This window comes from Dasypus novemcinctus, chromosome 3 (genome assembly GCF_030445035.2).
Source record: "Dasypus novemcinctus isolate mDasNov1 chromosome 3, mDasNov1.1.hap2, whole genome shotgun sequence".
Classification (NCBI taxonomy): Eukaryota; Metazoa; Chordata; class Mammalia; order Cingulata; family Dasypodidae; genus Dasypus; species Dasypus novemcinctus.
This window is the reverse complement of record NC_080675.1, coordinates 61834807-62123164: the sequence shown is the minus strand read 5'-3', so window position 1 is coordinate 62123164 and position 288358 is coordinate 61834807. Positions and strand designations below refer to the sequence as shown.

Sequence of the window (288358 nt, the reverse complement as noted above, 5' to 3'; positions counted from 1 at the left end):
CTGGAAATCTTAGGGAAACAGGGTAGCTGCTAGTAAACTAGAGCTTCCCATTCCCATTTCCTCCCTTAGCAAATGGCAGGACTTGGGCATCTGAGTGGATTCTGGAACTAGAACACCCTGGGGCCTGAGGCCTGGGACCCGGAGGCGGGGCAGCTCAGGGCTCAGGCTTAGGCTACTTCATGAGGTCCAAGCTGCTTTCTCTCTCCACTCCCCGCCCAGTCTCCCTTCTTCTCTCTTCTCCTCACCTACCTCTAATTACCAGAATCACGGACCTTAGAGGACTTAAAGATCATGCTAGTCCAAACACCAGACTTTACACAAACTGAGGCTCAGAGGTGCTGACTTTTGAAGGACACTCAACTCAATGATTAAAAAGCCGTTCATGGGAAGCAGATGTGGCTCAAGCAGCTGGTCTCCTGCCTACCGCATGGGAAGTCCTGAGTTCGGTTCCCAGAACCTCCTGGAGAGGACCAGCAGGACAGTGAGTTGGCGTGGCAGGCTGGCATGACAGGCTGGCGCAGCGAGCTGAGGCAACAAGATGATGCAACGAAGAGACACAGTGAGGAAGCACAATGAAAGATACAACAAATGGAGTGGCGGTAACTCAAGCGATTAAGTGCCTCCTCCCACATGGGAGATTCCAGGTTTGGTTCTCGGTGCCTGCTTAAAACAAAAAACAAAAACCGAGCAGACAGCAAGCACAAAAAAACAATGTGGGGGGAGGGAGAGGGATAAATAAATAAATGAAAACATATATTTTTAAAGCCATTCAATAGCTAATTCATACCATTAACTCTTGCAGCGCATGAACTTCTTTTCTTCTTCCTCCCAACCAGGGTGGGAGGCAGTGCCAAGGCGGCCTCAGGGGTCTCTGCCTCCTGGTGTTGGCATGCATGGTCCCCTCTCTTACTGTGTCAGGGTCGGTTTGTGCAACCAATAGAGGACAGCAGAAGAGATGGTGTATCACTCTGAGTTTGGGTTATAAAAGAATGTGACTTCTTTCTTGGCTCTCCCTCTCAGACCATGCGCTCTGGGGGAAGCCAGGTATCAAGTTGCGAGGACTCTTGGCAGCCCCTGCAAAGGCTCACGCTGTGAGGAACTCGAGTCTGGTCAACAGCCAGCGAAAGGCTAAGGCCTGAGAACAAGCACATGACTGAGCTTGCGAGCAGATCTTTGCCCAGTTGAGCCTTTAGATGACGTCATCCCGGGCAACGCTAAACTGTAACTTCCTGAGAGACCCCAAGTCAGAACCACCAGCTCAGTTCTTCCTAGTTTCCAGAAACGATGAAATAATACATATTTGTTGCTTTAAGCAACTAAAGTTTTAAACTAGCTGCATAACAACAGATAAAAACACTGGGGTTTTTGTTTTGTGTTTTTTTATTTTCTAGGGGGAAAAAAGGAAGGCAAATCCTTGCCTGCACTGTGGCCAGTTGACAAGGCCTTGTCGGGTACCACTTTGAAGGATGTAACTCTGTAAAATCAGAATAAATCAGCCTTCATTCAGGCTAGGGTGAGAGCCTCATTGGTGAAAGTCATTCCTTAGGAAAAGAATTCAAGTGGTGAGCTGCTAAAATACACTAGCTTCTTTGAGGCTGTGAGCATGTTCTTAGTGCAAATGTTAACCAAATAAGATCGAGAGGAATGTTTTGATGTATGAGTCAGATAACATTTTAGAAATGGGGTTCATTTCGTGCCTGTTCTGTAACTTGAAGGCACTAGGTGATCTCCCGTGAGTCCAGCTTCCCAGCTGGCTTGGAGTTTGCATGTGATGTTCTCAGAGGAAAAGGCGGCACCTGCACTGGATATGCGCTCCCACCCCCACCTCCAACGACCCTCACGCTGGCCCAGCCCAGCACTGCCTGCCGTAAACAGACCTCGAGAGGAAGCTCTTTGAAAGGCACCTGAGGAAAAAAGCACTCTCCAAATTGCAAACATTTAACAGACACAATTGTTCTTTCTGGCACACTGACTCATTGGAGGGTACAGAACTAGAGGTCACGTATGCGTCTACTCACGTAGGCTGCCCCAAGTTGAGCTCTGTCTTGTTTTCTCTCTGGAAAATCTATAGCTAAAAACATAACTTAGCCTTCAGGTGCCCAGCATTGGTTTCCTAAAATACAGTTAAACTAGGTTAATGCTTTTTTTTTTTTTTTCCTCCATTTTTGCCCTTGAAGTGTAGATTCAGAGCCTCTGGGAAATTTCCTACCTTCCTCTTTTAGAGAACCAACTAGAATACAGTTGTTACCTCCCTTTCGGGCTGAACACCCTGACAGTGATATACCAGACAGGTGGGACTGTGTGGCTTTCTCAGGTCAGTTAGAGATGATGAGAGCTGGTTGGTCTACACCATGGGCCAATTATCCCCAGGGCCCAGAGCCACTCAGCAATGCCCCAGTAGCTTACGGTACCAAATAATGCCAAGTTAATTTGGTGCAGCTGGAGGACGGCTGGGGATACTTTCAGCACCTATTGTATGTGAGCCAATAACCTCATCTCTCCAGCTGTTCTTTGGTCTCCTAAAGGAGACCAGGAAGTAGAAAAAAATGAAGTTGGAGCCAGAAGTCAGTTTCCGCTAACAGGAACAAAGGGTTCAATTGTGCTTCTCACAAGAGACACAGTGAGGAAACACTCGAGCCTCTCTCAAGTAGCATTAAATAAAAGTATGCCCACGTCATAACCACCGTGACAACCTCATCATGGGAACTTCCGGCTGGGCTCCTTTGGAATCTGAGGGATCTGGGAAGACTATCTCAGTAAAAGTGAGATTTCAAAGAAAAGTCAGGGAACGGCCGGCCAGTTCTTGGGTGACCTCTCCAGCAAGAGAACATGGAAATATGTGCTTTAGGAGTTTCTGAAAATCTTTCTTAATGCAAAGTCATGTTTTTCCTTAATTTTTTTTTAGGAGATACCGGGGATTGAATCCAGGACCTTGTACATGCAAAGCACCGTGCTTAACCACTGAGCTTCACCTGCTCCTCTCCCCTTAATTTAAAAAAAAAAAAAAATTGAATTTGAATTGTGAATTTACAGAATAATCATGCATAAAATACAGGATTCCCATACACCCAGTCTCGTTTCTAGAAAGCTCCTAAGGATGGAGGCTAAGCTGTTAGCAAACTTCAGAAAAGAAAGAGATTCTCAGAGCTGGGAAATGATCACTTTATGTGGTTTCTTGGCTCTTGCTTTGAACTGTGTTCAAGCCAAACCCTGCAGAGTCTCCAAATGGAGGGTCCTGTATGTGCTGTGATTCTGGAACTTTTCAGAAGGAAGAGCTGGTGGAGGATGAGCCTTCAGTGGAATCACAGAAGCAATGTGGTGTGGTAAAAGGAGCATATACCCTGAGTCCTGTTTTAGTTATTTAGTTATTTAGTTAGCTGTGTAATCTCAAGAAAACTCCTTTGCTTCTCCAAGTCTGTTTCCCCTGCTATGCAATGGAGATAATACCTACTTCATGGGTTTTTGGGGTAAAATTTTAATGAGAGCATATTTATGAATGAAATTTGAAAACTGAAAAATAAACAACCTCTGGGTTTCTTTTTATTTTTAAAGATTTATTTTATTTATTTCTCCCCCTGCACCCCTCCCGCTCCCTCCACTCCCCCCTCCCGTCCCTGCTCCCTCTGTTTTCTGCTCTCTGTGTCCATTTGCTGTGTGTTCTTCTGTGTCTGCTTGTATTCTCCTTAGGGGGGGCTCCAGGAACCAATTCTGGGACTTCCACAGTGGGAGAAAGGTGATTACTCTCTTGTGCCACCTCAGCATCTTGTTCTGCTACTTCTTATTTTTTCTCCTCTGTGTCTCCCATTGCGTCATCCTGCTGCACTAGCTCTCCACATCGACTGGCACTCCTGGGCGGGGTGGCTTTCCCACACGGGATGGCATTCCCACACAGGGCGGCACTCCTGCACGGGCACACATTCCTGCATGGGCTGGCACTCCACATGGGCCAGCTCGCCACGTAGGCCAGCTTGCCCTCATCAAGAGGCCCTGGGCATCAAATCATGGACCTCCTATATGGTAGACGGGGAGCCCAATTGGTTGAGGTACACCCGTTTCCCTGGGTTTCATTTAATTGTGCCTGATCTATCAAATTAATAGCGCAATGATTCAAGGTCAGCTACATAATAGGTAAGACCTTATCCTGGGCTTACTTGAGAGTACTGCTCTCCCAGATGAGAAGAAATCTCAAGTGGACAGATTTATTTGTCCTGGGACCTCCCCGACACAGTGAAGTGATGCTGCTGGAAGATCTTGCATTTTATTCCCTTCTCTTCCTTCTGTCAGTCTGTGTGGTTTGTCTCCTCTCTTGCCTTCTCACCTCAAATATGGAGCCTCCATTTCTCACAGCCTGTCCCCTTTACAAACCAAAAGAACAGTTTCCAAAGACTCACCCACCAAACTCTCATCCTTCTGTAAGGACTCTCAGATCTGTAGCTCTATCTCTGACCCCAATCCCAAATGACTATAGTAGATCACCAACTACAGATCCACCCTACCTTAAACTCCATTGGCTATTTTTCTCGAAATGGGCCCGACTCCCAACTCTGAAAAACTAGCAAAAAAAAAGTTTTTTTCACCCTTTACTCTCCTCTATCCCCAATTCCAACCTGTTACCAAGACCTGGCACATCATCCTTCAAAAAGGCTCTTGAAGTCACCTCATTCTTTGCAGGCCTCCACTTTCCATCCTGCTTCAAGTCTTCCTTCCCTAACTCCTACATTCTTTTCCCTACCTCTCATCACCTCTTCACTTCTACCTCTCTTGCTCCCATGTATCTGATATCCTAAAGTACAACTTGTTCTTCCTCTCAGTCAGGAGAGTCTAGGTTATGCTGCAGTAACAAATGGCTCCCAAATCTCAGTGATTTAGCACAACAGAGATATACTTCTTATTTACATTGTATATTCATCATAGATTGGCTCTAGCTCTGAACCAAATTATTTTCACTCTGGGACCCAAACCTATTGTTGTTCTCATGGCAGAGGGAAAAGAGAGAATGGTGAACTATGCAATGGTTAATAAAGCTTTTGCCCGGAAATGACGCATCTCCCTTTTATTCGCATTTCATTGGCAAAAGCAGTATATGTTCAAGCCTGATGTCATCTGGACAGGGATTTATAATCTTCCCATAGGGAGGGGAAAGAAATAATTACAAACACTACTATAATCTACCAAAGTAGCCAGTCCTGCACTGATAATCTGAGGGGTCTCTGTTCTTTTAATCAATGACTTCTGAATAAAGCCACTTTGAGTTCAGAGAAACATCACTCTACTTGCTTCACATGAATTTAGTTTGACCTTCCCATTTAGGCTTTAAATTCCTAAAAAAGTAAGACTCATGTTTTGTACATGATTGTGTTCTCCAGACACCTAATACAGAGTAGGCCTCAATAAATATTCTGCAATTGGCTTACCACCAACTTCCACATACCTTTGCCTCATTAGCATCATCATTCTCTCTGTACTACTTCTGGAAGATCAACCCTAAACATTATTTTTGAAGAAATAAGAAAAGGAATACAAAGTTCTTTACTTAGCAGTCTCTATGCCCACTTAGCATGAACTTCTAGGACCAGCATAAGTAATTGATGTGATATGGATCATGGGCACAGAGTGAACTTTTCAGAATTGCTATAGCCTAGTGGCCAAGTCTCTCTTTCAGGTCCCCCAGGGTAAAGTGCTAGACCTCAGATCCAGCTTCTTCTTCTTTTTTAAGGATTTAAAAATTCTTCCCCCCACCCCACCCCCTGCCACTTGCTTTCACTGTCGGCTCTCTGTGTCCATTTGCTGTGTGTTCTGTGTCTGCTTGTCTTCTCCTCTTCTCTTTAGGAGGCACCAGGAACCGATCCCAGGACCTTCTGACATGGGAAAGAGGCACCCAATTGCCCGGGCCACCTCATCTCCCTGGTTTGTTGTGGCTCTCACTGACTCTCCTCTGTGTCTCTTTTTGTTGGGTCATCGTGTTGTGCCAACCTCTCCACACCATGCAGGCCAGCTTGCCTTTTTTTACCAGGAGGCCCCACAAAATTGAACCCAGGACCCACCGTATGGTAGACAGGAGCCCAATTGCTTGAGCTACATCTGCTTCCCTCAGCTCCAGCTTCTTAAAAATGGAATGAATACTGGTCATGGTGAGGGGTAAATAGAGAAATGACAAATTATTGCAGAACAAGAAGCAGCGTGGGTGCTTAATTGCAGGAAGTTCCCACCTCTGTTTAACAAAATGCCCCATGTGCTCAAAGCAGCCTGACCTTGGTCTGTGACAAAGCAGACAGGTGAAATGAGAGGACTGGGAGCCAGGAGGGGCCAGCTTTGGGGGTTCTTTGTCCCTCTGCCCACCAGCTCTCCTGCCTTTCAATACCCTGGCTGGAAAAGCCAACTTCCCAGCCGCTCATCAAGCTGGGGCACCTGAGCTCAGGGCCAGGTGTTTCCATCCCTCTCTGTCCCTCACTTTCACCTGTGGGGGCTGTGGCTCTTCTTAGCTCTGGGGATTTTGCCTCCTGCCCTTTGCACTGTCTCAGCTCCAAGGAATATCTCAGGGAATCCACCACCAGGAAGTCCCTTGAATCTCCTCTCTGCCCTCCCTTCCCCAACCTCTACCCTGAAACCCAATTCTCTCATCTTTCTCAAAGGGCAGGTCATAGCATTCCAAAGCTCGGGCTTTGGCATCCATGTCCTTGCTTCTCCTGTGTCCAGCAGCCTGAGGAGCCCTCTCCAGCCTGACTTAAGGGGTTGTCTGCTTTTGGATGGCCTGCAGCCCACACAGCCAGCACTGGGTTCAAGAAAATGACCGAGGTGGCTGTGGGAAGAAGCAACACTCCCATGATGCCCTCTCAGAACAGCAGCCCCTGGCTGGGCAGGCTCAGGAAGTGTGAGCGCTGTGCAGGTAGAGGCAGCAGAGCAGGGAAGGAGGAAGAGGACTTGGGGCTGGGGAGAAAGGGCTCACCTAGCACTTGGGCCTTTGGAGTCTGCAGAAGAGGATGGTATTCATTTAAGAAGACTAAGAGCCTCCACTCTGGTCATTTGAGGTGGGGATGGGGTTGCTGCAAGCCCATAAGCCTGTGCTTGGAGAAGAGGTCCCGGAGCTGGCAACTGGCCTGGCCCTCAGAGCTGCTGGCAATTAAACACGTTCCTGGGTCCAAGGCCATCCTGAAATCATGGGGAAGGAGGGAAAACCCTACAAGCTGCTCTGCCAGATGGTCAGCGCTGTCTTCTCAGACCAGAGACCCCTGACACCCCAGCCCCGGACTTCCTTCTCTTACTCCTTCTCCCCATGAGTCAGAGCAGCTGAGGACCACTGGAAGCTGTGGAATCTGCCTTTCCAACCTGGTCTGCAGTTTGCTGGTGAGATCTAGAGTGAAAGAGGCTCCTCCCATGGAGTGTTCTCTGGTGACTTGGTGGACAGTGGGCTAGATGTGCTCCACCCCACCCTCCTGCACCCTGCTCGATACCCCAGGAGCTGACCCTCTTGGCTCCCTGACCCTCTGGCTTCAGCTACAATCTCCTGACAGGAGACACTCGCAGGGTGGGGGGAGAGAGAGAGAAATGAAGTAGGTGGTCATTCCAGCTCCCTCCCTCCAGAGCTGCAGTTTGACTGGCAGAGCTCCTATGTGGTGGCCCTCTCCTAAAGCCACAGCTCTTGCTGGCTTAGCCCTGGGTATTTGACCGTTCTTCCTTGGTTTCTTTTAACCCTGCCTGCCTTTTTAATGGTCCCTTCATTTAACTCTTTTTAGTCACTTCATCTGAGGCTGCCTTCTGTCCCCTGTTGAAAGTCTGACGGACACAGAAGGGCAGTGAGGTCTATAACTAGACACACTGATCTTATTTCCTTAATTATCGACCTCTTGGGGCTCTGGTAACCAGAAGATGGGGAAACAGACAGATGAAAGCCTGCACAACTTGAAACGCCCAATGCAGGGAGATTCCATCAAGCATCTCCAATGTTTCATGGGGTTTCTCCAAATTAGCGTGCTTTCTCAACTTTGCCTGATCAGTCTAATGCTTCACACCTTCTTGGGAAGGGCTGCAAGGGGCAGGAAAGACTGGCTGCCTCTCTGGACTTTGTGTGAGTCTCTGCACCAGGACTCTTGCCAGGGCAGCCATGAAGGAAAGGTAGCAGGAGATCGGAGAACCTTTGGGCTCCGAGTTTAACTCGGTCCTGGAAGCAGAAATCCTGAGGTCAGACCTCACTCTGGTGTGGGAGTCGGAAAAGAGAGGAGGTGCAGGGAGTGGGGATGAGGTAAAGGGACTGGGGAGGGGAAGAGGGGGCTGGGAAAATAGACATTATTATTACAGACTCTTCTATAGGTACTTTGTACTGCAGATAAATCACCTTTTAATTAGGTTGGACAAAAGCTGTGTGTATTAGGATTACATTTGGCTGTATATAACAAGAAAATTGCAAAATGATAGCAGTTTTAAAAAGACAGAAGGGGGGAAACGGACTTGGCCCAGTGGTTAGGGCGTCTGTCTACCACGTGGGAGGTCCGTGGTTCAAACCCTGGGCCTCCTTGATCCGTGTGGAGCTGGCCATGCCCAGTGCCGATGTGCGCAATGAGTGCCTTGCCACGCAGGGGTCTCCCCCGCGTAGGGGAGCCCCACGCACAAGGAGTGCGCCCTGTAAGGAGAGCTGCCCTGCATGAAAAAAAAAAAAGGTGCAGCCTACCCAGGAGTGGTGACACACACATGGTAAGCTGACGCAGCAAGATGATGCAACAAAAAGAGACATAGGTTCCTGGTGCCACTGACAAGAATGCGAGCAAACACAGGAGAACACACAGCGAATGGACACAGAGAGCAGACAACGGGGGGAAAGGGGAAAGAAACAAATAAAATAATAAATCTTTAAAAATAAATAAATAAATAAAAAGATAGAGTGGATGTGGCTCAAGCAGTTGACCCCTGCTTCCTACATGGGAGATCCTGGGTTCGGTCCCTGGTGCCTCCTAAAAACAAAAAAATAAGCAACAAGCAAACAAATGAAAATTCTAACTCGTGGGAGCTGATGTGGCTCAGTGGTTGAGCACTGGCTTCCATGTACCAGGTCCCAGGATCATTCCCTGGCCCCAGTACCATTAAACAAATAAACAAACAAACAAAAAGATAGAACTTGATTTCTCTCTCACATGAAAGAAGTCTGGCAATCCAGGGCTGGTTTGGCAGCCATGTAGTAATCAGGGAACCAGCTGCCACCTAATATACAACTCCCCCAAGCTTAGCATGTCTCCTCATGGTCCCAGATGGCTGCTTAGCTCCCAGCCATCGCACCCAGTACCAGGTAACAGGAAAGAGATTTCTTAGAAAGCTCACACATTGCTTCTGCATGGCTATATAATATTTTCTCCAGGTAACTATGTACCTAACGAAAACTGGGAATCTGTTATTAAGAAACAAAGAAAGAATATGTAGATTCTCAAACTTATCCTATGTAGATTCTCAAACTTATCCTCAAGAAGGGAATGTTTCTGAAACATAAATCCTCTGTCCTGGAAGAGCTTCCCGTCTGGCCTCATTTTCTACTGCATGTGAATCATCCCTCATGTCTGAGCTCCAACCTCACTTCCCCAGGAAACCCTCCCCAGATCTCTTAGTCTGCATTTGGCCTCCCTGTTTTATGTGCCCATAGCCCTTTGGGCTTCTCCAAAGCACATTGCCTCCTGGTAATGACTGAATTGCCTGTAATTATTTGTGTAAGGAATGTCTTCCCTGTAAACCAGACCATCAGCTCCATGAGGGCAGGGACTCTGCTTTGCTCACCATTCTCTCCCCAGGGTGTGACGCCCTCCAGGCTTTCAATAAATATTTGTTAAGGGACTGCTTTGCGTGACTAGACTACTACAGAGGCACCAGGTTCAAGGACATTTCCAAAAGGAGCTTTCTTTTCTCTCACCGACTTTCCTGAGTGAGAGCAGGCAAACGGGGTTCTCCTGTGCTTTGCGGTGCCCCAGCCCAAGGCCCTCAGCCACGGCGCACGCCCACGGCAAACTCCAGCGACCAAACAACTCCAGCCAGGAGCCCACCTGGGAGGGGGAAGAAAAGTAACGACGGCAGTGTGGGTGAAGTTCAGATCTGAAAAGGCAAGTGGCTGCCCAGGATTTGGGGAGGAAAAGTAGGTCAGCTCTTCCCTCAGCCAGCGTCACCCCCAGGCCTGAAGGCGCAGAAGGAGTGTGTGACTCGCCGCCACAGGCTGTGAACACATTTGGTCAGGCTCAGCTTTATGAACACTACACCCGCCTGTTCTCAAAAGACAGAAAAAGACCAACCTGGACTGTTCAGCCTTTAGCTCTCAAAGAGAGAACCTTCAGGAGGCCAGCCTTTTCAGAAAGAGTCCTGCGAGCACCACCCACACCCAAAGACCGGGCCTGGAATCCAGAAGGTTCTTGAGCTCTCCACTTTAAGCTTGTCCAGGCAGGGACGGGGCATGCTGTTCTCTGGACGGGATCATAGGATTTAAAAGGGAGAGTGGAAAAGAGAAGCTGCCTGTGAGGCCCTGAGAGAGAGCCCTGTGAGAGCGTCAGACTTCCCCAGCCCTGAGAGAGATGAGACACCAAGACAGAAATGAAGACTCATCTCCAATTTTGCAAAACATCAGCCCTGCCTCCTGTCCCTTCACATTTACCACTGTGGTATTTAGTCATAACAATCGAGGCATACTTCAGCCACTTCTCTTTCTGACTGAAAGTGATGTTCACCCTTGATGTGATTTGGGGATTTTCTGAGTCATGGCTGGCAAGATTAGGTACTGGAGCTGGTTCCTCCCGGTTGGCAAGAGCCAATTATTAAATATTCAAGAATATTGCAAGCCAGGTGTTAAACCATTGGTAACTTGAAATCTGCTATCATGGGAGTGTTTACACCATGGAAATGGGCAAATGCTACAAACCAGCCCCGCCCCCATTGCCACCCCCCTTTTTCTGAAGAGCCAGTTTACCTGCACATTGCTGCATCACTTTCTCAGGAGGGGCTGTGAGAGGGCTGGAGGAGAGGGTGGGAGAGGTCCACCCAAGCAGTGTGAAGGGCATTTGGTACTTTCCTTGACAACCTTGTCACGTTATCCTTCTCAGCTCGTCACAGCATTTTCTCAGGGAAAACATGGATGGATTCTACTCTTGTTCCACTAGGGAAAGTGAAAAAGTTCACTTTCACTTGCCCCTGTACTAAAGGAATCCAATAGCACAACCTCCAAGAGCAGCAGGCCATTTTCCTGCAGAAACGAGGAAAGAAGGAGAACTGAGGAGGTGCCTTTAATGAAAAGTAGGCAATTAAAGGGTGGCTTCCTTCAAATCCCCTGATAAAAACAGCAATCCAAGCTTGCCAATCAGGTGACCTTTCTTATTTAAGCAGATTCCTCTACTTCAGATTTCATTTTCAGAGGTCACAAAAGGTTGGAAAGGAGACAAATCATTTTCACACAAAAAAAGATAAAAAACGAGATCTAGGACTGGTATGGAGAAGGGTTCTTAAATTTTAGTGTGCTGACCAATTTAAGGGTTCTTAAATTTTAGTGTGCTTCAGGAAGAAGGTGCTTCTAGAAACCCAGATTTCCAGAGAGCCCCAAGAACCAGCCCTTTTTAATGGCCCCCACGCCCACCCCACGATCTGCTGCAGGAGGTCTGAGGAGTACATTTTGAGAAACTGGTTGCAAGAGGATCTTCAGGGGAGAGGCATTTCGTAGTTGGGGCCCTGAGGGGCTCCTCCTCCAGTGCAGAGGCCTGGCCCTTCCCCAGCAGGGCCCTGCGTTGCACTGGGAGCAATCACTGTTAGTGAGGCACAGGGCAGCGCCTGGGAAAGGCTCTGAGAGGAGTAGGTGGGACGCTGTGGCAGGACCAGCCCCTCAGAGAAGAAGGAACCAAGTCTCAGCCTCCACCCAGCTTCCTTCCGCCCTGGGAAAGCCAGAAAGGGGAGCAGGGGGGGCGCTCTGGGTGGTGGCCTCCATCAACCAGAAGGGACCCTCTGAGCTCCTCCTCAACCAGCACAGCCACCCCACCTGCCACCAGAATGCCCAGGGCCACGCCCGAGTCAGGGGCAGCCTCCCCACCTGAGGTCCCCCCTGGGAGTTTAGGGATAACAGTGAACCTTTGTTTCTGTTCAGAAAGGCCCTTCCCCCAGCTCAGGGTACCCTCCAGGAGCTCCTAAAAGCTGCCACAAGTCAGTCCCTCTTGTTGAAAGCATCCTTTGACAGTTTAGATTTATAAGGCCTGGCAACACTCATCCCAAGAACCCAAGCCCACTTGCCAAGATGGGGTGACGTGGGAGCATGACATCCCACTAGATGCACCCACTCTGGAAAGGGGCTGCTGATCCAGCAGTGCTCTACCCTCTACCCCACCCCCAGAAAAACATCCCACTCATCATGCAGAAGGTCCAGCCCTGTCATCGGGCATCGTGATAATGGAGGGAAAGAAAAGTGCAACACTCCACCTCTGCCCCTCCCCACCTGTCCACCTTACACTGTCTCATCTGAATAGAACTCTACTGCAGCCCTTCTTTGGGCTGTGTTCTTTATATTTCTAAGCCACTTCCTGTTTCCTTTTCTAGGTCATAAGTCAGCTTACAGTTGGTGTGATTCACTCAGCTGGGAGGCTCTGCTAGTATCTCCCCTCAGAGACCTGGTTTGTTGTGATGAAAACACACAAACTATGCTAGGCACTTAGGAACGCTGCATGTCCAGGTCCAGAAACCATACGTACCTGGAAAATCTGTGACTTGCTAGGATTCTATTTCTCTGCTATGCTGACACCCAGGGCCCTCAGTTCCCTGGAGGGTCTGGACCAGTATAATTTTTGGAGACTTTTTGCAAAAATCTCACTGGAAACCTGCTTTTGCTAAGAAGCCAGGCCTACCAGGCAGTCATCAGAGAATAACCAGTAAGTCCTAAGGAAGGCAGGGACAGGAAACTGTATGAATGCATTACCTTCTAGTAACTAGATTTCCAAACAAGGAGGAAACCACAAGTCAGATGAGAGCCGGTGCTCAGCAATGTGGGTTCACATGAAGACAGACAAGAACAGACTTTGTACAATTATATCACCTTCCTTTTAAGACTTCAGAGCAGTTTACTCATCCTGACTTCCATACTCTCCTGGTGGAATATTGAGTATTAAGGACAAGGTGCTGGGTGATTTGGTTAAGGTCAATGTGCCAAGTCAGCATCGAGTTGCTATTTTTGCTTTTCAACTACATTCTCCAAAATGTTCTTAGCTGTGATAATGTATTCTAAGTTGGAACACACCTGAGGTGGCACAGAAAATGCAAAGCTAGGATCCTTTCCCTGTGCCTCTGTGAATGGGTGGAGCATTCAGTGGTGACGATGGAGGCTGGGCTGGGGCACCCGTGTTGCAGACCCCTGCTCACCACACCTTCTTCTGCAGCATGGAAGGGAAAGGGTGCCGGAAGAACAAGTAGAGAAAGGACCAGACACCAGGCCAGCCCAGAGAGAGGGACGCAGGCTGCTGTCGTCTAAGCCAGAAACGCAGAGTCCTGGCTCGCCAGGGCATGTGGCACTCAGCCCAGGGAGATTATCTCCAAAGAAAGAAACAGGGACTCTGACCCTAGTCAACAGTGGCACATGCAGGCACACTGCAAACCAACAGGAAAATTGTCATCCTCTTAATTGGCGAGGGTATAGGGACATCGGAATTCTTAAACCCTGCTGGTAAGTATAAACTGGAAAAAAAATTTTTTCCTGGTTCACAGTTTATTTATGTATGCTTGAGACAGAGACAATGCTGTGCGCTCACCAAATTCTGTGCTTTCCTCACAGACACCAGGAAGGCTACATTTCCTTGCCTCCCTGGCAGTTAGGTGTGGCCATATGACTGTATAGAGGAAGTGATACCCGTCACTTGGCCTGGTCCTATACCACCTGTGCCATTCTCCATGCGCACTCTCTCCCTTTGACTATCAGCTGAAATCAGGGGTTCCGATGAAGAACTCCAAGGCCTTGGCAAATGTTGAGCCATTACACGCACAAACCCTGGTTCCAGGGAACTGCTCAAAGCTCCCCCTACTCCAGACAAATGACCTACATTGGACTGTGATGTGAAAGAGAAATACATCTTTATAGTGATACGCTATAGAGATTTGGGGGTGTTATATCAGTTAGCCTATCCTGACTGACACGATATCAAAAGCCTTAAAAACACCCATAAACTTTGACCCATGAATTATACTCTCTGGGATATACCCTAAAGAAATTATTTAAAATATTCAGCACAATTTTTATTTTAATAGCAAAAAAAGTAAACATCAATCTCCAATAACAGAGGCTTATTGAAAGACATAATGTATCTTGGTTTGTCAGAGCTGCTATAACAAAATACCACAAACTGTTTGGCTTTAACAATAGAGGGAAATGGATGTGGCTCAAGCGACTGAGCTCCCATCTGCCATATAGGAGGTTTAGGGTTCGATTCCTGGAGTCTCCTGGTGAAGGCAAGCTGGCCCGTGCAGTGAGCAGGCCCATGCAGGAGAGCTGGCCCACATGAAGAGCTGGTGCAGCAAAATGATGCAACAAAAAGAGACACAGAAGGGAAGCGGATTTGGCTCAACTGATAGAGCTGATAGAGCATCTGCCTACCATATAGGAGGTCTACGGTTCAAACCTAGGGCCTCCTGGACCATGTGGTGAGCTGGCCCATGCGCAGTGCTGATGCATGCAAGGAGTGCTGTGACACACAGGGGCGTCCCCCACATAGGGGGAGCCCCACACGCAAGGAGTGCTTCCACATGTGGAAAAAAAAGCGCAGTCTGCCCAGGAATGGCACCACACACACGGAGAGCAGACAAAGCAAGATGACACAACAGAAAGAGACACAGATTCCCGGTGCCGCTGACAAGAATGCAAGCGGACACAGAACACAAAGCGAATGAACACAGAGAGCAGACAATGGGGAGAAGGGGAGAGAAAGAAATAAAAAATAAATCTAAAAGAAGAGAGGCAATAAGAGACACAGCAGACCAGGGAGCTGAGGTGGTGCAAGAGATCGAGTGCCTCTCTCCCACTCTGGATGGTCCCAGAATCAGCTCCTGGTGCCACCTAAAAGGGAAGACAAGCAGACATAGAAGAACACACAGCGAGTAGACACAGAAAGCAGAAGGTGAGTGTAAAATAATTGTGGGGGGAGGGATAAGTAAATAACTCTTTAAAAAAAACACAATAGGAACTTATTGCTTCACAGCTTGCAGGCCAGAAGTCCAAAATCAAGGTATTGACAAGCCATGGCTTCTCTGAGGTATGTGGCCTTCTGGTGGTGGCTTGCTGACCATCATCTTTGCCTCCAGCACGTGGTGATCTGCCTCTTTCCATCTCCTCCTGTGGTTTGCACTTCCATGTCCAAATTTCCTCTGCTTATAAGGACTCCAGTCATATTGGCTTCAGGCCCACCCTGACTGTATTTGACCTCTTCTTAATAGGATCTTCGAAGATCCTACTTACAAATGAGTTCACACCCACAGGACTGTAGGTTAGGATTTGAACAGGTCTTGTGGAGAACACGACTCAATCCCCAACATAACACAACACTGCTAAGGACTTTTATTTGGACACTTAATGTCACTGAAATGTATTTATTGAGGTGCGAAAAGGTTCATGATATAATATTAAGTGAAAAAGAGTGTGGTGGACTGAATAATGCTCCTCCCACCCCAAAAATGTCCATGTCCTGATCCCTGGAAACTGTGGTTATTTTTCCTTACATGGAAAATGAGCTTTGCAGGTGTGATTAAATTAAGGATCTTGCAATGAGGAGACCACCCTGGATTATCCAAGGTGGGCCCATGTAATCACTAGGGTCCTCCTGAGAGGGAGGTAGGAGGGTCAGAGAAAAAGTTGCTGTGACAACAGAAGCAGAGGTTGGAGTGACGGATTGGAGGATGACAGAAAGGGGGCAGAAGCCATGGAATGCGGAGGGCCTCTAAAGCTGGAAAATGCAAGGAAATGAATGTGCCCTAAGAGTCTCCAGAAGGAACCAATTCTGCTGACACCTTGCTTTTAGACGTGAGAGTGATTTTGAACTTCTGACCTTCAGAACTGTAAGGTAATGAATTTGTATTGTTTTAAGTCACTTATTTTGGTAATTTGTCAAAGCAGGAAACTAATACAAACATGAACAGAAGAGCATGGAAGCTATAAACCCATAACCACCCATGTCTGCATGTATATGTATGCACAGAGGACAGTCTGGAAATTATGCACATACACATGCACATATAAAATAGTGATTATTTCTAGTAATAAGAGTAGAGTGGCTTATTTTGGTCTCTTGTCTGCATTTTTTTGCTTCTTTTACAATAAGCATATTTTAAAAAATTTATTTCTCCCCACCCCCTCATTGTTTGCCTTCGCTATATCTGTTTGTTGTGTGCTGGTCTTCTTTTTTGGGAGGCACTGGGAACTGAACCTGGGACCTCCCATGTGAGAGGAAGGTGCCAATTGCTTGAGTTACCTCCACTCCCTGCTTTGCTGTATCTCTCATTATGTTTTCCTCTTTGTGTCTCTTGTTGCATCATCTTGTTGCATGACCTCACTGCGCCAGCCCATCACACCAGCTCACTGTCTTGCTGTCTTTAGGATGCACTGGGAACTGAACCTGGAACCTCCCATGTGGTAGGCAGGAGCTCAATTGCTTGAGCCACATCTGCTTCCCGAACTTATGTTTCTTAACTTAAAATTTTTTTTTTAAGTAGCCAGCTGGAAATGGATAGTCTCCACCATCTTTGCTGTCTCTGGGTATAAGCTTACTGTGTGCACAGGAAACAAAGTTTCCCTGGACTTTGGTCACAGGCTGCACTTCCACCACTGACAGGGTTAAACATCTATTTATCTTCACCACTGGAAGCAACTCTCAACTGGTTCACAGTACTTCAGGGCTCAGCTCCAGAGACAAACTGCCTTCACTTTACAAAAGGACGCTCCTTTTCATCACAACATTTTCCAGGATTTCATCCTTGAGTTGCTGGACTTGGGAACTCTCTTCCTTCTGGGTCCTAATCTGGATGATTGGGGCAGACTGCAGCTCAGGTCCCCTCCCTCAGCCTGGCTGGGTGATGCAGACCAAGCCCACGCTGCAGAGAGCAGGGCAGGAAATGGCATTGTGACTACAGGTCTTTATTCAGAAACCCGAGAGCCTCACCACACCATAAACGAGAGCCCGAAGACTGAGCGTCCGGACCTTCAAGACCAAAGCACCTCATGCAATCTTTCCAAGCAGACCTTCGACAAAAAGTCATGCTGCAGCTTTTTGTTTCAAACCTCCAACCACAGGACCAGGCCAGAACTCAGTTGTAAATTAAATTTTTTTTCTGCCAGTTCTACTCCCTGCCCTTTCAATACACCCCACATGGAGGGAACTGAGGTTTCCTGTTGAGGAAGGTTCTTCTGTTCTGAGAGGGAACCGTATAGTAGTGCATACCACACCTAAGTCTTGGGTATGGTAGAATAGAGCTATTATATATAGATTAACTTGATGTCTTTTCGGCAAACCACTAGTCCTCCAAATGAAGAAATACAAGGTAAGAATAACTTACTTTCTGTGTAAGATCCTGCTACATCAGGAAAAGTATCTTCTCCTGGAACAAAAGAAGACCCAAAGCCGGGTCCTGCCTGAGGTCTGCGGAGACAGCCTACAAGCAAACCTTAGTTCTTTTCCCATTCCTCTTACAACTTCAATCCTACCTTCCCTCTAAGGCCTGAACCTTCCACTGGACTCACAAAGGCTTCCACAGGCAGGCCAGCTCACACCAACGCCTTTCCTATCTCCAAATCGTTTTTTTAAAAGTAAAGAACCTATATCCTGCAATTTAGCATTTGAATATATGACCTGAGCACTGGGGCTCTCTGAGTGAAGACCTCCGGGACAAAAGCAGTCAGATTCCTATCAGTGTCCAGCTCAGGACTGCTGGGCTCAGGATCTCAGCCCCTGAAGATTTCTTTTTTTCACCAGGTATTTGGAACACAATAGAGGGTGGTAGTTAAGCACACAAGCTTTGAGCTTTGGAGCTCGAGTGCTCTGTGATCTCTTTTTTTTTTTTTTGCTATGTGATCTTGAGCTAGTCACTTGGTTTCTCAGAGTCTCGGTTTCCTCTGAAACCTCATTTGTAAATTGGTTCTATAGTTGGCGTGAGAATTTAACAGGAATTCATGTAATGCACTTCACACTCAAGTGTTTCACTTTTAAAATGTGGCCCCCAAGTTCTTGGACACCACCCCCCATCCGGAGGTGGCGCCCTATCTCCCCTCTGGCATCTGGGCTCTGAAACTGCTGGACCCTGGAAGATGGGTAAGAGACGCCATGTCAGGTCCCAGCCCCAAGCCTTGGGAATCTGGCAGCTTCCATATCCTGCCCTTCTCTTGGAACCCAGCCAGCGTACTGTGAGGAAGCCGGTCACAGTGAGAGGCCATGTGTCAGGGCTCTGATGGACAACCACAGCTGAAGAACTAGCCAACAACCAGCATAAATGCAAAGAAGCTTTTGCGATGAGTGCAGCTGTGGCTACCATCTGACCGCAACCACGGAAACTGAGGATCAGAAATTCCGAGCAAGAATCACCTTGCTGATTCCAGTCAAGTCTAGAACTATGAGCAATGAGAATAAAATGATTACCATTGTTTTGAGTCACTACGTTTTCTGGTGTTTTGCTACTCAGCAGTAGATATCTGAGGCCCTTGCCTATTGTTTTAAGGAGGTCCCATGCCGGTGCCATCTTCACTGGCTGTTCCTCCTTTGGCAGCTGGAGATTCATCCAGGCTGCTTTTTCCTCCCCAGCTTTGGAGGGACTTGGATGTACCCTTCCCAACTGCAGACTAGATTCACGTTTTCTCCCTTGAGGAAATTTCTTAGCTCCCATATAAATTAGTGCATTCAAAGAATTGTTTGGGAGGAAGGGCGTTGTCCGACTTCTCAGGCTAATCCGAGGCCAAAGAGCCCATAATAATCACATGCTGCTTTGTTCTGTTCATTATATTTTTCATGAATGTTAGATCTTGTTTTCCCAAAAAGAAGGTAAATCTTCTGAGGGCAGGGACCATTTTAATTTTATTTTTTACACATCAAAAAGAAAATTTATTATCGTTAATTGGAACCAGTTGAATCTGTGAAAAGCCTAAATCCAAGATACTGCTCAAAAAGGACAAATAGAAAAAAGAGTGCTAAAGAGAAATCACACTTCTGACTATGAGTCCCAAACTCTCATTAGGGAAAAAAAAATGTATGGAGACAAATCATTCCATTGTTAAAGGAAGGTGAAAATAATTCGTGTAAGTGAAAAGTCCAAGGACTGGACTTTCTTTGATTCTGGGTTATCTCCTCATTGGGTAATTCAGGTAGTAAGCATTATCTGTCCAAGAAATATTTTACCTGCTTAGTTGATATTGCAAAAGTCTTGATGCCTAGGCCAGGTGCTAGATTACAGAGATGTTCAGGCCTGCTGAATACTCAGTGGCGGGTGGTGTTGGGATAATGAGCCTTAGGAGTGTCATGTGCTCCACACAGATGTCTCATCCACAAGTGTCTATCTGGAGCTTATTGCATGACTTCTACTTGATGGAAGCATATCCATAATTTCCCTCATCTTGGTTGCCAACCAAGAAGCCTAACGAGCTCTGTGACTGTTGGCTTCTATTGGTCCATCACGGGGCTCCCCCACTGGGACAAATGTGCCTTGTACATAGCCCCAGGCTGGGATAGTGGTGTCTTTTCTGTGCTGCCACAGTTCTCTGTGTGTGTTTTCATTCCAGCCCTTACTCTGCTGTGCTGTAATTGTCTGTGTATTTTTCTCTTTCTCCAACAAACTGTGAGCTTGTTTGACAGTCATTTATTTTTCTCTACCTGTTCCTTGACAATAGCAGGATCCCCTTTAATAAAGTTTCAAATAAATTAATAATTCAAATAAACTCTTAACTCTTTCCTAACAGGTTTCAACTAGCACAGACTACTTGTTTTTCCCAAATGTGCCCTGTGTTTCCTTGTCTCTAAGGGGACTGTGTTTTATGTGTTTCTTGAAATCTTCCCAGATTTCAATCATATAGTGGTGTAGCAGCAGGACAAGCTACATAATTTGCAGGATCCAGTGAAAATTGAAAAACTGGGCTAGTTGAAACATTATAAAGAATTTCAAGGCGGTGACAGTAGAGCATTAAGCCAAGTGTGAGGCCCTTCTAAGGGTGTGTGTGTGTGTGAGACTGCATAGGTTGCACACCCACAAAGCTGGCCCTGTGTAACAGCTGTCAGGTCCACCAGTTCTGTATGTCATGCCATGCCCCTCCTGTTGGTAATTGCACAATTTTTAAAATTAAATCAATTGTGATACATATTAATAAAGCATAAAGCCATTCAAAGTGTTCAGTCAGTAGTATTAAGTATAATCACACAGTTGTGCACTCATCACTTCAATCATTATTAGAGCATTTTCATTATTCCAATAATAATAATAAAACACAAACAACCAAAAAAACCCTCATCACCTCTGTCTTTCTATGCTTCCCATGCCGTACATACCTGCTCTTCTGTTTCTGTCTCTCTAGTTTATTTGCATTTATATTTTATAAAGAACAGGCTTACATATGCAATATTACCCATATTTGTATTTCATATGAGGTTTCACTATCTTATACAGTCCCATGTTACATTTTTTAGCTTTCCTTCTAGTAACATACAGGACCTTAGACTTTCCTTTTCAACCACTGTCATACCCATATAATAGCTCTGCTCTCACCATTTCCATTTATTTCCAAAGATTTACAAACAACCTTTTTACCAGTTCTGCACAGATTAACACTCAACTCTCTATTCTCTACCCTCATTCTATTTTCTGGTGATCTATATTCTAATTATTAACTCCATGAGTTTACACAATATATTTAGTTCATAATATCACAATCATACAGTATTTGTCTTTTTGTGTCTGACTTGCTTCACTCAACATAATGTCCTCCAGGCTCATCCAGGTTGTCATATGCTTCATGACTTTGTTTCTTCTTACAGCTGCATAATATTCCATCGTGTCTATACACCACAGTTTGTTTATCCATTCATCAGTTGATGGACACCTGGGTTGTTTCCATCTTTTGGCAATTGTGAATAACACCACTATGAACATCCATGTACAGATGTCTGTTCGTGTCCTTGCTCTCAGTTCTTCTGGGTATATATCCAGTAGTGGCATTGCAGGGTCACATGGCAAGTCTATGTTCAACTTCCTTAGGAACTGCCAAACAGTCCTCCACAGTGGCTGTACCGTTCTACATTCCCACCAACAGTGATTAAGTGTTCCTATCTCTCCATATCCTCTCTAACATTGTAGTTCTGTCTTTTTAATAGTGGCCATTCTAATAGGTGTGAAATGATATCTCATTGTGGTTTTGATTTGCATTTCCCTAATCACAAGTTATGTCGAACATTTTTTCATGTGTTTTTTTGTTATTTGTATTTCTTTTTTGGACAAATGTCTATTCAAGTCTTTTGCCCATTTTTTAAATGTATTTTTTTAAAAAGATACTTAGATTACATAAATGTTACATAAAAATATAGGGATTCCCATATGCCCCACTCCCCATACCTCCCACATAAACAACATCCTTCATTAGTGTGGTACATTCATTACAATTGATAAACGTATCTTGGGGCATTGCCACTGAGCATGAACTGTAGCTTACGTTGTACTTTACACTCTCTCCCATGCAATTCTGTAGGCTATGGGAAGATATACAATGGCCTATATCTGTTGTTGCAATGTCAGTCAGGATGATTCCCAAGTCCCCAAAATGCCCCCATATTACACCCATTTTCCCCTCTCCTTGCCCTCAGAGCCTTCATTGGCCACTGCCTCCACATCAATGTTGTAATTTCTTCCATTGCTAGAATCACAATAAGTCTGTAGTAGAATACCAGTGAGTCCACTCTAGTCCATAGTTCATTCCCTAATCCTGAGGATTCCGGTATGGTAATGCCCACTCCACTTCTAATTGAGAGGGGGCTTCGATCCCATACAGCCAATGGATGGGACTATCTTTTTTAATCGGGTAATTTGTCTTTTAATTGTTGAATTGTAGTATTTCTTTACATATCATGCATAGTAAACCCTTATTGGATATGTGATTACTAAATTATTTTCTCCCATTGAGTTGGTTGCCTTTTCACCCTTTTGACAAAGTCTTTTGAGGTGCAAAAGTGTTTACTTTTGAGGAGGTCCCATTTATCTATTTTTTCTTTTGTTGCTCAAATGGCACAATTTTTATTTGGGGAACCACCCTTCCCTGTCTATGTGGCTTGGATGGGACTGACATCCCTATCCTTAATCCAGAGGTGGGCATGTGGTCCCGGCCTGGTCAACAAGAACAATGCACTTTCCTGGTCATGAGTGGTCCAGGGATGGGTGTGTGACCCAATCACAACCATACCCCACGGTTGTGTGCAGGAAAAAAGGTGTCTTTTTTTGCTGGCATTACTAAATTGATAGGAAATAAGCCTAGAGCCCTGGGAATCATTAATTGAGGAAATCTTGCCTGAGATAAAGCTAATACTGAAAAAATAGAGCTGAGATGGTGGGTCCATGCAGGAAGAGAGTTCTGCCAACATCTTTAAATATCTAGATTAATTTGATATCTGGATTTTTGTCTTTTCTTTATTTGTATGAACTAACAAAATCCCTTCTTGGCCTAAGCTGGGTCATGTTGAGCTTCTGTCACTTGCAGTCAAAGGAGACTTTACTAATAGAATTGGGCCTTAATTCATTTCTGTTGAATTAGGACCACCAGAGGTTGAAGGAATCTATTGTTCTATCCCCCGTTCTTCACTTGGTTTAATTTAACTTGAAAATCAGGACAGGAAATAGAATGACCCAGAGAGACTTCAACTGAGCTATTAATATGTTGGTATAATGGAGAATTTAATAGCATGTTAAGGACTTAATCTCTTACTCATGCTCATTGTTTTGTATGTACAGGGGGAAGCAGGGAAGAGAAGCATGAGATGGAAAGCCTTTTCACTTTGAAGATTTGAACATAAAATTCATATGTTCAGGGCAAATGGATGTGGCTCAACCAATTGGGCTCCTGTCTACCATATAGGAGGTCCAGGGTTCGACGCCCCGGGCCTCCTGGTGAGGGCAAGCTGGCCCACCCGGCGAGTTGGACCACGCGGAGTGCCAGCCCATGCTGGAATGCCACCCCATGCAGGAATGCCCCCCTGCATGGGAATGCCACCCAGCATGGGATAGCCACCTCATGCAGGAGTGCCGGCCAAAGCTGAGAGGTGGCACAGCAAGATGATGCAACAAGAGACACAGAGGAGAGAAAACAAGAAGACACAGCAGAACAGGGAGTTGAGGTGATGCAAGAGAGTGATCGCCTCTCTCCCACTTCGGAAGGTCCTAGGATCGGTTCCCAGAGCCACCTAATGAGAATACAAGCAGACACAGAAGAACACAGCAAATGGACACAGAGAGTGGACAACAGCGGGACTGGGGCAGGGGGAGAAATTTTTTTTTTTAATCTAAAAAAAAAATTTTTTTTAAAGTACGTATGTTTAACATGTTTTATTTTTATAATATGGAAAATAGTAAGAAAGTGTAGTATCTTAGAAAATTTGAAAAGATGTGACTCAGGCCAGTTTACCTTTCCAGAAGATTACTAGGGTGTCAGTCCCTATAGTTTAACTGTGACCAGCCTTGCCAGCCTATTATCTAAAGCCAAGCTTCAGTGAGGACAAAGTCTAAGCGAGCCCTGTTCTCTGCCACCCCTGGTCTCAGCCTGCCTGCCCCACCCCCAATCCCACTCTGCTCTGAGCTGCTTTGCAGACCCACGGGCTGTTTACTGACGTGGGCCTAACCATGCCCCTGCTTGCATCCTTTGAATCCTGAGCAAAAATCTCAGATTGCTGACTCTCCTGCCAACAGCAAACATTATATTCTGGATGTGTTGGGAGGAAAACCAAATTTTTATGCCTCCAGACAGGGTCAAAATCTTAAGACCAGTTAACTTCCTTCAAGATCTTATCACAGTCATCCTTCACTTTGCCTCCTCTGTGCTCTGCTTGATTCTCAGCCTACCACAGCTCTGTGATGACTCCACCCAGCCTTACCATCCACTGCAGCCTTCCCTAAGAACCTCATTCCATTGTGAACCCACCTCTGTGTCCTATGCCCTCAGACTCATCACTGAATCCTTTTTAGCTTCTCAAACTAGACCTTTCCAAGGAAAGCACCTGCTCCTGTAGGCTTCTCACAATTCTCATGTGGAACTTTCCATGTACCATTCCCCTCCTCCAGTCCTGCCACATGGTGGAAAGTGTCATTTTCCTATGGGTAGCTCAGGCAGTACCCTAGCTTCAACTGCTTTCACCTCTTCCGTTGCAGTGACCTTTGTCTACTTTATGCTTCAGCCAAGTTGATATCTTAGATGTTCTCAAAACTTAGAATTGAAATATTAAATTCTAATATTCCTAAAGGTGTTAAAAACGTTTACAAATTTTTAAAATGAAAACTCCTACATCCCATTTTTAAACTTCAACTCCTTGATTTTTAGCATTCATATTGTCTAACATCTGCATTTTTGCTTTATTGAGAATTCTTGTCAATGGACATTCCATTTTCTCTAAATAAACACATTCAACAAATATTGACTGACTCCACATATGTGCCAGGTACTCCCAGGCAAAGTGCACAAAGGTACATTCTAGGAGGAGGATGTTCCCGTTACCTATTGCTACATGACATCTCTCCCAAACTTAGTGACTTCAAACAACAAGCTTTCAGTATGTCTGACAACTCACTGTCAGGAACGTGGTCGAGGTGAGGTTGGGCAGCTCATATGCTCCACTGGGTGCCAGGTGGGATCACTCATCTGCATTAAGTTGATCGCTGGCTGGGCTGAAAGACTAAAGAAGGTGTTGAGGCACATTAGCCAGGGAAATGAGGAGAAGACAAGCCACAACACGACCTACAGACAACATGGCCGACAGACAACATGGTTACAAGACCTTGCTGAGAAGTTGAGTTTAACCTTGAGGCCCCAGTTTCTCTTTCTGGGACCTCCATTTAGTCCCTGATATTCTAAACAGGCCTCACCATTGGTCCCCACCATTGGTGGGATAACTAATAACAGCTGCCCCCCCCCCCCCCCCCCCGCCTTAGCATTAATGAGGGGAGGAATAATTAGCAGTTTAAAAGGTAACTGCACAAGGTAGAGCTCACTCTCTCTGCCTAAAGGAGACTGCCCCAAATCTTGGTGTGTATTTCTGTGCTTCTTTCCCCTTTCTCAATAAGCTCTGTTCTTTCCCCCATTTCCCAAATAAATTCTTTTTACTGGCCTAACTAAACTGGCGTGTCCTTAAATTCTTTTGTGCAACATAGCCAAGAACCTAGGACATTTCGCTGTCTTCAGTGTCATTCACGTACCTGTCACTTAAGTGCTCTTCCAGGTGGCCTTTCCGGTCTCCATGCAGCTAACTTGGGTTTTCTCACAGCATGGTCATCTCAGGAAATTCAGATTTCTTACATGGCAACTGGCTTCCAAAAGTGAAAGCAGAAGCTGACAAGCCCCTTAAAAGTTAGGCCCTGAGCTGGCACAACATCCTTTCTGCTGCAGTCTCTCAGTCTAAGCAAGTAATACAGAGTCAGAAGCCCAGCTTGGATTCAAGGGAAGGAGAAATAGACCCCCTCTCTTGACCGTCAGAGCAGCATGTGCCCTTCAATGAGAGAAGGAATCGATGGCAGCCATCTCTGGAGATTACTACAGAGGAGGTAGCCAATGAATACATAAATACATAGGAAAATGCCAAATAGTAATAAGAGCTACTCAGAGAATTGAAACGGGGTTATTTGACGGAGAATGCCTGAGTAGCTCCTGTAGATTGAGGGGGTGGTCAGGGAAAGTCTGACATTAATAGTTAAACTTGAAAAGCAAGACATTGCCAGCTGTATGACAATCAGGCAGAAGGAAGAGCACAAAGGCTCTAAAATGGCAATTAGCAGGGCATGCTTAAGGAATAGAAAGAAGACCCACATGTCAGGAGTTAGACAACACCAGGGTGGGTAGAAAATGAGCTCAGACAAGTAAGGAGGGCCAGATCAAGTGCATCAGGGTGAAAATGTTGAATTTTATTCCAAGAGCAATCAATGAAGGGTTTTAAGCAGAGAAGGGACATGGTATGATTCATAATTTTAAAAGGTTATTCTAGCTGCCTTGTGGAGAAGAGATGGGAAATTTCAAGCATGGAAGCAGCGGGACTGGCCAGGGGTCTACCTTGGGAGACCAGGAGAGGAGAAGTGCTGGTTGTGGAGAGGAGGGGAGGAGATAGGTTGGAAATAAGTTTGAGGGTTGGGCCAGAAGGAAATGCTGAGGGTTGAGCCTGTTCTGTCTTGGTTCAAGTCTCTTTCATGCCTGAATGGTCATTGCAAACACCTCCTGCGTGTTCCTCGCCAAAGCACCCCACACACAGCTGTCAGAGTTTGTGTTCTTCCTTAAACGGCCATTTAGAGTTTTCAAGATTATTTTAAATTCTGTATCTTTGCATACAATGTGTTCCTTCCAACAGGATCTGCCCACCCCCAAGGTTCATTTCCTGTCCCCTTCCCATACATGCCCTTTGCTCCAGCCATCTCTAACTATTTACTGTTCCCTTACCTCATCCTAGTCCATGACCCCATCCCTGGCCTGTGCTGTTTCTCCTGCCTAGAATGTTTCCTCTCCCCCACCTTCTTTCTTCATCTGCCCAACTTCTACTTGTCCTTTAAATTAAATTCAATAGCTGCAGAAAGGGAGAGATTTAAGAGAGCTGATGCTATCATGTTTGGCATTGTTTGCTCTTGGAGACTAAAAATGTGCATCATGAGGTCAAATCACAACAGAAAGATGGATTTGATAGATCCCTTTAATGAGTTCTTCCATTGTCCCAGGCCATTTCTGAGATGCTAGACTCATCACTTAAAAGGCCTTCAAGGGGGGAGAATGTATGTTCCTTTGTGCTCAAGATTCTCCAGGAAGGGTCTGGCCTCTGCACACACAATAATCAACATCATTGCTGATAAAAGTATAAATTCCTGGAAGAATGAGTATTCAGGTTGCCTTTCCCTCCCCCAGACAGTCTCTGGGAAGATCTGAAAGTCTGCCACGTGATGTTTAAAGGTCAGTACACTAGATGCTGCTGACTTCACACTACAGACGTGGTCCTGCCTTGCCCCTGAACGTCAGACTGTCATATCCAATGGCCCAGTGGACTTCTCTACGTGGAGGTACTCAAAGTTAATAGTCTAAAATCAACCTCATCATCTGTCTTGTTCCCAAATACCCATGGCTGGGGGTCCACCAGTGATCTGAGTCACCAATGAATATTTCTTTACTTCACTCCTTTTTATTTATATTGCCAGGATTCTTGTCCTCAGCTTCTCTGGACTGCACAACCACTGTCTCCCAGCTCCTGTCCTTGTCCTCTGGTTCCCAGGGGATCTCACTGAAATTTAAATCTGATTTTGTCCCTCCCCAATCTGAAATCCTTTAGTAATAGGTCAGAAGATGCTGTAAAACTTTAACTTGCTCCTTAAAAACTGCAGATTCCTGAACCCCTCTCCAGACCCAATCCATTCAAGGCTCTGCTGGTGAGGCCAAGAGATGTACATTCTTAGTGAGTGCCCAAGGGATTCTGATAGCAGTGGGACTATGTCCACTCTTTGAGATACACTGTGATCCACATGATGAGTCCAGCCTTCATCATTTACATTAGCAGGCCTTCCTTATGTGATTCTTGCCCTCTTGGGAGAGGTCCTGCCCATCTCTCCTACCTCATCCAACCCCTCCCTACACACCCTGCTGTACCATAAGCCAGGGCCATGGCTTCCCAAGCTTTCCATACTACTTTTCACCTTAGGCTTTTGCTCTATTTTTCTCATTGCCCGGAATGTCCTTTCTTTTTCAGTGGAGTATCTCTTATTCAAACTTTATAACTCTGCTACTCAAATCATCAGCATCACTTAGGAACTTATTAGAAATAAGGAATCACAGACCTTACCCCAGACCCACTGAATCAACCCCAAGGTGATTCCTATGAACATCAAAGAATGAGAAGCACTGCTTTATAACTCAACTCAAGAACCACCACTTTCAGAAAGTCTACCCAGACATGCACATATCCATCAGATATCCCTCCAGGATAACATTGGGTATCATTACCTCTATAAGAGTAACGCTGAAAAAGTTAGGTTTCCTTAATCTAGTCACAAAGAACTGTAAGATTTAAAGTACGGTCCAAAGAGGAATTTTAATTCCTAGGCACACCCAAAGGCAAAGGATCTTTCCTTTCTCGCTCTTGCAGATCCATCCTCTATCTTGGTACCTCTTCCCCCTTTCCTCTCTGCCCATGCTCAGACCCACAGGAGGGGTACCCAGCATACCAGATCTTCCTGCCTTACGTGGTCTATTGAGTGATGTAGTTTTTCAGTCTTGTCTGTTCTTCCCCTGAGAACCTGGCTATGTGGCTTTGTCTCTTCTACCCTCACAGAGTAGGGCAGGGGGAAGGAGTGAAGTGGGAAGTACCTGATGCTTTTGGTGGGTTCTAAGCCCCAGGTTATAGTAGAAATGTTTCTTTATGTAATCATCTTTCCCTCCTTGAATAGAGATTGCCTGGTTCATTGCTATATACCCAACATCTTGGGATAAATATAAATAGATTAGATACAGATAGATCGATCGATCGATCGATCGATAGATAGATAGATACTTCAGAGGATGGGGAAAGTGGTGGATTAGGAGCCAAAGGTCTCTTCTCATACCCGGCTCTACCACTGACTAGTGACGTCACCTGGGCACCTCTAGTTCTTTATCTGTCAAAGGGAGATAATAATTCTTCCTAGTCCATGTCACACTTTCCCTAAGGTGTTTCTACCCAGCCATGACTAGACTTGAATGTGATGCCACACACACACAAACACACACACACACACACACACTCCTACTCTGTGCCATTCATCAGCCAAAACAAAAGAGAGCAAAGTCCTGGGTCAGCTGTCTGCCAGCTGCTGCCCTGAGTGTCAGCCAGAGCTCCAGACTGGCCAGCGAGGTGGAATCTCTTGGCATTTCCACTAATGTCTAGACCGGAGATTGCCCTTCTGGGGCAAACTGGGCATCTGGTACATGTGGAAGTTCTTCCTGAGCAGTGCCCAGAGCCATCAGCATGAACAGAGGGACACTGACCATCCAGGGAGCTCAGCCAGAGGAACCCTGTGCTTGCTTTAGCAGAAGGGTGAGGGGCTGAGGGCTCTAGAGCAAGGACATCAGGGCTATCTTCATTTTTTTCTGTTTGAGTGGATTAGAGGGCAAGAGGGTTCACAAATGGGTACGAGGTCAGGGTTCACAGATTTTATTTTTTTGAATGGTTAGAACTCTTAGGCATAAATGAGATCTTGAAACTGGATTATTCTTTCCTCCCCCATTATTTTATTAACAGCATCCACCCAGAGTATTATGTACTTGGCTTATGTTATCTTATTTAACTCTCTTTTCACAGGGTTGAAAATGAGGCCGAGGAGCTCATGTGATTTTCAGAGCCCAAAGTAGAACCCAGGGCTCCTGACTCCCGACTCGGCTTCCCTCACTCTGTCAGCCTTTCCCAAAGCATCCTCAGTAGGGTGCTAAGTCAGAGGGACCTCAGGGACAAATGACTTCTGTGGCCAAAAGATTTTGGTAACATCGTCACGTCATGTTCCCCTCGGTATCATAATGCTATCAGCTGGATGTCGCAGAATACCCCCTGGCCTGAACAACGAAGAAACATTCCAGGAAAGCAGAGGCAGTGCCGTTCCAGGGGTGTAAACGCAACGGATAACGAGGGCAGGGCTGCGAATCAGCTTCCTTGAGACTTTCAAGGTGGTCCCCTCATAACTGCCATGTGACTACAGCAGCTCCAAGGCTCACATCTTCACACAACCGTGTCCAAAGACTGGAAGAAGGAAGTACTCAGCTTGTGTCTTGTTTTAAGAGCAAGGAAGACTTTTCTGATTTTCCTTACATCCTAAGGGCAGCCTGCGGCACATGCCCCTACCTGAAGCAATCGTCCTCAAGGGGGATGTCTCAGCCTTATCAACACTCCTCCTGGAACTGGGCAATATCCCCCAAAGCACACAGGTATCATAACTGAGCAAAATCCAAGTTATTTTAGCAAAGACATCGTTTAGGGGCTAAGACTGTCATTGCGTAGGGAAACAGTGGGGCCTTTCACACGCTTCTTGAAGATATGCATTGTACATTTGTATATTTAAGGCTCTCTAGTAAAGAAACCATTTACTTCTTTGAACCCCATGCTTCCCACACTTACTTTTTCTGGGAGTTCTTATTGCTCTCCTGCAGGCACTTTAAGAAAAAGCTGGAGCCCTCTAGGTTGTCTGTACTCAGCTAAACAACTGTCTTGAGAGCTCTTTCGCACAGGCTTGGCGGCAGTCAGAGCTCTGTGCGAGCACAGGAGAACAATAAAAATGTCCCAATAATTTGGAAGAGAGAATTTTCTTTGGCCCAATGAAAGAGAAATAAAGCAGGAGTTTTCTTTCCTCTACAAGCTCCTTTTCTTTCTGGTCATTCTAAATTAACAAGCTTAAGTCCTTTCTTTTAGTTTAATTTCTTCCCACTAACATTTCTAGCCCTCCAGTGGCACCAGCAGGGGAGAAAATGACTGCTTTTAACAGTGTTTAAAGAAAGACTGATGGTTAGGTCAAACCAGGACTGCATTTCGTCCCATTCTGCGTGTGTATCAGCATTAGCCAAGCCTGTAAAAATGCTCTCCTGTGCTCACTGCTTTCCATAGCCACGTCTCCACAGCCAACAGCCTGCCAGAAGACTGAACAGCAGGCAGTCCGTGCTCACCAAACTCTCCGCTGTGCAAACTTCCTCCCTCTCCCTCCTCCTCCTTCATCTTCCTGTTTTACCACCACCATCTCTGACCTTCTTTCTCTCCTTCCTCTCTACCCCCTCTCCTGCTTTTCCTCTGTGCCTCTTCCCTTGCTGGAAATTTCTTATTGGTTTACTGGTTTACAGAATGGAGACCTTGAGGTTTCTCTGTAATTGACAGTTGAGTGAAAATGGGAACCAAGCCATAGCCCACTTCTTAAGAGAACAGCCAGTGCACCATCATCCCCAAAAGTCCTCAGAACTAAGAAGAGGAAGGGGCTGGGACAAGCAGGAAGGACACACTTTGCATCCAAGATAACCAAGGTTCAGGCTGATTTCACAGCTATGACAATGATCCTTTCCCCTGTCCATGCTTGGGTCCTGGGGGCCCGCCTTTGTTCCCATCCTTTTATGTGGGTTTTGAGAGGAAAGGCCCTCCTGCCAGGCTGGCGAGGTGTGGGAGGGAAGGACGGGCACCCTTAGCTGGCTTCCTCAGACAAGTCATCCCGCAAGTTAGCAAGCTCAGTCGTCTGGGCTTTTGTCTGGTGGGAGAGACTGGGAGGGTGAGGTGCAACTAGCTAGAGTGACAGAGAAAAAGTCAACTCCCTCTCCCTGGTTCATGCAGACACAAAAGCAACACAACCAAGTACCATTTGCAGAACTGAAGTTCCTGCGACTCAGGGTCTAGCACCGGCTTTAACTCTCCATCTTGCCATCGTTCCTCCACTCCACGATGTGCCTCTCTTCTCCATGACTTCAACATTTACCTGGTTGAAACTTTCCCCTCCCTGAACTCTCAATTCCTTGATCTCTTCACCTCCCATTTCTTTCATTCCAAAAAAATGTCTCCCGTCCATCCACGTCTCTCCATATCCGTGGCTTCTGCGAGAGTTCAAGTCACCATTATCTCTTGCCTGGACAATTTACCTGGTCAGCTAGATTTCCATTTTGTGGTCCAATATGTTCTCCAAACTATAGCCAGTGAGACCTAAAAATGTCACTCCTCCTTGGACAAATAATAAAATCCAAAATCTTTACAGTGACCCATGAAGCGCTGCTTGTCTAACCCCTGCCCCTCATCTCATCCCCTGCTTCCTCTGTCAGCTTGTGATGGGTCATGCTGATCTCCCACCAGTTCTGAGCTGGAGCACGAGAGCAGTGCAGTCTCATGGGGCCCGGTGCTCAGAAGGACATCTGTGGGGCCCTAAGGCTCTGCTGTCACCATCTTGAAATTCTTAGTGATTTTATCTTTGAATTTGTGTGTGGTGAGTGAAGTCTGATGGGACAATGGAGCATTCACTGGAGGTGTGGAGACTTGGCTAAGCCATGGTCCCACCCCTTGCAGCCTCCCTGCCCCCTGGGACCACAAGTCTCACCCGGGCCCTCCCTTCCTTATCCTCCCGAGCCCTGCACCATGACCACTGCCGCCTCCTGTCTGGGGTGGTGACCAGGTACAGTGGCAGGGGGAGGCCCACATTCCGCCATTGCCCTTCACCTCTGGCAGGGGTCTGGGCACAGAGTCAGGCACAAGACCCACAGGGCCCCGGCCTGGGTCAAGGCATGCGCCATCTTGGCAGCACCACGGTGCCTTTGGCAGGCAATCATCACTCCCAAAGCTGGTAACAAGCATGTCCCAGGGTAGTGATTGTAATCCTTGGGGGTCTCCTGCCTGCTAGGGGTTGGGGCAGTGAGCCGTGCAAAGGAGAGATTGACTTTCTACCCCCAGCTGGGGTCTGGCATTTTCATCTTGCAATGGGCCCTGTACATTATATCCCTAGCTCTGGTTCTGAGAGTACCTGGGCCTCTGCCCAAACTGCTCTTTCCATGGGCTTCGGCTCACACATGGGTCACCTTCTCAGGTGGCCCTGCCTCGCTCCTCCTATCCAAAGGAGGTCAAATCTGTTATCCTCTCTTTGCTTTCTTCATATCATTTACTGCAATTTGTAATCATGCACTTGTTTTATTGCTTGTGTCCTGGTTGCCCAGGAAATTTTAAGCTGCATGACGGGAGGTTCCTTGTTTGTCTTATTCACAGTTATATTCACACCATGAAGCATAATCTTTAGTACATTGTCTGACTCATAGTATATAGTAAAAAAAGTTTGTTGATTAAATAAACAAATCTATTTCAGTTGGTTCCTAATTAAAGCAAATATGGCAAAAAGTTGAGATTTAACAAAACCAAGTGGTGGGCCTGCAAGTGTTGGTTATTTTATTCCTCAAACTTTTTTGTGTGCTTAAAGAGAAATTTTAAAAAGAAAACATACAGTATTTTTGAGTTTTTATATACAAGAATTATTTTAGTAAAAATTATTTTTAACTTTCTGTTTTCCACTCCACAACAAATCTGTAAGGGTCTTTCCACATCAGGCAACACAGATCAATTCATCACTTTAAAATGTTTAATCGTTTTCCATAGTGTGCTGTAGCAATGCCGCACTTTATTTAGCTGTTTTGCTATGCTAGACAGCTAGGTTATTTAAACTTTTGTTTTTGCTGTTATAAGCAATTGCCTCAATAAACTTGCCTCTATCTGCATCCCTGTGCATATATAAAGCATTTCTCTGAGGTAGATAACAAGAAGATGAATTGCTTAGCTCATGGGGTTTGCAAATTTTAAGTGTAATAGATACATGCTTTTAAACCACTCCACATCTTTGGTGCAGAATGGAACTCCTGAGAGAGGAAAGCAGGAGGAGGTGTGTGGGCCTGAGCACTGGCTGATGGATTTCTTGTGCCCTTCCAGCACTCACACTCGAGCTATGTTTCCTACCCGAGCTCACCCCTCACGGTCCATAAAGGGAAGACCCTGGCAACTATTTGTCTCAGGAAAGAAAAGAACGATTTCTCTTCTGTTTCTGCTCAGAGTCACTTCCTCTTCCCCAAGGGGTGGGGTTGGATGATGGCAGGGATGACTCGAGGAAAAGTATAAGCAGTCCTCTGTTTAAAAGTGGCCGAAAACTGCTGCTTCGTATTTTTCCTGATTTTTCTTTCTTGAACAAAAGGAGCTGACTTCAGCTCCTTTTGGGTTCTAGATGGACAATGGGCATGGAGCCATCCTAGAATCCACCAGACATTCTCTTTATTTATGTATTGAGCATGCCAGGGGTTTAGCATGGGTACTGACTAGCCAGGTCATCACTGGCCCAGGTGCCAAACCAGGGTCCTGGAGGCCCCCTAACATGCCGCCAATGACAGTTTAGTTGGGTATCTGAGAGGTGCCATGGAAAGCACATGGGAGCTTGGGCAGTGGCTAGCTGCCAATTCAATAATTTAACAACTGGTACAGATACACTGGCATGTACTAGCACTGTCCCCTCATTCTGCTGAGAGAAGGCAGATAACATGCAAAATAAACAAAAAAAATGATATGTTAAGTGGTGTCATATGCTGTGGAGAAAAACAAGCGAGAGGGATAGAAAGTGCCAAAGATAAGAAAGGTTGTTATTTTATGTTGTAGGAAGAAGGAAGGAGAAGGAAAAAGGGACGTCTGCAACCCTTCAAGGGCACTTTCCAGAAGTTGCACTTATAGTCTGTTGGTCAGGACTTATTCACACAGCCACACCTCAATTCTGAGAAGTCAAGTGCACAGCTATGGCAGGGGGCAGGGAGGGTGAATTGAGAGAATGGATATTTGGGGACAACCCATCACAGTAGGGGAAAAACGTAATTGGACTGTGTTGTAGAAAGATAATTTTCAGGGAAACAGTTGTCCGTGGGTCTCTGGCATTTCTACATATCTTACCAGCAGAAGCATCAAGTGCCTTTGTTCTGTACTATCTTTTCAAGGATGCTTCTATGGTGAATAGCCTTGAAAGACAGAGGTAGTGCTTCTCTCTGGAGCAAAGAGAATGCACAGTGTTCAGTATACCGAAGATAATATTTCCATCTGCAGAAAAGGGCAGGCAAACTTACAGCCCCTTATAAAGTATTCTGATAATCCAAGCTCAGGGTTCTTCTACTGTAATGCAATCCACTGCATGTGCAGGTGTTACCTGGTCCTCTTTGCATAGACCTGTGGGAACTGGGGCTCAGGGAACTGGCATAAGAAAATTCTGATATTCCATTTGCAGTTATTCCTGAGAGTCATAAAGTCCTTTGTCTCTGACCCAGGAGTCTTGTGCCTTCCTACCAGCACCATGAAACTGTGGTAGACTAACTTAACTTGTGAGTAATGTCAAATCTCAGACCTTTCGTTCCTTTTTTTTTTTTTTTTAAAAAGATTTATTTATTTATTTAATTTCCCCCCCTCCCCTGGTTGTCTGTTCTTGGTGTCTATTTGCTGCGTCTTGTTTCTTTGTCCGCTTCTGTTGTCGTCAGTGGCACGGGAAGTGTGGGCGGCGCCATTCCTTGGCAGGCTGCTCTTTCTTTTCACACTGGGCGGCTTTCCTCACGGGCGCACTCCTTGCGCGTGGGGCTCCCCCACGCGGGGGACACCTTTGCGTGGCACGGCACTCCTTGCACGCATCAGCACTGCGCACGGCCAGCTCCACAGGGTCAAGGAGGCCCGGGGTTTGAACCGCGGACCTCCCATGTGGTAGACGGACGCCCTAACCACTGGGCCAAAGTCCGTTTCCCCTTTCGTTCCTTTTTAAACAAAATTTATTATGGAGGTATATATATATATATATATATATATATGTATATACATACACACACATATAACATAAAATATTCCATTTCAACCATGTTTAAGTGTAAAATTCAGTGGCATCAATTATATTTACAATGTTGTGCAACCATCACCAAAATTTATTACCAAATCCTTTGCATCACCCCAAACTAACTCTGTGCCCATTAAACAACAATTCACTATTCCTCCTCCCTTCAGCCCCCATTAACCACTAATCTACTTTCTTTTTCTATGAATTTGCTTATTCTAGATTGTTCATTCTTGACAGAATCAGCAATGAATCAAAGGATGCTGTGGAACAAGATATTCAAAAAGGCTACCAGTAAGACTTCACAGATACATATTTAATTTCTCCCAGGTACCGAGGGAACTGGTACCTTTACGTTGGAGAAATCTGGTAGATACCACCTTGGAGTTATCAAACTTAGCACCACCAATAATGGGACAAACTGATATAATGTGCCTCTTAATGTAATGCACTGAAAAGAACCCAACATCATCTACATTGCAGTTCTGTTAAAAATATATAGCAGTACTCTGATCATGGGGGGGGGGAATTAAATCCATGTTGAGGGATATGCTACAAAAACATTAACCTCATGGAACACAAAAGAGGGTGGCAGAAATATTCTAGATTTCAGGAGACCAAACAGATGTGACACTTAAATGCAATGTGTTGGGAAGCAGACTTGGCTCAATGGATAGGGCGTCCGTCTACCACATGGGAGGTCCACAGTTCAAACCCCAGGCCTCCTTGACCCGTGTGGAGCTGGCCCATGCACAGTGCTGAAGTGCACAGGGAGTGCCCTGCCACGCAGGGGTGTCCCCTGCGTAGGGGAGCCCCAAGCTCAAGGAGGGCATCCTGTAAGGAGAGCTGCCCAGCACGAAAGAAAGTGCAGCCTGCCCAAGAATGGCGCCACACACATGGAGAGCTGACACAACAAGATGACACAACTAAAAGAAACACAGATTCCCTGTGCCACCCATAAGGATAGAAGCAGTCACAGAAGAACACACAGCGAATGGACACAGAGAGCAGACAACTGGGGAGGGGAAAGGGAGAGAAATAAATCTTCAAAAAAATAACAATAAATAAATAAATGCAACATGTCACTCAATTGGATGTTGGATTGAAAAGGGAAAAAAACAACTGTCGCAATATTATCTAATGTACATCATATTCAAATTTACCTTGGAAAATTGACTATGTATACAGATATTAGATAAGACTATTATATCATTGTTAAATTCCTTGCATGTGATCATAGTATTGTGGTTTTGTAGATTGTCCACTTTCTTAGGGGGTACATGCTGAAATATTTAGGGGAGAAATACCATAATGTCATCAACTTACTTTCAGATGGTTCAGGAAAAAATATGTACATTGTATACACAGAGAAAAAGAGAGAGTGCAAATATGGTTAAAGGCTAACAAGTGGTGAACTACGTGAGGAGCATGAGGGCTTTCATTAGATTATTCTGTAAACTTCTCCGTGGGTTTAACCTTTTCCAAAATAAAATTTTGGAAAAACTGGAAGAGAATCCTGGTGGTCCTATGGAGGAGGCAGCTAGGTTCAGTTGCCTCTCTCAGGCTTCCATCGTGGCCTCTCTCTGCAGCCTGGTTTCTTTCTCTCCTGGTGAAGACAGTTTTTGTTTTTTGTTTCCAGGCAGCGGAGTACCGATCACAGACTTCTCTGGACTCCTAGCCTTTCAGACTCATCACCAAAGAGGAAAGTGGCGTCAACCTCCCTCTGGTTTGAAATATCCTGGAAAAGGGCTCAGATTAGCTCAGTTTGGGTCATGTTCCCACTCCTGGGTCAGAAGAAGCCAGAACAGGGGAGGGGTGTGACCAGGACACAGCTTCTGCCTTGTACACCAGGCAGTGAGGGGAGACATGAGGACTGAGCAGAGGCAAAGGATGCTGGGAGGGAGAATCAATTAAGACATGGGACGGGCAGGAGACGAGAAGCAGAGGAATTAAGGATGACTCAGTGGTTTCGAACAAGAAGGACTAGTAGAAGGTAAGGTCATTACCTGAACGAGAGACTACAAGAAGACAAGCCTGTTGGGGGCATTCTGTTTGGAACTTTGGGGGGCATCGAGGAGGAGGAATCTCATAGACTGTTGGAAAAACAGTTCTGAGGCTCAGAAAAGCATTGACAGCTCCAGGTGCTTGATGCAAAGCCGGGATGTGCCAGCTTCATCCCAAGAAGGTGGAAGGGGCTTCTTTATGCAGCAGCCTAAGCAACAGTGCCTTCTCCTTATAACGAGGCCCTTGGTGAGAGAGACCTTGGCTAATTACGAGGGAGTAGAAGTTGGGAGCCATTAAAAAGCATTGCATCCACATTTCTAATTAATGCCTAAGCCTTCAACTACTCAGTGAGGGCTGCTCCTACTGCCTGTTCCAAAGCACCCTGAGAGTTGCTAGGCAAATATTTGAGCAGCATTTAGGTCCTAGCCCTGCAGTGACCTGAGTCCCACCCCCCACTCCCAGCCTCCTGCCCAGGCGTAGGCAGCTCTCAGCTTCTCCAGCATATCCAGGTACAAGGGGAAGTTGAAACACTGGAAACTCAAGCCCAGCTTTCCAGAAAAGGCCTCCTGCCAAGAAATGTGTCCCTGGGGGAATGAAGGAAATGGAGATATAACCAAAGGCCCAGGGTACTGGCACCCTCTCCTCTCTTTCTCTCCAGAAAACAGAGGGTTCCCTTTTTTTACTATGATCCTTTCGTCTTCTATTCTGTTCTCAGGGGAGGCTGAGTCTGTGGTTAATCTCTTGAGAGCCAGAGTGAGTCAGACCTGGGTCTGAATACTAGCTTCCCCATCGACAGAATGGAAATAATAAATGTACCTTCTTCTTGGCAGCAAGTGAGATTCAGCGAGTGAGCGCAGGTTGAGAACTCATCACACATGTGCGCCGTCCTTGCCCCCGGGAGTTTCTGAAGGAGGCCGGGCCCTGACACATCATTCCCCTTTCCTCTCAGGCTGCCCCCAGGGAGGTTTCCAGTCACTGAGCAGAAGAGGCGTCCTCAAACCAGACACCCAAGGATACTGCAGGGAGCGGAGGCTGGAGGAGGGTGGCTGGGGCTTCACTTGTGTAAGCTGCACACCTAAAATAAGCCCCGGCAGGAGACTCAGGGAATTTCCTCTGATTTTCACTGTAAATGTCCTATTTTTAAAGCTGAGTCACTGCAACCCGTTGTTCCACAGCCGCCGGGGTATGTGGAGACAGGCCCTAACAGGAAACGAGGAGCACACCCAGAAACGCAGGTTTCCCCCACTGGCTGGGGGAGGCCCTGGCTGGCCTGGCCCAGGCCGTTCAGCTCTTGGACGCTCTGTGACAGGCTCAGGGGATACAGTTTACCAGACTAAGCTTACCCCCTCTCATCCCACTGCCCCTTTGTATGGCTTCTTTGCTCCAAAATAGCTTCCTCTTTTTTTTTTTCTTTCACTTATTAATCTACAGGGAAAACCTGGCCCCTTCAAGGGTGTGTTGTTTTGTTTTACACATTTATTTTTAATTTATTTCTCTCTCCCCTCCCCCCCCCCAGTTGTCTGTTCTCTGTGTCCATTTGCTGTATGCTCTTCTGTGAATGCTTCTATTCTTCTTTGCAGCACCCAGCATCTGTGTCTCTTTCTGTTGCGTCATCTTGCTGCGTCACCTCTCCGTGTGTGCGGCGCCACCCTGGGTAGGTTGAACTTTTTTTGCATTGGGCAGCTCTCCTGGGGTGCACTCCCTACACGGGGACACCCCTGCGTGGCAGGGCATTCCTTGCGCGCATCAACACTGCGCATGGGCCAGCTCCACACGGGTCAAGGAGGCCCGGGGTTTGAAACCTGGACCTCCTATGTGGTAGGCAGCTGCCCTATCCGTTGGGCCAAATCCGTTTCCCTCAAGGGTGTTTTATGAGCAATGCTGGTGTGTCTTCTCATGAAGACCCAAGGGGTTTGGCACGCATAGGCTCTGCGGGCATCTGTCTACTTCAGCACACAAAAGAGCTGGGAGGCCGCCGCTCGTGCCCCCCTCCATGAAAGAGCAAACTCTCCAGGAGAGATTCCACAGATGCAGAACGCTTGGTACCTGGGGTGCAGAACTTATAAACGGCAGGTGAAGGGGCCGAAGGAGAACAGAGGTCAGCAGAGAACAGCCGCTGAAACTGTATAATTCCATCCAGGGCAAGCCCTGAAGGACAGGGCCGGGAGGGGAACAGAAAACCCTCTTCACTTCCGGGTTTTGTTTTTTTACTCTTTTCACTTCCTGATCTTACAGTCATTCAACCAGTGACGGAAATCAGAGTCAACAAATCACGACTGCTAAACGAGGGCCTCCATGCCTTGCCTCCAGCAGCTGGTAAAACACTGTGCAGGGCAGGGACAGCCCCTTTCCAGCTGTCTCTCAGGTGTGCCGAGAAGTTTCCAAACCAAAGCAGCCTTAATGCTAAGCTACAGCTTCTCGTCAAGCAGAGTAAACAAACTGCCTGGTCAAAACATTCTCAACTCCTGACCTTCCCTCAGAAACTCCCTTTGAGAACCAAGTGCTGGGAGCCCAACTCTGCCGGGTCTTGGGGGTTAGGCTCTAACTTCCACGAGCTCTGGGGATGCAGGAGGTTCGGACCCAGAGGAGACAAGTTCCTGGGCTGCGGCAGCTTTGGTTATTAGTGAGGGTCAGAGCCGTGCACGGTGACTCCTGATGGAGTCCAGCCTCTTCCTCCTGGTGCTGCCCTGTTCCCTGGACATGGCGCTGTTAACTGGTCAGAGACTGGTGGTGAGATGGCACTGTCAGGGGCCCAAGTCTGTCTCCTAAGTGCTTTAGTTCCTGCCTCCTGCCCCCACACAAGGTAAACAGATTCCCCCAGGGCCTCCTTGGGTGTTAATGCTGGACGCTGAGTCTTCAGGTCTAGCTACTTCTCTGGAACCCGAGTCCCTTTTACCACCCACTGTCCCTAACAGTCCTAGGCCCCTTGGCCCCTATTCCTTTCTCTTTTCCTTCTTCCTCCTTTCTGGCTCGTTTCCTCTCTCCCCCTCCCACACCCCCATGGCTTTTGTCTGTTTGAAGCAGGCTAGTAAGATAGGGAATTAATAGACTGATCTGGAACCTGGCAGAGAGTCCACGTGGACATCAGTAACCCCCAAGATGGCTGCTGGGAGACTCCCACCCCCAGGATTCTGCTATCCAGAACAAAGACTTCTTCTGGATGCAAGGAAAAGCCCCGGATGTTCCTTAGGGACTTTATCATTGGGTCCTCACTAAGGAATTGATGGGTGGGGTAATCAATCAAAACAGCAAACAGCTGGGACCCCTCCCCTGCCATTAGCAAAGGGGTGGAATAATTAACAGTTTAAAAGCCAGGCACAGGCCTGAGCACGCTCGCGCCCTGCTCTCTTGCCTCCGGACCCATTCCTGCCCTCTGTGTGCCACCCTCACCATTTTTCCTCTGCCGTGTGGCCACGCAAGTAAGCCTGGGGATTTATAGTCTATATGGGGAGTTGTAGCTTGTAAATCAGCCCTCTTTATCCGTTTTCACCCCCTTCCTCTCTACCTGGAACCCCTGCTCTGTTTTCTCCCATTTCTCTTCCCTCCCCACCTGAATAAAGTACTGACCAAACTCACCCGGCATGCTCTTGAAATTCATTTCTGCAGCATAGCCAAGAACCTAAATAAAATCTGGTAACATATGTGCACATTGATTTTGCTCATTTTCTGCTCAGTTTTTTTGTTTTTGTTTTTTTCTTGTTGTCTGCTCGTTGCCTATTTTTTTGTTTTGTTTTTTCTTTAGGAGGAACCTGGAACCAAACCCAGGACCTCCCACATGAGACGTGGGCACTCAACTACTTGAACCACATCTGCTCCCTGCTCATTTGTTTTTGCTTGTTGTCTGTTCATTGTTTTTGCTCACAGTTTGCTTGTTGTTTTTGCTTGATGTCTACTTGTTTTTTGTTTGTCTTCTTTAGGAGGCACTGGGAACCAAACCCAGGGCCTCCCATGTGGGAGGCAGGTGCTCAATTGCTTAAGCCACATCTGCTCTCCCCACCTTTTTGGTCCCCCATTACCAAAGGACTTTAGGCCAACTTTTCTCTCACCATTGTGGTCTGATTAGCAAGTCTCTGGAACTATAAGGCCCATGGTCTCCTTGTAGTACGGGGAGGAGGAATATACTTCCCACTCCTCCCTAATGAATCATCCTTCTGCTGCACCTCCCCCCAACTTTCACAAAAACTAAAGGGAGGGAGCTGTACATCTAACTGTAGCAATGGAAAAACAAAATGTCAACTTAAAAAAACAAGGAGTCAACAAACAAATGAGAACCAATAAGATTCCACAAATTTGGTAGATACAAACTCAACCTGCAGAAAACAACAGCATTTCTCTCCACCCACAATAGCTACTAGAAACTATTACTAAAAAGATACATTGCAGGGAGCCAATGTAGCTCAATTGTTGAGTGCTGACTTTCCACATACAAGGTCCCAGGTTCAATTTCTGGCCCTGGTACCTGAAAAAAAAAAAAAGAAAAGAAAAATACATTGTGCTTCACAAATGCAACAGGAATTATAAAATATCTAAGAGCTAGCCAAGAAAACCTCTATCAAAAGTTTTAAATTTATATACAGTAACAAAACAATCTGAATAAATAAAGCATATCCCATGCTTTCAGATCAGATGATTCAATATATAAAGACCTAATTATATTAAAGATTAACCTATAAATTCAATGCAATCCCAATAAAAATTCTAGTTGGATTTCTTCTTGAGGAAATTGATACATACATAACAACATTAACTTTAAAAAAGAAGAGTAGAGAGGGGAGACTTACCCATTCAAATACATGAAAAAACCATGGTACAATAAGAGCATGCTAATGACTCAATAACAGACAGACTAGTGGAACAGAATGAAAAACTCAGCTAAAGACCCATGTACTGTATACATAGACACAACATAAGACAACCAGCAAGATGGCGGCAGAATAAGTTGTTCCTAGAGTCAGCTCATGCTACAGGGCAGTTAGAAATCACCCAGAGCTGTCTAAATCACCTGTTAACAGGGCTCTGGGAGACCAGAAGGGCATCCTGCAACATCCTTAAAAGAATGAAAGAAGGAGCCAGCCCGTCTGCAGAGAAGATTCATAGGAGTGCTCCACGCATGGAGGCAAGTGCCCATCCTCCACTGTCCACACAAGCTGCCTAGGGAGCGGTTCCATAGCTGGAATTGGAAGCTCCACTTCCCCAAAATGGGAGGGGAAGAGTCAGTTGGGCACCACCTTCAGTTACTGATTAGTAAGTTCTGCTGGCTAAAGTATAATCCTAAAAACAGCTAAAGTTTGAACCGGTCCAAGTCAGAAAGAGGCCGATAGCCGCAATCTTAACTCCACCCCTGGCACAAGGGGAAGCGGGGCAGATTGAAAATCATAGTGCTAGTAGGTACAGGCTTCTTTCCATCCAGATCAGATTGCAGCTTTAGCCTAAGCCCCACCCCACCTCGGGCAGGGAGGAAGCTGTGGGGACATGCTCCAGCCTCTCTGGGAAAATACAGGCCACACTGTGGAGGCCAGTGACCATCCTTCTCTGGTGGTGCAAGTGGCTCCGGGGCCTGTTCTGTGTCTGGAATTGGAAGCTCTATTTCCTAAAAACAGGGGAGGGAGAGACAGTTGGCCACCTACTTCAGCTACTGATTAGTAAATTCAGCAAGCTAAAGTATAACCTTAAGAACAGCTAAAGGAAACAGATGTGGTTCAACCAATTGGGCTCCCGTCTACCATATAGGAGGTTCAGGGTTTGATGCCCAGGGCCTCCTGGTGAGGGCAAGCTGGCCCGTGCAGCGAGCTGGCCCATGCGGAGTGCTGGCCCACACTGGAATACCACCCCGTGCGGGAGTGCCCCGCTGCATGGGAATGCTACCCACCACAGGAAAGCCACCCAGCACAGGAAAGCCGCCCTACGCAGGAGTGCCGGCCAATGCTGAGAGCTGGCACAGCAAGATGATGCAACAAGAGACACAGAGGAGAGACAATAAGAAATGTAGCAGAACAGGGAGCTGCAGTGGCACAAGAGAATGATTGCCAGTCTCCCACTCCAGAAGGTCCCAGGATCAGTTCCTGGAGCCGCCTAGTGAGAATACAAGCAGGTGCAGAAGAACACACGGCGAACGGACACAGAGAGCAGACAAGGGAGAATGGGGGGAGGGGGGAAGAAATAAATAAAATCTTTAAAAAAAAAAGGGCTCATGTTTGAACCTGTCCAGGTTGGAAAAAGGCTGGTGGCTGCCATTTTGATTCCACTCTCAGCATGAAGGGAAGCCAGGCTGACTGAAAATCACAGTGACAGTAGAGACCCATTTCTTACACCCAGATTGGACTGTAACAGGGAGGAAGCTGGTGAGACCTGCACCAGACTCTCTGGGTAAACTGCAGGAACATTTGGCTGTCACAGATTAATAGTCAGAAATCTACCAGGGCAACTGTGGTCAATTTGGACCTGTACAGCATAGATTGCTGCCCACACCTGCAGCTCTATCCCCACCCCAGATAGGAGAGAAAGGGCTGTGAAGCTTCATCAGTCTCTATGGGCAACTACAGTCTAGGCCTGCATAATTTGGATTATTACACACAGCTGTGGCTCTGCCCCCACCCCTGTCAAAGGAGAAAGTTGGGAGAAGCTTCATTTGTTCCTGGGGCAATGAGGCAGCTTCAGCCTCCACAGCTTGTAACACCAACTACATCCTTGGCTCCTACTACACAACCAGCAAGAGAGAAAGGGCAAGAAAGTCCTAAATTAAAGAGAGAAACTGCATCCAGAATAAATACATTCAATAAACCAGATGCCAAGACACTAACAAAAAATTACAATCCACACCAAGAAACAGGAAGATATGGCCCAGTTAAAGAAACAAGATAAGCCCCCAGATGACATAAAGGAGGTGAGACAGCTCATCATAGATGTTCAAACAAATCTTAATAAATTCACTGAGATGGCTAAAAAGATTAAGGATATTAAGAAAACATTGGATAGCACAAAGAAGAATTTGAAAGCATACATAGAAAAGTAGCAGATCTTAGGGAATGAAAGGTGCTATCAATGAAATTTAAAAAACACTGGAATCATGTAATAGCAGATTTGAGGAGGCAGAAGAAAGGGTTGGTGACCTTGAAGAAATGGCCTCTGAAAGAGAACATCCGAAAAACAGATGAAGAAAAGAATGGAAAAAATTGAACAAGTTCTCAGGGAACTAAATGTCAGCAAAAGACGTGCAAACATATGTGTCATGGATGTCCCAGAAGAAGAGAAGGGAAAAAGGGCAGAAGGAATATTTGAAGAAATAATGATAGAAAATTTCCCAACCTTGTTGAAAGGCATAGATATCCATGTCCAAGAAGCACAAATAAATCCAAATAGACCAACTCCAAGACACATACTAATCAGAATGTCAAATGCCAAAGACAAAGAGAGAATTCTGAGAGCAGTAAGAGAAAAGCAACGCACAACATATAAGGGCTACCCAATAAGATTAAGTACTGATTTCTCAACAGAAACCATGGAGGCAAGAAGACAGTGGTGTGATATATTTAAGATACTACAAGAAAAAAACTTTTAGCCAAGAATCTTATATCCAGCAAGATTGTCTTTCAAAACTGAGGGCGAGTTCAGAATATTCACAGATAAACAGAAACTGAGAGCTTATAAAAAAAAGACTGGTTCTGCAGGAAATACTAAAAGGTATGCTACATTCTGAAAAGACAGGAAAGAGAGGCTTGGAAGAGAGTCTAGAAGATTATATCAGTAAAAGTGAAAGTGTCAAAAGAATGGTGAAAATAAAATACGACAGATAAAACTCAAATATTTTGGAATAAACAAATGATGTAAAGCACTTGTATTCATCAAATTGCCACTCATTGTTAAAAGAAATAAAAAAAAGACCTAAATAATTGGAAGAACATTCCATGCTCATAGGTTGGAAGACTAAATATCATGAAGATGTCAATTCTCCTCAAATTGATATATGGATTCAATGCAATCTTGATAAAAATTCCACCATTATTTTTTTTTAAAGATTTATTTATGGGAAACGGACTTTGGCCCAGTGGTTGGGGCGTCCGTCTACCACATGGGAGGTCCGCGGTTCAAGCCCCGGGCCTCCTTGACCCGTGTGGAGCTGGCCCATGCGCAGTGCTGATGCGCGCGGGGAGTGCTGTGCCACGCAGGGGTGTCCCCGGCGTGGGGGAGCCCCACGCGCAAGGAGTGCACCCATATGGAGAGCCGCCCAGCGCGAAGGAGGGAGCAGCCTGCCGAGGAATGGTGCCTCCCACACTTCCCATGCCGCTGATGACAACAGAAGCGGACAAAGAAACAAGACGCAGCAAAAAGATACAGAAAAAAAAACAACAGACAACCGGGGGAGGGGAGGGGAATTAAATAAATAAAAATAAAAAATCTAAAAAAAAAAAAAAAGATTTATTTATTTTATTTATTTCTCTTTGCTTCCCCCCCCCCCGAGTTGTCTGTTCTCTGTGTCTATTTGCTGTGTCTTCTTTGTCTGCTTCTGTTGTTGTCAGCGGCACAGGAATCTGTGTTTCTTTTTGTTGCTTCATCTTGTTGTGTCAGCTGTCTGTGTGGGCAGCGCCATTCTTAGGCAGGCTGCACTTTCTTTCGCACTGGGCTGCTCTCCTTATGGGGCGCACTCCTTGCACATGGGGCTCCCCTACGCAGGGAACACCCCTGTGTGGCATGGCACTCCTTGCGCACATCAGCACTGCACATGGGCCAGCTCCACATGGGTCAAGGAGGCCTGGGGTTTGAACCGCAGACCTCCCATGTGGTAGACGGATGCTCTAACCACTGGGCCAAGTCCGCTTCCCCATTATTTTTTAAATAAATGGAAAACATGATTATCAAATTTATTTGGAAGGGTAAGGGATCCTGAACAGCCAGAAACATCTTAAAAAGGAAAAGCAAAGTTGGAGGACTCTCAATTCCAGACTTTAAATCATATTACCTAACTACAGTGGTAAAAACAGCATGGTGGGAAGCAGACATGTCTCAACTGATTGAGTGTCCATCTACCATATGGAGGGTCCAGGATTCGATCCCCAGGGTCTCCTGAGCTGTGTGGTAAGCTGCCATGCACAAGGAGTGCTGTGCCATGCAGGGGCACGCCTGTGTAGGGGTGCCCCATGCACAAGGAGTGTGCCCCACAAGGAGAGCCACCCAGCGTGAAAAAAATGTGCAGCCCACCCAGGAGTAGCACCACACACATGGAGAGATGATGCAGCAAGATGACGCAACAAAAAAGAGACACAGTTTTCTAGTGCCACTGAATAATGCAAGTGGATGCAGAAGAACACACAGCAAAGGGACACAGAGAGCAGACAATGGGGGGGGGGGGGAAGGGGAGAGAAATAAATAAAATAAATCTTAAAAAAAAAAACAAAAAAACAGCATGGTAGTGGCATAAAGACAGACACATAGATCAATGGAACCAAATTGATGGGTCAGAAACAGACCCTTGCATCTATGGACAAGTAATTTTTGCCAAGTCTGTCAAACCACCCAGCTTGGGCAGAACAGTCCATTCCACAAATGGTGCTGAGAGAACTGAATATTCATAACCAAAAGAAGGAAAAAGGACCACTATCTCACACCTTATAAAAAAATTAACTCAAAATGGATCAAAAGCTTAACTATAAAAGCAAGAACCATAAAGCTTCTAGAAGAAAATGTGAGAAAAATAGCTTAAGACCTGACAGTAGGTGGTGGATTCTTAAAGGAGATAAAAGGAGGACTGAGATGGACTACTGATGTTTAATGTATGTAGAAGTTTTAATTAACTTTATTGTAAAAGTGTGGAAATACATAGAGTTGATGGTTAAACATTATAGTGAGTAACAGCTCTTTTATAAATGGGGATGTGCTGAAAAGGGTAGTGTAGGGATGTAAATGCCAATTGAAAGAAAGCTAGAGAATAATCAAGGAACTGACTAACACAGTAAACCCAGAGGTGGATGAGAATTGTGGTTGATGGTGCAGATGCAAGAGTGTCCTTTGTGAGCTAGAACAAAAGTACATCACTATTACAGCGTGGTGGGAATGTGGAGAAGCATGGGGAAAATACAACTGGAGTGACCTAAGGACTGTGAGTAACAATAATAATGTAATATTCATGCATCTATGCCAAAGATGTACTATGTTGATAATGGGGGAGTATAGAAAAAGTATGCCAAATGTACGCTATGGACCTGGTAACAGTCAAATGATATTATCTCATAATCTGTAACAAATGTTCCACCTTGGTATGGTGTGTTGATAGAGGAGTGTTGAATGGGAATTCTGAACATGTGCTTGATTATTTTGTACGTTTACAACTTCTGTCATAAAAATATATTTTAAAAATAAGAATAGGGTGGGTTGGGGGAAAAACACACCAAATGTAAGATAAGGACTACAGTTAGTAGTAAGATTTTGACAATATTCTTTCATAATTTGTAACAATATCTCAGGTATTGGCGGTGGGTAATGTATGGGACCCCTGTATGATGTTATGCATGTTTGTTTTGTAAGTTCACAACTTTTTAAAAAAGATTTATTTATTTATTTTTCCCCTTCCCCTCCTCCCACCCTGATGTTTTTTGCTGTCTGTGTTGTCTTCTCTTCTCATTTTCTCTCCTCTAGAATTCACTGGGATTCGATCCTGGAGACCCGTGATGTGGAAAGAGGTCCCTGTCAGTTTTGCCACCTCAGTTCCTGGTTTCTGCTGTGCTTTACCTTGACTCTCCCCTTGTCTCTCCTTTGATGCATCATCATCTTGCTTCATGACTCACTTGCACATGCACTGGTTCGCCACACAGGTACACTTTCTCTTCTTTTTTACCAGGAGTCCCCAGGGATCAAACCTGGGTCCTCCCATGTGGTAGGTGGAAGCTCTATCACTTAAGCCAAATCTGCATCCCTGTAAGTTCACAACTTTTACTATATACTTATTGTTTATATACATTCATGTATAAACGATATAGTAATAATAATAATAATAATAATAGGCTGGGTTGGGGGTAAATACACCAAATGTAAGATACTTTGTTTAGTAGTAATATTTTGAGGATGCTTTTTAATCAGTTAAAAATGTTTCACAACAATGCAAGGTATTGGTGGGAGGGTGAGGTGAGGTATGGGAGTCCTGTATGATGTTATATGTGTTTGTTTTATAAGTTCACAACTATTCCTATACACATATTGTTTATGTATGTTTGAGTCATATACTTCAATAAATTTTAAAAAAAGAAAAAAACAGCATAAAAATCACAAGTTCTCAGTGGATTAAACTACAATTAAGGATTTCCTGGAATATTTTGCTATGCTATTATTATAACAAGCATACCTAGGGGAATAACAAACATGTACTTTAAGGTTCCTGAGTGACTTAAAATGAACTATGTAGAACTGGCTCCGTGGAGAGAACAGTACTTAATGTTCTATGGGTCTGACTTTCTGGAGCTGCCTCCTAAAGTTAGCAGCAGCAACACATCCCTACGGCACAAGATGGAAAAGCCCAGGCATATAAAGCTGAGGCAGGCCCATGTGCCAAGCAGCAGATCATTCACTCCTCTCTCCCCATATGAAAATCACTGTGTAGCCAGTGAAAAGGTAAGAGTCAACTTCCAGAACTAGAGGGTAAGCTGAAGGAGATGGACTTAGTCTGAGACAAAAAGACAGGGATCCTACAAAGAGCCTGTTTTGAATGTCCAGTAGCTTTTTATCTCAATGAATCCATGCAGATATTCAGCTCTCCTGAAAAACGTAACATAAAAATCAAATCTCATAAAAAAAATCTGTTTCCAATCTCTTTACCTACTTGTCACTCATTTAGTAATTCTGCAAAATAGCATCCTTTCCCCTTATTTTAGTCAGGATTAGTCTAGATTGTGCTAAATCACAGGGGTTTATGTACTGATAATTGTTGAAGCAGAGTGAGGGATACAGCAGATTCAATATACTATCCTCTCTGCTTTCAGATATGTTTGAAAATGTCCATAATAAAGGTTTTAAAAATATCAGTGGCTGAAAAACAAACATTTGTATCTGTGCATACTGCATGTTCACCATGGATCAGCAAGTTGTTATTCCACTTTGTCCTCATTCAATGATGTCGGCTAGCAAGCTTCTCCCATCTAAAGCATTGCTGGTGACTGAGGCAGAGGAAAGCACTAGGGTGGAACCAGTGATGGTTCTTAAGGTTTTTGCCTGAAGGTGATACAGGTCAGTTCTGCTCACATTTCATTGGTAAAGGAAGTCACATGATCACATCAAACTTCAGTAGCTCAGGAAAATATCATCCTACCATGTGCTCAGTAGAAAGTGAACTGGAAATATTTGGTGAACAGCGCTAGTGATTACCACAATCCTGAAGAGACGTGAATCTAGAAGTTACTTAAAAACAAAAATGGCTTTCACTCCTTAATGAAACAGAACAAAACACTCAACATTTCACCTATGACAAAACACTCAAAATTATACCAAGATTGGGAGTTCTACAATATCAGAGAGGGTTTATTTATCTTTATCTTTCCTATACATACAACCCTGTCTTGTCTTTACCAGGTACTAAATTGAGAGTTGCTGAACTGAAGAGACACAGGATGTGAGCAGTATGAATTACCAGCATTCCACGAGAGAATGCATTTCCCGTCTTTGTTCTTACTTTTACCAAACTCTGTCTTACGACATTCCCACAGAGAGGACTCTCCCCACATGAGAAGGGGCCTGGCACTTTTCCGGGGGGACTCTGCGTTATTGAGGCTATCCTAGGGGGCCAGTCTTTCTCTGTGGAGAGTCTGGAGGGTAGACTCACCAAATGTCAGAGCTCTGGAGGGAGCCTTGGCATCATTGAGTGCAAAAACATGCAGTTTACTGGTGAGGAACCTGAACCCAGAGGAAGTGACAACTTCTACTTGCTTTAAGAGCCCATGCCTTCTAAGTCTCTTTGTCTTAGTGTTCTCTAGTGGTTGAACTGACTTTGGAACCTGCTATCCTGGACCCCAGTCCAGTGTTCTCTCTGCCTGCTATATTGTACCTAACCATGCTGTAAATTGCCGTGTGCTCAACAAACCTAAAATTAAAAGAGAGAGAGAAAATAAGTATTTAAATAGTAAGACAATTGTGCCTGCTATTGCACTACAGTATGAAAGTGTTATGCCCAAGAGCCATCAGTTTCTACATCTTTCTTCTTGTGAAAGCACTAATAAGGCTCTGCATGATTCTAACACAGCCTGAGGCTCAGGCCAACAGTTCACCTGGGACCCCAGAAAAGAGACAATGATCTGTTCCAATGCTGGAGGCAAAGCTAGACCTGCTGGACTTGGTGAGAAACAGTGTTATGGTCTCCAACATGGCAACTTTTACAGGGATTTTCAAGGGTAATTTTTACCATACTCACCGTCTTTAGGACCTAAGTTTGGTGTGTTGTGTCTCTGCTATCATCATTGCCAGTGCAGGGAACCGACTGCCAAGAAAGAGCCCATTCAGAATGGTGCCATGTGTTAAATTACTCTTTGGTGAGCTCTTGCCGAAGCGTCTTATGGGCAAGGGAGCAGGGAGGGAATGATAACTTGAACAAACCTACACATCACTGGGCTATAAAAATTATGATGGTATTGAAGAATTTAAGGACTTAATGACCCAGCAAAGATGGAAAATACATTTACATGCAGATCTTAGTCATTAAAAATGCATTTGGCATGCCACATTTGCTTCCTATAAAAATGGGGGGGGAGGGTGAATCTAAGACATTTAGAGCAAGACTGCTACAGCTCCCAAAGAAAGTGAACTAGAAATATGAGCAACAGTCTTCACTGGGCACTCAATGAGGCGATTACTCTGAAGTGCTCCGATTGCCAGTCTTTGGGGCCTTGTGATGTCACCATTTAAAGCTGCAGCCAATTCACTGCTCCAGAGACCTCCAAACTGCACCAGATGCAGGAAGCATTTTCTGAGATAGAATGCCTCATAGGGGAAGATGCCAGACAGAGTCTGGCTTGACAGAGCATGAAGTAATAAAGGAGCGAGAGAAACATATATGGCAGGGAACAGGAAGGTCAGAGACTTATAGAAGGAGACCAAATGAATCTCCCACCTGATGCTTGTTTCTCCTTTCTTACCAGACCTTAATTACCCAATAATTATAATAGATCCATGGGGTGGGAGGTGGGGGGGGATATATGGGGACCTCATATTTTTTTAATGTAACATCAAAAAAATAAAGACAAAAAAAAGTATGAGCAAATAGTACATAAACCTACCCTAAAGTTAACATTTCTAATGATCCCATAGCTATTATACTTGCATATATCACAATAATAAAAATGAATTTTGCAAACATTAAAAAAAAACATCTATAGGAGATTTTGGTAGGTTTTGTTTCATATAGAGAAAATAAAAGGTTCATGGTGTATGGAGTAGATTCTGCTTTTCTAAGATGTTTGACTTAATGATAGTCCAACCGTAACAAGTCCTACTGCCTACCTACCGAGACAGCGAGGGGACAAAAGCCGGGGCTGCTAGTCATGAATCAGATGCCATGAACCAAATGTGTGTTCCTGACCAAATAACATAACCCTCCCAAGCCTCAATTTTCTCATTTGAAAGACAAAGGAACTGGATCTGTGAGCTGGATGTGGTTGATTGGGCCTCAGTACATGCCCCAAACTCCTGTGCGCTTTCCTGTTGGCAGTGACAAGAAAGCTAAAAACTACGTTCTCCAGATTCCTTTGCTGCTAGGGGTCTAGTCATGAGTTAGGTCCCCCCAGTGAGATGCACTGGTAGGAGACTGGGAGGACAAAAGGGGAGCAGAGGGCATCTTCCTACTGCAGTCTCTGCTGACGAGCCAGGTAAAGAGTGTGCAAAAGCAATGGTGGAGTTAACAGCCTTGTGTTGGGTCTCAGAACCGGGCTGAGGGTCTTGAAGAGCAGCAGGGGAGGGTTCCTGTGCCCCAGATTGTGGCCACAGTGGTGTCTCCTTGAACTCAGTAGTTCCAGTGAGACTCCTTGATTGCCACTCCTCTAATAATTTCCACAAAATTTTAACCCCCTAGTATTCTTAAAAAATCTAGCATCCTCCTCTGGCTTCTTGGTTCTTTTGACTTTGCTCATAATAAAAGAGATGCAAATTAAAATTACTCGAAGATACTCTTTCTCACTGATTACATTAATAAAAATTCTAAAACTTTGACAACTCTGTTGTTGCTGGTAGGAATGCAAAATGGTCTCACCCTACATAGAGGGGGAATTTGTCAGTATCTGACAAAATTATATAAACATTTACCCCTTGTCCCAGCAATCCCATTTCTAGGAACGTTTCCCAGACAAAAATATAAAGCACACGCACAAAGATGTTGTAGTAGCAAAAGACCTGCCAAGAACCCAAATGTCTGTCCAGGGGGGACTGGTTGAATAAACAAGTCTATAGACATACACACAATGGAATGCTATGTAACTCTATAAAGGAATGAAAATATCTCCACATACTGTTATGGAGTAACCTTTAAGATATAAGTAAAAAAGGCAAAGGGCAGAAAAATATATAAAGCATACTACCATTTAGAAAGGAAGGTGGTAATGCATGTATATTTAAAAGAAATCTTGAAAAAAAAATAAATCTTGGAAAAGTGCAGCCTGCCCAGGAATGGCGCCGCCCACACTTCCCGTGCTGCTGACAACAACAGAAGCGGACAAAGAAACAAGACGCAGCAAATAGACACGGAGAACAGACAACGGGGGCGGGGAGGGGGGGGGAAGGGGGGAGAGGGGGGAAGGGGGGGATTAAAAAAAAATTAGTCCAACGGACCACTTTTTTTTTTTTTTTTTAATTTATTTAATTTTCCCCCCTCCCCTGGTTGTCTGTTCTTGGTGTCTATTTGCTGCGTCTTGTTTCTTTGTCCGCTTCTGTTGTCGTCAGCGGCAGGGGAAGTGTGGGCGGCGCCATTCCTGGGCAGGCTGCTCTTTCTTTTTCACGCTGGGCGGCTCTCCTCACGGGCGCACTCCTTGTGCGTGGGGCTTCCCCACGCGGGGGACACCCTTGCGTGGCACGGCACTCCTTGCGCGCATCAGCGCTGCGCATGGCCAGCTCCACACGGGTCAAGGAGGCCCGGGGTTTGAACCGCGGACCTCCCATATGGTAGACGGACGCCCTAACCACTGGGCCAAAGTCCGTTTCCCGAACGGACCACTTTTAATAATGAAAAAAGTTTGATTAAGATGTCAGGTCCCAAATTACAACAATGAAACAAGAAACAAAGGGCCACCCATGCCTAACTCTGTTTCTCCTAATCGGCCAGTTCAGAATGGAGGAGGAGGAGAAAACAGATAGTTGGGGAAGGGAAGTTAACCTTTACTCAGCAACTACCATTAATGTCTACCACCTGGGCCAAGTGCTTTAAATACATTTTCTCCTTTACTCTTTCATAACTTTGCTTTGAGGTAGGTATTTTTATTATCCAGTTTATAGATAAGTCAAGTAGAACACAGAGAAGTTAAGCAATGTGGTCAAATTCATAAAGCAAATAAATGACCAGATATAGGGCTTTGCGCCCAGGCCTTTAGACTACAGCATGGCATCACACTCTTGTTGGGCCCTCAAATTAGGCCTCTGGGTAGAGGCCCCAAGGGAGGTTCTGCCTCCTTATAATCCCACCTATCTTCTTCCTTTACCCTGTCTGGACTAGGGCTCCAGACCTAGCCAGCACATCTCCCAGCTTCTCCCTGGGGGAAAGAAGGGGACGTTCCAAGCCTCTGGTTTTCAATTTGCCTGCATATTGGAATCACCTGAGGAGCTTAAAAAGTTCTTAAACCCAGGCCCCACGCTCAGAGATTCTGATAATAGTTATGGGATGCAGGTTGGGTATGAGAGGTTTAGAAGCTCCCCCGGTGATCTGAATGTGCTCACATTCGAGTTGTTGCCAGGCTTTTGCTATTATAACAGCTCTTGTGGTTTCCAAGTATAATCTGAAGTCCAGCAGCACTGGCATCACCTGAGAGGTTGTTAGAAATATGAAATCTCTGGCATCTCTCCAGAATCAGAAACTTAGGGGACGGGGAAGGGAGGTGGTGGTGAAGAGGTGATCCGACCATCCGTGTTGTAAAACCCTCTAGGGGATTCTGATGCACCCTAAAGTTTGAGATATCCTGTCCAAACAACAAGCTAGAGGCAGACCATCACATGCTTTGCAATCATTTGCACAACTACTATATTTATCACAAAATAAGATAAATTTGGTGGTTCCAGGGAATGAGTTGGCCCAGACCTTTCCTCCAAGGACAAATCCTTGAGGCAAGTGCCAAAGTGTTTAAATATGATTTGGAAACAATTGGAATTCACCATGGCCTTCCAAAATGAGGAGCAGCATAATCAAAATATGAGTATGCCACTCAGCAACTGTGTTTCAAAAGCTGCCAAAGGAAGCGTGGACAGCTAGGAGGGACCGTGGTCCTAAAGAACAGATGGGCAAGTGTGAACACTGAGGGTGACCCAGCAGATCAGCAATCCTTGCCAAGGCTTCCCAACTTGGATGATGTGTTCATTATCTAGGGCTGCCATAACAAATTACCACACGCTGAGTGGTTTAAGAAAACAGAAATTTATTCTTTCTCAATTCTGGGGGCTAGAAGTCCAAATTCAAGGTGGCAGCAGTGTTGGTTCCCTCTGAGGCTCTGAGGGAGAATCCGAATCCGTCCCATGCTTCTCTCCCAGCTTCTGGGGGCTGCCAGCAATGCTGGCATTCCTTGGCTTGTAGATGCATCAGTACAATCCCTGCCTCACCTTCATTTGGCCTTTCCCTTTGGGACATAAATCATTCCTTTCTCTTATAAGGACAGCAGTGATTGGATTTAGAACCCACCCTAAGTCTAGGATGATCTCATCTTGAGATCCTTAACTTGACAACATTTGCAAAGACAGACCCTATTTCCAAATATGGTCACGCTCACAGGTTAGGGGAGTTAGGACTTAGACATATCTTTTAGGGGGACACAATTCAACCACTATGATGGGAAACAAATTTCATTTTCTTAACAGCTGCCTAATGATGAATCTGAGAAGAGGAATGACTTCACCCACTGCTTTGAGGTAACTCCATTTGACCTCAGAGCAAATAGGGATGGGCCTGGACTACTCCTAATTACTATGTTTACAGAGCTCTACATTTTACAAAGTTCTTTAATGGGTGCTCATTTAAGCTTAGCCACAAAGTTGTGATGATGATGGGTGGTTGCATAAAGGAGGAAACTGAGGCTCAGTGCCTTACTCAAGGTAGTTGAATCCAGTCCTCCCACTCTAAACTTCCTGCCCCTTTTGTCAGGGTCATTCACCATCAGGCATCATGACTTAAGCCTCCCATCTCGAAGGAAGGGGCAGAGGTCCTGTGGTCTAATCAAGACACAGGATCATGTCAGTCAGTTTATCACCAGTGACTTATTTCTTTCTCTCAGCTGCCCGTGACTTCCTTCAACTTTAGTTCTGCAGATACCAAGAGCCTTGTAAATGTCAAACTCATTGGCCTCTAGTGGGAACTCAGTAAATGCGAGTAGAATGATCTTTCGTTTCTGTCTCAAATGTAACAGGAAATCTCTTTGCTATATGTAGGCGATTGAATTAAGTCCTCCACAAAAGGCATGTTCAAGTTTGAACCCCTGAACAGCATGTGAACCCATTTGTAAATAGGGCCTTTGAAGTGTTATTAGCTATGAATCAGGTTGGGCTTTAATCTGGATCACTGGAGTCCTTTAAAAGCAGAGTGAAAGTCAGATGGAGAGAGAAGTCATGGGGAGCAGCAAGAACCTGGAAGTCAACAGAACCTGCAAGAGAAAGAAGATGCTGCCAGTGCACTGCTATGTGATGGAAAAGCTGAGGATCAAGGATTAATGGAAGCCAGCCCAAGAACACCACAATATTTGGGGAGAAAACACTGCCTTGTTGATACCTCGACTTTGGATGTCTCCTAGCCCCAAAACCATGAGCCCATAAATCCCCATTGTTTAAGCCAACCCATTACATGGTGTATTAGTCAGCCAAAGGGGTGCTGGTGCAAAATACCAGAAACTGGTAGGTTTTTATAAAGAGTATTTATTTGGGGTAGGAGTTTACAGATACCAGGCCATAAGCATAAGTTTCTTCCCTCTCTAAAGTCTCTTTTCACGTGTTGGAGCAAGATGGCTGCCGATGTCTGTGAGGGTTCAGACTTCTTGGGTTCCTCTCTTCCAGGGTCTTGCTTCTCTCTGAGTTCAGGGCTCCTGTCTTCCCAGGGCTTTCTTCTTCCTGGGCTCAGAGTTCCTTTCTTCCTGGGGCTGGCTTCTCTTTCCTCTGTGTGCTGACTTCCTGGGGCTCCAGTTTAAGGCTTAAGCATCAAACTCCAACATCAAAACTCCAACATCAAAAAACCCTCAACTCTGTCCTTTGCCATGCCTTTTATCTGTGAGTCCCCACCCCTTGGTGGGGGAAACTCAATACCCTAATGATGTTGCCCAATCAAAGCCCTAACCATAACTTAAGCACACTCAGGTACAGACCAGATTACAAACATAATCCAATATCTATTTTTGGAATTCATAACCATATCAAACTGCTACACATGGTATTTATTTTAGCACCAGAAAACTAAAACAATATACAAAGTTGAACAAAATGCATATCAAGTTCCAAGGACTTAACAATGCAGGGGACACACAGACACCCTTTGATATACAATAAAAGCAGAAGCAGTAAGTTCTGATACCAATCTCCATGCTCTCTTCCCTCAGAAATTGATGAAAACCTGTAATCAGAGTAACCAGGAGATTGATGTTGGCGCCGTCACCTTCCCTTGGGTGTCTACTTTTCCGCAGGTTCCTTATGCCCTGGTCAGTGACACAACATCAGCTTCACCTTCAGTGTCTTCATTACTGAGCCCAAAGGCCTTTGCCTGTCCACCTCAGCCATGGCTGCTGATGTCCTTTCTCCACATCTTTCCCACTGGAGCTCCCTAGCCTTGAGGTCTCGCTGGCTGCTGCCTCCTTTCTGCATGCAGAGAAGAGAGAGGGCTTAGAGCCCCTTTGGTAAGAAAACCTACTAGTATTTGAAACCCAACTGCAAAGATACTTGTGCGGCACTGCAGACAATACCATCATTTAGTGACCAGTGGATGTGGCATCATACTACAGCCTCTCCTCCCCCCAAGCAAGAGGAGTAGCTCAGGGCTCCTGTTTATTCTTCTCTTCGTGGCCACTAGAAATTCAGAGACACATGTGCTTCAACAACGCAGCCTCTCAGCTCATGACTCCTGCCTCCCTCAGCTCCAACCTGTCTAGTACTCCAGCCCTTGGGTTTCAGTCTCCAACACCATCTGCCTACCATTACTTTAAATTCCAAATATTAAAACACAACCCTATCTTTCCCTTCTGAATAGTTCCCTGTCCTAACTTTTCCCATCGGCCTAATGGCACCACCCAGAAAACAGCTATCGTTGTTCCCTCTCTCCTCTCTTCCTTCCTCTGCTCTCCATAGGCGATCTCTTCCCAAGAGAGAGGGGGTGGGCTACAGAGATGGGGAAAAGAACAAACAGGATTCGAGCACTCACCAAGATGTGCCAGACCATGATCTGTGTGCTAATTCACCAATCCTCTCCATAATCCAGCAAAGTGGGTACAGTACCACTGTCCTGTTTTCACAGGTGAGAAAATGGAGACTCAACACAATTAAGGGTCCTGAGCTATTATAAGGTAGAGGTCAGAAACCAGCCTGTGCTCTTTGCACTACACTATAATACTCAGTTGGATTTATTCTTCCTTTGGAGACTCTCAGATTTACTGCTTTTCTTCTGTTTTTGCCGCCACTATCCTAGACCAGGCCTTTACCACCTCATTCCTGAATGGCTGTAACAGCTCCCAGCTATTCTCTGCATTTAGTCTTTTCTGCTCCAATTTATCCTGCATCCAGCTGCTTTATTTTTCTTTTATGTCCCCTGTAGAGCCTTCCCAGGGTGGGGACTCAGCACATTTTGTTAATAGAATGATCATCTAGTTCCAGGCCTGGCTCAGCAGGAAATTTATTTTCTAGCATCTAAATATAATTTCAGATTAGGTTAGGTGTCACCTAACAGTCTGGGCCTTTTGAGAATGGAGAGTAAGAAAATCATACCAGATACAGACGAAGTTAATAAAAGGCTCATTCAGGTCCCATCCCCTGGTCCTGTGGGTGTGAACCCATTAGTTAAGCTGAACCCAAACTGATTGAGGTGGGCCTGAATCCACTATGGCGGAAGTCCTGGTAAGCAAAGGAAATTGGGCATGGAGAGAAAGCCTCGGAAAGCAACCAGAAGCTGGAAGTCAACCAAACGTAGGAGAGAATGGACAAGGCAACAGCAGATTGGCAGCCAGCTAGAAGATACCACTTGGGGAAGGAAGCCTTCTAGCCTCTGAATCAATAAATTCCTGTTGTTAAGCCAACCCATTGTTTGGTATTTGTTTTAGCAGCTAAAAATCTAAAACATTCAGTCTGAGGTTGTACCCCTGTCCTGGGGGGTTAATTCCTGTACACAAAACCTTCCAGTGTAGGTGGGTATTTGCAGAAGCCACAAGTCAAAGGAACTGCTGAATTCTTGGGCAACTTGGATGAAAGAAGTCAAGTAGATTTAACCTAGTCTGAACCAGGAATGCCCACCTGAGACGTACATTTTAGGGGGGAGGTGGGTTTCATAGAAATAACTTCTATATGTTTATCTGATGTAATCAGGGAAGTGTACAGGCTCATACCATAGATGTTACCTTTACCAACCTGGGTTTAGATCTGCACAGTATTGTCTTAAGAATCCTCAGAGAAATAAGACCTCTTGCCAGTTACCAGGTGAAAACACTACACCTGGTTCTTCTCATAACCCCCTGAGAGTGAGGGATCAGTGCCAGAGGCCCATCAGGCTCCCACCCTCTTACCCACTGAGCAATTCAAAATAGTTTGGCAAATGCACTCATTCCATTTAACGTATTCATCATCGCCAAAACTGTATTTTATATAAAAATCTAGTCAGGGATCAAGAGTACTAGACTTCGCATTTAAAATTCCTTCTCACCAAGGGCAAGGTGCCACAACCTCTTTAGAGGATAATTTGGCCATGTCAATTAAAATTTTAATGACCTAGACTAAAAATATAAATAAAATATTTATCTCAGCATTATTTGTAATAGCATAAGACTGGATGCAATTGAAATATTCTTTAATAGCTGATGGTTAAATAAATTCTGACACATTCAAACAATGGAATTCTAGAACGTCATGAGAAAGAATGAGGTAAATCTTTATCTGATACTATTGAATTTGGACCTTAAAGATATGTCGAGTGAAAAAACAAAGATGCAGAGGATATATGGCATATGTAGTCTGTAGTAATCTTCCTTTTATAGTAAAAGGTTATTGCAGCATTCATTCATTCATTTATTCAAACTAAGTTACAAGGTAAGTGCCTCTTCTCCATGTATTTACTTGCTATTGAGTTTACTGTTGATCTCTGAAGACTCATCATAGAATTTAATTTGTTCTGAGACTCTATGGTGCCATCATCTCTGAATCAAAAAGAGGAGAAAGGAGATTAAGAAACTAGGTGCCTTATTATAAACCAAGAAAAAAATGGAAATAGATTTGCTACCATTATAGCCTTCATTATCCTCTTCCCTGAAATATGCTGCTCCCTTTGAGCTGGTATGGGTGGATTCTTGAGGACTGAAGAAATAGTATCCTTAAAAAAAATAATATCCATCATACCAAGCCTGGTGCTGGTTCCTTATCCCATTTGTGGTCTAATGAGCAGAGCTGGGTCCTGATTTTTATCCAGCAGCATAAAGTAAGGGATGAACCCTGGAATGTATAAACTAAAAGCTCCCACCCATACTTCGGGGGAACTTCCAGAGGAAACACGTGGTGGGGGACAGACAGACGAGGGCATTAGGGTCCATGAGGACTCAGCTCCATAGGCTTAATCCTGGGATAGTTAGTTATGTGATGAGAAGCAGGAGCTCATGAGGAATGTCTAAAGGCTCCCGGTCACTTCCAGTTCAGTACCTGGACTGGCTTGACGGTAGCGATGGAAGTAGGATGACTGAATACCTGAAAGTAACTTGTTTCTGTCCCTGTTGCTAGGACACAAAGGAAAGAATTGTATGTAAATTAGAAGGTAATGAGATTCAACCCTCTCTTGGTGCCAAATTCCGCTTTCGGTGGTCAAGAACATCCTGTTGAAACAATGAAGTATGAAAACTGGCCTCGACAAGTTGGCTCGAGCTGAGCAGAAGCAGCCCCTTGCTGTCCTCACTTCAGCTTACTTAATTAACATAGTGAAATTCCCACCCAGGGGTGGAGTTATCCGCCCCTTTCTTGATCATCCAAAGTATGTGCAAGCATGATTTCCTGAACATACTAATCATACTATTATATAACCAGCTATGTGTGTTCATGCATAAAAACCAATGCATAATCAAAGCAAATGCCAATAGTAGCTTGGATATTTAAGCAAGAGTGAAACTGTAGCACAGGAAGTCGGGTCTGAGTTACTTTAGACTGACCTTGGCTCCTTACTTGGTAGATGTAATAAATGTGAGTTTGCCTAATTCTCGTGTTGAAGTTTTCTTCATGCCATCTCTGATTATCCTTAAAGGCCCTGCCTTGGGGTCTAACAGTAGGACAGTGGCTAAGAGCATGGGCTCTGGAGCCAGGCTCTGGGATTTGGTCCTGATGCTGCCATTTATTGGCTATTTGACCTTGGATATGTTAGTCTTTGGTCTTGGTTTTCTCACCTGTAAAATGAGGATAATTCTAGCACCCATCTCCCAAGGCTGCTATAAATATTAAATGAGTAAATACAGGTAAAAACCTAGAACAGAACTAATGCTAGTCATTACTACATACTGAAAAGCTCATCTATTTCAGCAAAAATAATCATATTTCCTTACAAAAGGCCTTAAAGTCTTCAAAACCTCCCTGCCTCTTCCTTTCCCAAGCTCCCTGAAGCCATAAATCAAAATAGCAGGCACTATCTTTGTGTCTTAAGTTCTACAGAGCAGTTTTTCCTGAGCAATATTGTTTACTGGAAGGCAGATTCATGTAAATTATTTGTTTTATCTCAAAATCATTTCTGAATCCCATAGTCCTTAAATCCAAATCTACATTTGCCCTTGTATGTAATTATTAGTTTTACTCTCAGGAGTTGAGACGTAGCCCTTTCCTTCATCTACGAATGTGTAGGTGCCCGCTGGAGGTGGCGTGTAAATACCCAAGGGAGTGCTTTGCTTTGGTGTTTAGGACTCCTCCCCCATATGCTGCTGCAGAAACAAGACAGACCGTTTCAGTAGAGTTTCTAGAGTAAAGGCATGGTGGGTCCTCTACTGCGTAAGTAAGATATGGGATTCCAGAAAAGCTGGGGGACCCTGAGCAAACCCTCACCTGTCTGGACCTCCATCTCATAATCTAGAAGGATGGAGCGATCTATTTGGTTCTTTCCAGCCCTAAAGACTCAGTGGCTATGAACCCTGTCTCAGGGAGCTGGACTCTCTTTTGCTACACTGATCCCAATCTTGCCACCACACACCCACACACACAGACACGTTCATGAAGTGATAACAGCTCCCATTTATTGAACGGCAAGTACCAAGTGCTTTATAGATAGTGTTGCACTTAATCCTCACAACAGACTTTTGAGGTAGCTATAAAATTTTCAGATGCCCAAAGAGACCATGGTGAAGGCCAAAGAGGCAGCCTACTGTCTTCTTTTTGAAAGAGAAACCTGGACTGGACTACCAAGGTGCCTTCTACCCTCTACAATTCTGTGAATCTAGATCCATGCCACCCTCAGACCTTCCCAGTTAGCCACATGCAGGGTGTATTGGGGGGGGGGGGCGTCCGGGAACTGTGGGATTCCTGTGGGATTCTTCCTGACGTACAGGTGCGAAATGGCAGGTCCTTGAGTTTCAGTTGCTTTAGCGTTGCTGGTTTTATGAAGCTACACCCAGGGAGTTCTGGAGCCCTTAGAGCTCTGGAGCAAGCAGAGATTCTCTGTACTTGATTCCAAAACTCCTCCCTTCCACTCAAAACATCAAACCCCTACAGTTTCTCTCAGGAGAGAAATTCAGTGAGGTCCCCCTTTGTGGGTTTCCAGGCCACAGGGAAGGCTGAACTGGAGTGCAGAGGGATGTGACCTTACTTTCCATGTCTGGTCTCAAAGCATGTATTTAAGTCTCTGATTCTCCCGCAGCCGCACATTTTCTGGTCCCTTCTCTTCCATCCTGCCTTAAGCATTTCAGTCTGCCAGGCCAGTCCCTCCCACCCCCTCTTACAGCTACCCACACAACATATTCTCATTCATTCTCTCTCTCTCAACGATATTTCATAGTTCAGGATAAAAACATCAAAATCAAGTAAGCTGTACAAAAGAAGTGAAAGCCCAATTTCTGAAAACCTCAGTCATTAAGGAATGTCTTTGGAACCATCTGGAACCATCCTCCTCTTTTACAGGGTTGAGGGCTGCAATAAACAGAACTCATCAGAGCCTCAGACACACTCAGAATAAGAAACGTACACATTTTATTACGAGCAGCTGCATTCGCTTGAGTTCCTGGAGGGATGTGGGAGAAGGCTGGCATTCATTCACTGCCCTGAAAGAGACTGGTGCCAACAGAACCAAAAGGAGCCAGTGAGTTCCCAGGGCGCTGGGCAGCTCAGCAGCAGCAACCACCAGAGCTGCATCGGCCTCTCTGAGGTGTCAGGGCCTCCTCTAGGGCCGGCACCCGCCTTCCTCTCACCTGAAGGAGCCTGTGTTGGGCAGGGCTGAGGGGGGCCTTTGGGAGCAGCTCTCCAACCACAGACCAGAAGGGACCTGTGGGGTCGACCCGGGCAGTCTGCAGCTGCCGTGTCCACTGGTGGAATAAGGACACCTCACTAGGAGGTGGCCTCCACAGGCAGAAGAGCTCACGCCTCCATGATCCTTTGGACAGCACCCCATCCAGTGGGGCCTTCATTCCCGTTGGCCCTCACCAGCGTATGCCCTTAGCTGTGGCTTAAGCCATGCCATCTGCAAAACAGGGACCACAGATCTGCTTTAGCGAAGCTTAAATATAATGACGCACATGGAAGTGTCCTGTAAACAGAGAGGTGCTGTGTAGACGCTCTTTTGGAGAGATGAGATACTCATAATTTGAAAGGTGGGATGGAAAAATTCACCCGGTTGCCCTTTTGCGACCAACTCTGACTCTTTCAAGCAGGCTGGTTATGCTGACGACCTGGGAAGGTGAATATACCCACAAAAGCCTTTCATTTTCATTTTCATTTTCAATTTAATCCCCAAATTGATTTACATTGTCCCCACCAGAAAATGCTAAGCCCTAAAAAAAGTCATCTCTATTGTATCCTCAATGACAAGTTTCACAGAAAATCTGGGCAAAGTCCTGATACAAAAGACATGATTCGTTTCTCACCGTCTGATGGTGACTCTCTCCTCTAAGGGAGAGAACCTTTCACCAGCAGAGCTCCTACCCCCACCCTCCTCCACTTCCTCAAGGTTTGGGAGACTTTTTGTTGGTGAGCAAGGTATTAATCTATAAATTGTGTTAAAGTGCTCATTGCCTCTTTTCTCTTCTCCATTTACCAGTTCTTGGCAGGCCTGTACACTGATATGAACAAAAGTCTCTAATTTGAAATAAGTAATGCCATTTTGAACTGATTGTATTTTTCTTTGAAGTGTACCAATTAGCACGAATGGCCATAATTTGCTTTTGGTCCATGGCCACATCCCTCTACACATACTCCTGCCCTGGCTGTGAGTCCCAGGTACTGAACCAAGACCCTGGAAGGATTACAGAGCAGGCAGACCTCTCAGCTGAAGCCAAAGGTCTGGTTCTTGTCTGTTCCTCACCACTTCCAGCCCTGTGACCTTGACCTCTCAGAGCCTCAATGGCAAGAATGCTACCTGGCCTATAGCATGGGGTGGTTTTAAGGATCAAATGAAATATGACAAACATAATGAAAGGTTTCTAAAAACCTTTGAGTGCTCTATAAATACAAGGTGTTTAGCTTATATGAGAGTCCTTCCTTTGACATGCCACAGATAGTGGGCCTGCTGAGTGTTGCATTGGTTACTACAGGAGACTTTCTATTTACTGAATTAGCAAGTTACCTAAAAATTAAAACAATCTTAAGACTGTCACCAAGCTGTTGGCTCATGATTTCCATTTTATATCTTTCACACTTGAGGGTGATTTTTCTCCATGTGGTGGGGTGCCACAGACCAATCTCCAAGTATGTCTTCTTTTTTTAAAGATTTATTTTTATTATTTATTTATGCCCCGCCCCTTGCTGCTTGCTTGCTGTCTGCTCCTGTGTCCCTTCACTGCACATTCTTCTGTGTCTGTTTGTCTCCCTTTGTTACGTCACCTTGCTGCACCAGTTCTCTGCAGGCTTGGGCCATGAGCTTTCCATGGGCATGGGCCAGCTTGCCTTCACAAGGAGGCCTTGGGACACAAACCCAGGGCCTCCCAAATGCTAGATGGGAGCCCAACCAATCGAGCTACATCTGCTTCCCTCTAAGGTATATCTTTTTAAAAACGTGACATGTAAGGTGGTGCTATTTCACTTTACACAGAATTTAACTTTTAGTTTCACAGCATTTCTGCATAGCTATAGAGGGCTTTAAAATCTATTTTTTAAACCAGCAGTTCTACTATATCAATAAAATTGATTTTTAAAAACTGAGCAATGTTTAACCAAACTTAGAACAAGAACCATAATTAAAGAGAAGACTAAAACCACATTTTCCCGGTCCATTAAGCTGCATTCAGGCTTGTAGCTTAATGTAAATTTTTGAAGTTTTTCAATGTATTATTAAAACATTACAACCATATTAAAAGAAAGGGCAAAAGGAAAAAAAAGTTCACCTACAACTCTACCTCCTGATACACTTAGTGAATACACTGAAAATGAAACACAGTGAATTGTTTTGCTACATCCTTTCCTTCTGAAGGAGAAAGGATGGGGGATTTGGGCTAAAAATCCAACCTTATCCCACAGCACTTTTTCATCTTTCCAGGCCATTGGACAGTAAGAACATATGATCTCTCGGCAAATTCTTGACCAAACTGGACAGAGGCTTAAAGCAAGATTTTGAGACCTGCACGTTATAAAGCGAGGACAAGTGTCCTCAGACCTTATCTCTATTGCTCAGTAGGCTCACACTGTCAGACCTTGACTTTGAAGCATAACCAGGGGTCTAGATTATCTTGATGATATTGGCTGATGGAGCAACTCTGCCCTGGTGGGAGCTAAAAGGCTGGGTTGAGTCACTTGCCCACTGCCTGATCCGACCCGCGGGTCAGTCAAACCAAGGCCTGAAGGAGGGAGCGGGAATGAAAGGGACAAGAGACACAAAGAATGGAGACAAGACAGGGTTCTGATCAAGTCTCGTTTATTGAGGGTCAATCAGGGGTATTTATAGGCAGGAATGAAGGAAGTGGTGCGTACTGACGTTAGCTCATGTGTCGGGTAAATGATTGGGTAACTAGATTGCCGGCTTTCCCGCCATGCGCATGCGCAGATGGTTGTTTGGCAACGTCCACGGAAAGACTTTCGCGCGCTTTAGGGAGTGCCCAATCGGAGCCCCGGGGAGTGGCGCTAGGATGGAGAAATAGAAACTTAACTGGGTTAGTACCTAAGATGGCGTTCGGTAACAAGATGGCCGATACAATACCAGTGCCAGAGGTAGCTTCCCACAACTGCCGATTGGCTGAAGGGCCCCAACTGAGTCATTCAGTTTCTCTCAGCCTTGCTTTCCTGATCTGATAAACTGAAAGCACTTTGCAAACATTGCCATAAAGTGTCTAGGGTTATTTTTACTTACCATATTCCCTAAATTTATAATAATAGCTAACATTTGAGGGCTTTATATACTCCAGATTCTGTGTCAAACAGGTCCATTCTTGCATTTAATCCATCTAACAGTCCTATGAGGTGAGTGGTAGTGTTGTCTCCATTTTACAAAGGAAGAAACTGGGGTTTAGAGAAGTTAAGCCACCTGCCCTAGGTGACCCAGCTAGAACGCAGCAGAACTGGGATCTCCCCTGGGTCTGTCAGAACTAGGGGATGTTCTCCCTAATGATGAGCCTGTGACCTTGGAGTGCTATTTAGCTGTTATAAGTTCTGACCATGTGATGACACCTGCCTATTTCCTAGGCTGTTGTGAGAATTTAGGAACGACATTTGGGGAGAATCAAGCCCAGTGCCTGGCATGAACTCAGAATGCCAGCCCCTTGGACAGAGGGCAGTCTAATTACACGATGTCAACAAGAGGAGCAACCAGATTTGCTGGAAATCAATAACCAATCTGCCAAATTTATCAATATGTATTTTAAGAAATATTTTCCCTGAAAATAGCCCCTGAATTTAACAAATTCTTTTTTGATGTTACATCTTTTAATATGAATGTTATATGAATATCTTCTTCTTGAATATATTTATAAGTCTAAACTACTCTATGATTCAGAGTTTTTACCAAATTGAGCATTCCTTAAAATGTTGATGAAATACATCTTACATTTTAAAATTAAATCCATAAGAATACATATGAAATTGTATCTATAAATATGTATTTGTCAATTATGTTCATAATAAAAATATATTCCTATTTATTGGACATATTAAGAAGCATTGATGATGCATGAAGAATATATTTATATTTACTGAGTATATCTGAAAAAATATTTGCATGAATATATCATACAGAGATACTCCTTGAAACAAGATTTTGGTAAACTTTTTTCTGATAGCATTTGACAAGTTGGTCATTTGGTGAATTGATTATTGAATTTTCTGTCTGAGAATTAACAATTTGGCAAATTGATACAGAGCTGTAGAAAACCCTGTGTGACTCAAAATCTAACCCCACCACTCTCCCAAGAATATCGCATCACACTGTTACCTGAGAAAGGACAGCACACAAACCAAGGAGCACCCATTGAAATGACAGCAGTAATTAGTTTATGGGACCCCAGCAAGCGGCATTCACTGCAGCTGGAGTGAGGGTGAGAGAAGTACTTCTGCTCTGGGGAAGGCCAGTTAGGTGGAGGCCCCCTGGGGGCCTCAGCTCTTGGTACAGGGGTGCAAGAGAGGGAAAGGTAACTTTCCTCCTAGGGTAACTCTTGTTTCCCTACTTTATATTTCTCTCCTTACCTCCACCATCTCCCTCTATCAGGCCATAAGGCCATTTAGTATCACAGATGCCACTTCCAGGAAGCCCCAGCAGCAGATCCTTGGTTGCATAAGCCCCTCAATGTTGAGGCCCAAGTCCTCTGGGTCATTCACTGAACAGTGGAAAGCCGAGCACATGCACATGAAGTCCTTGCCTCCACCTCCACGTCCACGTGTGGCTCCATAGTCTTCCTTGCCCCCTCTCTTGCTTCCTTCAGTCCATTAGTCCTGTTGAAGCAGCCACCCTCCTTTTCTCAGAATCAATTCATCCGCCTGTGCCTGGACCTCATCCCTTCCTCTGGCTTCCTCCATACCTCACTCCATCAGTTATCTACGCCCCAATTGCCACCCCCCTTATCTTGCATGATCTTCCTTCCACCAGAATTTGCCTCTACAAGCCTTCTTTCAATCTTGCCCCCCCCCCCTCATCCCACCAACTTTTAGGAAATAAGCTACTACACTCAATTTCTCCACTCTTTAAAAAAGTGTTATTGTGGTAACATAAACATAAATTTCCCATTTTAACCACTTTGGAGTATACAGTTCAGTCATGTTATTTCCATTCACAATGCTGTACTACCCTGACCGCTGGCCGTTACTGAAACTTTTCCATCACCCCAAACAGAAACGCTGTATCCATTAAGCACTCAGTCCCCATTCCCCTACCAGCCCTCACCCCCACTCCCACCTCCGCCCTGGTAACCTGAAATCTAATTTCTGTCTCTATGAATTTGCATATTTTGATTATTTCATATAAGTGAAATCATATTATACAATATCTGTCCCTTTGAGTCTGGCATATTTCATTCTACCTGATGTCTTCAAGGTTCATCCAAGTTGTCACGTGTCAGAACTTCATTCCGTTTTATGATTAAATAGTATTTCATTGTACGGATATACCACATTTTGTTTATTCATTCATCGGTTGATGGATACTTTCATTGCTTCTACCTTTTAACCATCGTGAATAGTGCTGCTATGAATATTGTTGTACAAATATCTGAGTCCCTGCTTTCAGTTCTTTTGTGTACATACCTAGAAGTGGGTTTGCTGGGTTGGATGGTAATTTATACTTAACTTTCTGAGGAACTGTCAACTGTTTTCCACAGAGGCTATATCATTTTACATTCCCACCAAGAATGTGTGTGAGGCCCTGTTTCTCTGTATCCTTGTCAGCACTAGCTATTTTCTGTTTTTTGAGTGACAGTTGTTCTAGAGGGTATGAGGTGACCTATCACTGGTTTTGATTTGCATTTTCCTATGGCTAATGATGTTGCACGTCTTTTATGTGCTTACTGGTTATTTGTATGTCTTCTGTGGAGAAATGTCTATTCAAGTCTTTTCTCTTTTTGTTATTAAGTGTTTCTGCTCTTTTTATTGCCTCACTTTTTATTCACCTCTACTTATTTTTTATACTCCCTGCAGGAACTACACACATATCTTAGGTGCTCAAGAAAAGATAGTTGAAATAATTATTCCTCAAGCTGTTAAGTGCAAAGGATCATGCAGGATGCAAATAAGATGCTGCTCTTGTATTCAAGGAGGGGTGTCGAATTAGAGACAAAACAAAAGGATTTTTTAAAAAGTCACTAGTGCCGCACTGTGAACAAACAGAACAGAATTTTTTAAATGGAAGCATCTGGAGACCCCCCTGGGCCTAGGTTAACACTTCGCTTTTCCCTTCAGTGCCTATGTGAGTGTAAATCAATAAAATCGTAGCCAGGTGCTAGGATCGAAGGGGAAACCTAACCACTGTGCTAGAACTGGTGACTGACAGAAAATGAATATATGTATTAAGTACCTGGGACCCTCTTTTACTGGAGAGGGATGGAGCCCGTGGAAGGGAAAGGGTACCCATGGGAGGGGAATGGTACCTGTGGCCGGGAGGTGGTGCCTCGCCAGGGGAATGGTGTCTGCAGAAGAGGGAATGTGTCCCTGGAAGGGGAAGGGTTTCTGGGGAAAGAGGAAGGTGTTGGTGGACAAATGGACAATTTAGAGCACAGGGTGAGTCAGTGCAGGGCACATGGGAATGTATCCCCTTCCTGAGTATCTCGAATGAGGAAAGCAGGAACCTGGTCCTGGCTTTCCTGGCTGTGTGCACCTTCAAGTTTCTTGAGCTATAAATTGAGAGGGTTTGGATTCTTTGAAGACATCAAGCACTGCTAGCAAGCTCAGGGTAGTTTTCCACACTATCCGCCCGGCTGCCTGGCTCATTATTGTCTGAAACCTTCAGGGCCCCGCCCCTTCCAGGCAGCTCCAGACCTTCCTCTCTGAGCTACACTGGCCGCTGAGAAGAAACCGCCGGTGGGCGCCTGCAGCTGAGCCTTGCCCTGAGTTTCAGCCCTGGTCTATCAGCCAGGCTCTGTGAGGCCTTGGCACCCCCTGGAAGCAGGTGTCCAAGGGCCACCTGGTCTCCACAACAGGGCTTCCCATGGTTGGGCATCTTTAAAACAGGTCCTGGCGCTCCTACCAACCAAAGCAGCACTTACAGACTGCTCTGGAATGACCTGTTCTTTCAGGAACAATGAAATAAGGCACGATCTTGAGCTGAAGACCACTTTCATTTGATAGGTTGGAGGTGTCAAAGGAAAGACACAAAACCAAGTCCCTCCCCTATGCTCTAGTGACGAGTACCAATAATAATGCGGATCTTGGAAAATCCCTGGCGTGTCCCAGGCTCTGTTCTATAGAACTTAATCCTTTTGGAACTGGCTTCTCTACATGACTTCGAAAGACTTTTATCCCCAGCACCTAACCAGAGATGGTTGCTTTCTGTCTCTCAACATCTGTGAAGAGAAAGAGCAAGGGGGGAAAAATCGATAAACTCTGTTCCAAGATCAATTAGGGTTGAAAGGACAAAAGCCTGAGAGACCAAGGGGAGCTGCTCTGTAATCTATCCCCACTCCCTTTCATGGACCTTCTGCTCCTTCTGGAGATGGGAGTGGATACACAGACAGCGGCTGTGAACCTAGAGAGCTAGCACTTGTGGAGAACTGAGGCAACAAGGAGCCGAACCTTGTGTCAGCCAAGAGCACCAAACACAGAAATTTCACATCCAGATTTACAGTTGACATTTGGCTCTCACTTCCATTTTCTTGCTTGAGCATCCTAAGAACTCTGTGGGTAGATAGAACAAATGTCACCTTTACCACCAACATCTCCATCTTACAGGTGAAGAAACCAACTCAGACCAAGGGACACGCCAAGGATTCACAGCTAGTCAGAGGCAGAGGTGGGGCTTCTGGCTCCACCGTCCAGCTCCTATTTTGTCCAGGAACTTTCTGCTGAGTGGTGCTGAGGCAAATCTTTGATCAGGAGAGGGACGGGGTGATCTGAGAGCTCTGCACGTCCACTCTCCCAATCCCGCACAATAGATGATATTGAGAGGAAAGATGATAGCAAAATGTCCCAGGAGCTCATGGATGAGTCAGAAAGTTGCAGGAAATCTTCCGAGGCTAGAGAGGTATTTCAGGGGAGGTTAACAGACTTGACCCGTTTCATCCTCCTGAGCAGGGGGACTGACTCAGGCTTGGGGCTCTGCCCTCCCTCTCTACAGAATCCCATTCTTCCTGACAGTGATCTCATGGAGGGATGGCAAATAATACCACTTTTTTCCTACAGATTTATTAAGTTATGTGAAAAATTATATCTGTTCTAGAGACAATGGTAATAAAAATAAAGCCACAGATTCTTCTAGCATTTTATCAGTTACTACAAATGCACTTAGAGCCTCCACCCTTCCTTTCACCGCCTGATCCTATTCTCTGCTCACATTTCATAGGTCTGGGCAGAGATCTTTATCTAAACGCAAAGCTCTGAATTGCTAAGTGGCAATATTAGCTTGGGTCTTATGTGAGCCCTGATCACATTAAGCAAGAGAAAAGGCAGCACTTCTATCAATTTTGATGGTCCTGAGTCCATCTATAATGCAATCCCAACATTTAATCTGGTTTCCTTTTGGTTGGTAATTTAATTCTCCTACAACTGCAGTCAATCACCTGTCAATCGTTAAAGGTGCCTTTAAAATCAACCTAAACCTCTATTGTGGAAACAATAAATGAATGGTTGTCATACATTTTTCATAAATTAGCCCCTGCAAGAATCAGGGATCATTCTGGAAATTTTAAAAATTCATGGTTTTGTTTTAAAATTTTTCTTCCAATTTGGTTTCAGGCTGCTGTAAAGCCATAGCATAAAGACCTCATGCTTCCCATACTAGAAATCACAATTTTTAAAACTACCTTTGATGTGGGCTATGGGTGGAAGGCTCTGTGTCTCTTCAGAGATAACTAAGTTGTTTGACTTGTGGGTGTGGAACGGTAAGAGGCTGCAGTCCTGCCCTTAGGGACAGTGACAGCGGCTCCAGTCCCAGGAAATGTTTAACAATGCAAGGGCTATAAACTTTAAGTATTTAGGGGAAATGCAAAAACCAAGGCTTATCTAGAATGTCTGGAGTCCATGCTAAAAGCTTACCTAAGAAGTGGAAGAGATATATGCTAATTGAAGCCTATTGAGAACTGAAACAAAGGGACCATTTGGCCTTTCCTCTCTGTATAAAAGACGTTTGAAAATCTTGTTCGGGGCTCGGGATTCAAACTGAAAGCTCCCGAGTCCGGCCGGCCGTCAATAAACCATTTTTCCTTCTCAAAATCATTGCTGAGTCCTGGCCTCTCTATACTCAAATAATTGAACTTCTCTTAAATTCCACAACACCTTAACCTCAACAACAAACAGACAAGAAAACCAACATAAAAATGGGTCAAAGAGGAATGGATGTGGCTCAAGTAGTTGAGCGGCTGCTTCCCACATGGGAGGTCCCGTTCCCAGTGACTCCTAAAAACAGTACAAAAATAGCAACCAACTCAGGGAGCCAATGTGACTCAGTGGTTGAACGTGGCTTCTCATATATGAGGTCCAGGGTTCAATCCCTGGTCCCAGTAGCTCCCACACAAAAAGAGGATCAAGGACTTGAATAAACACTTTTCCAAAGATATACAAAAGGCCAATAAGCACATGAGGATGTTCAACATCATTAGCCATTAGGGATATGCCAGTTAAAACCACAACAAAATGGGAAGCGGACTTGACCCAGTGGATAGGGCGTCTGCCTACCACATGGGAGGTCCACGGTTCAAACCCCGGGCCTCCTTGACCCGTGTGGAGCTGGCCCATGCACAGTGCTGGTGCGCGCAAGGAGTGCCCTGCCACGCAGGGGTGTCCCCTGCATAGGGGAGCCCCACGCGCAAGGAGTGCGCCCCATAAGGAATGCCACCTAGTGCGAAAGAAAGTGCAGCCTGCCCAAGAATGGAGCCGCACACACGGAGAGATGACACAACAAGATGACGCAACAAAAAGAAACACAGATTCCTGGTGCCGTTGATAAGGATAGAAGTGGTCGTAGAAGAACACACAGTGAATGGACACAGAGAGCAGACAACTGGGGGGGGGGCGGAGAGAAATAAATGAAAAATAAATCTTAAAAAAAAAAACACCACAGCAAGATACCTCACACCCACAGAATGGCTATTATTTAAAAAAACAGAAAATAACAAATTCTGGCAAGGATACAGAGAAATAAGGCCCCTCTTACATTCTTGAGAATGTAAAATCGTGTAGCTGCTGTGGAAAACAAGTTTGATGGGTCTTCAAAAAGTTAAAGATGGAACTTCCCAAAAGACCTGGCAATCCCACTTCTAAGTACATACCCAAAGGAATTGAAAGCAGGACTCAGACAAATATTTGTACACCAATGTGCATAGAAGCATTATTCACAATAACTAAAAGGTAGAAGCAACCCAACTGTCTATCAACTGATGAATGGATAAACAAAATGGTGCACAGCCATATAATGGGATATTAATTCAGCCATAAAAAGGAATGATGTTCTGACACAAGTGAAACATGGATGACCCCTGAAGACATCATGCTTAGCAAAATAAGCCAGACACAAAAGGACAGATATTGCGTGATTTCACTTACATGAAATAACTACAATACGTGAATTCATAGAGACAGAAAGTAGAGTACAGCTAATAGGGGCAGGGGAAGGATGAATGGAAAGCTAACGCATAATGGGCGTAGTATTTGTTTGGGGTGATGGGCAAGCTCTGGTCAGGGATGGTGGTGAGGGTAGAGCAACATTGTGAATGTGATTAAGGCCCCTGAATTTTATGCTTGGGAGTGGCTGAGGTAGGAAAGTTTATGTTATGTATGTGTTTCTGCAATAAAAATTAAAAAAAAAAAATGACTAAAGAAACAATGACAAATCCGATACATTATCCTGGGCTGGATCTAATAATGGAGGATAAAAGGCCCAAGAGGACATTATTGGGACCATGAAAAAATTAGAACATAGCCCAAGTTTTATACCAATGTTAAATTTCTTGAACTGGAAAACAATATGCAAGGCGGTTCCTTGTTCTTAGGAAATGCACATGGAAGTATTAAATGATCAAGGAGCATGACATATACAACCTACTCTCAAATGTTTAAAAATATATAGATGGATGGAGAGAAAGACAGGTAGAAGGATGGATGGATGAATGGCTAGCTAGCTAGACTTATACAGCAAATATGGCAAAATGTTAAAAGTTGGGGGATCTGGGTATCTAGGTGGGGGGGAAGCTGGAGTTCTCTATATGAGTTCTGTGTTGTTTTTGTAACTGTAATATAAGTTTGAAATTATTTCAAAATTAAAAGTTTAAAAAGAGGCTACCTTACCAATTTATTTGGAATTATATAATGTGAGTATAAATTGTATGTAAGGTTTCAAGTCAGGTGATAAGAAAAATTACGCTCACTTCAATCTTTACAAATATCTTGACTAGTCAATCTGCCCTGGGCTATTACATTTAAAGTCCAGTAAAATGTGTATCTATAATATCTGCAACTCAAGGGTCGCTCTGCCTCCTTTCTGGAGTTATCTCGCCTATCTCCCGGGTGGCCCACCTTGTGGGGTCCCTTCATGGGGCATCCGCAGAGGGTGAACACAGGGCAGGCCTGTTTCCTTTACTTACTGCCATCACCAGAATGTTGTACCGAGGTGTCAGAACATTCCTGAATGCTGGATAACTCAAGGGAATCACAAAAGAGGAGGGAAATATTATATCTCCATGCTAAATGTGACTGTCCCCACAATCCAAGAGAAGAGCAGCAAGAAAGTTGAACATTCTTTTGAGGATACGTCCAGTTGCTAATCTTGCCTCTGGGTTTCAGACCTGGCTGCCAAGGACCCCTGCTAATATGTTAACCCTCCCTCTGCTTTTCAGGCAATCACACCCCTCTAATCATAGGGGTTAGTGCAGCCCTGATTTCCCCCTCCACTAAGCAGTTTCTTTGGCCCCAATACCTAACAGTACCGATGTGTTTTCCTGACACCTAGCACAGTGTCTGTTTGTTGACTGAATTGAAGGAGTGAATAAATATAAGGATGGATTTGATAATAGGATAAGAGAATTAAAATGCTTTGAGGATCTTTAATGTTATTCTAGACATTTTACACACACGGGACCTGTGCATACTCAGCTGCGGGTCATGTGGAAAAATTTCAACAGGAACAAGACATATTTTACTTGCTGTACTGCCCCTGCTCCCCACCCACAGTATTTTGAGGCGCCTCCAGGAATTTCGAGGGTAGCTCTTGTCCCTGCCCTCTGCAGCTTCCACCAGTCTGCTGCCTAAGGAGACTATTTCTCTTCCTTTCTTTTTCCTTCTCTTTCCCCTTCCCTCTTCCTTCTTTCTGTTTGGTATTACATTCTGCTGGGAAGTACCAAACCAGTAATATCCTATGCCTTATTAATGTTTTAGAGGATTTTCTCAATAAGAGCAACCTTTTTTTCCTTCTCAAACAAAGTTTGGTGTAAAGAGCGAACTCTCAATCTTTCTCCTTGTGACTTCTCTTCCTGTGATGAAGGTATAAATCCAGGGAGGTGAAGAAGTCTGGGTGGGACTTAAAAGTAAATGACAGGCACACTGCTGAAACTTGGAATCCCTCTTTTTTGACAATAAGGCTTTTGCTTGTTTTTCTTGAGCCACATTATGTGATGTTTACTTAGGATGCCTTTTCCACCATTCTAGTTTGTAAAACTTTTATCAGTCTATTAACACATTTTCAAAAGGACAATCTGGGTTTAAGTTGGAATGCCTGCTCCTTCCCTACTCTTGTCCCCATACATTATCTAGTTTAATCTTCACTACAAAATTACCCAGTAGATACAATTTTCATTCTACAGGTGGGCAAACTAACATTCAGTTTAACTTGCCCAAGGACATATAGCTAGATTCAGTAGTAATCAGGTGAGCCATTCTCTCCTTAAAAGGAAACAAAATGTTCAACTTTGTGTGCATAAAGGAAAGGTGATCAAATTTGAATGAACAGGAGCTGACTTTCAAAGCTAATTGGGAATTCTGTTCCTACTGGCCACACTAAGCCTCTGCTGTTCTCTGCTGTTCCTTGAAACACAGAATAGTTTTGAACAACATAATTTTTATAAAAAATCCTTGTTAACAAGATTTGGAAAGACAATAGCTCTTTTAAAAGCACATTATTGTACCTTCATTCGTTAATGTCACTGAAATCCAAAGACATTCTCTGGTTAAATATTTATTATTTGTGGGGGTGTAGAACTTGTTTTTCCTGTTTCGAGGTTTCAAAACACCAGGCCTGTGATCTATGTGAATTGTAGCCACAAGGTTATTCTTTACACTCACTCTTGAAAATAAGTGTTAAGCTTCTCTTCTACACTTTGGATAAAACATGTTACTTATATTTGGAGCCCCCATTATGTGCCTGTACTATATGTTCATGCAGCACAAGTGGGTGCATCAGGACACATTTCTTAAAAGAACAATATCAAAGTATTGAATGTAGACACTGAATGTAAACACATGGGATCGTTTATACTGTATGCATTAGCATGGGCAATGACCTATCAAAGCAAAGAGCCAATATGTGGACACAAGTCTTTGGTGTTAAAGTTAACTTTTAAAAAATTATCCTAGTGTGTCTAAAAGTACTAACCTCGTCAAGGGTTTAATACGTCGCCAGCGGTACCTGAAAGAAATGTGCTAGTTACTTCAAACATTTAAGTCTACAGTTGCTGCATGGTGACCAGCTCCTTTTCGAAAGTCTTAAATTTGCTCTCCAAGTTGGAAATATTGTTCATGACCTTGTGACTATTAAAAAATGTGAACTGCTTCTTGATCAAAATAAGTTAATGTATTATACATATGTTATGAAGGTTTCCAAAAATTAACATCAGGACTTTGGTATTCACCATTATCATTTCTAACAACTGAAAACAAAAAGGCCTTGAAAGTTTAATATAATGCAATAAAGCATGTGTCCCATGTTACAAGGGCTTTAAGCAGAAACAATTCAAGGTTCTGGCTCTCACTCTCATCTATTTGGAAAGGCATGGTCAGGTTGCCTGAGGAATTAGTTAAGTTCTTAAATCCTACCTGCAATGTGCTTACTTTATACATAGTAAAAGATCATTTATCCGGGACTCTAAACAATAGATGGAACTGCTACGAAACTGCTCTAAAAAAAGTTGCCCTTCTCTTTCAGAGTTAATACATCTAGACCCTGAAAATATTGGTATGCAGATAGATCAAGTCCCAGACTTTAGAAAAATGACCTTCTGTTGTACTTTAATTACCTGCTACCTAAATGGTTTCAGGTTTAGCAGAGATAAGAACCATAGAAGGAAGAATTGGCTACAGGTCCCCAGTGGTGGAATGTTAATTTTGGAGCTCCAGCCAGCAAGCCCATGCTCCCATATTTAGAAATGGGATTTTCTCTGCCCTTATTGGTCTTTTTTTAAGATTTATTTTTTATTTATTCCTGCCCCCTCCCTCCCGCCAGTTGTCTGCTCCCTCTGTCCATTTGCTGTGTGTTCTTCTGTGACCACTTCTATCATCAGTGGCACCGGGAATATGTTTCTTTTTGTTGCATCATCTTGTTATGTCAGCTCTCCGTATGTGTGGCGCCATTCTTGGGCAGGCTGCACTTCCTTTTGCGCTGGGTGCCTCTCCTTACGGGGCGCACTCCTTGTGCGTGGGGCTCCCCTACGCGGGGGACACCCTTGCATGGCAGGGCACTCCTTGCCCGCATCAGCACTGTGCGTGGGCCAGCTGCACACGGGTTAAGGAGGCCTGGGGTTTGAACCGTGGACCTCCCATGTGGTAGGCAGACGCCCCATCCATTGGGCCAAGTTCGCTTCCCCCTTATTGGTCTTTAAATGTCCATGGGACTTGCTTTAGAGTTGTGAAAATGAACAGCAAAGATTTTTCTCCACTATAATGCTACTCAATAGACGCTATTTTCATTCTACAGATGCATAAATTAACACTCAGTTTTCCTCTTTTTTTCTAAAAGTGTTTCCTTGTTCATTTAACTGGGTACTGTGGAACAGTGTTCTCAACCTCACACAGCTAGTAAATGGCAGAACTAGAATTCAAACCCAGGTAATCCTGTGTCAGGGCCTGTCCTCTGATGCGGTTTTCAGAACAGAAGTGAGAAAAACATTATACAGAAAATACTCTCTAAATACTTTTTAAAATCTATTATTTGCAAACTATGGTATTTTATTATTAATAACGAATTACTTAGGACATATGTCACAGAACTCAATCAAAACATAAGCACTTAAGACTCCAAATATCTAGCAGTTTCTAGCTAACTGATGACAATGGTTTGAGAATTAACTGCTTTCTTAACAAAACATGTAAAATGAAACTTTGCATTTCTATTACTTGATTAATTTTAGATAAGATTTTTTGCCACTTTTTTTTGCATAATTTATATTATCCTGAAGGTCTCTAATGGTATGAAAATGGAATATTCTTTTACAATATTTATTTATCAAAGCATCAAAAATCCTTTCAAATTCTGATTTCCATGAGGAAAAAGAAAAATCATAAGTCAAATGGCCTAAGCTTTTAAGATTGTGGTATAGCTAATGACACTTTCAATCTTTTGAGGAGCACTGGTTTGAAAAACTAATGAAAATTAATTAGATGTTTTAAGTATCTTAAATATGAAATATGCAAAATCAAGCATTATGTAAAAAGTTTTTTAAAATGAACTTAATTTTCACAACTTGGGGCTTGAACTAATTTAGCTCCTTATTTGTCTGCCTATCTGCCTTTCACAGAAGATATCAATAGCCGAGAAAATATTTTATAAATTGCAATTTATGTAGCATTTTGAAAGACATCTGAAAATTCAAAAGGGATACCAGAATGCAATGGACAGAAAGATAAACCAAATAATTATTTTAAGAAAAAAAATTCATTTCATTTACAGTTATATTCTGAAAGGAACTCACAGTAGCTACATTTATTTTTTAAATTCTAATTTAGTTACCTTTGAAATGCAAGTGCGATTCTGTTTCAAAATCAATTATATTTTAACAAGTTCCTGTCTAGAAACCCTTTAAAGACATAGTCAAATGATGCCATCTACAGGAAACCTTGAGAACAACAGTCCTATTTCTATGAGCCATACCATTCCTGAAATGAATAAAAGATCTATAATCTAAGTTAATATCCTATTTGGCATCATATAACAAGGAAACTTTCAAGAAAAAGGGTAAGAAAAATTAAAGAGGTATGATATGTAAAAAAATTCCAGGAACAATCATTCTGCACTATTAATACCATTATTTCTTACAATAAATAAAAATCCAACTTCACACCCCAAATCACCAAACTGGATTTCATGGACTCTTGGGTATGAACTGTGACAGATTAAGATCCAAAGCTATGCAACCTCAAAGACCTTTTAAAGTCACAAATGGTATAGAGAAGAGACTCACTTGGAGATTAAACATGTTAATGATTTTTTTTTCAATAATTTGCCCTACCCCATCCCCACAACACTTTAATCCCTTCTTCTCCAGTAGCATCACCATTAACTTCTTGGTCAAATTCTCTAAGTTTTCAGTCACCTTCAGTTACTTAAACCATCAGTTTCTAAGGATCAGTCCTTTTTCATTTTAAAGCCTATTTCATAGAAGTTCCCATATCAAATTCAAAGCTTTTTCTATGTAGAAAAGGCCCACTTTAATCGTGTATAGTTTGTCTTTTACTTTTCCTCCCTTTCTTTGTGCTTTTCTCCTTAGATGGAGATGTTAGAAGAGGTTTTCTAAGAGTTTTCCATATCGGATAAATATTAAAATTACCTGAAATCTTTTATGCCTCTCATTTGTTTGGACTGGAATGTCTTTTTTTTTTTTTTGCTTTTACACGCACGCACACACACACACAGTTACTGCAAAGTGCTGCAGAATCCATCTTTAATATCTCTTTGGCTAGCATTCCCCTACATCATCTCTCCAGTTGCACCTTCATGATCTGGTAGTAAAACAGATGAACTAATCTGCAGGGTAAACATGGTCCAACCAGGAAGAAAATGGTGGGCTTCCCTTCTGATAAGCATCTTCTCCTGTAGTTTCTAAGGGGAGAGGCATTCTCCCCTCGCCCATGCGAAAAGCCCGGACTAGACACCACCCCCCACTACTGCACTGCTCCACAGTGAGACCTCTTGCAGGCCTCCCTGGCTGTTGTGTTGATTGGTGGTTGGTGTCTGGCACCCCTCAGTCAACTCTAAAGTGCTTGCTGTGTTCTCTACCTTAAAATCTGGATGACTTGGTACCTTTTGACCTCAGCTTTGGCCTTATTCCAGAACAGGAAAAAAAACTGCATGTGACATTCTGTTACAAGTTACCTAACTCTGTGGTCACTATCTTAGGTCAGATCCCCAAGAAGCAGGCAGAGATGAGTGTGTGTAAACTACTTACAAAGGAGGAGATAAAAGAACAGTAAGAAGTGGGACTAGCAGTACAGGGAAAGGGAGGAAGTCAAGCAAGGGTGTGATCTCTGGCTATTGCACAGAGGGTGATTTCAGTTGTTTCCTCTGGGGGATTTTGGGTGTAAACTGTACCAGTCTGAAGGAAAGGAGCACTTCAGGGCGAAGACCCAGTTACTAGATGTTAAGTACATCGAGGGAAGCAGATGTGGCTCAAGCAGTTGGATACCTGCCTACCACATGGGAGGCCCTGGGTTCAGTTCCCATGCCTCCTAAAGATGAGCAAGGCAGAGAGCTGATGCAATGAACAGACACAATGGGACACACAAGCAGGGAGTGGAAGTGGCTCGAGCGATTGGGCACCTCCCTCCCACATGGGGAGTCCCAGGTTCAGTTCTTGCTTCCTAAAAAAGAAAAACAGACACAATGCGCACAACAGAGAGAGCAAACAGTGAGTGCCAACATAGGAGTAGGGGGCGGGGAGAAATAAATTTTAAAAATAAATCTTAAAAAAAAAAAAAAGTACACGGAAGAGGGGAGGAAGGCACAAAAAATAAAAGGTATCCAAGGAATCTAGGTGGATTACTTTAGCTGGTCAATGTCAAACTTATTTTTATAGGTTCCACAATGACAAAAAGTGGTGGTCTGTCTTAAGACTTCACTGATAATAGCTAGTGCTATCTGTAACTAACAATAAGGTATCATACTTGCAGTTACAACTAAATTATAGTTATGACTAACTATCATACAGTCTGTTACACTGCTTGGTGAAGTGCTTAATGAATGCTGAGGACAGTATGAACAAAACTATTTTGAAGAAGAACAGAAATACAAGAACTTTAAAGATTGAAGTGAGCCTGAAGCAAAGAATTGTTCTCTTGGCTATGATCTTTAATTTCTCTAAAGAGAGCTGCTTTTGCTCTTTCTCAAAGCAGTCATCTGCTTTAGATTTTGATTTTCCTCAAAGCTATTTCTGAAACATTCACAAAGTCACAGTCTCAAAAAACAATGTTTATTTTAACACACAAAATGTGCTATTGAGCACCAATGCTTATAAGTACCAGAATTCTATCAGGTTACCATACCCTTTGGAATTGGAGTGACTTAAACCCTTGACAGGTTAAGTCTATGTGAGCAGATAATTGACTAATTGACTAAATGATAACATATAAGACTGCACAAAATCATTTGGTAAAGTTACATAGAATTATATACGTACTTATTTAATAACTTTTTACTGTTTCAGGTAGACAACTTAAATACCAGTGTTTTAGCCAGATTTTTCTGGAAGATATAAATGTAGGAAAAGTGTATGAGCTACACAAATGCATAAACTTGAAACTGGGCTTTCAATTCTCTCACCATTTTTGAATGAAAAATTTATTTATAGACACCTTTTATCCCCAAATCTCCTAATTTACCTTCTTACTTTCATTCTCATCACCTCACTATGGCATAACTCACTATCTAAATCACACAGACATGTATGGTGGAAGGAGAGAATTATTCTTTGGCCCATACAGCTATATAAGACAATATTGTGGCTTTTTAATTCAAAGTAAAAGAACATTTACATATTAAAGCTATTCTGTAAGCAATGAAGTAGAAGACACATAATAAAACTACTGCATAATTATATACAAAATCAAAACCACCTCTGTCTTAAACACAAACTAAAATTTAGTGGTTTTAACTTAAAACATTATACAGAAACAGATATCTGTCTTTAGAAATTTTATCAATTTACTTCTAGTTTCCTGAAAATATGCCAGGTCAGCCATGCTGCTTCACTGTTTTTTTTTTTTTTTTGGTAGCCTTTGGCTAACTTCGATACCTATTTTCATTTGAGGAATGACTGATTCATTACATTTCTTTTAAGCAAAACTTTATGCTAAACTAAGTGACCTAAGCTGGATTTCAGGTCTATTGGCAGGCAGGTAGGCAGGCAGGCAGTCACTTTTCTTATTGCAGGCAGCTCATGGTGGTTGTAGTCTTGTATTGGATCTCTAAGGACATGCTGGAAAACTCTGTGAACACAATCTTCCCATGCTGTATTCACACTCCATTCATATCTTTAGCTTATCCACGTTGTTACCAGGTTAGATAAGATGACTAAAGGTTTCACGATGGAAATTTCTATAAGAAAAAAATGGAAACTTTAAAGATTGACTTCTCATTACCAATTAAGTAATCAACTGAGTTTATTGGGTACTTAATACTGTTATACCTAGAAATGTGCTAAATGCAATTCAAAAGAACTGCATAAATGTTTAGAGATGGCTCTTTGCTGATACCTAAACTATGAGCAATCAAAGGAAAATTTTAAAATTTTATGTTTCATAGGGTACTATCAAGAATCTGAAGTCAACCCAGAGAAGGAAAGAAAGTATTTGTAAATCATGTATCTGATAAGTACTACTCAGAACACATAAAGAACTCTTACAATTCAACAATGAAAAAGCAAAACATAATTAAAAAACAGGCAAAGCATTTTCCCAAAGATAGGGGAATGGCCAAAAAGCACATGAAAAGGAGCTCATTTTCCATTACTAGCCATTACAGAATTGCAAATCAAAACCACAATGAGATACTTCACACCCTCTTAGACAGGTATAATAAAAAGACATTGACATGTGTTGGAGAAGATGTGGAGAAACTGGGAGTCTCAAGCACTGCTGGTAGGAATGTAAAATGGTACATCCACTGTGGTAAATAGTTTGGCAATTCCTCAAAAGGTTAAACAGAAAATTAACATATGACACAGGAATTCTCTTCCTAAGTATAGACCCAAGAGATCTGAAAACATATATTCACATAAAAACTTTTACATGGATGTTCACAGTATTACTCAGGATAGCCAAAACATAGAAACAACCCAAATGTTCTAATGAATAGATGGGTAAGGTGTTATATATCCATACAAAGGAATTATTATAGCCATAACAAGGTGGATATGCTGATGTGTGTTACAACCTAGATGAACCTCAAAAACATGCTGAATCAAAGAAGCTAGACACAGGAGACCATATATTATGTGACTCCATTTACGTGACATGTCCAGAAAAGGCAAATCCATAGAGACTCTAGAGAGTAAACTGAGGCGGTAAGTGAGGAGATGGGGATGGGATGGGGCAAGGGAAATGGGGAGTCAGGAAACGGACTTGGCCCAGTGGTCAGGGCATCCGTCTACCACATAGGAGGTCCGTGGTTCAAACCCCAGGCCTCCTTGACCCGTGGTTCAAACCCCGGGCCTCCTTGACCCATGTGGAGCTGGCCCATGCGCAGTGCTGATGCGCGCAAGGAGTGCCCTGCCATGCAGGGGTGTCCCCTGCGTAGGGGAGCCCCACGCGCAAGGAGTGCACGCCGTAAGGAGAGCCGCCCAGCGCGAAAGAAAGTGCAGCCTGCCCAGGAATGGCACCGCCCGCACTTCCCATGCCGCTGACGACAACAGAAGCAGACAAAGAAACAAGCCGCAGCAAATAGACACAGAAAACAGACAACCGTGGGTGTGTGTGTGTGTGTGTGTGTGTGTGTGTGTGTGTGGTGGTGTTAAATAAATTTTAAAAAAAAAAGAATTGCTATGTTTAAAAAAAAAGTGAAATGGGGAGTGACTGCTAATGAGTTTGGGGTTTCTTTTTGGGATAATAAAAATGTTCTAAAATTAACAGTAAAGACTGCATAACTGTGAATTTACTAAAAGCCACTGAATTATATACTTTAAAAGAGTGAAACTTCTGGTATGTAAATTATATATCAACAACAAAGAAATGGTTCTTTGCAAAAAACACTTCATATTAAGGAAAACACAAAATCTTTATGTTTCTACCTAAGTACTACCTGTAGAACTGCTCAAATGCTTCAGCTAAAACTGGATCCCTTATTTTTCATTTACCTTTGTTATCTTCAGTACCATGCCACTTAAATGTCAGGCATGAAACACTAATCCTATGCCCCACTGCTTAATATATGTCCTAACACTTATTTATCTCTTGTTCTCTAAAATAAAAGCTGATTTTTTTTTGGCCATAATTCACATAATTAAAACACTACATCCTGATAAATTCTATCCAAGCAAAGATAACAGAAACAAGTGGAGCTTTATTAAATTTAGCATCCTTAATTATAAAATATATGTTTCTGAAGGCTGGGATACAAAAATCAAATCAATTCTTCTTTTCTATAGGCTAAAACTCTAGGTAGTGACAGAGGCAACTTACGTGTGTTTTATTAATAACAGGTAAAGGAAGCACCAAAAACGGGAAACATAAATTCTGTGTAAGCATTTTCAATAAGCGCATTTTTTGTGTTATATTTTACTATGACCATTAAAATTAGTTCGAATGGTTGAAAAAAGTTTAAAAAAAGCAGAAATGGCATTTAAACATCTCAGACTTAACAGAAGTTTTTAAATAGCTAAGTCAATTATCAGAGTTGATGTCCAATTACAAAGCTATGTAAGGTAGATGTAAAGGACTTTTACAAAAAAGCCTTATTTTAGAGGAAGAAACAGAGCCCAGATAGGTTAAGGATCTTAACAGCAAGAGTCAGTCCCTAGTCCTGCAAACAATCAAAATTATTTATCTATACCCAAATCTACACCTACACCATGTATAAGCTGAAAGACAGCTGATGAATACTCTTCTGGGATGAAGGACCAGGAATATATTTACCGATTTTTTCTTTCTGATGTATAAAATATGAATATCTTCACTCCGATATTCTTCATCATGCTTTTCCAAAGGAATTTTTTCAAAGTCAAAATCCAGTTGAAGGAGCTAAAAAATATAAGAGATACACTTCAAATTCATTAATACTAACTGCTCTATGGTGAGAGAAGTTAGAATGGCAGTTACTGATGGGCCTGGGAAGGGGCATGTGGGAGCTTTCTGGGGTTGTGAAAATGTTACATATCTTGATGTTAGATGATAGTTAAGGTGTACACACATGAAAAAATTGAGCTGAGCACTTATAGATGTACCTTTTTCTAACTTTTTACCTCAGTAAAATTGTTTAAAAAATTTAAAAATTATAAGTACAAAAGTTCACTAACGGGAAGCGGACTTGGCTCAATGGATAGAGCGTCCGCCTACGACACGGGAGGTCCAGGGTTCAAACCGAGGGCTTCCTGATCCGTGTGGTGAGCTGGCTCACGTGCAGTGCTGATGTGCGCAAGGAGTGCCGTGCCATGCAGGGGTGTCGCCTGCATAGGGGAGCCCCACACGCAAGGAGTGTGCCCCATAAGGAGAGACGTCCCGCATGACAAAAGTGCAGCCTGCCCAGGAGTTTCGCTGCACACACAGTGAGCTGACGCTGCAAGATGACACAACAAAAAGAGACAGAGATTCCTGGTGCCGCTGACAAGAATACAAGCAGACACAGAACACACAGGGAATGGACAAAGAGATCAGACAACTGGGGGGGGGGTAGAAATAAAAATAAATCTTAAAAAAAAAAATTTCACTAACATTCCTTAAATTCAAGAAACCCATATTAAAAAAAATTTTAGCAGGTAATCTGAATCATATTATCTGTTTTCTCATTAAACCAAAGTAGCCCTTGCAGCTGATCAAATTGCAGGGCAGTATAGATGTGCCCTAAAGAGGAATCACTTTTTTCCCCAAATTTATTTATTTATTACTCTACCCTCTCCCCCCATGGCTCTCCCATCTGTCTGCTGGTTCCCTGCTTGTCTTTTTTTTTTTTTTTAAAGGAGGCATCAGGACCCACTTGAACCAGGGACCTCCCATGAGGGAGGCAGGCGCCCAATTGCTTGAGCCACATCCGCTCCCAGGAATCACTTTACTGTGATGGAATTTTGCCCATAAAAAAGGGTCTAGGTCATCAGTGGGAGAAGGCAGATGAAGGATACATGGAACTCTACATACTACTTCTGGCAACTTCTGGTGACTCTATCATTATTTCCAAATAAAAAGCAAAAATAAAAAAAACCAAAATCCTGACAATAGGATATCAAGGTCAGTGGTTTCATAAAAATGCAGAGGAAGACACAGAAGTAAAATATATCGTCTGCCTATTTCTATGATATGATCTCTAAAAGTAATATACACATCATTACTATGTTCCTAAAAGCCAGGATCATGTTTAAGAGAGAAACACTGAAAACCTTCTCAGATAAGTACAGACAAGAGTAGAGTGTCACATTATTTTATGTTGTTTCATAGATACTTGATCAAATAATTAGAAAAGAAAAAATAAAGTATCAGAAAAGATGGCGGGGGTACTATGTGGCAGAATAGTGTGTTCGCTTTGAGTTCATACAAGCAGAAATACTTCCCTACCCCAACCCACCATAAAATACTTTACACAGTCACACAGATTCTCTGAAGAGCAATTACTACGAAGATAGATCTGGTAGAATACTTACTTCAAAATATTTTTTCTCAATCTCTGGATTTTTCCCCATTGTTCGTTGTTCATAACAACATATAATACAAGTCTCAGATCCAGTGAGATCTTTTAGGGTTTTCAGCAACGGCTCCAAGGACTGCTCAAAAAGGAATATATTTTTGTTTATGATCTCAAGTTTTCTACCAGAAAAGGGAGCGGAAGGGTGAAAGTGGTAATTACAACTCCCTTACAATTTATCCAACTTTGAATCAAACCAACAAAATGCCAGTAATGATTGGTAAACTCTTACCTAATCAACCATTGTATTGATTTCAGTTTCCAAAGAATGATTCAAGTGACTGCATTTTGGAGTTCTCAGGGGAAAATCAATGCAATAGACTTCACTCTTAAAGTTAAACTTCATTTACTCTAATTTAACTTGGGATTTCAATAAACAACCAACAATTTACCCTTACAAAAAGCATATATGAACCTAACTTGAGCAGAGGTAGACTGAACATTCTTTAAAATAGTGATGCCCACAACATTATACAAATGATATTTTAAAGAAAAATCATTCCATGAGAGTCTAATAAACTTTGCCACAGAACAATGCACTCTTTATAATGCAACTGAATCCCCAGTATCAGATAAGGGGTAAAAAAGACAATCTGAGATTTTCTTAACAGATAGAAATGGCAAAATCCTTTAAAACTTTTATAGAAGCCTCTAGTAAAACACTTTTCTCAACATGGTTCACAGGCCTATATGATAATCATGACTGTTATGTATGTAATCCTTGGTGATCTTATCTTTTCTTTGCTGCTCCTGTCCTTACAGTTCCACCTATGTAAAGTCATCTTAACCAGAACTGAAAGCTGGGCAGGGATCTTGCCTTAGATTTTGCCATAAAACCAGCATTACCTACAGGTACGCACAATAGTCAAGAGTCATCACCTATAAGATAGATACTCTGAATTCGGAGATATTAAAAGTGTGAAGAAATATGTCTGAGAATCTATGAAATATGGAAGTTACCTCTTCGTAGTATATGCAGTCGGCCATCAGTATGTAGTCTGGTGGAGATGGAAAATCTTCTATTTCTTCCCCCCTTAAAAATGTTAGACAAATATTTTAATTGTTGCTTTAGTAATTTAAAATACTCTTGTTTTATAAACAAGAACCGGCAAGTCCCTTTTCCATTACCATGCTTTCAGTGAAATGCAATTTAAAGCAAATTACAAATCGTTATCTAAAATCAAGCCAAAAGGCCATACAAACCATTTCAGTACCTTGGCTTGAACAGAACCAGTTACAAGGTGCTTGTTCATATTAATATTCATCTTCAGTAAGTCTTGCAATTCCTCAAGATCGGTGACTACAACATTTGCCCTATAAAACAATGTCGATTAAGCACAGAGACAGAAATGCTGGAAGCCAGTAATCGGGATTTCCAGAATAAAGCGGTACACCCTACCCCCAGCAGTTCTTACCCGAGGGTAGCGGCCATGAGCCCCACGGCCCCAGTGCCCGAGCCCAGCTCCAGCACCGACCGCCGGTTCAGCGAATGGGTCCCATCGCCGGCAAAACCAGGCGTTTCCAGATATTTAGAAAGGACAATCGCAGCGTCCCAAACCACGCAGCCCACGCCGCCGGAGCCATACTGCTGTAGTCTCAAAACCGTGCCGTCTCGTTTCTCCAAGACCCGCACAAAGCTCCGCAGCTGGTCCTCCACCGAGGACTCCACAATAGCCGCCATCGCCGCCCGGCAACTGGATGCTGCGCGCGCAGTGACGTCACACCCACGCTCTCGGCCCTGCCGCCCCGCCCTACCATGGGTCTCGAACCGCCCAGTACCGGCGGTAGGCGCCGTAGCGCATGCGCCGACGTACAAAGCCCGGAAGGCACCATAATCTGGGCGTAGCCAAGCCCTGGGTCCCCGGCTCTACCTAACTAAACCTTTGGCTGCCCAAATTACTACAAGTTTGGTTTAACGATCAGCTTAGGTTAACCTTTCCGAATAAGACTAGTGCCACGAACTGCTCTTTAAAAAAAACCAACAAAACCCAAAGCAAAAGGTATCCTCAGAATGTTTTAACCGGTTGGAGACTGATTCCACTCAGTAGTTAATGAGCCTTATTCCTCCGACCTAAGGATAGCTATGAAATTTCCTAGTATGCTACTAATTTTCCACATTAACAGTTGAAGACAAAATTATCCTTTTAATATGTACATTTAAAATTTCTGGAATTACGTAATTTAAACTACATTTTGAAAAGAATGTGTGTATATCTTCACAGAACTCACCAACCTCCGCACCCCCCTTTGTTCCTTAAAACGAAAACAAATATTTTTAAGTCTTTTAAAAATTAAGACTGAGGTGATTTATTAATCTTGTTAAGAACTCTGATACAAAGCACAGTAAAAGGCCACAGACCAGTAAATAAAACAATGTGGCTTTTGGCTACTTTACAACTTCTGCTACGGCACTATCAGTAAAACACCCTTTTCATCACTTTGAAAGACGGTATTCAAATGGTAAATGAAAGTTTTACCCACTTCTCTGATTAAAAAGTTTAATAAAGCTTTTAGTATTTGCTGGTTTAAGTATTACCAATCTAAAAATATATATATTTTAAAATTTGAGTTAACACAAGATTTATAGAGAAAGTTACTAGGGTTTTGAAGACAAGGCAGATTTGGTTCCTATGTCATAAACTTTTCCTCTGAATTTCTGAATTAGTAAAGTAGCAGATTGTATTATAGGCCCCAAGTCACTTAAATTTATATAGATTATTAGCATTACCTTTAAATGTACAATATAAACAAAACTATACATACATGGCATATTAACTGTTTTTTCAAAACAACAGGCAACTCATGAGCTAAAGACACCTTAGTCTGCAAAAACAAAAGGCACATCTGAATGAGATACATGCTATATAATGGGCCCTTTTTTCCTTTCATAATTGGGATAGGTAGTCTTTGTTTACATTTTGACAAAATAATGAACAGTGCATTCTATTACTTTCATTGTACTTATTTTTGTCTTCAGTAGCAAATACTGGTATTTAAAACATGGCATTAGAGTTTAAGAATAGAAGGGGTTTTCACAACTCTCCTAGATGTATGAAAAACTAGAAGATGGTCAATGAGGTTTTAAAATCAGTAACACTATATACCCCTTATATTTGTGTAAATTCATTGCCTTAAAAAGGCTTCTTTTACTAAAATTTGAAAAATTTCACAAATGCACTATCCCCCTTTGGTGCAATGTCACTTTAAACCATATTTTAGCAGAGTCTACAGTGCAAATATAAATTCTTTATACTGGCCTTTTGGCAGCACTGAGGATACAAGACATGGCAATGCTACTGCTCCATCTGAGGATAATGGTGAAGGATTTTTGTCTTTTTATTTTTCCAATTTTTAAAAGCTTATTTGATCAGTAGCACTTCCGTAACAGCATTATTTGTAAAAAAAAAAAAAAAAAAAAGGAAAAAAGGTACTAAAATACAATGCCTTTTTTTGAATAAATTAAAAAAAAAAAGAACTTTACAAATACCATTCCAGTGTCAATGACTACATATGGCTAAAGTCATTGAGGAGTTTCTGCATTTTCTAGCAAAGGCAGTCTGTACAATGGGGGATGTGAAAGCTCCCGTTTATAAGTCTTTGGTGGCAGTTTTGGTAGGTGAGGGCTTGAATTCTGCCTTGGTGGAACAGGGGGAGCTGGAGGATGAGCAAGATTATTGTGACTAGAACTGAGCACAGAGCATCGACGTGGTACCCTTGGAGAGGGTGTGCTAGGAGGAGTGTTTGGCGAATTTGGACACGTACTAGCGTCTCTGAGCCAGTCTGGATCTCTGTGAAGATGTCCCATTGGAGGTGGTTGAAGATTGAATGGACAGTTTATAAAGTGTTCAGGAGGCCGAAGGGGAACCGGTGGAGGGGTATCAGGAAGAGGATCTCTTGGTGGCGGTGGAGGTGGACTATGGAGAGGTCCATCAAATGCACCAGTAGGAACAGGAACTCTGGGTTTTACCTTTGGAGGAGGAGGTTGTCTTGGTGGAATAGCAGGGGGGTCATCATCAGATTTCGTATTTCCCTCAAAAATTAAAAAAAAGGTAATTAAACTATACTTCTGTTCTCCTGAAAATTTTTTAAGAAAAAAAATTTAAAAGTCTGAAAAATTATTGTGTGCCAAGTTAAATTCAGAGGCTCGAACTATAGTAATCTGGTTTAATTACCAGATTTATGAGTAAATTACTTCCAGTTTAGGTCAGGACTAGTTTAATATTTTCATATATGAACCATTCTAATTGAAATCTTAGGACATATATCCTTGAGTATCTTGCTTTGTGTATTTTCACTGTAATAGGCAAGTAAGTAAAAGTAATACATTGCTTTCTAGACATGGTATCAAGGGGACTTAATGTCCAGCTCCTGCTTACTGGGCATTTACTTCTACTTTCCCCAGTGATGCTTAGAGCAATGGTTGTCAAAGTGTGATTCAGGGACTAGGAGCATCACCACGACTGGGGGACTTGCTAGAAATGCTAATTCTCAGGTCCTACCTCAGACTTACTGAATCAGAAACTCTGGGGATGGGTACCCAGCAATCTTTTAAAAAAATTTTTATCTTTTTTTTTTTTTAAAGATTTATTTTTTTATTTATCTCCCCTTCTCCACCCTCCCCCCACACAAATGTCTGCTCTCTGTGTCCATTCGCTTGTGGTCTTCTGTGTCCACTTATATTCTTGTCAGTGGCACCAATATTTTATTTTTTATTTTTAGGAGGTACCAGGGATTGAAACCCAGATGCTATACATTTGAAGCAGGCACTTAATCTCTGAGCTACATCTGCTCCCCAGCAATAGGGTTTTAATAAGCCTTCCAAGTGATTCTGATATACCCTGTAGTTTGAAAAGCACTGGTTGACAGTCTGATGAATACTTTGAATACTAAAGTTCTTTCCATCTCTGCCAGAAAGAAAATGTACTTTTAAGCATCTGTCAATCTCCCCACAAAGGGTATTATAAGGATGAAACAATTATTTAATGTATTTTTCAAATATAACAACCCACATGTTTAAAGCCATAAAGGACAGCCAAATTATAATAGACAGATTCTATATAAGAACCAGCACTATTTTGAAGATCCCAGTTCTGAATAAGTTGAGGCACACCTAGGTCCTGATGACTACCTTGGAATTTGAAGCATCATGATCAAACTTTTTTCGAGGAGGAAGAGGCGGAGGAATCAGTGGCTCTTCACTTAGTTTATGTAAACTACCACACGAACTGAAGAAAGACTCTGGGAGGGGGGAGAAAATATTAGTTTAAGTAGAATTCACAGTACAATAATATGACCAAAGTTTTTATCAAAATAAATTCACCTTGCAACCTGTGTTCACCCCTCCTATGGCTTTTGTCAGACTGTATTATAGCAGACTACTGGCTTATCTATGCCTTCCCATTAAACTCTAAGCTCTCTGAAGGCAGTTGTATGTACTTCTGTGTCTGTAGCACCTAGCACAGATCCTGGTAAATGAAGGCATACCATTTTTAAAAATTAAAATTAATAGCACTGTCATAATCAGAGACCATGTATTTTTTAAGCAGCTAATATCAGATACACTGCTACACAGGTAATAAGACCTCTGTAAAGGAGAGCTAAACATATCTTCAAATAGAACTGTATCAGATAACAGTTTCTCTTTCCAAGTCTCTCACTGTACTTGTTATACAACCATATTAAAGGAATTTATGAAATAAGAAACTATTTGGAGAAAAACTACCCCTAAACATATCAACCAGACATAGACCTACTTTTGTTTTCTTTTGTCTTTTTCATGATTAAATTATGTAATTATGTAATTATGGTCCAACTCCCTATTTGATATCTCTTCACACACGGAAAGGTTTTATAAAGGCAATAACCATGTTTTGTTTATCATATACTAAGACTGGGTTCATTTTTTGGACACATTGAATGTGAACTGCTCATGGGACATCCACGCATGTCAGAAATTGCTGTCCTGATTAGAGACTCTGCAGTCACCTCAGGGTGTCCTTTTGGTTGAGGGGACTGGCAACAAGATGAAAGAGAAGGTATCCCTATGGGGTGTTGGTAGATGGCGTGGGAAGTTAGGCAGAGCACTACCTCCTGATGCTGTTCTCCTCTTGCCTCCTGGTAACCTCTGCCTAGTTTTCTGGGAGCAGAACTCCTCTTGATGGTGATCAACCCATCCCATGGGGTTTAGTCAGCAGACTCTGCCCAGTGTACCCCAATTCCAGCCAAGAGGTGAGTACTTCTGTAACATGCTTAGATTTTTATCTACCTCTGTTTAATGAAGTACCATGTACTTCAGAAAAAGCTGACCTTATCCTCTAGCTCTTGGGATGGACCCTGATTAGTCCAGTTCAATCAAAGAAATCGCATTCTTTTGGCCACAGCAAGCAGTTTATCCATAAGCATATGTCTAGTAAAGAAATTTGCTAGGGCTATGGGAAAGGAAGTTTCTTGACTTTTTGGAAAAGTGGTCTGTCAGTCTGTCTCTGTACCTTTCTCTTTCTTACCTGACTGAACAAGGAAGCATATAACCTTTATCTCTCCTGTCAACAATCTTATGACCTTGAGGGAAAACAGTTTTAGATAAAGCCAATAACTGGACAAAACAATGGAGAGTCAAAAAGAACCTTGGTCTTTAATAACATTGAGTCATTAAATCAACCAATCTAAGTCCACCTTCATCTGGACTTCCAATTATGTGAGTCAGGATGCTTTCTTATTGTTAGAGTCAGTCTTAGTTGGGTCTTCTCTTCTTTACAGAGGCACAAGCATTCATGGAAGCAGACTTTATGCAAATCATAGTGGAATAGGTGTGAGAGTATTTGAATCTGGGTCTGACTCTAGCATCAGACCACAATGACTTCTATACTTCTCCATAGGAGGTACTAAATAACCCTTGCAGAAGTATGAATGTTTTATTTCCTATCAAGAACATTTCCCTGAAAGAAAAGTTTTCATAAACATTTAAATAGTGACATATTACCAGTGTTTCAAACCAGTGAATGTTGTATAATTTACTGAATCAGTTACTTCCATTTTTTTGCCTTTCATTCATTTAACAAATATTTATCAAGCACCTGAAATAATGTCAGGCACTGTTCTAGGCACCATGGATACGGTAGTGAACAAAAACTGGCAAAAAATTTATGTCTTCATGGAACTTAAATTTTAGAGAAAATAAACAAGTAAAAATATAATAGCAATAAATTGAAAGAAGAAATATTAGAGAAAGGGGATAGGAAGAGATGGGAGGGGGGCAATCTTAAATAGGGTGATTAGGGAAGGTCTCACTAAGGTACCACAGAGCAAAAGCCTGAAAGAGGTAAGGAAGCAGGCCATGAGGCTATCTGGGTGAAGAGTACACTAAGCAGAGCGCATGGCAAGAGCAGAGGTTCTTGCTTGGAAATGTGCCCATTGTGTTCAAGGATCAACTAAGAGGGAGAGCAGCTGGAGCAGAGTGAGTGTGGTGAGAGGCTAGTAGGTGATGAGGTCTGAGAGTTAGAGAGAGCCAAACTGCACAGGGCAGTGTGGGCCCTTTGAAAGAACTGTGGTTTTTACTCTGATGAAATTGGAAAGCCATGGAAAGGCTTTAAGCACAGGTGAAAAATATGGTCTGACTTACTTCTAAAAGGATCATTCTGGCTGATGTGTTGAAAACAATGAACTAGGGATGTTATTGTAATAAATCAGGTAAGAGATTATGGTGGTTTAGACCAACGTGGCAGCAGTAGTGATGGTGAGAAATAGTTGGAGTTTGGATGTATTTTGAGGGTAGAATAAATAAGGTTTGTTGATGGATCACATTTGGGGTATGAGGAAAAGATTGAAGTCAAAGATGACCTCTAATATTTTTGGCCTGAGCAACTGCCCTAATGCAGCTAGTACTGAGATGGGGAAATTGAGGGAGGAATAAATTTGGAGAATGAAAAGCAGCTCAATTCTGGAAAGGCTAAGTTTGAGATTCATACTAGATACTCCATGGAGATGTAGAATGCTCATGAATACACGAGTCTAAAGGTCAGGAAAGCTAGTTCTGACTAGAGATATAAATTTAGAAATTATCATCAGATAGATGATGAGACTGAATGAAACAACCAAACAAATGGGGTGAAAAAACAAAGGTGCAGGGACTGAGTCCTAGGACTTTCGAAGGTTGGGAAGATCAAGATAGACCAGAAATGAGCTTCAAGTGAAGTACATGAAAAAACAGTAGGGTAGGATGAAAAATACAATCATTGTGCATGTGACTTTTTCCAAAAAATTTTTTGGTATTTTGTATAAAAGAAGACAGAGATTGTCTTTCTTGTTTGACACAGGATCCCTGGTGCTTAGCAGAGTAGCTGGTACAAGAGAAGTACTCAATTTTTTGTTGAATATTTGAATAAGATTAAGAAGGGTATGAACACTTTTATGGCTTGATTTGTTATTTTCAGATTGCTTTCAAAAAAGGTGAAATTAATATATCAATTTAAATGGGATAAATAATATATGAGGGTAGTTTTTAACATATCTTAATTGCATTTAAAAATGATAACTAAGAAGACTTAAAATGGTAACTTATTATTGCTAAACTAAAATTTCTCAGATTTCTGGTGATGATGACCAGTTCCAATGTTTCTTTACAAGATGTATTTCCTTTCATGTGAACTGTCTATTCATGACCATAATTGATGGAGTCATGCAGTTTTTCTCACTTATCTATGAGCACTTTTCATATTTAAAATTCCTATAAATATTTTATTTCTTTCTTTGGGGGTTGTTTTAGGATACAGGCATACTTTGTTTTATTGTACTTCAGTTTACTTTGCTTTGCAGATAATGCATTTTTTACAAATTGATCAGCTAATAGCCGTCGACATCAAGGCAAGACCTTCTACCAGCAAAAAGATCATGACTCACTGAGGGCTCAGATGATGAGCATTTTTTAGCAATGAACTATTTTTTAATTAAGGTATGGTGGTTTTTTTTAGACATGATCCTACTGCATACCTAATAGACTTCTATATAGTATAAACATAATTTGTGTATGTGTTGGGAAACAAAAAATTGGTGTGACTCACTTTATTATTTCCTTTATTGTGGTTGTCTGGAACTAAACTGGCAATATCTCTAAGTTATGCCTGCATTCAGAATTTTATGACATTTTTATCAACAGTTTTCATTAAGTTTCTTATCATATAGAAAGTGTACTTTACTATCATTCAAAATAATGTCTAGAACTGCTGGTTCTAACATGGAATAGTAAAAAGCTGTACACCACAAACAAGGAATATGAGGAACAAACACAAACTTCAGTGAAGCAGAAACATTTGAATCTTGAGACTATAAAGCATGAAGGCAGGCTCTAATACATATGCAGGAAACAAATGGAAAAGATGAAACCTAAATGACTGCAGAAAGTGATACTGACAAGAAGCAACAAATATGCTCCACAGTACCAAAGGAGGGCTCAGGAGTTACAGGTACTCAGTACAGTGGAAGGCAAGGGCAGGACAAAAGAGGAATTGGTTAAGTCTACATAAGGAGCAATTAGAACCCCCAAGTCTCTATCCTCACTTAGCAAAGCCAGCAACAGCCAGGCAACAACTACCTCATTCCCACCCTTGCACAAGACTGCATGTTTTATTCTCTGTAGAATCTGAAGTCCAGAGTTGGGGACACCAGTAAGATGCTGAGCTGAAAACAGATATTCATACTAAATGTTGTGACCTGCAGGCAGGATATTCAAAGATTCTTCTTTGGAGAAACTAAATAATCCTAAAGAAAAGGCCTATAGATATCGACATTTGGGGATTCCCTCATTAAAAAAATCCCACCACTACATAATTCTACAGTGAAACCCATAAGTCAACTTGCTCTGCCCATGGATACAGGACTTTCCATCAGATTTATATTGTTTTACTCTAAAATAAGAACAGAAAACTAAGGACACCAGACAAGAAATAAAAGCTTCAATATGAAAGACAAGATCTACAACTCATAGAAAAAAATAACTTAAAGAGGCTACACCAGAAACAAAACAATAAAATTTCAAAAATCCTACAATTAATATCCTGAGAGAGATAAAATAGTGCATCCATTACTGGAATAGAAAACAATAAAAAAGAAATAATCAGAGTGCACTAGAAAGAATTCTTGGAAATTCAAAATCTGTCAATGATAGATAGGGAAAACAAGCGAACTGGAAGATAAAGTAAGGAAATCTCCAAGAAAACAGGACAAGAAAATAAAGAGACAATAATAAAAGACAAGAAAAATAGATCAATCTAAGAAGTACAAAATAAGGAAAAGGAGTTCCAAAAAGGGAGAGAAAATGGCGGGGAAGAAATTATTAACAAAACAATACGAGAGATTTTCCAGAAATCAAAGACATAACTTCAAGCTTAAAGGGCTCATTAATTAGACAGCAAAATGAAATTTAAAAAAGAGCCACATCAAAGATGATTATCGTGAATTCATAGATCATTAGGAATAAAGAGAAGAGCCTAAGTTTTCAGAACATAATGTGGCAGAGACTGCTAACTGTCCCCCAATACCACCTTTCCCTTTCTTTTTTTTTTTTAGATTTATTTATTCATTTTTCTCCCCTTCCCACCCCCACCTCAGTTGTCTGTTCCCTGTGTCTATTTGCTGCATGTTCTTCCCTGTCCACTTCTGTTGTTGTCAGTGGCACGGAAATCTGCGTTTCCTTTGTTGCATCATCCTGTTGCGTCAGCTCTCCGTGTATGCGGTGCCACTCCTGGGCAGGCTGAACTTTCCTTCACGCGGGGTGGCTCTCCCTACGGATGCTCTCCCTGCGCGTGGGGCTCCCCCACGTGGGGACACCCCTGCGTGGCAGGGCACTCCTTGCGTGCATCAGCACTGCGCACGGGCCAGCTGCACACGGGTCAAGGAGGCCTGGGGTTTGAACTGCGGACCTCCCATGTGGTAGACAGACGCCCCAACCACTGGGCCAAGGCTGCTTCCCCTTTCTTCTTTTTAATAACAAGGCCTATGAATTTTAGCAAGGCAAATGGCTACCTAATTAGCGACATTATTTCTTGGTCTCCTTTGCAGCTAGGTATGTCCACGTGATTAAGTATGCCCAAGAGAATGAGAGTAGGAGTAATGTGTACAACTCCCAGATCATGTATTCATAATAAAGCTCCTTGCCTTCCACTTTCCTACGAGCTGGAAAATGATGACAATTGCAGCAGTTGCTCAAGACCCAAAGATGGAAGCCACATGTTGAGAATTCTGAATTGCCCTGCTAGCTTTTTTTTTTTTTTTTAAGATTTATTATTTTTTGTTTCTCTCCCCTTCCCTCCCACCCCGCCCCAGTTGTCTGTTCTCTGTGTCCATTTGCTGCGTGTTCTTTTGTCCATTTCTGTTGTCAGCAGCATGGGAATGTGTCTCTTTTAGTTGAGTGTCATCTTGCTCCGTCAATTCTCCATGTGGGTGGCGCCATTCCTGGGCAGGCTGCACTTTCTTTTGCGCTGGGCGGCTCTCCTTACGGGGCATACTCCTTGAGTGTGGGGCTCCCCTACATGGGGGACATCCATGCATGGCATGGCATGGCACTCCTTGCGTGTATCAGCACTGCGCATGGGCCAACTCCACACGGGTCAAGGAGGCCTGGGGTTTGAACCGCGGACCTCCCATGTGGTAGACGGACACCCTATCCACTGGGCCAAGTCCGCTTCCCCCTGCTAGCTTGATAACCTTGTAGAGCATGTTGCCTACCCATTCTGGCTGTTGTGAGAAATACTTCTATTTCATTTAAGCCACTGCAATTTTGGGAACCTCTGTTACAGTGTATAAACTCTAGCTTAAAAAAAAGAATCAAGAATGTAAGGTCATTGAGAGAAGGACTTTTTCTACTTTGTTCACTGTCACAACTTTGGCACCTAGAATAGTGCCTGCACATTTCAGGGATTGAGAATCATTCACTGAATGAATTAATGGTATTGGACTTCTCAATGCCAACTACGAATGCTAGAAGATAGTAGAGAAATGTCTTCAAGCTTCTGAATAAGGGAGCCAATGTGGCTCAGTGGTTAAGTATCAGCTTCCCACACATGAGGTCCCAGGTTCAATCCCTGGTCCTGTACCTCAAAAAAAAGAAAAAAAAAAAACCAAGATTCTGAATAAAATGATTTTTAAATTCTATACCCAACCAAACTATTAACTATTAAAGGTATAAATACATTTTCAGGAATGCAAGAACTCATAAACTTTATGTCCTATAAATCCTTTCTCAGGTAGCTGCTGGAAGATGTGCCCTACCAGAAAGAGAGGAAGCAAATCAAGAAAAATCAAAAGAAAACAAGGATCCAATACAGGAGAAAGGTGAAGGGAATTCCTAGGATGGCAAACAAGAAAGTTCCAGAATGACAGTTGGGCCAGAAGCCTAGAAAGCAACCAGTTCAAACCGGAGCAGGAAGACAAAAAGGCAACAGGAAGTAAGTTTCCAGGTTAAAGGAAACAAAACATTTATTTGACTTTATGGAAAATTTTGCCATGGAAAAACTGAACAATGGGTGTCAAAAAAAACTGAACAAACAAAAAACCCTAAGCATTAACAAGGCAATCATTAACTACAGGAAACAGAGTTGTACAAGAAAGGAAGTATAATCATACTGCCTACTACTTGCCTTAGTAGTGAATAATATTTACTCCAAAAGTGATAAGTATATTAAGCAGGGTAGGGATGAAATCCTTGCCTACCAAAATAGGCAATCAGTAAACATTGTGTAAAATTAATGAATCAAGAAAGAACAGTATATTGGGAAACGGACTTTGGCCCAGTGGTTAGGGCGTCCGTCTACCATATGGGAGGTCCGCGGTTCAAACCCCGGACCTCCTTGACCCGTGTGGAGCTGGCCATGCGCAGTGCTGATGCGCGCAAGGAGTGCCGTGCCACGCAAGGGTGTCCCCCGCGTGGGGGAGCCCCACGCGCAAGGAGTGCGCCCGTGAGGAAAGCCGCCCAGCGTGAAAAGAAAGAGCAGCCTGCCCAGGAATGGCGCCGCCCACACTTCCCGTGCCACTGACGACAACAGAAGCGGACAAAGAAACAAGATGCAGCAAATAGACACCAAGAACAGACAACCAGGGGAGGGGGGGAATTAAATAAATAAATAAATCTTTAAAAAAAAAAAAAAAGAAAAAAAAAAGAAAGAACAGTATAAACATATAATTTAGAAATGTGGACTTATCATTTAAGAACAAGACATGGAGTAGAGAGAGATAGGTTAGGGACTGCTGTTAACTTCATTTTAAATGCTTCAGCACTACATTCCTTTTAAACTCTATGCATACAACACTCTGATTAAAAAACAAAGTCTAGAATTAAACATTTAAAGGACAAAATTTAACGTTTTTATTAGGCAGGGACTCCCTTGCTACTATTAAATACATTTTACTATGCTAGAAGCAGCGTCCCTCTAGATAGGGAGAAATATTCCTGAAGTTCCTATGTACCCTTTTGGGTTATTCTGGGTTGTTTGTTTCAAACAAAGACCACAGAGAGAAAGTTCAAAGCATTTATGTTATATGTTATGATTAAAGTTAAATGGTAGAATAGTGCTCTACTTAAATATTGCCTTAATTTAAATAAGATGATATGAAGAATTAAGTGATTGAGGGCTAGCCTGGGAAATGATAGGTATTTAGTATATTATTCCTCTGGCAAAATGAATTGGAAGGGGTGGGGAAGAGGAGAGGCAACATGAAATCCTGCTTACTCTCTGCCAAGCAATGTTATAAGTGACCTACAAAATTATCTTATTTGATTGTTAACAAATTTAGGATATTAAGTAATTTGTTCAAGGTTACACAGCCCCTACCTAGATAACAAGTTGTAAAATGATGAAAATCGGCAATAGAAAAGCTTAAATGGTATAAACTTGTAAGCGAATAGTTCAATTTATTTATACAAATTTCTTTCATATATTCTTTAAAGGTTCTTAAAACACAAAATAATAAAATAAAAATTTAAATCAAACTGATTATTATCTTTACAATTATTTCATTAGGATCAACTCAATTTCTTACTTACTTGACTGTGGCAAGAGGACTGGAGCAAAGATGCTATTGCTGCCTATTGGAATGAGAAAAATTAATTTGAAAAGGAAAGTAATATGTGTGGTTTTTTTTTTAATGTTTTCATAAAGTAACACATGTAATACACACGACACAGAATTTTATCATCCTATGCCATGTTAATAATAATAATTTTAAAAATGAACCCATTGCTCTTTGTACCTGGAATAGTCTTCCTTTCTTAGTATAAGGAGTTCCCTCTTTCTTACAGTCTCTTTTTAATTTCCCTCCTGGAATCTGCTTGTTTACTTATTCATTTGTCTACTGATCTCTTTAAAGAGGTTATACCCAAAAGGTACTAAATAAGTATTTGTTGAATGGGTAAATTAGAAAATAATACGCATAAACTACATACAAATGATGCTTTATTCCCTTGTATTAATCACTATTTTCATATTTAGATACCAGCTTTCACACTAATACAGTTTGCAAAGGATTCTTTATTTCCTTAATTAAAAAGGTGAAAAGTATCCTAACACAAGATTTCTGTTTTACTAGAGTTTACAAGTACTTACCGCAGGAACTGTTGAGATCTACATCTAAAAACACACTAACATCTGAAGAAGCAGATACTGGTGGAGTTGATGGTGTATTTGGAGAGGTTGGTGCTGACACTGTTGATTCAAGCTCAGTTTCAGCAATCCGACTAAAGCTTATTTTACATGGTTCTCTTTCTAATGGTGTTGGATGACCTCGTAAAGTGCCTGAGGTAGAGCCATGTCGGCTTGTATTTGGCCTTATTCCAGGAGATTTTAAGGAGAAAGTTGATTTCCTAGGCTAGGAAAAGCAAGTCAAATATTTGTATGTACTTTCTTTTTATGAGTTAGAGCTACCTTACTAATTCTTAAGGATATAATACAAGAGAATACAATAAAATCCTAATTCACAAGGATATTGTGTAACAGTCCACTTTTTATTTGATTGGTTTAAGTTTACGATGTACTTGAATATTAGTAAACTTCTTTTTCACAATGCAGAAATAAAATTCTTGGAAACTGTGTTAAAACAACTTTAAGATGCCCCTAAAACACTTAAACATAAACTTTCCTTCAAATTATCTATATGAATTTTACAAGTATTTATTAGGGACATAATATATACAACCTATTAACCTTGGTGCTTCAGGGAAAAAAGGAGCCTCTTGCCTTGTAATAAATGACCGACCTCTATAACAATGCTTTAAAATCTTTGGAGAAAATGGCAATCATTGCCTCCCTCCCCACTTTTTAAAATTAATTAATATTTATAAAACTAGAGCAGTGGTAACCTAATAGAAAAAAAAAGTAGATCTCAGATTCAAAACACCTGAGTTAAAATCTCAACCATGCTAAATTTATATCAAACCATTATTGTTAAGATAACTTGAAACTACCTAGCTCTCTGCTTGGCTCAAAATAGGTTTTTTAAATGCTTTTACTTCCTTCCATACATTGCTTCACTTTTAGCTACTTAGAGCTGGTCTTCCACTACTTCTTTTGCCACTGCAAACCCCAGGCATAAGAACTGAAGCAGCAAATTCTTGTGAAGAGGTGGGCCAGTATCAATCATGGATCACAGTGCCCTAATGGTAGTTCTGGTAGTCAGAAGAACCATGGTACATCTCCTTCTTCCTGCCCAGGCCTTTCTTTCTTTTATTCCATCCAGCCATCTGTCATCTGTAATTTTAAGTTCTCACCTTCTCTCTCATAGCTTTTATTGTAATACTAGAAAGGATAAACCAGCTTTTATCAAAAGGCTAACCATTTCCCCCAGAGTATATGTAATTTTAGAGAGAGTACATTATTGTAAAACAAAACACAGAAGACAGTTATTTGATTAAATTTTGTTTTAAGGGAACAGGTGGCTAAACACTGACTATAATATTATTTTTAAAAACAAAACAATTTAAAAAATTTAAAGGCATATTCTTATACCCTAAGACTGAATAACTAGCTATAGGACCCAAGTAATGAACTTACAAATCGAGGTGGCTGTTTGCAGTTTCGGGGTTCAATTTCTAGTGACTTGTTGAACAAATAATCTGTAAACTCTTTTTCAGATGTACTTCCCATGGGGTTAAGGTTTTCAAAGAACCTCTGGAATTAAACAAATACCCACAAGTATGTATTTTAGATCTTATGAAAACATTATTTCATTAGTTTAGTATGAAAAAAATCATCAAATTAAGAGATCAGAATGTCTGAAAGAATCACAAGGATTGCTGATTCCAATCTCCCTACATTCGAATGAGACTGTATAATTTCTATGAAAGTTATATATTCTAGACTATTAAATTGTGTATTCTAATTCTAGCTCTATTCTAAGATGCAGACTTTAATTTTATTACCATCTTAATGGTTAAGTAGTTAGTATCGTGTATCCCGTGGTTAACAATGTTATTTCTGCTCATTGTAGCAACAACAAATGAACACCACCAGATTAAGCTATCTAATGTAATTAAAACAGAATTATAAACCACAATGAAACTCTGATATGCAGAAAAATTAGAGATAAATTAAGTTCTATTTAAAAAGTAATTTCAAGAACAATTATGGGGAAATGGATGTGGCTCAACCAATTGGGCTCCCATCTACCATATAGGAGGTCCAGGGTTCAATGTCCAGGGCCTCCTGGTGAGGGCAAGCTGGCCCACATGGCGAGCTGGCCCACTCAGAGTGCCGGCCCATGCTGACAGCTGGCACAACAGGATGATGCAACAAGAGACACAGAGGAGAGAAAATAAGAAGACGTAGCAGAACAGGGAGTTGAAGTGGCGAGTGATTGCCTCTCCCCCACTCCGGAAGGTTCCAGGATCGGTTCCCGGAGACACCTAATGAGAATACAAGCAGACACAGAAGAACATACACCAAATGGGCACAGAGAATAGACAACAGGGGAAATGGGGGAGGGGGGAGAAATAAATTAAATAAATCTTAAAAAAAAAAAGAATTATGAACCAACTTACCTATGTTAACCCCTACTGTTTTTATCAAAAAAGTATTTTCGAAGCTTAAATTTAAGGTTTTAAGCAGAAAATGTAGATGTTTGAGCAAAGTGCATAGAAAGGAAAAGTAATCTCACTACCCAGGGATCTCACTGCTAGCCTTTTTTACTGCAGTGTATGTGTGCATGAATACATGGATTTATACATATATTGCTTTTTTCCCAAAACTAGGATTACAACATAGTTATCATTTTAACTATTTCCGATCTATATTCAATGAATTTTTCCATGTGATTTACATATATATTGATTTCCAGAATTTATTTAATCAATTCTCATATAGGTAAATGTCTATATATGTGGTTTCTAATTCTTTGCTATTATAAAAATAATTTTAAAATCTATGTTCATAAGTTTTTCTATACATTTCTGGTGATTTCCTTAGAAGCAAATTACTGGACTTAGCCTTATATAATTTTGAAGTGGTTTAGAAACATATATAAAAATAGGCACCAGGTTTTACCTTTACCACCAAGCAAAATGAAATTTAGAAATTCTGGTAGAAAAGTCATGCCATTTTTCAGGTACTGTGAATTTCAAGAAAACTGTATCATTCCTCTAACAATATTGAAATGATTTCTTCTTATATTCTGGTTAACCAAATTAAATCATATGAACCAACAGTAATTTAAAGGCTTTTAACAAACATACTGCCATAATATACTCTGATTTAGAAAGTATCTCACAATATTAGGGTATAACAGAATCAATATTATGAACTATTGCTCAAAATAGAACATTCTCATAGAATGTCAGAAAACTCATCTTTTGCTGTTCTTATTACTACCCTTTCTACCATTCCTCTATTAAATCAGTGTTTTTATGAAGAGATTATTTAATAATATATTGGCATATATAAAATATCTAAAATGGCTATTAATCAATGATAGTATTAGTGGTGGATTTTCATTTTACTGCACAGACATCAGAAGACTATTTCTATTCTATTTTTTCCTTTTTTTAGGAGCTGAGCCAAAGAACTCAAATATGGAAAGCTGGCACTCAACTGAGCCACAGTGGCTCCCCTGAACTGGTTTTTTTGTTTGTTTGTTTGTTTGTTAGGAGGCACCAGAAACTGAACCCAGGACCTTCCATGTGGGAAGCAGGAGCTCAACTGCTTGAGCCACATTGGCTTCGCATTCCATTCCATTTTATCATTCACTTTGTGGAAGTGGGAAGTGTGATTTGAACTAGCTGCACAAAGAAGCAACACTTTCAAGAGAAAACACCTGATAATATTAATCACTGCAGATTGTTAGTGCAGAATAACTAGTATTTAACACTACCTACTAAGTAATTATAAACTCATTATATCATTCTCATAGAAAATAAACAGCATATGTGCTATAATATTTCTTAGAGATCACAAAGGGTTTAACATGTTCTCTTTTAAAGATAAGCAAAGAAAAAAGTTACCCTTATATCTGGTTCTATCCGTAGACAGTAAGGCTGATTCTGATACTGCTGAATTTCTCCAGTAATTTCAGCTACTTTCCTCCTCTTGCTGAAGTTGATTAAATCTTTCCCTTTCTTTCTCAAAAAGTCATTATTTCCTTCTTCAGTCTTCAGAATATTTGTTAAATATATTCCTAGTAAGAAAAGTATTTACAGGAAAGTATTTAAAAACTGGTTATTTAATCAAACATTTGGGGAAACAATTTATTCTATAATCCATCAATTCTACACCTAAAATATTAAGTCTCTAGAAATTAAAAATTTTTAAATTAGGGGTTGGTTAGAAAAGCTTAATTTGAGGTTCTTCAACTAATATCCTGTAATAAAAAGAAGGAACCATTCACAAAGTCTAAATTCTAGGTGTTAAATCTATTCTAACCAAACATTTCAATATTTGATTATAAATATTGAATGCCAATAATCTTAAGTGATAACTGATCAATAAATTAATATTTAATCCAATTTTGGATAAGATTAGAAACAAAGCCTCTTTTCCCCAAACCTGTAATTTAAATAGAAAAATAATTATTCCCCACTCTTTCTTAAGACTGTTTTTAGTTCTTTTTTTCATGCATAAATACTAATTCATTTAAATCAGTAGTTCTCATTTGCCCCCCAAGAGATATGTGGTAATGTCTGAAAACATTTTAGTTGTCATAACTGGGGGACTAGCATCTAGCAGATAGATGCTGCTAAACATCCTACAATGCACAGGACAGCCCCTCACACAACAAAGAATTATTTGGCCCAAGATATCAATAGTGATAAGGTTGAGAAACCCTGATTTAAATCATTCGGTTTCAATAGTATTTAAGAAAAGTTCACTTTATAAACACTCTGCTGAATATACTACATAATGTTTTAATTCTGAATTTAAAAATCATTTAAAAGCCTTTAGTAAATTATAGAGAAAAGAAACTATTATAAATGCGACATAAATGTAACAAAAATAATAGTTAACACTTCCTGATAACTTTGTACTAGGTAGTATAGATAAAATATTTTTAATCCTTGTGACAACCTATGAGGTAATTATCAATCTTCATTTTATAGATAAGGAAATTGAGATTTTAAGTATCAGTTACTAAAAGTGGATGAGTTCAGATATGAAATCAGAATATTCTGCCTCTTAAGATGAAACTTTTGGCTACAAAACACTCTTCCTCAAAATATAATATCTATATTTAGTAACTTACCAAAAAAAGGCACACAAGGTGGATTGATTGACTTTAGTTTTAGTAGGTATTTTTTAAAGTGATCTTGACTTAATTCCACAGCTTCATCTAAAATTCTCCGTTTTCTTTCCTGCAATGACTTTAAAATATAAAAATTGAGTATAATTTTTTAAATAATCCAGTCATACTTTATGGATTTAGAGCTTTGAATATCATAAAAATTTGCAAATATTTGAGACACTATTATTTTTATTAAGAGATAGTGGTCTTTCATGCACTTGCACACGAAATGACTTCAATCTTTTCTATAAATATAAAAATAAAACTTAAACCTTTGTTTTTTCTAATTAGAGGATTAAACAACAAAGAATTTCCCCTGGACCTCATTAGTTATAATTCTGATTAGTCATGGTTTCAAGTTATTGGTAATAGCTGTAAGAGAGGTGAATATAATCCCTCAGCATTTAAATATTTTCCGAGTGAAAGGTCTTCTGGGATGGAGAGTATGGTTTTGGGGTAAGGAGCAAAGTCTATGAGAAGGAAAGAACACTCGAACAAAAATTTAGTAAACCATTAAAGCAGAGTAATTTCTTTTTATATTTCATTATATATACTGTTATTTGGTATTTACATAATATTTGTGAAAATTGATTATTTTTAACCTGTTAAAAGGTAAACACATGCAAAATCCAAAGCAAACATTATACTTAAGTGGAGAACCACTGAAAGAATTTCCTTCACATTAAGAATAGAACCAAGGTGACTATATCTTAACTTTAATTCAATATTGTGGTCCTAGTTTGCATAGACAAGAAAAAGAAATAAAGGATTAAGGGCTGAAAAGCAAAAACCATCACTATTCACAAAGGATATGATTATCTGTGAAGAAACTCCAGTGAATCTACATATAGGGTGCTAATGAGAGAATATAGCAACACTATATAAAACCAATAAGCAAAAATCAAAAGCATTTCTAGGCATGATCAATAAAGAAAACATAATTTTAAAATATTCTGGGAAGCGAACTTGGCCCAGTGGTTAGGGCGTCCGCCTACCACATGGGAGGTCTGGGGTTCAAACCCCAGGCTTCCTTGACCCGTGTGGAGCTGGCCCATGCACAGTGCTGATGCGTGCAAGGAGTGCCCTGCCACGCAGGAGTGTCCCCCGTGTAGGGGAGCCCCACACACAAGGAGTGGGTCCCATAAGGAGAGCCGCCCAGCACGAAAGAAAGTTCAGCCTGCCCAGGAATGGTACCGCCCACACGGAGAGCTGACACACAAGATGACGCAACAAAAGAAACACAGATTCCCATGCGGCTGACAACACCAGAAGCGGACAAAGAAGAATACGCAGCAAACAGACAGAGAGAACATACAACAGGGGCGGGTAGGGACAGAAGGGGAGAAAAATAAAATAAATAAATCTTTAAAAAAAAACATTCTAATTGTAAATCTAACAAAAGAGATGTAAGATCTCTATCAAGAAAACCATAAAACCTTATCAAACCACAAAGTAAATGGAGAGATAAATCATATTCATGGTAGGGAAGACATTACTGTAAAAATGTCAGTTTTTCACTAAATTTACAGATCTAATTAGATTTATAGGTCTAATGCAAGCCATATAAAAAAGATTCCAAGCTTTTATTTTTAATGAAGCTTAAACTGATTCTAAAATTTATATGGAAGAGCAAAGGGCCAAGAATAAGCAAGACACCCTTGAAAAAGAATAAGATTGGTGGGGACTTGCTATACTAAATTTTATCAAGAATAAGTATAAAGTTATGGTAATTTAGACATGTTGTACTGGCACAGGAATAATAAAATAGATGAACGTGGAAACGTTGACACAGCTGGCACTGCAGATCAATGAGGAAAAGTTGGACTTTTCAATAAATGCATCAGAGCAACTGAGAACTCATATGGAACAAAAAGTAAAATTTGACTACATCCTCATCCTACACTCAAAAGTCATTTCCAGCAGTATTCAGCATTTAATGTGAAAAGAAAAATATTAAGAAAATAGAGAATCTGTTAAACAGGATACCAAAAAGTACTAATCATAAAGGAAAAAACAAGTATTTTTGTTTATCAAAAGGCATCATAAAAAAAGTTGAAAAGGGAAATCGCAATCTGGCAAAAGATATTTACAACACACAAAACTGACAAGAATGAGAATCCAGAATATACAGAGAACTCCCACAAATCAGTAAAAAAAAAAACAGAAGTCCAAAAATTTCCACAAAAATAAATACAAAGAACCAATAAACATTGGAAAAGATGTTTAAACTACTAGAAACCAGGGAAATATAAACCAAAACCATAAGACTAAAAAAATTTAATTGACTGACAACAGCAAATGTCGGTGAGAATGTAGAATACCTGCAACAAAACTTTTATTGAGGAGTTTATTTATTTATTATTTATTTCTGTAAATAGTATGAGAGTTTATAAAATTGTCTCATGTAACCAAGGGGATGCACAACTCCCAATTCCATAAAGCAGGCTGCAAACCAGGGGCTCCAATGAAGGTCCTTGATGAGTTGCTAAGAGACACTTGCTGTCTGAAATAGAGTTGGGAATTCTGTTGAATACTGAAATCACTTGCCCTTTTAAGGCCTCCAACTGAAGGGGTGTCACTCATTGCTGATGGCAAGACAATCTCCTCAGATGATTGCAGATGTAACCAGCTATCTGTGCAATCAACTGATTTAAAGTTCATGAACCTCTTGACATAGAGGTGCAATGGACACAACCAATCCAATGTCCACATAGAAAAGGTGGCATTGGATTGGGAAAAGTGGACATGGTGGCTGATGGGTATGGGGAAAGGCAGGAAGAGATGAGAGGTGGAGGCGTCTTTGGGACATGGAGCTGCCCTGGATGGTGCTTCAGGGGCAATCACCGGACATTGTAAATCCTCACAGGGCCCACTGGATGGAATGGGGGAGAGTATGGGCCATGATGTGGACCATTGACCATGAGGTGCAGAGGTGCCCAAAGATGTACTTACCAAATGCAATGGATGTGTCATGATGATGGGAATGAGTGTTGCTGGGGGGGGGAGAGGTGGGGTGGGGGTGGTGGGGTTGAATGGGACCTCATATATATATATTTTTAATGTAATATTATTACAAAGTCAATAAAAAAAATAAAAATAAAGTTCATGAAAGGCTCTTGTATTACAATTATCCAGTGCTTCCTTGACCAATCAACTGAGCACCATTACCTGGTTGAGTTGACACATTAGCCTAACCATCACAGTCCACCCCTTCTCAACTTGGCAGCCATACACATCACCTTATACCATACTTAGTCTCTAAATAAAACAATACCAGACAGATATATAGATATATATATATTTCCACCTAACAATATTCAAACCATCCTGTGTACAACCAGAAATGCACTAAATCCTTCCAGAATAGGGTGCCAGTCACTTGGATAATAAGTCATTCTTAAACTTGACATCCTTAAATACGACAACATGAAACTATGTCATATGATAAGGGGAATGGTTAGGGAAGAAAACAAAGATACTCATTTTATGTATATATACAAATATACTCACAAGAAAAAAGGAAGAAATATCCATGACTTTTTAGGAGTTTAAACTGGTATAACTACTTGGGAAAACAATTTGTCATTATCTAGTAAAGTTGAAGACATCCATATCCGGTAATTCAGCAATTCTACTTTTAGGTATTTCTAAACATAGATAAATTTGTGCATTTGTCACCACAGTATATGTTAAAAAAAAAAAACCTTCACAGGCATATTGTCAAAAACAGCCCTCAATATTAACCAGCAAGATGGCACCAGAGTAAGGAGCTCCTAGAGTCAGCTCCTGCAACAAGGCGGTTAGTAAACACCCAGAGCTATCTGGAGCTAGCTGAAGCACCTGTTTGGGGCCTCCAGGAGACCAGAAGAGCATGCTGTCACATCTTTGAAGGAATGGAAGGAGGAGACTGCCTATCTGCAGGGAAGATTCATAAGGAGAGCACTCCATGCCACGATGGCTTGCGCCCATCCTCCACTGGAGGCAGAAGCTGCCTCGGGAGCTGTTCCATGGCTGGAATTGAAAGCTCCACTTCCAAAAAATGGGGGAGGAAGAGAAAGTTGGGTACCAACTTCAGCTACTGATGAATAAATTCAGTGGGCTAAAGTATAATCCTGGAAAGAGCTAAAGTTTGAGCCTCTCCAAGTCAGAAAGAGGCCAGTAGCCACAATCTTTAACTCTGTGCCTGGCATGAGGGGGAATGGGGCTGATTGAATCAGCTTCTTTCCATCCAGATCAGATTGCAGGTCTAGCTTAGGCACCACTCCCACCTCTGGGAGGGAGGAAGCTGGGAGGACCTCTGCCAGCCTCTCCAGGAAATTGCTGGCCAAGCTGCAGAGGCTGGTGATTGTCCTACTTTGGCAGCACAAGCTGCCCCAGGAGCTATTCTGTAGCTGGAATTGAAAGCTCAAGTTCCCAAAAATGGGAGGAGGATTCGGTTGGCCTGATTTCGGCTACAGATTAGTAGACTCGTCTGGCTAAGGTATAACCCTAGGAATAGCTAGGGTGTGAATCTGTCCAAGTTGGAAAGAGGCCAGTAGCTGCCATTTTGACTCTACCCCCAAAATCAGAGTGATGATAGGAACCGGTTTCTTTCACCCAGATTGGCCTGCAGCCCTAGCCTAGGCTTCAGCCCCACCTTTAGCAGGGAGGAGGCTGGTGGACCCTGCACCAGCCTATCCAGATAACTGCAGGTACTTTTGGCCGGTACAGACTGAATAATTGGAAATCTATCGGGGCAACTGCAGTCATCTTAGACCCACACACTACAGAGATTGCTGCCCACACCTGCAGCTCCATCCCTGCCTCACCCAGACAGGGGAGAAAGGGGTGTGAAGCCTTATCAGTCTCTCCGGGCAACTACAGTCTAGGCCTGCACAACTTGGATTATTCCATACAGTTATGACTCTGTCCCTACCCCTGGCAAAGGAGAAAATTTGGAGAAGCTTCACCGGTACCTGGGGCAATGAGGGCAGCGTGAGCCTCCACAGCTTATAGCACCCACTACATCCTTGGCTCCTACTGCACAACCAGCAAGGGAGAAAAGGCAGGAAGCCCTAAACTAAAGAGAAAAACTTCACCCAGAATAAATACTCTAGTAAACCAGATGCCAAGACACCAACAAAAAATTACAATCCACATCAAGAAACAGGAAGATATGGTCCAGTTAAAGGAACAAGGTAAGCCTCCAGATGACATAAAGGAGTTGAGACAACTAATCACAGATATTCAAACAAATCTCCTTAATAAATTCAATGAGATGGCTAAAGAGATTAAGGATATTAAGAAGACACTTGAGCACAAAGAAGAATTTGAAGAGATACATAGAAAAAAGCAGATCTTATGGGAATGAAAGGCACAATAAATGAAATTTTAAAAACACTGGAATCATAATAGCAGATTTGAGAAGGCAGAAGAAAGGATTGGTGAGCTTGAAGAAATGACCTCTGAAAGTGAACACACAAAAGAACAGATGAAGAAAAGAATGGAAAAAATTGAACAAGGTCTCAGGGAACTTAAAGACAGCAAAAGACATGCAAACATATGTGTCATAGGTATCCCAGAAGGAGAAGAGAAGGGAAAAGGGGCAGAAGGAATATTTGAAGAAATAATGGTAGAAAATTTCCCAACCCTATTGAAAGACATCGATATCCATGTCCAAGAAGCACAACATACTCCCATCCAAAAAAATCTGACTAGAACTCTGAGACACATATTAAGCAGAATATCAAATGCCAAAGACAAAGCGAGAATTCTGAGATCAGCAAGAGAAAAGCAATGCATAACATATAAGGGATATCCAATAAGATTAAGTGCTGATTTCTCACCAAAAACCATGGAGGAAAGAAGACAGTGGCATGATATATATTGTGACTAGTAATGGAAGAAATTGTAGCACTGATGTAGAGAAAGTGGCCACGGTAGTTACTAAGGGCAGAGACAGGGAAGAAGAGATGTGATGTGGGGGCATTTTCAGAACTTGGAGTTGTCCTAAATGATAATGCAGGGACAGATGCTGGACATTATATATCCAGCTATAATCCACTGAATGTAGTGGCAGAGAGTGTAAACTACAATGTAAACTATTATCGACGTGGTGCAGCAGTGCTCCAAAATGTATTCACCAAATGCAATTAATGTGCCACAATGATGAGAAAAAAAAAAACAAAGATGCTACAAGAGAAAAACTCCCAGTGAAGAATCTTATATCCGGCAAGACTGTCTTTCAAAAATGAAGGTGAGATTAGAATATTCACAGATAAACAGAAACTGAGAGAATTTCTAAGCAAGAGACCAGATTTTCAGGAAATGCTAAAGGGTGTGCTAGGGCCTGAAAAGAAAAGACAGGAGAGAAAGGCCTAGAAGAGAGTCTAGAAATGAAAATTATATCAATAAAGTAACCACAAGTGTCAAAAAAGTGTGAAAATAAAATATGACAGATAAAACTCAAATAGAAATAAACTTAACCAAAAATGTAAAGCATTTGTATTCAGAAAACTGCAACTCAATCTTTAAAGAAATAAAAAATGGCCTAAATAACTGGAAGACCATTCCATGGATTGGAAGACAAAATATCATAAAGACATCAATTCTCTAAGGTGAGTTCAGGGAGGACAGAAACTCCCTGTGGAGAAGGGCAGAAGCTCATTTGATCTTGATTTTCAGTACGAATACAGACCGTGAAAGCGGGGCCTCATGATCCTTCTAACCTTTTGGGCTTAAAGCAGGAGGTGTCAGGAGAGTTACCACAGGGCTAACTGGCTTGTGGCAGCCAAGCATTCATAGAGACGTCATTTTTTTTTTCTTTAAAAAAAAAAAAAGACATCAATTCTGCTCAAATTGATATACAGATTCAATGCAATCCCAATAAAAATTTCATCAGCATTTTTGTTAAAAATTGAAAACATGATTATCAAATTTATTTGGAAGGTAAGGGGTCCTTAATAGCCAGAAACATCTTAAAAACAAAAAGCGAAGCCTTACATCCAGACTTTAAATTATATTAACTAGCTGTAGTGGTAAAAACAGCATGGTACTGGCATAAAAACAGACTCGTAGAGCAATGGAACCAAATTTATGGTTCAGAAACAGACCCTCACATGTATGGTCAAGTGCGTTTTGACTAGCCTGTCAAATCCACACAGCTTGGGCAGAAGAGTCTGTATATCCATAGCCAAAAGAAGGAAAGAGGACCCCTATATCAACACCTTATCCAAAAATTAACTCAAAATTGATCAAAAACCTAAACAATAAAAGCAAGAACCATAAGCGTCTAGAAGAATTTGTAGGAAAATACCTTCAAGCCCTGGCGGTAGGTGGTGGATTCTTAAAGGAGAGAAGTCTACTGTTTAATGTATGTAGAAGTTTTACTTAGATTTTTTTTTTAAAGATTTATTTTATTTATTTCTCCCCCTTACCCCCCTGGTTGTCTGTTCTCTGTGTCTATTTGCTGCGTGTTCTTTGTCCGCTTCTATTGTTGTCAGCGGCACGGGAATCTGTGTCTCTTTTTTGTTACGTCATCTTGCTGCGTCAGCTCTCCGTGTATGCGGCGCCATTCCTGGGCAGGCTGAAATTTCTTTTGCACTGGGTGGCTCTCCTTACAGGGCTCCCCCATGTGGGGGACACTCCTGCATGGCACAGGACTCCTTGCGTGCATCAGCACTGCGCTTGGGCCAGCTCCATACGGGTCAAGGAGGCCCGGAGTTTGAACCACCGATCTCCCATGTGGTAGACGGACACGCTATCCACTGGGCCAAGTCTGCTTCCCTTAATTAGCTTTACTATAAGTGTGGGAATGTACAGAGTGGATGGTAACACATAGTGAATAACAACTAGTTTATAAATGGGGATGTGGCTGAAAATGGTAGTCTTGGGACGTAAATGTCACTTGACAGAATACTAGAGAATAATCTAGGACTGAAGAGCACAGTAAGCCGAGGTGGATGAGAACTGTGGATGATGGTACAGATGCAAGAGTGTCCTTTGTGAGTTAGAAAAGATGTACACCACTACTGCAGGGTGTTGGGAATATGGAGAAGCATGGGAAAGATACAGCTGGACTGTAGTTAGCAGTAATAATGTGATATGCTTGCATCTATGCCAAAAACGTACTGTGTTGATAATGGGGCAGTATGGAGAATGTGTGCCAAATGTACACTATGGGTGTGGTAACAATCAGATGATATTATTTTATCTGTAATAAATGTTCCACCCCTGTGCGGTGTGTTGATGGAGGGGTATTGTTTGGGAATTCTGCACATGTGCATGATTATTTTATAAGTTTACAACTTCTGTCATAAAAAATATATTTAAAAAATATTAATAGGGTGGGTTGGGGGAAAAATATACCAAATGTTAGATAAGGATTATAATTAGTAAGATTTTGACAATATTCTTTCATAATCTGTAACAAATGTGTCATGACAATGCAAGGTGTTGGTTGAGGGTTGCTATATGGGACCCCTGTATAATGTTATACATGTTTCCTTTGTAAGTCCACAACTTTTACTATACACTTATTATGTATGTTCACATGTAAATGATATAAAGATGATGGTAACAATAGGGTGGGTTGGGGGAAAATACTTCAGTTAGTAGTAATATTTTGACAATGCTCTTTAATCATTAGTTTAAAATGTTTAACAACAATGCAAGGTAGTGGTAGGGTGAGTTATGAGAGTCCTGTATGATGCTATGTATGTTTGTTTTGTAAGTTCACAAGTATTACTATACACTTATTGTTTATGTATGTTTATGTGTGAGTGATATACTTCAATAAATTTTTTTAAAAATTAGCCCTCAAATGGAAACAACCCAAATGATCATTAATTAAAGAATAAATAAATTTTGGTAAACTTATTCCTATAATATTATAAAGCTATGAAAATGAATGGACTATAGCTATAAGAAACAAGATGGATGAATCTTAGGAATAAAATGTTGAATGAAAAAGTCATTGAAGAATTACATTCATAAAAAATTAAAAACATGCAAATTGAAACAAACTGTTTAAAGATACAAATAGTAAAACTATAGAAAAAAATCAAGAGGATCATAAGCATAAAATTCAGAATGGTGGTTGGCTCTGACATGGCAACCTGGAACTGGGGAGGCACACCTAACCTGGATGACTAGGTATCTTGAATTTTTTTATCATACTTTATACATATTTTTAAAATATGTATATGTACATATGTATATGTACTATTCAATAAAGAATAATAAAATCTAAAGCTTAACCTCTTAAAATGAATGTACTACCTCAGAGTTTTTCAAAATTAAGATAATTAAAAGTATATGTATTAAGTAGAACATAGAGAGCAGTTTTCTCTCCACTCCCCCTCTACTTCCTACCTGCTGAAAGAACCAATATTAAGGAAGAAGTATGCATCCTTTCCCACTTCGCAATGCACATGGAACCCCAATACAAGTTTAGGGTTTGATCTTTTTTGTTATACATAACCATACATATATAACTGAATCATGTTATACTCATTACTGTCAAGTTTTCTTACCATTTTTTCCCCTAAATATTATAAATATTCTCCCAAGGCAATACATACAGATCCCATTCACTTATTTTCTAATAGCTAAACAATATTTCACTATAGATGTATGATAACTTATTCAATCAATCTACCGATGAACATTCAGGTTGTTTTTATTTTTCTGCCACTAAAATTAATGCTGTGTTGGGAAGCGGACTTGGCCCAGTGGTTAGGGCGTCTGTCTACCACATGGGAGGTCTGCGGTTCAAACCCCTGGCCTCCTCGACCTGTGTGGAGCTGGCCCATGTGCAGTGCTGATGTGCGCAAGGAAGTGCAGCCTGCCCAAGAATGGCGCCGCACACACGGAGAGCTGACACAATAAGATGATGCAACAAAGAGAAACACAGATTCCTGTGCCGTTGACAACAACAGAAGCGGACAAAGAAGATGATGCAGCAAAGAGACACAGAAAACAGGCAACTGGGGTGGGGGGGGAGGGGAGGGAAGAGAAACAAATAAATAAATAAATAAAATTAATGCTGTGGTAACATCATCTTATTACATGTAACTTTATAGTCTGGTGCTTTCATTGCTATAGGATTTCTGGGGACAAGTACATATGTATTTTAAATTTTAACATACATTGCTAGATTACTTTCCAGAACGACTGTAAAAATTCATATTCCCAAAGGCATATATTTGTATAGCTGGGTTTCTAACCTTTTAACCTTAAGTTAGGCACAAAAGCAAAGAAATTAACACATTTGACTAAAATATAATATTATAAAACTTTCATATATTGAAAACATTATAACTTTGTTTAATTTTAAAAAATCAGACAAAATAAAGACAAAAACTAAGGGAGGGAAGCAGATGTGGCACAAGTGATACAGCTTCCGCCTACCACACAGGAGGACCAGGATTCAATCCCTGGGGTCTCCTGGCGAAAAAGAATAAGAGAAAGCATGCCCGCATGGTGAGCCAGTGCCTGCAACAGTGCCTGCGGCAAATGCCTGTGTGGTGAGCCAGGGCCCCATGCAAAGTCAATCACCCAGCAAGATGATGATGCATCAAAAAGAGAAACAAGGGGAGAGTCAAGGTGAAGTGCAGAAATCAGGAACTGAGGTGGACTAATTGATAGGGAACCTCTCTCCACATCAGAGGTCTCCAGGATTGAATCCTGGTGAATCCTAGAGGAGAAAAAATGAGAAGAGAAGACACCACAGCCAGCAAAACAGCAGGACAGGAGGAGGGGAAGGAGGGAAAATAAATAAATAAATAAATCTTTAAACAAACAAACAAACTAAGGGAAATACGGGCAATAGCTGACTGTGTTAATGTCTTTAATGTATAAATTACTGAAATCATTAAAATGCAAATACCCAATTAGGAAAAAGAGAAGGCATGGACAGAAAATCATAAAGAATAAAAATGGCCAATAAACATGTTAAAATACTGGACATAACTACTTATGAAAAGTAAAAAATGAGAAGCTATTTTTTTTGGGGGGGATATGAAATTCTTAAAGGTTTTTAATATAGTAATACTTAGGGTACTTATTATATCTTGCTAAAAAGCACCTTGGCAAAAATACCCAAGTTTTAAAATGTGCAAATACTCTAACCCAGGAATTCGACCTCTAGAAACATATTCTAGGGAAATAATCAAATTCTTAAAAAGATTTTTATATATGAATGTACCAGGCTAAATAATTTATCAAAGCAAAAAACAGAAGCCAACTTAATTGTCCCATAATAGGATAATGAAATAAATTATGGAGAGAAAACAACACCATCATTAAAATGTTTGGTTTTGAAGACCAGCTAACAAAAAAAATACGTTTATGATAAAAAGCAGGCCAAAAAAATTTATGTACAATATGATCTCAATTTTGCTTAATAAAAAATATACACATACACAGTATACATATATATCTTATAAACTTTCCGTATTTCCTGAGTTTTCTATAATAAATACTAACATATTATTTTATCATTGAAAAGTAAAACAATTTTAAGTTTTAAAAAAGGGTCTCCCCAAGTTTATCTTTCTTTGACTATATACTAAAGACAAGTTATTTGTATATGTTTAAAATCCTTTATCATTTACTTGAGACTATCAATTTGCCATTAAAAATGCATTTGAAACTTGATGTGATGGTTAAGTTCATGTATGAACTTGGCTAGGTTATGGTGCCTAGTTGTTTGGCAAGCAAGCACTAGTCTGATAGTTATTGAGGATATTTCATGGATTTAAACCATTAGACAGTTGATTGTATCTCTCTGCAATCAACAAAGGAGACTATCTTCAGCAAAGAGAGAAGCCTCATCCAATTAGCTGAAGGCTTTAAAGAGAAAACTGGGGATTTCAGCAGCCAAAAGGAGAATTTCTATCTCTACTTCAGTCAGCCAGCTTCTCCTGGGGAATTCAGTGAAACCTTCATTGTAGTTCCCAACTTGCAGTGTTACCTGTGGAACTTAGACTTGCCAATACCCAGGTTACATAAGCCAAATCCTAAAATAAATCTCCTAATATTTACACACACACACACACACACACACACACATATATATAAACACATACATATATACATATACACATATATACACACACATACATATCATATCCTCTCAGTTCTGTTTCTCTGGAAAACCCTGACTAAAACACTACATTATATTTAGATAAGTATGTTAAACAGATTCACAAGTCCCACATTCTTTGATAACTGCTACGCTTACTAGTGTATATTGATGTGTTTTCTAATATATTAATTACTGTATTTAATGGAAGAAAATGGATTAACAAAGGATTTACTCAAGAAGATAGGTGGTAGAAGCAATCTTTTTTATATTATGTTTATCTCCCACCCAAATGGATGAAATATTTCTAGCCTAAACTTACCTCAAAAGTATGGTCTAGTCTGTATACTGACACAGAATTTACTGCACTGACTATCTCCAATACTCCGTTGAAATTATTCAAATCTTGAAAAACTTGCAAAATTTCTATAATTCTACTTAGTACCGCCACCCGTTCTTCAAAATTTTCTGCTTCCACAATGCACCTAATGAAAAAAAAAATTAATAGCTTAGAAACCTAAACCTTCACCTCACTTAGAAAATAACAGCCAGAATTTTAGCTTCAATATGACTTAATATTATTATTATTAATAATAATGAGACAGAGTAAGTAAAAGCTTACTTTTCAAACCAGAGGGTGAGATTTGTGGTATGGCGAATCATTTTTAATAAATTTGGGGAATTGATTTCTTTATCTTCTTTGGTCCATACACTCCCCACAAGTTCAGAAGGTTGGACTTTCCTGTGGAACCAAAAATCAATGCAACTTTACCTATAAAGAATTAGTATCGAACGTATTTAAGATCTTCTAAAACTTAGTAAGAAAAAATATATTAACCTAATAGATAAATGGACAAAGATATAAACAAGTAATCTATGGAATACCGAATAATCCACACAATAGCTGCAAACATTAAAAAAAAAAACTCTATATCTCACTCAAGGGGAAAAAAATTAAACCATAATAAGAATCCTTTTTACCCATCAGACTAGACTGATAATACTAAAGAGGAAAAGATGTGAAAAAAAACACTAACTCTCCAATACTAATGTGGTAGTAAAAATTGATACAACCATCTTTGTAAAACCATTTCACAATATCTACTAATACTGAAGCTAATCATATTAGATGACCCATAATTCTAGTCCTAGATATCCCAAGTAAACTCTCACGAGATGAAAAGAAAATATTTACAAAAATGTTCAACGAAAACCTGTTTGCAAGAGTTAAAAATCTCAAACAACTTAGTTCATATCCAAAGACTGCATAAATTGTAGAATATTCATAAAATAGAATACCATACAGCAATTAAAATAAGCAAACCAGAGCTATATGCATCAACTAGAACAAAAGTCAAGCTATTTAAGCAAAAAACAAGTTGCAGAACAATACATTAGTATACAGTTTAAAATTTGCAAAGCAATGTTATATAATTTACTACTATGTGGGTACACATGTCTTTATAATTGATATATGAATCTTTATATATGTAACAACTCTTTATATGTGTGTGTGAGTATATAAGTTATAAAGGTATATATAATTATAATAAGCATCAATTCAGGTTATTCCTTGGGGGAAGAAGGGGAATAGGACTCAAGAAATTACACAAAGGACTTCCATTTTATTTGTAATATTTTTATTGTTTATGAGCATTCATTATATCATTTTCCACTATTTTTGGAATGCCTGAAATATTTAATAAAAAAATCACTGAAACAGAAGAGCAGATTAAGTCACTGTACAGAATGAGTCAGGATCATATAATTTAAAAATTGAGCAGTGGCATTGCCATCAATATCCCATAGCTTTAGCTAATCATAAAAAAATAATAAAACCTTTAGTCAGTAGATTGAATACAAACGGGTACTTGCTAAAAGGTTTTTTTTGTTTTTTGCTTTTTTTTTTTTTTGAGGCACTGGGGTCAGAGACTGAACCCAGGACCTTGTATGTAGGAAGCTGGCACTCAACCACTGAGCCATATCGGCTCCCCAAGTTGGTTTTTTCATTTGTTTGCTTGTTGTTTGTTTTGTTTTTAGGAGGCATCAGGAACCAAACCTGGGACCTCCCATGTGGGAAGCAGGCACTTAGTTGTTTGAGCCACACCTGCTCCCTGAAAGTTTCTGAGTAAGATCTCATTCAATAAAGGCATTTCTATATCTTGATAGTTTGTCCCCAAAGAGCTAAGTGCTTTTTTTTTTCTGATGTCCATTCATGTACATGTAACATTCACTTTATGAGGAAAAATTTGACTAAGTATTATTTGCTTCATTACTCAAATAACAAGTCTCATCACAAATTTTACAACATAAACAAAAACAGCCTAAAGTACAAATTACTTAAAACATAACATGAAGCTCTGAATCAGATGTTGACAACCTCTGACATGTGTGCTAAAGGTCTGATTTTGCTTGGGACAGTCAGGGTCAACCAGAGGCCCAATTCTAAAGATGACAAAGTTTATCTATGATGCCTTCCTATGTTCTCCATTTACACTAAGATCAGTATATATTACTTTTCCCTGTAAAAAAAAAAATTGGCTGCTAATTAAGATAACTTCTTATGGGTATTTGTATTTTAAAATGAGCTCCTGAAGGCAGCAAAAGTTTGGATGGAATGATAGTGGTGGGGGTTTATTTTTTGACAGAGGACTGTTACCTGCAAGGCTTGTACTCTTCACAGGGCCTGGGTTGTAAATGGTAAGAAAAAGCATGTCTCACTCAATATTCTATTCACTTACTTGCCAGGAGTTTAGCATCCACACTAACTGCCTTGGCTGGACCACCTCAAACTAAAGTAATCTGAGAAAGTATAAGGAATAAGAATGGGGTGATTAACTTGAAAGTGGTTGTTAATTCTGTTGTATTAGTTTCTCTCTGCCACTCCTCTTGCAAATCCACCTAATCTAGGCCTGAAGAGTGATATGTCACAAAACTTTTACCTGCAGGACAAACTAATGAAAAACTGCTATGAGTTTTCTTCCAAGTCCATGAGAATAGATGAGGTATTTTTTTTTTAGATTTTTTTTTTTGCATGCAACAATGTCTTTTATTATAAGATTTTAAAAAATTATTTCAATCTTTCTATACACAGGCAAAATGAAGTATACCAAGTTTAACATATTGAAACTGGCAAACCTGATCACTGCCTCGAGAAAGGAAAACTATCTAAAGCATGCTTAACCAGAAGGCCAACTCATCTGCCGACCTTCAAGAACATGGAGATGAACGCGGTGGACAGACTGCCCTCCATCTGAACCTTCATTCACCACCATTCAAAAACCCCTCTTTAGGCCCAGGTCAGCAGCACATTTCTTGACAACAATCATTAAATGTCCAAGTAGCCTTTCATCACTCTCTTCTTCTATAGAAATCTGACAAACATGTTTCTTAGGAATCACCAGAAAATGTGTTGGTGTTTGAGGGGAAATGTCCTGGAAAGCAAGACACTAGTTATCTTCAAAAATGATTTTGGTGGGGATTTCCTTGCAGATAATCTTCCCGAAGAGCATGTCACCTCCAGGCCAAGAGGCTTGCCGTAGATGTGGTATTTCAATGCATGCATGAATTGCAAAATTTTTTTTAGTTTTTTAGTTTTTTTTTTTTCTTTTGAGGTACCAGGGGCCAGGAATTGAACTTGGGACCTCATATGTGGAGAGCCAGAGCTCAACCACTGAGCCACATCAGCTCCCCTGAGCTGGTTTTATGGTTTTATAGTTTGTTTTGCTTTTTTTTTTTTTTTTAGGAGGCACTGGGAACCAAACCTAGGATCTCACATATGGGAAGTAGGCATTCAACTACTTAAGCCATATCTACTCCCCATGCAAAATGTTTGAAACTATGTAGAGCATGTATGTTCAAGGTTCTTGAAAACAGAGCAGCAAATTAACTTTGTCTACCTGTAGAGATCAGACTCCAAAAGTGTTAGCTGACGTGCAATTTCTATTGGATGTAGGGTCATGAGATCAAATGTTTCAAACTGTCCTGGTCTGCTGATATGCCATTCAATTGGTGGAGGAGGACTTTCAAAGGTAATATTATGGCTTACTCCATTTGCCTGAGCTTGTTTCTTCCTCTTTATGATCTTAGCAATCGATTCTACCCATTTCTTCATAGCTTTCCCTGGGAAAAAAAACATACAGAAAAGCCTTTTACTTGACAGACATAATTGCAAATCTTTATATTGCAAATCTTATTATGGAAAAATACAGATACACACAGAAGTAAACTGAACATTACAATCCCCCCCTCCCCAATCCTACCAAGTACTATCACCCAGCTTCAACAGTTATCAGCTGGGTCAATTTTGGTTTCATGTCATCGAACCCAATTCATGTCCTATCCTTCTACTTTCTAGGTTATTTTTAAACAAATCCAAGATATTATATCAATTCGTCTATTTTTTAGTATGTATCTATGAAAGTTAAACTCTTTAAAATAACCACAATACTATTATCATATGTAAAAACTGACAATAATTCCTTAATATCATCAAACATCTAGTCAGTGTTCAAATTTCCCTGATTGTCTCACAAATGTTTTCTTATAGTCAATTTGTTTGAATTAGGATTTAAACAAGATTCACACATTGCATTTAGTCAATACGTCTCAATTCTGCTTTAAGCTATAGATTTCCCCTTTATCTCCCATTTTTCCTTGCAATTTATTTGTTGAAGAAACTGAACCATCTGTCCTACAGTGTTTCCCAAGTTTGCATTTTGTCAATTCCATCCCTGTGGTATCACTTGCTCTGTACCCTGTATTTTCTGTAAACCTGGAACAGAGACTTGATCTGATTCAGGATCAATTTTTTTTTGGCACAAAAACTCACTAAAAATACTTGTAATAGGAGGCACAGAAAATTCAGTTACCTCAGCAAACTAGTTTGGCCAACAATATTTTTGAAAATTTGGAATTTGGGGTTTTCTGCTGAATTCACTGTCCCTGAGTTTGCCACAGGCCTCACTGGTATCTTTTGCCTCACATCCTGGCCTATATTCTCATGTATATTACCTGCCTGGCCTCTGAAGGAAGAGACAACCCCTGCACATCCTGTCACCGTCCTGCAAAGATCAGTCTCAGAGAAGCTTGGTTCCAGGAAAGAGCTGGACTGTGTCTGTTGGTTTCTACCCCACCAGGTTTTGTGGGAGGGGACAACAGACATCAGTGAAATATGGTTTGGGTTCAGGCTCAGCTCCAAGACCATGATGCCATTCCAGAGCCCAAATTTTAGAGGATCGATAGGGCTTATGCCAGGACCCACTAATTCATAAGGTTGGTTGAATTGAGTTATTATTCTAAGTAATTTCTTTCTATTTGAGATTCATTCCAAAGTGATCATGTTTTAAATCAGGGTTTCTCAAATAAAGGCCATTTGTTTTTTAAAAAATATTCAGTTACCTCTCCTTTTATGATTTTTGAAGCCACTCATGATAATTGCCTAGGTCTATTATTTTACTTGGAGTTGAGAAATGGTGACATTCTAATTCTATCATTTCTTTTTTATTATTAATAGTTGAAATATATCTATAAAAGAAACTTTCCCTTATCAACTATTTGGTTATCTTGAGGTAAACTCATACAGGAAAGGAAGAATAAATTTTTCTTTCCCTTTATTTACACCATCAAAATAATGAGCTGGTTCCTTGGCATCCTTAAAAGATGACCAATGGCTTTTGTTTATTTCTCATTTTAAACTCATGATTTTTAAAAATTTATTTGATGTGTTTCAACCCAATGCAGTTATTATTCTTACTGATGCTCAAACTGCCTCATCTTTGGTCATAGAAACCTCTCCTGAATGAAAGCTTTCTTTTTTGGAGGTACCAGGGGCCAGGGATGAACCCAGGACCTTGTATGTGGGAAGCCGGCACTCTACCACTAAGCCACATCAGCTTCCCTGAGTTGGTTTTCTAGTTTGTTTTGCTTGTTGTTTGTTATTGTTTTCAGGAGGCACTAGGAACCAAACCCAGGACCTCCCTGTGGGAGGCAGGCACTAACTGCTTGAGCCACATCTGTTCCCCGTTAACAGCTTCTTTAAGTTCTAGTATGACAAATGTTCCAGGCTTATTTTGTGTATATCCTGCCTCAGACTTGTTATCAATCATTTACCCATTGAGCTCTGGTTCCTTTTAATGGGAAACAGCATTTAGAGACAATAACCTGGGCACTAAGAGTGTTCATTGCAATGGATTAATTCTATAACAAAACTGGGAAATACTGGGGTGCAGATACTGCTTAAGTGGTTGAATGCTGGCTTCCCACATACGAGAGAGCAGGTTCAATCCCCGGCCCCAGTACCTAAAACAAAACAAAACAAACAAAACAAAACTAGGAAATAGCAATTTTTATTTTTTTAAGAGAAAATATAACTTGATTCTAATATTTCCTATTCGAATTTAGGATTACAGGATTTTTACTTCTTTGATTTTTTATCTGAATCTCTTTTTTCTTATGCTGAGAATCTTGGTTCTATAAACATTATCATAACTATTTACTTGCTTTATTATAATATAATGTGTGTTTCTAAAACTTTTAGAATACATATTACCTAGTGTGCTCTTTAAGAATATAATTAGAAAGCTAATTTAGCATTATGAACAATTTTAAGGCACAAAAGATAAAAATATATCTTTACTCAAAGTTAAAACAAATGAACCATCTGTTTCTCTATATTAAAAGTCTCCTTAAGGATATAGTATTCTTACTTAATGCCTCACACTCTCGTGTAAAACATGAACGTTCTTGATTCAAAAATAATTCATCAATTTAACACATTTAACACAAATGACACATGTAGTTGTGTTAAATTTTCATGGCTTAGAGTTTTATTTCATGGCCTAAGTTCTGAAACTTGAAGTAGGAAACTACTGAGAATTTGTAACTCCTATCTTTGGGGTACCAAAAAAACACCAAAAACTTTTCTAGGGGAAATAAATATTATTTTTTAAAAACCTGTTAATCATCTAAAAATGAAGAACAAGATTAAAGAGAATAAGAAAGCAGATAAAAATCTCACATAGTTTTACTCAGTTGAAGGATGGGCAACCTGAGATAAGATAAAATTTAAAGGCTTATATTTATTAAAGAGGACTTTTGACTTCTTTAAAAAAAAAAGATTCTCCTGAAAAATCTGAAAAGACAAGGTTCTAAGACTTCAGATGGTTCTAAACATGTGAGATCCTTATAGTCTGTAAAATCAAGTTACTAAAAGCTTTTTAAAAAATGAAATATAGTTTAGCTTTATAAGTAAAAGTCACACAAATTTAAGTGTGACATAAGAGTCAAACCTTTAAATATACCTCTTACACTTGAAATGAAGGATTCTAATCTTTCAAGTAATTCCAAATCTCTTTCAAAGTCATAAAAATGGTGCTCAACCCAGTGCCGAAACACATTTAAGATCCTGATAAAATGGAAAGAAACATATTTTAGTAAAATCTAAGCATTTAATTATACTTCTTTCATTTCTCTGTGCCATGGTAATAGCTTTGTATACAAGGGTCAATATAACAGTCATTAATTTGTATTTAATTAAATCTTAAATGCTTAAATAATATGAAGACAATAGGTCTCCAGATTATTATTTAAAAATTATACTTCAAAAATATTTATAAGAATATACATGTTGCTTTTGTGCTTAATTACCCAGTTATCTTTAAGAAAAGTGTCCTTTCTTTACTCATAAGAAAAAAATTCATAATCTATAGAGTATAAAACTTATTAAGACCTTAAATTTAAAAAGGATAGTTTTCAAAATTCAAATTTTGAGATACTTTTCACATAAAATGTGAAGCCAACTAAGACTCAGTGTATTTGGTTCCAAATTCAATTGCTATCATCAAATTTCTATGAAATCTACATATATGCCTACATTCTCGTTTTATTTTAAAAAGACACACATATTGTTTTGGAATAAGAGCTATTTTGTTTTGTAGCACATAATTATTATTAATTATAACCTTGCAAGCAGATAGAAATACTGAATCAACCTATAGTAATAAAACAATCCACCCTCCACCACAGAGACATATAGGCAGTACAAATTGATTACATTAATGTTTTCCCCTTTGTTACTTCAAGTGTCAATTTACAGGATAGCCTCCCCACCCCCATCTACACCTGAAAGACAATAACTCTTCTTCCAGACTGAGAAAATACTCTGATGCATTCGTAATGAAACAATCTTAAGTCATTGTGTGCCTGGTAAGCTTAAAGAGTATTTCAAGAGATCGCAAAATTGTTAGCTTTCAGTTTACACTTTGATCAAAGCAAATAGCTCTGCTTTCATTTCTCTACTTCTTAGATTCCACAGCACACAATTTAAAAATTACTATCGGGAAGCGGATTTGGCCCAAAGGATAGGGAGTCCGCCTACCACATGGGAGGTCCAAGGTTCAAACCCAGGGCCTCCTAACCCATGTGATGAGCTGGCCCACGTGCAGTGCTGATGTGTGCAAGGAGTGCCATGCCATGCAGGGGTGTCCCCCGCACAGGGGAGCTCCACACGCAAGGAGTGCACCCCATAAGGAGAGCCACTCAGTGTGATAAAAGTGAAGCCTTCCCAGCAATGGCGCCACACACATGGAGAGCTGACGCAGCACGGTGACGCAACAAAAAGAGACACAGATTCTGGGTGCCACTGACAAGAATACAAGCGGACACAGAAGAACACACAGCAAATGGATAAAAAGAGCAGACAACTGGGGAGGCGGGAAGGGGAATAAATAAAAAATAAATCTTTAAAAAAAAATTACTATCCTATAAAAGAAAAAAAATGATAAATTAGACTTCATTGAAATTAAAAACTTTGCTTATCGAAAGATGTATTAGGGAGTGGAGGTAGCTCAAGCAGTTGAGTGCCTGCTTCCCACATAGGAGGTCCCAGGTTCATTCCCGGTGCCTCCTAAAAACAAAAAAAACAAACGAAAAACCAATTCAAGGGAGCCAATATGGCTCAGTGGCTGAGCGCTGGCTTTTCACATGAGGTCTGAGGTTCAATCCCTGCCTCTGGTACCTCAAAACAAAACAAAACAAAAAAAGACATTATTAAGAAAATAGGCAAATCACAAGGTAGAAGAAAATATTTGCAGACAGTTCAATAAAAAACCAAACAGCCAAATTAAAAATGGGTAAAAGATTTGAACAGATTTTTCACAAGATTAGTATAAATAAGCATGAATGGCTTACACTAAAAAGTTATCAATATCATTAGTCATCAGGGGAATACAAATTAACACCACAATAAAATACCACTATACACCCATCAGTATGGCTAAGTTATAAAGACTGGTAACACTAAGTGATGGTGAAGATATGAAGCAACCGAAAACTCTCATAATGGTGAAATGTAATATAGTACAATCACTTTGGAAAAAGGTTTGGTGGTTTCTTTTAAAACTAAATATACACCTATCCTATGACCTAGTCATTCATTCCACTCTGAGTTATTTACTCAAAATAAATGAAAACATATATTTACAAAAAGACATATAAAAGAATGTTCATAGCAACTTTATCCATAATAGTAAAAAACTAGAGTCAGACCAGATGCCCTACAATGCCGAAATGGATAATAAACTGTGGTATATTCCTAGAATGGAATACTATTCAGAACAAAATTCAAGAAACTATTAATATATACAACAAATGAAGAATATCGAAAGCATGTTGAGACAAAGAAATCAGACATAAAAGAATATATAATATGAAAGTCCATTCACATGAAATTCTAAATCAAGTAAAACTAATTGAAGGTGAAAAAACAGAATCTAATCTTTGGGTAGTGGGAGCAAAAATTTATTAGAAGGGGTATGAGGGAACTTTCTGGGGTGCTAGTAACATTCTATATCTTGAAAGGAGTTTGGATTATAGAGATACATGCATTTGTTAAAATGCAGCCATAATACACTTAAGATATGTGTATTTCATTGCATGCAAATTTTTACAACAAAAGAAAAAAACAAAGTAAATACTGAACTGTTAATGATATACAAGCTGAAGTATTTAAGGAGAAGCGTACTTTGAAATGCATCTAAAAATTAGAGGATTAATAGATCAAAAGAAGAATGATAAATGAACAGATATGTGATAAAGTAAGTATCATGAAAGGTAAACAGTAGTGTCCAGGTGGGGGGTTTATGGTTGTTCACTGTAAAATTCTTTCAACTTTGCTGTATATGTTAAAAAATTCAAAACAAAATATTGCAAAAAAATACTATCATGTATCTTTGCCAAAAATCCTTCACTTCTTACAAGACAGATTTCACAATCTGGCTTGGATTTCAAGGCCATCTTCAATTTGACCCCATTTCATATAGTTAATCTCATTTACTACTACTTGAAACATAATGTCATCATTCCTTTCAGTCAATTTCCTTACCTATTCCCTCTGCATACCACTCTTACTTCTACCTTCTGGCCTTTGTTCACACTATTTTCATGACCCGAAATACCTACATTCAGCTTTCTGCCTATCTGAATCCCATGCATCTCTTAGGGACAAACTCAGATTTTACCTCTTTCCTGATGTCTTCTTGATTACTGTGGCCTAATTTCAGCTATTCCTGAAATTTTATAAAGCTATATTTTCTAAGCCACTGATTTTGACACTTAAATATTTAAATCAGAGTAATACATAACTGTTTCATGTAGTCTTTTCCCCGAATACAGTCATAATGTCATGGTGTCAATGATGACACTCTTGGGAAGCAGATGTGGCTCAACTGACAGAGCTTCTGCCTACCATATAGGAGGTCCAGGGTTCAATACCCAGGGCCTCCTGGCCTGTGTGGTGAGCTGGCCCACGTGGAGTGCTGCCGTGCGCAAGGAGTGCCCCCCATGCAAGGAGTGCAGCCCCATGCAGGAGTGCAGCCTGCCCAGGAGTGGTGTCGCCCACACGGAGAGCTGACACAGCAAGATGGCACCACAAGAACAACAAAAAGAGACACAGACAATATGAGACTCAGTGAACTAGGGAGCTGAGGTGGAGCAAGAGAATGATCACCTCTCTCCCACTCCAGAAGGTCCCACAATGGGTTCCTGGAGCCACCTAATGAAAATACAACAGACACAGAAGAACACACAGAGAATGGACACAGAGAGCAGACAATGGAGGAGGGGAGGGGGGAGAAATAAGAAAAAAAAAAAAAGCATTCTGTGCTAATTTTGTACTCACCACAGTTATAAGAACAGGATTGAGATCACAGAAAATGCTTAGAAATAAACACTTAAAGAACATCTGTGACTGACAGGCTCACATTATAATTTTGCCTTTACATACTAGACTACTAAATGTATCTCATCTCAAAAAAATATATGAGCATGGATTACAGCTACTAGAAAAAAGTAATTACTTAGTCTTTATTACTGATGGGTAATCTCATGTTCTTATGCAAAGAATGACCTGTTGCAAAGTGGCTGTGGCTCAAGCAATTGAGCTCCCATTCACCATTTGGAGGACCGGGGTTCCACCCCCAGGACCTCCTGGTGTAAAAAAAAAAAAAGGAATGAAAAAAGGCATCTCAGACCTGCACAGTAAGGCGCAGGCCCCTGTGTGGCGAAGCAACACACCGAAAAAACAACAAGGGGAGTGGATGTGGCACAAGTGGTTGAGCACCTGCTTCCCACATGGGAGGTCCTGGGTTCAGTTTCTGGTCCCTCCTAAAAACAAAAAACAAACGAGCAAACAAACAAACCAACTCAGGGGAGCCAATATGGCCCAATGGTTGAGTGCTGGCTTTCCACTTATGAGCTCCTGGGTTCAATCCCTAGCCTTGGTATATCATTAAAAAAAAAAAGCTGTGGTTGAGAGAAATGTAGCTAGAAGCATTATCGTTCCTCTAAAATTGCATTTATTCGTGGCAATTATCTTTAAAAATAAGTAAGTTTACTCATCTCCAAAATAGAAAGTTATTGTCAATAGTATCAAGGAGTCATTTTAACATTTAGAAAGAAGAAAAAAGTTTAAGTAATATAAAATATTAAGATAACTCAGTTTTCTTACATAGAGAAAGGGGCAGATGATACTTTGTCTTTCACTTGAACTGTAAAGAAGGTTAATCAAAGATGCTTCCAATTTTCAATGCTTAATAGCAAAACAAACAAACAAACAAACAAAAAAAACCCACACTTCTTTGGAAGTCAGCCAGACAGGGGTTTGAATTCTTGTTCTGCCACTCACTTCATATTACCTAACTCAAGTTATTCAACCCTGCTAAATTTCAATTTCCTGAACTATATAAAGTAGGAATGGTAATTGTGTTGTGAGGAGGAGCTAAGAAAGATAAAGCATTTAGTGTAATGCCTGTCACCCAGTATCCACCTATCAAGTAGCAGCTGATATTATCAAGTACATTTTTAGAAATTATTTCTTAACTATAATAACAAACATCTATTTGGGGTAAAGGGTGGGGAAGGAACTAGGACTTCCATAAATATTATAAATTGTAAAAAAGTCTAGCATTACCAGAAGACCACAATGAGACAAGGAGAGAAAAAAAGGAGGAGTAAAGGCTAGCAGGAGTCAAAATCATATGGAATTTTACAATATTTACTTACAATGACAAATATCCTGGTTTTTAAGAGTAACATATTGCATGCCAGAGATATCTGATGCAAATGACACAGTATATTTTAATAACCAAATTTCTTTGGGGTATTCAAGAGTAGCTTCACAATAAAAGAGCAAACATTAACTGCTCTGAAGTTAATATCTATATTTGAAATAAGAGGTAAGAACTTTTGTGCTAATTATAAATAGAAAATTGAAAGGCACATAGAAATAGAATATTCAGGCCAAACCTAAGTTGTACTGGTTGGACATATTCCTTGCGAAACCTTTTAAGGTCTGCACTGATTGGCTGTTCGCCTTTCTCTATTGCCAATTTATCTGCTTCTGTAGGTTCTGGCTCCGGAATTTCAAACCTGAGAAGAAAATCAAAACGATTAAAAAATTTTTTTTGTTCATATATAAGTGAAAAGGATTTGAAATACAGCAGGAAAAATACTTTAAGCAATCTTCTTTCCTACCACTTACATGAAAAGTACAATTACTGTTAAGCTTTCCTTAAAGTATGACTTTACAAAAAATTGCCCTTTGCCTATATAGTACTAAGATTTTATATTCTTATTTTTATCAGAAAATGTTTTATGGCTAACAGTGATGAGTACAGAAAAGGGTCAGTAGAAAAGAAGCCATGAGGACTATGACCTCTTTAAAGAACATGACAGAGCTTATCTCCTAAACTGTCCTTAATATTTATAACATTGAAATTTTAACAATTTTTAAAAAAACGTCTAAGCAAGTAAAAATCAAAGTAAAAAACAAAACAAAACAAAAAAAACAACCCATAAAACTTGCCCAACCATAGAGAATACAGCTAAAATATAAATCTAACAAGAATGCTCATTTTAGACATGCAATTTTTGGGCAAGAAAACACAAGTAAATAGATTTTCACAGCACATTACGATAAACCTGATAAGTTTAGGTTCACAGAATCACATAGGGACAAAAATTATAATACAACTTGGGTAAAAAGTTTTCCCTTTTTCTTTTTTTAGGAGTTACCAGGGATTGAACCCAGGATCTCATACATGAGAAGCAGGAGCTCAAACCACTGATCTATACCCACTCCCTAGTATGAAGATTTTCATATGTGAAATAAAAATCAGTTTTGGAGTCAAGGCACTATATTTTAACCTATGAAACATTTTAAAATGCCACTAAAATACTAAGTAAAAAAGAAAAATTAAATCCAAAACTTCATTTTAAAAAATTGGTCATAATAAAGGAATTGTGAATTTTTCGGATCTAAAAATTATATTGGGATTACGTTTTTAATAAGTCCTTATCTTTATACAATATATAAGGACATATTTGCAGATTAAAAGAAATATGTTGCCTGAGATTTACTTCGAAATAAGTCCCGGGATAGGATGATTAAATGAGTGGGGAAATGATTGTTATTAAGTTGATAATTACTGAAGCTGGATGACAGATAAATGGGGTTTATTATTTTCTCTACACTTGTATATGTTTTGAAATTTTCCAGAATAAAAATTTTCTAAAAAAGTGAAAAATAGAAAAATCTCTTTTAAGGAAGTATCGTTTTTTGCACAGGTCAAATTCTATTAAAATACATAATTTTATAAACCTCTAAAATTGGGTTGGATTACCAATTGAAATATTGCTAAGATCTGAAAAGATCTTAATATAAATAAGGATTTCAGTGAAATCCTCTTTTTGACGATATCAGGAACTAACATTAAATTTGGCTAATTTAATGCCAAATAAATTATGTTCAAGTACTACCTGAGTACTAGTAGGAGTTAGGCACTTTGAAATGTACAAAACAGTTAAATTTCACAAAATATTAATATAAAGAAATATATTTGTTCTTACCGTTCAATCAGTAAGCTTAGCAATTCCTGTGGTTTACAAAATGAACGATATGTTGTAAGAAAAGTACGAACAAAATTGGGATCTGTAAAGGTAGAGCATAAAATAGGTTACACGTTCAGTTTATTAAGTTTAATTAACTCCAAGTACCATATTTTGGATGCCTTCCTTTTTCTTTTTACTCTGGCTCTTCCCACTGTGGTTCTTTCTGCCAATTGTCTTTCTTGGTAAATGAAGTTGGCTTTCAAATTCAAAATAAAAAATTTACAAATAGGTAGTTTTTATGAATATTAATAATGTAGTTGACAATTTTATACTTTAGAGACATTTATTTAGTATTTATTCCTTTTGATTTTGTAGTATTCTTTTTATATTTTGGAGGCAACCTACTTATCCCCCCCAGGCTTCAAACATTTTTGAACATCCTTAAAAAATTTTACATCCTAGGTCCTAGGTAAATAAATGCCCATAATCATTTTCACATACCTGCATACATATGATATGTTAACCTTTCAATTAATTTCACCACCGTTCCTCCTTTAATAATAGGTATTCCACTTCTACTTTGCAAATTATTTTCAAAAACAATGTTTTCCTCAGAGTCTTTTACAACAAAACGATATACTTCTGGACTTGGTAATCTTAGCGGTTGCTCATTTTCTTCTTTCAATAATACTGAATCTAGCATTCGATCTAGAGTACTACGATACTGAAGAGAAATAAGGGCTGCCATCCAATTATTTTTCTCTTCAGCAGATTTAGCGGCAAATATTATGCTGTTTTCATCTTTGGATACCAATTCAAAACCATGCTTGAACTCACAAGTATCTTCTTTATCACATATTTGTATTTTCCTCATGACAAATTTTTCCTTTAATCTGTATTCAGCACTACTATAACCTGGAAGCCGGGACTGGCCATGATTAGGCTTACAGCTGATCATTAAACCATCAAAGAGAAAAATATGACGTTCATGTTTAGCACCAATTCTCGTCAATGGACCTTCCATAATGAATTCATTACAACACTGTCCAATATCTTTGCCCTCCCATCCATCTATGTTTTTCTGAATTTCATTCATTTTTTTGATAGCCAGGTGCTTGCTTCTTAGTTGACGGCTATAAAATGGGCAAACAGGATCCCTAGAAAACATACCAAGATAAATTTAGCTTATTTGATGACTAGGCAACCCTAATTGCCATAAGTGTAAATTACCTCAAATCAAGTGACAAAATATTAAATAACCAAATGATATATCTTACACACATTATTTACTTTCTTCTAACTTTGTCACTAAATGACTTTGGATACATCCCTATACATACCTCAGTTTCGTTACTGTGAAAGAGAAGTACTACAAGTCCATATTTAATTCCTACTGCCAGAAAAATGGAAATTACCAAGAATCCTAAATTTCTTATATAGATTATACAAAAAATTAAACATATCTTTTTAAAATTTATTAAATATATCTTAACAATATGACAATGCTAATCTTAAAAGACTAAAAGAAAAATGTGAAATAAAAGTGTAACTTTCAAGAATGCAACTACGATAACTATAAATCACACTTCTTTAGAAAACCAGGCATAAGATATAGGTGAAGTATGCAGAACATTCATATTTTCAACAGTTTGGAATTACCCAGGTCGGCGTCTAGGTGAATACTGCTTGTAAATTCGGTCCATACTACCCTGAAGATTCATGAGAGCAGTAATAGCTTGGTTCAAACATTCTCTGTCTTCTTGCTCTTCACTAGATGCTTTCAATTGCTAAGATAAAACAGGAAAATTAAATTTGCATTGATTTCTCTTCCTCCAACTTTGTCATAATTAAATGAAACAGCAAAAAATAAACTCTGGTGGCGACTTGGTCCAGTGGTTAGGGTGTCCGTCTACAACATGGGAGGTCCACGATTCAAACCCGGGCCTCCTTGACCCGTGTGGAGCTGGCCCATGCGCAGTGCTGATGCGTGCAAGGAGTGCCCTGCCACACAGGGGTGTCCCCCGCATAGGGGAGCCCCACGCGCAAGGAATGCGCCCTGTAAGGAGAGCTGCCCAGCGGGAAAGAAAGTGCAGCCTGCCCAGGAATGGTGCTGCACACACGGAGAGTTGACACAACAAGATGACGCAACAAAAAGAAACACAGATTCCTGTGCCACTTACAATAACAGAAGCGGACAAAGAAGATGCAGCAAACAGACACAGAGAACAGACAACTGGGGTGGGAGGGCAAGGGGAGAGAAATAAATAAATCTTTAATAAATAAATAAATAAACTCTAAATTAATTTTAAATATACTCTATAAGAACAGCATAAAATTTTATATAATTAAGTATTTGTATACATTCTGATCCTACAAACCTACCCTCCTTCTATATATATATAAATACAGCATAGATATAAAGTACTGTTAACATAGCAATGAGAAAAACAAAATAATCTTGAAAACCATTGTGGAAAATTTCCAGGCATATAAAAATAGTTCAAAATATCTAAACCATGAAGCTTTTAATTTATTTTTATTACCTAGCAAATACGAATACAGAAAATATTAAGAAAATAAATTCACACAAATTATTTCATATTCCTAAAACTTAAGTTTGTAGAGATCAAAAAGCTTCGATATATTTGTTATGTAACATAACCAATTACACTAACTTTAGCCTTTTAACAGATCATAAACTTGTCTGAAAATAGCATCTCACAGTAAAAGAAATCAACCGATAAATATATGTATATATATATTTTAAGGTACCAGGGGATTGGGATTGAACCCAGACCTCATGTATGGGAAGCCAGAGCTCAACGACTGAGCACCATCAGCTCCCCTGAGTTGGTTTTTTTATTTGTTTGCTTGTTGTTCTTTGTTTTCATTTGTTTGTTTTTAGGAAGCACTGGGGACTGAATCCAGGACCTCCCAAGCAGCCACATCTGCTTCCCCCAACTGATATTTTTTATTACATTAAATTCAGAGAACAAGAGGCAAGTCGGCAGCCAAGTAAGAAGCTCCTACTAGAGTCAGCCCCTGCTAAAGGGCAGTTAGTAAACACCCAGAGCTATCTAGAGCTAGCTGAAGTACCTGTTTGGGGGCTCCAGGAGGCCAGAAGAGCATACTGAAATATACTTGAAGGAATGGAAGCAGGAGACTGCCCATCTGCAGAGAAGACTCGTAAGAAGAGCGCTTCATGCCCTGCAGGTCAGTGCCCATCCTCCACTGGAGGCACAAGCTGCCTCAGGAGCTGTTCAGCAACTGGAATTGAAAGCTCCACTTCCCAAAAACAGGGAAGAGATGTTTGGGCACCAACTTCAGCTACTGATGAGTAAATTCATCTGGCTAAAGTACATTCCTGAGAACAGCTAAAGTTTGAGCCTGCCCAAGTCAGAAAGAGGCCAGAAGCCGACATTTTACCTCCGCGCCTGGCACGAGAGGAAGCGGGGACTGAAGATCATATTGCTGGTTGGAACCAGCTTCTTGCCATCCATATCAGACTGCAGCTCTAGCCTAGGCCCCAGTGCCACCTCCGGCAAGGAAGAGGCTGCAGGGACTTGGGCCAGCCTCTCCAGGAAATTACTTGCCAAGCTGCAGAGGCCAGTGATTATCCTACTCTGGTAGCATGAGCCATTCCAGGGGCTGTTCTGTGGCTGGAATTATAAGTTCCATTTCCCAAAAACAGGGAAGGAGGAGACAGTCAGCTGCCGATTTTGGCAACTAATTGGTAGACTCGGCTGACCAAGATTTAACCCTGGGAACAGCTGGGGTGTGAATTTGCCCAAGTTGGAAAAAGGCCACTAGCCGTCATTTTGACTCCGCCCCCAGCATGAGGGGAAGCCAGGTTGACTGAAAATCCAGTGAAGGTAGGAACCAGTTTCTTTCACCCAGATGTGCCTGTGGCCTATGCTAGGCTTCATTCCTGCCTCTGGCAAGGGGCTGGGCAGCCCTGCACCAACCTATCCACGTAACTACAGGTACCTCTGGTTGGCACAGACTGAAAATCAGAAGTCTACCAGGGCAACTGCAGTCATCTTGGACCCACACTGCATAGACCGCTGCCCACACCTGCAGCCCCATTTCGGCCCCAGGCAGGGGAGAAATGGGCATGAAGCTTCATCAGTCTCTCTAGACAACTACAGACTATACAGTCTAGGCCTGCATAACTTGGATTATTCCACACAGCTATGACTCTGTCCCTAAGCCTGGCAAAGGAGAAAGCTGGGAGAAGCCTCATTGGTCCCTGCTGCAATGAGGGCAGTGTGAGCCTCCACAGCTTATATCACCAATTACAACCTTGCCTCCTACTGCACAACCAGCAAGGGAGAAAGGGCAGGAAGCCCTAAACTAAAAAGAAAAACTTCACCCAGGCTAAATACTCTAGTAACCCAGATGTCAAGACACCAGCAAAAAATTACAATCCACACCAAGAAACAGGAAGATATGGTCCAGTTAAACGAACAAGATAAGCATTCAGATGACATAATGGAGTTGAGACAACTAATCATAGATGTGCAAACAAATCTCCTTAATAAATTCAGTGAGATGGCAAAAGAGATTAAGGATATTAAGAAGACACTAGATGAGCACAAAGAAGAATTTGAAAGCATACATAGAAAAATAGCAGATCTTATGGGAATAAAAGGTACAATAAATGAATTTTAAAAAACATTGGAATCATATAACAGCAGATTTGAGGAGGCAGAAAAAAGGACTGGTGAGCTTGAAGAAATGGCCTCTGAAAGTGAAACTACAAAAGAACAGACGAAGAAAACAAAGGAAAAAAAATTGAACAAGGTCTCAGAGAAATAAATGACAGCAAAAGGCACGGAAACATATGTGTCCTGGGTGTCCCAGAGGAGAAGAGAAGGGAAAAGCGGCAGAAGGAATTTTTGAAGAAATAATGATAGAAAATTTCCCAACCCTATTGAAGGACATAGATATCCATGTCCAAGAAGCACAATGTATTCCCATCCAAATAAATCTGAATAGACCAACTCTGAGAAACATACTCATCAGAATGTCAAATGCCAAAGACAAAGAGAGAATTCTGAGAGCAGCAAGAGAAAAACAATCCATAATATATAAGGGATACCCAATAAGATTAAATGCTGATTTCTCACCAGAAATGATGGAGGCAAGAAGACAGTGGTCTGATAATATTTAAGATACTAGAAGAGAAAAAATTCCAGCCAAGAATCTTATATCCAGCAAGATTGTCTTTCAAAAATGAGGGCAAGATTAGAATATTCACAGATAAACAGAAACTAAGAGAATTTCTAAGCAAGAGACCAGATTTTCAGGAATACTAAAGAGTATGCTAGAGCCTGAAAAGAAAAGACGCAAGAGAGAGTCCTAGAAGAGTCTAGAAATGAAGATTATATCAATAGAAGTAACCACAAGTGTCAAAAGAGTGGTGAAAATAAAACATGACAGATAAAACTCAAATAGTCAGTAATATACTTAACCAACGATGTAAAGCACTTGTATTCAGAAAACTTCAACTCAATGTTAAAAGAAATTTAAAAAGGCCTAAAAAACTGGAAGAACATTTCGTGCTCATGGATTGAAATACTAAATATCATTAAGATGTCAATTCTACTCAAATTGATATTCAATGCAATCCCAATAAAAATTCCACCAGCATTTAAAAAAAAAACTGAAAACACGATTATCAAATTTATTTGGAAGAGTAAGGGGTCCTGAATAGCCAGAAACATCATAAAAAGGGAAAGCAAATCCTCATCTCCAGACTTTAAATCCTATTACCTAGCTAAAGTGGTAAAAACAGCATGGTACTGGCATAGAGACAGACACATACACCAAGGGAACCAAATCAATGGTTCAGAAACAGACCCTCACATGCATGGCCAAGTGATTTTTGACTAGCCTGTCAAACCCACACAGCTCGGGCAGAACCGTCCATTCAACAAATGGTGCTGACAGAATTGAATATCCATAGCCAAAAGAAGGAAAGAGGACCCCTATTCTCAGACCTTATCCAAAAATTCATTCAAAATGTATCAAAACCTAAAAATAAAAGCAAGAACCATAAAACTTATAGAAGGAATTTTAGGAAAATATCTTCAAGCCCCAGTGGTAGGTGATAGATTTTTCTTTTTTTATTTCTCTCCCCTTACCTCCCCCGGCCCCCAGTTGTCTGCTCTGTGTCCATTTGCTGTGTGTTCTTCTGTGTCCCCTTTTATTCTTGTCAGTGGCACTGGGAATCTGTGTCTTTTTTTTTGTTGTGTCATCTTGCTGCATCAGCTCTTCTTGTGTGTGGTGCCACTCATGGGCAGGCTGCACTTTTTTTCACTTGGAGCAGCTCTCCTGATGGGGTGCACTCCTTATGCGTGGGGCTCCCCTATGCAGGGGACACCCTGCATGGCACAGCACTCCTTGCATGCATCAGCACTGTGTGTGGGCCAGTTTCACCACACAGGTCAGGAGGCCCTGAGTTTGAACCCTGGACCTTCTATGTGGTAGGTGGACAGTGAACCAAATCCACTTCCCAGGTGGTAGATTCTTAAAGGAGATAAGAGGAGGACTGAGATGGACTAGTGGAGTTTAATGTACATAGAAGTTTTAATTAACTTTACTGTAAAAGTGTGGAAGTGTATAGATGGTAACACATAGTGAGTAACAGCTAGTTTATAAACAGGGATGTGGCTGAATATGGTAGTCTAGGGATGTAAATGCCAACTGACAGAATGCTAGAGAATAATCTAGGAACTGAACAGCACTGTAAGTCAAGAGGTGGATGAGAATTGTGGTTGATGGTACAGATGCAAGAGTGTCCTTTGTGAGCTACAGCAGATGTACATCACTACTGCAGGGTGCTGGGAATGTGGAGAAGAATGGGAAAAATACAGTTGGAGTGACGTATGGACTGTGGTTAGCAGAAATAATATTCTTGCATCTATGCAAAAGATTTACTGTGTTTATAACGAGACAGTATGGAAAATGTGAGCCAAATGTACACTATGGACATGGTAACAATCAGATGATATTATCTGTACAAATATTCCACCACTGTGTGGTGTGTTGATAGAGGTGTGTTGTTTGGGAATTCTGCCCATGTGCATGATTGTTTTAGAAGTTTACAACTTCTGACATAAAAAATATATTTAATAAATAATAATAGGGTGGGTTGGGGGGAAAACACACCAAAGGTAAGATAAGGACTATGATTGGTAGTAAGATTTTGACAATATTCTTTCATAATTTGTAACAAACATCTCACACAATGCAAGGTGTTGGTGGAGGGTTGCTGTATGGGACCCCTGTATGATATTATTCATATTTACTTTGTAAGTTCACAACTTTTACTGTATACTTGTTTATGTATGCTCATATATAAATGATATAAAGATAATAATAGGGTTGGTTGGGGGAAAATTCTTTGGTTAGTAGTAATATTTTGACAATGCTCTTTAATCATAATTAAAAAGGTTTAACAACAATGCAAGTTATTGGTGGTAGGGTGAGTTATGAGAGTCCTATATGATGTTATATATGGTATTTTTGTAAGTTCACAACTATTATTACATTTTTTTTTTTTTTAAGATTTTTTATTTCTCTCCCCCCGCCACCCCACTGTCTGCTCTCTGGGTCCATTCACTGTGTGTTCTTCTGTGTCCACTGGTATCTCGTCAGTGGCACTGGGAATCTGTGTTTCTTTTTGTTGCGTCATCTTGCTGCATCAGCTCTCCATGTGTGCGGTACCACTCCTGCGCAGGCTGCACTTTTATCGCATGGGTCAGCTCTCCTTGCAGGGTGCACTCCTGGTGCGCAGGGCTCCCCTACACGGGGGACACCCCTGCATGGCACAGCACTCCTTGCTCTCATCAGCACTGCACGTGGGCCAGCTTACCACATGGGTCAGCAGGCCCTGGGTTTGAAATCTGGACCTCCCATATGGTAAATGGATACTCTAAGTTGAGCCAAATCTGCTTCCCCACTTATTGTTTATGTATGTTTATGTATGAGTGATATACTTCAATAAATTAATTTTTAAAAATTTCAACCATTCTAGTAAATATCAAGAGACCATGGATGTTACTATTCTAGGTTATTAACCCTTAGAAATAAGATTTATAAATTGAATTACAACTCGGCTTTATTCCATTTATACAAAATTTCTCTTGCATCTCACTCGACATGGAAGAAAATTTGCCTTTTATAATAGATTATGCAGAATGTATAATGGTCCAATGTTTCAATTTTTTGACAGAAGAGTTCAAAGCAGAATTATAAATCAATATTTTGTAGAAATTATAGATATAAAGATGTAGCTACCCAAGAACAAATATGCGAAAATGATGACTTTTTTCATAAAAAATTTTAAAAAACAGCATTTGACAACTAAGTCCATTATCCTTCATACACACACACACACACACACACACACACATGAAGTTATTCTCTCTATATGTAGCATAAAAGCATCTGATTTTTTTCAGGATGCATGTAGAGGTCGTGACATCAAAAGATTAGCAATATAAATAATTTACGTGACTATCATTAGAAAAGAGGCCTTAATCTCCAGATTAAGAAATAAAAAAATGGAAAGGTTGAAGGGAAAACAGCCAAATACCATAAGAAGTTTGAAAAAGGATCTTTGCTTTGTTACTTTGACTTCTAAAGGTAAAAATTAGTAGTAAAACCACATATTTTGCTGCTTTAAAGATTTCTTACAGAAATATTTTTCTCAGCTCTACTCTGAAGTACTTATTTTCTTAAATAAATATGCATATATATCAGGAAGGGGACTTGGCCCAATGGATAGGGCATCCGCCTACCACATGGGAGGTCCGCGGTTCAAACCCCGGGCCTCCTTGACCCGTGTGGAGCTGGCCCAAGCGCAGTGCTGATGTGCGCAAGGAGTGCCCTGCCACGCAGGGGTGTCCCCCACGTAGGGGAGCAACACACGAAAGGAGTGCGCCCCATAAGGAGAGCCGCCCAGCGTAAAAGAAAGTGCAGCCTGCCCAAAAATGGCGCCATACACACGGAGAACTGACACAAGATGATGCAACCAAAGGAACCACAGATTCCCGGGTCCACTGATAAGGACAGAAGTGGTCACAGAAGAACACACAGCGAATGGACACAGAGGGCAGACAACTGGGGGGGAGGGGGGAGAGGGGGAAGGAAACAGAAATAAATTAAAAATTTAAAAATAAAAAAATATGTATATATGAAATGTTTAATTACAGTGTTTATTCTTGTTTTTATTGTTGTTCTAAATTTCCAAATTATCACCTATACTGAGATTCTATACCAAAATAGGAAGTGTTTTTCAACTCAGGGATATGAAGATACTAAATTTCTACTGTCCATTTGATTTTTTTTTTAAGATTTATTTACTTATTTCTCCACACCCCCTCATTGTTTGTACTTGCTGTGTCTGTTCATCTTCCTTGTTTCTTTCTTTTTTTTTTTTTTAAAGATTTATTTATTTATTTAATTCCTCCCCCCCCTCCCCTGGTTGTCTGTTCTTGGTGTCTATTTGCTGCGTCTTGTTTCTTCGTCTGCTTCTGTTGCCGTCAGCGGCACGGGAAGTGTGGGCGGCGCCATTCCTGGGCAGGCTGCTCTTTCTTTTCACGCTGGGCGGCTTTCCTCACGGGCGCACTCCTTGCGCATGGGGCTCCCCCACGCGGGAGACACCCTTGCGCGGCGCGGCACTCCTTGCGCGCATCAGCACTGCACATGGGCCAGCTCCACATGGGTCAAGGAGGCTGGGGTTTGAACTGCGGACCTCCCATGTGGTAGACGGATGCCCTAAACACTGGGCCAAGTCCGCCTCCCTATCCTATTAAATTAGTTGCAAATAAGTCAGACTCTTTCATAGCTCCATGCCTGTCTACATATTGGCCTCTGCCCTCCTATCTGCTTGATGAATTTAGCCTCTGTAGCACAGCTATATGCCTCCTTTCTTTGCATCTCTTTCCTTTGTTCCCTCTTAAATGCTTTCTTTTGAAACAACTTCAAATTTCTAGAAAATGTGCAAAATTAATATTATACAAATAACTCCTGTATACCAATTCATCAATTTTTAACATTTTACCACATATGCTTCGTCAGTCTGTGTGGGTGTTCATACACACATTTTCCCCCCTGAACTATCTGTGAGTAGTTTGTGATACTATCTTTTCAGTTCCTTTTTGAGGAAGGAGAACCATTGTTCAATAGTTTTGAGATTGTTCTTGGAATATAAAGAAAATTTAAATTTATCACAAATTACTCTCAAATACTATCATGTCCCTTTATTCCTTACTATTTCAATTGTACATCTTAAGAACAAGGATATTCTTTTCCTGAATCACAGCTTAATAATCAAATTCAGGAAATTTAACATTTAGACAATTCTTTTATCTCATCTACAGTGCCTATTCCATTTTTGTTAATTATCCCAATAATGTCCTGTAATGTTCAGTATAGGATCTGGTCAGTGTTGCATTTTGTTGTCATGTTTCTATTGTCTTTGTTTCTTATACCTGAAACAGTTCCAGATTCAAGTCTTTGTCTTTCATGACTCCCTCAGCTAAGTAACTTAATACACACACAGAGAGAATAGTAGTCCTATGTATCCAATGCCCACACAAAGTTTTTTATTACTTCTCTAGGCAGAGTTAGTTACTCCTGCCTCAGTGGTCTCATAGCACTACTTCTTGCAGGCACTTTTGTTTGATGTCCCACTTCTTCATTAAACAGTGAACTCCTAAAGTCTGGGGCTATATTTTATTAATATTTAGCATAATACCTGTACTCATAGATACCCAGGAAGTAATTGTTAGAAGAAATCAAAATAAGAATGAATGTTGTATAAATACAATTTTGTTCACTGTTTGGCCAAATAACAAGAATGAACATTTATTGGGCTTTTAGTCTATTCATGTTCTTCTTACGCATTAGGTTATTTAATCTTTATTACAATTCTGTAAGACAGATACTATTATTACATGCATATTACAGATAAAGAAACTGAGGCATAGAGAGGCTATGTAATTTGTCCAAGATGAGTTGCAAAATCTGTATCCAACTAGAAGCCCGGGATCTGGAATTGTTCATGCTTTCCAGCACACTATAACACTGCATCTCTGCAATGATACCAAATTTAACTAGGTAAAACACTGCTAATGCCTAAATCTGATGACCATGTGTTGAAGGACATTATATGTGAAAAGTTAACTGGATAATTACCCTGTTTAGAAATAAACTGAAGTTTGAGTGTATTTTAGAAAGGAGGTCAAAGAAAATACCCTTGTAATATATGCTTAACTAAGAAATAAAGTGGAAGTGATTTTTAAAAATTAATGTGTAGTTTCTTATGAACTTGACTGGAGAGTACAACCGTTGCTTACTTGATCACACTCCTTAGTGGTCTAGAAGCCTATTTTATCCATGATTTTATAATGGTTCTTGTAAGTTTTTTTGTTAACCTTGTAAGACTTCACTAAAATATACACCATACTTCTCTTTAATTCCTATTCATCCTATCCTATTATGGATATCTGTGTGCTTACAGCAAGGGAAATTATCATAAATTATAAAATTGTCTCTAATTCATTATATTGAGAATTCAGTCTAGAGGTAAAATAATATATGACCTATTCTTTTTTTGAGAGTAATAAACTTCTCTCTAGATTTTCAAAAAAGTAGAGTTTTGGCAATTTGGTAGGAAACTCAACTCATTAAAACCCATGACCTTTCCTTTATGGCATTATTTTTTTTTAAATGCACTATCTTCCTTGAGTATGTCTGAGTGACCTGTCAGTACTAAAAGAGTAAATATTGTATAGTGAAATACACCTGAAAGTCTTTTTAAAGGGTCGGAATATTTCTTACAATAGAGATTATCTCAAACTTTTGTTATGGAAACACATAAAAACATATATGCACACAGAGAGGGACAAAGCACATATTATATAATGTTGATAATTGGTGAATCCAGGTGAAGGGAGTTCACTATACTACTCCTGCAACTTTTCTCTATGTTTTTCAAAGTAAAGGTAAATAAGTATTAAGTAAAGAAACTCAATTGTCTAATACTGAAATACTGGCTTGTCTTTCCCAATTAATTTCATTAAAATTATTAATAACTGGTCTTTCCTTTAAGCATTAAACTTAAGCAAGACAGAATTAAGGCCTCTTGAAAGAAAGAATTTTTACTCTTTCCATTACTAAATTTCCAGGGATTGACTAGAGAGTTAAAAGAGTAAGAAGAATGTTCTTGGCTTTGAATAAATCAATTCTGAAGTGAGAGGGTAGATATGACCTTTTTAATAGAAGGGCAGATATAGATATTAGAATTTTATATTTTCTTAGAATATAAGAATTACATGATAAAGTTGTTTATAAGTCAGGAAACAAATTGCTTTCTTCTTGCATAAAGATTGAAATGTATGTTTAGAAAAAAACTAAAATTTATCCGAGAAAAAAAAGAAAATGAAGATATTTTGTGATCACTCCAGAAGGACTTAAATTTTAAAAGAACCAAAAAAAACTATAAAATGAATGTCAAAATGTTTCTATGAGTCACAATAATCCAACAATGTACTTTAAAATAATCTCGTAATTTCTCATTTTGTAAAGATTTATTTATTTATTTCCCCCCCTTTCTTGCCGCTTGCACTTGCTGTCTGCTCTCTGTGTCCCTTTGCTGTGTGATCTTCTGTGTCTTCGTCTTCTCTTCTTGTCTTCTCTTTAGGAAGCACCAGGAACTGATCTTGGGACCTTCTGACTTGTGAGAGAAGTAGTCAATCACTTGAGCCACCTCAGTTCCCCTGTTTGTTGTGTCTCTCACTGTCTTCCTCAGTGTCTCTTTTTTGTTGCATCATCTTGTTTCATCAGCTCACAACGCAGGTCAGCTTGCCTTCACCAGGAGGTCCCAGGAACCAAATCCAGGACCTCCCATATGGCAGATGGGAGCACAATCTCTTGAGCCACATACGCTTTCCTATAGTTATTTTCTCATCCTATTTATAATAAATCTGATTCTGGGAAATAAAACTTTAATAACATTTAAATGCTAAGTTCACAAATCACTCTTGGTATATCACTGAAGCAGATATTTCAAATTAAAATAGTGGCTTCAGGTGGGCTGGGGAAAAATACACCAAATATAAGATATGGGCTGTAGTTAGTACTAATATTTTGATGATGCTATTTCATAGTTTGTGACAAGTTTTACAACAATACAAGGTATTGGTGGTATGGCGAGGTATGGCAGCCTGTGTGATGATATGCATGTTTGTTGTTTTTTTTTGTTTTTTGTTTTTTTTTAAAGATTTATTTATTTATTTAATTTCCCCCCCTCCCCTGGTTGTCTGTTCTTGGTGTCTATTTGCTGCGTCTTGTTTCTTTGTCCGCTTCTGTTGTCGTCAGCGGTACGGGAAGTGTGGGCGGCGCCATTCCTGGGCAGGCTGCTCTTTCTTTTCACACTGGGCGGCTTTCCTCGCGGGCGCACTCCTTGCGCGTGGGGCTCCCCCACGCGGGGGACACCCTTGCGTAGCACGGCACTCCTTGCGCGCATCAGCGCTGCGCATGGGCCAGCTCCACACGGGTCAAGGAGGCCCAGGGTTTGAACCGCGGACCTCCCATATGGTAGACGGACGCCCTAGCCACTGGGCCAAAGTCCGTTTCCCGCATGTTTGTTTTTTAAGTTCACAACTTTTACTGTACATTCATTGTTTTTGTATGTTTATATATGAATGGATACCTCAATAAAAGTTTATTTTTAAAAATTCCAAAGCAAACAACAAATATTGGCTTAAAACTGTCCCAGGATTGTGCTTTCTATTCGAAAAGGAATGTGATAACCTTGAGTCATACTGGTCTGAACTACTTTCTTTTTTTATACACTTTTGAAAATGTTAATAGATCACAAAGAACGTTACATTAAAAAACAACATAAAAAACATAAGAGGTTCCCATATACCCCACTCCCCACCCCCCAAACCCATCATTTTTTTAAACTACTTTTTTGAAGATATATATATCACACAAAAAATGTTACATTAAAAAATAAGAGGTTCCCATATATTCCTCACCCCCCCCCACCCTACTCCTCCCACAACCTCCTCCATCATTGTGGCACACTCATTGCTCTTGGCTGAACTACTTTCTTATGGTCCTCATTCCAAAGTAAGCTTAACATAAAATGGAATTTCTTTTGGATGAATATATGAGTCAAAACAGTATCACCGTCAGTATATATACAGAGTAAAAAGTACTCCTGTTCAGCAGGACAGTTTCCGTCCATGTGATAATCCATTTAGCTTATGTCCAGAATTAGTACTTTATTTACGATGTTTTTTAAACTACATGTCATAAGCCATGAATAGATCACAATCAACATATTTTTAAAGAAAGCAAGCAAAGAATATATATTGGATATACTATGGGAAAAAACTAAGCAGCATTTCATGAAACTTCCACTTACTATGTGGGGGTGTGTATATACAGAGTCATGATATTAAATATATTTCTTACTATGGCTCATTCCTATTACAGTTGTTCTCACAGGTCAATGAATGCTCATGAATAAGTGGGCCATTTACTAAACTATCCAGGCCCTTCTGGTAACATTAATTGAGTCATATGCTTAGAATCAGCAGTTTATATTCATTCCCAAGTCTGTTTATGCCAGTTGCGCTTATATTAAATTTGATAACATAGTATGTAAGTCAAAGAAATAAAAGTACAAAAGAAAGATATTTATATGAAACCTCACTTGAAAAATTTTAAAGGTAAGCCCCTTTAAAAAAGAATAGAGAAGGGAAGAGGCTGTGGCTCAATCAGCTGGGCTCCCGTCTACCATATTGGAGGCCCTGGGTTCACTTCCTGGGGCCTCCTAGCAAAAGCAGACTAGCCCACAAGCTGCAGAGAGCTGCCTGGCCCGTAGGCGCCACAGAGAGATGAGTCAGTAAGGTGATGCAACAAAAAAGGGAGACAAGCAAAAAAAAAAAAAACAACACACACACAAACAGAACAGCGTGCAGCAAATGGACACAGAGAGCAGGCAGCAAGCAAGCCACAAGGGGGGAGGGGAAATATAAATAAATAAACACAGACACAGAAAAATGCACAGCAAATGGACACAGCAGACAGTATGCAAAAAGGTCACAAGGGGGGGGAGATTAAAAAAAAGGAATGGAGAAAACTAAAATATTTGGAAAAGTTATAAAAATCTACATTTTTTTCACTCAAATTACTTTACAAGCATCTTCAAGTATATTCACTTTTTAAAAATGGCAGATAGGAATCACAGAAGATAACTTTTGTACTTTAAGCAAGAAAAATCCATACTCGAAAAAAAAAAAGGTTTTAACTAAGGTTTTACCCTCGGTCAACAGAGGAGCAGATAAACGCATATAAATATTCAATTGCAAAGGTTTTGTGTGTGTGTGCTTTTGTTAAAATAAAATGTATAGAACACTTTTTTATGATTCCTTGTTTTATTTTAATTAACTACTGACTACTAGTTCCTATAAATTTGATAAGTGGATTCAGGGGCTAGTGATCACCTGGTGGCAAAAGTAGCTGCTATCTCAAATGAGTCAGGCCACCATAGCCAATATTCTGATTGTAGATGAGACAATAGTAGCTGTAAGACCAACCTCAGGGATTAAAAAACAAAACAGTCATCCACATTGGAGGAGGGGAGCTTCAATTATGGAGGATTTTTAAATGTTGGTAAACATTAGACAGCAACTATAAGACTAATGATACAAAAAAAGAATGTGTAAGGCCATCTTAGATTTCATATAATCCATGATAAGTAATAAATAGTATAGCAGCAAACATTAAAAAAAAAAAAAGACTAATGATAGAACTGCCAGTTTGCATGAACATTACTTGAAAAATTTTAGGAATCCAAATACATATCTGGGGCTACCTATGTATTATTCATGTGAAGTCTGAAACACTTTTTATGATTCTTTTATGGCTCCATTAGTCTCCATTGTGGTATATGCAGTCAAGTTGCTCATCTAGTTGTTGGTGAAAGCTGGTTAAGCTCCAACATCACACACTATAGGTAATAACACTCTATAAAAAAGAAATATTGAGCTGGGTATTCATTAGAACTCACTGAATGAATTCCTTGTTTAGAGTACACGAGGTTTATACAAGGTTATTCTGGCTTTTATTTTAATATTTTAATATTATTTTATTGCAAATTGGCTTAATGGGAAAAGTCTGAACAGTCTGTCTAGGCCACAACTTGATATCCTAAATGAGGTACAAACTGCTCAAGCAAAAAGATGCCTTGCTTCTATAAAAAATAAAAAAGTTGGGGAAGATAATTTTACTGAATGACATATGTTGGAATTAGTTTAGAAAAAGGGAAATAATCTGAAAGTAGGCAAAAGATCAAGAGTCAATGAAAGTCAGTAGCAATAATGTAGAGAAATAATGGCTAGTTCCCAGAAAAATCTCCATCCCTACATGCCCACGTTGGTAAACACTCTTACCTTTTAAAGATCTAGGGAGAATGCATATAACATGAAATGAAAAAGCAAAAACAACATACAGTAATGAGCTCTGATGCCTGTCCAAGGACAGCAGATTTTTCTTTTTAATTATACTTATTAGGTGTGGCAGTTTGGCATTGTTTATGAATTCCAAAAACAGACATTGAATTGTGTTTGTAAACTCATCCATTCCTCTGGCATATTAGATTGTATTAAATTCTGAGGTTTCACTTTTACTTGATTAAATTATGAGTAAGGCTTTGATTCAGCAACATCAGTAGCTGGCAGAGGAGAGTTTTAGTTTCGGTGCTGGAGCCCCCATTAGTAAATATGCAGAGAAGAACACAAAGGAAGACAGACAGCTCATTAAAGAGGATCCTGCAGCTTTGGGAACAACCTGATGGTCTACAGCTGACCTTGTGGAGAGACCAAAGCAGCTAAGCCCAGAAAGAAAGAAGCCCCAGGAAGAGAGACAAGCCTCATGCTAACCTATAGCTGAGAAGAGAACGAAATGGAACTCTGGAGCCTTAGGAGGAAGAGAGAGGCTGAACCCTTGCGGATAACAGCAGCTATCTTGCTCCAACATGTGGCAAGGGACTTTGGTGGGGTAAGTAACTTAACACTTTATGTCCTTGTGACTGTAAGCTTCTACCCCAAATAAAGACCCTTTATAAAAGTCAACAGAGTTCTGGTACTTTGCTTCAGCACCTCTTTGACTGACTAATACACTAGGCTGTAGTGCTTTTTAGCTTCAGAGAATGAATAAACTACTCACCTTTGATCAGTGAAACTCTTGGAATAAATATAGATATAGAAATACCTCATTTTAATGTGCTTTGCAGATATTGTAATTTTGACAAATTGAAAGTTAAAACCTTGCATAGAACAAATCTATTGGCACCATTTTTTCAATAGAATCTGCTCATTTCATGTCTGTGCCACATTTTGGCACATTTCTCACAATATTTCAAACTGTTTCATTATTACTATACATGTTATAGTGATTGGTGATCAGTATTTCTGCCGCCCCTCGTTGTTTTGTGCTCACTATCTGCTCTTTTGTGTGCTCATCTTTTTTTCTTAAGGAGACACCAGAAACCGAATTCAGGATCTCCCATGTGGCAGGGAGGCACTCAATCACTTAAACCACCTCTGCAACCTGCTGGTTGTGTCTCTTGTGTGTCCTCATTGTCTCTTCGTTGCATCATCTTGTGTCGGCTTGCAACACCAGCCTGGTGCATCAGTTTTCTGTCTTGCTTGTCTTCTTCAGGAGGTACCAGGAACTGAACCTGGGACCTCCCATGTGGTAGGGGGTGCCCAACGGCTGGAGCCACATCTGCTTCTCTGATTAGTAATCTTTGATGTTACCGTTGTAATTGTTTGGGGGTGCTATAAACCTCACCTATGTAAGACAGCAAACAATCGATAACTGTGTATGTTACCGTTGTAATTGTTTGGGGGTGCTATAAACCTCACCTATGTAAGACAGCAAACAATCGATAACTGTGTATGTTTTGACTGATCCACCTATCAGCCATTCCTCTCTCCCCCTCTCCGTGGGACTCCCTCTTCCCTGAGAGACAACAACATTGAAATTCAGCCATAAGCATGGATACAGAGTCCGTGCCAGACCAGCTGATCCCACACAGCCAGACATCCGTTACCTAGAATATCACGATGGTCCCTGTGCCATCTATGCAGCTAATGACTGCTGGTCCAAGTTTGGTAATCATGTCTCCCTCGGTTTTCTTGTGACTTCAGCCTCATCAGCTCACACCTTCCCCATCTCAACTCCCAAGATTGTCTCAGCTCTTCCCCCTGGCTCATAAGCCCTGCAGGTAAGAGGTCTCTAACCTCTCCAAGAAGGCAGCATCAACCCTGATGGAGGAAAGAGGTGGAGGTGGTGGTAGAGATGGCACTGTAGCACCTAAGCAACCCCAGGGCTGGAAGAAGCAGATGCTAGAATCAGGGCCACCTGAGATGAGTGACCCTTATGTCCTCTTCCCCGAGGATGATGAAGACCATTAGAAAGACCGCAAGATTACAGGTGCTAGATGTGCCAATATTCTATTCAAAGTTGGAGATGCAGATCCACTCCAAGTCCCACACTGAGACCACATCTCACAAGTGCTCACACTGCTCCAAGATCTTCACCAATAGCTTCTACCTGGACCAGCACATCCATATCCACTCAGGGGCCAAACCCTGCAGTTGCTACTTTTGTGAGAAATCCTTCTGCCAGTTCTCCTAATTTCAGCAGCACACCCAAAACCACTGTGGTGATAGACTATACAAATGTGCACACCCAGGCTGTGAGAAAGCCTTTCCACAACTCTCCAATCTGCAGTCCCACAGACGGCAGCACAACATAGATAAACCCTCAAGTGCCATAACAGTCATCAGATGTACACAGATGTAGCCTTACTCGAACGCACCTACCTATGCCTGCTGTGAAGCATGCCAAGTTGTACATCTGCACTAATGGTAGTTAGGCATATGTACCAGAAACATATCTTATAAAACATATGTGCAAACACAATCCTCCTGATCTCCAGCAACAAGTACAGACAGTAGAGGCAGAAGCAGCAATAGCCCAGGCCCAGGCCCAGCCTCAGGCTTAGGCTCAAACTCAAGCCCAAGCTCAAGCCCAAGCCCAGGTCCAGGCCTCCTAAGCATTGCATCAATAGCAGCAGACACAGCTACCACACTCCCAGTTCCCAGGGACAACCCCCCAGGGTGGGGGTGGTGGAGACAGTAAGCCCAACCCTCCACCCTAGTGTTCCTTTGATCTGACCCCTTAAAAGATGGCAAAGCATCATAAGGACATCTGCCTCACTGTCGTTACCAGCATCATCCAGCTGGAGCATGTGGCCAACTCTTAGGAACCTGTGCTGCCACCCACTGGGGAGAGGGGAAAGAAACTCTGGTCCCTTCTTTCTCCATTTCCTCTTGGTGGGAAAAGTCCTCTTCTTCCCTGACAGGGGCCTCTATCTCCTGGGGCCTCAGGCATGGCCATCTTTCACATGATACCATCCTTACTCCAACTCCTATTCAAAAGGAACATCAGCTTTCCTAACTGGCAGAGGAATACTGAGCTGGCAGTATAATCCAGCAGCCTACCCTCCCAAGCATAGCTACTGAAATTTGGGTGTAGTGTTAAAGGGAAGGATTTGCTATGACCTCAAAGAAACTTGGACAGTGTGGGCACTTAACCTCTCCTTACCCTCCTCATTCTCAAAGTTAGGGCTGAATGAAGACTAGAGGCTGGCCCTCCCAGATATCAGAAAGAAGGGAGCCTACATGCTATCTGTTCTGTTCTTGCCTGGAAAAGTACAGAGGTTGTCATGTGCCCCAACACCATGAACCATTTTCTTCCTCTAAATGGTCTCACTTTACTTCCTATCTAATTCTGGAGGAGATTTGGGTGGAGATCAGACCTCACTTTATTTGTAAGGGGCAAAGGGCTGAGATGTTGGTCCCCAAGGGGCTGGAGATTTCTGAGGTGGTCAAGAGTGGCTTAAAAGTGTGGGTCAGGTTTTCTTTGGAGCCACTATCCCTTTTCTCTGTCAACCAAGGTCTTATATTCTGTCTTTTCATCCCAAACTCCATGGAGCTAGGGTACTTTGTGTTCTCTATGAAACCCCAAAACAAGGGGCATTGCAGATAAGGGAGAGAGTTCAGGGCAAACGAAAGGACTTAACTTAGCTCCGTAGATGTCACAGTCAGTTGCTAACCATGGATTTATATACAGATATATATACATATATTTGTATGCATGTGTGTACGTGTGAGTGTGTGTGTAGATACATACATGGCCACCTTTGTTGTAACCATTTCTGTATTTACAAATGCATCATCTTTAAGAATTTTTATATTTGATGTTTTGTTTCTTTTTTTTTTCCCTTCTCCCCTCCTGTCCTCTGGCCATGGCATTTTAATTTCCTTTTGTCTTTTTCTTTTCTAAATCATGGCAGATTTTAGAGAAAAGAGAAAATGGAAAAAAAAAAAAAATCAGGAAACCAGTTGTTATAAAGTGATTTAAAAAAGAAAAAAAAACCTATGTACAAAACAAGGGGTGTTTTTTAGAATACTGTATAGAAATAATTCACGTAAAAGGAAAAAAATATGTCGTGGGGATTGACATTCATGATTCAGTGGAGGAAGTAACTGCAGATGTGGTACAAATAGCAAGAAAACTAGAATTAGAAGTAGAGCTTGATGATGTGACTGAATTGTTGCAATCTCATGATAAAACTTTATGAGCGAAAGAAAATGGTTTCTTGAGATAGAATCTCCCCCTGGTGAAGATGCTGTGAACATTGTTGAAGGACAACAAAAGATTCAGAATATTACATAAACTTAGTTGATAAACAAGCAGCAGGATTTAAATGACTGATTCCAATTTTGAAAGAAGCTCGACTGTGAGTAAAATGCTATCAAACAGGATCGCATGCTACCAAATCTTTCATGAAAGGAAGTATCAATCGATGCAGTAAACTTCAGTACTGTCTTATTTTAAGAAACTCCCACAGCCACTCCAACTTTTGGCACCCACCACCCTGATCAGTCAGCAGTCATTACATCGAGGCAAGATCCTCCACTAGCAAAAAGATTACAACTCACTGAAGGCTCAGATGGTGGTTAGCATTTTTTAGCAAGAAATTATTTTTAAATTAAGGTATAAATATTTTTTTAGTCATAATGCCATTGCATACTTAATAGAGCACCGTATAGGGTAAACATAATGTTTTATGCACTGGGACACCAAAAAAATTGTGTGCTTGTTTTATTGCAATATTTACTTTATTGTGGCAGTCTGGAACAGAACCCACAGTATCTCCAGTGTATGCCTATATTCTGTTTTTTTGTTTGTTTTTTAATGTACCAGGACTGAACCTGGGACCTTATACGTGGGAGACCTGTGCTTAACCACTGAGTCACGCTGGCTCCCTTGAGTTGGTTTTTTCATTTGTTTGCTTGTTGTTTTTGTTTTTCTCTAGGAGGCACTGGGAACCGAACCCAGGACCTCCCATGTGGGAGGTGAGTGCTCAACTGCTTGAGCCACATCTGCTCCCCTATATACTGTTTTAATTATTGCACAACAAAAACAAACAAGTAGAAATGTTGGATGAAAATATAGGTACAGATAGAAAAAACCTAAAATGGCAAAACATGTGAAAAAACACTTCACAAAAGGTATTCTCCAATAGGTCAATAAATATATACTCAAGGTCATTAGTAATCAAGGAAATTCAAATTAAAACGACAATGTACTACTACGTATACTTCAGGAAATGGAAATTTAAAAGTTTGAAAATACCAAGTACATGAATTTGTAGAGCCACATGAACTCTCATGCACTCTAGTAGGAATGTAAACTGTATAACTGAGCTTGAAAACTTTTTGGCATTATCTGTTAAATCTGGAGATTATGCACACATCCCTGGACTAAGCAATTCCATCCCTGAGTATATAACCTAGAGAAATAAAATGCATGCACATGTGTACAAAGAAACATATATAAGAATGTCCATACCAAGTGTTGTGAGTAATAGAAAAATACTGTCTATCAAATAGCAAAGGATAAATACATTGTGGTATATTCAACCAATTGCAGAAAAATAACCTTGAATGACACCTTATAATATCAATGAATCTTATGAATATAACTTTCAGAGAGCAATTAGGCAAAAATTCAATTAAAACAAAGAAGTTATTCAGATTAAAAGGAAAAAGTACAACTTCCTTTATTTGCAGATGACATGATTCTATACATAGAGAATCCTGAAAAATCTACAAGAAAGCTATTAGAACAAAAAATTTCAGCTAAGTAGCAAGATAGACTGACATGCAAAAATCTGTGTTTTTATTCACCAGCAATGAGCAATCTGAAGAGGAAATCAAGAAAAAATTTCCATTTACAATAGCAATTAAAAAAATAAAGTGTCCTTTATACCCTTTATAATCAAGGATATAAAGGACTAGAACATGGATAACAAAAAAAACAGTTCTAAAAGAAATCAAAGAAGGGAAACGGACTTTGGCCCAGTGGTTAGGGCGTCCGTCTACCATATGGGAGGTCCGCGGTTCAAACCCCGGACCTTCTTGACCCGTGTGGAGCTGGCCATGCGCAGTGCTGATGCGCGCAAGGAGTGCCGTGCCATGCAAGGGTGTCCCCCGCGTGGGGGAGCCCCACGCGCAAGGAGTGCTCCCGTGAGGAAAGTCGCCCAGCGTGAAAAGAAAGAGCAGCCTGCCCAGGAATGACGCCGCCCACACTTCCTGTGCCGCTGACGACAACAGAAGCGGACAAAGAAACAAGACGCAGCAAATAGACACCAAGAACAGACAACTGGGGGGGGGGGGGGAATTAAATAAATAAATCAATCTTTAAAAAAATAAAAAATAAAAGAAATTAAAGAAGACTTAAATATATGGAAAGATATTCTATGGTCATGTATTGAAAGACTAAATACTGTTAAAATATCAATCCTTCCCAAAGCAATGTACAGATTCAACACAATTCCAATCAAAATTCCAACAGTCTTCTTTGCAGAAATGGAAAAGTCCAGCATCAAATTTATATGGAAGGGTGAGAGACTCTAACTAGCCAAAACCGTTAGAAAAAGAAGAACAAAGTTGGAATACTTAAACTTCCCAACTTTAAATTTTATTACAAAGCTACAGCAAAAAAAAAAAGTCTAGCACTGGCATAAGGACAGACATATAGACCAATGGAATTGAACTGAGAGTTCAAAAATAAACCCTCACAACTACAGCCAATTGATTTTTGACAAGGGTGCCAAGTCCACTCAATGGGGAAAGAAGTGTCTCCAACAAATGGTGCTGGAAAAACTGGATTATCCATGTCCAAAAGAATGAAGGTGGACCCCCACTTCATACCATATACAAAATTTAACTCAAAATGAATCAAAGAATTAAATTAAGAACCAAAACTATCAAACTCCTTTAAGAAAACTGAGGGAATCATCTTCAGGATCTTGAGTTAGGCAATGGTTTCTTAAAACTTCACACCAAAAGCATGAGCAACAAAAGAAAAAACAGTTAAGTGAGACTTGATCAAATTTAAAAGCTTTTGTGCATCAAAGGAGCTCATCATGAGAGTAAAAAGAAAACTTACGGAATAGGAGAAAATATTTGGAAAACACAACTTGATAAGGGTTTAATATTCAGACTATATAAAAAATTCTACGACTTAACAACAACAAAAAAGACAAACAACCCAATTAAAAAATGGGCAAAAGACTTGAACAAACATTTCTCCAAAAAAAGATATACAATTGACAAATAAGCAAATGAAAAGATGTTTAACATCATTAGCTATTAGGGAAATGCAAATCAAAACAACGAGATAGCATTTCACACCAACTAGAATGGCTACTATTGAAAAATGGAAAATAGGTGCTGAGAGGGAAGCGGAAGTGGCCCAGTGGTTAGGGCGTCCGTCTACCACATGAGAGGTCCGCGGTTCAAACCCTGGGCCTCCCTGACACATGTGAAACTGGCCCACGTGCAGTGCTGATGCACGCAAGGAGTGCTGTGCCACACAAGGGTGTTCCCACGCTGGGGAGCCCCACGCACAAGAAGTGCGCCCCGTGGGGAAAGCTGCCCAGCGTGAAAGAGAGTTCAGACTGCCCAGGAATGGTGTCACACACACAGAGAGCTGACAAAACAAGATGACGCAACAAAAAGAACCACAGACTCCTGTGCCGCTGACAATAACAGAAGCGGACAAAGAACACGCAGCAAATAGACACAGAGAACAGACAACTGGGGCGGGGGGGAGAGAAGGGGAGAGAAATAAATAAAATAAATAAATCTTTTTTAAAAAAGTAGGTGCTGAGAGGATATGGAAAATAAGACTCTTGTTCATTGTTGGTGGGAATATAAAATGTTGCAGATGCTGTGGAAAATAGTTTGGCAGTTCCTTAGAAAGTCAAGTATACAATAACCATATGACCTAGCAATCCCCCTTCTAGATATGTACCCAAAAGACTTGAAAGCACAGACTCAAACAATATATCTGCATACCAATGTTCATAGAGACATTATTCACAAATACCAAAAGGCAGAAGCAACCCATATGTCTATCAACAGATGAATAGTGGTATATACATACAATTGAATATTACTCAGATGTAAAAGGAATGAAGTTCTGATACATACAACAACAATACAGATGAACCCTGAAGACATCATGTTGAGTGAAATAGGTCACACACAAAAAGGCAAACATTGTACGATCTCACTGACATGAAATAATTAAAATAAGCAAATTCATAGTCAGAAACTAGAATACAGGATACCAGGGGCAGGAGTGGGGGGTGTGGAGTAGGGAATGAGAAGTTAATGCTTAATTGGTACAGAGTTTCTGTTTTGGGTGATGGAAAAGTTTGGTAATTGATGGTGGTGATGGTAGCACAACACTGTGTATACAATTAACACCAATGAATTGTTTATTTGAATGAGGTTAAAAGGGGAAATTTTAGGTTGTATATATGGTACTAGAAAAAAAACAACCATAGGACTGTTGAACACAAAGAGTGAACCCTAATGTAAACTATGGACTACAGTTAATAGCATAATTATAATAATATTGTTTCACCAATTGTAACTAAGTTACCCCACTAATTCAAAATTCTAATAAAAGGGAAACAGTGTGTATGTGTGTGTGTGTGGGGTTATATGGGAACTCTGTATTTTTTCATGATTTTTCTGTAAATCTAAAACTTCTCTAATTAAAAAAAAGAATCAAGATGTTTTCTAAGGTCCCTTGAGAGAAGTTAGACATTTTAATATATTTTATTTTTATGAATAAAAGTATTTAAAAAAAATATTGTCAGGTCAAAACCAGTTTTTAGGCCTCACAAATGCAAGTACCTTTCACCAAAGAAGCTTTTATCTTACCTTTAATAATTCAAAATAGTGCCAACAATGGTACACTGGCACCAGCATAAGGCGTGGAAGGACATAACGAACTGCTTCTTTAAAACCATCAGCAATGGACTGCAAAGCAAAAAGACGTAATAGTATACCTCTGATATCAAGAATATAAAACAGCAGTACCTAACAGAAGTAGCTTCGAGAAATACTTATCAAAACTCTAATGGAAAGTATATTTTATATTGAAACTGAAGTGCTATAAATAAGTTTGTTTTTTTCTTCCTTTTCTCCTTTAAGTTATTAGGTAGAAAAATACATACCTCTCTTTTCTCTTACAGGGTGAAAATAACTTTCACCATAGTTCTTTACAACAGTTCTCTCCAAAATGTTTGGCTCCCATATCCCCTATAGTTATTTTGAAATACTATGCACCCTCCATACAATTTTACATTGTTGTCTGAAATGTTTTAAGTTTAGTTACAAAAGTTGTAAGGGGATGTTGTATATTATAGAGGTAATTTAAATATACTTCATCACAGCACTGATGAAATAAATTGCAGATTTAGCTCATTTAATTTACGAAAAATGTCTGTCATATTACTTAATTGACAAAGCCAATCCTCACTTTCAAAACAAACAGCCAAGTCAGCCTTGATTTCTGTCAGAAATCCGACTTAACTTATAAATTCAAATAATCATGTTAATGTCACTATCTCAAGGACTTTAAACATCTGGAAGGACCTACAAGTGCTTCTAATCAGTTCATCCAGGTATGAGAATGTTACAAGCCTCCCTCTCCTTCATCCCAGTGTCCAATGAACGATGAAGTACTTAAAAACAAAGGTTAATATCCATTCCTGTGACAACCACCTCACCTCTTCATTCTTAGAGACGACATGTCATAATATGACATGACATGGCATTACATTTAGGCTAGCCATGAGTTTTTATAAATCTCTACCTCCTTCTTTTGTAAACTCTGTTTGCTTTGCAATGGACTCTTCCTCAGGAGCAATACATTTTTTCCCTTGGTGGTACTTTAGAGGCTTTTAAACCTTGGAGCAATGCATTATGGGAAATTCAATATGGTAAAAGATAATGTGAAAGGGAAGTTAGAAAAGAGAATGCAAAGAACCCAAGGTTCTCAGGCAGACTGAAAACTGATTCCCTTAAAACTAATCGGTGTCTTTATATCCCCTGAAAAATCTTAGTGTGTACCTAGGGAAAGGCAAAGCCCAGCTGGAAAACTACTACTCTAGAATAAATGATTCTCTAAAATTAATAAATTTTAAAAATTTATCACTCATGTTGATTTAAAATTGTTTAAGGTAAATTAATTTGAACTGGTATTTCTCTCCATAATATTTATGGGCTAAAGCAATACATAACATGAGGAAAGAATCCAATACGCTGCTTTTAAAAAATATCCTTTCTGGGTGCAGATGTAGCTCAGTGGTTGAACACCTGCTTCCAATTACCTCCAACAAACAAACAAAAAAAACCTGGAAAAAAATCCTTTAGTAAATACTCCCATAATTCTCTAACTTTATCTGAAGTTAAGTTATAATTTGTTCAACAGATTTGTTACCAGGAATGCACAGAGTCAAACTATTTTCCTACTTAAATATTACTTTCTTTTAGCATTTAACCAATAAATACAGTGATTTTAATTGCTCCTGATTTTTTTATATATAGTGCTGTAACTGGAACCAAGATGAAGTTCTAAAATTAGTCTTTAAAGAGGGTATATTTTTGAGATAGATATGGGTGAACAAAACTATGGACTCTCAACAAACACTGACAGGGTTCTGCTTAACTATGGAATCATTATCATTATAGAGCCTATCTAATAAGAAGGGTCATTGGAAGACCCTGAGGACTTTTATGTCATATAATTTATATGTACTTTTTATATTAACTATTAATGAAGCTTTATATCTAGCTTAATAAAGTTACAATATCTATTTGGTTAAATCCATTTCTATATGTTGTATATTTTATTCTAATTCATATTAAAGTTAATCTTATTTTACATTTTTATTAAGTGTTGCTGTGTATTATTTTTAAAAAGTAATCTTCAAAGATCATCTATGTTAAGTAATAATGAAATGTCTACTAAAGTGTATTCTAACACTTTAATGCCATTTATTTACAGTGTAAGAATTCCTCTAATAACAACACGAGCTAACATTTATTGAGAATTTAATACAACAAGCATTATGCTTAGTGCTTCACATGTATTCCCTATTTAATTTTTATAAAAACTGTAAGAAGCACATATTATTGTCATCATTTTACAAATAAACTGAATCTCGCAGATAAGGTGACTTAAAATAATACAACCATTGGTCCAAAGCCAAAAGTTCTGATTCCAATGCTCATGTTCTAAAAAGTATGCTGAATGTCTAAAGAAGTTTTTTTGAATGAAACATTACTCTTAAACAGAATGAATTTTTAAAATGAAAGTTAATATACTATAAATGAGTTTTGCCTGAAAAGGGCCTTTGCCTAATTCTTTCAATTTCGTTAAATATTTGGGGCAATAGCTTAATAAACATTCAAATCTCACAGCAAAAATTCCTAAAAATTAGAACTGAAACAAGAAATGAGTTATGATTTTAAAGTGTATGCAAAGATCTTATAAGAGACTGCCCCATTTAATTAATGTTTACTTTATGGTATATAAGAATATATAAGATTTTACTTTAAAAACATATTTATTTCCTTGAGGTAAATACTGAAAATCAGGTGCAATATTTATTCCGTATTGATATATTACTGAGAGTAGAAGAGGATAATGAGAATACCCATTTAAAAAGTCAGAGAGAAGATGTTACATTCAGATTTAAATACATTATATTTTGAAATATCTACGGGATATCCAAGTGAATTAGTCCAGTAGGTAATGGGTTATAAGGAAGTGTGTACACACACCCAGATCCAGTGTCAAAAGAGAATCATGGCCTGCATATAAATAGGAGTCATCAGTATACAGGCAGCAGGTATAGCAAAGAGTATGGATGAAGTCCCTCAGGAGAGCACAGAGGGACAGAAAAGGGACTGATCACACAAGCTGGATAATATCTATAATTAAGGAAGCTGAGAAGAAGAAATCAGAGAAATAGAAGGAAAATTAGAAGAAAGCAGTATAATGGAATTCAAGGGACAAGATGAGGAATAACAAATGCTACAAACATAAATATGAAATTAAAATATCCACTGGATTTGGCAGGTAGCTTAGTTGTCAAGGGCAGTTTTTAGGGCTATATCCTGGATAGAATACAGATAGTATTGGTTTGATGAAGAATGGTAAAAAAAAAAAAAAAAAAAAAAAGATGATTGACTACAAAGGGAAAAAATGAAAGGGGTGAGTAGCTAGAGAGGACCAGTGAAGCAAGGTTTGTTTGACTGACTGATTATTTTAGGATTTGGCATATTTACATGCTGAGGGGGAAAAGTCAGTTGAGATGCAGGAAGTTTCCATAGCTAAGTGATCAAGCATCACCTGTACAATGTAACCTCTGTTGTACAGTTCAGAGAGTAAAAATGTGATTTGATTTGTTTCTCTAGACTTATTTTCATTTTATTTGTTTTGCCAAATCAATTAACTTGCATACAATCCCTTAAATGAGCATTTATTTCCTTTAAATCATAGGCCTCATCAAGGCTATTCTAGTCCTTATGATTTCGCCAGCTCTTTTTCCATTAGGGAATAAAATCCTAAATAGCTCTCCAGATACAACTCTATATCCTAGATCTAGAATGTACCAGATTATTTTGGTCAACCACTATTTGTGACGTTGTACAATGAAAGATTTCTACATTAATGACAGACTGAAATAACTCAAGGCAGAAAACAGAAGGCAATCTAAAATAGGCTTAGAATTAACAAAATGTATGGATTAGATGCTGAATTATTTCTTCAATTACTCTGAAAAGAATTCTAGAAATACAAATATTTTAAGGATAAGATGGTGAAATATCTCTTTACCTACTTTATAAAAAAATAACATTCAATTTAAGTTTACCTGAAAGTGCAGAGCAACTGCAGGTCTGGCCATCAATTTACTGAAATATTCATTAAACTTTGGTGAAAGAATGTCCTGTGATAATGTTTCATAAGGATCAAATGCTTGCTCCTATTTTTTTAAAAAGGAAAATGTGTTAAATATAGAAGAATATATTTTATACTAATATGGTACAGATTATCTAATAGCAAATATTTATTTATTCAAGCCCTCAACTAGGTTTCCAAATTCTATTGTCTACTTTTCAGGAACAAGCAATAATTATGGGGGCAACTGAAAAAAAATTTTAAATGTAAGTAATGTCCATAAGCAAGAGATGACAAGAGGCTACTGATCTTGAAATAAAATAGGTCACCGACTTTGTGTCACAAGAATCAAACAGTTAAAATGGTTAGGTATATTTATCTCCAGTAAATGAAAAATACATTTATTAATGAAAGATGACTGGGTTTTGAAATTTTATTAGGCTCAATTAAGTGGAAATGAGTTAACACTTAGGATTCTTTCAAAGGAAGCCAAAAGTGATATCCCTATTTTGTCCACTCTGTGTTTTCAAAAACAGAAAAAGAAAACAGAGCAAAAGGCTAATATACAATAAAATTACAAAGCAGAAACTGACCATGTTTTGTCCAATTTTTATGTTAAAATAAATTCCTATTATTTGATAATAACCAATACCCCCAATTTTTAGTTAGAACTAATAGATTCATTTCATTTTTGCATTTTAAATATACAATGTTTTTGAACCATGATATCTTTAAGAGTACAGCCAGATAATAACTAAAAAAGAGTTGAGGTAGTCATACTAATATCAGACAAAAAAGACTTTAAGTTAAAAACTGTTAGAAGAGAAAAAGAAGGAAACTATATATTAATAAAATGGTCAATCCATCAAGAAGAAAAACAATTATAAATACTTGCGTACCTAGTCACACACTGCAAACTATATTAGGGCAACACTGACACAACTGAAGAGAGAAATGGATATCTTTGCAATAATAGTTGGACAATTCAACATATCATTTTCATAACTGGAAAGAACATCTAGACAGAAGATAAATAAGGAAACAGAACACTTGAACAGCAGTATAAGTGAATTAGACCTAAGAGACAAAATATAGTATACCGCACTTAAAAACATCAGAATATCCTCCTTCTCAAATGCACAAGGATTATTTTCCAGGATAGATCATGTATTAGTTTACAAAATAAGTCTCAATAAATTTTAAAAGATTGCAATTATACTAAGCATCTTTTCTGACCACAATGACTAAAGCTGGAAATCAATAACAGAGGGAGAACTGCAAAATCCACAAATACACACTCAAACCATCAATGGGTTAAAGAAATAATCACAAGGGAAATCAGGAAATACCTTGAGACAAATGAAAAATATATATATATATAAATTTATGGGACACAGTGAAGGCACTGCTCAGAGGGATATTTATAGCTCTAAATGCTTGCATTAATAAAGAAGAAAGAGCTCAAAAATCATACTCAATGGTGAAAGACTAAGAACTCTCTCTCTAATATCGAGAACAAGACAAGGATGCCCACCATCACCCACTATTATCCAACATTATATAGGAAGTTCTAGCCAGAGCAATCAGGCAGAGCAATCCATATTGGAAAGGAAGCAATAAAACTTTCCCTATTTGCAGATGACATGAACCTATATGTAAAGAATCCTGAAAGATCCACAAAAAAACTACTACAGCTAATAAACAAATTCAGCCCAAAGTGGCAATGCACAAATATCAGTGGTGTTTCTCTTCACTAATACTGGACAATCTGAAGAGGAAATGAAGAAAAAATTCAATTTACAACAGCAAATAAAAGAATCATACATTTAGGAATAAATCTAACCAAGAATATAAAGGACTTCTCTATGGAAAACAACTAAACACTGCTGAAAGAAATTAAAGCACCTAAATAAATGGAAGTACATTCCATGCTCATGGATTGGAAGACTAAATATTGTTAATATGTCCATTCTACTCAAAAGCAGTATAAAGATTCAATGCAATTCCAATAAAAAAAAATTTTTTTTTAAAGATTTATTTATTTATTTAATTCCCCACTCTCCTTCCCCAGTTGTCTGTTCTCTGTGTCTATTTGCTGCGTCTTGTTTCTTTGTCCGCTTCTGTTGTCGTCAGCGGCACGGGAAGTATGGGCGGCGCCATTCCTGGGCAGGCTGCACTTTCTTTCGCGCTGGGTGGCTCTCCCTATGGGGCGCACTCCTTGCGTGTGGGGCTCCCCTACACGGGGGGGACACCCCTGCGTGGCAGGGCACTCCTTGCATGCATCAGCACTGCGCATGGGCCAGCTCCACATGGGTGAAGGAGGCCTGGGGTTTGAACCGCGGACCTCCCATGTGGTAGACGGACGCCCTAACCACTGGGCTAAATCCGTTTCCCTCCAATCAAAATTTGAACAGACCTATTTACAGAAATGGAAAAGCCAATCATTCAAATTTATATGGAAGACTGCATGACATTGCATTGACAAAAACAGGCCATTGTATATTTTGTCATAACTTTCAAAATAGTGTGGGACAAAGTGTAAACTATAATGTAAACTATAGTCCATGGTTAGTAGCAAAGCTTCAATATGGGTTCATCAACTGTAGCAAATGTACCACACTAATGAAGGATGCTGTTAATGTGGAAAAGTGTAGGAGGAAGAGGGAGTAGGGTGTATGGAAATCCCTTATATTTTTTATGTAACATTTATATAATCTAAATCTTCTTTTAAAAAAATTATTTTAAAAATTGTTTATATGGAAGAATAAGCAGTCCAGAATAGCCAAAACCATTTGAAAAAGAACAAAGTTGGAAGGCTCACACTTCGTGATTTTAAAATTTATTACAAAGCCACTGTAATCAAAACAGTATGGTACTGGCACAAGGACAGAACTATAGACCAATGTAATTGAATTGAGAATTCAGAAATAAACCCTCACACAGATGTATGACGAGAGTGCTAAGTTCACTCAGTAGGGAAAGAACAGGCTTTTCAACAAATGGTGCTGTGAAACTGGTGAGCCAAAGTAAAAGAATGAAGTTTGACCTCTATCTCACACCACATACAAATATTAACCGAAAATGGGTCAAAAGATCTGAATATACTAACTAAATATACATAACTACTAGAAGAAAACATAGGGAAACAAACAGGACCTTGGGTTAGGCAGAGGTTTCTTAGACTTTAAATTAAATGTACAAGCAATAAAATTTAAAACTTTTCTATATCAAAGGACTTTACCAAGGAAGTAAAAAGACAACCTACAGAATGGGAGAAAAATATTTGGAAACTGCATATCTGACAAGGGTTGAATATCCAGAATATATAAAGAACTCCTACAACTCAACAACAAAAGGCAAAGAACCCAGTTTAAAAAACAGGCAAAAGACTTGAATAGACATGTCTCCAAAGATAACACAAATTGCCAATAAGTGTAGGAAAAAGTGCTCATTGTCATTAGCCATCAGGAACATGCAAATCAAAACCACAGTGAGATACCATCTCAGAAGTACCAGAATGGTTACTGTTTTAAAAATGGAAAATAAGTGTTAGAGAGGATGTAGGGAAATAGGAACTATTGTTCATTGTTGGTGGGTATGTAAAATGGTACACCCACTATGTGTACCAAACAAAACAGTTTGGTGGTTTCTCAGAAAGTTAAATATGAATTACCATATCACACAGCAATCTCACTTCTAAGTATATACACAAAAGAATTGAAAGCAGGGACTCGAACAGGTATTTGCATACCAATATCCAGAGCGGCATTATTCATCATTGCCAAAAGATGGAAACAACCCAAGTGTCCACTGACTGATGAATGGATAAACAAAATGGGGCAAATACATACAATGGAATACTATTCAGCATTAAAAAGGAATAAAGTCCTGATACATTCAGCAGCATGGATGAACCTTGAAGACATCACGTTGTATGAAATAAGCCAGACACAAAAGAACAGATACTGCCTGACTTCATTTATATGAAATAAGTAGAATATATGAACTCATAGAGACAGAAAGTAGATTAACAGGGGTAGGGGAAAGGGAATGGGGAGTTAATGAATAATGAGTATAGAGTTCCTGCCTGGGGTAAAGGAAAAGATTTTGAAATGGATGGGTGATGGCAGCACAACATTGTAAATGTAAGTAACTACCACTGCACCGTATAATTTAGAATGGTTAAAATGGATATACTACTCTCTTCATAGAACATGGTATTATTTAGACATTAAAAATTGTGTTGGGGGAAGTGGACGTGGCTCAGCTGATAGAGCATCCGCCTACCATATGGGAGGGTCCAGGGTTCGATCCCCAGGCCCTCCTGACCTGTGTGGTGAGCTGGCCCAGGTACAGAGCTGCCGCATGCAAAGGTGTGCATCCTGCAAGGATAGCTGCTCGGAAAGAAAAAAGCACAGCCTGCCCAGGAGTGGCACCATACACACGAGAGCTGATGCAGCAAGATGATGCAATGAAAAGAGATGCAGTTTCCCAGTGCTACGGAGGGTACAAGTGGGCACAGAAGAACACACAGCAAGTTGACACAGAGAGCAGATAAGGGGTGGGGGGAAGGGGAGAGAAATAAATTAAAAAATAAATCTTAAAAAAAAATGTTTTGAAGTATATTTATTAATATGGAAAAATATTCATGACATATTAAGTAAACAAAAGCAGGTTATAAAATGACAGGATCTATTTTTGTTAATATACATAGGTTTGTATATATGCATGGAAAAACATCTGTAAGGATAAATAACAAGTGTTATAAAGATAAATTATCTCTGGGAGTTGCAAGTTGGAGTGGTTTTCATTTTATTTATATTTTTTCTATTTTTTGGAATATTTTTACAATGAGCTATAATTTTATAATCCTTTAAAAACAGCATAATAATTTTCATTTGGGGAATAAAACTAAAATTATATAAATCCCTTTTTAATGCTTAAAATTTAAGTCTAAAATCCACAAAAGCTAAACAGCATGGTCAATAAAATTTATTTTTTAAATGTAGTTAACATTTTAAAAACATCCTGTTACTCTAGGTACAAACTTTCACTATAAATATTACTATAAATACATTATGAAGAAAGTATAACTGTAAATACAGATGCCATTTTAATTTGCTGTTAAATCCAAAGTATTTTTTTAATAGTAGCCAGCAGGGTCTTCTAATTTTCATATGAAATATCTTACTAAAGATCTTAATACAATGCAGCACTTAGGACCTTCATGAGACTTTATTATAAAGCATTTTTGTAAACTTACTTCTGCCAAATCTTCAAAACAGCTGCCAGCTAAGGGATGAGGACTACTTTCATCAGTCATTTCAACTGTGTCTTCAATCAAACCTAAAAGTTTCACAGTCAATTCATGGATATCTGAAATGTTACTGAAAATCTTTTCAATATCCTGAAAGAAAAATAAAAAGAAAGCTTCAGAAATCCAATGTTGAAAAGTTTCCTTAAAAATTATTAAATATAAACAGTAATATTGGTGTTAAGGATTTATTTCCACCCAATCTCCTTCCAATATACTCCAAGATATTGCCAAAGTCAATGAATAAGGAAGGGAAATAAATGTTTAAAAATCCCTTGGCTTACAAACAGTACAAGTACGGGAAAAAATGTATTCTAGATAGTTTTGTCCATACTTCTAAAACCTCACATTTGCGGAATATTCTGAGCAACTGTTTATATAAAGAATCCTGGCATTTCAATGTTTTAGAACTGGCTCAGATGCTAAAAGACATGACCAAGTTCTTACAAAAGGTAGTAAATGACTGAGCCAGGATCAGAATGAAGATCTGACTCCTAATCCAGATATAGTAAACTAGTTATCACAATTTGAAGTCTGTGACTTAGATTTGAGAAGGGAGTAAATATTTCAATAAAGATCCCATGTGTGAATTTTATCTAAGTTAATGCAGGTTTCAAGTCCCCTGGATACAAACAGATCATATGACTATCCTAGTTATGGTCAACTATTATTCACTCTGCCATCCAATAATGGAAACATCATTGGCTTTGAAGCCTGACCGATGTGAGCCTGAATCCTGACTTCTCCACTTGCTAAATGAATGATCCTGTATTAGGACAATGATGTCTATATCAACAGCTAATATTTGTTGAGCACTTTCATGTGTAATCTTGTAACAGCCTTTAAAGATAGGTACTATTATCATCTTCATTTTACAAATGAAGAAATAGCAGTTAAGTAATTTGTCCAAGGTCATATGGATGATATACAAGGTCCCACCTGATAGTGTTTTTATGAGGTCTAAATAAAACGATTTCTATAAAATGCCCCTGGCACCTATTAGTTCCTCTACAAATGTAAGCTGTTTGAAAACACAGGAGTAGGGCACAAGGGAGTAAATTAAGATCAGTCTTAGGGAGCTGAGGTGGCGCAAGAGATTGAGCACCTCTCTTCCACTCCAGAAGGTCCAAGGATCGGTTCCCAGTGCTGCCTAAAGAGAACACAAGTGAACAGAGAAGAACATACAGAGAGAAGACAGTGAGCACAAAACAGCAAGGGGACCAGTAGAATAAATAAAAATTAAAAAATTAAAAAAAGATCAGTCTTAAGCCATTCATTCCTTCACCCAATATTTGTTGCCCACTGTGCTCTGATCTCAGGTGATCTTCACCTCAAAAAGTGTATAGTCTAGTCTATGCCAAAATATATAGACGGGGAAAAAGTACTTTTTCCATCTCTTGCCCTTTCAGTATTACAGAAGAAATTTTCTGTCACATCAGCACTAATTCAGTGAAAAGGGACCCATAAAAATTAATTCCTGGAGAACAAAAATTGATGGGACACAGACTTCTGGAGCTGCCAGCCAAGCCCACTGTCTACATTCAGCACCAGATCCCAGAGCCACTGCCATGTCCCAGCAGACTGATATCCAGTCTAGAAAAGGTGCAAAAGATTATCTTTGCCAGAGCAAGAAATGGAAAATAAGGACTTCTGAAAATATCTATTGAAAATGAGCAACTTGTGATTAGGTCATATAGTCAGCCTTCAGATTCTTGGGATAAGGATTATGATTCCTTTGTTCTACCCCTGCTTGAGGACAAACAACCATGCTATATATTATTCAGATTAAATTCTCAGGGATATGAATGGATATTAATTGATGGTCTCCAGATCATTCTTATGTTCATCAAAAAAAAGGTGTATGCGGCAACAAGAGCAACTCTTTAAAAGGAGTTTGGGGAGTCGATGTGGCTCAAGAGGCTGAGTGCCTGCTTCCCACATGAGAGGACCCAGGTTCAGCTCCCAGTGCTTCCTGAAAAAACAAAAACAAACAACAAGCAAAATAAACAAAAAAGGGAAACGGACTTTGGCCCAGTGGTTAGGGCATCCGTCTACCACATGGGAGGTCCGTGGTTCAAGCCCCGGGCCTCCTTGACCCGTGTGGAGCTGGCCCATGTGCAGTGCTGATGCGCGCAAGGAGTGCTGTGCCACACAAGGGTGTCCCCCGCATAGGGGAGTCCCACTCGCAAGGAGTGCACCCGTAAGGAGAGCCGCCCAGCGCGAAGGAGGGAGCAGCCTGCCGAGGAATGGCACCGCCCACACTTCCCGTGCCGCTGACGACAACAGAACCGGACAAAGAAACAAGACGCAGCAAAAAGACATAGAGAACAGACAACCGGGGGAGGGGAGGGGAATTAAATAAACAAAAATAAATCTTTAAAAAAATAAATAAATAAATAAACGAAAAAATCAACTCCAGGGGGAAGCAGCTGTGGTTCAATCATATAAGTTCCCACCTACCATATAGGAGGCCCTCGGTTCGCGTCCTGGGGCCTCCTTGTGAAGGCAGGCTTGCCCGCAGACACCATGGAGAGCCACCTCAGCAAGGTGATGCAACAAAAAGAAGGGAGACAAGCAAGAACACAGAAGAGCCTGCAGCAAATGGACACAGAGAGCAAACAGCAAGCAAGCCGCAAGGGAGGAGGGGAAATAAAATAAATACAGACACAGAAGAACGTACAGCGAATGGACAGAGAGAGCAGACAGCACACGAAAAGCCACAAGAGGGGAATTAAAAAAAAAAAATCAACTCCGGGAAGCTGATGTGGCTCAATAGTTGAGAGCTGGTTTCTCACACCCAAGGTCTGGGTTAGAGTCCTTCCTCCCAGTAGCTCAAAAAAAAAAAAAAAAAAAAAAAAAAAGGATATTGAAGGTGATCATATTAAAGATGAAGTATTTGGAACAGTAAAGGAAGATGTATCTCACATGGCTATAAAAAATATTTGTTATCACCATCTTCTCCTGCCTCGTTGACTGCAGCTGAGGAAGAATTCCAACAGATTAAAATTAATAAGTTATGTTGAGTGAAGCAAGCCAGATACAAAAGGACAAATACCATATGACTGTGTTATTATGAACTAAATATATTGTGTAAACTCATGGAGTTAATAATTAGAATATAGATCAACAGAAAATAGAAGGAGGGAAAAGAATGGAAAGCTGTGGATTGATCTGTGCAGACTTGATAAAAGGTTGTCTGTAAATCTTTGGAAATGAATAGAAATGGTTTAAGCATAACGTGTTGTTTGTAACTAGTAGCGCTTTTGTATGGTTATGACAGTGGTTGAAAGGGAAAGTCTAAGGTCATGTACATTACTAGATGGAAAGCTAAAAACTGTAACATGGAGACTATATAAGAGTAAAACCTCATGTAAAACATGAATATGGAAGATATTGCATATATAAGACTGTTTTTACAAAATTTAAATACAAATATACTATAGAGAAGGAAAAAGAACAGCAGCTATGTACAGCAGACAGAAACTGAGAGGTGATGAGGTTTGTTTGGTTTTTATTTATTATTATTGGAATAATGAAAGTGCTCTGGGAAGAATGCATAAATATGTGACTATACTGAATACCACTGATTGTATTTTTTGGATGGATTTATGCTTTCTTAATATGTAACAATAAAATTGATTTGTTTAAAAAAATTAAATGAGATAATTGTGGCTGAAAAGGGTAGTCTAAGAAAGTAAATGTCAACAAGCTAGAGAATAATCTAGGTACTGAATAACACAGTAAACCCGGAGGTGGATGAAAACTGTGGTTAATAGTACAAATGCAAGAATATCCTTCTTTGAACTAGAATGATATACATCACTATTGCAAGGGTGGTGGAAATGTGGAGAAGCATGGGAAAAATACAATTAATGTAACCTATGAACTACAGCTAACAGCAATACTTACATCAATGCCACAGATGTTCTGTGTTAATTATCAGTGGGTTATGGAAAAATATGCCAAATGTATGTTAGGGATCACAGATAGTGATAATAGTCTTACAATATTATTATCTCATAATCCTTAACAAATGGTCCACAACAGTATGATGTGCTGATGAAGGGTTCTTGTAGGGGAAATCACATGTGCACAATTATTTTGAGGGTTCACAACTTCTATAATAAAAATATATTTTTTAAAAGGTTTAAAAAAAATTTTTTTTAATGACTACTTTGCATAGAAAAAAAAGTAATGAGGTAAAAACTGATGTGCATGTGGACACTAAGCATCAAACTATACAAGGAGTAGTATTTCCAATATCTTGAGAAGCTTTTCAGGCTTTGAAAAACTGAATGACTGCTCAACTATGTGCAGCTGGAAAAAGATTTAAAAAAATGAAATTATAATTTTGGCTAACACAACAAATACAGAACTAAAAGATTTGCCAAAGAGGGTTCCCAAGGATTCAGCACATTATCACTTCTTTCTGTATAAACATTCCCATGAAGGAGACTATTTGGAATCCATAGTTTTTATTTACTCAATGCCTGGATATATATGTAGTATAAGAGAATGGAACCCGTATTCTAAATGCAAGAATGCTCTGCTAGAAACTGTACAAAGACAACTACAAATGAATTTAATTAGAAAGACTGAGATAGTTAATGGGGATGAACTGACTGAAGACTTCCATTATGAAGAAGTAGACCCCAAGTAACACGCGCATAAGCAAAGTTTTGTAAAACCAAAAGGTCCTTTGGGAAAAAGAGCAATTTGAAGACTAATTTTTGGTCCAGCTGAAATGGAAGCCACTAATGACTAAAACCATTATATTAATCATTACAATACTAGTTTATTTAAAAGTCCAGCTTTTAGTACAGAAGACCTGACACCATTTCATGTTGGTATAAAGTAGGGGAAAAATTATAATTTAAAAAAATTAGCACTTTTCTCTTCTGTGTGTTCATAAAATTAATGTTATAGAAGATTCATGATTTCTACTTCTGTGTTAAAGCTAGAAAAGGGTTCAACAAAGAAATATTTAATTTGAGCACATTGTTTTCATAGAGTGATAATTCCACAGTTTCACATAATTCTTCTTTCATATATTAAGACCAATTCCAGAAAGTCAATGTCTCAAAGTAGGATACACAAAAAAACAAAGGAGGATATGCTTCTTATTACTCTTTAGTGAGACACTGAATGCTTTTTTTTAAGTGAGAAAAATACCTTATTCATTTTACTTAATGAATATGTTAAAATTCAGGTTAGATTATTTTCTAAGCTCAAAATTTACTGTGCCTAAGAAAAGGTGGAAAGTTGCTTATTCTGAGAAGCAATGCTAACTCTGTCAAACTGAGGATCATGTTTGCAACTTTTAAAAACAGTGCTTTACTACAGCAGTCTTTTCTATCTGACTCTTTATGGCACTGAAATTTCAGATCAGCTAACTATGAAACCTTTAGCGTACACAGATATTTTCTATATTGCAGATTTTTAAAAAACATTGAAAGGTATGTTTAAACAGTCTTAGTAAATTCTCTTTCTAGTGCATTGAAATTTCCATTTCTAAATTAAGTCTTTCATCTTAAGTACCATGAGACCAAATACTTATGTTCAGATTAAAATTTAATATTTTTTTTTTTTTTTTTTTTTTTTTTAAAGATTTATTTATTTATTTAATTTCCCCCCCTCCCCTGGTTGTCTGTTCTTGGTGTCTATTTGCTGCGTCTTGTTTCTTTGTCCGCTTCTGTTGTCGTCAGCGGCACGGGAAGTGTGGGCGGCGCCATTCCTGGGCAGGCTGCTCTTTCTTTTCACGCTGGGCGGCTCTCCTCACGGGCGCACTCCTTGCGCGTGGGGCTCCCCCACGCGGGGGACACCCTTGCGTGGCACGGCACTCCTTGCGCGCATCAGCGCTGCGCATGGCCAGCTCCACACGGGTCAAGGAGGCCCGGGGTTTGAACCGCGGACCTCCCATATGGTAGACGGACGCCCTAACCACTGGGCCAAAGTCCGTTTCCCTTAAAATTTAATATTTTAAAGCAAACAAAACTGAAGTAAAAAATGTTGAAAACATTTTAAACATCAAGATTGAGCTTTTGCTCTGAAATAATATATATTTATAGATATATTTATACCAATGTTCAACAAATATTCAGATTTTATAGTCATTTTAAAGCCATAGTACTTACCAGTCTAACACAGATTATAAATTTAGCATAAGAATTTTGCTTCTATTTAGATCTTATTTCAAAACATCCGACTGTTTTCTATACCACTGCATTTTCAGTTATAATCTAGAGGCATTTCAAGCCTCATTTTTCCTTGATACTTGAAATAGAGGGAGCTAGAACACTTCATCTTATTTAATCTGTAAAACCTACCTCAAGAGCCATATAATTTTGAGGTGATGTTTTCTAAATGAACTGAGGGATCCAGGATTTGGAATTTCTTGACCTAAACCTTATGCTGCATAAAATGAGTATCACAAATGTACATTTCAAAATATAAAATATGAAGCACTCATTTCTAAACTTTATTATGGTACATGAACCTTTCTGACATTCAAGTAAGCAAAGCATATTAGAGTAACTATGGGTTGATACATTTAAAAAAAAATAGAAATAAGAGTATGTGTTTGGGGTTTTGTTTATTTACAAATAATAAGACTATAATATTTAAATATGCAAAATAATCCACATTAATGTTGCACTTTTTACTAAGACACACTTTAAATTGTTTCATGGGTGCACATGTGGACACACATACACAAATTATTACATTAAGAAGCTGGAGCTATGCTGCAGACCTTAGCTACAGCTGTTATTTTTAGTCAGGACTAATATTACCTGTCTTGAGGATATAAAATAATTCAGTAGTGAATGCTCTGCATCATCCATGTGCAATTATACTTTTAAATTCCAGGACATTACATGAAGGTAAATGGACATTCTAGAATATAGATGTGATTACACAGTCAAACTAATTATTGAACCAATGACTGCTGAAAATCAGTGATACACTTGTTAGACAGTAAAACTCATTGTTTACAGTGTATTTTAGATGGCATCATCTTAACACTAGATAGTAAATAAAATATTCCCAATAAATTTAGATAGCAGTAAAGAATTACATGCCTTCTGTGGACATTTTATATCACAATAAATATTTTTCTCTTTAAGTTTTAAAAAAATGATGGAACCCAGAAAAGGCAAAGAAGATAATATTAGCTACCAGCATTTGTTAGGTTTTAATTCTTCCTACCACTACAGACAAAATTCAATTATGCTGCAGTGGAAAAGAACACAAATTCAAGCTGAAGCTCTATAAACTAACCAACCATTTGTGTCAGTTTCCTCAACAATAAGATAGGAATGATAATAACACGCCTTATCTATCTCACAGGACTGTTGGAAAGGTGAAATAAAATGGGGCCTACTTTGAAAAACATAAAATGCCTATTACTTAAGTAGTATGTCCAGTGGGAGTTTTGTTAAGCTAAACATACATACAGAAGAAAAAACAAAATTAAAACACCTTAAACTATCACTTACTCATTCTTTAAGAATGAGTAAAAAAACTCTATCAGTTCCTAATCTTAAAATTCAGTCAGCTGTGCTTGAGAATCACTCCTATTCACTCATGTAACAGTTATTTGGGGATAGGAAGTCAGAAGGTAGAAAATCAAATAAGCTAAAGGCTGAGAATTGAAAAAAAAAAAAAAAAAGTGAAGGACAGACACACAGCTATCTAAGGAAAAGAAAATCATGCCATAAAAGAAGGAAAGAAAATAAAAAAGAAAATCTTTGTTTCAAGATAGACTTTGTCTAGCTGAAGTCCATAATATTTACTTTAGAAGCTATGGAGGTATGTGGCTACCTCTCACAAGGCTGTCTGGATTGCCATTTTACTCATGCCACTGCCAGCCCATCTTCAAACAGAGAGGTCCTGTATGCCTTTGTATATGTGTCATTCTGCATAAACTTTTAAAAGTTCCACTGTTAAAACTTTAAACTACTGCCTTAAAGTCTTACCAAAAGACAAGGAAAGGTAAAGCATTCTCTTCTCTAGACAATACATCTTCACTATCTCCAAATGAATGACTATAAATCTCAAATACTGCATAGCAAAAAGAGATTTCATGCCAGTGTTATCCCCCCTTCTAATTTTGTGCCTAATTTCCATTGTCTCCACACTTGTTACCTTGGTATAACAATCCACATATTTTAAAAACCCACAAATACTATATAACGGAATATTTTTGTTCTACATCAACGTACAGTATATGAAGTTACTATTTATGATTTGAAACTGCTGTATGACATTTTGGGGTACACAGATTTTCACAATCAAAAACATACTTACAGAAGGTTTGAATAGCTTTCTGTCAGAAAGGAAAGCTTCTCGAAATACTTTTATAATCATATTTAATTCTCGAAGATATTGTCTTTCTTCTGCAATTTCAGTTCTGATAAGGTCATAGTAGTTTAGTTCACCTGAAGAGCTAGGTTCATCTTCACAGAGAGAAACCAAACCTATGTCATCCTGATCAAACATGTCCATCAAAACCTGAGAAATATAAATCAGTAAAGTATAAACTTATTTTCCTTACTTTATAAAACTGCCTAAGAATATACGAAATGAACACATTATTAAACATTAGGAGCAGCCTGCAATAAGGTTAATTTATATGAGAAAATTCAGAATAAGATAAAAATGGGAAGTTGTAAATGTTCAAACATGGGGAAATGTAAAACTGTAATATATATATATTTACATACATACACGCACACACAGCAAAAAAAAAAGAATGCCTTTGGAGAACAGCAATCTGAACCCAAATCCCAGCCCAATCACTTACTTGCCTGTGATTATGGACAAGTTATTTATCCTTTTTGAAACTGAGATTTCAAACTGTTGAATGCCAGCTAATTCCTATCAAGCCTTTTGGTTTTCTTTTTTTAAGAGAAGTATGGGATGTAGATTTTATTTTATTTTTTTAAATATATTTTTTATTTATTTTTAAAAGATACATAGATCACATGGGATCTAGAATTTAATGTGAAATTTTCAGATTTATAAGTAGATGGAAAAGAATTCAAATTTTAAGAAACAAACCTAGAGACTCTATTCACTAAGGGGCCAGGAGTTTGAAACATCTGCTATACTTACTGATACAGTAAGCTCATCCACTTAGACAAGTTCCAACTATTATCTACATTATAATCACATCTAAATGTTTATCACTAGACTCAACATTTCCCTGAATTTTAGTCAAGTTTTATGAAAGGCTTGGTAGAAGATGTCTTTACTAAACAAACCTATACATCTATGCTCCAGCTTCAGAATCACTAGTAATAGCAACACCTACTCAGTCTTTGTAACTAGAAACCTTGTCATTACCCTGGACTTACCACTTCTCTACCTTCTCTTTTCTATCAAATCAGTCATTAAATCACATTGACTCTAATTCAGTAAAACCCCTCAAATCTGATCGTTTTTCTCCACCGCTCTCCATGCTTTACATTATTAAACAACCAACATATTTTACATGGATGCACAAGTCTCATAATTTTATATCTCCCTGCCATCAGTCTTCCAAACCCTATCTTCAAAATTATGTGCCTAAAACCAAATTTAGGTTTGTGCCATACCCTACATAAAAATTGATGCTGGATTTTGATTGCCTTCAGAATAAAATTCTAATTTCCTTAGGATAAAAGTTATTTACAATCTGACCCCAATCTACTTCCCTAATCTCATTTCTTATCACACTCTCAAAACCCTTTCCTCACTACCCACTCCATGCAACCTACCCTCTTGCCACTGAACACCATAATTTCACTTTCCTAGCCACTTTAGACCTCTGAAGGTGATGGCATACGCCTTGATTAAAGATGCCCCCTCTTGGGAAGCGGACTTGGCCCAGTGGTTAGGGCATCCGTCTACCACACAGGAGGTCCACGGTTCAAACCCCGGGCCTCCTTGACCCGTGCAGAGCTGGCCCACGTGCAGTGCTGATGCGTGCAAGGAATGCCCTGCCACGCAGGGGTACCCCTGCGTAGGGGAGCCCCACGCGCAAGGAGTGCGCCCTGTAAGGAGAGCCACCCAGTACGAAAGAAAGTTCAGCCTACCCAAGAATGGCGCCACACACACGGAGAGCTGACACAAGATGACACAACAAAAAGAAACACAGATTCCCATGCTGCTGACAACAACAGAAGCCGACAAAGACGACAACGCAGCATAAACACAGAGAACAGACAACTGGGGTGGGGCTGGGGGTGGGGAGAAATTAAAAAAAAAAAAAAAGATGCCCCTTCTGTCTAGAACTTCTTCTCTTACCTTCCTCTTCCCTTCCAACTTCCCTCACAAATTCTTACCCATTTTTTAATCAAAAATATTTTTTAAAAAGCTCAAATATGATTTTCTTTGTATAGCTTTCCCAATTCTCTCTTACTCACCTACCAGAGTCTTTTCCACTGCCTAGAGACTTCTCTTTGCAATCTCTTTGCAGTCTTCTCTCTTTCCTATAAAGCATGTAACTTCTTGTATTGAAATTTCTGTTTATATCTGTTTTCTCCCACTAGACAGTAACTTCTAAGGATAAAAACCATGTTTCCACCTCAAAAACCATAGCATCTGACACACAGTAGATGCCCAAAAGACACTTGTTAAAAAATGTGCATTTATTTTATACATTTGTAAAGTATTTGACTTATAAAGAAGGCTAAAACCCAAATGAGTTAAGGATTGCAAAATACGTTAGGACAATAAAAAGGATTTTTTTTGGTCAATAAAAACAATAAAGAAATAGGACTGAGTATAGTAGGAGTTGAGCTCTATGGCTCTTTCCTACGACCATCTAACTATTCTCAGCAACCTTTGAGGAAATGTGCAAGAATACCTGCTAGCCAAATGGTGCTTGTATTTTAAATGTAAGAAAAGGCATTGATTCTCAAATTCCTTGTCTAGCAAATTATACAAATTCCTAGAAATAATTCATTTGAATTGTTTATTAAACAGATTGTTTGAGATCTCTTGAAATAGTGATCACTTAGAAATCAACTTAGATTTACTAAGATTACATCACGTCACACTACTTTCATTATTAGATTCACAAAACTAGACTCAAAAGTAAAGTCATCTGGATTTTAGCTAAGCATATGAAAGTCTCTTCTTTTTTTTTTAAAGATTTATTATTTATTTATTTCTCTCTCCTCTACACCCCTGTTATCTGCTCTCTCTGTCCATTCGCTGTGTATGTTCTTCTGTGTCCGCTTGGATTCTTGTCAGTGGCACCAGGAATCTGGGTCTCTTTTTGTTGCATCATCTTGCTGCGTCAGCTCTCCGTGAGTGCAGTGCCACTCCTGGGCAGGCTGCGCTTTTTTCGTGTGGGGCGATTCTCCTTACGGGGCACACTCCTTGGGTGTGGGGCTCCCTTACATGGGGGACACCCCTGCGTGGCAGGGCACTCCTTGCACGTATCAGCACTGTGCGTGGGCCAGCTCATCACACGGGTGAGGAGGCCCTGGGTTTGAACCTCGGGCCTCCCATGTGGTCGTTGGACACCCTATCCATTGGGCCAAATCCACCTCCCAAAGTCTCTTCTGATAAACTTGAGATCATGGTAGGGAAATATGAAACAAGGATAGTCAAATTATGGCCACAGGCCAAAGCTACTCTACTGTCTATTTTTATAAATAAAGTTTTACTGAAATACAGCCACACTCATCTGTTTATGGCAACTTTCACTCTACCAAGGCAAAGTTGAGTAGTTGTTAAAAAGACTATATGGCCTTTTCCCTCATTGTGCGCTGACAGCAAAATGGGTCACAAGCAGCTACTGGAGCCATCCACAAAAATTTGACCAGGGTTCCACCCGTGCAGCGTCTGCTCAAACCGACACGGTCTGATCCAGAAATACAGTCTCAAATGTGCTGCCAGTGTTTCTATCAGTATACAAAGGATAGAGGCTTCATCAAGTTGAACTAATTGATTTTCCTTGAACGGACTGTCCCAAACATCTACCTGACTAAACAATGGTAGTTCTCTTTGTATATAAAACAAAACTAAAAAAACTGAAGAAAAAAAAAAGAGAGAGAGAGAGATACTGTATGGCCCACAAGTTTAAAATATTTACTCTCTGGCCCTTTACAGATAAAGTCTGTTGACCTGAATTAAACAAGAGTTGAAAGAGTAGATAAGGAAAATGCCATAATTACTAACATAGAAGGATGCCTCTAATAACATGCCAGAAACCTCATTTTTCATATTATCTTTTTCAGTATTTTGAATAAATAATTTCAATAAGACAAACTAAGTTCCTCAGATTTGGATACACTGCCTGATAGGATACCTAAAATGCTGAATAACAGAATTTGGTTTCAAAAATATTTTAATAGGCTGGAATGTAGGCTCAAGAACAGGATCTCTAGGGTGAGTCTGAACTTAGGATAAAAAAATCAACAGCACAAGTTGAAGAAATCAAAGACATAACATAATATCAGATAAAAAAGTCTTAGGGAGTTTAGACATCTGCAAAACTCAATATATAAAAAGAGCAACACTGGTATCAAGAAAGCTAATGATAAAATTATAAAATAAAGGAATAGGCATTTCATTGTACTCTATGTTGGGCAGTGGTTTTTGTTTTTAGAAATCATAGTCTAAAAGCAATACTGTATAATACACAACTTCGCGTTTTTCCCATAAGTCTTCCCAATTCTTTCCCCTTTTATTCAGCATTTCATAATAGTTATACAGGAAGCCTTGAGAAATAACTGTGCGCTTTGTGACTGATAAAGTATGCTTTGACTCCTCTCCCAGGAAACTCCAAAAATAATCTATTCTGTGAGCTGTTTAACCACCTTCACAACAACAGAAAGACATAACTCCACCCTTAACTCATAAAACAATGTAAATGCTCCTTTTAGGTAGTTATTGTGAAAGTATAACTTCTGCTCTGCCGGGAAACTCTGTGAATGTCTGGTTCTTGATGATCTGTCCTGAGCACTGTACTTTTTAATCATGGTCCCTTCTCATATGCTCTCCCCATCCACACGTAGACATGTGGTATAAAAGAATCCTCTTGCTTTGTGGCAAGCGAGGCTTGAACCTCAGAAGTGCCACACTCCGCCCTGCAGCCATGGAGAGGATTTAGGCCACAACCTGGTTCAGACTCTCAGACGGAGAGAGAGTAGCTCAAGCCTTGGAAGCGCCACTCTCTCTGCCCTTCGCCACAGAGGGCAGAGGGTTTAGGCCATTATCAGGCTTGGATGAACCTGTGAAAAACTTTCCCATGTAAAGCTCTTTTTCTTGCCAAGCCAGAATTGTCTGAATCTTTCTTTGGTCTGACGTATCCCTCTCAGTTTGGTGAGAAGCTGTCATTTTACACAGCTCCCTGCTATACTCGAAACAAATATAAAAGGGAATCTGAAAATTATGTCATATGAAGATTGGTGAATATTTAGAACATGGAAATATGCTTCAAATAACTGAATGATTTATTCTGAAAAAAGCCTTGGTCCTATTTCATGTGGTCCAGATGACGAAACTAGAATTAATGAATGAAAGTTAATAGATTTGTATGAGAAATTTCAAATAATCAGAATTTTACAAAAATAGAATTAACTGTCCTGTAAGAAATGAGTTCTCCAGTACCCAAATGTAATCACCTGTCAGTTTGTTATGAAGATTCAGTCTTTTCTAATTCTGAAACTGTATAGTTGTTTAAAATTTAATTCTTTTGCCTTTAAATAGAGTCACAGAAAAGGTAAATCTCAAACACATTATAAAGTACCCCCTACCTACTTTCTGAACAATTCTGTCCAAAGGCCATTGGGAAAGGGGGTAGGGATTGGGGGAAATTAAGGTAGGAATTCCTACAGGGTGAGATGGGGAAAAGTTGTGGTGGCCCTTCTCAGGGTATTGGAACCTGAGTGGAATAAGGAGAGTGTCTGTACAGGAAAGTATAGTCTGGCACAGGACATTAGAGACCAACAGGGGTAAAGAGGCTAGCCATATGATAGGGCAGCTTGGTGTAGGGTTTTGGAGCACCAGTGGGGTTAGGAGAGCATTTGCATGGGAAGGTGACCCAGTATGGTAAGAACCCCAAAAGGTGAGAAGGGCATCTACATTGGGGGAATAAGGGACGCAGTAGCAGCAGTCCAATAGTGGATTGTCAGAGCTTGAGTAGGGTAAGGAGGATACATTCAAAGGGGGAGTTTTGAAGCTAAAATAGTTATGGAGGGTGCCTACATCAGTGGGGGAAAAACAATCTACCAGTAGTAGTGATGCGAGATGGGTTACATACAGGAGGATTGATCAAATAAGAAAATATGTTGGGAAGCGGATTTGGCCCAACGGATAGGGCATCCGTCTACCACATGGGAGGCCCAAGGTTCAAACCCAGGGCCTCCTGACCCATGTGATGAGCTGGCCCACGTGCGATGCTGATGCGCACAAGGAGTGCCGTGTCACGCAGCGGTGTCCCCAGCACAGGGGAACCCCACACACAAGGAGTGTGCCCCATAAGGAGAGCCATCCAGCGCAAAAAAAAGTGCAACCTGCCCAGGAGTGGCACCACACACACAGAGAGCTGACACAGCAAGATAACGCAACAAAACGAGACACAGATTCTGGGTGCCACTGACAAGAATACAAGTGGATACAGAAGAACACACAGTGAATGGACACAGAGAGGAGACAACTGGGGGCGGGGCGGGAAGGGGAGAGGAAAAAAAAAATCTTTAAGAAAAATGGAGACAGATTTCTCACTGTCAGAAAAGGGATTTACAATATGAAAAGGGGAGGCTAAAATGAACCCTGTGGTACTGCCTTTAATTGGAGATATAAGTGAACTCATATAGACAGATATAGAAATAAACGTGGATATATATTATGTCGGAGTATCTATATATTATACACACACCAAGTACACAAACATACATTCATATATATTCCATAACTATGGCCTCAAGAGACCAAAGCTGTGACACCCCAATGGTTATGAGCTCATCTAGAACCCACATACTGGATTCTAAATACTATTTTCCACTAAAAGGAATCAGGGTTTCATAAAGAAATGGCTAATTCAAGGGCTTGAGCAGCAGCTAAAAAACAAGTTGACTCTGGAATAACTTGTGCCAAAAAAGAAAATGCTCAAAGATAATAAGGATAGAAAAGTCAATCTGAAAAAGCTCTCACTAGCCAAACTAGGACAATTTGAGCATCAAAATAAATAATGAAGTAATGGATTATGGTCCACTGAATTAAATAAGAATCTATAAGTCCACATTAAAGTAAACAAATAAGATGAAAATGTGATAAGGAACAGGATATTTATACCATCTCAAAATATTATACAAAACACTTATTAACTACAAAAGGGGGAGCAGATATAGCTCAGTGGTTTGAGTGCCTCCTTCCCATGTACGAGATCCCAGGTTCAATCCCCAGTACCTCCTAAAAAAAAAGTAAATTACAAAAGGGGAAAAAGATTAGCACCACTGAACTACACATTTGAAAGTGAATAACATGGGAAATTTTAGGTTGTATATACATGTTACCCCCCCCCCAAAAAAAAAACCATAGAACTATACAATACAAAGAATGAACCCTAATGTAAACTATGGACTATAGCTAATAATATAATTATAATATTGTTTCACCAATTGTAAGAAAGGTACCATAGTAATGCAAAATGTTAACAATAAGGAAAACCGCATGTATGTGGGGTGGAGGTGGGGAACTCTTCCTGCATGGTTTTTCCGTAAATCTACAACTGTTGTATAAAAAAGAAAAAAAAAGTGAAGAAGAGAATAACTTCCTAGTAGAAAAACCTAACAGATATTCCACTGACCACTTTACAGTGGTCACCAGTAACAGGAAAACAGAATTACTATGTGAGAGATGTAAGCAATGAGAAGAACATAATATCATGCCTCTGACCCATAACTTGAATCTAATCAAGAGAAAATATCACAAAAACCCAAACTGAGGGTCCTTCTAAACAGTAACTGGCCTGTAATCTTCTAAAGAGTCAAGGTCATAAAAGTTAAGGAAAGAGGGAAGCGGACTTGGCCCAATGGATAGGGCGTCCGCCTACCACATTGGAGGTCCATGGTTCAAACCCCAGGTCTCTTTGAACCGTGTGGAGCTGGCCCACGGGCAGTGCTGATGTGTGCAAGGAGTGCATGCCATGCAGGGATGTCCCCGCATAGGGGAGACCCACGCGCGACGAGTACGCCCTGTAAGGAGAGCTGCCCAGAGCAAAAGAAAGTTCAGCCTGCCCAGAAATGGTGCCACACGCACGGAGAACTGACGCAGCAAGATGACGCAACAAAAAGAAACACAGATTCCCGTGCCACTGACAACAGAAGCGGACAAAGAAGAACACGCAGCAAATGGACACAGAGAACAGACAACGGGGGGGAGGGGAGAGAAATAAATCTTTAAAAAAAAAAAGTTAAGGAAAGGGAGCAGATGTGGCTCAAGCAGTTGAGTGCCTGCCTCCCACATGGGAGGTCCTGGGTTCAGTTTCTGATGCATCCTGAAAAAACAAAAACAAAAAACCAAAAAATAAACAAAACAAATGAAAGAACCAGCTCAGGGAAGCTGATATGGCTCAGTGGTTGAGTGCTGGCTTCCCACATATGAGGTGCCAGGTTCAATCCCTGGCTCCAGTACCTCAAAAAAAAAAAAAAAAAAAAAGAAAGACTAAAGAACTGTTACAGATTGAAGGAGAAAAAAGATATAAGAAAAATAAATACAACACATGATTCTGAACCAGCTCATTATGCTATTATAGGACATCATGGGACAAATGGCAAAATTTGAGCAGGGTCTGAAGATTAGATGGTATGCTATACCAGTATTCATTTCCTAGATTTTGATCGTTGTACTGTGACTATGCATAAGAGAGTTCTTGTTGGTAGGATACACCATACTATGCAGACAACTTATTCTTAAATATAGGGGACAGGAGAGTACTTTATATTATACTTGCAACTTTTCTATAAGTCTGAGACAGTTTCAGTGTAAAAATATTAATTTGTAATTATAATTTTAGAAGGCAAAATAGAAATAACAAGAGATTCCTACTATGAAATAGAAGTGAAAAATCATTTTTTGAAACTATGGCATAGTACAATGGATCTCAGTCCTAACTGCACCTCAGAATCTGTTAGGATGCTTTCCAAAAATACGGAGGCTTGGCGGCCCAACCCAGGGCAATTAAATCAGAGTTTCTGGGGGTAGGATGCAGGCATTAGCATTCTTTAAAAGCTTTCCTGGTAATTCTGATATGCAGCCAAGGTTGAGATGTAGTGGCATGTGCCAGGCCCTAGAGGTCACTTACCCCTTAGAGGCCTAGTTCCTACGAAGTCTTTCTGGCCTCCCCCATGCCAGAGTTGATCACTTTGTCCACCAAACCTTGAAATTATTTCTATAGTAGTTTTTATTACATTTTGTTTACAATACTTTTTCCCCCTAAAATAAATTCCTTCTAATACAGGGGATGCTGTCTTATTCAGTGTTCTATCTTCAGTGCCTAGTACAATGACTGGCATGTAACAGATACCCAAAATGTTGATTAAAAAGGTAAGGGGAAAAAAGGAGTAAAGGCAGAAAGAGAGGAAGGAGAGAAGAAAATTTTAAATGACTCAATTCCTTCCCTCAAGGAGCTCAGAGCCAAGAAGACAGACAGGCATGTAAACAAAAATTTGTCAGAAGGGAGTAACTTTGACATTTCAGTGTTTTTTTTTTAATTTATTTTATTTCTCTCCCCGGCCCACCCACCCAGTTGTCTGTTCTCGGTGTCCATTTGCTACGTGTTCTTCTTTGTCTGCTTCTGTTGTTGTCAGCAGCACAGGAATCTCTGTTTCTTTTGTTGTTGTTGCTGTTGTGTCATCTTGTTATGTCAGCTCTCCATGTGTGCGGCACCATTCCTGGGAAATTTTCTTTTACGCCGGGTGGCTCTCCTTACGGGGCGCTGTCCTTGCACTTGGGGCTCCCTTACGTGGGGACACCCCTGCGTGGCATGGCACTCCTTGCACGCATCAGCACTATACGTGGGCCAGCTCCACAGGGGCCAAGAAGGCCCGGGGTTTGAACCGCGGACCTCCCATGTGGTAGACGGATGCTCTTAACCACTGGGCCAAGTCCGCTTACCTTAGTCTCTTTTTCTCTCCACCTATGCCCCACTTAACTACTGTGTGGAACCAAAATGTTTTTCAAAATTTACTAATTTACTTTTTATACTTAAAAGTACCTGAGTAGAACTTTGCTTATTCTTTCTATAAATACAAAGTCCTTACTAAATTATAAAGCCCTTACTATTTACTTAAACTGGATTGAGGTTTTATTTTTTTATTTTTTAAAGATTTATTTATTTATTTAATTTCCCCCCCTCCCCTGGTTCTGTTCTTGGTGTCTATTTGCTGTGTCTTGTTTCTTTTGTCCGCTTCTGTTGTCGTCAGCGGCAGGGAAGTGTGGGCGGCGCCATTCCTAGGCAGGCTGCACTTTCTTTTCACGCTGGGCGGCTTTCCTCACGGGCGCACTCCTTGCGCGTGGGGCTCCCCCACGCGGGGGACACCCCTGCGTGGCAGGGCACTCCTTGCGCGCATCAGCACTGCGCATGGCCAGCTCCACACGGGTTCAAGGAGGCCCGGGGTTTGAACCGCGGACCTCCCATGTGGTAGACGGACGCCCTAACCACTGGGCCTAAGTCCGTTTCCCTGGATTGAGGTTTTAGATTTAATTCCTGTAGGTAAAATATTCCTGATAGGGAAAAAAAAAGGCATTCCATCCTGCCATATGTTTTAAAAAAAACTCTGAAAATATGGTTAGTTTGTAAAAAAACTCTGAAAATATGGTTAGTTTGTAAAGCCAGTATTTTTCTATCTTCCAATTCCAGGAATTATAAATATTACTAATATAATCACGTATAGAAAAGATGGCAGCAGAAAGATATATAGTCACTACAAGTAGTTTAAATATCTTTTAACACTTACCTTATCTGCACACATCGATACTTTAATGTCCTGTTGAGATATTTCATAATGTCGAATATTAAAAACATAATTACCAGCCAATTTTAAAATATCAGCTGAGATATACTCTAGTACAGCAACAATATATAGGGAGACATGGTAGTCCACTTTGTACCCTAAAACTTCCTGTGGAAAAGATATAACATTTAATTCCAAAAATGGCAGTGTAAAGTATCAGTTAAACACTTAAAAATCCCCATTTGACATTTTTGCTTATAAAATACTTTCTATAAATCAAAGGATCAAATATCTAAATTTACGGTTACCATAGGATATAAAATGAGTCTTTGGTTCCAATATCAAAGGCTTTTTTTTTTTTTAAAGAAATATCTCATCTACCAAGTCTGCCTTTGTTATCAAACAATAATAGATAATTGATTCTAATATAGAAATCTTGGGCTGGATTTCACTGAAAGCTTTGCTATATTATCCAAAACCCATTTGACAAGTTTCTGCTATCTTCAAGGACCATACTTTAACCAGACTTTTCTAATTAAAGTGGTTTCTATTGAAGGAAGGTGTATGTATGGTAGTGGTAGTGGGGAGGGCGCTTGAAATTCATTCAAGGGGGTCTGCAAATTCACGTATATCAGGTATTTTTTTATAGACTAAATAATATTATCTAGCCTACTTTTCAAATGTATATACTGGAATCTATAATACAGATTAATTTTTAAATATTCTGAATTTATAGTACTTTTTCACATTATATATTTTCTCAATAAAAAGGGTAAGAGTCATTGTCAACTACATGGGAATCTACCAGGGGTAGCAATCATTGGAAGATTCTACAAAGATGCATTATTACCATTATTAACTCATAATATTACTTGAAAGCAATCTGATTTTATCAGAGCATATTTATCTTTATTTTATGCACACATTAAGATATAAACATACATGCATGCATATGTAAGTTTGTACACATACACATGCACACACAGACCATGCTATTGCTGTATTTACATAGTATTTTTATATTTTATTTATAATACTTAAATAAAAATATTAATCATTGAGGAGTTCTTTATAACAAATAATATAAATAATAGAACAAATAATACTTTTTATTACCTTCAATGAAGGATGGATTTTGTCCACAGGCAATAAGAGAGGATTTCTTCGTTTTCGTTTCTCTATGGCAGATTGTGCATCAGCAATAGCCCATTTATCAATTGGATGAGGAAAGGTCTTTTGAACTCGTTCCTGTTCAGATCAGAGCAGTACTGCTGTAGTATTAACTTTCATAAAAGTGCTCATAAATAGAAAATTCACACAAAATTTAATTCTATCACTATCCTTAGTGACATAATATGCTCTGAGTCCTACAGTAAATGAATTTTTTTGGTTTAAAAAAAGATCAATGGAACTATCATGATCTTTGGACATAACTTCTATAGGTAAAGAGATGGTGAGAGTTAAAAAAAGAAAGCTTAAAGAATAAGCATAATTAAGGTGGAAGTGGAAAAAGTAAAAAGTAATAATAATAGGAGAGACTAAAGCTAATATGAAATAATGTATCAGTGATTTTACAATAAGGTTCTAAGGTTAAAATTACTTAACCTAGCAAAACTTAACTTATTAGTAGTAATTATTATGCAGTCACTCTCCTTTTGCTAATCTTAGATCTTCAAATACAGGGAACAGTTTAGAAGAATATATATCATGTACCTCTTGGAAATGGCTTAAGGAAATACAGCTCTTGGCAAAAACAATCTAAGCCTTGTAGGTCACTGCTGTGGTTCATTTACTCTTACATTTAACCAGTATTGGCATGAAAAAGGAGAAGTACTGGTAATGGACTCAAACTCCAATTTAGCAGGGTTTCCTACTAATATTTTTTAAATTATATTTTCATCCTTTAGTATATTTAACGATTAAAAAAGTAAATTTTATATTTATTTAATGTCCAAGTCTTACAGCATAGAATAGGAAAACAAATGTTTTAATTCAAAGAGTCCCTGAAAATTTTAATAGCTCAAACACTCCAAATTAAGATTTTCCTTTACTTTGGGAGCTGTTTTCATATTAAAGAAAGGTAATGTAAACATTATATCACAAATGTAAGTTTTTGAATGCTGAATTAACAGATATTTCTAAAAATCTAAAAATACTCCCATGTAACAGAACCAAAACAAAAAATTGGGCACTAATTCACACATAATTGTTAGAGGTATATGTTTGCATTAGTCAGGGTTCTCTAGGGAAACCAAATCAACAAAAGGTATCTGTATAGGTAACCACCATCCTGCTTTCTATCACCATTGGTTTTAGATGTTTCTGAATTTCATATAAATGGAATCATACAATGTGTACTCTTTCATACCTGGTTTACTTTGTTCTATACATTCTTTCTTTGTATTACTGAGTATTCCATTTTATAGTCTAGCACAATATTTTACTCATCCCCTTGGGTTGTTTCCAATTTTTGGCTATTACAAAAAAAAAACCACTATGAACATTCACGTATAACCCTCTTTGTGAAAGTATTTTTTCATTTCTCTTCAGTTAAATGAAGAGTAGACTTGCTGGAGTATAGGTTAGATACACATTTAACTTTTTAAGAAACTGCCAAACAATTTCCGAAGTGGTTATATTATTTTACACTCCCACTAGCAGTATACTCAACACTCTAGTTGCTCTACATCCTCAACAAAATTCGGTGTTGTCTTCTAAATTTTAGTCTTTTTAAGTGGGTGTGAAATGATATTTAATTGTGGTTTTATTTTCCATTTCCCAGATGGCTTATGAGCTTGAATACCTTTTCAGGTACTTTTTGGCCATTTAGGGTATCTTTTTTTGTGAAGTTTCTGTTCAAGACTTCTAGTTGGGGAAGGAGGGTGCATTCTGTTTCTGATTTGTAGGAGATATTAACATGTTCTGGATACAGTTCCTTTGTCAGGAGAAACTACTGCAAACATCTTTTCCTAGTCTGTATTTATACTTTTTATATTCACATCAATTTTTTTCTTTAATAGTTACTATGTTTTGAGTCCTTTCTAAAAAAAATTCGCCTACCCTAGGTTATGAAGACATTTTCCTACATTTTCTTCTAGAAACTTTAGTTTCAGCTTTTACATTTAACATTATGATATATCTTATAAATTAATTTTTGTGCATGGTGCGAGATAGATTTCAAGGTTTATTTTTCTCTATAAGCTTATCCAGTCCTACTACTTTTTTTTTTTGCTGAAAAACTTTCCCCACTGGCATCTTTGTTGAAAATAAACTGACCATATGTATCACACATAATTTTAGACTGTTACATATTTAGATACAAATATTAATTTGTACAGTGGTTCAGTGACTTTTTGAAATAAAATGGTTTTTACCTCCACATCTTGAACAGTCCTTGGTTGAGCCATGCATAATTTATTAAGCAGTTGAAAAATCAGCTCTTCAATATAATAGAGAGACTCTTCATTAGCTGAGAGATTGGGATGTACTTGCTCCTGAACCTTTAAAAAAAGTTCTCAATTAAAGTACTGACAAAATAAATTGTACAAGAAAAAGGTCAAAGAGAATTTTAAATATAATTAATAATATTCTACCAGAATGGTTACTACTATGTAGACAAAAGCACAAAAATGAAACACACACAAACCCTGTATTTGACAGTCTCTGTAAACTTCCCTTAACCCACAGAGCAGCAGTTCTTAACGTTTTTTTGACATCCCAACCTTTTGAAAATCTACTGAAAGGCATTGAACCTCTTCTTCCCTACCATCAAAAAGCACACGCACACAAAATTTTCTGTATAATTTTATGGGAATCATGGATGCTCTGAAGTCAACTAGTAGATCCAAGAGCAATCTATGAACACTAGGTCATAAATCCCAACAGTCTCTGAATAACCACTTTACAAACCGTATACTTTACAAAATTAAAAGGCTATTCTGTGAGTAGGTGCTAGTCAACTTTCTTTTACAATGGCATGTGCTCCTTATTGTCACCACATGGCCATGCTGAGCCTTTTTGTCATTGTTAAATTTCTTAAAGTTGGAACCTAGTAATCTGTCCCCAAAAATAATTCAGTCTGACTGGATATAAGGAATAAGGTAAAAAATAGTGCCTGCCACATAATATAGATGTCCTGTAAATATTTGTTGAAAGGATGAATGAAAGAAGTTAAGTTTTTATGCCATAGTTAGAAAGATGTCAACGCCACTGACACAAAAAAGAAATAGAAAACTTGAATAGTTCCCATAATTACTTTGAAAAAATTGAATCAGTAATTAAAAATCTTCTCACAAAGGAAATAGCAGAAGTTCACCATTGCATTTAAATTCTCAAAATTTAGCATAAAGTTCACTGTAGTCAGTTATAGTTTATAAGTCTATAGAATATATAGGGCAGTCTTACTAATGTTAGGTATTTGTGCATTCATTTTTTTTCTTAGGTTGTATCAGAAATTGAACCCAGGATCTCGTACATGCAAAACAGGCACTCAAGCACTGAGCTGCACCTGCTCTGCTGTGCATTCACTCTTTTTCTTGACCAAGCTCTCAAAAGTTTAACAATTTTATTAATATTTTCAACTTTTGGTTTTCTTTATCCTCTCTAGTTTTTATTATATTTTACTTATTTCTGCTTCATCTTTATTATTTCTTCCATTTTTACTATTCTTTTTCTAACTTCTTAAGACAGTTACTTACTTCATCATTTTTCAAACTCTCTTCTTTTCTAGTATATATATTTTCTCTAAGACTACTTTTGTAAAAAAAAAAAAAAAGCAACAGATTTTGATATAGGTTATTTTTCTAATCATCCAGTTCAAAATAGTTTCTAATTTCATTATGGTTGCTTCTTTGTCTTTTAGAGTTTAGAAGTATATTGCTTTTTAAAAAGTATTTTATTGTGCTAAAAATATGTAATAGAAAATATGCCATTTTAGCCAATTTAAAATGTAAATTCAGTGGCATTAATTACACTCACAATGCTGTGCCACCATCATCATTAATTTCCAGAACTTTTTCATTACCTCAAACAGAAACTTTATGCCCCTAAAGCAAAAACTCTCCACTTCCCCTCCCCCAAGCTTCTGGTAACTGCTAATTAATGTTCTGCCTCTAAGAATTTGCCTATCTACATATTTTATGTAAGTAGAATCATCCACCATTTATTCTTTTGTGTCTGGTTTACCTCACTTGGCACACATGTTATACATTGTATCAGAACTTCATTCTTATTTAGTTGAATAACTGCATATTCTATTGTATGTATATGCCATGTTTCGTTTATCCATTTATCTGTTAATGGACACTTGGGTTGTTTCCACATTTTGGCTACCGTGAATAAAGCTACCATAAACATTGGTATACAAGTATCTGTTTGAGTTCATGTTATCAACTCTTTGGGGTATATATCTAGGAGCGGAATTGCTGGGTCACATGGTAATTAATTCTGTTTAACTTTTTGAGCAAACATCAATCATTTTCCACAGTCAGTACACCACTTTACATTCTAACCAGCTATGCACGAAGATTCCAGTTTTTTTGTTTTTTTAATTTAATTTTTAAATTTATTTCTCTCCCCTTCCCCTCCCCCCAGTTGTCCGCTTTCTGTGTCCATCTGCTGTGTGTTCTTCTGTGTCCGCTTGTACTCTTGTCGGTGGCACTGGGAATTTATGTCTCTTTTTGTTGCATCATCTTGCTGTGTCAGCTCTCCATGTGTGTGGCCCTACTCCTGGGGAGGCTGCACTTTTTTCTCGTAGGGCAGCTCTCCTTATGGGGCGCACTCCTTGAGCGTGGGGCTCCCCAACACAGGGGACACCCTATATGGCATGGCATTCCTTGCGCACATCAGTGCTGTGTGTGGGCCAGCTTCACCACAAGTGTGGGGAGGACTTGGGTTTGAACCTTGGACCTCCCATGTGGTAGGGGATGCTCTAGTCATTGAGCCAAATCTGCTTCCCCCAGTTTTTTAATAATAGCTATCCAGGTGGATGTGAAGTGGTATCTCATTGTGGTTCTAATTTGCATTTAGAAGTAAATTTCTGAATTCAAGAGTTATCTTCTTTTAAATTTATTCTAGAGTAATCACACTGTGGTCAGAAAAAGATTTTCTGTGATTTCAATTTTTAAAACTTCTTGAGAATTGTGTTATGGTCCAATACATGGGCCTAGATGGATTCACTAACAAGGCTCATCAAACATTTAGAGATGAAATGACCCATTTTAAACTAACTCTCCAAAAAGAATAAGATAGCTTCCCCAATTTGTTTTAAGGTTAGCCTTGATATAAAAACCCAAAATGAAAGATGAAATTACAGGCCAATTTTGCTTACAAACGTAGAAGCAGAAGCTAAAGCAAAAAAGCTAAAGCTAGGGAAACGGACTTTGGCCCAGTGGTTAGGGCGTCCGACTACCATATGGGAGGTCCGCAGTTCATACCCCGGGCCTCCTCGACCCGTGTGGAGCTGGCCATGCGCAGTGCTGATGCGCGCAAGGAGTGCCGTGCCACGCAAGGGTGTCCCCCGCGTGGGGGAGCCCCCACGCGCAAGGAGTGCGCCCGTGAGGAAAGCAGCCCAGCGTGAAAAGAAAGTGCAGCCTGCCCAGGAATGGCGCCGCCCACACTTCCTGTGCCGCTGACGACAACAGAAGCGGACAAAGAAACAAAAGCAGACAAAGAAACAAGACGCAACAAATAGACACCAAGAACAGACAACCAGGGGAGGGGGGGAAATTAAATAAATAAATAAATCTTTAAAAAAAAAAAAAAAAAAAGCTAACGCTAAAGCAAAAAAAAAAAAATTTCAGCTAATTGAGTTCCATAATATATTAAAAAAAAACCATTACACAACATGACCAAGCTGGGTTTATACCAGGAATGTGAAGGTGGCTAAATGTTAGAATTCAAGCAATGCAATTCATCACGTTAAGAGACAAAAGGAGAAAAATCATAAGATCCATCATCTTAGTAGATACAGGAAAAGCATCTGAAAAATTCAATATTCATTCAAGACAAAATCTCTTAGTGCATTTCCTTAATCTGCTAAAAGATATCTACAAAAAAAAGATAAAATAAACATCATAGTCCATGAAAGCTTTCCTTCTCAGATCAGAAAAAGGAAAGGACACTTGCTATTTCATTCCTATTCCAAATCTATAGTGTAATGGTTAGTGTAGTATGGTACAAAAAAGAAATGATAGTAAAAGAACTGCAAAGAACTAGAAAGGAAGAAACAAATTTACAGATGATTTGATTGCCCACTGTATTAGACACGGTTCTCTAGGGAAATAGAATCAACAAGAGATATCTGTCAGTAGTAAGAGATTTTATGAGAGTCTCTTATGCAACCCTGGTGGGGATGCACAAGTCCAGGTTCTGCAGGCAGGCTGTAACCACGGGCTCCAATGAAAGTTCAGTGAAGGTCCTTGATGAGTTCTGGGAGATGTTGGCTGGCCAAAGACGAGCTGGGAAATTCTCACTCTATGCTGGAACCACCTTCCCTTTTAAGGCATTCAACTGACTGGATAAATGGTCACTCATTGCTGATGGCAATCTCCCTGATTGATGTAATTATAATCAGCTATCTATGATTTACCACTGCAGTAAAGTCAAAGGTGACTACAGTCCATAAATGCCCTTGTATTACAATTAGTCCAGTGCTTGCTTGACCAAACAACTGGGCACACTTAACCTGGCTGAGTTGACACATTAGCCAAACCATCACACCCATGAAGGAAAATCAAAACATTACACAGATAATTTATCTGAATTAATAAAAAATTATTCCTATGTACCAAACAAGTTAGAAAATAAAATTTAAATAACAAAAATATCATGGGCCTTGCAATAAACCTTACAAAAAGAGGTACACAACTTCTATGGAGAAAATGAGAGAGTCTGAGAGAAATAAAATCTAAGTAAGTGAAGGTTAATACCATGATCAAGAATTATTGGGAAGTGGACTTGGCCCAGTGGGTACAGCGTCCGTCTACCACATGGGAGGTCCACAGTTCAGACCCCGGGGCTCCTTGACCCATGAGGAGCTGGCCCATGTGCAGTACTGATGCACGCAGGGAGCGCCATGCCACGCAGGGGTGTCCCTGTATGGGGGAACCCCCCGCGCAGGGAGTGCACCCCGTAGGGAGAGCCGCCCAGTGCGAAAGAAAATGCAGCCTGCCCAGGAATGGTGCCGCACACGCAGAGCGCTGACGCAACAAGATGATGTAACAAAAAGAAACACAGATTCCTGTGCCGCTGACAACAACGGAAGCGGACAAAGAAGAACATGCAGCAAATGGACACAGAGAACAGACAACTGGGGCGGGGGAGAGGGGAAGGGGAGAGAAAAAAAAAAACAATGAAAAAAAAAGAGTTATTGTACCTATATCAATTCTTCCAAAACAGATCCAGAGTTAATAAAGTCACAATCATGGAAAAGTCCACTGTACATGGAACAGAGGGGAGGGTTGGGGGAGGTGGAGGTGAACACTGGGGATTGGTGGGTACGTGGTTGAAACTACAATGTTGGGAATATTCTGTTGGCAATAGGGCAAGGTAGGGCTACTGGTTTAGGGCATTGGATGTGGGGGGCATTTGGGACAGGGAGCACTGGGGGCAGGCTTCTAGGGAGTGTGTGAGTGTTCATCTTGACACAGTATGTTTTATCAGTGGGTGGAGACCCACATAATGAGCAGGAAGGTGTTGGACTCCCATCCAGGGAAGGCCAGCTATGTTCTCAAATACAGAGGCGTGAGTCTCTCGAGAGCATGGGCAGTGCCCAACAGGAGTAGACGGACCAGTGTGTCAAGCCCTCAGTGTTGTTGCAAATAACTATGAATCTGGTTCTGCAAGGAGTGAAGGTTGGTGGTTGCTGTGGGTCCCCAGGGGAGGGGGAGGGAGGGAAAAAACAGATGGAACAGGTGGCATTTTGAGGGCAATGTTAAGTTTCACCATGTTAAGTTTCACCAAAATTTTAAAAGTGTATGGTCCAGGGAAGCAGCTGTGACTCAAGCAGTTGGGCTCCCATCTACCATATGGGAGGCCCTGGGTTCACGTCCCAGGGCCTCCTTGTGAAGGCAGGCTCACCCGCACACTGCGGAGTGCTACCGGCCTGCAAGCGCCACAGAGAGCCAACTCAGCAAGGTGACACAACAAAAAGGGAGACAAGAAAAAAAAAAAAAACACACACACAGAAGAATGTGCAGCGAATGGACACAGAGATAGGAAACTAGCTGTTTGGGGTGGGGTGGAGGGAATAAATAAATATAAACATAGATACAGACACAGAAGAACACACAGCAAATGAACACAGGAAAGCAGACAGCAAGCAAAAAGCCACAAGGGGGGATTAAAAAAAAAAAGTGTATGGTCCAAAATGTAAACCACTGACTATGGTTAGTAGCTATGTTTCAATATTTGTACATCAATTATAACAAATGTACTATCCACATATAAAATCTTATTACTAGGGGAAGGGGGAAATGGGGGGGGGATGTTGGGTATATGGGAGTCCCCTATATTGTGTACATGACTTTACTGTGATGTAAAACTTCTTTGAAGACAAAATGAAAAAAGTTAAGACACTGGGGGAATAAATGGGAGAAAATGTCACTGTACAGACAGGACAACATATCTTACAGTGATGAAAGACAAAATGTCAAAAAAATTTTTAATATTTTTTCTTTTTTTTGTATTTTATATCTTATTTTTAAAACAGTTGTTATTATTTCATTTTCTTATTAAGTGTATTTGGCTATTTTATTGGTTTCATTTTTGAAAAGGTTTTGGATCACAGAGGGGTTACAGCTGTGGCAAGGAAAGATCATTTGTGCGTGGTGTCAGTGATGGGGAATAAAAGGGAGGTGGTTAACTTGGGCATATATATAAGGCATATAAATGAGTTCAAAAGTTCATGGGGCATTGTCACAATAACTGAAAGAATACTGAATTTCCATCCTGGGGAGCTCTGCCATATTCTCTAATTGAACAGCACGAATCCCCCAAGTACAGAGGCAATGGCTAGTGAAGGAGGATGGTCCATTCACGGGCCCTGATATTGATGACTGTGCTTATGAACCTTTCCTCTTGAAACTGAAACTTAGCCTAGTATTATAGGGTGCTTAAGAGTTATCTCCTGAGAGCCTCCTTGTTGCTCAAATGTGGCCTCTCTCTAAGCCAAACTCAGCATATAAATGCAATAACATTCCCCCAGCATGGGACATGACTCCCAAGGATAAGCCCCCCTGGCACCAAGGGATTACGACCAAGCACCAACTAGCAATGCAACTGGAAAAAGACCTTGACCAAAAGGGGGAAAAGGTAAAGACAAATGAGTTTATAGGGCTAAGAGACTTCAAAGTGAGTCAGGAGGTCATTCCAGAGGTTATGCTTATGCATGTCTTGGCAGGATCTCACTGACTGCCAAATTAGACACTACCCCAAATAGTGGGGTTCCTGAGAGCTCTGAAGACACCCAGGCACTATGGTCAGGGCAGATAGCTCAGGAGTTTGGTGCCCTGCCATTGGGCCCTCTTTGGAGTTTGTGCTCCCTAGGTGACAGAGTTGGACTCAGTTGTGATTTCCCTACACATGGTTCTTCTGACCCTTCTACTTGATCCTATTATTGGTGCTGGAGTTGATAGATATACATCCAAGAGACTTGCATCTTTGGGCTGTCTGTGTGCCAGCTGGGCCCTGAGCCTCAACAGAGTTGCAACACTTACTCTCCAGTTCATTGGACACATCCAGGACAACTAACAAGGAGGTGATGATTGACAACCACCATACCAAGGAACCAAGAGAGTCTACAAATGCATGCAAGAGTCCCACCCATTGGCCGTATGGGACTGAAGCTCCTTTCAATTAGAGATGGAGTGGGCATCACCATCCCAGAATCCTCAGGACTGGAGAATCAACTATGGACTAGAGTGGATTTACTGGTATTCTACGATAGTTATTGTGATTCTAGCAATGGAAGAAATGACAACACTGATGTGGAGGCAGTGATCTTCCTATGGAGGTCAGGGAAAGGGAAAACATGTATAAGATGGGGGCATTTTCAGAAGTTGGGAATTGTCCTGAATGACACTGCAATGTCAGATACGGGCCATTATATATCTTGCCACAACCTACAGAATTGTGTGGGAGAGAGTGTAAACTACAATGTAAACTATAATTCATGCTTAGTAACAATGCTTCAAAATGCAATCATCAATTGCAATGAATGTATCACACTAATGAAGGATATTGTTAATGTGGGTAAACGTGGGTGGGTGGGGAGAGCAGGGCATATGGGAATCCTCTATATTTTTTATGTAACATACAAGTAATATAAATATCTTTTAAAAATAAAAGTAAAAAACATATTTAAAAAATAAAAACCAAACAAGTTATTTTGCTGAAATTTAAAAGACAATGAGAGATAAAGGCCTTTGTACATTTTGTCAAAACTTATAAAATTGTGCAGTGCAAAGTATAAACAATAATGTAGGGAGATGGATGTGGCTCAAGCGTTTTTGTGCCAGCCTACTACATGGGAGGTCCCAGGTTCAGTTCCTGGTGCCGTTTAGAGAAAACGAGCAAGACAGTGAGCTGGTGCAACAGGTTGGCATGGAGAGCTGACGCAACATGATGAAGCAACAAGGAGACACAAAGAGAAAACACAATGAGAGACACAACAAAGCAGGGAGAAGGGTGGCTCAAGCAATTGAGAGCCTCTCTCCCACATGGGAGGTCCCAGGTTTGGTTCCCAGTACCTTGTAAAGAGAAGACGAGCAGACAGAGAGTGCACAACAAATGGACACAGAGAGCAGATAGCAAGTGCAAACAATGAGGGGAGGGGGAAATAAATTAAATCTTTAAAAAATAGTAAATGGTAAAAAAGAACAAAAAACTGTAATGTAAACTATAGACCATGAGACCATGATTAGAGCAATGCCTCAATATGTGTTCATAAATATGTGTTCATCAACTGTAACAAATGTACTACAGTAATGAAAGATATTGGTTTTTTTGTTTGTTTTTTTTAAAGATTTATTTATTTCTCCCCCTTTCCCCCCCCCACCCTGGGTGTTTGTTCTCTGTGTCTATTTGCTGCATCTTCTTTGGCTGCTTCTGTTGTTGTCAGCAGCACAGGAATCTGTAGTGTTTCTTTTTGTTGCATCATCTTGTTGTGTCAGCTCTCGGTGTGTGCTGCGCCATTCCTGGGCAAGGGCGGCTCTCCTTACAGGACGCACTCCTTGCGCATGGGGCTCCCCTACGTGGGGACACCTCTGTGTGGCACGGCACTCCTTGCACGCATCAGCACTGCACATGGGCCAGCTGCACACGGGTCAAGGAGGCCCGGGGTTTGAACCGCGGACCTCCCATGTGGTAGATGGATGCCCTAACTACTGGGCCAAGTCCACGTCCCGAAAGATATTGTTAATAGGGGAAAGTGTGAGAGGGGAAGAGGGAGGGGGGAGGGGAATATGGAAGCCCCTGTATTTTTTTATGTAATATTTATGTAATCTAAAACCTCTTTAAAAAATAAAAAAAATTTTTTTAAAACAATGGAAATAAAAAAGCCTAAGAAAAGTCAGTTAGATACTCATTTTCTTTTCTTTTTATTAGAGAAGTTGTAGGTTTAAAGAAAAATCATGCATAAAATACAGAATTCACATATACTACCCTATTTTTAGCACCTTGCAATACTGTGGTACATTTGCGACACTGATGAAAAAAATTATTTTTAAGATTTATTTTTTATTTCTCCCCTCCCCCCCCACCCCAGTTGTCTGTTCTCTGTGTCCATTCGCTGCGTGTTCTTCTGTGTCCACTTCTATTCTTGTCAGTGGCACTGGGAATCTGTGTGTCTTTTTGTTGCGTCATCTTGCTGTGTCAGTTCTCCGTGTGTGCGGCACCACTCCTGGGCAGGCTGGATTTTCTTTTGAGCTGGCCGGCTCTCCTTATGGGGCACACTCCTTGCGCGTGGGGCTCCCCTACACAGGGGACACCCCTGAGTGGCACAGCACTCCTTGCACACATCAGCACTGCGCGTGGGCCAGCTCCACATGGGTCAAGGAGGTCCTGGGTTTGAACCGCAGACCTTCCATGTGGTAGGCAGACGCCCTATCCATTGGACCAAGTCCACTTTCTGAAAGAGTATTTTTTTTTAAATTTTTATAATTGTACTATTAACTATACTCTATGGCTTACATTAGGGTTCACTCTTTGTGTTGGATAGTCCTATGGTTTTTGGTTTTCTGTTTTAATTTTTTTTATTCTAGTAATAGAAATACAACCTAAAATTTCCCCCTTTTAACCACACTGAAATATAGAGTTCACATGTTGTGCTTCCATCACTGTCATCCATTACCAAAATGGTTCCAGCAACCCAAATAGAAACTTTGTACAATTTAAGCATTAACTCATCTTTCCCTACACCCACCCATGCCCCAGATAACCTATATTCTAATCTCTGACTCTATGAGTTTGCTTATTCTAATTATTTCATATCAGTGAAATCATATAGTATTTGTCCTTGTGTGTTTGGCTCATTTCACTCAACATGATGTCTTCAAGGTTCATCCATGTTGTCACATGTATCAACACTTCATTCCTTTTTTATGGTTGAGAAAATATTCCATTGACTGAATATACCACATTTTGTTTATCCATTCATCTGTTGACAGACACTAGGTAGCATCCATCTTTTGGGAATTGTGAATAATGCTGCTATGAACATTGGTGTACAAATATCTGTTCAAGTTCCTGGTTTCAATTTTTTCGGGTATATACCCAGAAATGGGATTGCTGGGTCATATGGTAATTCAATACTTAACCTTCTGAAAAACTGCTGTACTGTCTTCCACAATGGCTGCACCATTTGCATTCCCACCAACAATGAACAAATATTTCTGTTTCACCACATCTTCTCCACCATTTGCACTTTCTGTTTTTGTTTTTAAATTAGTAACCATTCCAGTAGTTATGAAATGGTATCTTCTTATGGTTTTGATTTGCATTTCCCTAATGGCTAATGATGAGCATCTTTTCTTTTCTTTTTTTTTATTTTTTAAATATTTATTTATTATTATTTTTAAATTACATTAAAAAATATATATGAGGTCCCATTCAACCCCACCGCCCCCGCCCCCCACTCCCCCCACAGCAACACTCTCTCCCATCATCGTGGTACATCCATTGCACCTGGTAAGTTCATCTTTGAGCATCACTGCACCCCATAGTCAATGGTCCACATCATAGCCCAGACTCTCTCACGTTCCATCCAGTGGGCCCTGGGGGGATCTATAGTGTCCCGTAATTGTCCATGAAGCACTATCCAGGACAATTCCACGTCCCGAAAACGCCTCCACATCTCATCTCTTGATGAGCATCTTTTCAACAGTATTATCTTCTTTGGAGAAATGTCTATTCAAGAAGTTTGTCTTTTAGTTGTTGAGTAATAAAATTTCTTTATATATTCTGGATATTCAATGCTTATTGGATATGAAGTTTACAAATACTTTCTCCCATTGTGTAGGCTGTCTTTTTACTTTCATGATTAACTCTTTTGATGCAAAAAAGGTTTAGTTTTTATGAGGTCCCATTTATCTATTTTATCGGTTTTTTACATAGGCCCTTTATCATGTTGAGGAAGTTCCCTTTTGTTCCTGGTTTTCTAAGTGTTTTTATCAAGAAGAGATGCTGGGAAAGCAGATTTGGCCCAACGGATAGGGCATCTGCCTACCACATGGGAGGTTCAAACCCAGGATGAGCTGGCCCATGTGCAGTGCTGATGCATGCAAGGGTTCCGTGCCACACAGGGTTTCCCCCATGTAGGGGAGCCTCATGCACAAGGAGTGCACTCCATAAGGAGAGCTGCCCAGTGCAAAAAAAGTGAAGCCTGCCCAGGAATGGTGCCACACACACAGAGCTGACACAGCAAGATGACACAACAAAACGAAACACAGATTCCGGATGCCACTGACAAGAATACAAACAGACACAGAAGAACACATAGCAAATGGTCAGAGAGAGCAGACAATGGGGGTTGGCAGGTCTGGGAAGGGGAGAGAGAAAAATTTAAAAAAAGAGGGGTGCTGGATCTTACCAAATGCCTTTTTTGCATCCATTGAGAAGATTATATGGTTTTTTCTTTGTTCCGTTAATGCTGTATATTATATTAATTGATTTTCTTATGTTGAACTACCGTTGATATGTGGGATAAATCCCACTTGATCACAATGTATAATCTTCCAAGGTACTACTGGATTCAGTTTGCTGGTATTTTGTTGAGGATATTTGCTTCTATATTCACAAGGGTCTGTAATTTTCTTTTCTTGTGGTATCTTTATCTGGGTGATGTTGGCTTCATTGAATGAGTTAGTGTTTCCTCTTCCTCAATATATGCAAGACTTTGGGCAGGACTGGTTTTAATTCTTCTTGAAATGTTTAGTAAAATTGACCTGTTGAGTAATCTGAAGATTGGCTTTTCTTTTTTGGGAGGAATTTGTTTACTGATTCAATCTCTTTACCAGTTATTGGTTTGTTGTGATTTTCTATTTCTTGAGTCAACTTAGGTGTTTGTATGTTTTTAGGAATTTGTCTGTTTCACCTAGGTTATCCAATTTGTTGGTGTACATTGTTCATAGTATCCTAATATAGTCCTGTTTATTTCTGTGGGGTCAGTAGTAATGTCCCCCTCTTCTTTTTTTTTAAATTATTTGTGCCTAAAGGTCTGTCAATTTTATTAATCTTTATAAAGAAACACCTTTTGGTTTTGTTGACTCTCTCCGTTGCTCTCCATTCTAATCTTTACTCTCTTTCCTTTTTCCTGCTCATTTGGGTTGAGTTTGTTCTACTTTTTCTAGATCCTCCAGTTTTGAAGTAAGCTCTCTGATTTGTGATCTTTCTTCTTTTTTAATATAAGTATTGAGAGCTATAAATTTCCCTCTCAGCGGTGCCTTTGCTGAATCCCAAAAGTTTTAGTATGGTGTGTTTTCATTTACATTTTCCTCAAGATATTTCCTGATTTTCCTTGTGATTTCTTCTTTGCCCTACAGGTTAAGAGTACATTGTTTAATTTCTACAAATTTATTAATTTTCGATTTGTCCCTCTGTTAATAATTTCTAGCTTCATTCCATTGTGGTGAAAGAAGATACAACATATGATTTCAGTATTTTTTTAATTTACTGAGACTTGTTTTTTTGACTTAACATATGATTTATCCTGGAGAAGGATCCATGTGCACTAGAGAACAAAGTGTATTCTCCTGCTGTTGAATGTCTGTTAGGTTTAGCTGGTTTAGAGTATCATTGAAGAAGTTATATTTCCTTACTGATCTTTTGTCTAGATGTTCTAGACATTATGGAAAGTGGTGTATTTCCATTATTGAAAGTGGTGTACTGAAGTTTCCTGCTGTTAATGTAGAACTATTTATTTCTCCCTTCAAATCTCTAAATATATGCTTTATATATTTTAGGGCTTTGCTATCAGATGCATTTATAATTGTGATGTCTTCTTGTTGAATTGGCTTATCAGTAAGTAATGACCTTCTTTGTCCCTCATAACAGTTTTTTACTTATTTTATCTGTTGTTATAGCTATTCTAGCTCTCTTTTGGATACTATTTGTATGGTATGTATGTTTTTCCATCCTTTCATTTTCAACCTATTTACATCTTTGAATTTAAGGTGAATCTCTGGTAAACAACATATAGTTGGGCCATGTTTTTTTTTATCCATTCTTCCAATCTCTGCCTTTTGCCTAGAGATTTAATTCATTTGCTTGAACTCCTGATAATTAACTTTTGTTATTTCATCTTTGTCTTATACCTTTTTTGACCCTCAGTTTTTCCATTAATGCCTCCTTTCATATTTGTGGGTTTTTTCTTTGTATTGTACCATTTTATTCTTTCTCATTTCTCTCTGAATATATTTTTCAGATATTTTCTTTACGGTTGCCATGGTGTTAAAATTTAACATCTTAAATCCGTAACAATCATATTTGATTTGATAACAACTTAACCTTCAATAGCATATACATACACTTTTCCTATACCCTTCCATCCCCCTACCATTTTTAAAAGTTACAAATTATATAATTGTACTTTATATGTCCAAAGCTTAAGCTTTATCAATACTTTTTATGCATATGCATTTTAGCACCAGTAAGAAGATGTGGAATTATATATAAAAAAATAAAACACAATAGTACTGGCATTTATAATTACCCATATGGTTAGCTTTACAAGTCTCTCTTTCTTTATGCCACTTTAATCTACTGTCTAGTGTCCTCTCCTTTCAGTATGAAGAACCTCCTGCATCATTACTTATAGGGCAAGTCTAGTGATAATAAACTCGCCCAGCTTTTACTCATCTAGAAATACTTTAATCTCCCCCTCAATTTTGTAAGAAAGCCTTGCCAGATATAAAATTCTTGGTTGGCAATTGTTTTCTTTTAATACTTTAAGTATTTAATACCACTGCCTTTGTGCCTCCATGATTTCTGATGAGAAATGAGAACTTAATCTAACTGGGATTCCATTGTACATAATTTGTTATTTTCTTCTGCAGCTTTCAGAACTCTCTCCTTTTTACTGGCATTGGACAGTTTGTTTACTGTGTGTCTGGGCATGGTTCTCTTTGAGTTTATCCTGTACAGAATTCACTGGGACTCTTGAATGCATATTTATATCTTTCATTTAATTTGGGAAGTTTCCTACCATTATTTCTTCAAATATTCCTATTCCTTCTACCTCTTTCTCTGTTTCTTCTCCATCTGAGACTCCCAAAATGCATATATTGGTATCCTACAGGTCTCCAGGGTTCTGTTCACTTTTTAATTCTTTTATGTTTCTGCTCCTTAGCCTGAGTCATTTAAATTGTCATGTCTTCAAGATCAGTGATTCTTTCTTCTTCCACCTCCAAACTGCTGTTAAAACTGTCTAGGGAATTTTTTGTTTCAATTATTGTGTTTTTCAACTCCAGTATTTGTTTGGTTTCTATTGAGAGTCTCAAAGAGATTACCATATTGTTCATTCACCGCTCTCCTCATATCCTTTAGTTCTTTCTCCATTATTTTTTTAAATCTCCTTGAGTATATTGAGGATCATTTTTACTTCTAGGTCTTTTTCTGGTAATTTCAAAATCTGGTTATCTTCATTGATGGTTTTGGCATTTTTATCTTGTTCCTCTGGATGGGCCATCATTTCATGTTTGTCTTGTAATCTTTTGTTACACACTGTACATTTTAATATTTTAAAGTGTTAACTCTGGGATTTGGTCCCTGAGCCGTCTGCTCCTTAAGTGTGTATCCAACTAGTGATAAGACAGAAATTTTCTGTCTTACCTGTTTCTATGACCCCTGAGCTATCTGTTCCTTAAGTTTGTATCCAGGTAGTGATAAGACAAATTTTCCCCAATTTCAGTTTCCTCAAGAGCTAATCAAAACAAACAAAGCAAAGCAAAAATCACCTTTCACAGTCTTTGCAAATTGGCTTTGCTTTGGCTGCAGGTTTTCTTCAGATTTTAGTTCTCCTATCAGTAAGAAGGGCCTGAGGCAAACGTAAAGTGCAGGCTTCTCTCTGTCATAGATGAGCCTATCCGTAGTGAAGGAATCTACTTCCTTTTTTCTTCCTTTACTATGCTTTTTTGTAAATTTTTTAAAATTATATATATTTTTAAAGATACTTAAATCACACAAAATGTTACAATAAAAAATACAAGAGGTTTCCATATACCCCACTCCCCACACCCCCCCACTCCTCCCACATCAACAACTTCTTTCATCGTGTGGTATATTCATTGCATAAGGAATCCACTTCTTTTCCTGGGTTTGTGCTTGCTCCCGGCCTTAGGAATCCCGGCATTTACCATTTACTGGAATTCGAGTGAACACCCCACCCCCTCTATTCCCTTTGAAATAGACTTCATCCCCTCCTAGGCGCTCTCTGTAGCAGTCCTTCTCCCCAGTCCACTTCAATTTGTTTCTCACACTGTTCCAGCTGTCTGCAAGCTGCTTTTCTGCTCTCAGGACAAACTCCAGGAGGTCTGTCTTAAACAAATTTCTGAGCCCAATCCCTCAGACTTCTACCTGACAGATTAGCACAGACATACAGGCACTCCAGTGTGCACAGAGGGCCAACTATGCTCCCTCTGGAACAGGGCCAGGGACCCACAACAGGAGCTCAAGCTGGCTCTACCCTGCATTGTGTAGAGGGAGGGGTGAAGGGCCAGTAAGGGCTCCAGAAGTTTCTTATATGGATTCTGAAACTGCATTTTTTTTTTAATTTATTTTATTTATTTCTCTCCTCTTCCCCCGTTGTCTGCTCTCTGTGTTCATTTGCTGTGAGTTCTTCTGTGTCGCTTGCATTATCTGGCAGCACTGGGAAACTGTGTCTCTTTTTTGTTGCATCATCTTGCCTGTCAGCGAAGCCACTCCTGGGCAGGCTGCGCTTTTTTCATATGGGGGTGGGGGTCTCCTTGCAGGATGCACAGTTCTTGCCAGTTAAATAGTTGTTTTGGTGGTAGGACTGATTCCTGCACCTTCCTACTCCACCACATTCCCAAAGTTATCAGATACTATTAAAGAAATACAAGTACTTCTTCACTGGTTATTGAGATTTATTTCAAAACCACAGTAATTAAGAATGTGATACTGGAATAAGGATAAGTAAATCAATGCAACAGAAGAAAGAGTCCAGAAACAAACTCGCACATTTACGGACACCTGATTTACAACAAACATGGTAAAGGAGAACCATGGGAATGGGAGGAGAGGGGGATGAATCATGCTGGGATAATTGAATACCTATAGGGAGAAAAATGAAACTCAACCCCTACTTCACATTATTTTTTTTAAGATTTATTTTATTTCTCTTCTCCCCCCGCCATTGTCTGCTCTCTTGAGTTCATTCGCTGTGTGTTCTTCTGTGTCCACTTGCATTCTGGGCAGCACTGGGAATCTGTGTCTCTTTTTGTTGTGTTGTCTTGCTGCGTCAGCTCTCCATGTGTGTGGCACCACTCCTGGGTGGGCTGCGCAGGGTGGGGCGGCTCTCCTTGTGGGGTGCATTCCTTGTGCATGGGGCTCCCCTATGCAGGAGACACCCCTGTGTGGTATGGCACTCCTTGTGCGCAGCAGCACTGCACATGGGCCAGCTTACCACATGGGCCAGGAGGTACTGGGTTTGAACCCTGGACCTTCTATATGGTAGGTGGACGCTCCATCAGTTGAGCCACATCCGCTTCCCTCTACCTCACATTTTACACAAAAATCAATCACAGCTGGACGTTAGAATAAAAAGATCCAGTAATATGTACTAATGATAATGAAAAACAGGCCAATATCTTCTTGATTTCAGGATAGGGAAGGATTTCTTAAACAAGACAGAAAAATTAGTATCCATAAAGAGAAGAACTGATAGACTGATAAACTTATGTCATGAAAAAAGGGCAAGGTACAGAGTTGGTGAAGATATATGTAACATATATAAACAAAAGGGCTTTATATATAACCAGAATATATAAAGAACTAAAAATCGAACAGGAAAGAAAATGATTAAATCCTAAGAGGAAAATGGACAATACTTGAACCATCACTTTACAAATGAAGTTATCTAAATGGACATTAAGCATGAAAAGGGACTCTAGCTTTCAGTAATCATGGAAATGCAAATTACAGCCACAATGAAAAGTACTATCCCTTCACAGAGAGCAAAACTAAAAAATCTGATAATACCAAAGGATGGTGAGTATGTGGAGCAATGGGAACTCTCACCCACTGCTAGGGGAGTGTAAAATGGCTCACTCTTTAGAAACTTTGGCCTTATTCTATGAAAGTTCAAGATATGCATACCCTATGGCTCAGCAATTAGGTATATATATATATCCTTAGAACTGTAAGATCTATCCTTATGCTGCTATAAACACTTGAATTGTAGCTTGACTGAATAGAGATGGACTATAAGTTCAAAATACAGATAAGATTTTGAAGATTTAGTATAAAAAAAAGATATCAAATAGCTCAATAATTTTATATTGATTACATGCTAAAGTGATAATATATTGGATTTCTTGGGTTAAATAAAATATATTGTTAAAATCAATTTCACCTGTTTTATTTTTTGCTCTTTTTTAATTAGCCATGAGAAAAATTTAAATTACATATGTGACTCACTCTATATTTCCACTGGACAGTGGTGATTCAGAAAATTGTATACCAGAAGACATGTACAAGAGGGCTCATAAGGAGTATTATTTAATAATAGCCCCAAACTAGAAAAAACTCAAATACTTATCTAGAGTAGAACAGATTAATTATGATATATTCATGCAATGAAATACATATAAGCAATAAAAAACAAAGCAACATAAAACACATATGTATCTAATAAATAATGTCGACGGTAAGAAGCCAGATCAAAAGAATACATACAATGGGATTCCACATGAGTTCAAGATCACACAACTAAACTAGTGTTCAGGGACACATGCTCAGGTGCTAAAACTATAACAAAAAGCAAAGCAGTAATTACCATAAAAGTAGTACCTTTTAGAAGGTGTGCTTGAAAAAAGTGCTGACAATATGCTATTTTCTGACATGAGTGATGGTTAAATAGATGTTTCTTAAACTGCATATTCATGTTTTAGGCATTTTTCTTTGTATTAAACTTTACCATAAATAAGCTTTTAAAAAGTTAGACAGGGAGCGGATGTGGCTCAAGCAGTTTCGCACCTGCCTCCCACATAGGAGATCTCGCTCAGTTCCCGGTGCCCCCTAAAAAAAGAAAAGCAAAGAGCAAACAAAACGAATGATAAAACTAACTCAGGGAAGCCAATGTGGTTCAGTGGTTGAGTGCTGGCTTCCCACATATGAGGTCCTGGGTTCAATCCTGGGTCCCCAGTACCTCAAAAAAAAAAAAAAAGAGGTAAAAAACTGGCATCATGCTTCTAAATTAAAAAGTTAGAAAATCATCTAGCAAACAGAAAACTAAGAGTGAAATTATTGATAAAATAAGTCAAAAGGGCCATCCTAGTATCCAGCTTTATGAACAAAATTAAAAAGTCAGAACAATGGGGACAAAGAGACTATTCTATAGGCTTTCAGTGAAGGGAATTGGGCAGGGGGGTGGGGAACAGGTCATATACATAGAAAGCACACCTTAGACTAGTTTCAGACTTTGACAGTGACACTAGAAGTGTTGACAGTAACACTAGAAGACAATTATTCATAATCTCGAATTCAATTTCCCAACATACTGTCATCAAATGTCATAGTAAACTTAAGACATTCATAGGCATAACACGATTTTTTAAATTTATCTCCTCTACACTCTTTCTCATTAAGCTTCTGTAGGATGTACTCCACTAAAGGAATGCTCACGAAGAAGTAAAGCAAAACCGTAAGATGAAAGCTGTGCAACAGACATAAAGGTCACCAGTCCAGATTGGAGCAGGTCAAAATGCTCTGAGGTAAAGTGTCTCAAAAGGATGAACCTGACAGAGTATTTGATAGATCCAAAGTCAGAAGGAGGCATCTAGGCAGCTGGTGGAAATTAACTGAACTGAGATTCAATTAACATACACATGGAAAACTACACAAAAAAGAAAATAAGAGAATTATTAACTCTAGTAAAGGGAAAAAGTAAGGTAGGAAAGGAAAAGTGGTTTAACTATGAATAGCATTTATATAATAATATATAATAATTCATATTAATATAATAATATAAACTGTGTCATAATAATATAAACTGTGAATACTAATCTAATCAAAATTAAGATATAACCATGATGGGGGGAAGTGAGAAGCAGGCAGGCAGTTAATACATGTGTAGTAAGGTATGTGAAGTTGGAGGGGGGATGAATGTAATTAAAGAATATTAATCTTTATAATATTCAAAATGGAAAAATAAAAAAGTAGCAATTCTGACATGAATAAGTTTAACAGGTTAAAAGTGGTTGTCTCTAAGAAACAGAAAATTCTGTATGGGAGGGGGGAGGTAACGCTATTTTTACAACAAGTCTAATAGAGCTAATTACCTTTATATCTGCACGAATAATTTTGATAAAATACAAACTAATTTATGAAGAAAAATAATTTGTAGTGGGTAAGAGGAAGAACACATGAAAGTGGAAACAGGCAGCGGACTTGGCCCAGTGGTTAGGGCGTCTGTCTACCACATGGGAGGTTCACGATTCAAACCCCGGGCCTCCCTGACCCGTGTGGAGCTGGCCCATGTGCAGTGCTGATGCGTGCAAGGAGTGCCGTGTCACACAGGGGTGTCCCCCGCGTAGGGGAGCCCCACGCGCAAGGAGTGCGCCCCATAAGGAGAGCTGCTCAGTGCAAAAGAAAGTGCAGCCTGCCCAGGAATGGTGCTGCATACACGGAGAGCTGACACAACACACACAGGAGAGCTGACACAACACACACGGAGAGCTGACACAACACACACAGGAGAGCTGACACAACACACACAGAGAGCTGACACAACAAGATGATGCAACAAAAAGAAACACAGAGTCTTGTGTCGCTGACAACAACAGAAGTGGACAAAGAAGAAGACGCAGCAAACAGACACAGAGAACAGACAACCGGGGTGGGGGGGAGGGGAGAGAAATAAATAAATAAATAAATCTTTAAAAAAAAAAAGAAAGTGGAAACAATAGGCAAAGATTACTATTTCAACAGAGTTGCAACACCTACTCTCCAGTTCATTGGTCTCACCCAGGACAACTAACAAGGAGGTGATGATGGACAACTACCATACCAAGGAACTGAGAAAGTCTATAACTGCAGGCAAGAGAGCCCCATCCATCAGCCCTCATGGATCACAGCCCCCTCTCAATTAGAGGTGGAATGGACATCACCAGCCCAGAATCCTCAGGATTGGAGAATGAACTATGGACTAAAATAGACTTATTGGTATTCTACTACAGACTTATTGTGATTCTAGAAGTGGAAGACATTATACCATTGATGTGGAGGTAGTGGATACTGGAGGTTCTGAGGGCAAGGAGAGGGAAAAACAGGTGTAATGTGGGGATATTTTCAGGACTTGGGAATTGTCCTAAATGACACTGCAATGACAGATACAGGCCATCATATACTTTGCCATACCTACAGAATTGGGTGGGAAAGAGTATAAACTACAATGTAAACTTAATCCATGCTTAGTGGCAATGCTCCAAAATGGGTTCATCAACTGCAATGAATGTAACCACACTGATGATGTTGTTAAATGTGGGAAAGCATGGGAGGGGTAGGAAGTGGGGCATATGGGAATCCCCTACATTTTTTAATGTAACATTTATGTAATCTAAGTTTTTTAAAAATTATAAATAAATACTACTATTTGAAGAAGTTTGGATAAAGGTTTAAGTAAGGAGGTTTATAGCAACAACATAAAAAAGCCATGATTTACAATATATTTTCTTTATAAGCTCATAACAGCTTTTTCAGGAAATAAATATTTCCCCTTACGTCCTGGACTTCTTTAACATAAAGGAGGAAACAGTTATCTCTGACTATACTTTTCTATTAGATCAATGTTCCTAAAATAAACATTTATATTAGAAGTGTAAGAGTGGACTTCATAAGGCTGTCACTTGTGATATACCTCCATAAAAGCCAAGAAGAGAGTATTAGAACCTACTAAGTGAAAATGATGAGGCATGAGAATTAAAATAATGTCTAAATGGGATGGATTTTCTTCCTGTGATTATGATTTTGGCATTACTGAATTTCCTAAAAAGCAACTTTAACACTGAGCATCTAAGTATCTTATACCAAACTTTGTAAATTAATTTCAAACTCATCCATTATATTTTCCTAAAAGACTAGTCAGAAAAAGAGTAATTAAAATAATTTTCAGTCTTTAACAGTAGATTAACAAGTCAGACCTGATTTTAGTAGCACCGTATTTTCAAATTGCCAGAACATATTTCCCTGTACATACACTGCAAATAAAATAATCATGTTATAATTATAAATCCATGATACACATGAAAACATTTTAATTTTAAATTATTGTTTACCCTGAAAAATACTAGATTTGGTAAGTTACGAAAATGTTACTTTCTAATTTACATTTTTCAGTTCTCCATATTCACAATGAAATACAAATTCTTACTAGCTCATTTGTTCAATCAACTAGCATCTGTGTTTCTGGTTGTACTGATTTAAACAGTGTCCCCCCAAAATTCACATCACCTGGAAAGGCAGAATGTGACCTTATTTGGAAATAGGGTCTTTTACAGATGTAAGTAGTTAAAATGAGGGCCCTAAATCCAACTGGTATCCTTATAACATGAAGATAACAGAGACATATGCAGGGAGAAATTTTTCAATACATTGCCAAGGATTTTTGCAAGAATGTAAATGTCTAAGATATCAATCAAGAATAATGGAAAAGTTTTGCTATGAAAGAGTTATAATTCAATTTAAAAAAGAAAAAACAATGAAGTTCATTCTAAAGATATGCACTAACAACTACAAAATAGTGTTGAGGAAAATTAAAGACCAAAATAAATGAAGAGAAACCTTATTCATGGTTTAAAAGACTTAATATAGTCTTTTTATGTCATTTTTCCTCAAATTTTTCTACAGGTTCTACTCAACCCCAAACAAAATTCCAGCAGGCTTTTTGTAGAAATTGATAAGCCGATTCTACAACTTTTATGGAAATGCAAATGTCCTAAGTAACTAAAACAACTCTGAAAAGGAATGAGGTTGGAGAGTTATTAGGTTGGTAAAAAAGGAATTGCCGTTTCAGACTGTGAATTTTAATCATTATAACTAGGCTCAAACACATCTTTATGTATCAAAATAGGAACATTTCAATCAACACATTTTTGCCAACAAGAAATAACTTTTACTTCTGTAGCGTAAAAATCCACACTTCGGGATTCGATGAACTCGTAGAAAACATTTTCTGCATCCTGCTAGCTGTAGAAGCACTTTCCCTGCAAAAAGTTTTTGAGATGCTTGAAGAAGTGGTAGTCAGTTGGCGAGAAGTCAGGTGAATATGGCGGTTGAGGCGAAACTTCATAGCCCAATTCACTCAACTTTTGAAGCGTTGGTTACGCAACATGCAGTCAGGCATTGTCGGGGAGAAGAAGTGGGCCCTTTCTGTTGACTTATGCCAGTTGCAGGTTTGCAGTTTTCAATGCATCTCATCACTTTGCTCAGCACACTTCTCAGATGGAATGGTTTCACTGGGATTCAGAAAGCTGCAGTGGATCAGACAGGCAGCAGACCACAAATAGTGAACATGACCTTTATTTGGTACAAGTTTGGCTTTGAGAAGTACTTTGGAGCTTCTTCTCAGTCCAACTACTGAGCTGGTCATCGCCGGTTGTCATATAAAATCCACTTTTCGTCACATATCACAGTCCGATCAGGAAATGGTTCATTGTTGTTGCTGCATAGAATAAGAGAAGACGTCACTTCAAAATGATGATTTTTTTTATTTTTGGTCAGTTCATGAGGCACCTACTTATCAAGCTTTTTCACCTTTCTATTTGCTTTAAATGCTGAACAACTGTAGAATGATTGATGTTGAGTTCTGTTGAGTTCTTCAGTAACTTCTCCTGTAGTTGTAAGAGGCTCAGCTTCGATGATTGTTCTCAATTGGTCATTGTCAACTTCCGATAGCAAGCACTATGCTCCTCATTTTCAAGGCTCTTGTCTTCTTTGCAAAATTTCTTGAACCACCATGGCACTGCATGTTTGTTAGCAGTTCCTGACCAAATGCATTGTTGATATTACAAGTTGTCTCCACTGCTTTACAACCCATTTTGAACTAAAATAAGAAAATCACTCAAATTTGCTTTTTGTCTACCATCACTTCCATAGTCTAAAATAGATATAAAACAAACAGCAAGTAATAAGCCATTAGCAAAAAACATAGTGAGAAATGCTCATTAAAATGATGTATAACATAACCATATTTATTTAAGAATGTACTTCAATATCAAATGGCAAATATCAACAATGCAAAACCGCAATTACTTTGCAACAAGCTAATAACACCACCTGATTTCAAAAATTTTTATTAAGCGACAGTAATGAAAACAGTGTAGTACTGACATAAAGGCAAAAAAGAGTAACACAACAGATCAGAGAATCCAGAAATGAATCCGCACATATGTGAAAAGTGATATTTGATCAAGGCACAAAGTAATGTAATAAAGTCTTTTCAACATTGCCTTTGCAACAATGGTGGTAGAACAACTAGACAGCCATGATATGCAAAAAAAAAAAAAAAAGAGAGAGAATATACAGGGAATTGAATGTGGCTCTAGCAGGAGGGCTCCCTGCCTACCACAAGAGGTCCCGGGTTTGGTTCCCAGTGCCGCCTAAAGAACAGAACAGCAAGCTGATGCGATGGGCTGGTGCAGTGAGATGACTCAACAAAATGATGCAACAAAGAAATACAGTGAGGAAACACAATGAGAGACACAACAAACAGGGGGCGGAAGTGGCTCAAGAGATTGGGTGCCTCCCTCTGACATAGGAGGTCCCAGGCTCAGTTCCCAGGGCTTCCTAAAAAGAAGACAAACAGAGTACAGAGAGCAAGTGCAAACAATGAGGTGGTGGGAAAAAATAAATCTTTTTAAAAAAATGAATATACAAAATTATACAAAAAGGGTCTCACCATATGAAAAAATAAACTCAAATGAATCATAGATCTTAATGTAAAACCTAATAGTATAAAACTTCTAGACAAAAAAATATAGGAGATTATCTTTGTAACCCTGGATTAAGCAAAGATTTCTTAGATATGGCACTAAAAGTAGTGTCCATAAAAGAACAAATGGGTAAATTGGACTTCATCAAAATTTAAAACTTCTGTTCTTCAAAAGACACTATTAAGAAAATGAAAAGACAAGCTGCAGAGTGGAAGAAAACCTCTGCAGAGCATATAGCTGGATAAAGGCCTGCATCCAGATATATAAGAACTCTTAAATTCAACAGTAAGAAAAACAACTCAACAAAAAAACGGGCAAAAGATCTGAACAGGCACTTCACCAAAGAATACAGATGGCAAATATGAACATAAAAGATACTCAACATCATTAATCACTATGGAAATGCAAATTAAAACTTCAAGATACCAGTCACATCTATATTGGATAAAATTCAATTAAATACTAAATGTTGGTAAGAGGAAGTGGAACTCTTATACAATGTTGGTGCAAAATGTGAAACTGTACAAGCACTTTGGAAAACAGTTTGACAGTTTCTTAACAAGTTTAACGTATACCTACTATCTGATCTAGCCATTGCACTCCAATGTATTTTCCCCAAGAGAAAAGGAATTTATACCTATACAAAAAATTTATACAAAGGTTCACAGCAGGTTATTTGCAACAGCCAAAAATCAAAACCCAAATGAATATAGGTTACCTGGGGACAGGATGGGGACCAGGAATGAGAATGTACAGGGTTCCTACTTGTAATGAAGAAATGTTTTGGTAATGGATGGTGGTGACAGTGGCATTAAACTGTGAATATAATTAACAGTACTGATATATATATATATATGTATATATGTATGGATGGATGTATATATCTTTAAAAGGGGAAATGTTAGATTGTATATAAGGTAACAGAATACATTTTTTTTTTAAATTCCATGGAACTTTTTTTCTATACTACACAAACAGTGAATCCTACGTTAAATCATGGACTATAGTTAGTAATACAATTACAAGGAAACAGATGTGACTCAAGCAGTTGGGCACCCACCTACCACATGGGAGGTCCTGGGTTCAATTTCTAGCACCTCCTACAGAAGATGAGCAAGACAGCAAGCTGATGCAATGCAGCGAGTTGACACAACAAGATGACAAAACAAAGAGATACAACAAAGAAACATGGTGAGACACAACAAGCAGGGAGTGGAGGTGGTTCAAGCAATTGGGCTCGTACCTCCCACATGGGAGGACTTGGGTTCAGTTCCTGGTACCTCTTAAAAAGAAGACGAGCACACAACGAACAGACATAGAGAGGAGATAGTGAGCACAAACAATGGGGGGAGCAGGGAATAAAATAAAATAAATCTTAAAAATATATAGTAAAATTATAAAAATGTGCGATCATCAATTGTAACAAACATTTCATACCAATGCAAGGTGTTAATAATAGGGTGGTATACGGGAATTCTGTATTTTATACATGATTGTTCTATAAAACCATAAACTTCTCCAATAAAGGGGAAAAAAAACCCAAATGTACATCAGCAGGTGAATGGATAAACAAATTGTGGTGTATCTACACAATGGACTACTACTGAGCAGAAAAAAGGAATGAACTATTGATATATAAAACAACATGGATGAAAGTCAAAACAAATATGCTGAGTGAAAGAAGCCAGATTAAAAAGAGTACATGCTGTATGATTTTATTAATATAAAATTCTAGAAAATGCATTCTGTAGTGATGAAAAGCAGATCAGTGATTACTTTGGAATATGGGATGAGGAGGGATAAGAGGGAAGGATCACAAGCATCAAGAAGAAACTTATGGGGGTGAAGGAAACATCCACTACCTTTATTGTGATGGTTTCACTGGTGTGTGTGTGTGTATATATATATCAAAAGTCGTACAATTTTTGCACAATTTTTAAATGTACAGTTCATTATATGTCAATTATGTTTCAATACAGTTGTTAAAAAATATAATGTTCTATGGTAACACTTTTCTTATCAGGGTCTATAACCAAGAATTGAAACCACAAATGCACCCAACTAACTGATTAAGATCAGCAACCATTTATTAGGTTTTTGGTTTCTACCTCCTGTTGACCTCTTCCTTTATTCCTAACACACAAGTAACCTAATACTATACCTTACATGAAGAAAGCACTCAAAAATACTCATTATTGGGAAGCAGATGTGGCTCAAGTGATTGGGCTTCTGCTTACCATATGGAAGGACCCAGGTTCAATCCCTGGGGTCTCCTGGTAAAAAAAAAAATGCGTGCCCACACAGCGAGCCAAATGCCCATGCAGCAAGCCAAGCGCCCCCGCAGCAAGCCAATGCCCATGCAAGTGAGTCACGCAGCAAGATGATGAAGCAACAAAAGAGAGACAAAGGGGAGAATCAAGGCAAGGTGCAACAGAAATCAGGAACTGAAGTGGCGCAAGTGACAGAGAACCTCCCTCCACATCAGAGATCCCCAGGATCGAATCCCAGTGAATCCTAGGAGGAGAAAAATGAGAACACAAAAAGAAAATAGATACAGAAGATCACACAGCAAAGGGACACAGCAAAAAACAGGAGGGTGGGGGGTAGGGAGGAGGGGAGAGAGGAGAGGGGGGAGGACTAAGGGGAGGGAAAAAAATACTTGTTATATAGAGTCACAGTAGCAAACAGATTTCCTGGCCTCAATGAAATTATACAAAGACTGGGAAAAATTAAGAACTCCAGACACATATCACTGGATATGTTCCTGGAGACTCAGGTATCCCATATAACATTACAAATGAGGGAATTCCCACTCTGTTGTTCCTCCACTCCCACTGTCTATTAATATTCACTTCTCACTTATTCAGTGCTCTTAATCAGATGTTTTCCTGACTGGTTTTCAGTGTAGGTTTATTTAAAATGTAAATAAGTATAGGCCAGGAATCTCATCCTATTTAGCTTAATATTTGGTGAGCACTTACTCTAAAATAATCAAAATATATAAAACTATTAGCTGAAGTTAAAAATTTTATCACCAAAATTGTCCTTGAATGAAATGAAATGACATATGATCTGTAAGCACCTTCCCATACAGGTGGGTCCTATAAAGACAAGGAAAGTATAGAATGGATGGATGATTCCTCTTTGCAGAACATGAAATTCTAAGATACTTGTATATTTCATCACAGTACATAGGGACAACATTAGTAAAAATAGAAATATAAACCTTAAAATCACAACCAAGGTACCTATTTGCAAATTAAAACAAAAAGTATGATAAGCAGAGTTTTCCCCTAAAACTCTCTAAATCCTTTGTCCATTTATTTTTTAATCTTCCAATACTCACTAGCAAGTGAACTGCATCAGGCACCAACATTTTAAGAAAAATTTATGAAAGAAAAATAAAATTGAAAAAATTTAATATTGGCTTTCTTTTCTGTGAACTCTTATAAGATCACTATTACTAAATTTGCGTTACTCAGTGGAAGTTTAAGAATCCTTGGGCCAAATACACTTATGTCTTTTAGCATTAAAAAAAAAAAAAAAAAGATCTGCCTGAAAATGTAGCTGCACTCCAGGAGTACAGGTTCTCCTTTCCACTTCCCCTTTTATATGTGCCCTCTTTCTACTTTGCTGAAGAAAAGCCGATCTCTCACGCATCCTGAATCTTACTGTAGTATGTTGCCCGGGGATGCAAAAATAAAAAATAAAAAACAAATCCCAGGACACTAAACAAAAGGATAATTATAAATATTTTTCATTTAAGTACCTTGCCTTTTCCACCCCCTATCCTTCAGTCAAAGAAATACAAAGAAAAGAGACCATCGTTAAGAAATACCAGAAATGGCATTACCTTATTTTATTAAGGAGAAAAAAATTCAAACAAAACTTCTATACCTTCTTTTTCTATCTTATAATTTGGATTTCAAAGTGAGATGATTGTCACATGACATGTATTAACACATTCAATTTAACTGAAACTTCGAGTCCGACTCTTCAAGCTGGCTGTCTTAATAATGAAAACTAACCTTACCAATTAGGTTATCTGGTGGATATCCTCATAAAGTGAATGAATGTGGTAGGCAGAATTTTAAGATGGTTCCCAAGATTACCATACCCTGGTATACATACCATGCAGAGTCCTTTTCCCCTTGAGTATAGGTGGGACCTATGACTATGATGGCTATCACTACTATGATTAAGTTGCCATACATGTAAAAGGTGATTTAGGTCCCTAATCAGTTGACTCTGAGTTATCAAAAGGATGATTATCCTGGGTAGGCCTGACCCTTAGAAGAAGGTCTAGAAATGTGAGAGGGATCATGGGAAACAGACTTGGCCCAGTGATTAGGGCGTCCGTCTACCACATGGGAGGTCTGTGGTTCAAACCCTGGGCCTCCTTGACCTGTGTGGATCTGGCCCATGCGCAGTGCTGACGCGCGCAAGGAATGCCCTGCCACGCAGGGGTGTCCCCCGCGTAGGGGAGCCCCACGCGCAAGGAGTACGCCCCGTAAGGAGAGCCACCCAGCGCGAAAGAAAGTGCAGCCTACCTAAGAATGGCTCTGCACACACAGAGAGCTGACGCAACAAGATGATGCAACAAAAAGAGACACAGATTCCTGTGCCGCTTACAACAACAGAAGCGAACAAAGAAACAAGACGCAGCAGACACAGAACAGACAACCGGGGTGAGGGGGGAGGGGAGAGAAATAAATAAATAAATTTTTAAAAAAGGATATGAGCGGGATCAAAGTCTTTTAAACATAAAAACATATTAGAATAAAATTAGGTGGGGGGAATGGAATGAAAATTTGAGTTCAAGGGAAAAAGGACAATGTCAAATTTTTAACTGTTAAAAGAAGCACTTGCCATATCTATTATAAAAGGGTGATAGTGGGTATCAAATTATTATTATATTTAGAGTCCATTGGATATATTTTAAAAACTGATAGAACTGTTTTACTTTAAAGGGCAGTATTGGGAAGCGGATTTCGCTCAACTGATAAGAGCATCCACCTACTACATGGGAAATCCAGGGTTCAAACCCAGGGTCTCCTGACCCATGTGGTGAGCTGGTCCACGCGCAGTGCTGATACACTCAAGGAGTGCCACGCCATGCAGGGGTGTCCCCAGCGTAGGGGAGCCCCACGCACAAGGAATGTGCCCTGCAAGGAGAGCCGCCCCATGTGAAAAAAGTGCAGCCTGCCCAGGAGTGGTGCCACACACAAGAACTGACACAGCAATATAAGACAATAAAGAGAGACACAGATTCCCAGTGCTGCTGACAAGAATACAAGCGGACATAGAAGAAAACACAGCAAATGTACACAGACTGCAGACAACTGGGGGGGGAGGGGAGAGAAATAAATAAAAAATAAATCTTAAATAAATAAATAAAGCACAGTATTTATAATGCATACAAAATTATATCCTCTGTAACTATTTGAATTTAAGATGAAAATTATTAGATGTTCACATAAAAATGTATAAGTTTTTCTAAATCTTTTGGGGCTACACGCCAGGTGAAAAAATTATAAAACTCCTAATTTGAGAGAAAGAATTGAGAAGATTCAATGTTGATTATATATGAGTCTAATAGGAAGAAGGGAGAGGATTATACCTAGGTTTCTGGCTTGAGAACTGGGTATACCATCTAGACTCGAGATAGAGGTTTATGGTAGAATATAATATTCTGGGTTTGGGTTATGCTGAATTTTAGACATCTGTGAATACTATGTGGAAATGTTCAGAAAACAGTTGTAACAGGTTTAGAGAGGCTGCAAGGGAAGGTATCTCTAGACGATTATCTGAGGGAAGGATGTTCCAGGCAGAGGAAACAGCAAGTGCATAAGTACTGAGACTAGAACATATCGTGTTATAGGAACAAGGAAGCCAGTGTGGGGATGGAGTAGAGCAAACAAGGGACAGTACTAAATGAGGCCAGAACGGCAAAGGGAGAAGGGGGATAGCACCAGACTGTAGGAGTCTTCTCAGTGCTGTGTTAGAAGAAAAGAATTTTAGGTTGTTAATTTTTAACATGACTACATGAGATAATGCTAAGTCCATTAGTTCCATTAAAATTCCTTCCTGATTCAAATATGCAGGCTAACAGAGGATATAATCAAACTACTGTGCCCTTGAAAGAGAAGCCATGGTTAATATAAAAGACATATACTTGATTTATGTCAAGTGGTAATACAGGTAATGCTTTGCATACTCAGCGTAAAACATGTTAATGGAATATTATTGCTCCAAATATACCATATCAAAATTAAACTGAAAATAGAAAAAGGCTACTAAGTCATGGCTGACATGGAGCCAAACACAACAAGTTAAAATGCATTCCCAATGCTCATCAGTTCTGGCTGAACCCCTTGGATCAGTTTGGGTTATTAATAGTTTGGAATAATTCCAAATAACTCCCTGGTGTTCCACTGTTATATTCAGTGGCATTAGGAAATCCAGCATAGGCCTTAATCATCTCATGTCATAAAAATCAGAGGATCTATTATTAGTTTCTGGCTTTCACTTGGAATCGTCTTTTCAAAAAACAATTCTGATCAAGTCATCTAGTTACTTTGCTACACAAATAAACCCTGGATGGCTTCTCATTGTTCTTGGACAGATACCTTATCTGATCTACCTACAGTCTACCACACTGGCCTTATCTCCTTTCCTCTAGGTTCTTTAAAACAAGTCATATTCCTACCTTTCCCTGGGCCTCAAATGCTTTCTTTTCATTTCTTTGTTTTGTTAATTCCTACTAACCTTTCATAGAATTGTTTGCTTTTAATTGACTGTCTCTCCCAGGCCTCCTCCACAGCGGCATTTAGGAGATGCTACATCTTCAGCATCAATAGTGCCAGACACACAATAGGCACTCAATAAATATTTGAATATATTCTCCAGAACCTAGCACAAATGTTGCTTCCTTAAAGATGCCATCCTTGACTCTCCAATACCTCAGTAACAGAAATTTTCTCAAAGCACACTATTCTTCTCTTGTGGGTTCCAGGAAAGATTCAGTGCAATCTTCTTTTTAAAAAAAGGTACCAAGACAGGTTGGTAAAAGAACAGAAACACCAGAATCTTTCAGAATTCACAAAAACATTTCTGAATCAAAACCCCTACCCTCTTTTTCCTGCCATAGATTGCTATAAATTAACCCAGACATCCTCCTACACTGCTTGCACTTTTAGACAAATATCTACGAGTAAATTGTGATGGTTAGGGGGGAGGTGGAGTGTCTATTTAACCTGAATCAAATTAGAGCCAGGAACAAGTGACTCAACAACTTTCTAGCTCAGTTCTCTAAGACATTTGTTAACTACAGATGGTAAGACATCACAGAAATTTCCTTTTCAAAGCTAGCCTGGTGAAGAGCACCTTTACAGAAAAGTCATTTCCAAGAGAAATACCAGGAACTAAAAAACTGATAAAATGACTTTAAGTCATGTTTTCCAAAAGTAAAATGCTTACAATGATTTAGCACATGCACTAAGTACCAAAGACATTTCAAATACACAGGTAAAAGCTACACTTACAAATATATTCCATGATCTAGTTTCTCCCAAGAAATATGATAGCTTCAGTGTTCTTTGGGAGTAGTGGTGAAGGCATTTCTGTTTCTGCTCTTTTAAAAAGATACAATAATTTAGCACAATGTTAACAATCCATGTATTATCTGTTAGTAGTGTTATTTCACTCTACTTTACCGTTTGTCAATCAGTATGTACTTAAGGGCCCGGGGAAGTTCTGTTTAAAAAGTTAAAGAACACATTCCCATTTCCAAAATTATTTTTCTATAAATCTGATTTGCAATATTTGTGTTTCTCCATAATGAAATTAATATTTAATGTTGGTTTAAAAAGTCCCTTGGGCAGCTGACTAGGCCCAGTGGTTAGGGCATCCGTCTACCACATGGGAGGTCCGCGGTTCAAACCCCAGGCCTCCTTCACAACCGTGTGGCGCTGGTCCATGTGCTGTGATGATGCGCACAAGGAGTGCCCTGCCATGCAGGGGTGCCCCCGCGTTGGGGAGCCCCACGCGCAACGAGTGAGCCCCGTAAGGAGAGCTGCCCAGCACAAAACAAAGTGCAGCCTGCCCAGAAATGGTCCCACACACACGGAGAGCTGACACAAGATGATGCAACAAAAAGAAACACAGATTCCCATGCTGCTGACAAAAACAGAAGCGGACAAAGACGACGCAGCAAATAGACACAGAGAACAGACAACCGTGGTGGGGGGTGGGGGAAGGGAGAGAAATAAATAAATAAATCTTAAAAAAAAAAAAAGTCCCTTGCATTTTCAAAGTCAAGAATGGTGACCTTACCAAATACAGACATATGTTTTTCATAAAAATGAGACAAAACTTGAAAATAAGCAAAAGAAAGTATTAGGCGTTTTTTACTGCCATGTTGTGCTTGCATCCTTAAGTACCTTCTATTAACTGGGATATTTTACAAATCTATAAGAAAAACTAATAGATTTTTGTCTGGTATAGATGCTAATAACTTCTGTCCATTGGAAAAGATAATCCCCAAAAGTTACTGTTCATGTCCCATAGGATATTAACTAATTTTGTATCGAACCCAACAATTTTATCTTTTTTTATTTTATTTTTTTCCAACAATTTTATCTTAATATGCATTTATTAAATTGCCTATAAATACCTAGTTCCTCAAATATTTAAGTGGTTTTAACATTTTATTACTAGTTCCCTCATTAAGTAATGAGTTGAATAAAAATCAACATATAAACATGTTCATTTATATATGCATTAGAGTCATGATTTTACCTATCTGAAAATTATATTTTAATAGTTTGGAGGTTCCACCGAGAAGCTCAGGTAGACTAACCTGACAGAGCCAATGAAACTATATCATTACTTTCACAAACGCATAGAGATATCCTTCACAGAATTCTGAGCTCAGAATGTAATCTCATTTTTACCTAACCTCAAAATTTAGACCTTTTTTTTTCAATCTAGATGTTAAACTCTTTTAAAGCTGAGCCTTTGTTTTTATTTATCTCTGTATTCCAAGGATTCAGCACCATACCAGATACCTAAAAAGTGTTCAGGAAATGTTAAATGAAATAAATGAGCCTAGCATATGACACATGTTTAGTGGCAACACCAGCTGGAGAAGGGAAATTAGTTTAGTCTAGTATTAGCAGCCTTAGTAATGGGAGGAAGGAAGCTAAGTAATAGATGCTTTGAATGCAAAGACAGAGCCACCCCAGAAATGGCAAAAATTCTCATTATACAAAGATATGAGTGACAGATAGATACCAGAAGTGAACACATGTTGTAAAGAAACAGTGAACCTTGAGCTCCTTAAGGGTTACATCTTTTAGTGAGTGGCTACAAACCTACATTTTGCCATGTCCCACATAGCACAGAACTGGACATAATCTGAATTACTTTCACCAAAAATTTTCCAAAAGTGTGAAAAATGTTTTTCATGGGAATGTATATCTATTTATAACTGCAGTAAATTAATAACTGCTTTCTAAATTAAAATGGAAACTGCTTTCGAAAATTCACCTCGAGACCAAATTTTCTTAAATGCATTTATTCTGTAAGAAAGGATATATCAGAATTGTGCAAAAGACAATACATTATCTACAAGGCACCTAAATTCCGCCAAAACAAGCATAACACATAAATGCAAATAAATCCCAACACAATGGACTAGGATTGGATGCTAGTCCCAGCTTTGTTTCCAGTTTAATCTGAAGAAATAAACGTATCTGTGCATGAAAGATTATTAGTCAAAGTTACCAACAGAATAAGTTATGCAACACACACTCATATACTATTTGCTACCAGAGTATTGCCAACAATACAGGCCTACCGGATAACTGCACTCATGCTTCTGGGTAGTGGAAAGATCAATGACTGTTTAAGAATTCCCCCCTTTGCTTTAATTCAGCAGAGTTCATTCTCACCATACAGCATACTTATGGAAGGTCAATTTAATACTTCAGCAACTAGCAGACCAGTGAAAAAGTAACTGTTCCTAATCACCTCCACCAAGGTCTTTAAAATGCTTTGCCTTATGCTTGTCCCACGTAGGAAATAACTTCTTAGAAGAATTATGAAAATAATGGAAAATCTGAAACTCTGGAGGCACAAAGACAATGTTTGTACCTTTGAAATTCACTTTTTTTTTTTACTTATAGGAATTTAATGTATGATGATTTATTTTCCAGGTGCATTCTTTTAAAGTTTATTTTTCTTCATTATTTTAAAATTTGTTTGCTTCTTTGCAGAAAAGGTGGAAGGAACTAAATTTGCATCAATGGCAAGGGAAGCCCATGTTTAGCAGGCATGATGGCTAATTCTGCACCTACTTAGTCTTTAAATTTGACTTGATCTCACAAAAATGTTCAGGGAAATGATAGTATGATTATCACCTTAATTCACCGAGATGCACCTTAGCGATGCTCCCTAATCTGAAAGACTGTTTTTTATGAACTATCCTTTTTTCCTTCCTTAAAATGATTCCAAGTTCTAAATTTCACCCAGCGAAGAAATCTCGTTAACAAGTAAAAGACATTTTTGGCAGAAAGTGAAGAGGTGCTTTAAACTTACCTTAAGAATTGTAAAATGAATAAGAATATTACAGCTCACTGACATTTCACACTAAATGCTTTACAAAAAAGCACTGCCTCATAAGTGAGTGAATACCCTTGACAAGCAATTGCCTAAGGGGAACATCCCTAAAGAACGTATTTAAAAGTAATTACCCGGCTTCAAAATGTATTATCGTTTTAGAAACTGTCTAGATACCAGCGGGACTCTCTCTTGCCCGAATCCAGCCTGGGGACAACAAATTGGTCAACGGCGGAAGTTGCCTGACGAAATGACTGCAAGAAATCTAGTTTTATGATCATAACAAAACCTTCCTTCCGGGGCCAGGCAAAAAACTTGAGAAACGTTCTTCTGCATGCAACAGGCAATTATGAGCCCCTCGTCGCCAACCAAAGACAAACAGACCGGCCCTCGGCCCTACAGACCCTAAACCAGGAGGACTTGCAGCTAGTTCCCCGTTAGTCCTCGGAGGGGCCGCGACCCCGCACCCGGCCCGCCTCCCCGCCCAGGCACCAGCACTGACCTTCCGCAGGGCCGAAACCAACAGTCCCCGCCATTTCGGGCTGTTCTCTTCGCTGAAGAATTCGTATGGCTGCGGCGCCTGCTGCATGGCCCCGGCGGCAGCGCCTCCGCATCGGGGGCGGCCCGCGGGCCGGACTGGGCCGGCGGCCTGACAGGCAGGGCACCGGCCGCCCCGCCTCGGCCGCGGCCGCCGCCTCCCGCCCGGGCCGCGGTTACCGCCGAGGCGGCTCGGAGGCGGCGCCGGGCGGGCGGGCAGAGGTCCCGGGGCGGCTTCCGCGGCCCCAGCGGCCCTCGTCTCGCACAGCGCCCGCAGAGGAAGCGCGGCGGCCCACAAGCCCGGGCGGCCCCCGGCGGTGACCGAGGCGGCGGCCTCCTTTCCCAGAGGCGCTAGCCCCCTTCTCAGGAGGCTCCTCCTCCTTTGTCTGGGTTCGCAGCCCGGCGGGGGTATAGCTCGCCTCGCCCCCGCCCGGACTCCCGCTACGGCAGCGGCGGGCGGAGAGCGGTGGTGGCGGCGGCTCGTCTCATCGCCTCATCTCCGCCCTCCCAACCGGCAGCGCCGCCTGGCCCGCCCGAGTCACCTCCAGAGGGCCCTGGGGGACCCACCGGGCGTGCGCGTCGGACGAGCTAGCCACACTCCGGCGCGCACACAGCTTAGCCGCCGCCGCCGCCGCCGACCCGGCGGCAGTGCAGAGCGCCGGGGACAGGCGCCGAGCCCCGTGTCCCCGCAATCGCGGCTCGGTCCGCCCCCTCAGCCGGCACTCTTTACCCGGCTCGCCGGAGATGCCCCACACGGAGCATGCGCGCCGCAGAGCGGGTAGAGGCGCCGGCTTGGCGCTGGGGTGCTGGGACCCTGGGGCTGGGTAGCGGGAATCCACTCGACCCAGGGGCGTGCGGGGGGAAGGGGCTGTTCCAGATAGACTCCCCTGCTTATTGTCTGCGTTTTACACACGGCCTCCTTTCTCTCGACCTTGTCAAGACAATCCTGACTCGGTGCCACTCGTGGAGTGTCTCGGGCACCAGGAGAGCAGTCGTCCGAGGCAATATAAGGATGTGGAGAGAAAAAGACATTCGGGTTTAACACGATCGATCGATCGATCGATAAGCTCTAGTTGACTTCTGTGTATAAGAAATAGTAACTAATAGGGTGATGTTTGAAGGGACTCACGGAGATCAAGTGCAGAAAACCTTTAGCACACAGGGTCAGCAAAGGCAGATGACAATGATATTAATCAAGCTTAAATTTCAAAGTCCTTCACCAGTTTTGTAAAACTTTCAAGAGATAGTTCTGAACTTTTTCTTAGTAGTGTCCTCCAAACTGTGTAAGCTTCAGATTCACAAAACCTGAACCTGCCCCAGGACACCAGTGATATTCATTAGCAACCCAGAAAAGATCCCGACCTTAAATTTTCCTGAGTTGAAGAGGCCCAGGCTCTGGTACCTTTATCAGCATAAATTCCATCCCACTAAATATGCTGAGCATGTGAATTGTAACAAAGATTATAAAGAAGACTGGCATTTATTTGCTATCCCAGTCACAAGCGATGAGGAAGGGAAGAGAAGGGAAAGAACTAATGCAAAAAATGAGTCTGTGCCACAGCTTCAGTTCCAGAATTAGTAGCTGAGGAATTCCTTCCCCAAAACATGCTCCTTGTCATATCAGTAGAAGCAGAATGGCAGAGCTGGAAAGATTAAGGGATCATTTTTCTGTTCTAGGTATCCACTGAGACAAAAATATCCTCTAATAAATGGCCACATCCACATTCCCATGTACTTGGGATAAAAGTAGGATAATGAAATGTTTTTATTTCTCCAAATACCCTTTCAATCTATGAGGACAAAGACTTTGGTTTATGTAGAGGGTACTTACTTCTCTTTCCTGTTCTGGAATCGCAGCTATAAACTAGTAATCTGTCAAACTACTAGACTGTATTGTATTTTCTCGAAAGAGAGTAAAGTTGCAATTTGGCAGTTGCATCCTGGGCCAAGGATACTGGAAGCCTTCTCTCTGCCAAATCTGGCGTGAAGACACATTTTGTTCAGCCACGGTTGTATTTAAATTGTATTTAAATTGTTTTAATTGTTGTCAACACCTTAAAATCAAGAAATTTCATTAAAAATGTGGCTTTGCAGCTTGTCTTGACAAAGATAGGGCAACATTAAATTCTGCAATGGAATAATGAGCAGGCACTACCAAGTAGTGACTGCCCTCTTTAGAGAAGTATGCCATCCCATTTCCATTTGGCTATACTCCCCCCTGGCACTCTTCCCTCTGTTATATAACTTGCCTAGTCTCTACAAGCATGTGAATTGTGATCTCTGGGATAGGCAAATAGAAATGCGATCCATGTGTGTTGGGGGATAACCAAGAATGACACCAGTAAAAATTTTCCCAACGTGACTAATGGGCCATCTAGAAAAAAATGTTGGAGTCATACATATCCTACACCTGATACTAGGTAAGATTTAAATGTAAAAAATAAAGCCATAGAATAATTGGTTTATAATCTCAGAGTATGAAAGACCTTTCTACTGTGACACAAAATCTAGGAGACTGACAAATTCGACAAAAAAAAATTGTAACACACACAAAAAAACCCACAAGCTAAGTCAAAAGAAAATGCAAACTGGAAAAATATTTCTAACTCATTTTTTTAAAAGTTAATTTCCCTAATATATATAAGAGCTCCTACAACTTAGTAAGAAAAGACAACTCAATAAGGGGGATAAAGTATAAAGGATTTGAACAGACAGTTAACAGAAAAGGAAATATAAATATATCTTAAACATATTTTAAAATGCTCGGTTTTACTCATATTAAGAAAATGCAAATTTAAATTCTGAGTTGTTTTTCACCTATTTGATTACACACTTTGCTGGTGAAGGTTTGGAGAAACAGGCACTCCAATATATAATTCGTAGGAACATAAATTGGTTCAACCTCCATTGAGGATAACTTGACAATATCTATCAGAGTTGCAAAGGCAATTTGCAATTTTGACCCAGCAATTCTACTTCTAGGAATTTGTCCTATAGGTGTACTTGCTTAATGTGAATTGACCTCTAACAAGGTTATTTACTACAATATTATTCTATAGCAAAAAACAAAAACACTCTTGGAACAAACAACTTAAATAGCCATCAGTAGGAGTAGAGGTCTGGTTCAAAATATAGTAAATTCATACAATAGAACTTACAAAGTATTAAAACTGAACCAGGCCACTGTGGAACATTCTCCAAATACACTGCAAAGTCAAAAAAACAAGATGTATCATATAGTATGTAGCGTGTGCTTCTGCTTATTTAAAAAAAAAAAAAAGAGGGAGGCAGTATTTTATTTATACACATAAAATGTCTCTACAAGGCTACAACTAGATACGAATAAATGTCCCTGGGGATGAGAAATGGGTGGCTAGAAAACTTCATAGTGTGTAGCTTGAATTTTCAACCTTATGATATGTCACTTTTATTCAAAACATTAATTAAAAGTATTTTTAATGAAAAATTTTCAAACTGATTATAAACACTTGATTACATCAAGTGTTACAAAATAGAAGTATTAAACACACTGATATCCATGGACATAAAGAGCATTACATTTTTTATTTTTTAATTGTTTAAATTAGAGAAGTTGTAGGTTTAAAGAAAAAACATGTAAATAATAGTGTTCCTATATTCACCCATACTGTTGCAGTTTGCATTAGTGTTTGCTATAATTGATGAAAGACTATTAAAATTATACTATTAACTATATAGTCCTTAGTTTACATTAGGGTGTATTTTTTCCCATATCCTACCTTGCAGTAGAGTAGTACATTTGTTATAAATCATGAAAGAAAATTTTTATACTTGTACTATTAACTATAGTACACTATTTACAACAGTTATACAGTCCGATGTTTTATCTTTTACTTTTTATTCTAGTAACATATGTGACCTAAAATTTCCCCTTTTAACAAAATTCATATATTTAATTCAGTGCTGTTAATTACACTCAGAATATTGTGCTACCATCACCACTATCTATGTCCAAAACTTTAGTCTACCTAAACAGAAATTATGTACAAATTAAGCATTAACTCCCTATTTTCTACCCCCAACCCAGCCCCTGATAGCCTATATTCCAGATTCTAACTCTGAGTTTGCTTATTCAAATTATTTCATATCAGTAAGATCATATAGTATTTATCCTTTTGTGTCTGGCTTATTTCACTCAGCATGTCTTCAAGGTTCATCCATACTGTCACATGTATCAGGACATCGTTCTTTTTAATACTAAATAATATTCCATTGTATATATATACTACATTTTGTTTATCCATTCATAGGTTGCCAAAAGATGCTTACATCTTTTGGCAATTATGAGGAATGTGGCTATGAACATTGGTGTGCAAATATCTGTTCAAGTTCCTGCTTTCAAATCTTTTGGGTATACACCTAGTAGAAGAATTGACAGGTCATATGGTAGTTCTATGTTTAGTGTTGTGAGGATCTGCCAAACTGTCTTCCACAGCGGCTGCACCGTTTTATATCCCTACCAACAATAAATGAGTTACTTCTCCACATCCTCTCCAACATTTGTAGTTTTCTGGGTTTTTAAAAAATAGTCATTCTAGTGGGTGTGAAATGGTATCTCATTGGGGTTTTGATTTGAATTATCATAATAGCTAGTGATGTTGAGCATCTTTTCATGTGCATTTTAGTCATTTGTATATCTTCTTTGGAGAAATGTCTATTCAAGTCTTTTGCCCATTTTTAAGTTGGGTTTTCTTTTTACTATTGAGTTCTAGGATTTTCTTTATAGATTTCTGGGTAGTAAACCCTTCTTGGATATGTGGCTTCCAAATATTTTTGCCCATTGAATAGGTTGTCTTTTAACTTTCATGATAAAGCCCTTGGATGCACAAAAGTTTTTAATTTTGATGAGGTCCCGTTTATTAACTTTTTCTTTTGTTTCTTATGATTTGGTTGTAAAGTCTAAGACCACTGCCAAGATCCTGAAAATGCTTCCCTACATTTTCTTCTAGGAGCTTTATAGTCCTGGTCCTTATATTTAGGTCTTTGACCCATTTTTAGTTAATTTTTCTATATGGGGTGAAATAGGGTCCTCTCTCATTCTTGTGCACATCAATATCCAGTTCTCCCAAGACAATTTGTTGAAGAGACTGTTCTTTCCTAATTGAGTAGACTTGGCAACCTTGTCAGAAATCAATGGCCACTTGAACAAATGTGGCTCAAATGGTTGAACACCTGCTTCCCACATGGGAGATCCCAGGTTCGGTCCCTGGTGCTTCCTAAAAACTAAGAACAACAAGTAAACAAATGAAAAACACCAACTCAGGGGAGCCAATGTGGCTCAGTGGTTGAGCGCTAGCTTCCCACATACAAGGTCCTTGTTCAGTCCCAGGCCCCAGTACCTCTACAAATACATACATACGTACAAACCAATCAATTGGCCATACTTGTCAGGGTCTTTTTATGAACTCTGAATCTGATTCCATTGGTCTATATATCTATCCTTAAGCAAGTACCCTGCTGTTGTGACCAGAGTAGCTTCATAATAACCTCTTTTTTTTTTAATTTCTCCCCCACCCCTCATTGTTTGAGTTCACTGTGTCCATTTGCTGTGTGATCTTCTGTGTCTGCTTGTCTTCTCGTCTTTCTCTTTGGGCAGCACCGGGAACCAATCCTATGACCTTCTGGAATGGGAGAGAGGCTCTCAATCTCTTGAGCCACCTCAGCTCCCCAGTCTGTTGCGTTTCTTATTGTCTTTCCTACATAGTCTCTTTTTGTTGCGTCATCTTGCTGCATTAGCTCTCTGTGCATGCCAGCACTCCCGCACAGGCCAGCTCGCCTTCACTACGAGGCCCCAGGAATCAAACCCTGGACTTCCTGTATGGTAGACAGGAGCCCAATCGCTTGAGTCACATCCACTTCCCTCATAATAACCTTTAAAGTCAGGAAGTGTGAGTCTCCAACTTTGTTCTTCATTTTTAAGATGGTTTTGGCTGTTCAGGGTTCATTTGTTCAGGGTATATTTGATAATTGGCTTTTTCATTTCTTCAAAGTAGGCTGTTGGAATTTTGTTTGGGATTGCATTGAATCTGTAAATCATTTTGGGTAGAATTTTTATCTTAACAATCCAATAGCAGGGAATGTCTTTCCATAAATTAATATCTTCTTTGATTTCTTTTAGCAAAGCTTTGTATTTTTCATGTGTAAGCCATTTACTTGCCTGGTTAAACTTATTCCTAGATATTTTGATTCTTTTCATAACTATTGTAAATGGAATTTTTTTTTCTTGATTTCCTCCTCAGATTCCTAATTACTAGTGGATAGAAACACTACTGATTTTTGCCTGTTGATCTGGTACCCTGACACTTCGCTAAATTAGTTTATTAGCTTTTTTTGTAGACTTTGCAGGACTTTCTGTATATAGGACCATGTTATCTGCAAATAGGGAAAGTTTTACTTCTTCCTTCCCAATCTGGATGACTTTTACTTCTTTTCTTTGCCTAGCTACTCTTGCTGGAACTTCCAACACAGTTTTGGGTTTTTTTTTCATTTTTTTTGTCTCTCCCCTTCCCCCCCCTCCCCCCACCCACCCAGTTGTCTGCTCTCTGTGTCCATTCACTGTGTGTTCTTTTGTGACCACTTCTATCCTTATCCGCGGCACCGGGAATCTATGTTTCTTTTTGGTTGAGTCTTCTTGCTGTGTCAGCTCTCCATGTCTGCAGTGCCATTCCTGGGCAGGCTGCACTTTCTTTGACGCTGGGTGGCTCTCCTTACGGGGTACACTCTTTGCGAGTGGGGCTCCCCTACACAGGGGACACCCCTGCGTGGCAGGGCACTCCTTGTGCGCATCAGCACTGTGCATGGGCCAGCTCCACATGGGTCAAGGAGGCCCAGGGTTTGAACCACTGACCTCCCATGTGGTAGGTGGATGCCCTATCCATTGGGCCAAGTCTGCTTCCCTCCAGCACAGTTTTAATAACAGTGGTGACAGTGGGTAACCTTATCTCCTTTCAGATATTAGAGGAAAAGCTTTCAGTCTTTCTCCATTGTATGTAATGTTAGCTGTGGATTTTTCACATATGCCTTTTTTTAATGTTGAGGAAGATCCTTCTAGTCCTACTTCTCTAAGTGTTTTTATCAAAAAGGATGCTGGATTTTACCAAATGCCTTTTCTGAATCAATTGAGATTATACTTTTTTATTTCTTTTTTTTTTGGGGGGGGGGTCTTCCTTTTGTTAATGTGGTATATTACATTAATTGATTTTCTTATGTTGAACCACCCTTGCATACCTGGGATAAAACCCACTTGATCATGGTGTATTATTCTTTCAGTCTGCTGTTGGATTCAATTTGGAAGTCGTTTGTTGAGGATTTGTATATCTATATTCATAAGAGAAACTGGTCTATAATTTTCTTTTCTTGTAGTATCTTTCTTTGGCTCTGGTTTTAGGGTGATGTTGGCTTTACTGAATGAGTTCAGTCGTGTTCCTTCCAGTTCAATTTTTTGGAAGAGTTGAGAAGGATTGGTACTGATTCCTCTTGGAATGATTGGTAGAATTCACCTTTGAAGCCATCTGGTCTTCGGCTTTACTTTTTTGGAAGATTTTTGATGACTGACTCAATCTCATTACTTGTAATTGGTCTGTTGAGATCTTGTATATTCTCTACAGTCAGTGTAGGTTGTTTGTGTGTTTCTAAGAATTAGTCCATTTCAACTAGATTGTCTAATGTGTTGGCATATAGTTTTTCATAGTATTCTCTTATGATCCTTCATATATCTATGAGGTCAATAGTAATGTTCCCCTTCTCATTTCTGATTTTATTTTTGTCTTTTTTCTTTTTTCTTTGTTAGTCTAGATAATGGTTTGTCAATTTTCTTCATATTTTTAAAGAACCAATGTTTAGTTTTGTTAATGCTCTCTATTGTTATTTAATTCTCTATTTTGTTTATTTCTGCTCTAATTTTTCTTTCTTTCCTTCTGCTTGCTTTAGGTTTAGTTTGTACTTTTTCTAGTTCTTTCAGGTATGCAGTGGGTCTCTGATTTTAACTCTTTCTTATTTTTTAATGTAAGCATTTATGGCTATAAATTTCCCTCTCAGCACTGTCTTCACTACTTCCCATTCGTTTTGATATGTTGTGTTCTCATTTCCATTCATCTCAAGACATTTACAGATTTCCCTTTCAATTTCTTCTTTGACCTATTAATTGTTAAAGAGTATGTTATTTAACTTCCATCTATTTGTGCATTTTCCAATTCTCTGCCTATTATTGATTTCCAGCTTCATTCCTTTATGGTCAGAGAAGATGATTCGTATAATTTTAATCTTTTAAAAATTATTAACACTGGTTTCGTGACTCAAAACGTGGTCTAGACTAGAGAATGTTTATCCTGCTGTTATGGTATACAATGTTCTATATATGTCTCTTAGGTCTAGTTCATTTATCATATTATTCAAGTTTTCTATTTCCTTACTGATCTTCTCTCTAGATAGTCTATCTATTGATGACAGTGGTATACTGAAGTCCCCAACTATTATTTTAGAAGTGCTTATTTCTTCCTTAAGTTTTGCCAGTGTTTGCCTCATCTATGTTGGGGCACCATGCTTTGGTGCATAAATATTTATGATTATTTATTTTTGGTGGATTGATGTGATTATTATTAATATATAGTGTCCTTCTTTGTCTCTTATAAAAGATTTTGACTTAAAGTCTATTTTGGCCAAGATTAGTATAGCTACCTCAGCTCTTTTTTGGTTATGAAATAATATATGGTTAGATCATGCATTTTTTAAAATCCATTCTGCCACTCTATGTCTTTTGAATGGTGAGTTTAATCCATTAACATTCAGTGTTATTACCATCAAGCTATACTTACTTTTCGGTGTTACCATAAAGCTGTACTTACTTCAACCATTTTATTCTTTGGTTTTATATGTCATATCTTTTTCTTTTCTTTCTTTCTTTCTTTCTTTTTTTTTTTTTTGGTCTCTCTTTTCCTTTATTGCAAACTCCTTTTCTGTATAGCGGATCTTTTGTGATGAATCTGATCCTTTCTCATTTCTGTTTATTTATATTTTAAAACACTTTCTTTGGGGTTAATTGGGGTTTATATTAATTACACAACCTACATCTACAACTCATTAATTTGAAAAAATACCAACTTAGCTTAAATAGCATACATGTTCCCTGCTCCCATATCCCTCTGTTTCCCTTCCTTATGTTGTTTTGTCTCACATTTCCTTTTTATATTTTGTGTCTACATTATCAGGAAATATGCCCTTTTCTTGTTCAATTGTTTTCAGATTCTTACAAGAATTAAAGAGTAGAGTTGTATATTAAGGAAACAGTAATATAGGGGTCTTACGTTTACTCCTTTAGTAACCCTAACTGAAAATCTTCATTTCTTCACATTATTCCAAGTCACACTCTCCTGTCTTTTCCTTTCAACCATAGAATTTACTTTAGTAATTCTTATGTCAGATCTTTTGTTGACAAACTCAGTTTCTGTTTATCTGTATTTTAAACTTTTGCTAGATAAAGAGTTTTGGACTGGCAGTTTTTCTCTTATAGTATCTTAAATATATCATACCACTGCCTTCTCACCTCCACAGTTTCTGATAATTCAGCACTTAGTCTTATTGAAGATCCCTTGTATGTGACCTATTGCTTTTCTCTGGCTGCTTTCAGAATTCTCTATCTTTGGCATTTGACATTCTGATTAGTATGTGTCTCAGAGTAGGTCTATTAGGATTTATTCTGTTTGGATTATAATGTGCTTCTTGGACATGTATAGTTATGTCTTTCATAAGTGTTGGGAAATTTTTGCCCATTATTTCTGCAAATATTTTTTCGGCCCCTTTACTTTTTCCTTCTCCTTCTGAGACCCCCATAATGCATATGTTTGTATGCTTCATGCTGTCACTGAGTCCGAGACACTGCTCAATATTTTCTCTATCTGTTCTTCTGACTGTATGATTTCAATTGGACTGTATACCAGTTTGCTGATTCTTTCTTCTGGCTATTCAAATATGCTGTTGTTTGCCTCTCACTTTTTTTTTTTTTTTTAAGAATTATTTTATTTATTTCTCTATTCCCCCTGTTCTCTGCTCTCTGTGTCCATTCGCTGTGTGTTCTTCTGTGACCGCTTCTATCCTTATTAGCAGCACCAGGAATCTGTGTTTCCTTTTGTTGCATCATCTTGTTATATCAGCTCTCTGTGTGTGTGACACCATTCCTGGGCAGGCTGCACTTTCTTTCGTGCTGGGCTGCTCTCCTTATGGGGCGCATTCCTTGCGCTTGGGGCTCCCCTACACGGGGAACACCCCTGCATGGCACAGCACTCCTTGCGTGCATCAGCACTGCACATGGGCCAGCTCCACATGGATCAAGGAGGCCCGGGGTTTGAAACGCAGACCTCCCATGTGGTAGGCAGATGCCCTATCCATTGGGCCAAGTCTGCTTCCCTCTTCATTCTTTCTTTACCTCAGACTGAATTATATTAATATTATCTTATGTTCAGTTTCTCTAATTCTTTCTTCTGCCAGCTTTAACCCACTATTGAATCCCTCTAGGGAATTTTTAATTTCTCTTTCTGTGATCTTCAGCTCTGTTTGGTTCATTTTCATAATTTCCATCTATCTATTGATACTCTCTTGGTGTACATCTATCATTCTTCTGATTTTCTTTAGTTCTTTGTCCATGTTTTCCTTTAGCTCTTTGGACATATTTAGGACCATTTTTTAAAAGTTTTTGTCTGGACTGTCTCAGGTCTGGTCCTGGTTGATGGTTCCTAATGCTTTAATTTCCTTTGCTTGAGCCATTGCTTCCTGTCTCATTGTATGTTTTGTAATCTTTTCTTGATGCCTGGACATTTTGATACTTTAGTGCATTAGGGCTGGAATTTAGACTCTGAGATGACTGTACCTTAAGCTTGTATCCAGTTAATGTTAAGACAGAGCTTTCCTTGAACGCCAGGAGCTAAAGAAAAAGAAAAAGGAAAAGGAAAGCAAAACAAAAACCCTTTCCCAGTTTTTGCAGATTGACCTTGTGAGGGCTCCTTTCAGGCTTATCCATACAGTGAGTTTAGAGAATAGCTCCAGGTCAAAGCATAGGGGCCTTCCTCTGTATCTTGTCTTGGACATGCATATGTAGTCCCAGCAATTCCACCATTTATGCAGACATGAGTGTCCCCTCTTCACTAGGAAGCAGTTTCCTCACAGATCCATGTATGGCACTGTGTATCCTATAGCCAACAATCCCTTGATTGCCCTCCCACAGCTCTGTAGGAGTGTTCTGTGATCTGCCTTCTACAAGCAGGGCAAGTTCTGGGGAAAGCGAGTCCCTCAGGCCACAGCCATTTGCTCCCAGTATCTGCTCGAGGGTTACTCTGCTCCCTCCTGAAATGGGACCAGGGATCCATGCTGAATCAGTAGGGGGGTGGGGGTCACCAGGGTACCACAGAGATCCTCCTGCTCTTAAGAAACATTTTTCTTGATTTGGGGCTGGCCCTATTTCTGTAAGCCTTTAACTGTTTTCTGGAGCTTTGAGAAAGAGGTTTCTGCCAGGTTTGCTGGTTGTTTAAAGCTCCTTGGGGAGGACAGAGCCCTGATACATCTTGCTCCACTATTTTGATCAGGGCCTGTTACATTTCTGTTTATATTTCAAAAATTTTATGCTCACACATTGTCCTTCTTAATATCCTTCAGCTCTATATCCACATATTCCTTCATTTCCTTGAATTGATTTAGGAGATTTGTTTGAAATCTTTGATTAGTTGTTCCAAAATTCTGTCTCCTCTGAAGTTTTAATTTGTTCCCCTGACTGAGCCATATTTTCCTATTACTAGCATGGCTTGTCATTTTTTGCTGATGTCTGGGTATCTGATTGCTTTGATGCCTTAACTCAAAAGATCAGTTCCTTCCACTTGTCTGTGGTTTTTCTCTTGATTGGCTTTGTATTAAGGTTCTTTTTTGACATTTGGTCCAACTTATACTGAGCCTTTAGAGTAAGTAGCCTGTATGTAGCTGTTCAGATTTTCTCAGCTCTTCTTCATCTGTTTCTTGCCCTGGATATGCGGTATAATTTTTAAGATTGTACTTTCCATGCTGTTGTTTCACCTCCTGTAGAAAACTTCCTTTCCTCTATTCCTTCTTCAGAAATCTTGATTTGCTCTGATTCTTTTTGTGCAGAATTTCCTCCTCAGTTTCTATGATTTGTTTAATTTCTCTCCTTCACTCCATGCCCCCTTTTCCTTACACTTTTCAGTTCTCGGACCCACCCTGTTCTACAGCAGTTAAATTCTCCTCCCCCTTTTTTTTTCTGTAAGATTTTTCTGACTCTGGTTTCTTTCCCATTAGATTATCCTCTAGATGGGTGCAGTCCAGAAAGGTGTGTCAATCCAGGAAAGTACATTTTGCATTTAGGTGGTCTGACCAACAGAAACTGGATCGAGTGCATGCACCTCTTGCTAACAGTTCTTTTTTTTTTTTTAAGATTTATTTTTTATTTATTTCTCTCCCCTTACCCCCCACCCCCACCCCCACCCCCGAGTTGTCTGCTCTCTGTGTCCATTCACTGTGTGTTCTTCTGTATCTGCCTGTATTCTTGTCAGTGGCACCTGGAATCTGTGTCTCTTTCTGTGGGTCATCTTGCTGTGTCAGCTCTGTGTGTGTGTGGCGCCACTCCTGGGCAGGCTGTGCTTTTTTTTTTCACATGGGACGGTTCTCCTTGCAGTGCGCACTCCTTGCGTATGGGGCTCCCCTACGCAGGGGGCACCCCTGCGTGGCACAGCACTCCTTGCGTGCATCAGCACTGCGCACGGGCCAGCTCACCACATGGGTCAGGAGGCCTTGGGTTTGAACCTTGGACCTCCCATGTGGTAGGCGGATGCCCTATCTGTTGGAACGAGTCCGCTTCCCTCTTGCCAACAGTTCTGTGCAGTCTCTCACTCTCCGCCCCGCCCCTCCCCCACCCCCCTTGGGGCTCCTTTTATTTGTAGCCTATTCAGCAGCTTATGTTCCACTCTGGGACCCTGTGTACTTGTTTTCCTGTACCTGGATATGCGTGAGGTTCTAACTCACTGTTAGTGGCTCTGTGGTCTGAGTCCATGGTGGTAGACCGTGCTGCCTCTGAGTGCCTCCCAAGCTGTGTGTGACTGAGTGAGAGAGGGGTCCAGACTGGTGAGTCCAAGACGGAAGTTTCCTGCCTATATTGCAGATCATTTTTCTTTTTCTTCAATTAGCATTTGTGGAGTCCTTCTCCAGTCTCTATCATCCTCCAGAGTTCTAAACAAGTTGTATTTTTCCTTTTATTACTAATTCTGAGGGGAAACTTTTCCAGGCTATGTCTTATGGTGCCATGTTGATGATGTCACTCCCCATTTTAACCATTTTTAAGTGTACAACACAGTTGCATTCATTGCATTTACAGTATCATGCTACTATCCATTTCCAAAACTTTTTCATCACCCAGCATAGAAACTGAACCCATTAAGCAATAGCTTTCCCCATTTTTCTCCTCTTCGCCCCTGGAAACTTCTTATCTCTCTGTTTCTATGTGTTTGCTTATTCCAGATATTTCATGTAAGTGGAATATGCAATATTTGTCCTTTTGATTATGGTTTATTTCACCTACCATAATGTTTTGAAGGTCCATCTATGTTGTAGCATGTATCATAACTTCATTCCCTTTTATGGCTGAATAATAGTCTACTGTATGTATATACCACATTTTGCTTATCCACTCATCTATTGATGGACACTTGAGCTGTTTCCTATTGGCTATCGTTAGTAATGCTACTATGAACATTGGTGTACAAATATCTGTTAGAGTTCATTTTCAGTTCTTTGGGGTATATTCCTAGGAGTAAAATTGGCAAGGCACATGGCTCATCTGAAACTTTAAAAGGCAGTTTAAAAAAATAACATTCAAAGAGTACTGAAATGTTAACTTTTTTCTCTCAATAATCATTCTTCTGATGACTAAAGGAATTTAAATTTTCATTAGCTTTGCTAAGCTGCATTCAAGTAGGTGTTAGAAAATTTTACCACTATTATTCTCCCACTGAAAAACATTTTCAAGAAGGACCTACTCAACATTTCTTCCATTTACTTTTTCCTACTTCCTCAATTTATATAAGGCTACAAAAGCTGCCAGTCAATAGCAAATCAAAGCAATGCCACAGGAAACAATAAATGTCATTGCCACTCACTGTCATGGTTTGCTGCCACAGTTAGCTCTGCTTGCCTTATAGTCTACCTGTCTGAAAGAAGTTTGCAGTCATGCTGAGGGACAATCCTTGGCCTATGACCCTGATGGGTGGCCTATGCAAAGAAACCTGGCTCCCCTGAAAGAGAAGCGTAACAAAAATGTCAGCCAAAGACTAAAAATTTTTATGAAATTCTTAAAGATTGATTTACTTATTGCCTCCCCCAAACTGGGTGTTTATGTACTATGTACCCTCTACCATGGAAGAGAAATAATGTTCCCTGGTGCTCTGGGGTATGAAAATGATGCTAAGATCATCCAGATATTGTCATTGCTACCTGACAGAAAGGCATTTTTGTAAGTAGGGAAGTGACTATCTCAGACAACAACTCCTGTAATACTCATGAAGAGGAAAGATGCCATTCAAGTTGGGTTTTTTTTTTTTTAAAGATATATTTTTTATTTATTTCTCTCTCCCTCCCCACCCCCGGTTGTCTGCTCTCTCTGTCCATTTGCTGTGTGTTCTTCTGTGTCTGCTTGCATTCTTGTCAGTGGCACTGGGAATCTGTGTCTCTTTTTGTTGTGTCATCTTGCTGCATCAGCTCTCAATGTGTGTGATGCCACTCCTGGGCAAGCTGCACTTTTTTCGCGCTGGGTGGCTCTCCTTACGGGGCGCACTCCTTGCATGTGGGGCTTCCCTAAGCGGGGGATACCCCTGCGTGGCAGGGCACTCCTTGTGCGCATCAGCACTGCACGGGGGCCAGCTCACCACACGGGTCAGGAGGTCCTAGATTTGAACCCTGGAGCTCCCATAGGTAGGCAGACGCTCTATCAGTTGAGGCAAATCTGCTTCCCTCAAGTTCTTATTACTTAAGTTATTGCAATGAAATCCTTCCAAGTCCAGTTATAAAGTTGAGCTGTCAACGATGAACGTTTTCATAATCTGTTCAATACAGCTTCAATGTTTACATAATCTGTTCAATCATATATGATTCTGATTACAGAATAGAGAATAAGAAGAGAACAAAACAAACATCAATTTGTTTGCCTAAAATGTTGATAAATATAGTAATTTAACCAAACTGCCTACTATTTATGCCTGATGACCAAGTGTAGTCATGTGGATAGAAAGATACTCTTATTCTAGTACCACAGATGTCAAACAGCTAAAAGCAGTATCTCCTAGATTTCCTTGCAGCCAGAGTTCTGGATATAATTTAGGTCAAGCCTGTCAGATGCACTGGAGTGAGATCCTAAAGGTGGATATGTGTTGGAAATGGTAATTCTGATATTTCTGCTGGTAAGCAGTGATCAGTTATGTTTTGCATATCAGTAGCAAGGACTAGATTCACTGTGTGGTAGTTCCCTATGTGTGGATCACAACAGTTTTGAAATGGCTCTTTTGGTTCTGTGGTGTGGTTTGGGACTTGCTTCTGAAAGCTCAACCTAGAGTCTACTTCATTAACCTTCTAAAGATTCTGCACACCTTAGCATAATATCTTCTTGTTTAACTAGCTATAATAGATTCTATTCTCTGCAACTGAATTAATATGACAAGTAACACAAACCTCCTCCTTCAAAGGTAGAAAATGTGGCATATGTTAGTTCATATACCTAACCCACAACAAAGTACTCTTTTGGTGTTTATTTAGTTTGAATATGGTGAGCATTTCACAATTACAGTATTTTACTCCATTCACAGATACTACACTTCAGTTTGTGTGTGTGTGTGCTTTACCAAATAGTATGGTCATTTACTCTCTACTTATGAAAAAAGAATGCAGTCCTTTGATGTGATTCATTGGTATGATTCTCTTAAAAAATTGTGTTCTACTCCTGGAGGCTAAAATATGTGGAATACCCTCCAGATTCCTTTCATTTCCAAGATTCTCACTTGTTTTACTTTGCTTAAGGCTGCCAATGCAAAGTACCAGAAATGGGTTGGCTTTTATAATGGTAATTTATTTGAGGTAAAATAGAGATTGTGAAAATGTCCCAATCATGGCATCATCAGAGATGTCTTACCAAAGGTTAGCTGCTGGATCTTGGACTCCTGCCACGTGGGAATGCAAAGTGGTAGGTCTGCCAGTCTTTCTCTGCGTTCTCCTCCAAGCTCACCTTCTCTTTCAACTTTGAACTGCTCCATGGACCTAGCCTCTTAGGGGCTTCCTTGCTTCTAATTTTCCACTATTCCAGCCTCCGGCCTCTCTCTCAGCCTCTTGGAGTTTCTCTGTCTTTCTGCAGCTTTAGGCGATCCTAGAGTTGTCTCTCACATCGCAGGGTAAAATGGCAATTGTCTTTCTCTGAGTGTTTCTGCTTTCAGTTCTCTGCTTATTGAAGACTCCAACAAGGGGGCTGAGACCCAACCTGGGTCATGCCTTACTGACATAGTCCAGTCAAAGGCCCTAAAACGATCTAATCAAAAGTGACCTAATTAAAAGTTCCCTTAACTGGATCAAATACAATCAAAGGGTCCACACCCACAGGAATGGATTAGTTCCAAGAACATTATCTTTTCTAGTATTGGCAAAGGCTTCAAATTGTCACACTTACCATATTCGTTCTTAGAATAAATGTCATCATTATATGACTTTTTCATAGGAGACCACCATCTTCTCAATTGGAAATGTTCATAGAGACTTGATATCCTCACTGTCATGTGAACTTTAAAAAAATAACGTTTAATACCAGGGTTTTTCCCCCTTTAATCCCAGAAAACTTAAGAAGTAATTTGGGGAAGAAGTTTAAATTGAAAGTACTTTAAAAAATTAGCTACCAGAGGGGAAGCCAAGATGGTGGCAGAGTAAGGAGCTCCTAGACTCAGCTCGTGATACAGAGAAAGTAGTAATCACACAGAGTTATCTAAAGCACCCATTTGGGGGGCCCCAGGAGACCAGAAGAGTAGCCTGCAACATCCTTGAAAGTACGGAAGGAGGAAACTGCCCATCTGCAGAGAAGATTCATGAGTAGAGCCCTCCATGCTGCAGGAGGCCAGTTCCTGTGGTGCAAGCCACTTTGGAAGCTATTTCCTGGCTTGAGTTTGAAAGCTGCATTTCCCCAAAAACAGGGGAAGAAGACACAGTGTGGCAACGACTTCAGCTACTGATTAGAAAATTCAGTGAGCTAAAGTATAATCCTAGGAACAGCTAAACTTTGGGCCTGTCCAGGTCAGAAGGAGGCCAGTAACTGCCATTTTGACTCTGCCCACAGCATAAGCAGAAGTGGGACATACTGAAAATCACAGTCCTGGTAGGGACCAGCTTCTTTCCACCCAGATCAGATTGTAGCTCTAGCCTAAACCCCAGCCCCACCTCCAGCAGGGAGGAAGCTGGGGTGACCTGTGTCACCTCTCTGGGAAGCTGCAAGCCACACGGCAGAGGCCAGTGCCATCCTACTCTAGTGGCACAAGCCCGCTTGAGAGGCTATTCCGGGGAAACGGACTTTGGCCCAGTGGTTAGGGCGTCCGTCTACCACATGGGAGGTCCACAGTTCAAACCCCGGGCCTCCTTGACCTGTGTGGAGCTGGCCATGCGCAGCGCTGATGCACGCAAGGAGTGCCCTGCCACACAGGGGTGTCCCCCGCGTGGGGGAGCCCCACGCGCAAGGAGTGCGCCCGTGAGGAAAGCCGCCCAGCGTGAAAAGAAAGAGCAGCCTGCCCAGGAATGGCGCCTCCCACACTTCCCGTGCCACTGACGACAACAGAAGCGGACAAAGAAACAAGACGCAGCAAATAGACACCAAGAACAGACAACCAGGGAAGGGGGGAAATTAAATAAATAAATAAATCTTTAAAAAAAAAAAAAAAAAAAGAGAGGCTATTCCGTGGCTAGAGTTAGAAGCTCCATTTCCCATTAATAGTGGAGAAAGTGACAGTTGTCCACCTACCTCAACTACTGATTAGTGGGAAGCGGACTTGGCCCAATGGATAGGGCATCCGCCTACCACTTGGGAGGTCCGCGGTTCAAGCCTCAGGCCTCCTTGACCCATGTGGAGCTGGCCCATGCGCAGCGCTGATGCGTGCAAGGAGTGCCATGCCACACAGGGGTGTCCCCCATGTAGTGGAACCCCACGCACAAGAAGCACACCCTATAAGGAGAGCCGCCTAGCATGAAAGAAAGTGCAGCCTGCCTAGGAATGGTGCCACACACACAGAGAGCTGATATAACAAGATGATGCAACAAAAGGAAACACAGATTCCTGGTGCTGCTAATAAGGATAGAAGCGGTCACAGAAGAACACACAGCAAATGGACAGAGAGAGCAGAGAACAGGGCGGGGGGGGGGGAAGGGGAGAGAAATTAAAAAAAAAAAACTACTGATTAGTGGACTTGGCTGGCTAAAGTATAATCCTAGAGACAGCTAGGGTTTGAAACTGTTCAAGTTGGAAAGAGTCCAGTAGCTGCCATTTTGACTCCACCCCAGCATAAAAATCCAGTGAAGTTAGGAACTGGCTTCTTTCCACCAAGATCAGACTACAGCCCTAGCCTAGGCTCCAGTCCCACCTCCAGCAGAGAGGAAGCGGGCGGGACATGCACCAGGCTATCCAAGCAACTGCAGGTGCTCTCTGCTAGCACAGACCTGGGGCTGCATGTCCGCTCCCCAATAGGATAGGAGAGGTGCTAGGTATCCTCGTCCTCTCCGGGCAACAGCAGGCATTTTCAGCCATTGAGTCCATCTCCATCTCTGTATCCTCCATAGGAGAGGAGGGGGCTGGTGTTCCCTCAGCTTCTCAGAGTAATTGCAGGTGCTTTTGGCCTGCACAAACCTGAGCATTGAGCAACTGTGACTTTACCCCCATTCCCAATAGGACAAGAGATGGACTGTGTTTGCCCAGCCTCTCTGGGTAATTGCAGGTGGTTTTGGTCCACACAGCCTGGACTGGTGGGTACTTGTGGATCCACCCTCATCCCCCAATAGGAAGGGTGGGGGCTGGTGTTTCCACAGCCTTTCTGGGCAATGGCATACACTCTCGGCCTGCATGGACTAAATTATTGGATGCCTATGGATCTTCCCCCACCCCCACTCCCAATAGGATAGGAATTGTCTGGTGTCTCCAAAGGCTCTTGGGACAAAGGAGAGTACTTTCGGCCTATAGGGCCTATAGGGACTGAAGTGTTGGGTGCCTGTGGATCCAACCCCATGCCCTAATAGGATAGGAGGGGGGCTGGTGTTTCCTCAGCCAGTCTATACAACAGTGTGTACTTTCAGCCTATAGGCACTGAACTGTTGGGCGTTGGTGGTTCTGTTCCCACCCCCTAAAGGGCAGAAGGGACAATACTCCTTCAGCTTTTCAGGGCAACTGCAGGCATATTCGGCCTACATGCATTATATTGTTGGGCACTCAGAGGGTCCATTCCCACCCCTGCAGGGAGGGGGTCTGGTTCTATGTCAGTTTACCTGGGCAACTGACATAGCCTCTGAAAGCAAACATACAAAAGAACAGATGAAGAAAAGAATGGAAAAAATTGAACAAGTTCTCAGGAAACTAAATGACAGCAAGAGATATACAAACATACATGTCATGGGTGTCCAGAAGGAGAAGAGAAGGGAAAAGGGGCAGAAGGTTGATTTGAAGAAATAGTGGTAGAAAATTTCCCAACCCTATTGAAGGACATAGATATCCACATCCAAGAAGCACAATGTACTCCCATCCAAATAAATCTGAATAGACCAACTCCAAGACACATACTAACCAGAATGTCAAATGCCAAAGACAAAGAGAATCCTGAGAGCAGCAAGAGAAAAGCAATGCATAACATATAAGGGATATCCAATAAGATTAAGTGCTCATTTCTCATCAGAAACCATAGAGGCAAGAAGGCAGTGGTATATTTAAAATACTGCAAGAGAAAAACTTCCAGCTAAGAATGTTATATCTGACAAGATTATTTTTCAAATTTGAGGATGAGTTCAGAATATTCACAGATAAACAGAAACTGAGGAAATAATAGAGTATTACAGCCTGAAAAGAAAAGACAGGAGAGAGAGGATTAGAAGAGAGTATAGAAGTAAACATTTCAGTAACAATAACTAAAAGTGTCAAAAGAGTGGTGAAAATAAAATGACAGATAAAATGCAGCAATCAAAATGGATGAAATAGGAACTGCCTTTACAATAATAACATTGAATGTTAATGGATTAAATCCCCCAGTCAAAAGACACAGACTGGTGGAATGGACAAGAAAATATGAGGGAAACGGACTTTGGCCCAGTGGTTAGGGCGTCCGTCTACCATATGGGAGGTCCGCGGTTCAAACCCCGGGCCTCCTTGACCCGTGTGGAGCTGGCCATGCGCAGCGCTGATGCGCGCAAGGAGTGCCGTGCCACGCAAGGGTGTCCCCCGCGTGGGGGAGCCCCACGCGCAAGGAGTGCGCCCGTGAGGAAAGCCGCCCACGTGAAAAGAAAGAGCAGCCTGCCCAGGAATGGCGCCGCCCACACTTCCCGTGCCGCCCACACTTCCCGTGCCGCTGACGACAACAGAAGCGGACAAAGAAACAAGATGCAGCAAATAGACACCAAGAACAGACAACCAGGGGAGGGGGGGGGGGAAATTAAATAAATAAATAAATCTTTAAAAAAAAAAAAAAAAAAAAAGAAAATATGAGCCATCTATATGCTGTCTGCAAGAGACTCACCTTAGACCCAAGGATACCTACAGACTGAAAGTGAAAGGCTAGAAAAAGATATTCCACACATGCAGTAACCAAAAAACAGCTGGGGTATCTATACTTATATTAGATGAAATAGGCTTTAAAAGCAAAACTCTTATAAGAGACAAGGAAGGACATTACATATTAATAAAAGGAATGATTCACCAGGAAGAAATAACAATCATAAATGTATATGCACCTAACCAGGATGCCCCAAGATACATGAGGCAAACACTGGCAAAACTGAAGAGAGAAATAGACATCTCTACAATAACAGTTGGAGACTTCAACACACCGCACTCCGGGCAGAGGATCAATAAAGAAACAGCTTGAATAATATGATAAAGGGACTAAACCTAATAAACATATACAGAATACTGTACTGCAAAACAGCGAGATATACATTCTTTTGAAGTGCTCATGGATCTTTCTCCAGGATAGATCTTAAGTGGGGTCACAAAGAAGATCTCAATAAATTCAACAAAATTGAAATTATACAAAGCACTTTCTCTGATCATAATGGAATAAAGTTGGAAATCAACAAGCAGCAGAAAAAAGGGAAATTTCACATATATATGGAGATTAAGCAACACACTATTAAATAATCAGTGGGTCAAAGAAGAAATTTCAATAGAAATCAATAAATATCTCGAGATGAATGATAATGAGAACACAACATATCAGAACCCATGGGATGCAGTGAAGGCAGTGTTGAGAGGAAAATTTATAGCCCTCAATGCTTACATTAAAAAGAAGAAAAAACTAAAATCAATGACCTAACTTCATAGCTAGAGTAATTAGAAAAAGAACAGCAAATTAATCCCATAGCAAGTAGAAGGAATGAAATAACAAAGATCAGAGCAGATATAAATGAAACTGAGAACAAAAAAAAAAGAGAGAATTAACAAAACCAAAAGTTGATTCTTCAAGATTAACAAAATCAACAAACCCTTCACTAAACTATAAAAAAAGGAGAGAAGATGTAAATAAATGAAATAAAAAATGGAAATGGAAACATTACTACTGAACCCACAGAAATAAGAGAGCTCATACGAACAACTTCATGCCAAAAAAACTAGACAATGTAGACAAAATGGAAAAATTTCTAGGAACATCTAAACAATCTATACTGTTAGAGGAAATAGAAGGCCTCAACAAACCAATCACGAGTAAAGAGATGGAAACAGTCATCAAACAGTCCCCCAAAATGAAAAGCCCAGGACCAGATAGATGGTTTCACACGATAGTTCTACCAAGCATTCAAAGAAGATTTAATGCCAGTCTTACTCAAGCTCTCCCACAAAATTGAACCAAAAGGAACACTACCAAACTCATTTTATGAATCCAATATCACCCTAATACAAAAGCCAGATAACGATATTATGAAAAAAGAAAATTACAGCCCCATTTCTCTAGTGAATACAGACGCAAAAATTCTCAATAAGATACTTGGTAATAGAATCCAAAAACACACTAACAGAATTATTCATCATTATCAAGTGGATTTTATACCAGGCATGCAAGGGTGGTTCACCACAAGAAAATCAATCAGGATAACACACCACATTAATAAACCAAAGAAGAAAAATCACATGATCTTATCGATTGACACAGAAAAGGTATTTGTGTGTCCTTTCTTGATCCTTTCTTGATAAAAATGCTACAAAAGATAGGAATTGAAGGAAACTTTCTCAACATAATAAAGGCTGTATATGAAAAACCCACAGCTAACATTGTACTCAATGGTGAAAGACTGAAAGCTTTTCTGTTGAGATAAGAGACAAGACAAGGATGCCCATTGTCACCACTGTTGTTCAATATAGTGCTAGAGGTTCTAGCTAGAGCAATCAGGCAAGAAAAAGCAGTAAAAGGACATCCAAATCAGAAAGGAAAAAGTAAAACTTTCACTATTCACAGATGATATAATCCTATATCTAGAAAGTTCTGAAAAATCTACAACAAAGCTGCTAGAGCTAATAAGCTATTTCAGTAGTGTCAGGATACAAGATTGATATGCAAAAATCAGTGGTGTTTCTATACAATTGTAATGCGCAATCTGAGGAGGAAGTCAGAGAAAAAACCCATTTATAATAGTAAATGTTTAAGAATAAACTTAACCAAGGATGTAAAGCACTTGAATTCAAAAAAGTATAATGCATTGCTAAAAGAAATAAAAAAAGACCTAAATAATTGAAAGAACATTCCATACTCATGGATTGGAAGACTAACTAGCATTCAGATGTCAATTCTACCCAAACTGATATATAGATTCAATGCAATCCCAATAAAAATTCCACCAGCATTTTGAAAACAAATGGAAAACACAATTATCAAATTTATCTGGAAGGGTAAGAGGCCCCGATTAGCCAGAAACATCTTAAAAAGGAAAAGTGAAGATGGAGGACTCTCATTTCCAGACTTTTAATCATATTACCTAGCTACAGTGGTAAAAAAACAGCATGGTACTGGCATAAAGACAGACATATAGACCAAGGAAACCAAATTAATGGTTCAGAAACATACCTCACATCTATGGCCAAATGATTTTTGACAAACCTGTCAAACCCACCCAGCATGGGACAGACCAGTCTTGTCAACAAATGGTGCTGGGAGAACTGGATATCCATAGCCAAAAGAAAGAAAGAAGACCCCTATCTCACACCTTATACAAAAATTAACTCAAAATGGATCAAAGACCTATATATAAAAGCAAGTACCATAAGGCTCTTAGAAGAAAATACAGGGAAACTTTTTCAAGAACTGGTGGTAGGTGGTGGATTCCTAAACCTTACATAAAAGCACTAGCAAAAGAAAACATGGATAGGGAAACGGATTTTGGCCCAGTGGTTAGGGCGTCTGTCTACCACATGGCAGGCCCGTGGTTCAAGCCCCGGGCCTCCTTGACCCGTGTGGAGCTGGCCCATGCGCAGTGCTGATGCAACAAGGAGTGCCGTGCCACACAGGGGTGTACCCCGCGTAGGGGAGCCCCACGCACAAGGAGTGCACCCATAAGGAGAGCCGCCCAGCGCGAAGGAGGGAGCAGCCTGCCGAGGAATGGCGCCGCCCACACTTCCTGTGCTGCTGACGACAACAGAAGCGGACAAAGAAACAAGACGCAGCAAAAAGACACAGAAAACAGACAACTGGGGGAGGGGAGGGGAATTAAATAAATTTTAAAAAAAAAGAAAACATGGATAAATGGGTCCTCCTCAAACTTAAAACACTTCTGTGATCAAAGCACTTCATCAAGAAGGTGAAAAGGCAGCCAACTCAATGGAAGAAAATATTTGGAAACCACATATCTGATAAGGGTTTCTATTCTATATAAAGAGATCATACAACTCAACAATAAAAGAGCAAGCAATCCAATTAAAGCATGGGCAAAAGATTTAAATAGAAATTTATCCAAAGAGGAAATACAAATGACCAAAAAGCACAAGAAAAAATGTTCTGTGTCACTAGCTATTGGGGAAATGCAAATCAAATCACCAATGAGATATCATCTAACACCACATAGAATGGCCATTATTAAAAAACAGACAACAATAAGTGTTGGAGAGGATGTGAAGAAATAGGAACACTCCTTCACTGTTGGTGGGATTGTAAAATGGTGCCGCTTCTGTGGAAGACAGTTTGGCATTTCCTCAGGAAGCTAAATATAGAACCGCCATATGACCCAGCAATTCCTCTACTAGGAATACATCCAGAAGAACTAAAAACTATGACAAGAACAGACACCTGCACACCAATGTTCATAGTAACGTTATCCACAATTGCCAAAAGATGGAAACAACCCAAGTGTCTATCAATCAATGAATGGATAAACAAAATGTGGTATATACATATGATGAAATACTATGTTGCAGTAAGAAGAATGAAATTGGGACACAAATGATAACATGGGTGAATCTTGAAGACATTACACTAAGCAAAGTAAGCCAGACACAAAAGGACAAATATTGTATGGTCTCATTAATTGAACTAAAGGGAAGCAGATGTGGCTCAAGTGATAAGGCCTCTGTGTACCGTATAGGAGGACCCAGGTTCAATCCCTGGGGCCTCCTGCTGAAAAAGAAGAGAAAGTGTGCCTGCGTAACAAGCCAGTGTCCACACAGTGAGCCGAGTGCCCCCATGGCAAGCCGGGTGCCCATGTGGGAGACCACATGGTAAGCCAGTGCCCATGCGGTGAGCCACTGCCTGTGGAAGTGAGTCACACAGCAAGATGATGATGCAACAAAACAGAGATGAAGAGTCAAGGTGAAATGTAGCAGAGACCAGGAACTGAGGTGGTGCAATTGACAGGGAATCTCTGTCCACATCAGAGGTCCCCAGGATCAAATCCCAGTGAATCCGGAGGAAGACAAGAAGAGAAGACAAAAAGAGAAATAGATACAGAAGACCACACAGTGAATGGACATAGAAAGCAAAAACAGCCGGGGCGGGGGGGGGGGAGGGTTGGGCGGGAATATGAAGAATAAACACATGGACTTAAAATCTAGAGTATAGGTTATTAGAAGATAAGAGGAGGGTTAAGAAATACTGATGCTTAATATATGTAGAAGTTTTAATTAATTTGACTGTAAAAGTGTGACAATGGATAGAGTTGATGGTAACACATTATAGTGAGTAGCAGCTGGTTTATAAATAGGATTCTGGCTGAAAAAGATAGTCTAGGGAAGTAAATGTCAATTGAAAGAAAGCAAAAGAATATTCTAGGGACCGAATAACATAGTGAACCCAGAGGTGGATGAGAATTGTGGTTGAGGGTACAAATGCAAAAGTGTCCTTCTGTGAGCTAAAGCAGATGTACATCACTATTGCAGGGTGGTGGGAACGTGGAGAAACATCAGAAACTACAATTGATGTGACCTATAGACTGTGGTTAACAGCAATACTATAATACTCTTGCATCAGTACCAAAGATACACTATGTTGATAATGGAGGTATATGGAAAAAGCGTGCCAAATGTACACTATGGTCCCTGGTTGGTGGTAATAGTCTAATGATATTATCTCAATCTGTAACAAATGTTCTACCACAGTGCGCTATATTGGTGAAGGGGTGTTGTATGGGAATTCTACACGTGTATGATTGTTTTGTAAGTTCACAACCTCTGTAATAAAAATATATTTTTTAAAAAATCGGGTGGGTTGGGGGAAAAATACACCAAATGTAAGATAGGGACTATAGTTAGTAGTAATATTTTGTCAATGCTCTTGCCTACTTTCTAACAAATGTCTCACAACAATGCAAAGTGTTGGTGGAGGGGTGATGTATGAGAGTCCTGTAGGATGTTATGCATGTTTATTTTGTAAGTTCACAATCTTTACTATTCACTTACTGTTTATGCATGCTCATGTATGAATATTTCAATTAAAAATGTATTTTAAAAAATTACTAATCACAAAAATCCAATGTGCAAAGTAAAAGCAAAAAACTTTGGATATCAGCAAACTTTTCTTATTGGCCTGTGTCTTACTTTGTCAAAGCTTTTGTAACAAAATATCACAGACTGATTTGACTTAAACAAAAGGAATTTACTGTCTCGAGATTTGGAGCCACAAGTCCCAAATCAACGTGTTGGCAGGCCATGTCTTTATGAAGTCTGCAACATTCTGATGTTGGCTGGCAAACAATCCACAATTCAATTTCTACTTCTATCACATGGCCATCTCTCTCCTTTTCTTGCTTCTACTGTGTCCAAATTTCCTCTGCTCTAAGGACTTCAGTCATACTGGATTAAGGCCTATCCTGCTCCATTTTGGTTTGGCTTCACATCAACTAATAACATCTTCAAAGATCCTATTGACAAATGGGTTCACATCCTCAGGACTGGGGGTTAGGAACTAAATATACCTTTGTGAGGGACGAGAGTCAATCCATTATACCTAGAACGACCAACTTGCTTGGTTCTATATATCTAGAAGATCCAGGCAATCAGGACTTTGTACATGACCCAGCTGGAACGACTTACAGGAATCTAAGAAAAAGATAGGTAATCAAAGGTTGAACGATCTGGGTATTCTAGAAATAGCAATGGATATGTGGTCAGTGTGGTTTGGGAAATCCTGTGCCAAATGCAACTCAGATATGCAAATAACACCCTTTCCATAAGTTTATATCCCAAAGAGGTATCTCCTATGTTCCCAGTGGATAAATTTAAGTTAAATTACTGCTGCAGCTTCCCTCATTCTACTCCATCACTGTTTCACATCAACAAAGTTCAAAGAGGTTATCTGAAGATAGCTTTTTAAGAATGTGGCTGTCTTCTTTGGAGCTGGTGTTTCTGCGTGATGGAATTGGACTCAGAGGGGATCTCTTTTCACAAGACTTGCATGCTACTTTATTGGAATTGTAGTCGGTGCTGGGTTTAAGATATATGTAGGGGATTCGAATTTCTGGACTGATAATATGACACCCAGGCCCAGAGCCTCAACAGACTTCAGCTCCTACACTTTGATTTATTGGACTTACTCCACTCAGCTAACATGGAGTTGAAGAAGGTCAACCACCACAACATGGAGCCTAGAGTGTCTACAACTGGAAGCGGGAGGAGTGCATCCAGTACCCATATGGAATCTAAGCCCTCACTTGACATAGATGTGCAATGGACACAACCAATCCAATGTCCACAGAGAAAATGTGGAATGGGTGTGGGAACAGTAGCCATGGTGGCTGCTGGGTGTGGGGAACGGGAGGAAGAGATGAGATGTGGAGGCGTTTTCGGGACATGGAGTTGTCCTGGATAGTGCTTCACGGACAATTACGGGACATTATAGATCCTTCCAGGGCCCACTGGATGGAACGTGAGAGAGTCTGGGCTATGATGTGGACCATTGACTATGGGGTGCAGTGATGCTCAGAGATGAACTTACTAGGTGCAATGGATGTGTCATGATGATGGGAGAGAGTGTTGCTGTGGGGGGAGTGGGGGGCGGGGGCGGTGGGGTTGAATGGGACCTCATATTTTTCATAATGTAATTTAAAAAAATAATAATTAATTAAAAAAAAAAGAATGTGGCTGAAATACAAGGTTTTCTAGTGAAAGAGCGCTTCTTGTTATCATTATCCCTTAGGTCTTGCCGTAAAATTCAAAGTCTGGCTCAGTGATTCAGGACATGTTATCACATACCCCTCCTGCCTCATTGAATAGTTACATTTTCCTATTTTATCTATCAGGCAAAAAAAAACTTAAAATGAGATAATTCTGATGTGAGACCTGTCCCTGAGCAGAAAATAACAAAACAAAAAGAACACAATCTTTTCTAGGATTTGAGGCTAGAAAAGCAGGCAGTTGGCACTGCCATTGTTCTTCCCTTCAGGGCTTCAGGGCTTTTATTCCCATTCTTAAACTCTTTAGTGGGTACAAAGATTTAAAAACATTTCTAGGTTTCTTTCTCCCCCTCAAACCACTTTTCCTTGGCCTTGCATCCACCGTTTCACATTAAATTCTGATGAAGAAATTTAAAAAGCTCCCCTGGGTATACCAGAAAAACTTAGTAACTGACCTCATATTTGCTCCTCAGAAATTTTTACAAGATCTTTGTATAATAAGACAGCGTATGCCCAGACAGATGAAGAAATATCTGGCCAAGAAGGCTAGACCTGATGATCAGCCCAGGAGGGCAGAGTCAGCCTTGAAACAATAGACACCATCTCTCCTTCATTCACAGGCATGGCTCCCAGGCACAGTCATCTGAGTTGGGCGGTCTCCAAAAGAAGGCCCCACAAACTCCCATATGCTACAGCCTGGCCATGTACAACACCCCCCATTCTTGCAGAATATTCTAAGAGTTAAGGTTATCCCACAGGCTAATAGGCAAATTCCCAACTGGCCTCAGGGGAAATGAGGTGGAATTCTGCCAACACTAAACTTAATTTCCCCAATGGTGCAAACTATGGGAGGAGCAAGAGAAGAGCTCTCGATTATATACATTGCTAAGTTACATAATATGAAGCATCCAGGAATGTATTTGCTGGTGCACTAACTAAATACTTTGGAGTTTAAACTTAAGGTGCTCCACTTTTTACCCACTATATAAACAACTCTATATCATTTTTATATTCTACACAAATACAGAAGAATACAGAAGGTATGTTTATTTATTTATTTTTATAAAGGGCTACTATCTAAAGCTATGACAGATAATATTTTAAACACAGAAAATTTATTCGAGTAAACGTTTTATGAAACTAAATTACATTCTCCACAACACTAAGGTTCGTTAAAATGTTTTTAATATTAATATACATTTTTTTCTCTCAGAAATACACAGAACTTAACAGTATTAACAACAAAAGCCCATTGACATAAATATAAAATGTTGTACAAACAGAATGGACTATACATTCAAACCACTTTCAACAAATTTTTTACTTGTATTTTTTTGGGGGTGTACTACAGACTCAAATGGAATGAGAATGCCTCAATTAGGATAGTTATTTCTGCAGTTTCAGTCTTTCACAGCTCAGTGTGTATGTAATCTTAGTACAGATGAAATAGTGAATTATAATATTTTCCATCTCTTAGTAGTCTTAAATGGAATAGAAAAATATCTTGTATGTTGCTTTTTTTTTTGAAGAAATCAGTTGTTTTGAAGAACCATAAGGGCTTGTTTCTTCTGTGAATGGTTTCAGAATGCTTTCAATATGCTCATCCCAAGAGTTAAAGAATTGCCTAGTCTACCTGGGAGCTACTTCTTGAACATGAACTAATGATGTGTGGCCTGTCACATTAATGGATGAGGTAGCTCAATCAATGTAATCACCAAGACTTGAAGTGAAGGGAAAAGGAAGAAAACAGAAAAGTTCTTCTGATCAAGAAAAATGCACATCCTTCCTACTCATTCATCACACAGCTTTGGAGGGATAAGAGGAAAGGAAAAATGAAGAGTGGAAGTAGGGAGATTAGTTCTGAGAGAGCACCTATGAGGAAATGGATGAAAATGTCTCACCTAAATGGTGGTCCTATAATAAAAGTCCCCCCAGTCAGTAGTGCCAAATTTTTATTTACATTTCTATTTTCCAACTATCTGAATTGTTAGATACCACACACATATGTACAGCAGACAGTATGGCACTGAGCAACAACTTCAAATATTCATGAAGTACACATGAATGTAAGGCACATCTGCGGTTACAAAAGTGAATGCCTCAAATTTAGGTATTTATCAAAAATGGAGAAATATCCTCATAGAAGTTTAGAGGATCCCTGAAAAACCAAGTGGGCATGAATCATTAGCAATCTCTGCCAATGTTTTGAGAACTTCCAAGTGACTGAAGAACAGAGATACAAGAGGTAAACATGTTTTTAAATTACAAATTCTATACATCAGTGCTAGGATTGTGAAATTGTTCTCTTAAAAACCTCATTTTGTAGTTTCTCAACCACAGAAGACTGAAGGGTAGACACCAACCATTCACAGTGTACTGCTGTTTAGATTTAGTGATAACACCACACCAAGTCTGTTATAAAGCAACTGGGGTTAATAAAGGCTTTGAGGTGGTTATCTGTTTGTTTGTTTTAGTTATTTCTGACAAATTTCATAGCTAACATAAAATCCTATTAAAACTACTTAAAAATGTGAAATTTCATGCAGTTTCCTCAAATACAGGCTTTTATATCATAAAATACATACTTTACTCTAAATAATGTGCATTTTTATATGACTTTTCAAAATTAAAAGGTTTGTAACCTATAATATACTATATTTTCTTGTCTGGGAAAGACAAAATAGCTTAGATATTATAAAGCTAAAAAGTTAAGAGAATCATCAATTTTTATGCCATTTTTCCCAGAAATTCTAAAAAAGTCAAATCTTCCATAGCTCATGGTTGGTGAAGATATGTCATTAACAACATCAGGGATTCAGGACAAACATAACTGTACCTTGTCAGGCATGGGAAACCTCTTTATTCATAAAGTAAAATTATGATTTGTTACATAATTTTACAACTCAGTGGTTATCTGTGGCCTAAAAATGAAATCGTTGTCTTAAACAAAAATTAAAGAATGTAATTAGCACATTCTTGTCACACAATTTAGAGATTAAAATGTTAAAATGCATACCTAGTTTCATTATTTACAATTGAAATCTTTGTTGCACTTCATCTACAATCATTTTAGAAATTGCAAGGGAAGAAGTGGCAGCAGGAGAAGGTGCATTTCTCACATGCAGAATCCGACTTCCAATATCCCCAACTCCTCCGTCAAATACAAAATCGTCTACCAGATTTCCATCTCTGCTCAGGGCTTGGGCTCTTACTCCAGCTGGACCTCTGCAAAAGCAAGAGTTGTGGTCAAAAACAGGCAGGGCTGGGAAGGAGATTTGGCCCAACAGATAGGACATTCGCCTACCACATGGAAGGTCCAGGGTTCAAACCCAGGGCCTCCTGACCTGTGTGGAGCTGGCCCATGCGCAGTGCTGATGTGGGCAAAGAGTGCCGTGCCACGCAGGGGTGTCCCTCATGTAGGGAAGCCCCACATGCAAGGAATGCACCCCATAAGGAGAGCCGCCCAGCACAAAAAAAAGTGCAGCCTGCCCAGGAATGGGGCTGCACACACAGAGAGCTGACGCAGCAATGACGCAACAAAACAAGACACAGATTCTGGGTGCCACTGACAAGAATACAAGCGGACACAGAAGAACACGCAGCAAATGGAAACAGAAAGCAGACAACTGGGGTGGGGGTGAGGGGAAGGGGAGAGAAAAAAAATCTAAAACCAAACAAAACAGACAGGGCTTATGAGTCAGTGGTTTTCAAACCTATTCTTAATGCAATAAAGTCTTTATTCTTCTAAATACAAATTATGTGAAAACCTAACAGGTTTGTGTTATAGCCTGTCAAACCTATATGCTCAGCCTAGGACATAATGCCTGCCACTAACAATAGTGCAATAAAAGCTTGTCAAATGAATAAACATATAGATAAGTTAGTTACAAATATTTGTCCTGTCCAAAAGAAGCAGATAAATCCAAACTTAACTCGATTAGATGTATTCTACATTTATATTTATAAATGAATTTATTATAAAATCAACCAATGGGAACAATAAGACTCTTTTCATTAATATCAAGCTATGAAAGCAGGGGCTATGTATTTCAGTTCAAATGTTATAGCAGCTATAGTATTCTATTTATTTTTGTATTTTGTTTTGATGTCACAATATTAAAAATTTTGCAAATGGTAATATTTTATCCTTCACTATCAGGATAACCTTCAATTAAACAGAGATGAAGGCAAAGCAAAGCAATGAATTAACTTGGCAACATGTTAATACAGTCTTCTCTATTTAAAGCTCTGTTTTATAACATTTGGGCTCACATATAAGATTTTTTTAGTTTTTAAAACAGTGAAAATGTATTATACAGATGAAATTTGAATATAATGTTTTTGGACTCCAAGAGCACTTCCATTGAAATTGAAGGAATCCCAGTTTGAATACAGTTGCCTTATATACCACCAAGATCCAAGAAATCAGGAACAATATTAAACATTTTGAATGATTCTGGGTCAACTAGATAAGCACTTGAAGAAGATAGAAAGGACAATATGAGGTCAATGCCTTGTAGGACATCGGCCTGGCTGAGGGGAGATAATGATGACAGTTAGTATATATAAAGTGCTTACCCTCTGCTATGAATTATCTCATTTAATCCTTATAAAATTCTAAGAGGCTGATTTAGCTTATATTGAACAGCAAAGAGGAACAAAGAGATTAAATAACTTGCCTTAAGTCACACATATTGCATTGCTCATTTGTAAAGAGGTAAATAAAAATTGTGACAAATGTGAAAGGCTCTATGATCAAAAGTTTGCAGGGAATCTGGGCATGAAATATTTGAACTGCAATGACTTCCAAGTAAGAATCAGATCCCTTAGAACAAAAAAAGGCAGAACAGGATTGAAAGCTAAAAATTCTTAGGGTAAAGATGAGTATCATTGTATCAGTCAGAGTGTGGCTCCCCTTGTATATTTTGTATTTGCAGCTTATCTCATCTCATCAACACAGCAGTTCTTCCCTCTTTTCTTGGACGTACTGTTGCTGCTGTTAAGAGAGACGTTTCATGTTTGAGATCTCTTGTCCCTCTCACTGTATCTGATAGGAGGCCAAATTGTTGTGAGGGACACACAGTGGTATGCCCAGCCACTGATGATCAGCATTCAATATAAAACCTTCCTCTATACAGAGGTTCAGTTAGTACATTTTCCTTGCTCCTTCTAAGTATACAAAAGTTAATACTGGTCAGCTACAGTTAAAAATATGTATGTACATTTATTTATTTCTCTTATAAATACCAATTATGTTCCCAATGTTCCCTATACTATTGCCCAAGTATTCAAAACCTACAACCCAAACTGAAAAAATAAAATAAAATGTTAAGTTTTTTCTTAGGATCTCAATTTATTCCAAACCAAAGTACTATTTAACATGGAATGTTTAAACTACCAAATTCCTCATGTTCCCTACTCAGCACTTACTGCACCTTCAGGGTTTTCCTTTTGTCAGTTAGATATAGGCATTCCCCTCACAGCACTTCAGTTTGATATCAGTATCACAATTTGAAATTTCAGGTAAGATAAATATACACCATAGATTGAGGGTAAGGACAGTGTCTTGCACGACACCTCATCTCACCCTCATGATCACATGATCATTTCAATTGATGCAGAAAAGGCACCTGACAAAATACAACACTTTTTCTTGATAAAAACACTGTGAAAGATAGGAATAGAAGGAAACTTTCTTAATATGATAAAGTGCATATATTAAAAGCCCACAGCTGGGAAGCGGCTGTGGCTCAATCAGTTGGGCTCCCGTCTACCATGTGGGAGGGCCTGAGTTTGCCTGCCGGGGCTTCCTTGTGAAGGCAGGCTCGCCCGCATGCCACAGAGTGCCGCCCAGCTCGAAAACACCGCGGAGAGCCGACTCAGCAAGGTGACACAACAGAAAAAGGGAGACAAGTAAAAACACAGAAGAGCGTGCAGTGAATGGACACAGAGAGCAGACAATAAGCAAGCCACGGGGGTGGGAGGTGGGCAGGGGATAAATCAAAATAAATACAGACACACAGAAGAATGCACAGCAAATGGACACAGAGAGCAGACAGCAAGCAAGTTGCAAGGGGGGGGGGCGGATAAAAAAACTTAAAAATGAAACAAAAACCCACAGCTAACGTTATATTCAATGGAGAAAGACTGAAAGCTTCCCCACTGAGATTGGGCACAAGACAAGGATGCTCACTCTCCCCACATTATTCAATTTAGTGCTAGAAGATAATAGTGCCTAGACAGAATTTTTTAGAAGTAATGTTTCCATAACTTGTTGAGCTGCTTTTTTTTTTTTTAATTTGAAATAAAGTTGTTTTTTCAAAAAGCTCATGATGGGATCTACTACTAATCTGAAAATAGTAATCCACATGAGCACATTTAAATTGCTAATGGTTATATGAGGAGAGCAAACATCTTAATTTCCAAACAAAGGAGAGGGTATTTCTGTTATTGGTCTTCAACTTAACTGGATTGTGACAAAAGAACATAGGTTTTCTATCCCCAATATTTGCATTTTGTTGAAAACTTGGTTTTGAGCTTAGAACATGACTAGTGGTTCTCAACCAAGGAAGATTTTGCCCCCTAGAGGACATTTGGCAATATCTGGACCCATTTTTGCTTGTCATAACTGGGGGTGTATGACTGACATCGGGTGGGTAGAGCTATGGATGCTGCTAAACATCCTATAATGAACTGACAGCTTCCTACATCAAAGAATTATTTGGATCAAAATATGAATAGTGTCAAAATAAGGAAACCCTGATACAGACCCTCTCAAACTGAAGTCTCCATTACAACTTTATTGCAGTAATGTTTGACCTTTGTCTTTGGGTTTCACAATGACATAGTATACAGCCTTTAGCTATTACTCTGATAAAAATATCTTGCCTAAAAATTTACTCTAGGATTCCTCAAATAAGACATTTTCCAAAACAATGTGTGGGAAAAAGGATGACCCCTCGTATTTATGTATTCATCTTTTATATCTGTCTACTATTAACACACAAACTGCTGTTAGATTAATGTGTCAAAATTAATCACAGAACAAATCAAAGGAGTTTAGAGCTAGAGAAAGGAGTTTAAAGTTAAGTACCTTAGGGACCATCATATAACCATGAGAAATTTCAGTATACCTAATGCATATATTGGATAGAAACTTTACATTCCAACCTAATGTCCACCACAAGTTTGCAAACATGACTGAATAAAAAGATTTGTTCAAATGAATACTGTCTAAAATGCTCTGGTTAGGCAATAAGAAATCAAGCTGGAGACCTTTTGGTGGTTACTACAATTTAAGAATACCATCCTGGGCAACATGTCCCACTGAAAGTGCTACTTTGGTTTTCTTTTACTCTCTAGAATTGCACAATATGCTTCTGCCTCAGTAAAGATAGAAACAGTCTCTCTGATCAAGATGGCAGAGTGAGAAGCTTCAGGGCTCTACCTTCATCAGAAGCTTTGAGCAACCAGCAAAAACTGGCAGAAACATCTTTCTTAAAGCTCCAGAAAAGAGCTAAAGGACTGCAATAACAGGGCAAGTGCTGACCAAAGAAAAAGGCTCCTTAAAAGCAATCGGATCTCCTGGCACCCTGGCTGATCCTTCTGACTTTCCCTCACTTGCTTGGTACGGAATCAGTCCTCACTCCCAGTTCAGATCTTTGGTCTCTCTGGAGGGAGCAGAAAAACCGTGCATAAACTGGGAACATATATGTCTGGCTAATGGTGGCCTGAAGGACTTGCTGTCCCAGAACTTGCCCTTCATGTAGAAGACAGCTCACAGACTCTCCTACACCAGGGGATTGCTGGCTGAAGAACATACAGTACAGGGCCCAGGACTGTGAGGAAACTGTTTCCTAGACAAAAGAAGACCTCTGTATCTATGCAAATAGAGGAATTCCTTGGGCTACATTCACGTGCTCAAGACCAGGCACATGCATAGAAAGATAAGGGGGCCCCCTATGCTTTGATCTAGAGCTATTCTCTAAACTCACTGTATGGATAGCTCTGAAGGAGAGCACTTTCACAGGTTAATCTGCAAAGACTGGGAAAGTATTTTCTTTTTATTTTCCTTTTTTCTTTTGTTAGCTCCATGCATTCAAGGAGAACTCTGCTATAACACAGCACTAGCTGGATCCAAGTTTAAGGAACAGAGTCTAAATTCCATTGATAACACACTAACAAAATGTCCAGGTTTCAACAAAAGATGACAAAACATACAAAGAAACAGGAAGTAATACCCCAGATACAGGAAACGATTAAAGCATGAGAAACCATCAATGAGGAGAAAGGACCAGAGACAGTTGAGACAAAGACTTTTAAAAAATGATCCTGAGGACTGTGGGAAGATGGTGATGGGCTAACAGGCAGAACTGAATGCTCTCACAAAAACCACAGAGAAAGAGCTAAAAGCTGTCCGAGGGGCCTGCTTTGGGGGTCAACAGACCAGGACAGTGCTATACAACTCCCAGGGGGTTGAGGAACAGAGAGATGAAGAAGCCAAAATGACAAACATGAGTTATCAAGTCCCCATGGTGACCGGGAAGGGCTCCCCTCCCCCACCCCCAAGATATATTAAGCTGGGGTAAAAACCTGGTTCACTCCAGCCGACTGAGAGGGGAGCAGACATCTTCCTCCCTGTAAGCCTTTTCAAGGGAAAAGTGAAGGGAGGTCAGGGTGCTTTTCTTCAGTGAATTTGGCCAGCAGAGCCTGTTCTGAATCTCCCATCTGGAGATTCAACACAGGAACACAGGAAAGATGAGACTGAAACAGCTCCATGGAAAGGTGCACTGACAAGCATCATCTGCTGTGCAATCTGGAAATTGCAGAGACAAAAACTGTTCGTGCTCTCTGTATCAAACCTCTGGGAGAAAATCTGAGCCCCTCTAGTGAGTCCCTGGCCCGATTTTGAAAACTTAAGCTGGGCAATTTTTAAAGGCTTAGAATAAGTTGAACCAAATATCAAAGAAGAGCTCTGGAAAAAAAAAAAAAAAGGCAATAGAGAGAAATTAGCCATCAGAGTAAATTTACCAACATAATCAGATGCCTAGACATCAGCAAAAAATTACAAGTCATACTAGGAAAGAGAAAGAGATGGCTCAGCCAAAAGAACCAAATATCCTGAAGAGATACAGGACTTAATACAATTAATCAGTGACAATCACACAACTCACCTAAATCACCTCAAAGAATTTAAAGAAAACATGACTAAAGAAATAAAGCACATTAAGAAGACAGTGGGTAAGCATAAAGAACAATTTGAAAGACTGCAAAGAAAAGTAACAGACCTTATGGGAATGACACACATGATGGATAACATCAGAAATATGTTAGAGGCACATAAAAGCAGATTTGAATTGCTTGAAGACAGAATTAATGATTTCCAAGCCGGAACATCTGAACTGGAAAAGACAGGAGAACAAAAAGAGAAGAGAATGGAAAAAATGGAACAGAGTCTTAGGGAATTGACTGACAATAATAAATGCACAAACATTAACATTATTGGAGTCCCAGAAGGAGAAGAGAATGGAAAAGGGGCAGAAAGAATATTTGAGAAAATAATGAGCAAAATCTCCCCAACCCTTATGAAGGACATAGATATCAATATCAAAGAAGGACAATGCACACCAAACAGAATAAATCTACCCCAAAACACCTACTATTCGGACCCACCCCGAGACACCTACTATTCAGAATGACAAATAACAGAGATAAAGAGAGGATTCTGAAAGCAACAAGAGAAAAGCAAAGCATCACATACAAGGGAAACTTGATTAAGTGCCAACTACTCATCAGAAACCATGGAGGAGAGAACAAAGTGTACTTAAGGTACTGAAAGAGAAAAACTGCCAGCCAAGAATTCAGTATAAAGAAAAGCTATCCTTCAAAAGGAGGATGAGTTCAAAGTCTTCACAGAGAAACAAAAACTGATAGAATATGTTACCAAAAGACCAGATTTGCAAGAGATACTAAACGAGACACTGCAGCCTGAAAGGAAAAAACAAGAGTGAGAGAAATGGAGAAGAGTTTAGAAATGAAGATTATTAGGAAGGGTAAACTAAAGGATAAGAAGACAGACAATAGAATGATATGACAACAGAAGAGCCAAAGGACAAAGTGGATGAAGTAAGTAATGCCTTTACAGTAATAACACTGAATGCTAATGGATTGAACGCCCCAATCAAAAGACAAAGACTGATAGAATGGATAAAAAAATATGAGCCGTCTATTATGTTGTCCACAAGAGACCCACCTCAGATGTAAGGACACAACCAGACTGAAAGTGAAAGGTTGGAAAAAGGTATTTCATGCAAACAGTAACCGAAAAAGAGCTGAAGTAGATCAGATAAATGTAAAATAACAAATTATAGTATATGAACAATAATTACTCAATGCAACTGGCAAATTGTTCCTGTGACCAGTATTCTGTAATATTTTCCATAAAAATAAACACTTCCTTTTAATTGAGGAGGACTGGACAAGAGATACACTTTTGGATACTTCATTTTTCTTTAATCCTTTCTTATTCATACTTTTTATTAGTAATTAAAATACTCTATCTGGATCAATAATGATTTAGCATGACTACTGTTGAACAAAATTTGAGTTTTTCTGCCTCATAAAATTGATTTGACAAATTGTTACCTGCTGTAATTCATTCCAATAAGATGTGAATTCCCAAATAGGAATTTGATTATCTAGAAAGAATTATGACCTAAATGGAAATTAAATAACTAAACCAATAATTTCATTCTTAGAGATTATTATATCCAATAGTTAAAGTTGTAATATAAAAATTAGAATTTTGCTATAATTAATTTCTATTATAGTTGAATTATTATTTACATTTATAAAGGTTTGTTGCTATGCTATTTTTTATAATTGATTATATTAAATCTAATCTGGCCTTCCACTCTTTTAAAATTTGTGATTCCTTTCAATGTATTTTTATGTTTATTTTACAATAAAGGACTTAATACCTAAAAAAAACCACATTGATTATACACTTTGGATAGATCATATGGTATGTGAATATGTCTCAATAAAACTGCTTAATAAGCAAATAAATAGTTGTGCAGTAATAGCCACAAATAGCAGCTCTGTACACAGGGGAAACAGAATGACTGAGAGGTGAGGAATTCTGTTTTTTTATTATTATTGAAATAATGAAAATGCTTTAATAATGACTGAAGTGATGAATGCACTACTACTTGACTACACAAAATACCATTGATTGTACACTTTGGATAACTTGTATGCTTTATTACATGTATCAATAAAATTGATTTGTTTGAAACTAATAAATAAATTGCCCTTCAATCCCTGATTAAAAAAAAATATATCCTAAAGATGCTCAAAATGCTACAGGAAAAAATAATGAAAGGAAACCAGCAAAAACAGTGGATGGGTACAAAAAGACTATCAACAGAGATAAGGAAATTATGAAAAGGAACCAAACAGAGCTGAAGACCACAGTAACAGAAATGAAAAGTTCCCCAGAGGCACTCCCATGCCCTTCTGGAATGAGTGAAGTCTGCGATGCCACGGCCGCCAGCAGCCACGGAGCTCGCGGGCCCTGGGTATGCAGAACTGAGCAGTGTATGGCCCCGCCACCACCGTGGAGCAAAAACAGACTACACTTGGGGTGCCCGAAGAGGTCTTGCCTCCTGCTTCTCCCCAGGGAGGCTCTGTGGCAGCGGGGCCGCGCAATAGCGCAAATATCGCCATTGTTAGAGAAGCTGAAGGAAGAGGAACACCTTCCAAGACAAATAGTCTTCATGGGGGAACAATGACGCTTGTCCAGCAGATTGCTTCTTGTGATTGAACTGAACGTGTAAAGATTCATGGATAAAATGAATAGGAATAGATCTGAATAAAGCAAATCTGCATAAACGGTAACCAGGAGCTCTACTTTTACTTTTTATGTCACTTAACTGTTTCATTTGAAGGAAACGTGTGTGATTTAAAAAGTTATAGCTTTTGCAACTTTATTACTGGTTATATACATTTGGCTATTATGTGCAAGCAATTGGGAAAAAAGTCAAGTAAAAATGCTTCTTTTTATAGTAGTTTGTTCTTGTTAAAAATGTTCATATGATAATGTCTTTAAACAGCACTTTGATTACAATAGATGTAGTGTTGTGATAAACTTTAATGGGAAAAAGAAAAAAGAAAAAAAGCTTGCAGGGGTTGCGGTCTCTGATGGTCTTTATCTGTGGAGAAGTATCAATGCACTTTGTGTGGAGGAGTTTACTTTTTTGAACTTGTAAGCTGCAGCACCTTTCTTCTAATTCTCCTTAGAGTGATTGTGTATTGTACTCCAGTTTCTATGAGAGAGCTGATGAAATAAAAGTAAATTCATCAGATTTTTATATTATTTTGGAACAGGATGTGTGTTTTTGTTGGCATCCATCATTTTAATTAGCACACACGCTGAACTGATGCAATTGTTTGGGTTTCTGGTTTATGTTTCTGATTGATGTTTTCACTGTGCTTTGGGAAAAACGACACGAGTCTGAGCTGAGAAAACCTGAGAATAACCCTAGGTCAGAAGTCCTCACTGAACTACTTAATGCTTAAAGACTCGGGGACAGGTGTTACATAAGGTAGCATCTCTGCATGATGCTCACGCTTTGGCAGAAGCTCTGTAGAATTTGTGTGATTTAAACCACTTCTTCTGGGGCATGAGGGGAAGGGCTGGAAGGCAGTTGGTATTAATATTGGACTATGTGTCGTTTGCCACAAACTAGACTGGGTTTTTTTTGTAGTTGTTGTTGTAATGGTCCAAACTTATCTCAAGAGATGATTTTGGGGGGTAGGGTGGGAAAGAATTATTTATTTAAATCATACAGAGTAACTGATGATAAATTTTTTTTTCTATTTTTCATTGTTAAAGATACTTAGATTATACAAATGTCACATAAAAAATATAGGGGATTCCCATATGCCCTGCTCCCCACACTGCCCACATTTTCCCACACCAACAACATCCTTCATTGGTGAGGTACATTCACTACAATTGATGAAAACACTTGTAGCATTGCCACTAAGCATGGAATAAAGTTTACAAGGTAGATAATAAATTATTTTGTCATTCTTTTAGAACATTTTACTAGGCTTACCTTCCAGCTTTGTAGCTGTATAAGCAGCCTGATTATGCTTGTCCTTAAGAAATTTTTCATTTTTAAATTAACTTGCTTAGTTATGAGTTTATTAATAAAAGAAACTAAATAGACTGTGATCAGCTTATGTTCTGTTCACTGAAACAATGTAAACTTTAAGAGATCGTATTTAAAATTCTGGTCTAGGTTTTTTCCCTTAAAATATAATACCCAGGCTTTACTGTATTTCACTCAGTTTTAAAATTACATTGTGACATTTTAAGTTAATTATTGCTAACTCTTTCTGAGAAGTTTATATAGCCTAATATGAATTATATATGGGAGATGTTGGTATTTTTGTCTGTAAAAAACAATAACATAAGCAACCCTGTATTGATACTGTACTTTCATTGTTGATGATTGTATTAGTCAGCCAAAGGGTGTTGAAGCAAAGTACCAGAAATCTGTTGGCTTTTATAAAGGGTATTTATTTGGAGTAGAAACTTATAGTCACAAGGCCCTAAAGAGTTGAACTCGAGGTACCATAAGAGGTATGTTCTCACCCAAAGTCATCTGCCCCATGTTGAATGTCTGCGAGAGTTTAGCCTTCCTTCTTTCTCTTAAGGCTCCGTGGTCCCAGATTCTTTCAATCTCAGCTGTAGGCTGGCATAGGGCTCTTCTCTCTCCCCAGGGCTTGTTTCTTTCCAGGCTCAACTGCTCTGGTCTCTTCACAAGGCCAGTTGTAGACTATCAGGTTCATCTCTCTTCCTGGGGCTGCAGGATCCTTTGTGTATCTTTTCTGTGTGTCTACTTCCGTGTGAGAGTCAGTTTTATCAACCCAAGAGGGCTGGGCTTCAATGCTGAGTTGCACTCTAATGAATCAAAGCCCTAATTTTAACATAATTTAATTAGATGCCTCAGTTGAATCTAAGAAAATCAAAGGTTATGACACCCAGAGGAACAGACCATTTACAAACATAATCAATATCTCTTTTTGGAATTCATATCAAACTGCTGCAATTGATATCATGTTAAAAAAAAAGATTATTATATAATGTTGCACAAAGAAAAATTAAACAAACTGTTATCAGTCTTAAGGACCAAAGGTAAGAAAGATGTATCTTTTTCCCTATACAGTGAAAGTAATTGTAAAAATAGACTTCAGCCACTTACCAAGTATCTGAAGAGATGACTTCATGCTATGATTTAGAAAATGGTCCATTCTCATGTTGGCAGATGGCATCAGAATATTTATACTTAAATCAATCACCTCTGCTAGGCTCTCTTTAGCATTTTCTTTGGAGCCAGTCTTTTCTTTAAAACCCTAACTAAGAAGTCAGTCATTGGGTCCTTTTTCATCCATTCAAGATGTTCATGCTCCCTTTTCTGTCTCCTTATCACAATGGTCCATAGAATACATCTTCATCTGGCAGAAGTGAACCTCTGGCTCTCACTCTTTCTTGTTGTCAGTGGTCCAGAATCTTGGGCCCTGTTAATTGCATAGAGTGTGCAGCAGGATCTTTCAGGTCCTTGTTTCCACATAAGCATTGCTCTAGTTTCTCTTCGGAGGAGACCTTTTTAAGAAAGTGACTATTGGGAGAATCCTGTCTAGGTTCATACTGTTGATGTATAATGGAGTAGTCAAACTACTCTCAACAGATTTCATAACAAGTTCTGATAATCAGGAAGAATTGTCTGCTACTAGCAGGTTGTCTTAGAGCCAAACAAATAGAGCACTTGGGATTGGGCCTTTCTGATCAAGTGGTTCACACACTAGACCTTTCTTGATCTCCTTCTAGGTTTTTCTGTTCACTAGTAAGTGATGAGTTCATGCATCAGGTCCTTTAGTACTTTTGGTGGAAGTGTCCAGGCAAGGACTTCTATCTGAAATAGTGGAATCATACTTCCAGTAATATAATTTAATGACCCTATCCTTTTTTTAGTTTCTCGTCTTCTATTTATATGTTATAGATGGTTTTCAGCTGCATGAACATGACTAATGTGGTTCTCAGAAATTGGTCAATATGGCCAGATACTGCTTCTGCTGTCTCAGGCAGTAGCCTAAGGACCTTATCAATTTGAATCAGAGCCTGGACCTCCCATGTGGTAGGTGGACGTCCTATCCATTGGGCCAAGTCCTCTTCCCTAGAATGTAAGTTTTATATCAATGTTAAATATCTTGAACTTGATAAATGTACTTAAGGTAATTAAGTGCATATCCTTATTCATAGGAAATGTACTTGGAAGTATGTGTTCAAGGAGAATGATGTATGCAACCTGCTCTCAAATATTCAGAAAATAGATAAGATGATGGATAGATACAGAGACAGGCAGAATGCAAAATGCTAAAATTGGTGGTACTAGGTATTTGGGGGATTGGGGATATGTTTGAGTTCTCTGTATGGGGTTTGTGTTATTTTTGCAAGTGTCCTGTAACTTTGAAATTATTTCAAAATAAAAAGTAAAAAAATAAAATAAAAGGTAAGAGCATTCATGGTTTTGTTACACTGGTTCCAAGACAAATGTGACAGGGTAAGAAATGGGCTTCAAACTGTGAGAAGTCTACTGATCTTTTTTTAAAAGATTGATTTATCCCCTCCCTTGCAGCTTTTTCCATTCTTTGCTGTCTCTTCTCTGTGTCCATTTGCTGCATATTTCTTCTGTATCTGCTTGTCTCCCTTTGCTGCGCCATCTTGCTGCACCAGCTCTCCGCGGCACATGGGCCAGCTTTGCCTTGACAAGGAGGCTCTGGGATGTGAACCCAGGGCCTCCCATATGGTAGACGGGAGCCCAACTAATTGAGCCGCAGTCGCTTCCCAATGATCTTATTTTTTTAAATTATGATTAATATTTCAGGCATACAAAAAGATACAAATAGCAAAATTAACACTTATTTTCTTATGAAACAGCTTAAGAAATAAAGCATTACAGATATGATCAAAGCCTTCTGGAAAGGTCTTAGAATACCATTCCCTTCCCTCAGCAGCAGAAGTAACCAGTCTCGTGAATTAGGTATTATTTCCATGCTTGTTTTATTTTCATGTTACATGTGTGACCAATATATGGTATTGTTATGCTTGGGTGTTTTTTTGTTTTTTTTTTAAGATACCGGGGACTAGGGATTGAACCCAGGACCTTGTATTTGGGAAGCTGGCACTCAACCACTGAGCCACATCAGCAACCCTAAGTTGATTTTTTAGTTTGTTTTGCTTGTTTTTGTTTGTTTTTAGGAGGCACCAGGAACCAAACCTGGGACTTCCCATGTGGGAAGCAGGAGTTCAACTGTTTGAGCCACATTTGCTCCTTATATGCCTGTTTTTAAACTTTATATTAATGGTACCAAATGATACATATCTTCTACAATTTTCTTTTTGTTATTGATAATTTCCCACATTTAACAGCTATAGGAAACAAAAGAAATAATAAATAGAATTGCTGAAAGTATTCCGCTTCTTTAAAGAGAAACATTTCTGTGATCAGGTTAAATTATTCCCAATGCACCTGCCTATAGTGCAGTCTGCCCTCTTCTAGCAGGCCATGAAACTGGTAATGGAACTTCATACCCTAACACTTAGAGACAGGAGGGGCCACCAATACCCTCAAGTCCCAACTCTACTTCTACTCCTTAAGAAATCTTCCACTATCTAAAGAGTTTTCCTCAGGCTTCTAAGAAAGGATGGTAATCAAATATCAGTAATGAATTCACTGCAAATATTTACATACAGAATTCACTATACCCATTTATCATATTTTCCAAGGAATAACTAATAACAATAACAGAAACAAGATTTGACCAATCTGTTTTCAGATATAAAATATCAAAAGCATGCTAAAGCAGACCACTGGAAACATAAAAGCCTTTAATTATAGGTAAGTGAAAGAAAATAAAACCTGGATATTTTTATGCCTTCTATTTCAGTATGCAAGTATAGAGGATTGAGGGAAAGAAAGAAGAGTGAAAAAATTAACTGGGTTTTAATAGTTCTTCTAAGGATTAAAGAGCCTAGACTCTGAATGATACATTAAAGGCAGATTTAGACGAGGACACAACCCTAAGGGAGACAGCTGGCAATGCTATTGCTCTCTTTCCAGACACAGAGTCAAATCTGCTGACATTTTACACCAGGCAAGTTCGGCAACCTCTAAAAGAGGTGACAGACATTTAGTGCCCTAGAGATTAAGGGGGTATAGACTCTAAATGCAGGGAGAGTACCTCAAAGTACACTGCTGATGAGGCATTCTAACAAATGGCTTGTTCAAGGGAAATGGTGAACACCCTAAAAATACTATCACCAAAGAAGAAAGAAAATGGGATTGAGTAGTATTTAGGAAATCTACAGGTCAAGTCCAGAATGCCTTTTATCTTTAAGAAAAAAATTATTCAAGCTACCCTTCTTTTGTCCCACTCCCATAACAAGGGCTTAGCTAGGTTGTTACTACACTATGTCCCACTTCTATCCTGCAAGTAGAGTCACTCCGTTGAGTAGAGCCAACAACAGAGGTACAAGAGAGGTAGAGAGGAAGCAAGGTAAGATGCCAGGTTTAGGGGTATATTTAAAGAGGTCTGAAGAATCAATCAAATACAATACTTTAAAGTGCTTATTACTTAATTAGTTAAGATGGTGATTCCAAAAGCCTTGTCAGAAAGATTGTTAAAAATTCAGGCAATATGTATTCACCATGAGTGATGGCTAAAGACTACACATTGATATTGTGAGACACAAAGGTATAGACCAACATTACTGCAATAAAGTTGCAATGGAGATTTCAGTGTAAAGCTGTAAGGTGGTCTAGATAATTATAAATGGAACTAGTTCAAGCACTAAGGGCCACAAACAATTCCCAATACACACTCTGCAAAGGGAACTCAGTAACTTGTTGGGAGAAAGGAGGAGGAAGCAGATTCAGAAGACACACTGACCCTGGAAATGTGCTTACTAATCACCAAGTCAGACTCACCTCCCAAGTTCATCTAGGTCAGGAATGTGTTTACAATCCTTATTGCCTCTCCTTACCTTATTATGTCACTGATAGTTATTTCAGGGATGAATTTTTGAAGGTGCTTCACTGTTGCACTAAGAAAACAGGCTTTATACATTTCACTAACTCCATAGGAGAAATTCTGGAACACCAGTTTAAACAAGCCACTGAAAATAGGGAAAAAAATCTTTATGAGAGAAAGGAATTCTATATCACTATAAAACACCTTTACAACTATTCGGCTTTTTGTTTCCTGGTTTGTTTTCTTACTTTTTATTTTTTTGGTGGCAATACAGAAATGTAGGCAAAGTTAGAAACACTACTTATAAACAGAAAATAAACTTTTGGTCAATAAAAGAAAGAAATCTGACTCGAGGTAAACTCCACCTTCCAAACTCAAATTTGAGACGACAGGAAGGGCTAGTTTCAGAATGGGGTTCTCTAAACCTGCAAATATTAAGGCTTTCTAAAGCAAATGTTAATGCCAAAAGGCAATAACAGGTCTTTAAATCAGAGCTTTAAACATATGAGGACATTCATCTTACTTTTCTTTCACCAGTCAGTGGTAAAATACCCTAATAGTGATTCTCAAGTGAAAATGTATAGAGTTTATATATGCTTGTTTGTTTATATGTATGCAAGTTTGTGAGTATTTTTACAAGCACACCTGTTATGGAGGCCTCCTAAATCTTCTATTTCAGAATCTTTGGAGGGTGAAGACCAAGTATAGCTTTTAAAGGGTTCCAGTGATTTCAATGTGAAACCCTTAGGAGAGAAACACTACTAGGAAGATCAAACAAAATACAACAGTAAAGAATCCGTGTCTCAAGTTAAAACAATATATTTAGTTTTCCACAAAACAACTCTGGTCATTAGGAATTTCTTCAGTGGCTCACAAAATTATGGTGACTGGCTCAAAATGACCTTATCAAAGTAAGCCATCTATTTTTTTCAAACTCAAGTAGAAGGTTAGCAATGAAAGATTTAGATGGTCAGATGTGAGATTGGCTCTTGTTCTTTTTTTTTTTTTTTTGTCTTCTTGTTCTTTTTAATCAAGACATTACCTTTGGTGGATATGGAGTTTTTTGGAAGTAAAAAATATTATGCTTATTCCACAAATCTTTTATTTAGCAGTAATGAAGAAATTTATATACTAGTTAACAAATAAAAGCACTTATCTGAAAAATAGACTAACAAGAAAAAATTTCCATATTAAAAATATAGACAGGTAAAATCATTTTTAAGTAAACAAAGTTGTTACCTATTGATAATTATATCCATAACATCTGTGGCACTGAAGTCAAAGGGTTTGTAACCCTCCCGTTTAAGGGCAAGAATTGCATTAGGCCCTAGCCAAATATTACCATCCATCCGTGGTGTGAAATGAACTCCAAGGAAAGGAAATCGGCTATCTGGAACCTACAGATTTAACAGAGCAAAGAACTATTAGCTCCATTTCATATTCTGTTTTATTATAGATGCAATCATTCAGTAGGTAATATAAAACACTTCCCACACAATTAATCTGCATTATTTGTGACCTGTATTTACTTATTTTTCTTCAAGGTTTATTATAGCAGTACTGCTTTTACTTTTTTTTGTCTTTTTTTTTTAATGTTACATTAAAGAAATATGAGGTCCCAATATACCCCGCCCCCCCCCATAACAACCTCTTCCATCATCATGGGACATTCACTGCACCTGGTGAATACATCTCTGAGCAATGCTGCACCACCTGGTCAATGGTCCACATTATAGTTTACAGTCTCCCAGTTCACCCAGTGGGCCATGGGAGGGCATACAACGTTCAGTAATTGTCCCTGCAATATCACCCAGGACAAGTCCAAGTCCTGAAAAGGCCCCCACATCAAATCTCTTCTTCCCACTCCCCACCCTCAGAAGCTACATAGCCACTTTCTCCATATCAATGCTACATTTTCTTCGATTACTAATCACAATAGTTCATGAATAGAATATCAGTAAGTCCACTCTAATCCATATTCTATTCCTCCATCCTGTGGACCCTGGGATGGTTATGTCCACTCCACATCTATATCAAGAGGGGGCTTAGATTCCACATGGATGCTGGATGCAATTCTCCTGCTTTCAGGTGTAGGCACTCTTGGGTCCCTGGTGTGGTGGTTGACCTTCTTCACCTCCATGTTAGCTGAGTAGGGTAAGTCCAATAAACCAGAATGTAGGAGTTGCAAGTCTGTGGAGGCTCAGGGCCTGGATATCACATGGACAGTCCAGAGATTCAGGTCCCCTGAGTATACACTAAAGCCCAATGCCAACCACAGGTCCGGTAAAAGTAATAGGAGAGGCTTGTGAACAAAGATCACATCTGAGTCCAACTCCATCACACAGGAATACAAACTCCAAAGTAGGGGCAACTGACATGGCACTGAACTCCATCTGCCATGACCATAGAACCTGTGGGTCTCTGCAGCCCTTGGAAGAACCAATACCTGGGGTTGTATCTACTTAATCTGTCTCTGGAACTCTGCTCAGGTGTGCATAAGGGCAACCCCTCTGATAACCTCCTGGCTCTTTTTTGGAGACTCATAACCATATAAACTCATTTGTCCTTTCCATTTTCCCCTTTTATTCAAGGAGTGACCTGTATTTAGACACAGTTTTCTTAGAAATGCTAGACAAGAAACACTGATGTTATTGTCAGTATCAACTTTTCTACTTCAGGTTATTCTCCAAAACTAGGATGTACGTGACTGGCAAGTAAAATAAGAACTGTCAGAAAAAACACACATTCATAATGCAGGCTTTTCCAACGTGGAATTAGGTTGAACCAGATGACACTGATGCTTTGGCAAGGTCAAAAACATAAAACATCAAATAGCAGAATATTGGCAATTTCACCTGGTTCAATCTAATACATTTTAGAGGATTCATTTCCAGGTAATTTCAGACAGAAAAATGAACTCCTCATTTAAATGGCTCTGTCTTCTACCCACTGAAATTACAGAGTGGCCACATCCCCTTTTCTGTATCTATAGATAATTACCTGAGAAAGAAAGTTGGGTATCTGGGACTGCCATAAGGTAAAGTTCTCTTGTGAGTGTTTCCTCCCTCAGAGAGGAGGAAGAATCAGATTCCTTCTTGGCAGCACTTCCCATAATATACTGATGTTTCCAGAAGACATGCATTTATGGGGAATTAATTACAATTTAATGACTATAGAAAAATAAAAACTTAAGGGATTTAACCACAAGATAAGCAGATGAAATGTATGTACAAACAGTCCTTCAAAATCTCTCTTCTGACACAGGTAAAAAAATTTTCAATTCCTTTATGCCTACAACCATCTTCAGAAAAGTGAGGCGGCAGAAATATTAGTACCTACCGGATAAATATTTCCTTTTACAAGATAGCATTTTTCTGGCTTCAAGAGCAGGTAATCTCCCCGGAATGGTACAATTCGAGGATCAGGACTACAGCCACTTAACTCTGAAATACGGTCTGAGTAAAGTCCTGCACATGTCAGGACATACTGACATCGAACCTCCTCTCCCTAAGTGTAAAATAAAAATGGAGAAGAGTAGAATAGATCAAGGGGAGAAAAGCAGATGAGAGAAAAGACAATGAGAATATAGAAATTGACTTTTTTTCTTTTCATTCCTTTTAAAAACATGAAATTAAATACAGGTACCAACAACATATATTATTCAGCACTTAAGAGGAACTAAAAACTTAGGGTAGTGTCACAGAAGGGAATGTCACCTTAAATTCTGTATTCTGAGTTGAACTAGAGATATAATGGTTGTCCTAGCAAGAATACGCAATAAGCTACCTAATAACGACCTTATTTTCCTTGAATTTGGCTGGAACTACTTATTATTTGTTGCATGAAGAAGTAAACTCATTTAAATGGTCTCCATCAATTTGGTCTCCATGGTATTTCAGGCAGTTCTCCTATCTTATCTATGAATAATTGCCCCATTACTCTTATATTGCTTCATACTCAATAATCCAGCTTAATTCCAACTGTCCACCACTCACCAACCAATTTCTTCTTCCCGATCAATATGTACTCTACGAATTGAGGCTACTTTAGAAACGACATTTACTTAAAGCACACACTACAGTCAAGGGTTGATTTAATCATTAGGAGTTTGCTAATCTTAGGCTGTTAGGATCTCCCAAAAATTTGATTTTATAATTGTAACCCACATATTTTTAGTTTCACCCTGGCTGGTTTAGCCATTTTGCCCCCTATTCCTAAATGAATTAATTTAACCCCCTTTTGCCACCACCCTCTAATTCCCATCTCTTTACTTTTTCCAGGGTAAAGAGATGGCAACTCCCCATTACTGGTAGCTTCCTGCTCCTAGATTTCCTCCCAGCCATGTTTCTGAAGCCTCAATGTTCTCACCATTCTTTCTTTCCAGCCCTCCCTGATTCAGTCTTATTCTACTGAATTAGATTTTCTTCTCTGTATGCATCCTATTTTTGACAAAAAACAGGTGAAACTTTTCCACAATGAATTCAAATTAGCTAGACTAAGCCATGACCCTTGCAGTAAAAAAGCCTATGTCAATAACGAATTGCCTTCTTCTAAGTAGGTTAATATCTTTCCTATTCATCTAGATTACATACCAGAAGTAGAAGAAATATTTTTATGTGATATAAATGTACTAGTTTCTACTTGAAAAGGCTGCACTTTTTTTTGTTCTGGGAACATAAAATGTAGATAAATCTTAGGATAAATAATGTAAAGGTAACAGAATTTGTAGAATGGCACCAGCATGCAATAACCTAGCAGTTATCTTTAAAAACCCCAAGCAGTACCTCCAAAGAAGGAAATTAGTAAAAACTATCAAGAAGTCCCTGAAATAATTTTACTCTTTATATCAAACTATAATTAAGTTCAGGAAGACATTAATTTCACTTCCAAGAATGAAATTTATGTAAACATTGAATGATACATTTGCTCAGGGAGCCAGTATAGCTCAGTGGTTGAGCATCTGCTTTGTGGATATGAGGTCCCAGGTTCAATTCCCTGTACCTCCTAAAAGAAAAAAAAACAAACAAACCTCAAAATGTACCATATTTATAGGGAAGCAGGTAGCTTAGTTGGTTGAGTACCTGCTTCCCATGTATGAGGTCCTGGGTTCAATTCCCAGTGCCTCCTTAAAAAAGAAAAATAACAGTGAATCAGAGATACATTTGCTCACACATAAATTTCTTAAAAAAAAAACAAACTGTGCACCTCTATGGCTATTTCATAAGTGAAACAAACTTTTCATCCATATCCAATTCATAAATCTGTTTGCAAATCCTCTCCCTAAAGTTTATTTTAAAAATTCCTTTTCTTTTAACTTCTCATAAAAGTATAGATATTTAGTCTGATAAGTAGACCCCAAAATCTGAATTTAACAAAAATTATATGAGGAGCTGATGTAGGTCAGTGGTTGAGTCCCTGATTCCCATGTACGAGGTCCCAGGTTTGATCCCCGGTACCTCCTAAAAACAAAATGAACAAAAAAAATAACTCTCATTGGGCAGCAGATGTAGCTCAGTGGTTGAGCACCTGCTTCATATGTATTAGGTCCTGGGTTCAATCCCCAGTACCTCCTAAACAAATAAATAAAATAAAAAGCAACAACTACAGCAACTTTGGGAGAAACTTATATCAACTCATAGACCCTTGCATATGCTCCCTCACATGATGCCATACTCTAGTGAAAATGTTCCTTAGATGAAGGCAGGAGCAGAAACACACTTTATATACATACATACATATATACATACATATATATATATTTAAATTATAGAAGTTGTAGGTTTACAAAAAAACCATGCAGGAAGTACAGAGTTCCTATATACCTTCCCCCACATGCACAATTTTGCTATTATTAACCCTTGCATTAGTGTGGTACCTTCGTTAAAATTGATGAAACAAAATTATACTATTAACTATAGTCCATAGTTTACGTTAGGATCCACTGTTGTACAGTTCTAGGGGGATTCTTTTATTTTATTTATTTTATTTAAAAATTTTTTTTAGGATGTACCAGGGATTGAACCCAGGAGCTTAACCAGAGATATACGTGCTCTCCAGTTTTATGGTTTAAAAATTTTTTTTCAAGTAACATATACAAGCTAAGATTTCCCCCTTTTAACCACATTCAAATATATAATTTAGTGGTATTAATTATATTCACAATGTTGTACCACCATCATCACCATCCATCACTAAAACTTTTTATCACCCCAAAAAGAAACTCTGCACCAATTATGTATTAATTCCCCATTCCCTACTCCTCCCCAAACCCTTACAACCTATATTCTAATTTCTTACTCTATGGATTTATTTATTCCAATTATTTCGTGTAAATGAGATCATATAATATTTTTCCTATTGTATCTGGCTTATTTTAGTCAACAAGGAACATACTTTAAATCCTTCTTTAAACAGAAACCATAACTAACACTGCTGATTTATAAATGTAGTTGTGGTTGAAAAGGCTTGTCTAAGAAGGTTAATGTTAATTGAAAGACAGCTAGAGGATAATCTAGGGCAGGGGTTCTTTTTTTTTTTCTCTTCACTTTTTAAAAAAAATGTTACATTCAAAAAATATAAGAGGTCCCATATACCCCCCACCCCCCTCACCCCACTCCTCCCACATCAACAACCTCTTTCATCATTGTGGCACATTCATTGCATTCGGTAAATGCATTTTGGAGCACTGCTGCACCACATGGATAATGGTTTACATTGTAGTTTACACTCTCCCCCAGTCTACCCAGTGGGCCACGGCAGGACATACAATGTCCAGCATCTGTCCCTGCAGTACCACCCAGCACAACTCCAAGTCCTGAAAATGTGGGGCAAGGGTTCTTAACCTTTTTTGTTCCACAGATCCTTTTGCCCATCAGGTGAAATGAATAGTACAGTAATTTATTTATTGCACACATTCATAAGTGAAAGAAATGCTAGATTTCACTTAGAAGTCAGAGAAAATAAAGATAATAGGTTGATTTTTTTCAATTCAAGCTCACAGACCCACTGAAATCTTTCAATAGACCCTTTATGAGTCCGTAGACCCCTGGTGAAGAAACCCCTGATCTAGAGACTATATAACATAGTGATTTCAGTGGTAGATGAAGACTGTAGTTAGTAATATAAATAAAAGAATGTTCCTCTATGACAAGATGCTATGAATATGGTGATACATGGGAAACTTACAACTAATGTAACTCACAGACTATAGTTAATAGTAGTAGTGTAATATTTTTGTAGCAAAGGCAAAGAAGGTGATATATCAATCATAAAGGTAAAAAAAGAATATGGGATTTAGTTTTATGAGATGTGAATATGATCAAGCATTTTTTTTTCCATTTTCTTCATTAACAAGGAGACCTTGCTCTGTGCTCATTTATGTATCTTTTTGAACACTGGAGAAACAACTCAGTTTTCTTCATTAACAAGGAGACCTTGCTCTGTGCTCATTTATGTATCTTTCTGAACACTGGAGAAACAACTCAGTTTGTTTTTAGGATTAAGTAAGATAAATGTGCCAGGATGGGATTTTTTAGAGTAATGCTTTCATAATTTATTAAGCTGCCTTTTGTATTATTTTTTGAAGTTGAAATAAACTTTACTAATTTTGAAAAGAAAAAAAGAAAAAGAAAGGAAATCTAGTTGCTCTGCCATTTGGGCCACATGACCCAGCAGAGCTAATGGTAAGTGAAGTGTCTGTAGCAGATAGGGATGTTCTATGGAGTTTTTGGCAGATCCTTAAAGATAAATCATGGTACAGAACTTCAGAATTTTGGAGGAAAATTATGCCATTCTTGCAAACAGCTATCCTATTTTTGAGAAAGAGCTTCAGGCTTTGACTGAACCCTTACCACAGATCACCAAAGTAACATATGAGCTCAGCTGTAAGTTTTCTGACCCCAAAAGCCACAAAAGTGGGTGTATACAGCAGCACTCTATCACCAAGAGGAAACAGAATATACGTGAGGGTCCTGCAGTCACAAGTAAGTTGCAGAGGCAAGTAGCTAAGGTTTCTAGGACCCTACTCCCACTAAATTGCCTTTTACCTCTCAACCTGCCCATGTGGTCCCATGGAAGTTCCCTATGACCAGTAGACCAAAGAAGAAAAAATACAATACTGGTTTACAAATGGCACTGCACAACATTCTCAAAATTGAACAGCTATGGGAAGCGGATTTGGCCCAACGGATAGGGCATCCACTTACCACATGGGAGGTTCACAGTTCAAACCCCGGGCATCCTGACCCACGTGACGAGCTGGTCCATGCGCACTGCTGATTCGCACAAAAGTGCTGTGCCATGCAGGGGTGCCCCCGCGTAAGGGAGCCCCACACGCAAGGAGTGTGCCCCCACAAGGAGAGACACCCCACATGAAAAAAGTGAAGCCTGCCTAGGAGTGGCGCTGCACACACAGAGAGCTGACACAGCAAGATGACACAACAAGAAGAGACACAGATTCCTGGTATCGCACACAAGAACGCAAGCAGACACAGAAGAACACACAGTGAATGGACACAGAGAGCAGACAATGGGGGGGGAGGGAAGAGAAATAAATAAAAAATAAATCTTAAAAAAAAAAAAAAATTGAACAGCTACAGCACCTGAGCACCACTCAGGAGTGGCCCTAAAGCAGGGGTTCTTAACCTTTTTGTTCCATGACCCCTTTGCCAGTCAGGTGAAATCCATGGATCCTTACTAAGTCCACACTATACTACAAATTATTTAACAAATATATCACATCCATACCAACACATCCCCACAAGAATAATATTTTTTTGAGTTTTAACTCAAGCTCACAGACCCCTTGTTAAGAACCCCTGCCCTAAAGGATTAAAGTCTTCCCAGGGAGCAGAACTTTGAGCACCATATTTGGTTGTTTATCATACCTAGGAGAGATGGCCAGAGGTATGGAGCTATACTGCTTCATGGGTTTAGCTGGATGGTCAGGAAAATTGTCGAAGGGGAGCTCTGCAGAAGAGCTTGGGCTCAGCAGGTAGATATCTAAGTCCCATATGAAGGTTCACTGAATAATAATCTAAGCAGAAGGAGATTTTTTAAAAAAGATTTATTTTTTATTTATTTCTCTCCCCTCCCCACCCCCAGTTGTCTGCTCTCTGTGTCCATTCGCTATGTATTCTTCTGTGACCACTTCTATCCTTATCAGAGGCACTGGGAATCTGTGTTTCCTTTTGTTGCATCATCTTGCTGTGTCAGCTCTCTGTGTGTGCGGTGCCACTCCTGGCCAGGTTGCACTTTCTTTTGCGCTGGGCAGCTTTCCCTAAGGGGCGCACTCCCTGCGCATGGGGCTCCCCTATGTGGGGGACACCCCTGCATGGCAGGGCACTCCTTGCGTACATCAGCACTGCGCATGGGCCAGAGGCCCGGGGTTTGAACAGCGAACCTCCCATGTGGTAGGCGGAGGCCTTATCCATTGGGCTAAGTCCACTTCCCTAGCAGAGGAAGATTTTAATGATTGGTAGATAAGATGACCTGTTCTGTGAATGTCAATAGCCAGTTTCCCAGGCACCCTTACCCTTGCCCAAAGGGTAAATGAACTAAGTGGCTATGGCAATATGGTTGGAGGTAATTCTTGGGCTCAGCAACATGGACTTGCTCACCAAGGCCAATCAGTTTACAGCCACTGATAAGTATCCAATCTACCAACAGCAGAGACTAACTGAGCCACTGATATGGTCCCTGGACCATTTCTATCATATAAGGGGCAGTATTTATGTCTCACAGGAATAGACACTTGCTCTGGATTTCACACAGTTTCTGTCAAAACCACCATGTGTGAACTTCCATATGTGTTATTCAGCATCATGCTATTTCACACAGAAGCATTATTTCTGATCAGTGAACTCATTTTATAGAAATGAAACTGAGTAATGTGTTCATGCTCATGAAATTCACTGCTTTTACCCTTTCCCCATCACCCTGAAGGAGTTTTTGAAAATTCAGTTACTGCGTCAGCAGCAATATCTTGCACGCTGATGCAATGTGCTCCAGGATCCAGTATTTGATCGAAGTTAGTGACCAATATATGGTGCTATTTCCCCACAGCCAGGATTCACAGGTCTAGAAATCAAGAGGCAGAAATGGGAGTGGCTCCTTACTGTTACCCCAACATTCCATTAGTGAAATTTTTGCTTTCAGTCCTCACAATTTTGGGTTCTGATGATCTAGAAGTCTTAGCTTCCAAGAAATAAGGCTTCCATTAGAGAACAAGCAATGGTTCCATTAAACTGGAAGATAAGATTGCTACCTGGCCACTTTGGGTTCCTCACACCAAGTGAGGATTACTGTACTAAATGGAGGAACAGATCCTGATATTCAAAAGGATTTGGAGATGAACAAAAAGGAGTATGTCTGGAATGCAGATCCTCTAGGACACATTTTAGAATGTGGCTTAAGCGACTGAGCTCCCACCTACCACATGGGAGGTCTCAGGTTTGGTGCCTGGTGCATCCTAAAGAAGATGAGCAAGACAGCAAGCTGATGCAACAGGCAGGTACAGTGAGCTGATGCAAGAAGATGGCGCCATAAGAGACAAGAGGAAAACGCAATGAGAGACACAGCAAAGGAGGGAGGGGAGGTGGCTCAGGCGATTAGAAGCCTCCCTCCCACATGGGAGGTCTTGGGCTCAGTTCCCAGTGCCTCCTGAAAAGAAGACCAGCACACAACAAGCAGACACAGCAAATGCAAACAACAAGGGGGTAGGGAGAAATAAATAAATAAAATAAATCTTTAAAAAAAAAAAAAAAAGTTAATAGAAACCTATAACAACCCAAAACAGGAAGAGCTGATAATGACACAGACATTTCAGGAATGGAAGTTTGGGTTATCCCACCAGGCTAGGAACCATGACCAGCTGAAATGACTGTCAAGGGCAAAGGGAATTCGGATTAGGTAGTAGAAGAAAATTGTAAATATCAGCTATGCTCACATGACCAGCTATAGAAATAAGGAATGTAACAGTTATGAGTATCCCTTCCTTACTTTGAAGTATATTTATATATAGGTTAACCAATTCTATTTTCCTGTTCTCTATGATTCACCTATTATTTAACACAGGGTTTCTTAACCTTGGGACTATTGACATTTGGGACTAGATAATTCTGTTTTGGGGGGCTGTCCTGCACACTGCTGAATGTTTAGCAGCAACGCTGACCCTGACCCTCTAGATGCCAGTAGTAACCTCCTCCTCCAGTTGTGACAACCAAAAATGTTGTCACTGCCAAATGTCCCCTTGGGGGTGAGGGAGTGGACAAAATCACCTTTAGTTGATAACAACTGATCTAATACAGGATGCTTAAATAGTGGTTAACCTTATATCTCAGTTTATAAATTACAAAGCATCAAAGGGGGAGTGTGATTCAGCTAGAGAAGGAATGAACATTGACCAATAATCTCCTCTTTGAGAGGCTAGCATGTCTTTAGGTGTATCAGGAATAGTTGTGTCTTGTTAGATGGAAGCATGATTTTTGCTACTTTCTTTGGAAGTTAAATTATGGTTGTATATGGGGTGTGTATGAATGCCAAGTTGACAAGGAGGGGGTTGTGGGGTTTTTTATTCTGTCAACTTGGTTAAGCTTGGAACTGACCTGTGCTTGACAGAATCCCCTCTACTGTAGGGTTCCAACTTAAGTTGAACAAAAGAGGAATTTACATGCTTTTTGGCAGGCAGAAGTAAAGTAGCAGTCTCTATTTTCTGAAGGTCATCCTACTTGGACGTGGTGACATATAGACACCTATTTCCCAGTGAGTTCCAGCTTCATATCCTGCTCTGCTTCCCAACTACTGATTTTATTGACCAAGAATAGCTCTGAGCCCACTAGTTGGGTGAAGACGTGGGTAAAAGGTGCCCACAGATCTCCCCACGATCACACCCTCAGCATGTTTGGCTTCTCTGGTTGTTTGAGGACTCCTCTGATGTGTCAAATCCACTTGTAGGCCTCTGCTTCCCCAGACCCTTTCACAATTAAATTAGGTTTAATTCTTATAATAAATCCTAGAACATTCCTAAATGACTGCTCCCCTGAGTGAACCATGATAATGCAATGCTTCTACGCCACTTCATGGTTCTTGTTTTGGAATATGGGTAATAAACAAAGGCAGTCCAATCTCCATCTGCATCCCACCCTATGTCTTTGAATTAACAGAGAGATAATAAATTAATGTTGATCAGTGGACAGATCATTAAAATATCTATTACTTTTGCCTTAAAATCAAACATGCCACATGCTGATAATCCTATTCCTTGCCAGTGCAGTCACTTTACGAAAACAGTCCTAAGTCTAAACTTTTCTTGGAATGAAAGCTGCTATACTGCTTTTAAAGAATTTCTCTCAGAATAACTCAAAATTAGAAAATTTTCATTCAATGACTTAAATTACAGCACTTCAGGTAATTTGATTGTTTAAGAAAGGACAGGGGGAGAAAGCACACAACCATTTTGCTCAAGACTCTTTACCTTTGTATTCCTAATAACAATTGGGTGTTTCAAACCTAAAAGAGAGAGAGAGAGAAAATTAGCAAAAGGCTAATTATTGGGGGAAAAAAAGTTTACATTATTTGAAATGTTACACTATTAACATAGGTGATTTTCTTCTGTCATAACAATAATTGTACCCCACTTTTTATTCTAAAACTTAACCAGTAACAGAATTAAACTAATTAACATTTGGCAATTTATAAAATTATAGTACACTTTTTAGCTTATTCTATTTTAATTAATTTGATCCATGTTTATAAAACCATTCCCCTCCTCAACTTCAATATGGGCAGTCCCAGCTTCTTTCTGAAGTATGACCCTGGAAACCGTGTTGTCAAATGGATCATCACAAATTAGCAGGTATTTTCTAAGGACTAATGCTATAATATGAAAAACCTTATTGTTCAAGTGTTGGTTACTTGAGTCCCTACAGATTTTAGGTGTAGGGAAGCAAGAGTCTTATCACAGAACAAAATTCTCAATAGCAAACAGATCATTTATAAAATTAGTTCTCACTCAAACACATGGGATCTCAAAGTCTTATAAAGCATATGTATACTAAAGAATACATGTATCATAAATGTGATTTACTGTGCTGCCTATAATAACTTTAACTATTTAACTAACAATTTTGCTCATCCACTTAGAATTTAGGAGGACACTGGACAAATGAGTCAGATGGCCCAGTCTCCTTAAAAAAACCAGTCTCCTTAAAAAACTGTCCAGGGAGCCTAACCAAACTCTTATTTTTTTTCCTCCAACAAAATTTCCCAACAGTATATATAAAGCTTACATATCACTCATTTGATTTAAAAAATTATATGCCCTCAAAGCAAAACAAAATAAACTCTAAGAGCAGCCTAGTGGAGGAGATTAAGAAGAGCCAGGTCATTTATGGCCTGGGTTCTCATTCTAAACCTTTGTTATGTCGAAGAATCTCTAAGAGATAATCCCTACTCCTAGACAGTCTAATTCAGTAAGTATGGGTGATGCTAAAAATCTGCATTTTTAGCAAACATCCAAAGGTATTCTGACTCTAGCCTGCAGGGTCAAGCAAGAATTTGGGTTTAGCACCAGTCAGAAGCATTGGATCAGTGCCCAGTTCTAACAATACAAAAAGCTCCAGGAACTTTGGTTCTCTGGCATCCAATCTCTCCCTTACCCCTTCTGCTCCTTCCTCCAGCTCTGGGCCCTAGTCTAGCCCAACTCCTTGGTGGCTCTCTCACCAGTACTACCCCAGCCAGAAACTGTCCCCGGTTTTTTTTAAAGGTCAATACAAGTATTCAACAGAAAAGACAACAAAGAGGCTTACCATCTTTACTTCCTGAAGGGCTTTCTTTAGCCACCTCAATATCCTTTACTTCAAATTTGGTGAAGATAGAGCCACCTGCGTCTTGGAAATCCTGGGCAAATGACAAAGCCACCTGCCGATAATTCACAATGCCAGTATAAGGGCAATCAATAGCCATTAGACCCTGGAACAGGATTGTGAAAAAACATCAACACAATACAGTTAAGAATCACTTAGGAAAGGTTTGCTCAGTAAGTTTTATTTGGACTGAATTTTTTAACTTTTTTATTTTGATGACTAACATGCATTATCTTTTCTTAGCAAAAATCTGATAAAATTAAGCAAAAGTCAAATAAAAGCTTGCTACCTTAAGTGCCTAAATTTGATATTGAGTACATATATAATGTGTTTGACAAATAAGAGAAATACTTATAATTAAGTAAGAAAATCTCTATTTATAAATCAGGAAACAATTTTTTCCTCTACAGAGGAGTTAATTTTGCCAGGCTCTTCTGACCGCTGATAATGAGTTTCTCAGTTTTAGTCGCCCCTCACCATTTTTCATTCTGATCTGACTCATATCTGATTCTGAGTCAATTTTCTGTATCACCAAACAACTAGGTGTTAAATAAGCTCCACTGAGTTTTCCCAGTAGCATGTCATATGTTGTGCACACTCAGTGAGAATTCAGGGTAGTTCTAGCTACTCAGAAGGTTTATAATAAAGCATTGATTTGATTTCATGCAAATGATACTCAAGACGATAAAAATGGAAAGGAGATTTTATGTAGCTAATTCAAACTTTTCTCTTCAGATAATATAAATTACTGAGTTTGTTGTTGTTGCTGTACTGCTGTTGTTTTTTGTCACTCAAGACATATCCAAAGTCAGGAAATAAACATTTGGCAAACTTCATCTTTCTTCTGATAGTCTTCTTCCAGAATATGGTAGAAGTTTGAGACTGTTTGTACCCCAGAAAAGATTATATTCTTCAAGCTAAATCAGTCCTATAGATGTGAATCTATTTCAGGTGGAACGTTTTGATTAAATCACTTCAATTGATGGCCTTTGATTAGACTACTTCAGTAAAGCATGACCCAGGGTGGGTCTTAGTCCTCTTGCTGGAGACCTCTATAAATAAGATGAACATGGAGAGATACACAGAGAGAAAAGGCCACAGGAGCTCAGAGTGAATCCCACAGAAGCCAAGAAAGAAATCCACAGATGACGCAGTCAGAAGTTGAAAGCAACCGAGCTGGAGAGAAGGCAGATACTGGCAGACTGTAACAGAGGAATCCAAGATTGCCTACAGCAGGTCAAGAGAGTATAGGGAAGTAGATGTGGCTCAAGTGCTAGAGCTTCTGCCTACTACTATACGGGAGGATCTGGGATCAATCCCTGGGGCCTCCTGGTGAAAAAGAGGAGAAAGTGTGCCCGTGTGGTAAGCTAGTGCCTGCATGAGTGCCTGTGCAAGTGCCCATGTGGTGAGCCAGCACCCCATACAAGTGAGTCAAGCAGCAAGATGATGACACATCAAAAGAGATAAGGGGAGAGTCAAGATGAAGGGCAGCAGAAACAAGGAACTGAGGTGGCAAAATTGATAGGGAACCTCTCTCCCCATCAGAGGTCTCCAGGATCGAATCCTGGTGAATCCTAGAGGAGAGAAAATGAGAAGAGAAGACAATACAGATGGTAAAAACAGGAGGGCAGGAGGAGGGGAAGGGGGGGAAATAAATAAATAAATAAATAAATCTAGCTTTAAAAAAAAAAAAAAGGTGGGAAACAGATGTAGCTCAAGTGGTTGAGTGCCTGGTTCTCACAGATGAGGTTCCAGGTTCAAATCCCTGGTATCTCCTAAAAACGAAAACAAAAAAACAAATGAAAAAACCAACTCAGGTCTAGTTGGTATAGCTCAGTGGTTTTAAGCGCTGGCTTCCCACATACAAGGTCTGTAATATTAATTTTTTGGAATCCCAAATATTCCTCTTATTCATCTCATACCCCGATTACCCAGCAAAATGCCACACAGAAGATATTCAAATATTTACTGAATTAATGAACTTTCTAGGGCTGTCTTTATACAAATTAAATTATTTCTCCCCTAGACCTTCTCCAAATGTTCTCCCTTCCTTTCTTTCTTTTTCAAGTCTTGGTTTTGTCCCTCCTCATGAGCTGTTGGTATGGCCTACCTACATGTGTATGTTGGGGGAAGATGGAGAGAGTCACCATTGCCAAGCAATCCAATATGATGGCCCAGGACAGCCCGCAGGGCACAGGTGGCCATGTCAGGATGGAACTCACAGGGCTGCTGTCAGTCAGAAGGCTGGACATGCACTACCCAGGTCAGGGACTGAAATCTGAGGCCACAGCAAGTCAGGTAGCTGGAAAAGAACCGGGCAAGCAGGGCAGGCAAAGTTTGAAGGAACTCAGTCAAGAAGGTAGACGAACAGACAAACATGTGGTTGACCAAGAGTGTTAGAGAAAAGGCAGAAGAATCGGCATAGTGAAGGTCAGAGGGAGCAGTTATGATTTGCCCAAAGAGAAAACTGTTAAGAGCTAACCTCCAAAGTCAAAGTTTAGAGGGGCAGTTTGAAGTTTTATGAGATGCTTCCTGCTGGGGGTACTTAGTCTTCATCCTAAAGGGACCTGGTCCAAGAAGTCTTCCAGTGCTGCCCTGATAAACTTTTTTTTCCTGGAGAGTCTGCAAGAAACAGAAGTGCCCCTTTACCATGCAAATTTTCCCCACCATTCCTGATGATGGTAGTGGTGGGGAAAGTTGGGGATGAAGGGAAAATTTTATTCAGACACTTTTATGGGAAAAAAAACCACAACAGACTATTTTCCACTATATATTGCCACCTAAAATACATCTAGGCATTGAAGAATACAATCTGGCATTTCACAAA

General features: G+C 39.8%; 3 protein-coding genes, 1 long non-coding RNA gene and 2 pseudogenes across 4 annotated transcripts in view; 2 read left to right on the top strand and 4 right to left on the bottom strand.

The window, feature by feature from the left end:
• Positions 1 to 20333: 20333 nt before the first annotated feature.
• LOC139438659 (uncharacterized) lies at positions 20334 to 26512 on the bottom strand. The gene is made up of 2 exons (XR_011648347.1): positions 25393 to 26512; positions 20334 to 24872 (listed from the first exon to the last, which is right to left on the bottom strand). It is a non-coding gene; the product is annotated as an uncharacterized lncRNA (long non-coding RNA).
• Positions 26513 to 82529: 56017 nt separating this feature from the next.
• VCPKMT (valosin containing protein lysine methyltransferase) lies at positions 82530 to 88823 on the bottom strand. Its single transcript, XM_004454121.5, has 6 exons — positions 88378 to 88823; positions 88166 to 88276; positions 87923 to 87995; positions 86922 to 87041; positions 85207 to 85311; positions 82530 to 82672 (listed from the first exon to the last, which is right to left on the bottom strand). Exons 1-6 carry the CDS (start codon positions 88641 to 88643, stop codon positions 82658 to 82660), a joined length of 690 nt encoding a protein of 229 aa, XP_004454178.1. The 5' UTR covers positions 88644 to 88823; the 3' UTR covers positions 82530 to 82657.
• A 421-nt stretch (positions 88824 to 89244) lies between these two features.
• Positions 89245 to 225806, bottom strand: SOS2 (SOS Ras/Rho guanine nucleotide exchange factor 2). The gene is made up of 23 exons (XM_058293450.2): positions 225648 to 225806; positions 190238 to 190363; positions 187980 to 188111; positions 186867 to 187031; positions 176218 to 176421; positions 167860 to 168003; positions 162571 to 162681; positions 158567 to 158665; positions 134820 to 134947; positions 133662 to 134317; positions 133179 to 133260; positions 131577 to 131699; positions 126077 to 126180; positions 122675 to 122897; positions 119398 to 119517; positions 119098 to 119260; positions 106673 to 106790; positions 105438 to 105610; positions 102997 to 103113; positions 101554 to 101815; positions 100995 to 101036; positions 92091 to 92200; positions 89245 to 90992 (listed from the first exon to the last, which is right to left on the bottom strand). Exons 1-23 carry the CDS (start codon positions 225732 to 225734, stop codon positions 90483 to 90485), a joined length of 3999 nt encoding a protein of 1332 aa, XP_058149433.1. The 5' UTR covers positions 225735 to 225806; the 3' UTR covers positions 89245 to 90482.
• Positions 136310 to 151892, top strand: LOC139438156 (zinc finger protein 384 pseudogene; annotated as a pseudogene).
• LOC101427820 (twinfilin-1 pseudogene) lies at positions 172077 to 172675 on the top strand (annotated as a pseudogene).
• A 28801-nt stretch (positions 225807 to 254607) lies between the features above and the next one.
• The window catches only part of L2HGDH (L-2-hydroxyglutarate dehydrogenase), a 64313-nt gene continuing 30562 nt past the window's right edge, over positions 254608 to 288358 (bottom strand). Inside the window, exons 5-10 of the mRNA XM_004454119.3 lie at positions 285475 to 285637; positions 284142 to 284176; positions 275009 to 275176; positions 272909 to 273066; positions 271683 to 271814; positions 254608 to 256792 (exon numbers count right to left, since the gene is read on the bottom strand). Coding sequence (XP_004454176.1) covers positions 256597 to 256792; positions 271683 to 271814; positions 272909 to 273066; positions 275009 to 275176; positions 284142 to 284176; positions 285475 to 285637 — 852 coding nt within the window. The 3' untranslated portion in view covers positions 254608 to 256596. The remainder of the gene's footprint in view (positions 256793 to 271682; positions 271815 to 272908; positions 273067 to 275008; positions 275177 to 284141; positions 284177 to 285474; positions 285638 to 288358) is intronic.

Bases quoted from the DNA above. Each gene is read 5' to 3' on its own strand.
- VCPKMT (XM_004454121.5), bottom strand. From the start codon at position 88,643: ATGGCGGCTATTGTGGAGTCCTCGGTGGAGGACCAGCTGCGGAGCTTT. The intron at 88,277-88,377 runs GTAAGAACTGCT...ATTGTTTTATAG, and splicing joins CTCATGGCCGCTACCCTCGG to GGCAAATGTTGTAGTCACCG. The intron at 87,042-87,922 runs GTAACTTCCATA...CTTTTTGAGCAG, and splicing joins ACTGCATATACTACGAAGAG to TCCTTGGAGCCGTTGCTGAA.
- SOS2 (XM_058293450.2), bottom strand. From the start codon at position 225,734: ATGCAGCAGGCGCCGCAGCCATACGAATTCTTCAGCGAAGAGAACAGC. The intron at 188,112-190,237 runs GTAAAAACCATT...TGATCTGAACAG, and splicing joins GGACTGTTCAAGATGTGGAG to GAACGAGTTCAAAAGACCTT. The intron at 119,518-122,674 runs GTAGACAAAGTT...TTGGTTCCACAG, and splicing joins TTGGAGTCTGATCTCTACAG to GAAAGTCCAACCTTCTGAAC.